This window comes from Pongo abelii, chromosome 2 (assembly GCF_028885655.2).
Source record: "Pongo abelii isolate AG06213 chromosome 2, NHGRI_mPonAbe1-v2.0_pri, whole genome shotgun sequence".
NCBI classification, from domain to species: Eukaryota; Metazoa; Chordata; class Mammalia; order Primates; family Hominidae; genus Pongo; species Pongo abelii.
In genome coordinates this window covers 163,729,948-163,983,104 of record NC_085928.1, presented here as the reverse complement: position 1 = coordinate 163,983,104, position 253,157 = coordinate 163,729,948, and the positions used below count along the sequence as shown (strand labels likewise).

Below are 253,157 nucleotides of genomic sequence, written 5' to 3'. Positions count from 1 at the left end.
ATCTTGTAAGATACAGTTGGCCCTTCATATCCATGCATTCCACATCTGTGGATTCAAACAACTGTGGATAGAAGATACTTGGGGAAAAAAAGGATGGTTGTGTCTATACTGAACATGTGCAGACTTTTTTCCTTGTCATTCCCTAAACAATACAGTTTAACAGCTATTTATGTAGTATTTACATTGTATTAGGTTATTATAAATAATCTAGAGATGACTTAAAAGTATATGGGAGGTTGTGCCTAGGTAACATGCAAATACTATGCCATTTTATATAAAAGACTTGAGCATCCATGGATTTTGGTATTTGAGGGGTTGGGGTTGGAAACCAGTCTCCCACAGATACTGAGGGACAACTGTACACATAACAGTTGTGAGGATGAAGTCCATTAATACATGTAAAGCACATAGGCTAGTGCCTGTACTCTCTGAATCTTGGTTGTTATTTGTCCCTGAAATATTTTCGTAAATGTCTAACAATCTATTATACTACACTTTTTATTTTATTGCTACTTATCTTCTTAGCCAAGGAATAGTGTAACAACACATGCTGTACATTTTCAGCCCTATCAGATTGTGATAAATACTGTTGGTTGCCGGCCAGCAACTATTTTGTCCCTCCCTTCTTGCTTGCTTATTCAGGTGTTCCCCTCTGTGCAGCTTTGTGCCCGGGTATGTTGGACCCTTTCCCTAAGAGTGAATCTTGCTGTTCTAAATGAATCACATGTGGTCTTATCCCCCTTATAAGTAATTGATAAGGCATGAGTACATAAACATGTCCTAGTGAATGGCAACTGAGAAGTGATCTTCAAGGGGGTGTCTGAAAAATGTTTTACTCACTAATAGACTTAGAGGAGGAAATCCTGCTCTCTGGACATTGTCTTTTCTGACTCTGATAGTTGGAACTGCTGCAGCCAACTCATGATCACAAGGGGACACGGACTCATAGACTGAGGTTAGCTCAGTGGAAAGATAGAACTCACCAGAGCCTTGGATAATGCTGGTAAGCTTCAGAATTAACCCATTCTAGAACTGCTCTACATGTGGACTTATTTTGATATAATAAAAACCCTTCAATTGTTTAAGCCACTTTTAATAGGATATTGTTAGTTTTTTGTTGGTTTTTTGTTTTGTTTTGTTTTGTTTTTCGTTTTTTGGAGACAGTGTCTTGCCCTGTCACCCAGGCTGGAGTGCAGTGGTGTGATCTTGGTTCACTGCAGCCTCGACTTCCTGGGTTCAAGTGATCCTCCTGCCTCAGCCTCCCAAATAGCTGGGACTACAGGCATGCACCACCACACCCAGCTAATTTCTGTATTTTTTGTAGAGACACCGTTTCACCATGTTGCCCAGGCTGGTCTCAAACTCCTGTGCTCAAGTGGTCTGCCCGCCTTGGCTTCCCAAAGTGCTGGCATTACAGGTATGAGCCACTGCACCCGGTCCCTAGTAGGGTATTTTTAACTTGGCAAAAAGGATATTAATCAGAAACATACACTATCCATCACTGAGTATTATACTATTGATTTTGCAATATAAGAGTTTTAACCTATTTGTCTGACAGAAGGTGTAAAAGTGCTGGACATGCTGCAGAAAGAAACAGGAAAAGCATCTTGCTGCACACTAAAGAATGCAAATTTTAATGTGCCTTCCAATAAATGCAAGGAAACCGAAAGAGTTAAGAGTATCATACAATGACTGGGATGTATTGATAATGCTACAGTGATCCATTAACAGCACTTGTTCAGGTACTGCTCCCAATCCTGGGAATGTGTGTTACCTGTTATGTCTCAAGTCCTTTATCTTGGCTGTTCTTCTAAAAGTGATCTGTCTGTCATTGAATGCTGGCATTAGAGTCATGTCACAATATTAGAGCATACTGGTTTTGCCTCTAAAGTCGAGGTGACCATCTGGTCTTTCTTGCTCTGTAAGAGTTTATGTTTGTGCTTTTTTTTCCCTTACTTTTATTATCCAGTTTAAATCCAGTCAGTTGGCCAAAATGGTCTTGGAAGAAAGGATTTACAGATTCTGTAAAAAAGATGATTAGTTGGTTCTGTGTTTGCAAACCAATATGTAATTCCCATATAAATGGGGAAAATGTTCCTGAGGAATTATTTAATTGATGAGATGTTCACAGAGATTAAAGCAGTTATTGTTACCTCCAATTTATGTCTTCTGTACAGCTGATTAGGATGGACATTTTAATCCAAGGTGCTACTTATGTTCTGTTTCTTTTGTTTACAAAATAGGGCATTACTGAGTAGAAAATACATTCCAGGTCTAAGAACTGTTTGTTCTTTAGTGGATTTTAAAGAATAAGACATTAAATTAAGAAGGAAAATCTGTTTGATTCATCATTTTGAGTAATGCAGAGAATAACTCTTAAAAAAAAACCTGAAACAGAAACTTACAGGAAAGAAACAAAAGAAATTAAACTACTGAATAATCTTTCAAAAGCATTGTTGAAAAGTGAGCACATGTGATGCCTTCCCAATTAATTAATTTGGGCAAAAGCTCTAGATAAACTTACACCAATTATTGCAAGGCATTCTCTATTACTGCATTTTTAAAAGAGTCCTCCCCTAAAAGTTATGAATTATACAAAAGCTTTAGGAGGAATTTTAGTACTCCTTTACCCAAAATAAATAGTGGTAAATTTTCTTCTGTTCTTAGCTCTGAGTTTGTATTTATTTATAAGTCATTGTGATCATGTATACTTATATATTTTTAATATGCTAATTGCTTTTAAATGGGATTTTTGTTCTGATTTTAAAATAATACATCCTCCTTGGACAATATTTGGAAATGTAGCAAAGTAAATCATGTTACCATTGTTCCATTTTGATATATATGAACTTTAGGTATTATTTTATATATAATAAATTTTAAGGTATTATGTATACTAAAATTAACCAATTTAAGTATATGATTCAGTGAATTTTGTCAAACATATAGTAGTGTAATTACCACCACCACAATCTTGTTACAGAACTTTTTTTCCCCCTGAGACGGAGTTTCACACTGTCACCCAGGCTGGAATGCAATGGCGCGATCTCGGCCCACTGCAACCTTCGTCTGCCCGGGTTCAAGCAGTTCTCCGGCCTCAGCCTCCTGAGTAGCTGGAATTACAGGCACGCTCCGCCACACCTAGCTAACTTTTGTATTTTTAGTAGAGACGGGGTTTCACCATGTTGGCCAGGCTGGTCTCGAACTCCTGACCTCATGATCCACCTGCCTCGGCCTCCCAAAGTGCTGGGATTACAGGCGTCAACCAGCGCACCCAGCTGATATAGAACATTTCTATCACCTAAAAATTTCCCTTTTACCCCTTTGTAGTCAATCCCTTGCCCCCACTTCTACCCCTGGCAACCTATTGATCTACTTTTTGTCACTTTCGTTTTGCCTTTTCTAGAATTTCAAATAACCAGTCTTTTGTGTCCAGCTTCTTTCACTTAATGTAATACTTTTGAGATACTGATATTGTTACATGTATTAGTAGTTAGTTCCTGTTTTATCTTCTATTCAGTAGTATTTGCATTGTATAGTCATACCACAGTTTGTTAATTCATTTACCAGTTGATGGACATTTGAGTTATTTTCAGTTTTTTTGCTGTTACGAATAAAGCTGCTATGAACATATGTATGTAAGTCTTTGTGTGGTTATATGTTTTCATTTCTTTTGGGTAAATACCTAAGATTAAGGTTGTTGTATTGTAGTAAGTGTGTTTGTATAAGAAACTGCTAAACTGTTTTCAGAATTTGCTGAAATTTTACATTCCCAACAGCAATGTGTGTTGGGGAGTCAGAGTATTCCACATCCTTGCCAGTACTTGGTATTTTTAGCTGTTGTTTTAATTTTAGCCTTTAGTGGATGAGGAGTCCTGTCTCATTGTGGGTTTAATTTTTGTTTCTAAAATGATTAATGATGAGCATCTTTTCATGTGTTGTTTGCTTTTTTCCTTAGTTATTTTATGTATTTCTGTTTGGGTTTTGATTTCTCATCTCATGTCAAATGATTGGAGTTTTAAGGATATATCTGACTAGGGAGAAGGAAGATTACTAATTAATTTAGAGATACAAAAAGTTGTTATTTACATTCCTTGACATTTATAATGGCCAGATGTGTTACTCTTGACTTGGTTGGTAAAGTGTAAAGAGTTAAGCCAGTGTTAGTAAGTGCCAGGAGAGACTAGCACCAGTTTTACACAGTTATGAAGGCAAGAGGTGTATTCATCATGAGGTGAAGAATGGGACATAAGAAAAAATATTTATTAGTATTGGGAAAGTCATTGGAGATAAGGAAAACAGCTGATATGGAAGCACTGTAGAGGCAATCTGCTGTGGATGATAGAGAACTTTTAAATTGTGACTACCTTTTTTTTTTTTTTCTGGTTCTTAAATTTGATTCATATCTTAATGGTCTGGTATAAATTTTCGAGTTGTATTTTCCTATTTCTGAGTCCTTATATAGTATATTATGTTACCTTTACACAGTGAACATCATGGTTGGGAATAAAATTAACTTTAGCAAAGCTTTAATTTAATGAAAAAGTGATTCCTTGGTGACTTTTATCTTTTAGGCCCTTTTAAATATTTCAATACTTAATCTTTCCCATAGCTTCCATCCACCTCACTTTCTCTTAATAGCTGTTTCTCCTGTTAAATGAGAGAGTTTGATTATTTTTACTTGTTCTGGAAGCCAATTTTTTTTCTTGTTTATTCAAGCAAAGGCAAAACAGACCTGTCTCTAACGTTTTTGTGGTGTCTGAAGTAAGAATATAAATGGAAGCCAACATACTAGATCTCTAAATATTTTAAAATTTTAAATTAGTTTAACAAACTTAAATAAAATGTCCTTTTAGCCAGGTGTGGTGGCTCATTCCTGTAATCCCAGCCGTTTGGAAGGCCAAGGTGGGTGGATCATTTGAGCCCATGAATTCAAGACCAGCCTGGGCAACATGGTGAAACCCTGTCTTTACAAAAATTACAAAAATGAGCCAGGCATGGTGGCATGTGCCTGTAGTCCGCAGCTACTCAGGAGGCTGAGATGGAAGGATTGCTTGAGCCTGGGAGGTCAGGGCTGCAGTGAGCCACTGCATTCCAGTCTGGGCAGCAGAGCAAGACCCTGTCTCAAAAAACTCCTTTTGACAGATACACATTAATAATGACAAAATAAAAAATGGCATAAAACAATATTGAAGATGACTTTTAGCCATAGTTTCTTATTTTTTCCAAATATTCTTTTTTGCATCAATTGGCACAGTAACCATATGTTTTTTTCTTTAGCTTGTTAATATTGTAGATTGCTGTCTTAGTCATTTTCTGTTGCTGCAACAGAATATCAAAGACTGGGTAATTTATAAAGAAAACACATTTTTTTCTTACAGTTCTTAAGTCCAAGACCAAGGTGTCAGCATCTGGTGAAGGCCTTCTTGCTGTGTCACAAATGGGGACATCACATGGCTAGAGGGCAAGAGTGTGTGTGTCATCTCAAGTCTCTTATAAAGCCACCAGTCCCATCATGGAGGCTTCATCCTGATTAACTTAGCTAAGCTTAAAATCAACTCACAGAGGGCCCACCTCCAATCAACATATGAATTTGGGAATTAAGTTTCCAATGCATGAAATTTATGGGACACATTCAAACCATAGCAATCACATCAATTGATTTTTAAATATTAAGCAATCCTTGCATTTCTGTAATAAACCCCGCTTGGTCTCAGTGTGTAATTTTTTAAATATATTGCTGGATAGGATTTGGCAGTGTCTTGCTGAAGATTTTTGTCTCTATTCAGGAAAGATACCAATCTATAGTAGCTTTTGTTTTGGTAGTGTAATGCTGGCCTCATAAAATATGTTGGGAACTGTTGTCTTCCTCTTATGTTTTCTGGAAGACATTATGCATAATTGCCATTAATTCTTTAAATGGTTGTAGAATTTTCCAATGAAACCATTTGCACTTGGAGATTTGTTTTCAGTAATGATTTTAAATTGTGAGTTTATTTAGTAATTATGAGATTATTCAATGTCTTGGTAGTTTGTGGTTTTTATTGGTTCATTTTCTCTAAGATGTTGAATTTATGTATATAAAGATTTTTTGTATTGATCAGAAGCCTGGGAAGCAGTAAAAAATTTTTGAGTTTTTTGTAATGCCCCTTTATTATTTTTTTAATGTCTGTAATGTGGGATCTTTAATGGTATATTCATTTTTCATTGATTTTTCTCTCGTATTCTGTTTTCAATTTTATTAATTTCTATACTTAACCTTATTTCCTTCTTACTGCTTTTTTGAGTTTATTTTCTCTCATTATTTCTTGAGGTGAAAGATTAGATTTCTAATACAAGTTTTTTGTGCTATAAATTCTCTAAGCAGTGCTTTAGCTGCATCTTATGTATGTTGATATTTTGTATTTTCATGTCATTTAGCCAATGTATTTTTTATTTCCCTCTTTATATATTTTTCTCTTTAATAAATAGATTAGTTGGGAGTGTGCTGTTTTAAGTTCCTAGTGTTTGGAGATTTTTTAATTGGGGCATTTAGCCCATTTACATTTAAGGTTAATATTGTTGTGTGAATTTGATCCTGTCATTATGATGTTAACTGGTTATTTTGCTCGTTAGTTGATGCAGTTTCTTCCTAGCATCAGTGGTCTTTACAATTTGGCGTGTTTTTGCAGTGGCTGCTACCAGTTGTTTCATTCTGTTATTTCCTTACTTTGAAAAACTTTCTTCAGCAATTCTTTTTTAAAAATTAATACTTCAATTCTTAGAGCAATTTTAGCTTTACAGAAAAATTGAGCAAAAGGTACAGAGGTCCCATAATCCCCTTTACCCCTCCCACCAGTTTTTTAAGTTAACATCTTGTATTATGGATTATATTTGTTATAATTAATGAGCCAATTTTGATACTTCATTATTAAAGTCCATAGTTTACATAGGGTTCACTCTTTGTGTTGTACATTTTGACACATATATAATATGTATCCACTATCACCGTATCAGAGAACACTTTCACTGCCCTAAAAAATCCTCTGTGCTCTACCTATTTTTCCCTCCCTACCCCTGAGTCCCAGGCAACCACTCTACGTGGTTTGCCTTTCCAGAATGTCATATATTTGGAGTCATAAAGTGTGTAGGCTTTTCAGATTGGCTTCTTTCACCTGGCAATGTGCATTTAAGGTTACTTCATGTCTTTTTATGGCTTGATAACTTTTTTTTTATTGCTCATTAATATCCCATTGTATAGATGTAACAGTTTATCCATTCATCTATTGAAGGACATCTTAGTTGCTTTCAAGTTTTGATAATTATGAGTAAAGCTGCTATAAACATTTATGTGCAGGTTTTCCTGTGGGCATATTTTCAATTCATTTGGATAAATACCAAGGAGTGTAATTGTTGGATCATATGGTAGGTATGTATTTCTGTAAGAAACTGCCCAACTGTCTTCCCAAGTTGTTTTTGCATTTCCATCAGCAGTGAGTAAGAGTTCCTGCTGCTCCACATCCTCATCAGTATTTGGTATTTTCAGGGTCTTAGACTTCAGCTATTCTAATGAATATAGTGGCATCTCCTTTAAATTCTTCCCTAATGATCTTAGATATCTTTTCATATGTTTATTTACTAATTGTGTTATGTTTGGTGAGTTGCCTAGTTCCCCCCCCGCCACCCCTGAATTTGAACACTGGGTTGTTTTCTGTTGAGTTTTAAGTTTTCTGTATGTTTTTGATTGCCAATCCTTTATGTTTTGCAAATATTTCCTGTCTGTGGCTTTTTATTCCAACAGTGTCTTTCACAGAACTGAGGTTTTTACTATAAAAGTTCAACTTACCAATTTTTTTTTCTTCATGGACCGTACTTTTCATGTTGTAGATAAAAAGTCATTACCAAACCCAAGGTCACCTAGATTGTCTCCTATGTCATCTTAAAGGAATTTTATAATTTTGCATTTGGAAAGGCCTAACTTTCCAAATAAATTGATAATTCTTAATTTTTGTTCTCTAACCTACTTATGTCACCATCAAAGAACTCACTGCATAACTTCAGTTCTTTAAAATTTGTTGGAATTTGCCTTATGGCCCAGGGAATAGCCAAATGTTGTAAATATTTTATGTGCTTGAAAAGTATGTATATGCTGAAATTGTTTGCAGAGTGTCCTATATATTCCCCTTATGTTAAACTATTTCATTAAAATTTTCTATTCTTTTCCTGATTGTATCTATTCTTCCTATCAAATACTGAGAGATGTGTTGAAGTCTCATGCTATGATTTTAATTATTTTTTTCTTATATTTCTGCCAACTTTATTTAGTTGAGGCCATATAGTTAAATATGCTAGGTTATTGCTAGAATATATATTTAAGTTACTCCATCTTCCTGATTAGATGAAACATTCATCACTATGTAGGCACCCACTTTATCCCTAGTGATACCTTTTACCCTAAAGACCACTTTGTGTAACATTAATACAGCTCCATGTAGTGAACGTTGTGATGTTCTGCCCTGACCCCCCATCAGGACTGAAGGACTTTTTGCTTTCGGTGCTGGGAATGCAACTGGATGACAGCCTTCACCCATCAACCCTCTATGGGAATTGTCCTCAGCTGAAGGGAGCCACCTTACCCAAGATCACTCTCTTTTCCTGGGGACAGCCTGCCTCTCATATCTGGTCAGAGCAGGGTTATAAAGGTCCAGCCCCTTGCCAATGCTGCTTTCTCTCTCCACTCTCCTCTGGGATTCCAGTTAAATCCCTACATTCTCCAGGTCCCCTCTCTCCATGCTTCCTTATGGGTAGAATCTTCTAGCCTCTCTTTCCGTTCCCCAGTATCTCTTTTAACTCTTATCTAATCTGGCATTAAACCCAGTTCCATAATTTCTAGGTTTTTTTCTTCTGTTACACAACTTTGTGTAGTTCCGTTCTGGCTTTATCTCCGTCAACAGCAATGATAAGTACTTTAATGTCTATATCTGATGATTCTAGTATATAGAGTCCCTGTGTTTGTTTGTTTTTTTCTGGATCACAATACCATGTCTTAGTGTTTACTGAAACTTTGACAATTTGCTTTTAGAAGTAACAGAAGTCTTAGTTCTGATGATGCTGGTTTCTTTCAGAGACAGGATGTGTTTTCTTCTTCCAGGACTTTAATATACTAAAAACCCAGAAAGCAAAGCTTAAGATCTTTCAGATTCATACTCCCACAGGAGAATAAGCCCTTTAGGGACCAAATCCATGAGAAGTGTTATTAATGGTACTAAACACTGACCTGGATTATTTTTTAGCACTGCAAGTCCACCAAGTAGCTCTGCTTCTCTGGTACTTGCCAAAGCCTAGGAAAAATGCAGCAGCGATTTTGGATAGGGGATGGAGCAAATAGGAGGATGCATCCTGCTACTTCCAGGGATGGTATTCCTTCTCTTTCCTCTTCCATCACTAGCTTGAGTGAAAATCCAGGAAAGGCTTTGATTGGTGTATTCTAAGATAGAGGTAGCTGATTGCTGTTGCCTATCACATAGCTAGCTGTATCTTAGCTGCAAGAGATGCTGGAAACTCTAAGCCTCAAATATCTTAAGGTTTTATAGAAGGTGTTATAGGCAGAGATCTAAGATGTCCCCCAATCTCCCTCCCTGATACTACATCTGTAATTCTTTTACATTGCATGGCAAAGGAATTTAGCAGATGTAATTAAGGTCCCAAATCATTTGATTTTGAGTTAGTCATAAGGGACTTATCTCATGAGTCTAACCTAATTATGTAAGTTATTTAAAAGCAGAGTTTTTCTCCCACTGGTAGCCTAAGAGGGAGTCAAACAGATTCCATGTGAGAAAAGGAGTTAACATGCCATTGCTGCTTTGAAGATGGAAGGAGCCTGTGGCGAGGATATGAAGGGCCTCTAGAAGCTGTGAGCAGCCCCTAGCTCACAGCCAGCAAGCAAACAAGGACCTCAGCTCAGCAACAGCAAGGACATGAATCCTGCCAATAACAGAAATACCAAGCTCCAGGTAAGAAAGCAGCCAGCCAACACTTAGAGCCTTGTGAAACTCTAAGCAGAGAACCCACCCATGCTATTCTAGACTTCTGACTACATAACTGTGAGATATTAAATGGGTATTGTTTTATTCCACTAAGTGTGTGGCAATTTGTTATGCAGCAAAAAAAAAACAACTAATGTCAAGGAAGTCATTTTTACTTCTACCAAGGTTCACAAGGTGGCGAAATTTCACAAATAAACACAAGGGTTCAGATACGAGGTGACCGAATGCATGGTAGAATATGCTCCAGGGGATTAGGGAACTGTGTACTACGTTAAGATAAGCGATTTAGTCCTGCAGGTTTATGCCAACTACGAGAAGAAACAGCACGACCCATCTCCTAAAAATGTTCTCGTCTTCTAGAGCAGCTGATGCCAGCATGTACCCAAAGAAAAAGATTAATCCCCTGAAATGTTAGCTACAGATACCTTTTAAATAGAGCTCTGATTTGGCCAAAAATCCAGGAAACTGTATACTTAACTGAAAACAACCTAGAGTAAAACAAATCACACCAGCACAAAAGGACAAGTATCTACAAAATCTTTATAAATTCACATATTTTTTTCTGAAAGTATACAAGCAGTCTCAATTTATTGGGACAAAAATGAACATTTTTGTTCTTTAGTAATGAAGTCAATGTACAATTCAGAGCAGGTGTTCATAAAAACAACTAGGTTTGAAAAAACTGTTAAGACAATTCACAGTTGAAATCAAACACTGTGAATGTGTTAAATACTTGCCATATAACAACACTTTAATACACAGCATTGATCTTGCTAAATAAGGCTATGATTCATAAGATGCACGTATTTCCAAAGCTGTTTAACATTCTTATAAATTAATTCACAGGATTCAAATAGTTGCTTTTTAGCTTCAACTGGGTATTAATTAGCAAAAATAATACAAAATGATCCCCGTGCAAGCACAAATTTACCTTCCTTCCTAAATAAAACATGACAGATTATATTACAACTTGTTAGCCTCTCCTTTAAAAAGTCTGTGACATTATTAAAGAGGCGATGGAATGCTTGTTTTGCAGAGACGGAATTCTTGTTTTGCAAACCCCAACACATCTTTCACTGTGGACCATTGCTATTACTTCATTAACACAGTTGCTCAGATCTCAAGGTACTCACGGTCTGAAATATATTTTACAATTAGAATGTATGCACAGGTCAAAAAGAGCAATCCAAGGGTTAGAAGTCCCCAGTGCCCCACACTGGCTCATTGCCGAGGTGACAGGGTGCAGGCTGTGTGAGCCAGGCACACTTACTTACCCCTCAACTGGGCTTCTGTAGTTTTACAATTTGGATAACTAGTTAGCAGACAGTAGTTGGGACATGTCACATATAGATTTGAGTCCTCCAATAATGTACACTTTGCCAGGTTTTATCCCTTTGTTAAAGAAAATAGAACAGAGAGGGAATACAGCTGCCAGTAAAAATCATTTCCCCCCTCTTTTAATCTCCCATCCTTCATCATCTCCATGAAACCGACTATTAAAATAACCTTTCTCTCTCTGTGCACTAGTGGAAAAAGTAAAGTTCTACAGAAACTCACAGTTAAGAGGGACTCTGAATACAGCAAGTTAAGGCTTTTAGTGCAAATAGAACGAATTCCCACTAAGGTCAAAAGGTTTCAATTGGGTACCATGCTGACTTCTTGGTATCTTTTAAAAAGGCCTAATTTTCCCTTCCTTGAGATTACTGTAGTGTGTTCCAGCTAATTTCTATTTGGAAACGAGTTGGAACAGCTGAAAACTAGGTATTATTGAAGGCAAAACAGCCTCACGTCAGTTTTTTATCAGCTCATTTGGGAAGTTTTTTTTTTTTTTTTTTAAATTAGAAAGTAGGCTGGGCACGGTGGCTCATGCCTATAATCCCAGCACTTGGGGAGGCCGAGGCGGGTGGATCACTTGAGGGCAGGAGTTGAGACCATCCTGGCCAACATGGTGAAATCCTGTCTCTACTAAAAATACAAAAAGTAGTTGGGCACGGTGGCATACTCTTACAATCCCAGCTACTTGGGAGGCTGAGGCAGGAGAATCACTTGAACCCAGGAAGCAGAGGTTGCAGTGGGCCAAGATCACACCACTATACTCTAGCCTGGGCGACAGAGGTGGGGGAAAAAAGTAGGACCCCTGTCCTATATTCAGGATTTTCTCACATATGTGAACCCATCTAAATTCTATGTTGTTAAAGGTAGCTTAGGTTAATTAGTCTATACTTATTTAAGACCAATATGGGGTGAGATGGATTTTTTAAAAAAATCCTGAAGTAAGGCTTTCTACTTTCCTTTTAATGAGGAAAAAGATGACAAAAATTCAAGTGTCAATGTCCCTTTCCTGGGGAGAGGTTTAGAAAAACAACAGCTCACCTTCTGAACTCTACCAGTTCCTTTTGAAGTTAACAAAGCATTAGAATCAGATGTAAAAAAAAAAAGAAAAAAAAAGGTAGGGAAATATTTACAAAACTGGACATTCTTTACAGATATAAAATCTTGCTAATACTGGGAGAACCATACAAGGATGTATAAAGAGAGACAGTAACCTTAGTAATGCAAGGATAGAGAAAACCAGGATATAATACGTGTTTTTTATTGCCAGAACATGGTGAAACTAGGAGGAGCAGAGATAACCTGATCCCTGAAGTGAACTGCTTAGCTATTCTGTGTACCTCAGGAGGTCTGCAAGTGTGTGGTTAGGTAAAAACTGAGCTGTGCAAACTCACTGTATCCATGCTCTTCTCATGAGAGAGCAGAACAACCTGGCAAGCTTAAAGGCAAGTGTTTTCATTCTTTTAATTAAATAGGCTGTGATAAAATTAACAATAAAACTAGCCCAGAACCAACCAGCCCGGTAAGTGTCGTGCAAATCTTGCAGTAACAAAAGACCATCTGAGAAACTACACGTTGGTCTCCAGTCCTAGCAAGCGTCCCATTCTCTCCACATTCTTATCAATTGTAGCTTGACATGTTATCTCCTTGGCACATTCCATAGGAAACCAGCCTTTTTCTCCATCTCGCAGTCGTTCCCCCTCATACCAGCCTGTGAAAAAGAACAGAGTCCACATCAAACAACAAGTATTTGGAGTGTACCAGGCTCCAAGGATATGAAAAAGCTGAAAGGCAGCATCCCTCCCCAGGCTAGGTGCTACGGTGAGAAGAGAAAGTGGGAGAGGGGAAGGTTTCAAGGGGGAATGAATGACATGGCAGGGAAAGAACATGAGCAGAGGCCCTGAAGTGAGAAGACTGAGAGTATCTGAACCTGGGCTGAGCTGGGAAAGGAGATGCTTTGGGTAAGGATAGCAGGAAGAACGGTATTTTTGAAAGGACGAATATTTACAGATAAGAACTAGGTCACTGGGGAACTGGGGAAAAAAGAAAACTTCATGGTTTCCTTTTGAATAACAAACCGTATGACTGCATCTACATTCAAAACCAAATTAGATAAATCGTGGCGTGTAGATAGATGAGAGGCAGGTGCACACGAGAAAGCTGAAGGGAAAGCACATAAAGAGGCAAATGTTTCAAAGTCCCCAAAACACTTCTCCAAGTCCTCTTTAGGCCTCTGGGAAGCCAATGATTTAGGAAATAAAGTCTTGGGGAAGAGGAAAGGAGTAAGAACAGAGAAGCAGCAAAATTAGCCTTAGAGATGAGAGGACAGTACATATATGTGATCTCAAACATTAACGTGTCAAGATTTGGAATATGGGCAATGATGACAAAATGACACTCCTCGGGTCTATAGCACACTGCATCCCGGACCACGAGTGTCCCATAAGAACGCTCCCACTCACCATCGCTGACATGTTGATAGATGAGGACGACGTCAGCCACCTGCAGGGAGAGTTCATCTGGCTGCTTAGCAGTAAATGACCTAACGATTTCCACCTGGGTCAGTGCTGAGACCGAAAGAGGACATACTAAGTTTCCAGTAGCAGAGAAAAAACATGTGCAATCCAATAATGTACACTTATTTTTCTCTGCAATTCAGAGCCAGCATTGAGAGAAACAAGTTGGGCTTCTAATAAAAAGCAGAACATCTTTTCTAGCAACTCCCTTGTTTGGCTATAAGCTTCAGAATTTTAGAAGCTCAGATTTGAGAGGCTTTTATGATGCATGAATCCCCTCAATAACAGGTTGATCAGGAGTCATTAGTCATGTCACACAATGGAACAGAAAACAGCCACTCTGCATTAGGGAAACTGAGACATGAAAGAGTTGCTGATGTGCCAAGGCCATGCAAAATCTGCAACAGACACAGTTCTCCTGGCTCTCATCAGAGTGTCTCCCCATCCCCACAGCAGCACATAAAAGTTTCCAAAAAAAAGTTTAGAAATAAAATGAGCTCCAACTAAAAGCTGAGAAGTCATGTTAGACCTCCTCAGAAATGCTGACATGTGGCCGGGCACAGTGGCTCACGCCTGTAATCCCAGCACTTTGGGAGGCCAAGGCGGGTGGATCACGAGGTCAGGAGATTGAGACCATCCTGGCTAACACGGTGAAACCCTGTCTCTACTAAAAATACAAAAAATTAGTTGGGCATGATGGCGGGTGCCTGTAGTCCCAGCTACTCGGGAGGCTGAGGCAGGAGAATGGTGTGAACCCAGGAGGCAGAGCTTGCAGTGAGCTGAGATAGCGCCACTGCACTCCAGCCTGGGCAACAGAGCAAGACTCCGTCTCAAAAAAAAAACAAACAAACAAACAAACAAAATGCCGACATGTGACTTTTTAATTTGCTTTTTTAATACAAAGCTTGATTTCCGGGAACTTTCAAACCAGTCATTTTGGCTTTTAATCTAAGCTTAAAGCTATAATTTTTGAGTGTTCCAGGATAACAATGTTTTGTTCTAATTCTTTGGATTTGACCTTGCAACTGTAATAACTAAGAAACCACAGCATCAAAGTTAGGAAGCTAATAGGCATACAACACCCCCCTTCACTGCGCCAGTTTCTAATTCTCTAGAATAATGAAACATACTTTCTTAGAAGGTCAAAAAGATTTCTTAAGTAATTTTCTTTTAGATTAAAAATACTTTTCAGCTTAAATCCAGACTGTCAGTATGGAGAAGGTTTAAACATGATCAACTATTGCCCACTGATAATAGCTAAAAATTTAAGAGCTTTACAGTTCAAGTAGGGCTTTTAACATTATTTAACTTAATCTTCACAATAACCCCATGTTGTATATAATGGTGTAACTGACTTGCAGATGGTTAAATAGGCTCTGCAATGCTAAGCAATGATTTGACACGTTTACACAACAAAGAAATGCACCTTGGATTTGAATTCAGACCCCCTGACTTCCAAAGCAAGGATCATACATTTCTGGTGTAAAGCAGAAGGAAGCCCTGGAGGAAACTTAGGCAAGTATTGTGGTGATGTAACGCGTTAGTAACCCGGCGTCCAGCAGGGGGCAGAGCCCATCCATGTTCCCAAGTGGGCTTCCCCTTGAGAGAACTTACAGGTTCGCTCTGCAGGCGGCTTCCCGCTGCTGTGTCCCAGGGCAGTTATCCAGCGGGCTCGCTCGCTCCTAAAACAGAGGGCAGATCCAACTGAGAGACTCAAGGTGTAAAAACACAGAATGGAGTGTGTTCTAGGCAGCCAATGCAAAGGCACTCCCAGAAAGCAAGAGATTCTCCAGAAAGGTACGGTAAAACAGGGTGAGAGTAGTTTAAAAGTGATAAGCTGGAAAGTCTAAAATAAGCAGGAGACTAGTCATCATTGTCAAAAGAGTCTGAATGAACTTGGCTCATTATTGATTAAAAGGAACTTCTCATATGACAGTTTAAAAGTTAATAAGGAGCTGATTACACGAACACATTATAACCCCAAAAGGTGTTTAGCATACCCATAATTTGATGTTTAACATTTCAAAAGCAGTTAAGTTTCATTTTTTAAAAATCCTACTAATTTCTCTGCTTCCTCCCCACTTCCCTTCCCACACACTCAAACCTTTCAGTAAACTTGAGAAACTTGACATATTTAGTTGTCTCATCCCTCATACAACTAATTTTGCCAAATATGAGTCTTACTGAAATAGAAATTCTTCGACCACTTTTACACTGCTCCCAAATGCTTAAAATGGTTTAATGAGCACAGGAAAAATGACCAATACTTTTAATATAATATATTAAGCTATAATTACATAAAAATAATTATTCAACTGAAGGATCAAAAGTTTCAGATAAGCAAGCACTTCTCTACGTAATGCAGTCACCCTGGTTTTTTATTTTGAGCACCAAGTATTAAAATTACAATTAATTAAATACTGCCCCACCACACACATACTTTTAATGCTCTTACGTATTTATTAAACACATGCTACATGTCAGACACTGCACTCAACATCCACTATTCCATGTAATCCTCCCAAAAGCCCATCTCAAGGATGCTAAGATCAGACACAAGTTCAGAGGCAAGCAATTCAAACCAAAGTCAGTTTCTACTGTGCCACTCTACATTCTTAAGAAAAAAATGCCTTCATGACCAACACCTGGGGAAAAAAACTCTTCTCTATAAGCAGCCTGACTCTACAGACGCTTGTCGCTGTCACCCCACCTTCATCCCCATGTGCATCCTTCCAACCCAGGCAGAGAGGACAACTTACCGCATTGGAACATAGCACCTTTGCCCCAGCCTTTCCTATTCCTTCCCTGTTTTTACCCAGATGAGCCCACTCATTATTGCCATTAAAATTTCTTAACGTACATAACATAAACTGAGTTAATCATAAGCGTGTACAGCTCTGTGTTTACTTACCAAGACACAGATGCGCCAGGTATTTCCATTCTGACCCTTTCCAATCAATAACCTCTGTCCAAAGGTAACAGCTCTTCTGTTTTCCATTACCATGGAATTTCTATTACCATGCTTCTTTTGTACTTTTTGCAAATGAAATCCTTTAGTATGTATGCTTTTGTATTTGGCTTCTTTTGCTCAACATATATCCACTCAATGCTGAAAACACAAGGCTCACTTCCTCCAGCGGGGGCTCCTCTGATACATAAACCAATCCTTCCATCCCCATCCCAGTCTGACAATCCTGTTTCCAGGGCCCCCCTCTGCACAATTCTATTATACTGCTGGTCAACAGTAAGCCTCATAAAAGCAGGCAGCTTATCCATTTGGTTCACTGCATTATCTCTACAACATTGCCCAACACATAACAGGAGCTCAATACGTCTGCTAATGAATGAATTATATAACTCATCACATATTGAGCCCAATCATTTACTGACTCATCTGCTTCTCTTACCAGGCTATAAACTCCAGAATGGCAGGAATTGGGCCTTGTTCTAAATAATATTCTGAAGCACGTATGTGTCAGGTATGGTACTAAACAATTGCAAGTATCATCTAATCTAATTTTTACAACAATCTTGAAAAGAAAATATTACCAAAAATATTTCTATTTTTTCAGAGGACAAAGCAAGTCTGGTATGTTAAGCACCTAACCCAGGCAGTCTGAAATCAAAGAGGTGGTGTTACGCAGCAGGTGTTTACAAAATAATGATGGAAGGCAGGAAGGGTGGAAACTGTGGTATCTTGAAAGACAGGCATTTTCAAAGATTAAGATGAGGCCGGGCCTTGGTCAAGATGGTGTGTCAAGTAGTAATATGCACAGTTTATATAGAAGCCAAGGCTCCTGTCTTGCTTTTAAAACCTCTCTCTCTCTCTCTCTCTCTCTAATACAGGACAAAGGGCTTTACAATAGTTCTGTAAGAAATAAGCAAAGCACAACTTCATGTAAAATAATTCCCAGGCAAACACTTGTATCTTTGCTATCATGTCTTTATTGGGAATAAGATCTATTTTTTACACAGGCTCAAGTGGAATTTGCAAAGTACAAAGCCAATCGAAAACAAAATACCTCATGAATGGAAGTGTTGCTCACCAAGAGAAATCTAAAATGATCCATTTGTGTCTCTCTATGCCATACCAAAACAAATTATACATAGCCTATACTGCTGTCTTCTGGAGCAATTTAGAGCAACTTGGAGCCAGTGAGGCAGATCTTCCTGTACACAGACACCATCTCTGGCACTGAGTGGCCAGTATCAGCAGTGGCTTTGCCCTACAGCCAGTTTCCAGAAGTCCAGATGAAATCTTTCACTTCTGTGGCATGCTGCCTGGATGCTAATAGCATCTCTTAGACACGGCCGCCCCTCACAGGGACTCCAGAGGATAGAACAAGACACTCCTTGTTGCTATCATTAAAAGGAGCAGCTTTTTGAAACTGTTTCAATTGAGTGAGTCCCACCCCCCTCTTAGATGCTGTCAAATCCACAGGACTTCCCCTGGGGCTTTCAAGAGCCTGCCAAGAGGCCGGGCGGGGTGGCTCACACTTGTAATCCCAGCACTTTGGGAGGCCGAGGCAGGGATCACCTGAGGTCGGGAGTTCGAGACCAGCCTGACCAACATGGAGAAACCCCATCTCTGCTAAAAATACAAAATTAGCTGGGCGTGGTGGTGCATGCCTGTAATCCCAGCTACTCAGGAGGCTGAGGCAGGAGAATTGCTTGAACCTGGGAGGCGGAGGTTGCGGTGAGCCGAGAGTGCACCATTGCACTCCAGCCTAAGCGACAAGAGCAAAACTCCATCTTAAAAAAAAAAAAAAAAAAAAAAAAAGAGCCTGCTAAGGAGCTCCCCCAGCTATGAAGCAGAAAGTACTACATCTCTAAAGCAGGAACTAAGTTGTTGTAAGATGGATTCTAGGGACAGGAAAAACCTGGGGATAGACTTACCCACGATTAAATTTAGACATGAAGTCTAGGGCTCACTCACAGACATCTATTTTCTCCAGGGACATATCAATATAAAACAATTGAGATGAATTCACAATCTGCCACACAGCCAGTTCATAGACTTTTCCCTTTGCACAAAGTGACAAGAGTAAGCAATGCTGCACTGAAGCCCATCTGCGGCATATCAACTTTCAAGACTCGCCTTACCACTCCTTCCTCCACCCACATTCACTTTGCACAGGCCCTGGGCTAGCTTGGGGTTGCAGAGCAAATACACTGGAGTCCCTTGCTTTTCACCACCCTCAATATGAGGGAACACACAGAGCAGAAAACACTCACAAAATCCAATACAGCATGTAGTGTGCTGAAATGGAACACTCTACCAAAACATTTGACCTACGTAGAGAAAGAAGACTAAATTGAAGAGAGACTCTTTTAACTTAAATATCTATAAATGTAGTCTTTTCATAACCCTCAAGTTCTCCATGCATGGCATGAAATGATGTTTCTACAGTTTCCTATCAGCTGTGGTAGCACCTTGTCCTGTCTCTCATATAATTCATTATGCACAGTAGGTTTAAACTTAATTGCACAAAGGTCAAAGATACAGCAAAGTCTCAATTCTTATGGAATACCAGGCATCAGCTACAAAACACAGATACATACTGAGAAAGTAGGAAGTAGGCTTTGAAATCATAGAGGCAGGGCTGCAGGTGAGGCTGCACAGAACAGAACATTGGCTGAGGACTCCATCACTAACAGGGTTTTCCTGATTTCTCAATAGAAAAAAAGAGCCCTTAGTTGCTCTTTAACCTTCCTTTTATCCCTCCCAAAATGGCATTTGACCAGTTACCTTTTGTGTTTCTTCTTACAGCCTACACATTTACCTGTGGTTCCTTTTGAATTTTCTATATCCATGGACTTTGAAAAAAGTCCTTCGAACCTTTGTAAAGAATAGGATTGTGAAGATAGTTGTTTTTGTTCATTCCCTCACACACTCAATTCAACTAGATTAGTTCAGAAAACTGATCCATGAAAGAAAGCCCATAGCGTGAAAAAAAGTCATTAAAAATGCTGAGACCAGGCCTTAAAAAACTAGACATCAGTTCAATTTGCCAAATTTTAAAAAGTCTAACTGAAGCAAAATAATATCCCTAGCTCACTAAGAGTTCTAAAATTTAGATTTTTGTCACATGCTACATAGTTAAATCAATTATTTCTTGTTTATCATATTACATTAGCTCAGACCTAAAAAATCTGGTCCAGAATCCTTCAGTTAACTTGAAGCGGGGTCAATGATGTTTCCTTGCTGATAAAAGACCTCCTGTCCTACTGGGGTTGGTAATGAGGACCACGTAAGATCAGATCCTTTGACAGGCACTAGATAAATGTAAGATTATGACTGGACTTAGAATTTAGATTTAACAAGGAAAAAAATGCTATACCTTGCAATAAATAAAATGTTTCCATGTATAATGTCTTTATGTTGTGATTTTTCTAAAAGGATGAAGTATATGACTACGTCAGAGATACTATTTACAATTTTATTCCATTCCATGTACTTCCTGTTGTTAATTAAATCATTAACAGAAGCAGGAAAAGCTCAAAGACTCCCTGCAAACAATGCCCCTTTATCAGGAGGCCCAGGAATTGGTGTCTGGATGGTTGACAGCACCAACCACATTCATTATACTTCTAGCTCTGTGAGGGGGAAATTTTGAGAAGGATATTTGATTATGGGCTAAGGTCATCATATCCTATAACTGACATATAATGAGTGAGGAAAGTTTATGTTCATCACAGAACATGTCCTAGATGTTTCATGACGGTATACACTACACCCAAATGACATCTAAATTTTACTGCAAATGCAGGAAGCCAAGGACTCCACTTGCCACAGCCTGTTGTGTGTGCCAGCTGCAGCTGTCTGTGCTTCATTTTAATGAAGGCAGACAAAGGGGGCTCTCTGGCTCCCACATTCCTCTTGAAAGGCCCAGAGGGAAAAAAGAATGACGGTGGTAAAACATTCTTCCTTTGTCCTTTTATAAAGGGTAGGCTTTTGTATTTTTCGCAGACTATTGTCTCATTAACAATACCATGACTTAGGGCCTGTCATGGACAAACAGATATAACACAGTATACATGACTTCGACGTACATCCTAAAAAACATTTGACTGAATCCTCAATAGCAAAAAATTGAAAAACAAGTAAAATTTGGGAAAAACTTGCTCCAGCAGTAACAAAAAGGGCTAAATAGAGACAGATAGGAAGCAGTTTTTCTCCACACCTGGTTACTCTTCTACCTTGTCTTGGATAGAGAAAAGCTAGTTATAATAATTATGGGTCAATCCCAAAAATATTTATTGGGAACCTACTCTCTATGTACAAAGCAAGGAAAGGACAAAACTAGAGCTGAGCTTAGGGCTTAGTGATAAAACTACTGTATCGATGGGAGAGGAGAATGGCTAGGAGGCCATTGGGGCAGTTCAAAAGCCATGTGGTTGACCTAGGAAGGAGGCAGTGGAATGGAAAGATGTGGAAAGATGAAATAGACTTTTACACAGGAAGAACTGGCAGGTGATGGATCTGTTATGACACAGAAGCATCAAAAACAGCACCAAGTCTCCAGACTGGATAACGCAAAACAGTGTCAATAGTACCATTTACAGAAATGTGTGTGTCGGGGAAAGCCACGGGCAGTGTTGATGTTTGGTTTTGGACAGGTTTGCATTTCTGAAGAGACAGAGAAGAGGAATGGTCATAGGTGTGAGAGGCAAACTAAGAGCATAGATAAGAGGCTGAGAAAAACATAATCTCAAAAAAAGGGTTAGCATGAAAGAGCTGGATGGTCAATAAAATTAAATGATACTAGAGGTAAAGAAAGAGGAAGATTGGACTGCTGGGTGTGAAACTAGGAAGCGTGTTAATCTGATGGAGAGGCCTCAACAGGGTGCCATAGGAAGAAGTCACGCCAAGGTTGATTAAGAAACAACTCAACTAGCTAACAACTCACTGCACTCACCCCTACCTTGATTAAGAAACAACTCAAGCTAGCAGCTCACGCCAGCAGCTCATGCCAAAAATCTAAATATCATCGATTCCTCTCTTCCACTTACTGCCACCTCAACTCATCCAATCCATCAGTTGGTCCTGTTGTTTTTGTCTCCAAAATATAACATTTCTATCTCCTCTTACAGATCACGGTCCAAGCCAACATCGGGACTCCCCTCGACTACTCCAACAGGATTAGGGTTAGGGTTCTCATTGTTTGCCCCACTGAAACTTCTGTCCCCAGGGCCCCTGTTGTTCCTGGAACTTCCTGCTATGGCTTATGTGGTTCTAAATCAGTGTTTCTCGAGATATCTCTGGTAGAGAACCAGTCTCCACCCCTTGAATCCATTGCAGACCAAGCGTTTTTAGAAATACAATAAAAATAAATTAATTGTTAAAATCATCACAAGTTTTGATGCCTCAGAAATGTCAAACTGCTTCCTACATACCAGGCTGGTAACTACTTGAGGACTGATGGCCCACAGACAGCACTAGGGTAGCTCTGCTCTTAAGACAAACTGGACTTTGTTGCCCATTGACTGCCACCCTCTCCCTGGTTTATTCTGCTCCAGCCACATTCTCCATGTTCAAGCCAAGTTTGAGAACACTAAAGTCGTTTCCTTAGAGGTTTTGCACTTGCTGTTCCCTTTGGCTGAAACATTCTGACTCTGCATTTTTCTAAGGGTTGACTCCTCCTTTTCACTCAAGGCTCAAATATCACCTCTTAAGAGAGGTCTTTCTGCACCACCTAAGTTAGAGCACATATCCTCACCACCCGCCAATTAGCACTCACTCCGGATCACATCACCAGCTTTAGGGTCTTCAGCTGCGCTTACCACTACCTGAAATGATCCTTTATTTTTAACTGGATCAAGAAGAAATGCTTTCCCATCATCCTAGCTCATTGCAGACCATTTGCCCAGGCAGACTGGCCAAAGCTCCCTTCCATCCAAAGTCACCCTTCCTAAGAGCAGGAAGCCCAAGGGGATCGGTTCTTCACTTGGATATAAGCCTAAGAGCAGAGATCTGATCTCTGTATGGTTCACTGCTACATCCCAGCACTGAGAATAACACTTGATGGGAAGTAGGTGCCTGACAAAAATCCACTGAATTAATTAATCCGGAGAAATGAAGGCCACTCTCTTGAGGAGTTCTGTAAAGGAAAGGAAGGATGTAGCAGGAGGCTGGGAGTTTGGAGTCATACAGTGGCGGGTGGGTGAGACAGAAAACATGAGGGGAAAAGTGAACTAACAAGAGTGGCACACACAGCGAGCACTGGGCGTTCTCAGAATGAGACTGCAGTGTGCAGTACTGAGAGGTTCCTCAGCAGAGGAAAGGCTTGACATGGGCCCTAGGAGGAGCTATCTGGCCATCTGAGGAGGCCTGAAGAGGGCATTCCAGGAAGTATGAAAAACACAAGCAAAGGAACAAAAAAGGAAGTTTAACATGGAAAATAATTTTGGGGATGCAATATCCATTTAGCATTTTATCATAAAATATTCCAACCTATATGATATCCTAAATTTAACATCTAGGTTTCCACAATCTTTTTTCCTTTTTAAAGCCTATGGATTGAGGCCGGGCACAATGGCTCACGCCTGTAATCCCGGCACTTTTGGAAGCTGAGGCAGGCAAATCACTTGAGGTCAGGAGTTTTGAGACCAGCCTGGCCAACATGGTGAAACCCCGTCTCTACTAACAATAAAAAAATTAGCCAAGCATGGTGATAAGCACCTGTAATCCCAGCTCTTTGGGAGGCTGAGGCAGGAGAATCACTTGAGCCTGTGAAGCAGAGGTTGCAGTGAGCTGAGATCGTGCCACTGCACTCCAGCCCCGGCGACAGAGTGAAACTCTGTCTTAATAAAATAAAATAAAAAATAATAAAGTCTTTGTACTTAAAAAATTCTATATTTTAGTAGTTTCTCACAGTTAATAGCGACTGACTTCCTGGAGTTTTCCTTCCAAATCCAGAACAAGCCAAACTGAGCAGCAAAGTGGGGGTGGAACAGCCTACTGGTTGGCAGCTTCTCTGTAAAAAGATTAAAATTTGTTACTAGAAAGACTGCTAGACTGTCAGGAAGGCCAGATTCTAGTTCCAGCTTTGGCAATAACTCACTTCCTGTATGGCCTTTATGAGTCTCACTTCACATGGGGGAGGAAAATGAGAAAGTTGGACCATGTATATAATTATAAATATGTGTATATATTTATAATTTATGTTACTGATAATATTTTGTTTTATATAATATAATTATATATAATTAGGGTCACCATATATTTCATTGTATAAACAAGGACCTTTTCAGAGTCAAAAAGAGTATCATTCATAATTTCACCAGGACAACGGACCTAAACTTGAACCACTGATTCTGGGAAAACCAAGATGTCTGATCACTTCCCTATATGCTTTCTTCAGCTCAAAATTCTGTCCTCCTCTAGGAACACCCATGGGTCCCTTCATCATGTTCTATAGCTGGCTCAGTGCCTGGCACATCCCAGATGCTCACTGTTTGCCCCATCTCCTTTTGGTGAGCATTTCTGCATTCTTTATGTAATCAAAGCCATTGATTTTTCTTCCACAATTTCACTGTCTTATGAAGTTGAATTGTCCTTGTGCCAAACAGCTGCACCCCTCCTACTACTGATTTTACATGTTGTATATCCTCAGGTGGCCTTTAGTGACAATAGTTTTTCAAAGAAAGATTTAGGCGTAAAATTCATTATTTTTCAGGTCAAAGAGTAAGTAGTGAAATTACATACCTGACTGGTCTGAAGTTCTTCAATTACTTAAGGCTAGAGTGGTAGTGAAAACCTTGTTTCTTCAACTAGGTTGCCAATGAACCATATTAACCAAAAAGACATAGAAGAAAGAAAACCTAAACAATATATACTTATTGATGCATTTCACAAATGTTGGAAGAAAATAACACATTCTATGCATATCAAAACTCTAATTGCTCAAAACTCGGTAGCCCAAAGCTAACCTGCATATTTGCAAATATGGCATGTAACAATTTGCCAGGTTTTTTAATAGTCTTTTTTTTTTTTTAAGGAAAGTGCGTCTTTAGTTGTTAAATATATTTTTTCAACACCAATACTATTTTGTGTCTTGAAAGCATTTATTTACTTCTCAACTGTAATTGAGGGTGGGGGCAGGGAGAGCAAAGAGAATGAGAGAGTCACTCCCTCTGTACCCAAGGAGACATCTGTCCCATGCCCCTTCTGGAATGTTCTCTTGCTATTAATTAAAGAACTACAAATATGAGTCAGACCCATGGGTTTCCAAGTGACATGACTAAATATTCTGAGAACATGTCTGACTGAGGAAACGAATAACCATTCAGTCTTTGGCAAGATTAAAAGGCAAAAGGATGGAACAAATGCTACAGAATGTCCCAGGAAAGGATCTAGCCTTGGCGTGAAATAAGCTGGACATGTCAGTTCACCTCCTACTCTCTTGGAATCATCTCAGAAATGAGTGGTGGAGACTACATAAATTATGAATGAGATAGTCAGGAAAATCTCTGTTGAGATGTTGGCAAGGCCTGAATAAAGAACAAACAATCCTTGTAAACCAAAGAAAAGGAAAACACAAGGCAAAACCAGCAACACTTTCACCATTACTAACTATATGGGGAAAAGGAAGTCTCTAGTTTCTGAAAAATTCTCTAGAATACTGGAAAACTACTGATTTCCAAAGTGTTTCAGTCATTCTCATCCTTAAAGTCATATAAAATCCAAAGCACAGGCATACTAAAAATTCTGTTTTGAGGAGAAGTTTCCCCACACAAAGGAAGTCTAGTTTGTCCTCACTGGCCAAGGGGTTTAAACCACTTTTGGAGTTCAAGTAATGCCTCCCCTTGATCCTGGTCTTGGGTGTGTCACTTGCTGGTCACCTCACAGATCAGCAAGCACACGCCCACCCAAGCTCACCTCCCCACAGCTGCAAACACAGAGGGGCATGCTTGGAATGCCATCAGCGCTTTTCAGCACCTTTAGGGAAAGAACTCTGGGACCTCAGAGAAAGGCATTTGTTTGTTTTGTAAACAAACACATGAAGATGAAGCTCCCTTTCTTTTTTTTTTTTTTGATGGCTGCTGACTAGGGTGATGGTTGCTGAAGGTTTGGGTGGCTGTGGCCGTTTCTTAAGACCACAATGAAGTTTGCTGCATCAACTGACTCTTTCATTCATGAAAGATTTCTGTATAGCATGCAATGCTGTTTGATAGTATTTTATCCTCTGCAGAACTTCTTGCAAAATTGGAGTCAATCCTCTCAAACTTTGCCACTGCTTTATCAATTCAGTTTACGGAATATTCTAAATCCTTTGTTGTCATTTCCACAATGCTCACAGCAACTTCACTTTCTTTGCTCATCCTGAAGAAGCAACTCCTCATTTGTTCAAGTTTTATTATGAGATTGCAGCAATTCAGTTGCATCTTCAGTCTCCATTTCTGAATCTAGTTCTCTCGCCATTTCCATTGCATCTGCAGTTGCTTCCTCCGCTGAAGTCTTGAACCCCTCAAAGTCATCCATGAGAGCTGGAATCAACTTTTCCCAACTCCTGTTCATGTTGATATGTTGATCTCCTCCCACGAAATTATGAATGTTTTTAATGACATCTACGATGGTGAATCTTTTCCAGAAAGCTTTTAATTTACTTTGCCCAGATCCGTCAGAGGAACCACTGTCTACGGTAGCTGTAGCCTTATGAAATATATTTCTTTTTTCATTACCTTGGTGAACTCTCCAGTTCATGTGGAATATGCTACAGCTTTCACCAACCTGTCCTTGGTTTTCTCCAGCCTGTGAAATGTTACTTCTAGTGCCAAAAGATATGAAATAATTTGACATTTTATGTGGATGCCTTGTAATTTTCACATTTTTCTTATGTCTCTTGACAAAGATTCTTTGCTTGGCCAAACTTCAGTTAGATTTCTGTACCTTCTCCTGGGCTCATCTGTACAGTTCTTCATAAAATCCAGTTTTAGCAAAGAACCCTACTAAGTCAATTTGGCAAGAATATCCCCTACCCCATCCTCAATATCTGATAAGATTCATTATTCTCCATCATCCCAGAGGTTATGATGTCTAATTACCCTGGCCTGTCTTCAGCAAAAATCCTGTTTGGTTAGTTTAGCCAGAATAGCCCTTATCTCTGATATTTCCTCTTAGTAAGTTTCCATCCACTGACCTCCGTCCTGCTCCATGGCTATGAATTCCCACTTGCCCATGCTGTGTTCGAAGTTGAGCCCAATCTCTCTCCCCTACTGAAGACCTTGTTGCAATGGTCCTTACACCTATTAAGATGATCTTGAATAAAGCCTGCTAAGCTTACTGTGCTTTATCAAGTGTCCTTGAATAATTTTTCTTAAATATTCTCTTTAATCATCTAGGAACACTGTTAAAATCAGTCTTAAGGTGAAGATACCTCTTTGGGATCACTTTCTCTAAGATCTTGCTACAATTTTAGGGTTGTTATTCATCAGCTGCTGATCCATTTTAACCACACCATTTAGGAACCTTGGCAGACATGGAGTGGGAGGCAGGAATCTGAGAGGACAAAGAATTAGGGAACTTCTCCTTTCCCTCCACTGTTCCACTCTCTGACCCAATATAATATCTGCCCATGATGATTATTCCAAGAGGGAGTTTCCAGTTTCTAAACAAATACATTGGTCAGTTATCTTTAAGTGGACCAAAAAATCACTAAGGTGGACTTGAAAGTTAACCCTCACTGCTACTCATCCAATGTGAGCACTAAGTGCACACTAACTGCTGGCGAAACTGCAGGCACAAACAGGATGCTTGTTTTGGTCTTGCATAAACTCTGGATTAGAAAGAGGATTGATCAGTATATTTCCGTAAACTGGGTAGCTCTTTTGACAGAAATCATTGGGCTTTCCGCTCTCTGGTTGAAGGTAGGTGACTGAGAAACGACCTCAATTCCATTACCTAAGAAGGCTTATGGCCTAGACTCAAAATATCAGTTGAGTCATATTCCCTAAGGATAGTGTATCATATTTTTGTAAATGAAAAAAGTAAAATGATTTTTAAACCACTCTATAAAAGTAAAAACATCACCTAAAGCACAGTGCATCTATCAGGACTTATAGGGACAAAAATAACAACATCCTTCTCCTGTAAGAAGATTACAATGAAAAGAACAACATCTGTAAAAATCACTCAGTCATAGTGCTTAGCGAACAGTAGGTGCTCAACAAAAACATGAATAGCAGCTACTGTTTTTAGGGAGTCTGTAAACCAAAGGAAATCAGGTCAGGGAGATACTATCAGCTATTCCGATCCTTTCCCCACATACACTTACTGCGTCTCGGCTCCTAGTAGCATCTCCACTTTCTCATTTGCATGGTTACTAAGGACTGTCAGAGTGAAGAGGTGACTGGCAGAGCTCTGTCTTGAATAGAGCATTGTGGAGCTGTTCTTCCCTGGAGAAGAATTAAGATCTTCACTGTCACAAGATTCCACCAATAGCTGATCTCTTAAGGAATAATCATTGACGTTATAACTGTCTTCACTGTAAAGGAAAGGGAAAAGAACATGTCAATTATTCAGCAGATAAGACTGTGACACTGTCAGTTTTCAAGGCACATTTTGGTGGAAACAGCAAGGAGTGGGCAGGGAGAGGGAGAGAATGACTTATTTTAAACTATGAATTGGAATTTGAATTCTATCTACTGATTATGAATCAATGTAACCCCCTCCAATTAAACTTAATTATTATTTTTATGTATGTAACACACTAAATTGCATCTCAAGTATTGACATCATCCTGGAACTGTTATAATAAGTGATCCTTGCATCCTTACATGCATCTTGGTAATGCTCCAGCAGGTATACCTCCCCAGCTTCCACATTTCTATTCGCAGAATGAAGGAGGAGCCTTCTACTCATGCTCTGGGTAACAAGACCTCACCCCCCAAACCCCCCATCTCCAAATGACCATGCATTGGAGAGAAGAGCCCCAGAGGTCTGCTTGCTTCTGGCAAGACACCCAACCCATCCTTGTGTCCCACACTTAGAGCCTCACCACCTGTTTCAGAAACCACCAGGACTAATCTCATTATGCCCTCTATTCCTGCTTAGGCTCAGGACCCCCAATATCCTTCTTTCTCCTGTACTCCCATTCCCATCGCACTGTGAACATGCCCAATCTGGCCCCACTTGTTTCCACTCCTCAGCTAGTTCCTGAACCCCTTCCACTGTACCCTCTGGGAATGCAATTCCCTCATTTAAGAAATCTAGTAAAGTCTTCTAAATAATTGGCCTCGTCTCTGAACCCTCCCTTCACATTCTTGCCTTAAAAGAAACCTGGCTCTCCCTAGAGAACAAGGCATCTCCTGAGAGCTCTCTGCCTGCTTGCTTTTTATTCTTGCTTCTATACAATGATCACTTCCTCCTCCTGAAACAACATCAGCTTTGAAGCTCATGCCATCAGTCTCTAACTCATAACCACAGTCATCTATAGACCCCTGGATCGTTTCCGATCCTCTCCCTTGAGTTTCATTGCTGGCTCTCTGCCTCTCTCCAACAATACTTCTTCATACACACACACACACACACACTCTCTCTCTCTCTCTTTCTCTCTCTTTCTCTCTCTCTCGGTCATTTACATCAAGTCCCCAACATTACTTCTTGAACTCTCCTGTAAAGGATCTTTCCATTACCCTGTACCCTCAATTCCCCGACTTTACTCTCCTCTGATGATCTTGTTTTCTGCCCTACTTTAGCCACAAATCCAAAGTTATACTTTAGTTCTTGTCATTACCATCAACTACAACCTCTCTGTAATCCCAGTGTCAAACATACCGCTCTCTAACCAGCACGGCCTTTCTTTCCAACTCACCTCCTCTAATCCTCAACACCAACCATTATTTAACTCACCAGTTCTTACAACCCATTGACTCTACAACCTTCCCCCGTCCCTCAATTCCCTCGTGTCCTCTTGTTCATGCATATTAAATTAGCTAGCTTGGATTTCTTGGTACCTAGTTAAATCACATCTTGCATACATGTTCATCGCCTTGATTGTACTTGCCTAGCAAATCCCGAACCTGGTTACATACAGCTTTTCCTCTATTCTGCACCCGCACCCTTGCGAGTGAACATGAGAGTGCTCAATAAATAACTGTCACATAAGTGGATGAATATGCAATAAATTCTAATATACGCTAGGAATATCAAATAATTACCTCATTTAATAATAAATACAAATGAATGATGTCAGGGGAGCTTAGAGAAAAGAAAACTCCTTGTGCCTACTCCAGTAGACTAAGAGGAATTTCGGAACAGGCCACTTTGCTCAAGATTTCCTGGAATTTATTTTCCTTAGAATGGACATCTACCTGTCAACCACTCCCTTGTCATGCTCCTTGAAAAACTTTATAATCTTTTCTAAAATTTAGTTTGATAGATTCTGCCCTCAAAAAACAGCAAAGTGCAGTTATCTATAAAAGCAAAATATTGCCTTCTGATCAAGCCTAATTGTTCCTAGGACAGTAATCTGTATTAATTAAAAGATTGTGTGGCACAATTATCTCCAAAGTTCTCCTGAGACTGCCTACAGACCAGCACACCCACACCTGGATATGTCAAATATTTCTCACATCCAAAATGAGACTTATCAAAGTAGACATGATGTTTATAAAAAGAGAAAGGTGAATAATACGCTTTACAAACAAATATGGGCATTTTTTAAAAGACTATGTTTACTAGAAAGAAAGTCAATTTTTAGCAGCATAGAACAAGTTTATCATGTTGTATAGATACTATATCAGACATGCATTTAACAGCATAGGACTCAGGATAAAAACCAAAACCAGGATAAAACAGCAAACACAACAAAACCTCAACAACAACAGCATCAAAAACGAGAAAAAGAGGATGAACTGAGGCTTCCTTGTTACTATATTCTCTCTGCCCCTTCCGATTACTCTTTTGGTCCAATTTACAAGTTAAAAAACCTGTTAGTCAAAGGCATCTGTTTCTGCTTAAAAACAATTCTGCTTCAGAAAGAGAAATGGAAGCAACCTAATATTGTGAACGTGGGGTAAGGCCCTAAACAATGACATGTGCGTAGGTATCGTAGGTATTTCCAAAGAAATAAAAGTCAAATAAATGAATATGCTATAAAGTCATCATTTAAGATGACTCAAATTCCAAAAAGTTGTCAACATAAAGTGGTTTCACCTATCAAGTCATCCCAATAGAATTCAAGACCAAGGGTTCACAGAAAATGAATATAAGCTAATATGAATAAACAAGTGTGTGTGTGTGTGTGTGTGTGTGTCTGTGTGTGTTTGTGTGTGACGGAGTCTCGCTCTGTCGCCCAGGCTGGAGTGCAGTGGTGCACTCTTGGCTCACTGCAATCTCCGCCTCCCGGGTTTAAGTGATTCTCCTGCCTCAGCCTCCCGTGTAGCTGGGATTACAGGCATGCACCACCATGCCTGGCTAATTTTTGTATTTTTAGTAGAGACAGGGTTTCACTGTGTTGGCCATACTGGTCTGGAACTCCTGACCTCAAGTAATCAGCCTCCCAAAGTGCTGGGATTACAGGCCTGATCCACCATACCCAGCCAGCTTTTTTTTCTCTTTCAATTTTCAGAGTCATAAATGCTTTAATTTTTTGTCTTTGGGGGATAAAGACAGAAGTAGATACTTTTTTTAAATGTTTATTAATTGTTCTCTTAAGCGATGACAACTACAATGCCACTGATTAAGACCCAGGATGGCTGCTGGGCTCAGTTTATGCCTGTAGTCCTCTCAAATGTCCAGTTTGAATGATAAACTGTGGCTGCTCTAATCACAGCTATATGATTTCACCTCAAGTATTTATTTCCACACATCTGCATAGGTGTGTCATTGAACATGCCTGAACAAGGAACTTGGCCCACTGGACTTCTGGATCCAAAATAAAATGCAGGAAACATGTTGGCCTTTTTGTTTGTTTTTAAAGTGATTTACTATCACCCAATATCCAATATCATTGTTTCATCTAGGCCAGTAAACTTCTGCATTATGTAATAAATAATGTAGGTGTTTACACTTTCCTTACTGCTCTTTTAGGGAATCTACTATAAAAAGAAACGAATCCATTTAATAGTAGTGAAGTAAATAGATTATTTATCCTTGTTGGCTACCTAATTCAAACCCAGTGGGACAAAAACTGAAAGAAAAAAAGAACTAAAAAAAAAAAGGGACAAAAACTGAAAAGCAGCTCACTCTTGCTTGCTAGCTCTTGAGTGTTCTCACACATGCACATACACATTCACACACTTAATCTCATGAAGGTCTGAATGAATACTGAAATACCGAATGAAATTCATTCTCTTACTGTCAGCCAGCACCTACTATCTGTCTTCTTAATAGATAGTTAACTGTTAAAACATGTGCTTCAGTAGAAAGAGGAGCAGAAACTCTATAGCCAGGTGCAGCTGTTTAAAGCCCGTTTCCCATCTCTGCTTATTTACCCCATGTCCAATAAGTATGGAGCAGGCTAAACAGGGTTGGGAAAGAAACCCCCTTCCTGAGGGAAGCTGATGCTAATCAGACTTCCCCATGTTTGTCTCTATCGTTTAACAAACATATGGTTTACATAGTCTCTGAAACAATTTGGAACATGTAATGAGGAAGTTAAAGTGCTCAGAAAAGGGCAAATGGAAAAACCATCTTTCCTTGCATGGAGAAGTTTATATGGAGACTTCCTTTGATTGTCTTATATGTGCTCCAAGTTTACCAGCTGCTCATCAAGGCGTCTGCTTTGTGCAAGCAGCAGCTCCTATCAGGTGCTTCAACCGAATCACATCTATATAAGTCTGTTGCTTGAAGTGTAAACAGTGATGGGTTCCTCTGTTGAAATCCACTTAAGGTCCTAGTAACCTTTGTTGAGATTTCTTTCTTTTCTTGTTTTTAACAAAATAAAGAACTACTAGTAGAGAACAGGATATGACGGTAAACACATATTCTAATTGTTTTTTTTTTCTCTGAAAGGCATTCTTTGTTAAGCAGGTCAGTGTTTGGTTCTACCATACGCAACATAACATCAAAGGCAGAAAAATGACACACCTTATTGTCAACAGTGGCTTTCTTAAGGAGATTATTATGAAGCCCTTTAAGTTTCTGTCTCATAATTTCTATAAAGGTTAGAATTTTCATTCTGAGCATACATTTATTACTTTGAAATCAGGAAGACATTTAAAAATTTGCATACAACTTGCATATATTTTAAAAATACCAAAGCTACATATATGTATCTGCAGTAGTTAGCACAGGAATAAGAGATGCCAACTTCAGCAGAGTAGGTACTCTGGGAAAGAGGAGGAAGAAGGGCTGAGGGTGGAAGGACTTTGGGTAATCTGAAGTGTTTTATATATATTTTTTTGTTTTAAAAAGGAGGGATCTGACACTAATACGGCAAAAAGTGTCTGTTAAGTATGGATGATAGGTATGTTCATGTTTGATAATTTTCTGCAAGGTTGAACCATTTTACAAGTAAAAGTAAAAACCAAGAATTTAATCAAAAATACATAGATATGACGGCTATCATCACTCTAGGTGTCTGTGGCTGCTTAAGGATGCAACCGAAGTGACTACCTGATAGTGGAATGTCTTTTCTGCCCTCTAACAACTAACTCTTTGCAGATGACATCACTGACTGAAAATATACTACCAAGTGAGACTGAATTCAGTAAAGCAATTAGGTGTTAAAAAAATGGCTTTTGTATATACGAATAACACCCAGTTAGAAGATAAAATGAAGATGTCACTTTATTTATGACAAAACCCACTTTATGACAAAACCCACAAAACCCATAATATGGATTAAACTTAACAGGTTTCTTCTATATGTAGATCACCTTAAACAACTTTAGAAGAAGGCCCAGATTAATGGATAGAAAAGCTTGATATTATCAAGATACCAGTTCTTCCTAAATTAATACATAATTTAAACACAACCCAGCCAAAACACAAGCAAGGGTTTTTTGAGAGAAGGCAGGGAGTAGAAATAGTTGAGTTGATTGTAAAACACGGAAAAAAATAAACATGCAGAAATAGCCAGAAAGATTGTGGGGAAAAAAAAGAATAAACTAGCCTTATGATGTATTAAAACATACCGTAGGGAGGCCAAGGCGGGCGGATCACGAGGTCAGGAGATCGAGACCATCCTGGCTAACACGGTAAAACCCCGTCTCTAAAAATACAAAAAATTAGCCGGGCGCGGTGGTGAGCGCCTGTAGTCCCAGCTACTCCTGAGGCTGAGGCAGAATGGCGTGAACCTGAGAGGCGGAGCTTGCAGTGAGCCGAAAAAGCTCCACTGCACTCCAGCCTGGACGACAAAGTGAGACTCCGCTTCAAAAAACATAAAAATAAAAATAGAAAAATAAAAAAAAAACATACTGTAAAGCTGCAGAAATTCAAAGACTGGGACAAGGGCATGAGTTGACTGATGAATTGTGAAGCAGAATAGTGGGTTCACGAGTTGACAGACACGTCTGGGGCTATAGAGGTGACATTTCAAATCTCTAAAAAAATTAATGGGTTAATCAATAAATAATATTGGGACATTTGGGGAAACATATCAAATATTTTTTTAAAATGTGGATCCCAATCTCACTCCTTAAACCATGATATTTCCTTGGACCCAAGCTCTGGGTACATAAAAGTTGTGAAGAAAAAGTGAGTGACAAGACAGGTCTTTCTGCTGGATACAGACCTTTAAGGGCCTGCCTTGTGGTCAGAGAGCTGCTGTTAAATATGTACATACCTTAGGGCGAGTTCTCATCTTAACCCTTATCAGCAAGCATTTTAGATACTTAATACGGAGGAACAGGAATGGAAAATAGGCTAGCTTACCAAGATGCACCCAGGATAGTGAAAGGAATGATGGTGATGGGGAGGCAAGGGAAAGAGTTAGACTGCACAAGCCAGCTTTCCCACAACCCAAGTCTCTCAGCCCCAGCTGTAGGTATAACTCTCACGTACCCGCTTACATTGTTTTAGAACTCTCTTTTATGGCCCAAATCAGACAGATGGAAACCCAAGCAGCACTTCCAGTTCTTTGTTTTGTAAAAAGGTTTAATTTAAAAGAAAAGATGCTATTGAGATTTATCACAACATTGATATTCATATGATTTTTGGCATATATTCTCAAGACAGTGACATTTATTTTTTACCTATTCAGTAGTTTCCTTTCCATACATAGGCTTTAGAACATTCACACAGCTTTTCTGTCCCGAAAAAAATATTTACTAGAATGTGCTGGTGCCACAACAAACGTTTCCTGAGTTAGCAGCTGCCTGCGTTTTTTCAGACCCTTGTGCTTACAGGCCAGTGAAATGGCTTCCGAAGGCCACCATGGCCCATCACCCCACCAAATTAAACACCTGGATTTCACCATTATTTCTCTTTGCATGTATACAGAATCTAGTGACACTGAGCAACTGTGAATCCTGACACTCTATCTTCTAATGCCTTTTGTGACATTTCTAAGTCATTCTTCTTTGGGGACACTCTCCAAGATCCTCTTCTAGACTATTGTGCATTTAATCTCTCTGAGGAATTTAATGGCTCTGACATTCCCCCCAGTAGCACTGATATACAGGAGTTAATGGGGTTTATGAGATCAAAGGAAATTCTTCCTACTTTCCTCCAATATATGTATAAGAAAAAGTGTTCTGTAGATTTCAACTTATTTCCCTTCTCCTTCTAAAAAACATGATTCCTAAACTGTCACACTTGATCGTGTGCTTAAATGGAATAGAAACACTCTAGTCAAACTTTGCTGGGATGAAGGACATTGAATTTATGCTGAAATTTACTTTAAGTCAAGGAGTTAAAATTTTTTTTTTCACTTGACTGAGGTTGATTTCCATTTCAAAGCTTGGTTTTAGAATTATACTACTAACATGTTTTTAGTGGAATAATATACAATTTTAAAGGAATGAAGTACGGCACAGCAGGTAAGAGTAGAGCCATGATTTGGAATGTCTGGTAAGAAACCCAATTCTAGGCTGGGCGCGGTGGCTCACACCTGTAATCCCAGCACTTTGGGAGGCCAAGGCAGGTGGATCATGAGGTCAGGAGATCCAGACCATCCTGGCTAACATGGTAAAACCCCGTCTTTACTAAAAATAGAAAAAAAAAATTAGCCGGGCGTGGTGGCAAGCACCTGTAGTCCCAGCTACTCGGGAGGCTGAGGCAGGAGAATCGCTTGAACCCAGGAGGTGGAGGTTGCAGTGAGCCGAGATCATGCCACTGCATTCCAGCCTGGGCAACTCCGTCTCAAAAAAAAAAAAAAAAGAAAGAAAGAAAGAAACCCACTCACTCACTGGCTTTGTGAACCAAAGCAAATTACTGATCCTCTCTGTGCTTCAGTTTTCTCATCTGTAAAGTGGGAATAACAATACCAACTTGACTGGATTGTTGAGAGGATTAAATGAGATAATACATTTATTACCTAATTGTGTGTAAGGCACTTACAAGCATGCCTGACTTACAGTAAATGTCAGCTATTTTTTAAATTTTCCTAACAGAATGCCATCCATTTAAATTGCCTGACATTTTGTTAAAAGCCTGATAATTATATGTTTTGCAAATGCGCAAGTGGACCAAGCATAATTAGAGCTAAATACCCATGTCAAGAGATCCACAATTTGGCAAGTGCTCAGACCTGCAAAACAAGGCACAATATTTATCCAGAAACTGATTTCAAATAGGCTTACTTGCTCAGTTCCTCAAGATAATTCTGAAGTCTAACAAACATGCCACATACATCCTATTTCATTGTTAATAATACAACAAATAGTGGAGATGAGGATCCCCATTCATCAGTATGATAAGCATCTGTTGTGATTCACTGCCACCAAAAAAGATGGCCAGTGACCCAGAAAAGGGCCAGGAAGCCCCATCCCTGTCACCAAGGGTCACCAGATGCCATAGCCCAGCACTTCTGTGGCTGCTCATGGGATGCTCTGAACCCATAGTCCTTGAAAAAGAGGAGATGGACAGTTCCGAGAGGCTGTCACCACCTTTCTGAAGCTCTCTCCCTGGGATAAGCTGAACTTAAGCAAGCCCTGAAGAGCAGGCACAGCTTCTTAAGTGGGTAACAAGGTTATCCAAATTATACAGCAACCCCACACTCCAATTCAGTAGTACCACACTACTGACTACGTCAATAAAAAGGAAAAATATACTATTTATTTCACATTTTTCAGCAACAATGTTATAGTGTCTCCTAATCATTTAGGAATAGTGCAAAAAAAAAAAAAAACTGCTACTACAACGTGTACACATGATTTACACCAATTTATAAAAGAATAAAAATTGACCAACAGTTTTTCCTCACTCACTTGCCGCCTGACATGGGTTTCATGAGGAGGGAAAGGCATAGAGTTAAAGGCATTTATTCCTAAACTGCTCGTGTTCTGGAGGCCATAAATTCAGGTCTGGTCCTAAAGCGTGCCGTACCTTCAGCTATGTAGCAATTACGTAAAGGTTTAAAATCATTTTTTAAAAACAATAAAATATTCTAGAAGCAGAAGGGCAATAATTTGATTTATGGCAAAATCTTTAGAGAGAGAAACACAATACCAAAAATAATCTTAATGATAGCGTGTATCAGTTACTTAGCAGGACTATTCATATTCACTGTAGTAAGAGCTTTATGTGCATTATCTCATTTAATTCTCACAGAAACTCCATGATGAAGATGATGTTATTATCCCCATATTACAGATAGAACACTGAGGCTCTGAGGGACGAGAAGTAATTTGCCCAGGATTTGAGCTCAGTTTTCTGACCCCAGGCATCGATATTGTGCTTCTCAGTGATGGCAGCTTTCAACATTTAACAGCAATGCCAACTCTCCTTACAGATGCAGAGGAAACAATACCTCATAACATCAGAGGAATCAAGGGTGCATATGACAGCGGAAGAAAAAAAGGAGCAAAAAGGAAACGGCTCCCATTTCTTTTCCACCCCATCTTGCCATCTTGAATTTAGAACTCAATTCCAAAATGGTCAGAAATAACCAAGCTTCATGTGTTCCAGGAATAAGGGAGCTTGCAGTCATTTTTACTGCCCTTCCTTTAGCCAAGATACTCTTAACTTTCCTAGGAACGAGTTTATTCTGCAGATGAAGACAGGTGTCAGGTGATTTCCAGCTTTCTATAACATGAAAGAGCATTCTCATGGAAAAAGCAAAAAATGGAACCAAACCAGGCCATGAACCTTTCAAGGGAGCCTGCACCGCTTTGAGCCACTGGGTGTTCAAACTATTTGGGAAAATCCAAATTTGAACTTAGGTCCTTGACCTTATGATAATGACCTAGTAGTTTGCTATTACAGAAAATTTTATAAAACCTGAAAAAAAATTAAAAATTTTGAAAACCTTTTTATAAAACCTAGAAAGTTGTAACCAGGGCTCAAGCTATGTCAATATACACAGTATTTATGGAACCAGAAATCAGGAAGTAGAAATCTCTTGTCTTAAATGTCTGCAGGAAGGAAATGTTATCAAAGGGAAACTCTTCCCCAGATTCTGATGCTAGATTAGCTAATGGCAGAGGAAAACTCACAAATATGATTTGGTACTGGTTCTAGTTTTCTACAACCAGTAAAACTATATACTCAACAAAAGCTTACTTTGGAAAAGATGTTTCTCCAAACAAACAAAAAAGGTGTAAGTTTCTATGCTTTTTCCCCCCAATAACTTTATAGGATGAGGGGAAAAGTAAAATATTCTAGAAAAATAAAATGAGAAGTAATGAACATAAAGAAATTGAGCCTCTGGAAACAAAGACTCAGATTAGAATCCTGGCTCTGCTGAAAGACCTTGAAAAAGATATTTTATCTCTCTTTTCCTCAGCATCTTCATCTGTGAAATGGAAATAATCCTGGCCTCCAGAACTGTGAGACAATAAATTCTGACTGTTTTAAGCCACTCGCTTTGTTTGTGGCACTTTGATACAGCAGCTGTAAGAAACTAACACAGTGAGGAAACAAGTACAGGAAGGAAAATTTTGCTTTCAGCTTCCGGTGAAATTGGTAGAGAAGACCTAAGCCAGATAGAAGGGACTATATCTTACAAAATAAATCTTTTAGAAGCTTGAACCTAGTCAGGTCTGGGATTCAGTTTTGTATTTCAAAACTAGGAACAACAGTATTTAGACCATAGGTTATACATGAAGGTATAGTCTGTAATTAGTCTTTATTATAATAAATTATCAGTAGGCACATATTGTATATTACAATGTTATCTGTTAATCTATGAGTATAACTTGACAATAAATTACTTTTATAGTACAATATTACTATTCTTGCTGTGTCAGTCTGATAGATTTACACACCTTCACTACTCCAAAGGCAAAGCTAGTTTAGTTTACTACCATGCTAGTATAGTGGTTGTCAACTAGCAGGGATTTGCCCCATGGGGACATTAGGCAAAAACGTCCAGAGACATTTTTGGTTGTCGCAACTAGGGTGCAAGGGGGCTGCTACTAGTGAACAGTGGATAGAGACGAGGAATGCTGCTAAAACATCCTACACTGCACAGGACAGTCCTCTACAACAAAGAAACATCAGGCCCCAAAATCTCAATCGTGCCAAGATTGAGAAGTCTGCTCTTGCAGTACCCAGATAACTTCTAGTCAAAGCTTCAAATACCAAAGTGTTCATGTCCTCATCCCTCATCCAGAGTAATCAATCATGTATCCTTTTGAAATTTGGTAGAACCAGGCTATTAATAGAGTGACTCACTAGCAGCTAGAGCTAATGGAAACTTTAAACTTTCTTGTAAAGAGAAAGGCACGTGCCCACAGCCCCAGCTACTCAGGAGGCTGAGGTGGAAGGGCTGCTTGAGCCCAGGAGTGTGAGGCTGCAGTGTGCTATGATCATGCCTGTGAATAGCCACTGACCTGCAGCCTGGGCAACATGACAAGGTCCCGTCTCTAAAAAAAAAAATTAATAATTAAAATAAGCTTGCTTTTAATGTTCTAAAAAAGTGAAAATTCCTGTCACAAAGACAGCGTCATGGCCACTCATCAAGCCAGCTTTACAAGCACTAGCAGTGATACATGCACTGCGAAGTGGAGGGGGTCCACACACCCTCAGCAATCTATGGAATGTGCCCAGTATAAACCTTCTGCCAGTCTGGATCGGAGGAGGAAGTGTAACTGTCCTCCCGAGCAGCTTTTCTCAGTAGCTGAAAAACCTCCCTGAAGAGGAAAACCACTGGAAGCCCAGCGGCTAAGTTCCTTGACTGAAATCTGGAATTAGAATTAGGCAGTGAGTGGCTAGATCAGTCCTCAAGCGCTGGCACAGGTGATTTTCCTTTATCTGTAACTTGTGGCCAAGCCTAAATTATTGCCTTGTTCAGGGTTGTTGTATCTCCTTTACTGTTGCCTCTGGCATGCAAAGCATTTGCAGTCGCCTCCTTGAAGCTATCATGTAAATACGGTCAGGCATAGTGTACATTTTTAACCAAGTCTGTTTATCAAGCTTCTGTGGTCTGCATGTCACCTCACCACATATTCAGGTCATAAACAATTAGGTCTCCAATACTATTACCTAAGAACACCCTAGAAATATAATGAACTAATTGGTAAGGCAAAAAAAATTCTAGTTTTGGTAAAAGCCAAGTTAGGTACTCAGGTTGTCCGCTCCACTGGAGCTGTGTATCTTGCTCTTAAAAAAAAAAAAAGAAAAAGAAAAAAAAACGGCCAGGTGCAGTGGCTCACACCTCTAATCCCAGCACTTTAGGGGGCTGAGACAGGCGGATCATCTAAGGTCAGAGTTCTAGACCAGCCTGACCAACATGGAGAAACCCCGTCTCCACTAAAAACACAAAATTAGCCAGGCGTGGTGGTACATCCCTGTAATCCCAGCTACTCAGGAGGCTAAGGCAGGACAATCACTTGAACCTGGGAGGTGGAGGTTGTGGTGAGCCAGAGATCACGCCATTGCACTCCAGCCTGGGCAACAACAGCAAAACTCCCGTCTCAAAAAAAAAAAAAAAAAAAAAAAATTTCTCAGAGACTCCCGATGGCATTGCTCTTTATTAATAATGCAAGTTCAAATTTACCTGAGCAAATAAATGTGGGATAGCTAGGAGAGCAACACTATCTGTGAAGGGCAAAGTACGCTACTAAGTAGAAGAGCACATACCTTAATTCTGACTTTCAATAGTCTATATTTATTGAGTAGGTCTGTGCAAATTCAAGAACAAAGTTGCACTGTACTGGTTTAAATACCTTTAATATTTTCATTAAGTCACCAAAGTCAACATAATTGAAATTACATTTATATTTAAAATTGGCTTGGTACTGTCAGTGTACATTTTACCATTTAAATCAAAAGTTTAGTTAAAGCTCTTGGTCCACTGAGACAGAACAAATATTTCAACAGCTGGAAGATGTTAAAAGTCAAGAGTTCTGGCATTTGAAGAGACATATATAATTACTCTCCCCTAAAAACAAAACATTCTGGAGAAAGCCAAGGAAAAATGCTATCTCATAGGAAACCAACAAAACACAAAAACATAAAAATTATAATTCTTCTCCCATCTTTCTTTATAAAATTTACGGCTGGGCGCGGTGGCTCACGCCTGTAATCCTAGCACTTTAGGAAGCTGAGGCAGGCAGATCACAAGGTCAGGAGATTGAGACCATCCTGGCTGACATGGTGAAACCCCATCTTCACCAAAAATACAAAAAATTAGCCGGGCATGGCAGCGTGCGCCTGTAGTCCCAGCTACTCGAGAGGCTGAGGCAGGAGAATGGCGTGAACCCGGGAGGCGGAGCTTGCAGTGAGCTGAGATCACGCCACTGCACTCCAGCCTGTGGGACAGAGCAAGACTCTATCTCAGAAAAAAAAAAAAAAAATTTTTTTACTTAGCTACTAGAACTATTTAGACTACTCCAGGTAAGAGAAGTAATTTCTCCTTGGAGATATGGAAATAGAATTTTCCTAAGTATGAAAAATAATGATCAGCATTTTAATGTATGTGTCATTGTCACATTATGGCTTCTCAGGGAAGACCATACTAACATTTCATTTCAGCTAGACAACCACTCAGCTGAAATAATTCATAACATGGTCTGATTAAAAGGAGCAAAAAGAAAAACTCAATCTGTTTTAATTTAGTTTGAATTTTCAAGCTATAAAGTCAGCAACTCAGAACTAGCATTTAATTAAATATTTCTGATACATTTGGACACTTACTTTGTATTTTCATAAAGATCTGTTTCTATAATTCTCTTCATCTTGCCTAAATTGCACCCCAGGACCACCCCTGCTCCCACCATGTGCCATCAATTCAGGCCACCATCATTTCCCTCATATGTGGAAATAACAGCCCACGGATTTACGTTTTTACTCTAAGTTCATATTCTAGAAAAGACAGAATATTTACATAGGACCTTATGTGTGTTGGGTGCATTTAATAAAGTATGTTCCCTAGAGAAAGGTAGAGCTGAAGTGTGTGTGTGTGTGTGTGTGTGTGTGTGTGTGTGTGTGTGTGTGTGTGTGTGTGTGTGTGTGTGTGTGTGTGTGTGTGTGTGTGTGTGTGTGTGTGTGTGTGTGTGTGTGTGTGTGTGTGTGTGTGTGTAACAGGAACAGTCTGACAGAAGAAATACTGGAAAGAAAAGGTTTCTACAATATTCTTCATGGACATCTCACCAGAGCTGGACACAAACACACAACTAGAAGCCTGAACAAACACTCTTCCAATCAAATGATTTACTTCATTCCCTTCAGAAGGGAGTATGGCTAACACATTCCCAGTCACAGGTGAATGTTTTAGACTAAGAATCATTAAAAGCAGTGCATTTTAAATTAAGTTACAAGGAGCACTAGAGTTGCTCCCCAACCTATTCTCAACTGGACCAACTTTTTTCTGTTTTACACAAAAATTTTATGGTAGAAGGAGTCTGAAAAACACTGAATGAGAATAAAAACAGTGCTACCTTCTCAGGGATATCATAAGAATTGAATGATATAAATGTGTAAAATGCTTAGAACAGTGGCTCAACAGAGGTTGGCAAGAATTATGATGCAGATAATGATTCAAGTCTGAAACTACATAAGCAATTTAAATAAAATTAACCATAGATGCAATCATGATTCAGTATGTAGAAACTATATTTCCAATATCTCTAGCTTTTAAAGGATGATCACACTAACAGGCATCTGAATGATAGAACTTTAAAACTGGAATGTCTAGTCAGCAACACCAGATAAAGACTTACCTCTTCTTCTTGGTGATAATGAGCACATCGTTAAAGAGAAAGAAGTAGACTTGCTGTTTGGATGTCCTTCTTGAGAAAAGCACAGTGTCTTCAACATAGGCTGTCAATTCACCTCTTTTTACCAACCACCGGGAGGAGGAGACTAAAGGAAAAGGCTACAAAAGGAGAAAAACCCAGTGACTAAAGCTAAATTGAAATCCTTTTAAGTTTACTGAAAGTAAAATCTAAAACGTACATTCAAACAAATGATACTTATCACAGTATGCATCATTGTTTTATAGGCATATAAAACTGAACTATAAATACAGAAGTACAGTGCATTCTTCAAGAAAAAATGAAAAAGAACAATATATCTTCCACTATAAAAAACTATTAACTCCCCAATATGAAACTAAAACTCAATGAGAAAATGTTATTGGATCAGTAAAAAATTACGGCCCTTCTATTAACTCTCAACTGAAAAAGAAAGTAAGGAGTTACTTAAAATTGAAAAGCCTAGTAATAAAATCTGTCAGAATCAACTAGTTATTTTAAATATCTCAAATCAGAATCTAAACATACAGAAAAACATAATTGTAGGTTAACGAGACAAATATAAAAGTCTACATTTACTTTATGAAGTAAAAAGGTTTCTTTCAAGAGAAAAAAAAACTACATGCTTATTTTTTTGTCTACAAATTATCTATTTAGCCATATTCTTGAGAACACCTGTTCTTAAGATCATGGTAGCTTTCTTCACGGAAGTTTGTACCTGAAAGCATCATACTACTTTCTGGCTGTGAAAATGAGGTTCTTCCAAAATAATCCATCATAATCATTATAATATCATAGAAAAGGCTGTATCCAAAAAATTACATACTGCTTTTTTATTTTCTTTATTCAGTCTTGTACAAGCCAACTGGAAAACTCTCAAAACTACAGAACAATCCTTACCCTTGAAAGCTTTTTTTTTTTAAGTTACCAGAAATGTTTACTGCCAAAAATCTGATTTAAAAGACTACATCCATAAAATAAGCAAAAGTTCTTGGACACACAAAACATAATGCAGAAATGTGATGCAATCAAACATCACCCTTTTCAGGAAATAATGATTAAAAATAGCTAAAGGAAATTGAGGATATTAGAGAGGAAATGAGAAGGCTAAGAAACGATTTCATATTTATTTTAAGCTTTATAAAGAGCTTTTATAAGAAGGTTGCTTATCATTTATATACTATTTTCCTGAAGGTCCAAAAAACGAAGATAAAAGATTATGGCTAACCCCAAACTTTTCAAAACTGGCTGCTAAGGGAGTTCATGAAGTTCCCAACCCCCAGAATCTCGAAATCAGACAATTACCCTACAGAGACAGCTGAGACCTTAAAGGTCGACAGATTGCTTAGATAACTCCGGCAGACTAGGCAGCACATACAAGAGGTCACCTTGTGTCAGGCTGAAGGGCCGTAATTACAGGAAACACAGGACTATCTTGCTATTGCGTGTAACCCTACAAGATGAACCAAGGACAGTATTATGGTTAAGTTTCAGTGCACATGCTGCCCTGTGACTGTTCTGATTTAGGGGGCGGAGAAAGAAAGATTTTTAAATTGTTTTATTGTTTTTAAAGCAGATTCATTTTTATGGAGTCCTCATACTCCACTAGGGGCAAAACTAAATTTCTACCTATAAATACCTAAAATTGACAATAGCTTTCAATACATCTATGCTTCTTTTGAAAACAAAAATCCAACATTATATATAGTTTATGTTTCAGATTTATTGTTAGAAGACTGAACTCAATCAGATAGGTTTTATTAAAGAAGATATATTAAAATGATCAAAATAAAGGAAATCAGAACAGCCCAAAGTGAGCATGAGTGAATTCCCCTAGTAAGGAAATGCTGAGACTAGAATCGATGTGTGAACCAGAAACTAGAAAAGAAATTCATGAACAAAGATATATACTAAATAGTACTGAAATACTATCCTAAATAGTACTGAAATAGTCTGTGCCTATGGAGCACAGACATTTCATTATTTTTTTCTATTACCTGGCATCCTAGAAAGCTAGCCTTGGCATAAAATGTAACTAATTTCATGGGGCAGCAAGAAAAGAGAGAGCTGCTGAAGAGCAAATAATTTTTTTTCACGTTGAGATAAAATTTACATAACATGAAATTCACCATTTCACCACTTCAAAGGGTGTAGAATACAGTGGTTTCTAGTACGTTCACAATATTGTTCAATAATCACCATTATGTAATTACAGAGCATTTTCATTACCTCAAAAGGAAACCCCATATGCATTCAGCAGTCATCCGCCACTCTTCCTCCCCCAAGCATCTGGCAACCACTAATCTACTTTCTAACTCTATGGATTTGTCTATACTGGATGTGTCATATAAATGGAATTATACAACATGTGATCTTTGAATTTGGTTTCTCTCAACTAGCATAACATTTCCAAGGTTCATCCATAAAGCATGTATCAGAACTTTATTCCTTTCTGTGCCTAAATATTTTACTATATGCATATATCACATTTTGTTTATCAATGCATCCGTTGATTTGGGCTATTTCCACTTTCTTGGCTATTATGAATAATGCTGCCATGAAGATTCGTGTATATGTTTTTGAACATCTCTTTTCAGTTCTCTTGGGTATATACCTAGGAGTGGAACCGCTGGGTCATATAGTAGTAACTCTTATGTTTAGATTTTTGGGAAACTAACAAACTGTCCTCTATAGCACAAAGATTTTTCTTGGATTTCCATTGTTAGCAAGGCCCCCAAATGGCAACCAGCAAAGCCTTCTGTCAACTAACATACCACCACTCCACTCAATCACACTGAATGTATGTCTCCTAAAGCAGCCTGAGAACCCTCAACTTCTCCATGTGCTTATTCATAAGGTCAAACTTTCCATCGCAAGACAAAAAAAAAAAAAAATTCTTCCCAACTCTGTAGAGGCAACTTTTAAAGAAAGCTGTTTTCTAGTGGGGAAAAAACACTGGATTTGAGACACAAACTAATCTCTGGTTTTCGATCTTCTTGGTTTAGTGACCAGCTTTTTCTCTACAACCATCATTTTCTTTCCTCCCATCTCACAGGATAAGCTCTCCTGTCTTCAACACCCTGCTTTCAGCTCTAAGGCCTTATTCCCTTGATTTATTCCCCTCTCATTAGTATTCTCTCCCTCCTGGCTCCCTTTCTGCAAACTATCCTGAAAACTATTCACAAAAAATGGTCCCTTGACTTTGTGTATCCTCTAGTTATCATCACTGCCCTATCCTCTTGATAGTCAAGCTTCTGGAATGAAAAGTCTAATCTGCTTCAACTGCTTCACATCCCATTCACTCTTCAATGCACCCACATCTATTTAACTATTCTGATAAAACATATCAATAATGTTTGCTGCTTGTTTACTATAAATCAGGTCTATTTCTATCCTTTATATCTCTTAAATAATTTAATTTTCAAAATAATTCCACGAGGGAAAGTACTATCATCAGCTTCACTTTAGGGTTCAGAAAACCAAGACATGAAAAGGTAAGTGATGCCCAAGGTTATACAGCTAGTAAGTGGTGCAGCTTCTACTGCAACTCAGGCAGGTCAGTTCTGGAGCCTGTGCTCTAACTTTATACTAGCTTCCAAAGTGCCAATCCAGGGATGCTTTCCACCTCCTCTCATATTACTGCAGTTTAGCACTTGGCAGTCTTCCAGAGAACCACAAGCAACATTAAAAATGAAAAACATGTGTGAAATGACAATGAAACACACACACACATGCCCTACAAAATTTACTTTCCTCCAAATTAGAAAAATATCCACATTATCATTATCATACAGTCATTGTTAAGAACGTGGACTCTGGAGTCAAAGATTTGAATCTAGACTTTATAACGTCTTGGTGTATAACCTTGAGCAAAGAATTTAATCTCCCTAGCTTCAGGTTCTTCATCTATAAAACAAAGTTAATAATAGGGTACTTTATAGGGTTCATGTGAGAATTAAATCAGATAAATGTGAAAATGGCACTACTTAGTAAATTTGCAACCAACATTCTCATAGTAGTAGCACCCATGGCCATACCATAAACCAAATATGGCCAAAATAGAACTCATTACCTTCCCCCAAAACTTGTTCCTCCTCCTGAATCTCCTATCTGAGTGAGTGGGTGGCTCTCCACCCAGTCAACCCGACAAGGCCCACTCCCTGACCGTTGCCCCTCACAGCTAATGACCAATAACTAGTTTCACCTGCATCTGTCCAAATATTTCATCTGCAAAAGCAAACTGTATTTCTTTTATATCTAAACCTTACTTTTTTCATTTAATAATATATAAGAAAGCTTTCCATATAGGTATCTAAAATTCTCTTTTATTCTTTTGAGTGGTATCACATTATTTGGGTATACTATAATTTATTTAATTAATCCTCTTTGATAGATATTTAGATGTTTTTCCTCATCTTTCACTATTACAAAACAACACTATAATAATAGCTCAGTGTGTATATAATTTTATACATTCATGAGTACATCTGTAGAATTCTTAGAAGTAAAATTGCTGAGTTGTAGTAACTTGCATTTGTAATTTTGATAGTTATTGCTAAATCGCACACCATTGGGGTAAAACAATCTTTCCCACCAGCAACATATAAAAATGCCTTTTTCTCCAATTCCATCAATAAAACGTGGTATCAAACTTTTGAATTATTTAAAAATATAAAAGATGAACTTCATTATCTTTATCTGCTAATCCTCAATTAGCAATTTTCCTCTGAGTGAAATAAAGCATCTTCAAAACTTTAATCATCATTTGGATTTCCTTTTCTGGTAGCAGTTTTCTAATTTGCAACTTTCTAGTGTTTTTTTTTTCTTTGTTTTACACAACAGGAATTTATGTCTCACAGTTTTGGAAGAGAAGCCAAGATAAAAGTGTCAGCAAGGCCAGGCTCTCAGAAGGTGCTAGGGAATAATCCGTTCCAGTCCTCTCCCCCAGCTTCTGGTAGTTTGCTGGCAATCTTTGGTGCTCCTTGGCTTGTAGACTAGTGGGTCTTCTCTTACATTTTGATTTTGATTTTATACATTGGGGATATTTACCCTTTGTCTGTATGTGAGTTGCAACTATTTTTTTCTCCAGTTTGCTATTTGCCTTTTCACTTTTTTCATGGTCTTTTTCTCTCTATAGAGAAATTTTTAAAAAATTTACATAGATAAATTAGGACTTTCTTCTTTTAATGACTTCTGGATTTGGAGTAAGTTGTAAAAGCCTTTCCCCATTGCTGAAGCTGTCTTTACTAAACACACATCTGATTGTGTCACTTCCCTGCTTAGAACTTTTCGGTGGCTCCCAAATGACCTCACTCAGCTCCTCCTCTTGGTACACAGGGCTGTCCATAGGAGTGTTTGCCTGCTACTGTAGCTCCACCCTGCTCCTCTTGTACCCCAAGTCTACCCACACTGAATGCTTACAATTCCTAGGCCACAGCAGTGGAAACTGTGCATTTGTTTCTGCTCTAAGGCTCTTCCTAACTCACCTTTCAAGATTCAGGTCAAACACACCTCTGGCATGAAGCCTTGCCAAACTGCTCCAAGTCCCCCAGCCCTCTCTGTCTCTTGCTCTTAGAGCTGTCCATCTCCCTTCCATTTCCAGTATTTTCCATAGTCTTCTAGCTACTGTGACAGCTGCAGACTTTGCTGACTCCTTTGATTTTCAGCAGTCTTCTACTAGACTATGAGGGGAGAGATGATCACGTTTTTGTTTATCTACTGCCTTCCACATGGAAGATGCTCAGTAAATCTGTTGTATTCTTACGATACTTGCCATGTATTTGGATAAATCATTTAACCTCATTGAACTTCTATTTTATCATCATTAAAATAAATTAAATAGAAATGTCCACTGTTATTCATATTGTATTATAAGGTCCTAAGATCTTACGAGTTATTTCCAATTAGTAATAATTAGTAATTCTAAGTGTTCTAAATGAGGTGCTCCACTGTAAATCCGTACTTTACGCTCACAAATATTTTAATCACTGAATGAAAACAACCAACCAAAAACTCAGGAACTCAATTGATGTTAATCACTTACGTTTTTGTTTTTTTTGTTTGTTTTTTGTTTTTTGTTTTTTTTTGAGATGGAGTCTCGCTCTGTCGCCTAGGCTGGAGTGCAGTGGCGCGATCTCAGCTCACTGCAAGCTCTGCCTCCTGGGTTCATGCCATTCTCCTGCCTCAGCCTCCCGAGTAGCTGGGACTACAGGTGCCCACCACCACGCCCAGCTAATTTTTTTGTATTTTTAGTAGAAAAGGGGTTTCACTGTGTTAGCCAGGATGGTCTCGATCTCCTGACCTCGGTTAATCACTTACTTTTAATGATCCTTGGGGTTAGCATTTTTCAATTACAAATTAATTTTGGGTTCTGGACAGTTTCTTTTTTTTTTTTTTTTTTTAAGAGTCTTGCTCTTTTGCCCAGGCTGGAGTGCAGTGGTGAGATACCGACTCAATGCAACCTCTGCCTCTTGGGTTCAAGCGATTCTCCTGCCTCAGCTTCCCAAATAGCTGGGATTACAGGTGCCTGCCACTAAACCCGGCTAATTTTTGTATTTTTAGTAGAGACAGGGTTTCATCATGTTGGTCAGGCTGCTCTCAAACTCCTGACCCCAGGTGATCCACCCACCTTGGCCTCCCAAAGTGCTGGGATTACAGGCATGAACCACCTCGCCTGGCCTAGACAGAGTTACTTAAAGTAATCTTATACCAAGTGACTTTTAGTGAAGAAGGGAAAAGAAAAATGGTTAGGGATTTTTTTCATCTTTCAAAATGAGGAAATTAAAAAACAAAAAACAAACTCGTTGTCAGATATACTTTCCAAAATATTTAGAAACAAATTAGAGAGAACAAGATTCTGAGAGGTGGGAGAAAGATGGGTTTTTTAATTGCTATAAATTTCTGTACAAGAACATTAAAACTATTTAAAGTGTGCGTGCATGCATGTGTGTGCATGTGTGTCTGGTTTTTGGCAAATACCCATCTTCTTCCCTTTTACAGTTTGTGTTTCTGCATCTAAACCATTACAGTCAGAATGTTACAGTAGAAGAGTTTACACTGACCTGCCAGTCAGGACATCTAGACCTTAGTCCTGATTTTATCACCACTAGCCAAGTGACTCTGCTGACAATTATTCTCTGGGTTTCTTTTCCTCATTCATAAAATAAAAGGGTGTAGCTCGACTATATCAGTGATCCTCAATTTTAGTATATATGCTGCCAAAGCAAGCATGCAGTAATCCTCAAACTACATGACATGGCAGACAATCTGCTCTTTACAGAATACCATGAAATGCTGATCACTATAATTTGACTGAATGAAATAGAAACACTTTTACTAGGGAAAAACATGACCAGTCATTTAAAATTGTTTAATTACATTTACAAGTTATAAAACTGAATAGCGTCACAATTGTGAGCACTCACTTTCCGTTAAAAACTCAGCCATGAGCCAACAAAAGAATGGCCATGACCTAGATTTGCCATTAACTGTCATTTTCTTCTTTGTTCATCTTGTCATCTGCTCAAGAGCAGTATCAGACAAGGAATAACAAGCAGCACATATTCAAAAAAATTATGAGAGAAAAACAAACTTGAAAAAAATTATCCATTAACGATCTGTTTTGTAAGCGAGAAAAGGAGTGTCCTTATTTAATTTAGGAGAACACTGGTCCAGCTCATGGAATATTACTGTTTTTCAGAACATTTTGAGAATAATGAAGGAATCTCCTTTCAATTCTAAAATTCTATTATTTTAACTACCCTATTCTATTATTTTATTTATTCCCCTAAGCTTGGTGTCTTCCTGGAAAAAAAAAAAAGTGCTTCTTAGATAATGCCTGGCTTCAGGGCCTGGAGGAAGGTCACTCTGTCTGGTACAAGCAAAAGCAAAATTGCCTGAAGCATCTGCTACTCCCTCTTATCAATTTATGACCCTTCTTTGAAAAGCAATTTCCTATCTACTTTGTTGCCCTCAACTGTCTCTCTCTATTTAGAGAAAAACGTAGGCAAGAACAGTAATGAACAAGGTACAAGAATACCTTAATTTTAAATTCCAGCTGGGAGTTAATTGTGTACATCATCTCAGTCCTTTCCATCTTCCGGGCGCCCTCATTGCACAGTCGAACCAACTGGGAACACAGAAGAGTAACGAGGGTTAAAGGTCAAGGGTAGAAACATCACTTTCAAAAGCAGAACTCTCACAGGAAATAAGTAACACTTGGGAAGCCCTAGAGACTCATTTCTGACAGAGAACTCACAGTTTTTCACAGTTAAGACATTCGTATCCAGTTAGAAGTGGTGTGATCAGGATGTGAAGACAGAAGGGAAAAAAGGTCACCCTATCTCAGGGAAAGCTGCAACCCTCGCCCCTCTTCCAAATCAGAGCAGCTGAAGGGAGATGGCCAACCTCAAAGGCAAAATCTAAGCAGAGTGCTGTGTAAAGCATGTGACCAGTAAACAAGTGCTGAAGAGGGAAGTCTTGCAGGGGAGCCTGACAGTCAAGGATTCTTCAACAATAGCCAAGCTAAGGCCATCAGTTAAATTTCAGTTTCACTGGAAGCACTAAATTATCTATAAAGCAAAATTATCTACAAAGGACTTTCACAGTCATTTAATGAGTACCTAATCTTAATTCACTGGTCTAAATCAAAACAAATTTTGCATCTCAAATTTCTCATTAACTGGAAAATCTGGGGAAAAAAAAAAAAAAAATGCCCATATTAGAGTCATTGGCCATAAAAACAAACGCGTTGTTAAAAGGACTGGAAATTTTAATTGGATTTATTTTTAATATTTCGGTTTGTTAAGTAATGCCCACTATAAAAATATAGTTATAAAAATATAAACATGCCCACTATAAAAATAAATGATTATTATAATATAGAAGTAAATAAAATAGGCCATAAAAGGTCCTGACCTACTCCCACTGCACAGATGTAGTTGGAAACAGACTGGGTCATATACTTTCTCTTTTTTTCCTATGTTTATATGAACATATAAATACATACATATATGTACAGAAATTTTTTTTTTTTTGGAAATGATCATTTCATGCTTGTGTGTCTTTTTTCTTTTTTCACTTATCAATTATTACAGACTAAATGTTTGTGTTTCCCCCATATTCATGTTGAAATCCTAACCTCAATGTGATAATATTACAAGGCAACGTGATAATATTGGGAGGTTATCAGGTCATGAGAGTGGAGTCCTCATGAATGGGATTAGTGCCCTTATAAGAAGAGACAGGATAGCTTTCTTCTCTCTGCTCTCTCTCCACTATGTGAGGACACAGGGAGAAGGTGGCCATCTGCAAACCAGGAAACCAGCCTTCAGCAAACACTGGTTCTGCCTATACCTTGGTCTTGGACTGCGCCCAGCCTCCAGAACTGTGAGCAATAAATATCTGTTCCTTAAACCAACCAGTTTATGGTACTCTGTTACAGCAGCTTGAATTAAGACAAAAATATTTCCTCTTCTAAAATATCGTTCATTAAAAAAAAAAGTTTATTTAGTACCTACCATGTTTCAGGTACTAGGGTTATAATACTTACAATCCCTAACCTCACGAAAGAGCAGACAAAAGGCAAAAAAAAAAAAAAAAATCACAGACTGAGATCATAAAGTAAAAGCATAGGTGAGTAGAGGAGTGGGAAGTGGGGAGGGATCCAAGGGACCCTCTCCTGAGAGGTCATTTAAGCTGAAAGCTGAAGGAGAAGTAGTTACTACTAAATGATAAGATGGTTCACAGAGAAGGGACACCATGAGCAAAGGATGAGATGAGAAAGTGTGTGACTGTTTGAGTGAGTCAAACAAGACCCTGGCATAAAGGAAGGTGGCATGGGATGAAGCCAAAAGAGATAGGCCAAGGTTAGATCATGCAAGGTCTGAAGGTGTCTGGATTGTATTCTACGCGCAAAAAAAAAGTCACCAGCAGGCTTTCAGTGGGGGAATGATATGATCCAATTTATGCTATAATAATTATATGGACTTTCCACAATATATTTATTCTATTTCCTATTAATGGGCACTTAAACAATTTCTAATTGCTCACTTGGTTTTTAGATTTGGAGGGCAAACCTGTCTTCAATGACAGCATATCTTTAGCTGTGGCCTGTGAGTTCACTGATGCAGGGATTGATAGCTATATCTGATCAATGCTAAGAGCCAAAATACCTAGGTGTGAGACAGGAGCAACCTGAAACTGCAATACCCTGAAAGGAACAGGACATATCAGGGTGAAACCCAAGCACCATATCAGGCTCCTGCTGCTTGGGACATTTTTGTGACTTCTCTTGGGGAATGTGTTCATAGCTCCCAAATCTATGTTCCCAGACTTTGTCTACATCCTAGGCTCTGGATCCAACTATCTACATGGCATCTCTTCTTAAATGTCCCAGAGCCATTTCAAATTCAGCATGACCATACCTGAGCATCTCCTTCATCACGCTCTTGCCCCTGGCTCCACACTGTCTATCCTGGTGAATCAACTCAGCATCATCCACTTTCCTCCAAAACTTGGCCCTCACCACTCAGACCCCTCTCTCTGCTTTGCCCTCCACATATAATCCAAGTCTCCTTAATGATGCTGTCCTGCTGTCCACTTCCCTCTACCTGCCCTGGCCACTGAACTCAGGCTCAGACCTCTTGCTGCCTGGATTACTGGCCTCTTAATTCTTTTCCTCACTTCTGCCCTACCCTTAAGCATCCTCCAAAAATAAGATGCCAGTTTTTCTAAGTTCAGATCTGATCATGAAACAACTCCACTAGATATCCTTAAAAGGCTCCCTGAAGCTTTCAGAATAAAGTCTTAGCAAGACCCTTCATGATCTGGTGCCTACTTCCTTGATCCCTAACCTCTCACTGCTCCCATGTGGGGCCTCAGCCCTACCAAATGTTGGATGCATATGCTGTGTTCCGCCTTCCCTCCTTTGCATGTGTGTTTCCCTGTCTGAATATCCTTCACCCCACTCTGTCCAACTGACTCCTTATCTAGATTTATATCCCCCTACTTGTCTTTCAGTGCTCAGTGTGGGCACTACCTCTCCAAAAAGACTGGAGAGCACAGACTATAAAATTTCTGTAATTGTAAGCCCAGAGTCCAATATAGCACCTAACGCCCAATGGGATATTCTGCAAATGTTTCTGCATAAACAAACCACCTTCAGAGCCTGTTTATAAGTCATTTTAAAAAAAAGAAACAATTTATTCATAGTTATCCTCCCCCCTTTTTTGTGGAGATGGGGTCTCACTACATTGTCCAGGCTGGTCTTGAACTCCTGACATCAAGTGATCATCCCACCTTAGCATCCCAAACTGCTAGGATTACAGATATGAGCCAGCACACCAGGCCAATAGTTATCCCTTCATAAAATGAAAAGAAAAAATGGCATTATTAAGTTTGGGTTATCTTATTTCTTAAACTTCCAAATTCTGAGCCCATCAGCAAAAGCTGGAGTCATGCCACCACTAGGGAAATCCTAAAGAAACCAAAGGTGCTTCAGAAGTCAGACCAAAAACAAGATTCCCAAGATGTCTTAAGCAATGGTGTCATCAATGGAGTTGATTTTAATTAGTATTTTGAAGAGACAAGCATTAATTTGAACATACGTGTTCTGCTGTTTTTATTGAAAACAGCCTCAGTATATTACTGGACCTTCCTTCAATTTATGCCAAAGCTTTATTAAATTTGGTTTGCTAAAGCTTTTGTCCCAGGCCTAATGAATATATATTAGGCTTGGAACAAAAGCATACACACACACACACACACACACACACACACACAGACACACACTCTCTCTCTCAATGTTACTAGTAAAGAAATGTAAATTAAAACACAAAGTCTTTTTGATCTATCAAATTAACAAAGATTAATGGAATATCTGATCCTGGCAGTATGCAGTAAGATAGACACTTTGAAATACTACTGGTGGATGTGGACATGAACTTTTCTGGAAGGCACTTGGGCATTATATACAAAAGACTTTAAAACATTCTTGTGTTTTTCTTCCCATGAACCCACTTCTGAAAATGTATCTTTAGAAACAGTTAGATGTGCACAATCATTCAGGTAAGACAGTGTTCAATGGAGCACAACTTAGAATGTTAAATGAAACAGGTACCATGTATGCCATGGATCCCCCACCCCCAGGGCCATGGATTGGTCAGGAATCCAGCGCACAGCAGGAGGTGACTGGAGGGCAAGGGAGCATCACTGCCTGAGCTCTGCCTCCTCCTCCTGTCAGATCAGTCACAGCATTGGATGCTCATAGGAGTGTGAACCTTACTGTAAACTGCGCATGTGAAGGATCTAGGCTGTGCGCTCCTTATGAGAATCTAATGCCTGATGATCTGAGGTGAAATGGTTTCATCCCGAAACCACCTACCACCTACCCCCCACCCCTGTCTGTGGAAAAATCATCTCCTATGAAACCAGTCTGGGGTGCCAAAAAGGTTGGAGACCACTTTTAAGTGTTCCTTTACAGCCACACGCTAATATTGGAATAGAAAGCCAAACAGAAGGATACAAAATAGAATGACAATAGTCATCTTTAAGTGATAAAATTACTGATGCATTTTACTGTCTCTTAAATTTTCCAAATATTCTGCAATGTACATTTATTATTTTATCCAATTTTCCTTTTTTTTTTTTAGACAGGGTCTTGCTCTGTCACCCAGGTTGCAGTGCAGTGGTGTGATCATGGTCACAGGGTCTATCATGGCATGATCAACAACCAGGGCTCAAGCCATCCTCCCACCTCAGCCTCCCGAGCAGTTGGAACCACAGCTGTGTGCCAGGCTAATTTTTTGATTTACTGTAGAGAAGAGGTCTCACTATGTTGACCAGGCTGGTCTCGAACTCCTGGGCTCAAGCAATACACCTACCTCAGCCTCCCAAAGTGCTGGGATTATAGGTGTGAGCCACTGCACTTGGCCACTTTATCCACTGTTAAAATATACCAATGTCAACTTAAATACGTTCTTACAGAGCTGTACTTAGCCTTATGACTTCCTCCCTTCCAAATTCTCCTCCCTTTACCACAGCTAACAATGGTTGAAAGTGTGATATGCATGATTCTGGGACTATTTCTACATATCAATAAAATACACACACACACACACACATATATATACATACACACACACATATACATTATTTTCTAGGTGTCATTACGCTATTTATATTGTTCTGCAACTTAATTTTCTGCACTGAACAATACAGCTTGTTTGCAGGTTAAAATATATATATTGGCCCAAGGCCAACTAAGATAATGGAATAGAAAGCTCCACCGATCATCCTCCCCGCTACCCTCTTCAAGGACACCAATTTAACAACTATCAACACAGAGAAAACACCTTCGTAAGAACCAAAACTTAGGTGAGCTCTCAGTACCTGGTTTTATCTTCATATTGCTGAAAGAGGCACTAAAGAGAGAGAAAAAACAGTCTTGAATCCCCGATGCCACACCCCACCCACCCCCGTCTCCTACAGCAGCGGCATGTTGCGGAGAGCATCTCTGGGCACTGCGGGAGAGAAAACACAGCAATTGTGAAGCACTGAACTCAGTGCTGTCCTGTTAGAGCAGGAAAAAAAACAGACCAAACTCAGCTGATGCCCATCCAAGGAGGGAGCATTTAAATCAGCCCTAGTCAGAAGGGAATCACCTATCCCAGCAGTCTGAACTTGAGTTCTCACCATCAAGGCCTACAGCACTCTGTGTCTCTCACTGAACTTGAAAGGCAGTTTAGGCCATAAGGACTGTGACAATTAGGCAAGTCCTAGTGCTGAACTAGGCCTAGAGACAATGGAATGGGGGCTCACATGACATACTGAGACACCAGCTGTGGCAGCCAAGTGAGTGCTGGCATGCACAGCTGGGGCTCCAAAAGAGACCCCTTCCTTCTGCTTGAGAAGAGGAGAGGAAAAAATAGGAAGGGCTTTGTCTTGCATCTTGGATACCAGCTCAGCCACAGCGGGAGAGGGTAATGCTCATTGTTGTTAGGCCCCCATTCCAGGCCCTACCTCCCAGACAACATTTTTTTTTTTGTCGGGGGGCCGACTCGATCTGTCACCCAGGCTAGAGTGCAATGGCGCGATCTTGGCTCACTGCAACCTCCATCTCCCGGGTTCAAGTAACTCTCCGGCCTCAGCCTCCCAAGTAGCTGGGATTACAGGTGCCCGCCACCACACCCAGCTAATTTTTTGTATTTTTAGTAGAGATAGGGTTTCACCATATTGGCCAGGCTGGTCTCAAACTCCCGACCTCAGGTGATCCACCTGCCTCGGCCTCTCAAAGTGCTGGGATTACAGGTGTGAGCCATTGTGCCTGGCCCCAGACAACGTTTCTAGACACACCCTGGCACCAAATGCAATGGGCAGCCAGGAGCAGTGGCTCACGCCTGTCATTCCAGCATTTTGGGAGGCCGAGGTGGGCAGATCACTTAAGGCCAGGAGTTTGAGACCAGCCTGGCCAGCATGGTGAAACCCCGTCTCTACTAAAAATACAAAAAATTAGCCAGGCATGGTGGTGCGTGCCTATAATCCCAGCTACTTGGGAGGCTGAGGCATGAGAATCGCCAGAAGGGAACCTGCTGCCTTGAAGAAAAGAACCCAGTCCTGGCAGTATTCAATGCCTGCTAACTGAAGAGCCCTTGGACCCTGAATAAACAGCTTGGATACCCAGGTACTATGCCGAGGGCCTTGAGTCAGCCTCTGAGACTTCCTGGATTCAGGTACCAGCATGCTCACAGGAAGGCAGAACACCAAGCAGGCTCCTGGGGTCCCCAACTCCAGGACTTGACTTCTGGATGGCATTTCTGGACCTGCCCTGGGTCAGAGGGGAGCCCACTGCCCTGAAGGGTGAGTCCCAGGCCAGGCAGCATTTACCACAAGCTGACTTAAGAATCCTTGGATCTTAAGGGAACATCAACAGTAGTCTGGCAGTACTCCTTGTGGCCTGGGGTGGTGGTAGCTAAAAAGTGAGGCTCCTGTCTTTGGAAAAGGAAAGTTAGAGTGGGAGGAACTGCATCTTGTGGTTTGAGTGGCAGCTCAGCCTCAGTACAACAGAACGCCAGGAAGACTTCTAAGGTTTTTGACTTTAGACCCTGACTCACAAACGGTACCTCTCGACCCACCTGGGGTCTGGGGGACCTCCCTGGCCTGAAGGGAAGGACACAGGCCTGGCTGGCTTTCGACTGACTGTAGAGCCTAAGGGCCTTGAGTAAACAGGCAGTAGCCAGGGAGTGGTTAGAGCAGACCTTGAGCAAGATCCAGCACTGTGCTGGCTTCAGGTCTTACCCGGCGCAATCATAGTGAGGGTGGCCACAGGAGTGCTTGTGTCACTCCATCCCCATCTTTAGGTGACTCAGAACAAAGAGAGAGGCTATGTATCTGGGAGAAAGTAAGGGAAGAGAACAAGAGTCTCTAACTGGTAATCCAGAGAATTCTTCCAGATCTTAGACCATCAAGATGGTACCTATATTAATCTGCAAGAACCACAGTGTTACTGGGATTTGGGTGCCCCTAAAGCAGATACAGCTTAGATCACAACACCCAAGTTCTTTCACATGTCTGGACAGCCTTCCCAAGAAGGATGGGTACAAATAAGCCCAGACAGTGAAGACTACAATAAATATCTAACTCTTCCATGCCCAGAAACAAAGAACATCTACTAGCATCAACACCATCCAGGAAAACATGACTTTACCAAATGAACTAAATAATGAACCAGGGACCAATCCTGGAGAAACACACATATGTGACTTTTCAGGCAAAGAGTTCAAAACAGCTGTGTCGAGGAAACTCAAGGAATTCAAGATAATACAGAGAAGGAATTCAGAATTATACCAGCTACATTTAACAAAGAGATTGAAATAATTAAAAGAAATCAAGCAGAAATTCTGGAGCCAAAAAATGCAACTGGTGGCCAGGCACAGTGGCTTATACCTGTAATCCCAGCATTTTGGGAGACCAAGGTGGGCGGATCACTTGAGGCCAGGAGTTTGAGACCAGCCTGGCCAGCATGGTGAAATCCCATCTCTACTAAAAATACAAAAAATTAGCCAGGCATGGTGGTGTGTGCCTGTAATCCCAGCTACTTGGGAGGCTGAGGCATGAGAATCGCTTGAATCCAGTAGGCGGAGGTTGCAGTGAGCCAAGATTGCGCCACTGTACTCCAGCCTGGGTGATAGAGTGAGACTCCATCTCAAAAAAAAAAAAAAAAAAAAAGCCAGGCGCGGTGGCTCATGCCTGTAATCCCAGCAATTTGGGAGGCCGAGGCGGGTGGATCTCAAGGTCAGGAGATCGAGACCATCCTGGATAACACGGTGAAACCCCATCTCTACTAAAAATACAAAAAATTAGCCAGGTGCAGTCGCAGCAGCTGTAGTCCTAGCTACTCCAGAGGCTGAGGCAGGAGAATGGTGTGAACCCGGGAGGCAGAGCTTGCAGTGAGCCGAGATCGCGCCACTGCACTCTAGCCTGGGCGACAGAGCGAGACTCCGTCTCCAAAAAAAAAAAAAAAAAAAAATGCAATTGGCATACTGAATACTGCACCAGAGTCCTTTAATAGCAGAATTAGTCAAGCAGAAGCAAAAATTAGTGAGCTTGAAGACAGGCTATTTGAAAATACACAGTCAGAGGAGATAACAGAAAAAAGAATACAAAAAGATTAAGCATGGCTACAGGAGCTAGAAAACAGGCTCAAAAGGGCAAATCTAAGAGTTATTGGGCTTAAAGAAGAGGTAGAGAAAGAGACGAGAGACGGAGTAGAAACTTTATTCAAAGGGATATAACAGAGAACTTCCCAAACCTAGAGAAAGATATAAATATCTAAGTACAAGAAGGTTACAGAACACCAAGCAAATTTAACCCAAAAAAGACTACCTCAAGGCATTTAATAATTAAACACACAAAGGTCAGAGATAAAGAAAGGATCCTGAAAGCAGCAAGAGGCTGAGGATGGCGGCTCACACCTGTAATCCCAGCACTTTGAGGGACCAAGACAAGAGGATCACTTGAGCCCAGTTTTTGTTTTGTTCATTTACAACTTTTATTTTAGCTTCAGGGGTATGTATGCCCAATATGCAGGTTTGTTACATAGGTAAACATGTGCCATGGTGGTTTGCTGCACAGTTCATCCCATCACCCAAGTATTGCCCAGAATCCACTAGCTATTCTCCCTAATTCACTCCCTCCTCCCACCCACCATCCTCCAATAGGCCCCAATGTATGTTGTTCCCCCCTTGTGTCCATGTATTCTTATCATTTAGCTCTCACTTATAAGTGAGAACATGTGGTATTTGTTTTCCTGTTCCTGCATTACTTTGCTAAGGATAATGGCCTCCAGTTCCATCTATGTCCCTGCAAAGGACATGATCTCATTCTTTTTTATGGCTGCATAGTATACCATGATGTATATGTACCACACTTTCTTTATCCAGTCTATCATTGATGCGCACTTAACTGGATTCCATGTCTTTGTTATTGTAAATAGTGCTGCAATGAACATACATGTGCATGTGTCTTTATAACAGAACGATTTCTATTCCTTTGGGTGCATACCCAGTAATGGGATTGCTGCGTCAAATGGTATTTCTGTTTCTAGGTCTTTAAGGAATCACCACACTGTCTTCAATAATGGTTGAACTAATATACACTCCCATCAATAGTGTAAAAGCATTCCTTTTTCTCCACAACCTCACCAGCATCTGTTACTTTTTGAATTTTTAATAACAGCAATTCTGATTAGTGTGAGATGGTATCTCATTGTGGTTTTCATTTGCATTTCTCTAATCAGTGATGTTGAGCTTTTTTTTATATGTTTGTTGGCCACATGTATGTCTTCTTTTGAGAAGTGTCTGTTCATGTCCTTTGCCCACTTTTTAATAGTTTTTTTTTTCTTGTAAATTTGTTTAAGTTTCTTATAGATGCTGGATATTAGACCTTTGTCAGATGCATAGATTACAGAAATTTTCTCCCATTCTGTAGGCTGTTTACTCTGTTGAGAGTTTCCTTTGCTGTGCAGAAGCTCTTTAATTAGATCTCATTTTTCAATTTTTGCTTTTGTCACGACTGTTTTTTGGCATCTTCATGAAATATTTGCCCATGCCTATGTCCCAAATGGTATGACCAGGTTTTCTTTTAGGGTTTTATAGTTTTAGGGTTTACATTTAAGTCTTTAATCTATCTTGATTTTTGTATACGGTATAAGAAAGGAATCCAGTTTCAATTTTCTGCATACAGTTAGCCAGTTCTTCCAGTACCATTTATTAAATAGGAAATCCTTTCTCCACAGTCTGTTTTGGTCAGATTTGTTGAAGATCAGATGATTGTAGGTGTATAGTCTTATTTTTGGGTTCTCTATTCTATTCCATTGGTCTATGTGTCAGTTTTTGTGCCAGTACCATGCTGTTTTGGATACTGTAGCCCTGTAGTATAGTTTGAAGTCAGGTAGTATGATGCCTCCAGCTTTGTTCTTTTTGCTTAGAATTGCCTTGGCTATTTAGGCTCTTCATTTGTTCCATATGAATTTTAAAATACTTTTTTTCTAATTCTGTGAAGAATGTCAATGGTAGTTTAATAATAATAGCATTGAATCTATAAATTGCTTTGGGCAGTACTACCATTTTAAAGATACTAATTCTTCCTATCCATGAGCATGGAATGTTTTTCCATCTGTTTATGTCATCTCTGATTTCTCTGGGCAGTGGTTTGTAGTTCTCCTTGAAGAGGTCCTTACTTCCCTTGTTAGCTGTATTCTTAGGTATTTTATTCTTTTTGTGTTAATTATGAATGGAAGTTCACTCATGATTTAGCTCTTGGATCGCCCATTGTTGGTGTATAGGAATGCTGGCGATTTTTGCAAATTAATTCTGTGTCCTGAGACTTTGCTGAAGTTGTTTATCAGCTTAAGAAGCTTTTGGAGCCCAGGAGTTTGAGAACAAGCTGGATAACACAGTGAGACCCCATCTCTACAAAAAAGAAATAAACAAAAGCAGCAAGAGAAAAGAGACAAATAACATACAATGGAGCTGCAATACCTCTGGCAGCAGACTTTTCAGTGGAAACCTTACAGGTCAGGAGAGAGAGGCATGACATATTTCAAATGACATATTTCAAATGCTGAAGGCAAAAAACTTTTACCCTAAAATAGTGTATCCAGTGAAAATATCCTTCAAACATAAAGGAGAAATAAAGACATTCCCAAACAAAAGCTGAGGCATTTCATCAACACTAGACCTTTCCTGCAAGAAATGCTAAAGGGAGTACTTCAATCAGAAAGAAAACAATATTAATCAAAAATAAGTAATCGCCTGAAGGTACAAAACTCACTGGTAATAGTAAATACACAGAAAAACACAGAATATTATAACACTGTAACTATGGTGTGTAAACTACCCCTACCCTAAGTAGAAGAGTAAACGATTAACCAATCAAAAATAGTAACTTCAACCACTTTTCAAGGCAGTCAGTACAATAAGATATAAACAGAAACAACAAAATGATTAAAAGTGGGGGTACAAAGTTAAGGCATAGAGTTCTTATTAGTTTTCTGTTTGCTTGTTTCCTTGCTTATGCAAATAGTGCTGTTATTGTGTTAAAATCATGGGTTATAATACTTGCAAGCCTCATGATAACCTTAAACACAAAAAGCAAAAAACTAAATCAGAGAAAATAATCTTCACTAGAGGAAGACAAAAAGGAAAGAAAGAAGGAATAGAAGACCACAAAACAACTAGAAAACAAATAACAAAAGGGCAGGAGTAAGTCCATACTTACCAATAATAACACTGAATGTAAATGGACTAAACTCTCCAATCAAAAGACACAGACTGGCTGAATGGATGAAAAAACAAGACTGATTGATCTGTTGCCTACAAGAAACACACTTTACCTATAAAGACACACATAGGCTAAAAACAAACGGATGGAGACAGATACTCCATGTCAATGGAAACCAAACCAAAACAAAACAAAAAAAAACCGGAGTTGCTATACTTATATCAGACACAATGGATTCCAGAAAAAACTGTAAGAAAACACAAAGAAAGTCACTATATAATGATAATGAGGTCAATTCAGCAAGAGGATATAACAATTTTAAATATATATGAACTCAACACTGGAACACACAGATATATAAAGCAAATATTATTAAAGGTAAAGAAAGAGATAGACCATAGTACCATAATAGCTAGAGACTTCAACATCCCACATTCAGCACTGGACAGATCTTCCAGATAGAAAATCAACAAAAAAACATCAGACTTAATCTGCACTATAGACCAAATGGATCTAATAGATATTTACAGAACATTTCATCCAGGAGCTATAAAATACACATTCTTTGGATCATTCTCAATAATTGTCCATATTTAGGTCACAAAACAAGTCATAAAATATTCAAAAATTCTGAAGTAATATCAAGCATATTCTTTGACCACAATGAAATAAAACTAAAAAAATTAATAACAGGAATTTTGGAACCTGTACAAATACACAGAAATTTAAAAATATGCTCCTGAATGACCAGTAGGTTAAAGAAGAAATTAAGAAGGAAATGGAAAAATTTCTTGAAACAAATGATAATGGAAACACAATATATCAAAACCTATGTGATACACTAAAAGCAGTATAAAGAGGGAATTTTATAGCTGTAAGTGCCTAAATCAAAAAAGAGGAAAAGGCCAGGTGCAGTGGCTCATGCCTGTAATCCCAGCACTTTGGGAGGCCAAGGTAGGGGGATCACTTGAGACCAGGAGATCGAGATCAGACTGCCAACATGGTGAAACCCCATCTCTACTAAAAAATAATACAAAAATTAGCCAGGCATGTGCCTGTAGTCCCAGCTACTTGAGAGGCTGAGGCATGAGATATGCTTGAACTCAGGAGGCGGAGGTTGCAGTGAACCAAGATCATGCTACTGCACTCCATCCTGGGAGATACAGCAAAACTCGGTCTCAAAAAAAAAAAAAAAAAAAAAAAGAAAGAAAGAAAAGAAAAATAAACTAACAATGAAACTCAACCAAACCCAAAATTCGTAGAAAACAAATAATAAAGAAAATCTAAAGGAAATGGACAAATTCCTACACACACACCACCTACCAAGATTGAACCAAGAAGAAATCCAAAAGCTGAATAGACCAATAACAAGTAATGAGATTGAAGCTGTAATGACAAGTCTCCCAGTAAAGAAAAGCCTGACACTCAACGGCTTCACTGCTGAATTCTACCCAACATTTAAAGAAAAACTAATACCAACCCTACCCAACCTATTCCAGGAAATAGAGGAGGAGGGAATACTTCCAAACTAATTCTATAAGGCCAATATTTCCGTGATACCAAAACCAGACAAAGACACATCAAAAAAGAAAACTGCAGAACAATATCTATGATTAATACTAACGCAAAAATCCTCAAAAAAATACTAGCAAACTGAATTCAACAACACATTAGAAAGACTATCAAAAAAAAAAAAAAAAAGAAAGCTTATCATGGCCAAGTGGGACTTATCCCTGGGATGCAAGGATGGTTCAACATAGGCAAACCAATCAGTGTAATACATTATATCAACAAAATGAAGGACAAAAAAAATGATCATTTCAATTGTGCAGAAAAAGCATTTGATAAAATTCAACATCCCTTTGTGATAAAAACCCTCAAAAACTGGGTATAGAAGGAACAAACCCCAACATGATAAAAAATCATATGACAGACCCATAGCTAGTATCAACTGAACGGGGAAAACTGAAAACCTTTCCTCTAATATCTGGAAAATAACAAGGATATCCACTTTCACCACCATTATTTAACATAGTAATGGAAGTCCTAGCTAGTGCAATCAAACAAGAGGATGATATAAAGACCATCCAAATTTGGAAGGAAATAAATCAAATTATCCTGTTTGCAGATAAGATCTCAATAAAATACTGGTAACCCGAATCCAGCAGCACATCAAAAAGCTTATGCACCATGATCAAGTGGGCTTCATCCCTGGGATGCAGGGCTGGTTCAACATAGGCAAATCAATAAACGTAATCCAGCATATAAACAGAACCAACGACAAAAACCACATGATTATCTCAATAGATACAGAAAAGGCCTTTGACAAAATTCAACAACCCTTCATGCTAAAACCTCTCAATAAACTAGGTATTGATGGGACGTATCTCAAAATAATAAGAGCTATCTATGTCAAACCCACATCCAATATCATACTGAATGGGCAAAAACTGGAAGCATTCCCTTTGAAAACTGGCACAAGACAGGGATGCCCTCTCTCACCACTCCTATTCAACACAGTGTTGGAAGTTCTGGCCAGGGCAATCAGGCAGGAGAAGGAAATAAAGGGTATTCAATTAGGAAAAGAGGAAGTCAATTGTCCCCGTTTACAGATGACATGATTGTATATCTAGAAAACCCCATTATCTCAGCCCAAAATCTCCTTAAGCTGATAAGCAACTTCAGCAAAGTCTCAGGATACAAAATCAATGGAAAAAAATCACAAGCATTCTTATACACCAATAACAGACAAACAGAGAGCCAAATCATGAGTGAACTCCCATTCACAATTGCTTCAAAGAGAATAAAATACCTAGGAATCCAACTTACAAGGGACGTGAAGGACCTCTTCAAGGAGGACTACAAACCACTGCACGACGAAATAAAAGAGGATACAAAGAAATGGAAGAACATTCCATGTTCCTGGGTAGGAAGAATCAGTATCGTGAAAATGGCCATACTGCCCAAGGTAATTTATAGATTCAATGCCATCCCCATCAAGCTACCAATGACTTTCTTCACAGAATTGGAAAAAAGTACTTTAAAGTTCATATGGAACCAAAAAAGAGCCCACATTGCCAAGTCAATCCTAAGCCAAAAGAACAAAGCTGGAGGCATCATGCTCCCTGACTTCAAACTATACTGCAAGGCTATAGTAACCAAAACAGCATGGTACTGGTACCAAAACAGAGATATAGACCAATGGAACAGAACAGAGCCCTCAGAAATAATGCTGCATATCTACAACTATCTGATCTTTGACAAACCTGACAAAAACAAGAAATGGGGAAAGGATTGCCTATTTAATAAATGGTGCTGGGAAAACTGGCTAGCCATATGTAGAAAGCTGAAACTGGATCCCTTCCTTACACCTTATACAAAAATTAATTCGAGATGGATTAAAGACTTAAATGTTAGACCTAAAACCATAAAAACCCTAGAAGAAAACCTAGGCAATACTATTCAGGACACAGGCATGGGCAAGGACTTCATGTCTAAAACACCAAAAGCAATGGCAACAAAAGCCAAAATTGACAAATGGGATCTAATTAAACTCAAGAGCTTCTGCACAGCAAAAGAAACTACCATCAGAATAAACAGGCAACCTACATAATGAGAGAACATTTTTGCAATCTACTCATCTGACAAAGGGCTAATATCCAGAATCTACAATGAACTCAAACAAATTTACAAGAAAAAAACAACCCCATCAACAAGTGGGCAAAGGATATGAACAGACACTTCTCAAAAGAAGACATTTATGCAGCCAAAAGACACATGAAAAAATGTTCATCATCACTGGCTATCAGAGAAATGCAAATCAAAACCACAATGAGATACCATCTCACACCAGTTAGAATGGCGATCATTAAAAAGTCAGGAAACCACAAGTGCTGGAAAGGATGTGGAGAAATAGGAACACTTTGACACTGTTGGTGGGACTGTAAACTAGTTCAACCATTGTGGAAGTCAGTGTGGCGATTCCTCAGGGATCTAGAACTAGAAATACCATTTGACCCAGCCATCCCATTACTGGGTATATACCCAAAGGATTATAAAACATGCTGCTACAAAGACACATGCACACGTATGTTTATTGCGGCACTATTCACAATAGCAAAGACTTGGAACCAACCCAAATGTCCAACAATGATAGACTGGATTAAGAAAATGTGACACATATACACCATGGAATACTATGCAGCCATAAAAAATGAGTTCATGTCCTTTGTAGGGACATAGATGAAGCTGGAAACCATCACTCTTAGCAAACTACCACAAGGACAAAAAACCAAACACCGCATGTTCTCACTCATAGGTGGGAATTGAACAATGAGAACATACGGACACAGGAAGGGGAACATCACCCACTGGGGCCTGTTGTAGGGTGGGGGGAAGGGCGAGGGATAGCATTAGGAGACATATGTAATGTTAAATGAAGAGTTAATGGGTGCAGCACACCAACATGGCATATGTATACATATGTAACAAACCTGCACGTTGTGCACATGTACCCTAAAACTTAAAGTATAATAAAAAAAAATCTTATATTTGATCTCCACAAAATAAAAACTATCAGAACTAATGAACAAATTCAGTAAAGTTGCAGGATACAAAATCAGCATACAAAAATCAGTAGCATTTCTATATGCCAACAGTGAACAATGTGAAAAAGAAATTAAAAAGTAATCTCATTTACAATAGCCACACATAAAATTAAATACTTAGGAATTAACCAAAGAAGTGAAAGATCTCTATAATAAAAACTATAAAACACTGATAAAAGAAATTGAAGAGGACACCAAAAAATTGCAAAATATTCCATGTTCATGGATTGGAAGAATCAATATTATTAAAATGTCCATACTACCCAAAGAAATCTACAGATTCAATGTAAATCCTAACAAAATACCAATGACCTTCTTCACAAAAATATAAAAAATCCTAAAATTTATATGAAACCACAAAAGACCCAGAATAGCCAAAGCTGTCCTAAGCAAAAAGAACAAAATTGGAAGAATCAGTTTACCTGACTTCAAATTATATTACAGAGCGATAATAACCAAGACAGCATGGTACTGGCATAAAAACAGACATATAGGCCAGTGGAGCAGAAAAAAGAACTTAGAAACAAATCCACACACCTACAGTGAACTCATTTATGACAAGAGTACCAAGAACATACACTGAGGAAAAGACAGTCTCTTTAATAAATGGTGCTGAGAAAACTGAATATTCATATGCAGAAGAATAAAACTATACCCCTATCTCTTACCATATACAAAAATCAAATCAAAATGGAGTAAATACTTAAATCTAAGACCTCAAACTATGAAAGTACTACAAGAAAATATTGGGAAGAATCTCTAGGACATTGGTCTGGGCAAAAATTCCTTGAAAAATACCCTACAACCACAGGCAGCCAAAGCAAAAATGGACAAATGGGATCACATCAAGTTAAAAGCCTTCTGCAGAGCAAAGTATAGAGTCAACAGAGGGAAGAGACAACCCCCAGAATAGAAGAAAAATATGTGCAAGCTAGTCATCTGACAAGGGATTAATAACCAGACTACATAAGGAGCTCAAATAACTCTATAGGAAAAAAATCTAATAATCCAATACAAAATAGGCAAAGATATGAATAGACATTTCTCAAAAGACATACAAACGGCAAACAGGCATATGAAAAGGTCCTCAACATCACTGATCATTAGAGAGATGCAAATCAAAACTACAATGAGATATCATCTTATTCCAGTTAAAATGGTTTATATCCAAAAGACAGGCAATAACAAATGCTGGCAAGGATGTGGAGAAAAGAGAACCCTCATACACTGATGGTGGGCATGTAAATTAGTACAACCACTATGGAGAACAGTTTGGAAGTTCCTTAAAAAACTAAAAATTGATTACTATATGATTCAGAAATCCTACTGCTGGGTATATACCCCAAAGAAAGGAAATCAATATATCAAAGAGATATCTGCCCTTCTTTGTTTGCTGCAGCACTGTTTACAATAGCTAAGATCTGGAAGCAACTTAAGTGTCCATCAGTAGATGAAAGAATGAAGAAAATGCAGTACATACACACAATGCAGTATCATGCAGCCATAAAAAAGAATGATATCTAGTCATTTGCAACAACATGGCTGGAACTGGAGATCATTATGTTAAATGAAATAAGCCAGACACAGAAAGACAAACATTACATGTTCTCATTTGTGGGATTTAAAAATTTTTTTTAAAAATGAACTCATGGGCCGGGCGCGGTGGCTCATGCCTGTCATCCCAGTACTTTGGGAGGCTGAAGTGGGTGGATCACAAGGTCAGGAGATCGAGACCACCCTGGCTAACACGGTGAAACCCCGTCTCTACTAAAAATACAAAAAAATTAGCCTGGTGTGGTGGCAGGCGCGCCCGTAGTCCCAGCTACTCGGGAGGCTGAGGCAGGAGAATGGCGTGAACCCGGGAGGTGGAGGTTGCAGTGAGCCGAGATTGCACCATTGCGCTCCAGCCTGGGTGAAAGAGCGAGACTCCATCTCAAAAAAAAAAAAAAAAAAATGAACTCATGGACATAGAGAGTAGAATGATGCTTACCAGAGGCTAGGAAGGGTAGTCGGGGCCTGGGGAGGAGGTGGGGATGGTTAATGGGTACAAAAAAAAAATAGAATAAGACCTACTATATGATCTATATGATAGCACAACAGGGTGACTACAGTCAACAATAACCCCCGACATTTTAAAATAAAGAGTTTAACTGAATTATTTTTAACTCAAAAGATAAATGCTTGAGGGGATGGATACCCCATTCTCCACGATGTGCTTATTTCACACTGCATGCCTATATCAAAACATCTCATGTACCTCATAAATGTATGTACCTACTATGTACCCACAAAATTAATAAATAAAAATATTTTTATATCTACTTATCTATAAAAAAATTTATTTCAATACTTTTCAGGGAGCAGGTAGTTTTTGATTCCATGGAGAAGTTCTTTAGTGGTGATTTATGAGATTTTGGTGTACCCATCACCTGAGCAGTGTACACTGTGCCCAATGTGTACTCTTTTAACCCACGCCCCCTTCTCCCTTCTCCCCAAGTCCCCAAAGTCCATAATATCATTCTTATGCCTTTGCATCCTCATAGCTTAGCTCCCACTTATAAGTCAGAACACATGATATTTGGTTTTCCATTCCTGAGTTACTTCACTTAGAATAATGGTCTCCAACTCCATTCAAGTTGCTGCAAATGCCATTGTTTCTTTTTATAGCTGAGTAGTATTCCATGGTGTATATATGCCACATTTCCTTTACCCATTCATTGCTTGATGGACATTTGGATTAGTTCCATATTTTTGCAACTGCAAATTGTGCTGCTATAAACATGAGTGTGCAAGTGTCTTTTTCACATAATGACTTCTTTTCCTTTGGGTAGATACCCAGTAGTGGGACTGCTGGATTGAATGGTAGCTCTACTTTTAGTTCTTTAAGGAATCTCCATACTGTTTTCCATACTGCTTGTACTAGTTTACGTTCCCACCATCAGGGCAAAAGTGTTTCCTTTTCACCACATCCATGCCAACATCTACTATTTTTTATTTTTAAATTATGGCCATTTTTGCAGGAGTAAGGTGGTACCTCATTGTGATTTTAATTTGCACTTATAGTTAGTGATGCTGAGCATTTTTTCACATGTTTGTTGGCCATTTGTCATACACATGTACTTCTTTGTAAATGGCTGAAGCAATACGTTATAGGAAAAGATTAAATAGAGCTTGACTATTTTGCCTCTGGGAGAAAAGCTCATAATGTAACACTATCTCCAACTCTAAACAGAATTTTGATGAGGTCAGAGTTAAAGCAGACATTCTCTTTCCATGGGAGAGTAAACAGAAGGAAATAACAGGAAGATTCATTTGGCATAAAACCATCTCTTGATCACTATTCCTTACATGGCACACATCACTCTAGAGGAGCTGAATTACCAGATTCCTATGGAAATTATCAGATTCCCTAGAATTTCTCCCCCCAGCATGTTAACAGAAAATCAGGAGGTAGGCACACTTTTCATTTTATAGAAATGTTGTTCTTGTTTTTGAGTTGTTTGATTATTAGGTCAGTAAGTCTTTCCAAGGCCTTAAAGAAATTGTCACAGTCTTTTTGGCAACATGCATGAGCAATTTCAGTGAAGTATTATTTGCATCTTGCAAATAAACTGCATTATTTTAACTACCAAAAGGTATGACTCTTTTTTTCCAAGAAGGAGTAACTACCTAGAGAGACTTACCCAAGAGATTAAGGCTGCATCTGGTTCTAAACCTTGGGCCTCAACATACCAAATTTAACTCTCTAAAATAAAATATTGGGAACTCCCAATTTCTCTGATTTTAGATAAAGCAAACAAGTGTAGTTCTACATTTTCATTCTAAACCATAAATGCTCTCTATGCATACTCTTTCTGCTGAAAATATTCATATTGTTTTCCCAGAATCTATAAAACCTCATCAGTAACCTTTACAAATAAAAAAGAAGATTAATTATTGAGCTGACTATATTAACGATTTCAGTTTCCCTATAACACTGGGAGACTGAAGGAATAATTCTAATATTCATGATTCATGCTCAATAGAGAGAAAGGAATGATGCCCTTCAGAGAAAGCAAGTCACTGGAATGATATCTCTTCACATGATAGCCTTTTGTATAATTATAGTATCAAGGTAAAGCAACTCACTGGTCTATTACATTTTTGCCAGCCTTTCCTGAAAGTATCAGTATGAAATCAAGTGAACAAGAGATGCCTGAAGGAATGTAGTAATCTACTGTAACAGAGATGTAAAATTCTTGAAAAAAATTAAGTAACATTCCAGGTTTAATTCAACAACCAATTACTAGTACCTTCCTATTTTTTTCTCTGTGCAAATTCTTTTTTTTTCAATTTCTTGGTAACAACCAGGCAAAATTTGTCAAAATCTCATTTATGTTCAAGACTAGAACTTCTCTAGTAGTTTCTCCTAAAAACCTTCCCCCGTTTCCCTCCCCAGTTCCTCCTCTAGGAAAGCAGCACAGGACTTGAGGTCTTGGAGGAAGCGCCACTGGCAGTAGTACCTTACGTAACTTCTCACTTGTCAGGCTTTCTTTACTTAGTGTTCCCAAAATAGGTGTACAGACCACTGATGGGATGAAGAGATGAATTTAAGTGGCTCACAGATACACTTACTTTTACTACAAAAATGTATATTAGAAAAATAAACAACTAATAAAACCCGTGATTTTGTAAATACTATTGGCAAGGATGAGGATAAGTAAAATGGTGACTCGACGTAAAGTTGACTAAAAGAAACAGTACTTCATAATAAAGTGGTAGAAAGCCATACCCAATTCATATAGGGCTATGTAACTGGAGACATTTAGGAAGCTTCTGATGCTACCATTATCTTTGCTCCTCTGTGCCAACCTCATACAGTATCCTCAGTGACACCTACGCCTTCTATTGCTTCCTCTCAGCTAGATATTTCTATCAGTAGCTAAACCCAGTAGCTACATTTTTCTAATCTTTAAACAAATACACTAATGAAGACCCTCTCTCACTTCCCTTTCAGCTACAGCTCTTTCTCTTTCTACTCCCCGAATTTAGACAGTTAGCTACCGCTGCTGGCTGGCTGCATATTCACACCTCCCTCTCATTTCTCAATACACTCAGCTCAGGTTCCCTACCCCCGCTCCCCAACCCCAGTATACAACCTACCTGATGATAAACCCAAGGATAACTTCAATCATTATCTCACTTTATCTTTCAGGAGCATTCAACAGAGTTAACCACCAAATTATCTGCCATTTGCCAAGCTATTACGGTTTTCCTTCTTCTTGCCTGGTATGTTTTACTTTGTTTTGTTCTTTTTTTTTAGTTTCCTCCGCTGGCTCATTTTCCCTAAAGAAGACTATGAACGCTAGCATTCCTCATGGTCATTCCTCAGGCTCACTGCCCTTCTCATTCCACAGTCTCCCTAAGTAACCTCATCCACTCTCCCAGCTTCAACTACTGTCCATATGCTGATGATTCCCAAATCCATGTCTCCAGTTCAGGTCTCCTCTCTGAACTTCTGACTTGTTTATTTAGCCAACTTGGATGTTCCATAGGAATCTCAATGACAACACGACCCAAATGGAACTTATCCACTCTCCCTATGTTTCTATTGTAGATGAAGAAGAGCATCTACCTTGCTGCCCAAGCCAGAGACAATATTCCTTGACTTCTGTCCTGAAATGTGCTCACCCAATCAGTTTCCAAGCCTGCCTCCCCAGTATACAGGTAGACTTCTCACCACCTTACCATCATGTCAATAGGGGCCACTGCCATCCCTTGGCTAATCAACTATCACTGGCCTCAGAACTGGCCCCATCACCACTATCATCTTCATAATACATGAATTTAGCCTCTATATCATCTTAAGATCAGGCCCCCAACAGTCTAGCATGTATAACAAGGCCCCACACAGCTGGTTCCCCAGTGCTGTCTCTCAGATTGCATCCTAGCCACACAGAGAACATTCCAGTTCTTCAAAATCTCCAATATTTTCTTGCTTTTGGATCTCTACACATACCTGAGACACTCTCTTCCCCCAACCCTGGGCTCACAGCCACTCCTGTGTTAGGTCTCAGCTTAGACACCACTGTGGACTTCCCTAACATGTCACCCACCACCCTTCATTGTAACTCTATTTAATGTCTGCCCTCCTCTTTCCACTGCACATTCCACATGCACGGTGACTACACGTGTCTTACTCATCACTGCATTTCCAGGAACTGGCATCATTCTTGGCACAGTGGTTGATACTCAATAAACATTTACTGAACGAGAAATGAATAAACAGCTATTCAGCCACCAAAAGAAAATGAGGTATCTGTAGGCCCTTAAAGCAAAACTGTCTGAAACAGTAAAAATACCAATTTCACTTGAGTATAGCAAATATTATTTTGTTTTACAACTACCTAAAGAACGCTATACAAATGCCCGTGAGACTCTACCAGTTTTCAGCATCAAGCCAAGACACACTCTGTGTCTGAGGTAACTGAATGGTTTCTTGTCTTACAAACAAACTGTCACCCAACAGTTACCTTGCTAACTTCCTTCAAGGCTCTTTTGCAGACTTCATACCTCGGAGAGTCCTTAGGTGTTTTTTGACAGATAGTCTGTAATGAAATAAAAGTGAACAAAATTTATTGATCTATTTTATTAAGTAAAATAAAACCAATGTCCAGCCATATCCTTTTACTCATAGCAAACAATGCCAAACACGATATTACGGATGAGTATGAGGATAATATTAAAACCCAATTTAAAAACCAAGAAATAATCTTTAAACACAGGATCCAAGTCCATCCAGGGAATGGTTAAGTAAGAAGATAAAATTCAGAGATGGGTAACCCTAGTTTCAAATCCCAGGTCTGCCCCTTACTAGTTATCCAACCTTGAGCAAGTCACCAACTCTATCTTTATGAGCCTCTCCTTCCCCATCTGTACAACTGCAGTGATGCCAGCTACATCACAAGGTTGTCAGAAGTGTTCATGATAATTTACGTAAAGTTCTTTATGAGTGCCTGGCATACGGTATGCCGTCAATAAGTAAGAATTACTTTAATTATCACCATTATAATCATTATTATTAGAGGCAATTATATTTATAGATGATACATTTGGAATAAAAAGAACATCCAGGCAAAGTGGCTCACGTCTGTAATCCCAGCACTTTGGGAGGCCAAGGCAGGCAGAATGCTTGAGTCCAGGAGCCAGGGCAACATGGAAAAACCCCATCTCTACAAAAATACTAAAAAAAAATTAGCCAGGCATGATGGTGTGCACCTGTGGTCCCAGCTACTCAGGAGGCTAAGGTGGGAGGGTCACTTGAGCCTGGGAGGTGGAGGTTGCAGTGAGCCGAGATCGCACCATTGCACTCCTGGGTGACAGCATCTCAAAGAAAAAACAAACAACCAAAAAAAACCAGCAAGGGAAAAAAAGCCTGCTAGGTTTTCTGTTGATATATTTATACTGAGAAATTTCATTTGTGATAGTAAAATCAGGTCAAACAGGGTCAATTCACGGTAAATTTAATTACATATAACTTTAAAGCTATACACACATTCAAAGCCCAGGGAACCACTTTAATTACTGAAAGTGTTTATTTCAATTAACAAGCTTAACTGAATTTCCAAATGAGGTAAAATTGAAGAGACACTATTTTAAGTACATTTACATTCTGCCTAAATGGCCAGATTTCCACACATGCGAAACAGGTTAGAGCAACAGGCATCAGGCAGAGGTAGAAAGTAGCTGGCTACTAGCAAGTCACTGGTCCCTTAAATGTACAGAAGCACCAAGCCAAGACATCTGAAAGTCAGGCATCAAGATTTTTAACTATGTGCTATGTGAGAAACACAGAGTGCACCATCTGTGGAGGTTCTTATATTTTTTGACTATGACTCACTGTAAGAAATACTTTTACACTGCAACCAGCACAGATGCACACATAAATGAACCAGGATTTTATGAAACAATATTTAACCACTTTATGAGCAATGTATATATGCTCGTAATTCAAAAATCAGTTTTATGGCCCACTAATGGGTATGAAAGCAGCACGAAAAATATTGGTTTATGTCCCTGAGAGCAGGCATCCTTAGCTGGACTCCATATATTGATATTTTATGTAAAATTTTGTGCATACACATATTCTCTGGGAAGAAAAGCTATAGCTTTACTCAGAATCTCAAGGGGGGTCTGTGGCTTAAAAAAAGTTTAAAGCCTACTGAGCAATCATGGCATGAATCTCCAACACTGTATAACATAATGTGTTAGATTTTAGAGTCCCATTCTATACAAGCAATTTTCTCAAATTTAAAGAGATATAAAAGGCTTGGCCATCACAGCATATATAAAATCTGGAAAACATGTTTAAAATGCATTTTATTTATTTTTGTTCTTTTATTTCAATTCTCAAAGAGGAATAAAATGCATTTTCAGAAGAAAACCCTGAAAATTCAAAAGTCTAATATTACAAGAAATGTTGTATTTACAAGGCATTCACTTCTTGTTTAAAAAAATAGTCATGTTTGAAATAATATTTCCTTATATGGACCAAAGTTTCCTTCTTAAGCAAAAATTCGATTTTGATAACTTAGCTGCATTGTATCTTTAAACATGATAAATACTGATCTCAAAAAAAAAATCAGAAAATGAAATGTTCAAAACTGCAAGCTTCCAAATATGTACACAAAGGGGAAGTTCCTGAATTACAGGTAATGGGTGGAGAAGGTGTAAAGGCAGTAGATCCAGGTGAACTTGAGGAGCACAAGGTGCTATGAATCCTGAAATATCTGACAAAACCTCTCCAAAACTGCAGCAGTCAGCTAAATGCTCATGATCCCATGCTTTTACACATTTCAAAATTTCAGCATTTTTAAAGAATATATTTTAGAATTCACAATGGGATATAGAATGTGAAATTTACTTTGTAACCTTAATCATAATGTTTAATATATATTTTACTTTGTTTTTATTAGTCAAAATCAGGTATGTAAAAAGTTGACCTTATATCAACATTGTGATCCAATTTTAAAGTACGATTGTAACAAAATATTTTCTAATTAGATCAAAAAGACACTCTGTGGTCTACTGCTAGAATGGCACCTGTGTCGAGCCACCCCACTTTTCTCTTTTGCTGCCCCAGCAGCTCCACTGCAGCCAGTGGCAGGCTCTACCGCCCATAGCCTACCTGTCTTTCCAGCTGCACGTACTAGTAGGTAGACTCTACTCACTTTTCCCAGTCATGTCTTGCATGATTCAAAGTCAAACACTTGCTTTCTTCATGAATGCTGCCTAACACAAGAAGGAAGCTGGGCTTTCCTCACTCACTTCGCACAATGCATAATACAGGCAGTACTATGCCTTGTCATGCTGAAGACACTCTCATTCCTGTATGAAATGGAAGCCCCAGGGCACCTTGGAACATTACAGATGAAGGGATCTCAGTGACCAGTCTGAGGAATCTTAGGCCCAAAGAGACTGAGTTGCTCAAGGTCACATGCCTAATGGCTTAGCTAGAATTAGAATCCAGGCCTCCTGACATAAAGAAGCCACAACTCTTCCTGTTTCAAAAAATGCTGAGTAAGTGGGTGATGAGATCCAATTTCTTCAGAATGACCATAAAAGCCTAAATGAAAGATAATTTCTGGAGATATCGGATACAGGTGAGACTTCCGAACACACAACACCTTCTCACTTAATTGGGGGATTTTTAGACCTTTAAATATGCATCAATTTAAGTGGAATACTAATAATTTTCTAAATCAGATTCAGAGAAGCACAGCCATCCACAGAGGAAAAAGCCACTGTCATGTCTTACATCCATCAGCAGGGGAAGGCGGGTCACCCTCTGCATGGGGAGAATGAGAAAAGAGATCATGGGTAAGTTCCTACAGTCTTCATGGGACTCAATCCTTGACAATACTTCCTTAAAGGATGGATTGGTAGCTCTGAGGGAAAACAAAGAAAAGAGAAACTTCAAAATGTTTCCTCCTCAAATTCAGCAGCAAGTAAAAATGTATTACAAAATACTGTGATAAATCCATATAGCATCAACTATTTTAAACTATATGAAAATATCATAAGCACATAAATACACCAGCAAATATGAATGGCTTGTCTGCCTTTTATATTCAAGGCTGAATATAATAAGATGTGGACTTCACATAACAGTATTAACAATAAGGCTAAACATGTATGAGCTAGAAATTTATACAAGTGGAAGGTAAGCAAATGAAGAAGCCGTGGTATCATAATGGTGAATATGTGGGTCATAAATCAGTATACAGACTAGGTCTTATATCTGATCATCTATAAACATATATCATTAATAAGATCATAAATAATATGTTTTAAGCCACTTCTCCAGCCCTAGACAATGATATAAGAAATTCACAGTTAGACTGGACTTCAGAGGCTTTAGGCCACAAAGATCCTCTTTCTGAGACAGAAAACCTTTTGATCACATCAGTCAAAATATTCCTCTTTTTCTCCTCTTAATGCAAGAAAAGTATTAATGCTGCTATAACATTTTAATGAAACTTAGCAAGATACTGTAACATACATTCTTTCATGTGGAATCAGCTACAAAACTTTTAAGGAAGGCCAGATAGGGATTCCAGTAAGAAAATGGAATGCAGAAAGGTCCCTACCTCACCAAGTAAATATGACTTAGTAACTGCCAAAGACAGAAGTCAAACCCAGGTTTGTTTGTTTGTTTTGTTTTTTTTTGTTTTTTTTGTTTTTTGAGATGGAGTCTTGCTCTATCACCCAGGCTGGAGTGCAATGGCACAATCTCGGCTCACTGCAGCCTCTGCCTCCCAGGTTCAAGCGATTCTATACCTCAGCCTCACAAGTAACTGGGATTACAGATGTGCCCCATGATGCCCAGCTAATTTTTGTATCTTTAGTAGAGACAAGGTTTCATCATGTTGGCCAGTGTAGTCTCGAACTCCTGGCCTCAAGTAATCCACCTGCCTCGGCCTCCCAAGGTGGTGGGATTACAGGCATGAGCCACTGTGCCCGGCCTTAAACCTAAGTTTTCTAATGTTAAATCTGACACTCTTGTCCATCTCTCACTCTCTTACCTCACTTCATCCCATGAGGAGCTCTGTAGAGTTCCACTGCCACTTTCCAAGGCAAGGAGGGTAGGAGGTAGATGGATATTGTACTCCCATGAGGGGAGAAGGAAGCAGGATAGTGACAATAACCGTCATTTTCTTTTAAAAAAATGTTATTTTGAAAATTAAATAATCTCGTTCAAGGCTGCTACTAAAAGCAGGGAGGGGGAGAATGCCAGAATAGCAAATGAAAAGAAATTATACAGAAACATTTCATTTCCATTTTCTCTAATTGAGAAGTTTTAAGTTTCCTTTTACTGATAGTGCTGACAAGATTTTTAGAAAGTTAAAAAAAAAAAAAACAAACCTCTAAATTAGTTGTATATTTAAATAACTCAGGTCCCAGTCCCCTCCCTCACCTTCCAAAGGTTCTGATTAAATAGTCTGGGATGGACTCTGGACAGTGTATATTTGCTCATTTTCAGGCCCCAGGGCATTTCTAACATGCAGCTAGAATTGAAAGCCACTGTTCTAACCTTAAATTCACATCAACTGCGGGCCGGGCGCAGTGGCTTACGCCTATAATCCCAGCACTTTGGGAGGCAGAGACAGGTGGATCACAGGGTCAGGAGATCAAGACCCTCCTGGCTAACACGGTGAAACCCAGTCTCTACTAAAAATACAAACAATTAGCTGTGTGTGGTGGCACACACTTGTAGTCCCAGCTACTCGGGAGGCTGAGGCAGGAGAATCGCTTGAACCTGGGATGCAGAAGTTGCAGTGACCCAAGATTGCACCACTGCACTCCAGCCTGGGCCACAGAGCGAGACTCCATCTCAAAAAAAAAAAAAAAAAAAAAAAAAATCACATCAACTGCAACAAATCCCCTGAAAACACAACTACTAATTGCCATGTGAAAGTGCTGATGATGTTATCATTAAGCTAATTTAGATAAAACCTTTAAGAGTCACATGATGTATAGCAGTACCTAGTGACATTTTTTAAATCCTGCAAAACAAAAGGAAACCCAAATTTATCTGTAATTCAAGGCTTTGTTTTCAGACATGAACTTGCATTCTCTAACAGTTACAGAGAACCTCTGTTCCTATAGCAGTGGTTCCCACCAGGGGGTGGTGGAGTGAGGAAGTGATGGGTGTGGTTTTACCCTCAGGGGACCTTCTGCAATGTCTGGGGAGATTTTTGGCATCTAGCAGATGGAAGCCAGGGATGCCCTTAAGCATCTTACAACGCATAGGACAGCCCACCACAAAGACTTATCCAGTCCAAAATGTCAATTGTGCGAACAAACCCTGCTTTATACTAAAAACCTCATTTGGGGTTGGCAGCTGTGTGTTTTCCACCCTGGCTATATGAAAATGTCATGAAGATGTGGAGGAAAAAGGGGGCCATCATCAGCCCTTCTCACCAGTTTAGAGGCTTTGACTATTTCTCCAAGCAGCCATAAGTTAGTCATCCTCAACCCCTACTCCTCCATAGGGGTCTCACATATTGTACAGAAGTTGACAGAAGCTCCATGCTATGGTCATAAATGCCACAACTCACAGGAGGGGGTGAGAATGATAACAGCCATTAAGCTCCCAAACTGGGTTTACAGCAGTGCACAACTGTGCTGTAAAACAGCAACTTGTGATAAACAGGACCCTTTAAAATACATATAGGCATTACTGAACAATTGGTGACTCTTTAAAGGACACAGAGGGCATATGCATCACATCAAAACTCTCAGTAACCTAAAAAGGACAAAAAGAAAAGATGTGGCAGGAAATCTAATGTTTGACTCTTTTGCTGCATAACTGAAATCTTTAAGAACATTATTTTTTTCTATTGCTTTCCTTCAGAACTTCCCTCCTCTCCTCAACTCTAACTACCCAAGGGGGGGAATAATCAGCAATTTTTATGAACAATTAATTATCGTTGTCAATTGAATGGAGGGAGATCAGAATAGTAGAGAAAACCCTGAATCTTAGCTTCTAGCTCAATCTACTCAAGAATCCCCTCTAAGCCTCAGGAAAACCACTTAATTGCCAGTTAAAAGCTTAGAAAACTGCGGGTTTAGAGTGAGGACCACCTCTGTTTCCTGCAACAATTAAAAACAAAGAAACAATAAACAAAGACATCAATAACAAGCTGTAATTTCATAAGAGAGAAAATTCTCTACACACTAGATTTTTCTACTTAAACACCCTCACCCTAAAAGTAATGCTCTTAAACATTTCTCCTCTGGGAAATAGCCTATCAGGAGGCATTTCTAAATATAATTCAAAAGATCAATTAATTTCAGTCAATGTAGCCTAATTAAAACTAGGTTAGACGATTAAAACTGTAGCATTCGACATTGCTTACAACAATTTTTGTAGTGTTCGTTGTTGGTAGACTTCATTTGTGCAGTATTTCACATATGGGTCAAATGTGGATGCTGTGTGTTTTTCCACAATGTCACTTATGTCATCTATGAAGATATTATTCTGATGTCTTGCTTCCAACTCTATAAAGAACCTGAAAAACCAAAGGGAAAAAAAAATTTACACTTCTTTCATACACTCTAACAGACAACAGATAAGCCTCATGTAATGTTATTACACGGGGTTTGAAAATTCAACAGTACACAGTACCAACTAAAAAATATTTTTAAAAACTATAAAAATTTCATCTAAGTTTAAATCTATCATATTAACACCTCCTTGAGGATGAGCATTGTGGCTCATGCCTATAATCTCAGCACTTTGGGAGGCTGAGGCAGGAAGATCACTCGAGGCCAGGAGTTCAAGACAAGACAAAACCAAAAAAAAAAAAAAAAAAAATCAAGTTATTGCTTCAAGTGTTTGGCTTCAAACATTGATCTGCTCTGCCTTCAGGTACTTTAGACTAAACATATTTTATTATTTTTCAAGAATTCTTTATGGGAAGGGGAGTGAATGCTTATATATTTTATTGTATTGAAAAATACATGAGCAAAACACCTAAATAAATGCTTAAAAAATAAGTCTGAGGCCAGGTGTGGTGGCTCACATCTGTAATCCCAGCACTCTGGGAGGCCGAGGCAGGTGGATCACGAGTTGAAGGGATCGAGACCATCCTGGCCAACATGGTGAAACGCCGTCTCTCCTAAAAATACAAAAATTAGCCAGGTGTGGTGGCATGCAGCTGTAGTCCCAGCTACTCAGGAGGCTGAGGCAAGAGAATCTCTTGAACCCAGGAGGCGGAGGTTGCAGTGAGCCGAGATCGTGCCACTGGACTCCAGCCTGGCGACAGAGACTCCATCTCAAAAAAAAAAAAAAAAAAAAAAAAGTCTGAAATAAATCTAACACTATATGTTTTTTTTCTCAAAATAAAAACAATCACATTATTTTAAATCTGATAATTATACATGGTATTTAAATCCCTCCCTCCCTCTCTTTCTTTCTCTTTCTTTCTTTCTTCTGAGAAAGGGCCTCACTCTGTCACCCAGGCTGGAGTGCACTGGCATTATCTCACCTCACTGCAACCTCTGCCTCCCGGGATCAAGTGATTCTCCTGCCTCAGCCTCCTGAGTAGCTGGGATTACAGGCATGTGCCACCATGCCTGGCTAATTTTTATGTTTTTTAGTAGAGACAGGGTTTTACCATATTTGCCAGGCTGGTGTCTAACTCCTGACCTCAACTGATCTACCCACCTTGGCTTCCTGAAGTGTTGGGATTACAGGCGTGAGCCACTGCACCCGGCCAGGGTTACCAGATTTAGTTTATAAATAGATACCAATTTAGGGTCACCTAAACAGATACACACATACAAGTGTATATATCTATAATACACACACATATGATATATATCATTATATATGTCATATAGATAGCAATTGTTTATCCATTCATCTGCTGATGGAGACTTGAGTAGTTTCTAGTTTTTGGCTACCTGGAATAATGCTGCTATGAACATTTGCATATGAATATCTATTCGTGTGTCTGTTTTCAAGTCTCTGGGGTATATTCCTATCGGTGGAATTTTAACCACACTGACTGTGCAATAGTATGTGTATAGGGGGGTGTGTGTGTGTGTGTGTGTAAGTGTGTGCAGAGAAACGGTAGCATAATACCTGAACCAAAACAGAAGAAGCTGAATTATATGCCAAGGAGAGGTTAGTTCACTAAACAAATTAGTAAGAAATGATCCTTTCCCTCCCAACACTCACAGTGGAGTGGCTGATGGGAGGCATGCAGCCAATTACAATACAGGATCTATCACACAGGTGTGGTATAATAAAATAATAAGTATTTGGTCTTCATCCCTGGTCCTTGGAACACAGCTCCTTGAAATACCTGGAATCTCCAGAATGACAGGAGTGTCTTTTGTATGCCAGTGAGATGACTGGTAGCTGGGGACCCTTAGATAGCTTCAGCATGGCTCTCAGCATGCCGGAAAGACCAAGGCATGATTGCAGGGTTGGAACTTTCAGCCATGCCTGCCTACCTCCAGTCATAAGAAGAGAAGAGTTTGAGTTCAATTGCCAAGGAATAATGATTTAATCAATCATGCCTATGTAATGGAGCCTCCACAATAACCCTTAACTGATGGGGTTAGGGAGGGTCGATGAACACCTTGAGGTGCAGGGAGGGTAGCAGGCCCTGAGAGGGACTAGGTGGTCTGCAGTACCTGCACCCCCTCCAGCCTTGCCCTATAACAATCCTTGTATTTGGCTGTTCTTGAGTTGTACCCTATTTAATAAAGCAGAAATTGCAGAGTACCTTCCTGAGTTCTGTGAGCCATTTTAGCAAATCATCAGGGCCTGAAAGAGGGGTGGATTGTGGAAATCCCCCCACAACTTTGTAGCCAAATAGGAGAGAAGTGTGGGTAACCTGGAGACCCAATACTTGCATCTGCTGTCTTAAATGAGGGCAGTTTTGTGAGCTGAAACCTTAAACCTGTGGAGTGTGATGCAAACTCAGGGTGGTTAATGTAGGAACTTAAATTGTAGGACCAAACTGTAGGACACACAATTGGTGTCTCAAGGGTTAGAGAGTTGGTTGGTATTAAAAAAAAAAAAAAAAAAAATCACACATTTGGTGTCAGAAGTATGGTGAGTAAAAAAATAAAGAGGCCTACAAAGAAAACTCCAGAGGGCAGAGTGACCACCCTCATGGTAAACACAGGTGAGGACACGTGTAAGCTGGATTATCAGTGCCAAGGATGACATGACGGGAGCAGGGGAGCGAAGCACAATGGGCAGAGGAAGCAACGTGGGTCTGGCTGGGGAAACTGGGAAGTTCAGTGGAGCTGAGGTATAGACTCCACTCCAGGAGGAACAGAAAGAAGACTGCAGAGCAGGCTTGAGCTCGATTGCAAAGGTTATACTGTGTGCTGGGAAGTTTACGATTAATCTGCAGACAATAAGAAACCACTGGAGGTGTGGAAGCCAATAAATCACTCAATCCGAGAAAACTGGAGCAGAGCAAGGATGGATTACTAGTAGGGAGGAACAGATGGCAAGCAGGCCGGTTAGGTGGCTAATCTGGGCAAGCTGACAATAAAGCCTGGTAGTGGGAAATCAAGAGGACCCAGCGTAGGGTAACAATCTGGAGATAAAATTAATAGACTCAAGAAACGCATTAGATGGGAAGTCAAGGAAGATGCTAAGATTTCTGGTCAAGGTTTCCACCTGGTCAATAAAGTGGGTTCTTAAACCATTAATGAAGACAGAGATTTAGGAACAGGGAGAAGCAGCAGGAAGAGCTCCATTTAATTTTGCCTTGGAGATGTCTAACGGACAGCTAAAAATACACATCTGTGAAAATTCAGAGGAACTGGAATTCTAGGTACTATATAGTTAAGACTATTTGATTTCTAGCTGTTTTTCATATAAATGTGAAATATTTGTCATTTAACTCCAACTGTTTTGTAATGCAAATGTAAAGAAAATTGTTCAAAGAAAATTGAAAGGCCGGGCACGGTGGCTCACGCCTGTAATCCCAGCACTTTGGGAGGCCGAGGTGGGCGGATCACAAGGTCAGGAGATCGATACCATCCTGGCTAACACGGTGAAGCCCCGTCTCTACTTAAAATACAAAAAATTAGCCGGGCGTGGTGGCAGGCGCCTGTAGTCCCAGCTACTCGGGAGGCTGAGGCAGGAGAATGTGTGAACCCGGGAGGTGGAGCTGGCAGTGAGCCGAGATCACGCCACTGCACTCTATCTAGCCTGGGCGACAGAGCGAGACTCCGTCTCAAAGAAAAAAAAAAGAAAAAAAGAAAATTGAAAAAAGAAGAAACCATAAGGCCATTATCATATAATTCTAGCATATAAATATCTTGAGGCAAGTATCTCTTACAATTTGTCTTTAGCTTACACTGTTACCAGCCTGAAGGAATGCAACCATATAACCAAAAACAACAGTAACTTGGCTTTTCCCACTGAAAAGGAAAATTTCATTTATCACTGTAAAAGGTTTGCCAAAGTACAATATTAAAAATAAGGTACTAATTAAATATCTGTTTATGCTACTTACTTTAATATAAACCAAACCACCCATCTTTTATTTTTACATTGACATAATTAAGACATAATTTAAAGCTTTCTATGTTAAATGATCTATTGGTTATTTTGGAAAATTTGCATACTTTACTAAGTGAGCTAGCTACAAAAAGATGAAGAAAGTATTTCTAAAAAATGAGGTATGATTTCGGGAACCAAGAATGCTGGTGAATCAAATCAAATCTGAAGCAAAAGTAAAAGTATTCTGGTTCCCTTGATGAAACTTGAATGAAATAATTTGGCTTACCGGGAGGACAACTTTTTAATGGAAATACGTATTTAAGTTCTATGAATTTTTTTCTGGGATAATACTTCCATTTATTTCCTCCTTGTAGTATTACCAAGATGTTCATGTTTTATAACCAATCATGTTACACAACCTTTATCTTTTTTTTCCCCCGTAAAGCATTTCCAATCTCATCACTAAAGAGAAACCTTCTGTGGACCAGGAAAAGCTGCCTAGAAACATTCCCTCCTAACCAGAAACACAAGTTAGCCCTGTTTGGCTGTTAACTCACCATCACAAGCAAAAATCACACCCATACTTCAAATGAGTGCTTTAAATGATTGTAGTCTGCCAAGGTGAGCTCCTCAGCTGTGCAGATAATGGTCCTACCAAACATATAAGGTCAACCTCCCAGGAGTTTCAAGATGATTCAGCTAAAACCCATGTTTGAAAAAAGAGTCTGATGTGGAGCTTGCTTATGGTCTAGGAACCTTTCTTCTAACATTTTTTAAAACTGCAGGGATTTTCTTTAGGCCTTTTGTGGTTTATTACGTGATGATCTTAAATGTGGCACTACATTTTTGAGGAAAAAACAAAACCAACAGTGAGCCTGCTTTATGAGATGGTCATTATACCCATTTTATAGATAAGAAAACCAAGGCAAAGAGTGCTTAAGTCACAACTTAGTTTGAAACCAGAGCCAGACCCTGTGCTTGAACCAAAACACCTGCTGCCTCAGCTCTCAGCAGTGAGCTGATCTTACCCACCTGTTACTACTGGCCAACCCTCAACTAAGACATCCAGCAAGAAGAGTAGCAGCTGGAACTGAAAAGAAAAAGATCATTTTCCAAGAAGATTAATGTTGAATGGTCTCAGCAAATAAATTACACAAATCAACATAGTGCAGACGTTCACAGTAAGATCCACGCCATGACAAAATGTGCAGACAACAGAAGGGTCAGCAGCCATATCAAGTTCAGCCTCCAAGAAAGATAATCAGGAGAATCACAGCCAGCAATGTGCTCTGGTCCTGGTTGACACAGTGTGATCAAATATTGGTTTACAGGTGCCCTGTGAAGCCCTCCGGTGGTTATTCATTTTGGCCCTCCTATTCTCGCTCCCCTTTTTGCCTCATGAATCCCACTCATCCTTCATGTATCAGATTAAATTTCATCTCTTCCAGGAAGCTTTCCCTGAACCTGCTGGGATAGTCTAAGTTCTCTTGTTCTACGACTTCATAAACCCCCATATATTTTCTTCAGTGTACCTACTATGATGGCAATTAATTCTTTTACAATTTTTGTTTACTTTTGTCTCTCTTAGCAAGGTCTAGAGGATGGGGCCATGTCTGTTGTGTTCACTACTATATATATACACATATATATGTATATATATATACACATTATGTATATGTATATATATGTATATATATACATATATGTGTATATATATAGTGTGTGTGTATATATAGTGTGTGTATATAGTGTGTGTGTATACATATAGTGTGTGTATATATATAGTGTGTGTATACAGTGTGTGTATATATATATTGTGTGTATATATATACACACACACACACCCCCCCACACACACACACCCACTCAACCACCCACCCACCCAGACTTGGCCATTGTACCTGGAATATAGGAGACAGTCAAATATTCGATAAGTGAATACATAAACAAATGAAATTGATTGTATTAAATAGAAAATGATAAAGGTGAAACATGTAAAAGAATTTTGTTCTATTATTATTTTACTAAGAAAGTAATACCCACAAATTGGGTCAGTCTCTACCTTGCTTTTATCACTGATAAGTCAACATATATTTAACTGACCACAAGTTGGCTTCCCAGAACTGCGCTAGGTACAGGAAGGGCCACCAATGAAGACACAAACTCCCAACACAAGCCTTTACAATTTTTCCATTAGGATTACTAAAGTGAGACCCAGTCCAATCTGAGTTTCTTCAATGCCAGCTGCATTTTCTGAAAAACCTGCCAGACCAGCCCCTCCCCATCCAATTCAGAAGGATGCCAGAGAGGCTAAGCAGCTCAGCACTCAGCGCTCTAGCTCTGGAAACACAGAAAAAAAAGGGCTCTGGTTATAATCAATGCCGCTGTCCTGTGCCCTCCTCAGAATGGCATCCTTTCAAGGTACTTTTTCTTCATTAATATCCATCTGCCTAAAGCAAACTGAAATCATTCTTGGATGTCTCCCTCACTTAAATGAGCTGTCAATCTAAATGGCTGCAGTATCCTACCAGAGAAGGTCATATTCACTTAGGCTGGAGACTTGTAACATACCAGGCAGGTTTCGCATGTCTAAGTTGCTGTTATATAATAAAATATCTTCACTAAACAAAGAAATATTCCAGATAAGTGGCAACAAAGTATGTGCTGCTGGAAATGCTTTCCTAATACAGAACATTCTGTACTCTACCAAAATGAATTTATATTCTGCTGCCGGTAAGTGAGATTTGGGGCTTCTTTATTTGGAATTTTTTTGGTGGTCACATTGACACTGAAGGTCGAAGTCAGTTTCTTTTGACATACTGGATCAGGGAGAATAAAAGCATGGCAAGCGCACCGCCACTAACCCATGGCAGGCATCAGTAACTGTCTGGCACTCTGCCTACATGCAGAGTTTGCACTCCAGGCAGCCATTAACAATACATCAAAATCAATGCTGAAGAAGATGAAGCTCATCGATGAATCCTTCACCAGAGACTAACAGTGATAGGAAATGTGTTGATTCGACACAAATATAGGACAGTTGCTTCTCCATCAGAAAATAACCTACCTACATCCTGATCTGGTAAAGGTCTCAAGAGATTTCCTTTACAGCAGACTATATGTCTTCTCACACTCTATTTTAGCCTTTTCTTCTGAAATTTTATCTCTGGATTGATAATAAGAGGATAAGAAATTAAAAGTGGTTTGGGATGTGAGGGGAAAAAAAAAGTTCTAAACAAAAATGCTCTGGTAGTTCTCATTCCCATTCTGATAGCTACTGTTTGATCCTTAAAATCTCTAGGATAATTTTTGTTAAACAATTCTTATCATCCTGTTAAACCTTTAAGATCAGCCTGGATATATGGCAGAGACTGAGGTAAAAGACACAAGCTAAGGGTATTTTCTGGTCTTTGAATCAAAGGGTTTCTTAGCCTTAATACCACACAACACAGAGCCTGCTTAGGTTTAAATCCAGCTCTGCACAGACACCTTCAGTTCAAGGCACCTGACAAATCCCAAAGAAGGAGAGGGGTATTGGGGGTCAGGGGAGGGAGAGGCAAAGAGAGACTACAAAACCAAGTGTCCCTCAACTCCTCCGTATCAGTTAAGGCTCCAACTTACTTAGTCCTTCCTCTTACTGATAATGTATTTGCTAGAAGGAATATATACAAGACCATACAAACATAGGAAAACAGTATTAAAAAGACCTTGAAATTCTAATACTATTAAGACTGAGTTTTTTGCCTAAAAATGACCATTTAAAGTATTTATCACCTGAACTTGCCTCACAGAAATAAAGTGGAGAAAAAGGAACTTGTTCCCATGGTAACCTGCACACTTGATTCTTTTGTTTCAGTGCTACTCAAATGCATTCACCCATATTTTAATTTCTCCCAGAAATGAGGATACCACTCCTCAGAAATAGGGATAATGAATGACAGAAAACATATGCCAGCACTCTTATCATAACATCCTTAGAAAAGAAAACAGTCTGTGAATGCTTGGGCCTGAGATGCTCTGGGTTATTACGGAGAGCTTTTCAATTTATAATTACATTTTTTAAATGTGGATATAACTATTAATTTCCATCTAATGAAAACTGACCCCTAATTTTATATATGACCATGAAGACACAGACAAGTATGCCTGTTCACCCGGGATCTCCAGTGCCTAACAAAAAGAAAGCACTCAACAGATGTGCTGAATGAATCAATACTAGGTACCTATTATTCTTCCTTGCCCCACTATTAAAGTGCATTCTTCCAAGGAGAACAATGAGAAAAAATACAAAGCAAGTATCTACCAGGCATGATTTAATAACCACATTAATGATCACTTCTGATGGGGGTGAGCTCTGCCGAGAGGCCAACTTTCCCAGCTGTCAGAATCAGGTTGGCAAATATCACGTGTGGAAGTTTATACTCCTTACACAGCAGCCTCCATGCCGGGCTTGTATCATCTTCAAGAACAGTTTTGCTAATCCATTGCCTGGCAAAAATTCTGGAAAACTCAACCCTAGGAAAGGCTTCTGACTTCCAAGGAACATTTGCTTTTAGGATACAATTGCTATAAAACCAATTACGTGACCTTTTCATTTTGGCTGCCCAGAAGCGAATTGCTGTTTAATCCTCACTCATAGTAACTCTTACAGAAGTGGCTAGGCATGCTTGCTCTCTTCAACCCTGCCTTGTTTGCCTTGTTTTGTTTCCCACTTAAACAGTCTCATTGAGTACATGTTATTTTATTGTAAGTTTCCTTGAGCCTTTTATGGATGCAGTTGGGGTATAAATAATAAATTATAAACAAACTGGGAGAATGTGGATTCTTAGTTGCTGCTTGGAAACTGCACCAAGAATGAATTTACAGAATATTGGAATGAAGTCAAGTAAAACAAAAAAGCTTTTGCATGCCAAAGCCCCCTTTCCTATTGTGGACTGGTCATTCTGGGATAAAAATCAGTACAGGAAAGAACGCATTTCTCTTTGGGCACTATTTCCAATTCTTTTTCAGGGAGCACCTATGATAATTCAAATCCAAATTCAGCCAATGGTAAAAATAACATTTAAAGTGAACCCCAAATCCTTGTATCTCAGGCTTTCTTTATTAAAGATGCTCCCCGAAAGCCGTCTTCCAAAAAAAAAGAAATGCTTTCTATGGCTTCCATCAGTTTCATTAAAACAAAACAAAACAAACAAACAAAAAAACGGAACCAGGGCACAGAATTTTGAAAAACTCTAGAGGTCAATTTCCTAAGCCATAATATCCTAAGGAAAATGACGCTTGTCTACGTGAGGGAAATAGGATTTCACTTCCTTTCTGATATTTTCCAATCCTGCTCCAGCTCATATGAAGCAGCTGATTCCAGTTTACCCCTTTCATACAACCCTCCCCTTCAACTTTAATCAAAGGCTTTAAAATACTTTCTTTTTAAATATTATTAGCATGGATTAGCAAAGCATCAGAAGAATAAGATGTATGGGATAAACAAGTCCTTGCCCTGATTTTAAGTAGATTTGGAAATGATAAATTTCCATTTATTCATTTATTAAAACAAAACAAACAAGTGAGTGGAGAAGACAGGGTCAACCTTCAGTCCTGCTATAGACAGTAATCAGCCCAAGAAAGACCACTGGCAACCAAGAGAAAAAGGAAGCATGCCAGGAAGAAAAGGTCTTGTAAATCAAAGGTAGTGAGAATAAAAAAATGAAGAGGGAAAGTGTGCTTATTAGGTTTCCAAATCACCTCCTCAACACCAAAGACCAGACTTTCCACCTTCTCTTTTTCCCAATCTTTGTTTTCCTTTTCCTTTGATATTGGTGAGATGGGATCTCTTCCCTCATGAGTAAACTCTATAATATCCATAAGTGAATACACTTCCAGACAAAGTCCATTTCACAGATTGCCACACTGTACATACTGTAGCACTAGCAAGGCTAATCATGTACCATGCACATCACCTGTTTGGGAAATGTTAGCAGGGTACTGGTTACAAGTGCAAGCTCTGGAGCCAAACCACCTGGGTTCAAATCCCAGCTCCCTCTTTTATTAGCCATATACCCTTAGGCAATTTTATGTCCCCACATCGTGCCTTTGTTTCCTTATTTGCAAAATGGGAATCTAATGGTATGATCTCATTAGGTTTTCATGCTGACTAAATGAGCTAAAACATGTTAAGTGCTTAGAACATGATCTGGCACATGGTACATGCTCATTAACATTAATTGTCATTTAAAGTGCAATAAAATGCCTTTTCCTCCTATATGAATTCATAGAATTCACATGTCTTTTAAATAATGCCAGCAGGCTTTCTTCATTTTCTAGTTCATGCAGTTCAAGGACAGCAAGCCTCATTCTATACTGTATTTCCATTAAGTCTGGGTGGGCAGGTGTAACATAATCCTGCCATACACCAGATCTGCTCAGAATCACAGGTAAACACTTTCTCATCAACTTTTTAAAAATGCAGTAGGTACTTATCAGTGACAAAATTAGAGGAGGATGCAGCACAGACCTTTTTAAGTCCTTTGTGTTGGTACCTCCCCAGTGAGTTACATGTGGGAGAGAAATGAACCAGGGAAAACTAACAGTTCTCAGCAACTGAGAAGTGGTGGAACAGTTCTTTACATGCAAACACTGTCCTTGGCCTTAGCATAATCATTGTGAGGAAGAAGTCATGTCACAATTAAGAAGCCCTGAGCAAGGCACAGACACACTTGGCAAAAACACAAAGGGCGCCATGTTTATTTTTAGAGCCCCCGTGGCAGGCTAAATTATGGCCATGTACATGTTCATTATTTATGTCCATCATCTCAAAAATGTCCATATCCTGTGAATGTTATCTTATATGGTAAAAGTGATTTTACAGACATGATTAATGATACTGAGATGGGAAAATCATCCTGGATTATCCAGGTGGGCTTAAAGTAATCATAGAGGTCCTTATAAGAGGGAGGCAGAAGGATAAGAGTCAGAAGAGAAGTAGAAATCAGAGAAGATGGTACGCAGTAGGCTTTGAAGACAGAAAAATTCATAAGCCACGATACAAAAGTGACTTCTAGAAGCTGGAAAAGGCAAGAAAACGGATTCTCCCCTACAGCCTCCAGAAGGAAACAGCCTAGTGACACCATGACTTTAGCCCAGTGAAACTGATTTCAGACTTCCCACCTTCAGAATTGCAAAAGAATAAATTTGTGTTGTTTTAAACCACTACGTTTGTGGTAATTTGTTACAGCAGCAATAGAAAACTAACACATCCTTTTAATCTGTCTTAGAAACTCTCTTCTAACCTCCTGTTCCATTCCCAGTAACCAACATCCAGTATCTGCATACAGGTCCCTTGTAACTCATGGACCCTACTATATATAGCTTCATCCATCCCAGAAAGCTGATGGTTCCAGACCCAATTCCCTTCCCTACCCATTCTTTCAGTGACTACTTAGTGAATGCCTACTATGTGCCAGGCTCTATTCTAGACACATAAAATACACAGCCCAGGACAATTCCAACAAAGTCTCTGTCTTCATGACACCATCTAGTTCTCAGAGAGGCTAGCCCTCTCTGTTCAATTCCCTCAAGGCCCTGCTGCAGGACTGCATACACAACTGTGGAGCAGCAATGGTGGAAAAAGGAGCCAAACCACTTTCCTTTCCAGCAGATTCTCTGAAAGATACTCTAAAAAGCAAGAAAGCTTCTCATTAGGCAATCAGCAGGAAGGAGGAAGGCAGGAGAAAAGGGAGAAGAGAGGTGAGAGAGTAGTTTGAACAAAGACAGAATACTCAAGATTGTGCCCAGGCAATGTGTTGGTGAACTTCATGGTTTGCTAATGGGGCCAGAGCAATCACAAACTCTCTGATCTTGCATGCCAGGTTTGTTGTGTCAGTACAATTATACATGCATATTTTTTTTTTGAGGAAGCAAGAAACGTATGGCTATTGGATGATTTTCAAAGGGGTCCATAACTAAAAGAAGTTCAATAATCACTGACTTGTATAATGAAACATCTAGTGCTTGTATAACGAAACATCTACACAAGAACTTGGAAATTACTATTAAATGAAATTATAAACATAGCCTGGGCCTAGATTGTGCAGAACTCGAAATGCCCTATTAGAGAGTTTCCATTTGTTTCAAAGTAACAAGAGAACCACTACGGTTTCTAGTATTTTAGGAAAGTAACCCTGGAGGGAGCAGGGTGAAGGGCAGGATGTAGGGCTGGAAAAGGCTGAACTGAGGTACAAAGGTGGTAAAGAGGCCAGCTGCAAGTCTACACACATCATCCACTTAAGAAGAGGCTGGCAGTTCTTCAAAATGTTAAACATAGTTTCCATATGACCCTTCAATTCCACTCCTAAGTATATACCCGAGGGAAATAAAAATCTAAAGCACAAAAACTTGAATACAAATGTTCATAGCAGCATAATTTAAAATAAAAAAGAACCCAATATCCATCAATTAATGAATGGATAAATAAAATGTGATATATTCATACAATAACATATTATTCAGCAATGAAAAGTACTTACTTACACATTACAATATGGATAAACCTTGAAAACTTTATGCTAGGTAAAAGAAAGCAGTCATACAAGGCCACATTTTATATTTTCTATTCATATGAAATCTCCAGAACAGTCAAATCTATAGAAACAGAAAGTAGATTGGTGGCAGCCTAGAGCTGGGGAAGTGTGGGGGGAAATGGGGAGTGAGTGCTAATGGGTAGGGCATTTCTTTTTGAGGTGATGAAATCGTAAAACTCTGGTGATGGTTGCACAATCTATGACTATACTAAAAATCACTAAATTATACAATTTTAATGGGTTATTTGTATGGCATATGAATTGTGATCTCAATAAAGCTTTTATTTTTATTTATTTATTTATTTATTTATTTATTTATTGTTTTTTAAGATGGAGTCTCACTCTATCAACCAGGCTGGAGTGCAGTGGTGTGGTCTCGGCTCACTGCAACCTCCACCTCCCGGGTTCAAGCAATTCTCTTGCCTCAGCCTCCCGAGTAGCTGGGATTACAGGCACCCACCACCATGCCAGGCTAATTTTTGTATTCTTAGGAGACAGGGTTTCACCATGTTGGCCAGGCTGGTCTCGAACTCCACACCTCGTGATCTGCCTGCCTCGGCCTCCCAAATTGCTGGGATTGTTACAGGTGTGAGCCACTGTACCTGGCCAATAAAGCCCTTTTAATAAGTGCAGCAGCTAGAGAAATGGATGGAGGGCCAGGGCTTGTATCAGCTAGTTCTGTCCACATACAGAATGCTCTCTTTTCCTGCTTCCCCGGATAGTGGATTTTGTATGTGTTTCATCCCTTTTCAAGTGAATCTTATGAAAAGTCCCAAGACTTCCACAATAAAAGAGAGCTGTTTTGCTTGTAGCAGGGTCAGGAGGCCCAGGGCCCAGTTATTCGCTTCCCTGACACCCAAACTGCCAGACCCTAAAGTGCCTTCAGGGAATTCCAGGCCTGATGGAACGCAATCCGAAACCACTCTATAGATCCAAATGGCTGAGAGATGTGGAATGTTAAGCATCTTTGTATTTGTAGGGTCAGTGAGAGGGAATTCAGCCAAAACGTCCCCCACCCCAGTCACACCAGGGAATTAGAGACAGTTATGTCCACACTAAAGCCAGTCCTGCACAGCCTTTAACACATCACAACTGTTATCCTTCTGCCTAATCACCATGCAAGGTACCCTGGTAAGAAGAAATAATGGTTTCACTTGTAGGAAGCTAAGGAAAGTTTGCTTTTATACCCTCTTATAAGGCTTTCGGAGAGGTCCAATGCACGTGAATTTAGTTCAGAAGGGTCAAATGTTTCATATCCCAAAATCTTACCTGGCATTTGACCATAACCAAGGTGCTGGCAGCCTCTAACTTTAGTAACAGTAAATTTAGAATTATAAAATATGTTACTTCTTTAGGGAAATTTCTGTAGCATGTGTATTCTTAAACCTATGTTTCCTGCTGCCAATCAGTAATTTGTAAACCATAAACAGCCACATTTCACCAATGTTGTTCTGTCTTACACATGCATCCCTTACTTATTTCTCTACCCTGGCTGTGAAACACACATCTTCTGCAATGGGCTTTTTATGGTATTTACTCTTCTCCCTTTTATTCTCGCATCAATCCCCTTTTAGAGACTCTATCAAGCCAGGCACAGAGGTGTATGCCTATAATTTTAGCTATTCAGGAGGCGGAGGCAAAAGGACTGTTTAAGCCCAGGAGTTCGAGACTAGCCTGGGCAATATAGGAAAACCTTATCTCATAAAAAGATATATATATATATTTTTAAAAGGTAAAAAGAATCTACCCAAATCTGCTTCTAAAAATGTCTCTGGCCGCATTACCCTTTTTCTCTGAAACATCAGACCCGGCTTTTCAAACCGAATTTCTAACTACTGGCTTCTAACCATACAATACCCTCTACATAAAGCACACAGAGGCACGCCTCATCTTGGTTCTTCCCAACCACCTCTCAGCCACTTTATGCCTCTCAGCCAGCCTAAATGCCTGGACCCACCTACATCCTGTGAAGCAACATCATTGCGAACTCTTCTTTCATTGCTTGCGAAGGATGTTGACACTGATCACCAGGACTATGTCACTCACCAGGACCCAGAGCAGCTGATTTGTAAGTAATCATACCTTCTGGGAGTTTGTCATTTTCTAGTGTTACCTCTTTTTTTTAATTACCTCTTAATAATTACAGTGAAAACTACCAAAAAAAGTTTATCTTAACTTTGGCCCATATACATATACCCTTGCATTTTGTCACTTCCCTACCAAAGATTGGCTCCCAAACATTCTCTCCATCCTCACTTTCTGCCACAAAAGCAGAGCTGGCTCCCAGCCAGGTGCAGGAATGTGAAAAATACTAAAGAAACTGCCTATTTGTCATTTACTCAGGGTAAGGCTGCACTGTGATCCTTTCACAGGGTGATAGTCTCCAGTTTAAAAGGGATAGAGAAAGATATACCTGCAGAACAGAAGGTAGGCACCACTGGATAGCTAGACTGTGGGATCCAGGCCCTGCCAGGGTAACAATACTGTTTGAGTTGTCAGCAGCTACTCTGGTTTCTATAAAATGTCAGAGCCCCAAAATGCCCTGGCACCTGTGCTAATAACAAAGCCAGCACAGAATGATTACCTGTTATAATATTCAATAGCTAAACTATACCTTGCATAATGCTTTACAGTTCCCAAGTGGGTTTAGACATCCTTCCGTTAAACATTAATACCATTTCCAAGTGCTTTCCTTAGAACTTATTACAGCTATGCAAAATAAATACCATCTGGCTTCTTTGTAAAACAAAACAAAACAAAACATACAGTGCCAATACTTTCCTTTGAAGGGGGAACTAAAACACCCTCCTTCAGTTATTGAGAATTGTTCCCTGGGAAGTGGTCTCTGAAACAAAAGTGGTCTTTGAAACAAAAATCACTTGTAGGTTCTAATTTGTAAATTAGTATTTCTCAGGAGATACAAACCAGAAGCAATTAGCTTCATGAAAAAGTATGATTTATCTTTACCAAATTATCTATAGGAATGTTGAAAGGACTCAAGATTTGTGAAAACACAATTTTAAAGGGTTTTCTTTTATACATCTCCAGGGTTTGGTACATTAATTCCTTGCACTTTTTTTTTTAATACTAGCTTGAAATTTAACCGCAGAAAAAGAAGAGGGAAGTATTTCATTTCCTTGGAAAGTTAATGAACATATGAAAAGGTAAAAAGAGTTACCACAATGCCTGCCCTCCCTCTCCAACAGTAGAAATAGCCTACAATATGCAGCTTCCACACTGAGTTACATGTGCAGCCCATGTCAGGCTTAAACACTTTGATTCAGGACTAGCTGCAGGTGTAGGAACAGAGGTCAAAGATCTAACCATTATGGTTTATAGAACCTTTAATACAAGATGAATGGGATGCCATCACATTTTCTTAGACTTTCAAAATCTGAACTTTACCCTCTAGTCTTATGACACAGAATGGTAAATTCAATTTTTTTAAAAACATAGAGGCTAAAAGCATTATATACAGGAGACCCATTCATAGTAAATCATGACTTGCATACAGAGGGCACTTACGCTATGCCTAGGACAGTTAAAGATTGAACATAAAAACCGTCTCCATCATTTTTCTTTGCAATGCTTATAAAAAGTATATTTGTCTATATATTTTCTAATTTGAAGCATTTTCTCAGTTTTCTTTACCAAGCAAACTCAAATTTCTTAACGATTTTTTAATTCAGAAAAAAATGAGTGTGTATATGTATGTATACATTTCCTCATTCTTTTAAAGAAAGGCTACTTTGTTTTTACTTCTGCGTTAATACTATAAAAAAGAAATCTACCTGATCCTTTAGGTGCTCTAATATAAAAAATCTGACAAAGGCATATTATTTAACTGATTGCCTAATTAACTGTAACAGGAAAGAAAATGAAGGAAAGATCAGCATGCTTTATCACTGAAAGTTATATAATTGTATTTCCTCAATGCCTCAAATTACATAATATTAGTATTTATTAATATAATTCATTAAGATATATATTCCCTTCTTTCCTCCAACCCCTGCTGAATTTGTAGAGAGGCTCTCTGAGGAACTTCAAGAGTGCCATCTGATGCATAGGCACAAGCCCCAGACATTGTATCAAGCTAATTCAGACCAAAAGATCAAGCCAACACAGTGTGCTTCGGAGCTCTCAAATGGATGGCTGGTGGGCTGAAACTGCCCTACACATGTATTTTAAAAACCTAAATTAGCTCCAAACATTTAAAAATTAAGGAACTGCACCCACACATCTAGATTTCCCACTTTTTCTGAAACATCAGTAGATCTGGCAACACTGAGCTCACATTCCACCATGGCTGGAATGACTGGGGCTGTACTCACAGCCCAGTTTATGGTGATCCCACTACTCAGACCCATCTCACACTCATCCTACTTTACTCAGCTATACGGCCTGGCTGCCAGGGCAGGTATTTGAACTTGTCTCCCTGTAAAGAGAGGTCTGGAGTCAGATCTTGTCTGAATTCTGGATTAAATAACATAAAGTACTAAAAGAACTTACCATGGTACTCAGCACACCGGGCTGAATAAATGGTCGTAGATACTATTATCATGTTCAAATGACAAGGCATTTAAGAAATACTTGAGAAGATGCTAATTTTCATCCAAGCCAAAAAGGTCTCTGAAATCACTCATTTCAACTCTCCAAATTTATGTTTTATTTAGAAACAAACTGAGCTTTTAGGGACTCATCAAACTTCTGCTCTTGTTTGTCAGGAACCTGCAGGCCTCCACTCTACATACGTAGAGAAAAGAATAAGCAAACCTCTGCAACCTCTGGTTTTCATTTAGTTGCTAAGACAAGCAATAGATTGCAAAAATAGTTTTATACATGTATCAATCTGTTCCCTACTCCTGAAAAGTTTCTCATATTAACATAAAGAGGGAAGAGAATGCCAGCTTTCATTAACCTATAAAACATTAAACATTAAAAAACAAATTAATTGCTGCAATTAGCAGCAAACGTTGACAAATGTATGGTTGTAAAATGTTTATCTTTCATTATAAAGGCTTTGGAGTTTGCAAATTGCAATAATTGATACTCTGTAAGAACTGTAATTAATTGAGAACTTTTACAGTTCAATTACAGAAGGAGCAAAAGAAAGAAAAATTACATTCAATCATCTCTTCATAATTTTAATGCAATCTTGGTGAATTAAAATTGGCAGAAAATCTTACCAACTTATATTCATAATCTGAGACAGACAAAACTGTAACAGAAGCTAAATCCAATTACTTATACTATATTGGCAAAAGTCCAAGGCAGTAACATAATGAATTTTTAGGTGGATGGTTGCAGGTGGGGTGGTGGGGGGTGGCGGGAGTGGAGGGTAATGCAAAGAAGAATCCGTGTAAACCTTTCTAATAAATTCCCTTGAAATGGCATAATTAAGATTATGAAAAGGTGTTAATAGTACTTGACTGAATATAGTATATTCTGATAATAAAGTAAATGTTGCTGTAAAACCTTAACCATTTCTCAAATGTTGACTTTGGCTACGACATAGGCTACGACATATGTGAAAATTGGTACTTATGATCCTTAATAAGCATTTTACTTCAAAGTCAACAATTGTACAGCACAGCCTATCCCTTCCATAATGACAACTTTAAGTTATAAAATGGGGACATTATTTATGCAATTTATGTTTATAAAGCTGATTATTTTTGTAAATCAAATCACTACAAATGACCCAAAAAAACCCTTGGATGTTTATTTTAAGAAACATATTGAGGATGAACATGTTCCCCTTAGAATGAATGTATCTGTTCTATATGGCTGGCTCTTCCTTTGTTTTTGTTTTTGTTTTTTTGAGACAGAGTCTTGCTCTGTTGCCCAGGCTAGAGTGTAGTCATGTGATCTCAGCTCACTGCAACCTCTACCTCCTGGGTTCAAGCGATTCTCATGTCTCAGCCTACAGACTAGCTGGGACTACAGGTGCACACCACCACGCCCAGCTAACTTTTGTATTTTTAGTAGAGATGGAGTTTGCCATGTTGGCCAGGCTGGTCTTGAACTACTGGCCTCAAGCAATCCACCCACCTTGTCCTCCCAAAGTGCTGGGATTACAGGTGTGCATCATGGTGCCTGGCCATGGCAGGCTCTGCCTAGGCTGGCCTGTCTTTAAACACAACCTGTGCTTTCCACATTCTGAAAACAAATGAAAGCAGAAAGACTCATCCACATTCCACAGCTACTGTGAAACTTCAACAGCATCTACTGCATTTAGAGTGAAGCGCTCTACCTCCCCTTCACTTTTCACTTCTTTGGAAGTGATGCTGATTACTCCAATAATCTTCTGGAAGGCACAGAGGCCATGTCATGACTCCAGGGTTCCAAAAGTGTATCCTTTTTACACTGATGACACCCCAAATGAGCCGGTTGCACCTGCTTCTTGTGCAGAGCCTTTCCTGTCTACAACTCTGTATCTCATTGACATGGCGCAAAATACTGATCTTCAAAAGAATGCCACAAGAGATTGAAACCATTCTTAAAGCATGTTGATTTCTTCCTTTATAAATATGGAAGAAGAAGAAAAAAATTACATCCTGCTTGCCTTCTAGAGCACACATAATCCTGGGTTTCCTTCTGCTCCCACTGGCTTCTCCTTCTCAGCATTCTTGGCCAGTCCTCCCCCACCCCCAACTTCTCAATATCTTAGTGTTGGAAGGTCTCAGGGCTTGGTGCTCAGCTTTGTCTTCTCTATCTCTAGTCTTTCTCCAATAATCTCATTCAGCACCATTGCTTGAAATTCCATCTATGTGCTAACCACTCCCAAATATGTCTCCAGCCTTCAAATGGCCCAAATCCAAACCTGCTTGCCTGCCTATTCAATAGTGCCTCTTATGTCTCATAGCCATCTCAAAAGGCTATGTGGGACAAGGGACAAATAACTACTGCAAAACTCAATAGCATTAGAAAAGGCAAAACTATAGAAATAATAAAAAAGATCACTGGTTGTCAGGGGCTCAAGGAGAGGGAGAGATAAATAGGTGGAACACAGAGGATATTTAGAGCAGTGAAACTATTCTGTATGATACTAATAATGGTGAATACATGCCATTATACATTTATCCATCCCATAGAGTGTAGAACATCAAGAGCAAACCGTAATGTAAATTATGTACTTTAGGTGATAGTGATGTGTCAATGTAGCTTCATCAATTACAACAAATGTACCATTCTGATGTGGGATGTTGACAGTAGGGTAGAAGCTGTGTGGGGCTGGGAGCAGCATCAAGGGGTATATGAGAACTCTGTACTTTCTGCTCAATTTTCCTATAACCTAAAACTGTTCTAAAATACAAAGTATATTTCCCACAAGTCTTTCCTGGCTACTAAAGAGCTGCCTAGTGGGAAAGATATAATCTCTGTATGCCAGAACCAGATTCTAGACCACTTTCTTTCACTGAGCAAAAACACAAAATAAGGAAACAACACACAATTATGCCACATGTGAATACTCAACCTGTTCCTCTCCCATTTCTCTTCTCCAAGCAGTCCTCCAAAACCAGGAGGAGGGAGTTTTTCAACTTACTGCTTGAAGAAGAAAAAGAAATCAATCATCCCAACAGGTATTTACAGAAATAGCCAATAATTCAGTATTAGCTGATAATTATGAATCATCCTTACATTAGAGGGTGACCATACAATTTATCCTCCAAATTGGGATATCTTTTGAGAATGAAAGGGGCAACTAATAACAACTAAAATTATCCTGGGCAAATGAAGAGATGCAATTACTGTAATCATTTTAAAAGCACTAACTGTATACCAGGAGCTAGTCTAATGGCTTTCCATAGACTGACTGACCGATTCATTTAACTTCCATAACAACCCAAAGAAGTAGTTAGTGGTATCATCTCCATTTTACACACATGACTGCTGAGGCACAAAGATGTTAGGTATTTTGCTCAAGGTCACACAGGACAAATGGTAGAGAAGGGAATGGAATCCAGGTGGACTGATGACACTCCTAGTCACCATGCTATACTATCAGTAACACCACTGTTAGCAACTTTCGAAATGTCTCAATTTTTATGATGTTTTATAATAAGCAATTAAAACATTGTATTTCATAGTCCTAAGTTATCTCATTAATGGGAAGTCATGGGTTTGTTTGTTTTTTTCTCTTCTTTTTCTTTTGAGACAGGCTCTCACTCTGTCACCCAGGCTGGAATGCAGTGGCACAATCATAGCTCACTGCAGCCTAGACCTCTCCTGGGTTCAGGCAGTCCTCCCACCTCAGCTCCTGAGTAGTTGGGACTACAGGAATGCACCACCACACCAGGTTAATTTTTGTATTTTTTGTAGAGATGGGGTTTCACCCTGTTGCCCAGGCTTGTCTTGAACTCCCGGGCTCAAGCAATTCGCCCACCTTGGCCTCGCAAAGTGCTGAGATTACAGGCATGAGCCACCACGCCCAGCTAGTTGTGTTTTTTTCTTATAGCTAAACTAAATTATTCCTCCTGTACCTTAGGGTAGAATGAGAAGAAATAAAACACAGCTAGAACTAGCAGGAAGCTACTTCTGGCTTTGCATTTACTATCCGTTCTCATTATTCCCAGAAGTTATGTTCCATGAAGTTACTGTGAACATTGAATTACTGAATACTGAACTAGTGGAAACACAGTGTGGGTTCCTACAAGCCTCTGGTCACAATAATTTCATCAACTGATCAGTACATAACTTTCTTTTCTGAGTGTTTCAATTTAAAGACACCTTATTTAATGTATACGGTGCTGATTCACTAACAATGAACTCACACCAATGGCACTATCACTGCAGTCACATAACTACGACATATTGTTGATTTGTTAATATTGAACTCACGCCAACAGCAGTACAGCACTAGAACTCTAACTTACAATAGCACTATGAGCTTACCTTAAACACACATTTTCTCTGTAAGACACCACAGCCTTCTTGTAAACACTAAACAGTTTAGCACTATGCTTTGGGATCACTTTAAACAGCAAAATGATCAACAAAAAGCACAAAAATACAAAAAACTGTGGCACTTAATCGACCATCAGAAGGACACTTGTCTACAGTATAAGAAAAGGCAGAGCACTGCCTTGTTCAACCTCAGCTGGAAACAACTGTGTCAGGAAACACATTTTTTTTTGCTGCTCTGCTTGCATGACTGTGAATGACCATAAAACCACAAGTATTGATTTGGGGTTACAAATAAATTTTAGCAAATAGGTCAATCCGCAAATAATGAGTATCGACTTTACTTGTCACTTACAAATGTATCAGGCTCCTGTAGCAGATGAAGAATTGAGACTTCAATACTGGCAGGCTAATCTGAGTGCAGGCCCCCATTGAGACTCCGAGTGCTTGGGTGACTGTGGGTAAGGTACTTCGGCTCCATCTGAGCCTCCCCTTTTCTCATCTATAAAGTAATATGCCCAAATTTTTCTTCTTTGGGTTAAGTAATAGCAATTTCAATAATTTCCCACCTTTTACTTTCCATTTCTGATCTTTTTTTTTCACTACTCTTCATAGAACTATCTCATGTTTCTCATATGCTAGAATTAAGCTAAAGATAGCAACCTAGTTCTGATCTAAGTGGACAAAATAAAGTGGTATCTGCAGGCACACTGACTTTTTTCAGGAGCTTAAATTTAAACTTTCTTGAGAGAAAAAAAGAGGCAGAATCGCGTATACAGTCAGCATGCTGTTTTTAAAGAAAAGTGGGACAATAAGAAACCATTTTTATTTGCCTGTATCTACATAAGGAAATGTTAGGAGGATAAACAAGATACCTAATATAAACACATCAACAGAAGGTGAAGGATAACAGAGTCAATGTGGCTGGGCTTCTCAGTATATAAACAGATGCTATTTGATAATCTTTGGACATTTTTGGGTTTGTTTTTGTTTTTAAGACAGAGTCTCTGTCACCTAGGATGGAGTGCAGTGGAGAGATCTCGGTTCACTGCAACTTCTGCCTCCTGGGCTCAAGTGATCCTCCCACTTCAGTCTCCCAAGTAGCTGGGACTACAGGCATGTGCCACCACGCCTGGTTAATTTTTGTATACTTTGTAGAGACAAGGTTTTGCCATGTTGCCCAGGCTGGTCTCAAACTCCAGAGCTCAAGCAATCCACCCACCCCCACCTTCCAAAGTGCTGGGATTATAAACGTGAGCCAGCGTGCACAGCCTCTTTGGACTTTTAAGCCACGTAAATATATAACATATTAAAAACACAGTGAACCACCCTTTCCTATAAAATGGGTCAGAAGTCTTGGGTTCTAGCCTTAGCTCTAATTCTAATTAGCTGTGAGATCTGGGGTATTATCTGTAAATTACGGAATGGGATATATGGCCTCTGAACTCAATCCCAAAATTCCATGGAAGTAGTTTATTAATCACAAAACAAAGTAAAAGAGTAAAATGAGCTCATGCACACCACATGGCTTACTAAGATAAATAAATTAACAGCAGGTGAGCTATATCTTAGTCAAGCTAATGATCACACAGTTGATAGGTTGTACAATTTCTATTTCTTATTTTTAAATAAAATACCTGGAGATTGTAAAAACAAAACTGTAATCATGAGTTACAGAAATTTTCATAAAACTGTTACCTAAGGACCTGATGTAAAAGGATTTTCTAGTGAACCTGAAGTATAGATCAGATGACTTTTCCATAAGCTAAATAAATTGACAGGATCCAAATCTTCCAGATTTAGAAATCATTCAGAGGCAAGGAAATCCAAGAATTATGCATTCAAACTAGAAGTATGTTTCGTATTTTGAACTGTGACATAATCCAGGCTCTGTTTTTCTTTAAATAAAAATTTTCATATGGTACCTAAAGGATCAATTTAACTACACTGCAGAAATGTTGGTTTATTAAGCTGTTCCATACATCCCAGGTGCCCATTTAATGAAGTTACTTGCAAATATAAAATAATTAACATATGACTAGTATGGCATTTCTGTATCTAGAGACCAGACTGAACTATATTTGAATTAAAACATCTGATAAAGACTATTAATCTAATGAGATTAATTTGACAAAGGAGGAAAGGAAAGAAGATTGAGGGGTAAGGAAAGGTCACTTCCTCAGTTCCCCCATCCAGGCCAAGGTCCTACTTTAAGGAATACTCTGTTTCTCAGGCACCTGTTCTGTGTGTGTTTATCCCACCAGGTCTCAAGGACAAGGACCTCGCTTGTCAAGCTTACTGTTACATTTCCAATGCCTAGCACAGTGCCTGGTACATAGTAGGTGCTCTCACCCTAAAATATTTTATCAAGGAATAAGACGTAATGCTCAATAAGAATCTCATATTCAGAGCAATGACTATTTTCACAATAAAGTCCGTAACTCATGTGGACCTATTCATTTAAAGTTCCTAAGTAGAAGAAACTACATAAAGGAAGCTTGGGCTTATTTGGGGAGCACACAAAGATTTTAAAAAATTATACTCAGTGTTATTCTTAAGACTCTGGCTGTTTGATGGACTAAAAGTAAACAGGTACTGGTGCATACAGTGTGTATGGTAGGCAATCATCGTATTAAAAAAACTGTACTTGTATGTGCAGAGAATATCTCTGGAAGGTACGCCCCAAACCAGTCATACAGGGGGACTTGTTTCTCACTGCAAACTTTTTGGCAGTATTTGAATTTTACACCGTGTACATTTATTACTTTCAGTGGTTGTAGGCGGACCCTCTCAACCACTGTTTCTTTAATTAAAGCTGATTAGCCTTCTCCAGATGGATAAGCATTGAGGCAGCCCCTGATGAGGATACACACCGCTCACAAGAAAAAACACAGGCATTGCAAATGGATCAAAAGCAGCTCTGGAGAATTCAAACTTTTACCATGCCAAACAGCCTACAACTCAATCCCAGCCTTGCTCAAATACATACACTCACTAAAATTATCAAAATATTATGTCATGTTTTCCTCAAAGATGTTGTTCAACAATTCCAGAGGAAAGGAAAAGGCAGCTCCTTTATAAAGCTTTCTGCTCCATCTGTTTTTCAGAGCATGAACGTTCACTCTCAGAAAACCATTTTCATACGTTACCTTCCTATCTTCAGGTTATTCATATGTTTGCTACCTCTAGCAACTCTTTCCCACATTAAAAATAAATACTGGCCGGGAGCGGTGGCTCATGCCTGTAATCCCAGCATTGTGGGAGGCCAAGGCAGGCGGATCATGAGGTCAGGAGATCGAGACCATCCTGGCTAACATGGTGAAACCCCGTCTCTACTAAAAATAAAAAAATTAGCCGGGCATGGTGGCACGTGCCTGTAGTCCCAGTAGGAGTAGCAGATTCTCCTACTGAGGCAGGAGAATCGCTTGAACATGGAAGGCGGAGGCTGCAGTGAGCCAAGATCACGCCACTGTACTCCAGCCTGGGCAAGAGAGCGAGACTCTGTCTCAAAAAAAAATAATAAAAATAGATATAAATAAATACTGTAGCAACATGTCCAGCTAGATTTTTTCAAACCATCCTCAGTAGGCTTTCACTACATCCAGACCCTGATTTAAGTCAGACTTCTGAGCCTAAGGTAATGTTTGCAAAGCTAAGTCTCTAAAAGACTAACTTCCAAATCCACAGACCATGGACAGAATGTATTGTTTAGAAAAAGCAATGGTAGGAAAAAGAATTCTCCAGTGTGAGCTGGTGATAACAGACTCACAGCAAGTGAAACCTCAGGGCCCTGGTTTTAGATTATTTAGTTATTCCGATAAACATTAGTTCCATGCTGATGGAAAGCTCATTTAGCAGCTGACATGCAGAGGGACAAAGTGATCTGCCTAAAGATGAGATTAACATTCCTTATGCAGGTCTCAGGAAAAAGAAATGTGATCAATAAAAACTAGTATCCAAAGTTGGTAATTAGTTCATGCCAGGAAAGTCTGAAATAAAACAGATAAAGGTAAGCAAGTTTCTCCAGTTTGAACACCTGAGTTTCCAAATATAGGGGTCTTCAATGAGTCCGGAAAAATATGCTTTATTCAACAGTATGCAGAGAAAACGTATCTTAATTCTAAATAATTATACTGTTTTCCCCATTCTAAGTTGGAAAAGGTACTTCATGAGTAACAGAAAATCACTTAGTGTCTCTCTCTCTCTGAAATATTAATAAAATGATATCCTGATCTCTAAATTTATTAAAACAGTGGTAAAATAATATTCTGGACAAATAAACTTATATTACAATCACAAAAGCAGCTTTGTGAAAGTAAACTGGGTATTGGCCAGGAAGACTGAAAAAAGAAAAAGAATTACAAAATAAGTCAAGGTTCAAAACAGGAGGCATACAGTGACCCCTAGGAATGGCATAAGCATAAGTGAGGTAAACCAAACTCCTCCCATATTTAACATTTTTAAAACCTGAAAAACACATTCTCAAATGACTATGAGATCCTCCAAAAATCAAAGATAAAATAATTAAATCTATACCTGTGATATCCACTTTTTAAACCAGTCTTCCTAAAAATCCTTAATGCTACTGAGACAAATCCAAGAGAATAATTTCATAACTTAATCACTCCAGCTTTCTTTTCAACTGAATGCCTTCAAGTAAAATCTCAACTTGTAAGAATGCTTGCTGAGGATTTCTTGGAAAGCATCTTATTCACAGCAGATTTTTTCAGAGCTATCTAAAAACATTCACAAATGTACACCTAAATATTTATAACTAAGTAGTGTGTATCAAATATATACAAGACGCAAGAGAATAAGAAGTAGGAGCTACGTCACAGGACAACTTCAGCAGATGAACACAAACATTCCTATTGTGCCCTGTTCTGGTTATTCATATTACTCTTCTCTGCTAGAAAAGAAATTCCAATGAACTCCCGATACAGAGACAGTTTTTCTTGTTACAAAGGGACCTTTGTTTGAATCCCCCACAAGTGACAAGGTCAATCTTAGCCAGTCTTGACATTTCTATGGAACCTTTCCACCAAAATTTTTTTCAAAGTCCAAGTCATTTCCCGAAACCTTTTTGAAATCCAAAGAAAACACTGTATAGATAATCTATTAAGTTCTTTAACAAATACCATTCATCATATGTTCCTCACGATGTTTTCTATAAATATATTTTTAAAATTAAAAAACAAGGCTTACATGATTTAATCCACATCCTTAAAACAATTAGAGAATGGTAATAATATACTGAATTAATATTAAAACAGTCTTCACCTTCTTCTTAGCATACAGAAGGTGATTTCAGAATTTTTTAAAAAAAATCATATTTTCACAGCTTTTTACATAAAGTTGACACTCTAAAAAATTAAAATATTTTGCTGTGAGGTTGCTCAGTATTTATATCAGCACCTAAGATATGAGAAATTCTTTAAGTCCTAAAAAAAGACTTGCAAAATCATTTTCTACAGAAGTTTATTTTGGAAACATTTTTTAGACCAAAAATCAGAAAATTATAACCTGAATTAAGTTAGCACTTTCCAAACATACATTTTCTTTTCTTCCTCAAATCACTGTAAAGTAGTTTAAGGAGTGTAGTGTATGTTATTTGGGTATTTTTTTAATCTGAGGAAAATACATAGACAGCATACATGCAAAAGTTAATAAATACAAACTCCATAGACTTCAGATTATGGGATACTTTTATAATCAATTAGGTTTTTTCTAGAGAATACTGCAATGCCACAACCATTGGGACACAATGCCACAACCATTGGGACACAATGCCACAACCATTGGGACTGCTCATGCTAAAGATATGGACAATATTCTTCAGTTCGGGAACAATGTCCATGAGAAAATAAGACAATGACCTTTATGATGTGCCACAGAAAACAAGATGCTCTTTGCTTTTAAGTCTCCATATTCTAAGAGGTCAAAGACATTCAAATGTGAGATAAAAATCTCATCACTCCCTCTGACTAGCTCCATGGGTGATGTACACCAACAGGAGCAAGTTCAAATAATTTTCCAGATGTGTAATCCCTGGCAGATTAAAATTTAAATTAAAATTTAGTTCTGTAGACTGAACCCTTAACTGCACTTACAATATATATGTATTTTTGAACAAACAGTCTATGCCAATACATTGTGAAGAATCAAAAAACTCACTACGTACAATTCCAGTTAGGTGAATGACTTTAAACAAATCCACATAACTAATTTGGGCCTCAGTCTCCTTACCCACAAAAGGGAAATGACAGTACAGTAAGTCCACACAATGTTGCTGATAGGTTTTGGGGGTTGCGACTCTAAGTGAAATGATGTATAACTAAACTAATTTTACCAAAGGCTAATTGATATAAACAAAAGTTAAGTTACTACAGGATATTTCTGGTCAAAAAGAAAATCACCAAACTTCTAAATAAACACTCAAAACACTTCTAATATTAAACATTGAAATAAATGTAAGCTATACATACATTTAAGAAACAGAAGTAAAAACAAGTAAGATAATTATTTACCCAATTTTTGGTGAATCAGTGAGTGGCAGCAGTAGGTTAAATCAAAGTATAAATGTCTGCAAAGTGAAAATTGGAAGGAGCACCTCCAACCACCATGAGGTTCAAAAACAATCACAAATACGGTGGCTCAATCAATGAGCGCTTTCAAAAAGCATCGTTTATTATAGTGCATTAGTATGATTATCACATATAATACAAATTTGTATTTCATAATCATTTGCATTCATTCATTCATTCCTTTCCCAAGCATCTTATTCCAGTTCAGGGTCACACCTGGCCAGAGCCTATCTCGGCAGCTCAGGGGGCGAGGTAAGTGCCAACCCTGGACAGGACACCCTTCCATCACAGTGCACTCTCACACACCCACATTCATTCAGACTGGGGCCACAGACACGCCAATTCACCTAGTGTGCACATCTTCGGGAGGTGGAAGGAAACCTGACTACCTGGAGAAAATCCACGCAGACACCAGGAGAACATGCAAACTCCACACATGCAATGGCCCTGGCTGGGAATCCATTTTTTTCCCCTCATCAACATTATAGCAAAACAACATTACTCAAGGATTTGGCATACTTCACAGCATGCTATTAAGGATTAAATCAGATGAAATAAGAAAAGTTTTTGGAGAAACACAAAATTGATGCCCAGATGCTAATAATTAATGCACAGCAATTAGAGGCAACATCCTATGATAAGGAATTCGAAGGCTTTAAAAAGTCTGCTTTTGAAACTTAATTCATCAACCATCTCCCTTCCACTTAAATCAAGTGCTAGCTTTAACTTGGCTAGAATACAAAGTTTAAATTAAAATCTTTTCCATCAGCCAGAAGAACTGTGTGGTCCTGCTTGTTTTACTCACAACTGGCAGAGTCAAAAATCCATGTAGTGGTTCAAAATCCACAGCTATAAACGCAATGCAGATGAAACACTGCAACCAAACCCCAGTCATTGTTTCTTTTTCCATAAAATTCTACCCTAGTTTAAGACTGATAACAGCTAATGACTAAGTTGGTAACACATTAGTCTGTCCCAGGCTCATTATCCAAGTTTAAATCTCCATGTGACAACTCAGAATCCACAGACTTAGAATTTGTAAAGGCAATGCAAAAAGAACATAATGGGTCCAAATGCCTGCAAAAAGTGACCAGGAGAATGGTCTAATTGGCAGCTGAAGCATGCCAGGGCCTGCTCTGAAGCACTGATCCAAGGAATCTACCACTCACAAAGAAAACACCAGGCTGGTTGGAAAAAATAGCTCAGGTTTTAGTCCTAATCTAGGTCACAATTAATTCTTTATGATTATGGAAGAATCTATTTACTTTGATTCACTCAATGTCAAAATAAAGATGACTGCTAAAATGTAATATTGTGCCACAACTATCTTTAAAAATAAACTCATGCAAACCATTGCACTAGATGCTGCATAAAACAAGATCTACTCTTTAACTTAGTCCTAGACCAATGCTGGCAGAGGCATATATTTACAAAAGTCAACAAATAGAAAATCCAGAGACATTTCAGAATACCAGACATAGATGATAAAAATGATAGTAATATCATCAACAAAATAATTGCTACTAAAGAACTTGCCTAGTGTTATGCTAAGCATTTTATGTATGTCATTTAATCCTCAAAACCTTATAAGGTTAAGTATACTATCATCCTTATTAAATAGAGAAAGAAACTAAGATTTAAAGTCAACAAGTACTCGCCTAACATGTTACTAAAATGGTTATTTCTTAAGGTTTGAGGCTTTTTATATTTCTGCTGTAATACTCAACTTATTGTTTCCTGCAAAACCTAATAATGATGTTAATAATAATGTATTTGAACATAAATCCACTGACAAAGATGATAAAATGTTAGTTAACCTATACTATGCCAATCACTATTTGACAGAAAAGGGGAAAAGTGTACACACACACACACACACACACACACACACACACCTGGCTACCAGCATTCCAAAAGGAGAGTTGCGAAGAAGGCTGTGGGTGCCAACTGCCACTATACCTTTGTTTCCTGTACAACAGTCCCCTTCTTATGTGGTCCTGGGTCTCCTGGTCCAGTATTCACCAATGCTGCCCTGCTGCTGGGGTAAAGAGGGTCATCATCTTGCTGGGTAGAGCCAAAGAGGGGATCTAGGGTCTGACTACTTCTCAAACAGATTTGCATAAAACTTGTAGTTTTAGTCACACCTTTACCCAACTTCATCATCAATTCCTTCACCTAGGAATTACCTTTAACCTAGTCCTAGACCAAATTAATTAAGTTAATCACACTTATAGGTCTTTTTCTATTAACACAGCAATTATCTGTAAATCATTCCAAGTAACCATAGATGTGTGAAGGAAGAACCAATCAATCAATCAATCAATGCACCACCTTTCAGAGGTTCTGGGATTTCAATCTGGTTGATCCTTGGTTTTCCTCACTACAAGTCTAGATTTAAACTTTCCTGCATTACTGGACAACCATCTCAGGTTTTTCAGGTTCCAAAATATTGTAGCTGTTGTCTCTATTCTTATTTTCTTTTTCCTTGTGTATTGACCTTCCCATCATTTTTACTGGGATTTTTAGAAGAGAATGAATACAGTGCATGTTTCTAATCAGTCATCTTTAACTGGCCTCCTGTTCACTTGTACAAAGACTTCAGATCCCACACTGCTTTTCTGAAGTCTTTTCCAAAAGGACAGCATCTATTAAAACATTGCTAGTTTTTCTTTCTTTATTGAAATAATACCTAAACAACTACCTATTTCTTTTACTATTACTCCAGACACTGGTTGTTGATAAGAGCTGAACAACATGGACTAGAATACTCACGTAGACTCACTTTGAAGTACTGTGAAAATACTTCAGGTGAATTTCAAATGAACTTCTTTGTCATTAATCTCAGGATACAGAAATAGTCAAAAAGTGTCATAAAGAGTGGCTTCTGAATGTCACTGTCTTTCAACTGTCAGTTGAAGAAATTGATTTTAGAAACAATAAAGTTTCTCTGTTGTATTCAGGAAAATAAGGTAATGGCTTTATTTACCAAAGACTCTGTGGTAAGTTTATCTTGAATATATATGGAGTAAGAAAATAACATTTGCTAACAAAAATAGCAACAGCCATTACTTCAGGGCAAAAATTAAACAGGTTCTACAACTTAAAATGTTCCATATTCTCTGGCCTAGTTAAATTTAATGTGTTTTTCCTTTAAAATTTAGCTTTAAGAATTAGTCAGGAAGGTTAAAATTTTAATATTCATACTATAAAAGACTTTTAAAGGTTTACTGTTATTTGCTTATGCATTAAAGTTTAGAATTTTAATTACCAAATAGAAACATATTTCATAATGCAGATATGCTATACTATTATTTACATGAATTGTCATTTTTGGTAATATGAACTCATTTCATAAAATAATATTAAAGCATGTGCATATAAGGTAGTTTTTAATGTCATATGACATTTCAATTTTAATAGAGTTTGATTAAAATTAGGGAAAAAACTGGAGAAGCAAGTGCGGAGTAAGTACTATTTCGTATGTTTACTATTATTGTAATTTACTCTGCTACACAAAGCAGAAACCAGAGAATTTGGCATTCACTGCTCATTATATGTTGGGAACAAATTCAGTTCCTCAGGACACAAAAGCACATTGATGGATATTTTTACTTTACTCTGCAGAAATTGAAGACAAGCATAGTTTTAGTTTTAAATGGCTTTCCAAAGAATACCAATGTTTTAACTTTGTAATTGGAAAAAGAGAAACAAGTACCTTGCAAAGGTCTTCAGTAGCATATTTTTATAGGGTACTAATAACAGCACACTCTGTTATTGAAAAAAATTAAAAGAAAGACTGTTAACATAACCTAGGTATTTAGAATGAAAACTCAGAATTGAGAGTAAAAACACATCTTTTTATGAAACATCAAAGCAAAGACTCATCTAATTTTCATTTTGCAGAAAACTTTTTAACACAAAAGACCTTATTTAGACCTTAGAGTTTCTAAATAGGGGAGAAGGGTTAACATTCAGTCTTCTACAAAAGACAACTTTCTTTCCTAATAGTATCAGTCTTTTAATAGGGATGTATCTTAAATTTAAAAACAATTGGTATTAGATCATATTCTGCTACAAATTATTGTAAGTTAATCACATTTATAGGTCTTTTTATATTAACACAGCAATTATCTATAAATTATCCTAAGTAGCCACAGATTTGTAGGGGAAGAACCAAAAAAAATTAAAGGAAATATGAACATATGCAAAGTATATACTATGTGTGATGTTTAGTTATGAATTAAGCCTATTCATTTCTAATTGAAAGGTGATATCTAATACTCCATTTTTCATGAGATGATCAGGCTTTTAAGCCAGCCGAGGTCCTTAAAAGACAAGGAGATCATGAAACCAGGAAGAGCTCACGAATTTGAGTCAGAGGGAAGAAGTTGGTACAGTTAAAGAGGAAGGAAGTAGAGTTGGAAGTCAAAGGCTTTTTCCCTGACACTGATCCAAAGTCATCTAGGTACTACCTAAATTTAAAGAATTTAGCTCTAATCATTCCATGCAAAAGGAAAGTGTGTCACCCTTCTTAGGCAGGGTAAAAACAATCAGTAGGATTCTAACTCCCCACATACTCCTTTTAAGGAGGGTTAGAAAACAAACAATTGTTAGGCCACGGCACTAAGAGACAGAGTAACAGGAAGGTGTTAATAAGAGAGGCAAACCCTTTACAGCCAAAGAACTTAAGATCCATGCTGCACACTGTGCAATTCCTTTTATCCTATTTACCTCATTTCTGTTCCAACCCACAGGCTCCTTAAATGTTTCTTTGTCAAAATTCTGACATTCGTCTTCTTTTTACTCCATGCATCTCAAAAAGGGCTTTATGGCATTTGGGTGTGACAATTCAGGCTTATCTGGGACTGTCCTACTAAGTGTAGGATGCCTGGCACCCTGGCCCCCACCTACTAATGTCAATAGAGCCCTCCAAGTCTACTGGGGCAACCAAAAATGCATTTTCAAGTATCCTTAGAGGGTAAATACCACTACCACTGCTTACAAATCACTGCTACAAGCTGTAGTTATCTCATTTAAACTTAAAATGACAAGAACCACCTCTACGACTCAAATCGACATCCCTACTGAAGATTTTTCTGGAGTTCTAACCTGCTTTTCTCTTTTTCACTAAATACCTTACCCTCATGTTCCAGTCACTCAAATGTAACATGCCCCAAACTGAATTCCTTGTCTCCCTCCCTAAGCCCAAATCTGTTTCTCTTATATCCTGGTTAATACAATTTCCAATGATAGTCAACCAGGTAGAAACCTGGGAGGCAAACCTAGGAGGACCCAAGAGTCCGTATTCTAAATATCTCTCAATATCTCTTGGAGGCCCCTGTCAGTTCTCACCCTAGCTAGCTGTGTTACTTCAATTGCCTCAAATCTTTTAACATTTTCACCTCTCTGCTAATGCAAACACCACATTGTTCTCTACAATGCCACAAAATCAGTCCCCTACTTAACTGGTAAATGTTTCCACATTTACCAGTTTAGGAAATGTGGTGAAAATGCCTCAGCAGGGCACACAATAGCCTTCAGGAACATCTGCTCTCATGCTCTCCTTTGATTTTCACCAAGGGCCTTTAAACCCATAACCTCCAGCCAAACCCAAACCTTCCAATTTCAAGGAAAATGCCCTAAAATGCCTCTGCAAATTACACTGGAGGTGTTCACCAACCACCATGGGTCCCAAGAACCAACGGCCCCTGGGCAGATGCCACCAGCTGAAATGCTTTGGAACTTAGGAGCCTTGCAGAATAGGAGGCCCTAAGTGTTAACTGAAATGAAAAATTTTTTAAAAGAAGAAAAGAATTTTGCAGAGACATACTACTGATACATAAGTACACACACACACACACACACACACACAGTCAGAACGATCGTTGTCCCTGCTTGTCTGTTTTCAAATAGTGTCAACTTACATAAATCTTAGTGTTATTTATTGGCAGTCAACAACCTAAGCCACAATAAAGGGGACTAGAAAACACACTGTTAATTTGGATGTCAAGGATGTTCTGACCACAACCCATATCGAATATGTCATCACCTATAGCTATAATTTCTCATTAGGTAAAAGTAAAACAATGAAGATAGCCCTGGTTATGACATACTTAACAATACCATGCTTACTCTGTAATATCTAATTCAGACACTGATCATTTATTTCATTCAAGATTTTATTTCGCATTTTTTTGGGACTGTAAACTCTTCATGAGTAATACATTAAGTAGTTATCAACACTTGGGTGTCACTCTTGAAGTTCAACAAGCAGGCCTTACATCATGAAATGGCCTTTGCAAATCTTCTGAGTACTTTGAATTTCAAAAAGACTGTATCTGAAATGAGTGTTTCAAATTAAATCAAAAACACTTTTGTAATGTAAGTTATTATGATATAGACATAGAGTTATCATGTAAAAGCTGAACATTCCTAGTTGAAATATAACAGAGATCAAATTATTACAAAGGCAGATATCCATATTAAAGCATTGCATTTGAAGCGAAAACAAAATAAAAATGTAAAGAATACAGATATTTCGTTTCTCTTTTAATAGAGGATGAAAAGTATCTGTTTTCTTTTTTAAATAAAAAATAGACAAAAATGTTCAAAATAGCCCATTACTATAAGCTACGACAGAAATAAAACTTTTTAATAAATTCTTAAATGATTTAAATTTTGTAAATGATTGAAATTAAAGTAAAATTTTAGTCTATACTTTAAATAAAATGACTTATTTCAAGGTTAACCAATTATGAATTTGTCAGCCATATCCAGTGACCTCCCGTTTTATTTTGGGCTCACATTTCTTACTGCTTGTTTCTCCTTTCCTTGTGTTTCCTTTTCTAACTACATTATGTTTACTGTAGAAGCTGAAACTACAGAAAAGTACACAGACAGAAATTAAAATAACTCATAATTCTATCATTAAAGATAATTATCCTGTATGTTTTGATAAATTACCTTTCAAATAATTAAAATCTAAAACAATACGAAATCCCACTCTTTAGACCTGCTTTAAAATCTGAATATATTAGAAAAAAAGTCCATATTATTAAATACTCCTTTAAAGCATTTTACTGGTTATATAATTGTACATTATATAGGTATACATAGCTTATTAAACTAAACCCGTATTACTATTACAGTCCTTTTAGAATTTTCCTTCAGTTTTCCTGACCTCTTAGAGTGATGATCTTTACATGCCTACTAACCATGAACTACATTATACTTTTGTTATTTATCCTAAGACTTTGTTCATTGAAGGCAGTCTATTTAAGGGTACATACATACTCTATTGAAAAGGCTATAACATAATGCTTGGTATGAATTATAAGTATTCCATAAAAGATAACTAAAATAATAACTAAATAAATGAAGGTACACGTCCTTCAAGCCTCAAGGAATACCCTGGATTCTAATATTTTGGTATTTGATAAATTCAGTTATGTTCATCATTTCTACTTGTATTAACTTTTCCAGGTAAGATGCCTCTAACAGCTTCTAACTTTCTGAGCAGAAAAAAAAATGCTAATACGTTTTCCCTCTCCTTCTTATTAAGCAGATAATTCTCTTTGACTAGCTAAGCCAAACTTACATGTTAACACTGCTGATCTAGTCAAAGCAAATATTCTTGTGTTTCAGCAAGTATTAGAAAACCTCTTTCCTTCCTTGTCTTTTGTTGATGTAATGTTAGTGCTTATCTCAAATTTTAAATTGTTCCAACATCATAGAGGAATATTATTAGTTTAGTAATATTTTACTGACACATACTATGTTCCAGATGGCTCTTATTCATATGGAAAAGCCTATAAGAGAAATGCTAACTAAAACTACGCTTGGATAATCCTCCTTACCTATCAGATTGACAAAAATCTAAAGGTTTGTTGACATACTCTGCTAGAAAGACACTGGGGAAGCAAGTATTCATCTATTCTTGGTGGTACTGCAAAATGGTACAATTTCTTTGAAGAAGAATTTGGCAGTATCTTACAAAATAGTATATGCATTTACCCTTTGATCTAGCAATCCTATTTCTAGAAAATCTCAAAGAGAATGGCTAATATATAGCAGGGTGTAAGCACAAAGAAAAACTATCTGTACCAGTGAGACTGAAAATAATCCTAATGCTCATATACATAGGCGGCTGGATGAATAAACTACTACACAGTTACTCGATGATAATTATTGTAGCTGAAGAAAGGAGTAAAACATCTCCATAAACTACTATGGAGTAACCTCTAATATAGGTTGTTACATGAATAAAGAGGTTGAGAAAAATAAGTAGAATATGCTTTCATTTATCGAAGAAAGTGAGGGGAATACATATACATAAACATATGCATATGCTTATTTTAAAAAACAAAGATAAATAACTTATTTAAGAGTGTATGGGAAGGGAATAGGATAGAGGGGACAGGAATAGAAACTAGACTTTCTTCTTTATGTTTTAAGCTTTATTGAGGTATAATTGATATATAAAAAAGTACCTATTTAATATATATACTCTGATATATTTGGAGTGTCTATGGGCTTTGAATATATCTAGTTTTATAGAGAAAAATTTGGATTTTTTTTCTGGCTATCTACTGAAACAGCCTAAAACCACTTAGCAATGAGCACGCTGGTACTCACTGAGGTTTTAAACACCACTTCATTTCAAAAGACACCAGAGCTCTTTGGGGAAATGGTTGATTCCAGGCCTGGAGCAGGAACTGTAAAACATAATCCTTTAACATCTTAAAATGTCATATAGCAAGAAAATAATCAAAAATTATTAAGATCAAAGATAGAACAATTTGGGCACCAATAAATAGAATAACGTGAACTTTGCCACTGAATATATGAATAGATGGATGTACCTTTCCCTTTGTAGAAATATTTCAGCTAATAAATGAATAAAGAACGATAAACTAGAGTAACACTGTTTTGCAATCCTTAATGAATTAATGGATCTGGTATTGATCACCACCCATACATTATGTGCCTCATGGGAAATTCTTCAGAACAAATGACCGGATTTCTTCAACAAATAATTGTGAGGAAAAAACATAAAAATGAATGAGGAAAGTTTTAATGTGCAGACATGCTATAATCTCCAGGACAGAGGTAAAAAAAAGTAAGGAGCAGAACAGTGTTTACAGTATGGCAACATTTAAGTAAAAACAAGAAAAAATATATATATACATATATTTTCTTACATAATCATAAAGTATTACTAAAAAGATATACAAGAAAGCAAATGTTGACTCTGGTTGTGTTTCAGGTGGCCAGGGAACAGGATATAAATGGCATTTTACTGTAGGATCGTTCATATTTTTGGAATTTTAAAACATGTGACTCTATTACTTACACATACAAAAATTAAATGGAATAAAATCATAAAAGCATCATCATAAGTATGACCACAACAGTGTACTTATGTAAGAAAATAACCTTATTCTTAAGAGCTGAATACTGGAGCATTTATAAGTAAAACATCCTATGTAGATACTTGGAAAAAAATTAAGCAAAAATAATAGATAAGTAAATATGGAAAATTTTAACAATTGCTAAATATAAGTTTTGAATGTATAAAAGTTTATTATATGATTTTATCTACTCTTCATGACAAAAAGTAAAGCAAAAAACCTTAAATATAATGAAAATATATATTATTAAATTGTAGCCAGATATTGCCTACAGAAGACCTAAGCCTGAGGCTTACTCTTTCTTTACTGAAATGGATGAATATCACAGACTAGCACCAAACCAAGACACTTTCCTTGATGTAATCAGAAGTAAAGAGCAAGCAAAGTGGGGAAAGAGAAGGAATAACATGACTTCAGACAGCTGTCTGCTGTGACAATTCACTACACACTGAGCATCTATCTATCCACCAAACTTGAAACATATCTCAAAATGTATTTCAAGGAATCAAGACAAAAGCCAACTGAATGAGACTTGATAACCTGAAATGCCTTCCTTTAGAGATAACAAAGTGTTTATTAGTATGCAACTTCTTGGCACGACCAAAGGCAGACTGCAGTGCACTTACTTTTTGCTTGCCTCACAGACATCTGTAATATTGGAGAAAAGATGGTGCCTCTCGGTTTTAGTCATTGTATCACTCAGTTCTTTAGAATTTTTAAACATTCGTATCAAGATCTCCAAGCTGAGTAAATACGAATGTTCAGAGGATATGACTTCAAAGATAGCCTGGTGAGAAGGAAAAAGAAATGTATTATTAATTCTTTTAATTAAAGAACTAAATATAGCTCTCATAATGTAGCTGTAAGAATAACAAGATAGATATGCGGCGTTATTTCTGAGGGCTCTGTTCTGTTCCATTGATCTATATCTCTGTTTTGGTACCAGTACCATGCTGTTTTGGTACCAGTACCATGCTGTTTGGGTTACTGTAGCCTTGTAGTATAGTTTGAAGTCAGGTAGCGTGATGCCTCCAGCTTTGTTCTTTTGGCTTAGGATTGACTTGGTGATGCGGGCTCTTTTTTGGTTCCATATGAACTTTAAAGTACTTTTTTCCAATTCTGTGAAGAAAGTCATTGGTAGCTTGATGGGGATGGCATTGAATCTATAAATTACCTTGGGCAGTATGGCCATTTTCACGATATTGATTCTTCCTACCCATGAGCATGGAATGTTCTTCCATTTGTTTGGATCCTCTTTTATTTCATTGAGCAGTGGTTTGTAGTTCTCCTTGAAGAGGTCCTTCACGTCCCTTGTAAGTTGGATTCCTAGGTATTTTATTCTCTTTGAAGAAATTGTGAATGGGAGTTCACTCATGATTTAGCTCTGTTTGTCTGTTATTGGTGTATAACAATGCTTGTGATTTTTGCACATTGATTTTGTATCCTGAGACTTTGCTGAAGTTGCTTATCAGCTTAAGGAGATTTTGGGCTGAGACAATGGGGTTTTCTAGATAAACAATCATGTCATCTGCAAACATGGACAATTTGACTTCCTCTTTTCCTAGCTGAATACCCTTTATTTCCTTCTCCTGCCTAATTGCCCTGGCCAGAACTTCCAACAATATGTTGAATAGGAGTGGTGAGAGAGGGCATCCCTGTCTTGTGCCAGTTTTCAAAGGGAATGCTTCCAGTTTTTTTCCATTCAGTATGATATTGGCTGTGGGTTTGTCATAGATAGCTCTTATTATTTTGAGATATGTCCCATCAATACCTAATTTATTGAGAATTTTTAGCATGAAGGGTTGTTGAATTTTGTCAAAGGCCTTTTCTGCATCTATTGACAAACCTGAGAAAAATAAGCAATGGGGAAAGGATTCCCTATTTAATAAATGGTGCTGGGAAAACTGGTTAGCCATATGTACAAAGCTGAAACTGGACCCCTTCCTTACACCTTATACAAAAATTAATTCAAGATGGATTAAAGACTTAAACGTTAGACCTAAAACCATAAAAACCCTAGAAGAAAACCTAGGCATTACCATTCAGGACATAGGCATGGGCAAGGACTTCATGTCTAAAATACCAAAAGCAAAGGCAACAAAAGCCAAAATTAACAAATGGGATCTAATTCAACTAAAGAGCTTCTGCACAGCTAAAGAAACTACCATCAGAGTAAACAGGCAGCCTACAAAATGGGAGAAAATTTTCGCAACCTACTCATCTGACAAAGGGCTAATATCCAGAATCTACAATGAACTCAAACAAATTTACAAGAAAAAAACAAACAACCCCATCAAAAAGTGGGCAAAGGACATGAACAGACACTTCTCAAAAGAAGGCATTTATGCAGCCAAAAAACACATGAAAAAATGCTCACCATCACTGGCCATCAGAGAAATGCAAATCAAAACCACAATGAGATACCATCTCACACCAGTTAGAATGGCAATCATTAAAAAGTCAGGAAACAACAGGTGCTGGAGAGGATGTGGAGAAATAGGAACACTTTTACACTGTTGGTGGGACTGTAAACTAGTTCAACCATTGTGGAAGTCAGTGTGGCCATTCCTCAGGGATCTAGAACTAGAAATACCATTTGACCCAGCCATCCCATTACTGGGTATATACCCAAAGAACTAAAAATCATGCTGCTATAAAGACACATGCACACGCACGTTTATTGCAGCACTATTCACAATAGCAAAGACTTGGAACCAACTCAAATGTCCAACAATGATAGACTGGATTAAGAAAATGTGGCACATATACACCATGGAATACTATGCAGCCATAAAAAATGATGAGTTCATGTCCTTTGTAGGGACATGGATGAAATTGGAAATCATCATTCTTGGTAAACTATCGCAATGACAAAAAACCAAACACCGCATGTTCTCACTCATAGGTGGGAATTCAACAATGAGAACACATGGACACAGGAAGGGGAACACCACACTCTGGGGACTGTTGTGGGGTGGGGGGAGGGGGGAGGGATAGCATTAGGAGATATACCTAATGCTAAATGACGAGTTAATGGGTGCAGCACACTAGCATGGCACATGTATACATATGTAACTAACCTGCCCATTGTGCACATGTACTCTAAAACTTAAAGTATAATAATAATAAAATAAAAATAAAGAATAACAAGATATTCCACTTTTCAGGTATAGTATCTTGGAAAGTACAAAAAGAGACGCATTAAAGAAACAACATCACAAAACTACTCTCTTTATATAATATACATTTACCCAAATCTTAAAAAATAATCACTATCTGTAAATATGAAAAAAATGAAAGCATGTGGATGACTTGACATCACATCCTGAGGTCATGCCTTTGCCAAGGGGTAGAATCTATGGAAGGAAGCTAGGGCATGTCATAAAATCTCAGTGTGACATTAATTAACCTTTGGGGTCATCTCCTCCAGCCCTGCTTTCAAAGCATGCTGCTTTAGGGACAGTAAGGATTTATGGTCATCTCTTGAGATTCAGAGAAAATTTCTCACACTTTCCTTCCCTTCCCTCTTGTGTGTCACGCTCTTCCTCTCCCTATGTTTAATCTGACTAATTTTCAGTCAGTAACAGCAAATATTCTGGTATGCCCTCAAAAGGTTCTTATCAACCACAGGAATTCTTTTATATAAACTCATACAATTGAAAGTAATTCCATCTATTCAACAAGTCACACTCTCTACTCTCATCGGTGTCTCAAGAAGGAGCAAAGGACTCTTTGCAGAGACTCTCAGTGGCAGGCACACAGTGGTTTTCCTGATAACTGTTAATGATGAAATACCAACCCACATATGTGGGTAAGATTCCAACGCCCTGTGTAAGGAATTCATCTAGATCCTCAACAAAATCAAATTCAGATCCTCTAAAAAGGGATATAGGGAAAATGCAGGCCTAAGATTCACAGCCTTCCTGGAAAGCTCCCCGGTAACGCTGTCTTCATCACCCTGATCTCCAGGGCTCCACCCCTTCAAGTCCTTGCCCCAAAAAGCAGAGGGTATTGTGGCTGGGTGGGAGCAGGAAAGACACAAGCAGGTGGACACCCAGCTGCTGATGGGTGCTCCATATTTTATAAATCAGTTAGAACTGCTAATCTCAGTGTTCACCTCCACTTTTAACTTCTGTAAGGTTTAGGGACTTGGGTCTTACTTAAATGTGCTAATCTAGCCTCAGTTGTATTTCATGAAATTAAGTGATGTAACTATCTGAAGAGTAAAGAGTAAGACTGTTAAGAGTCTCATTTAACCTGTATATTGAATTTTTGCAATCAATACAATAACCCCCAAAAACTATACACAAAGCAAATTAAAGAAAAATTTCCCTTCTGGACCATAAATAATGGATTTCAGGTGTTGATGTATACAATGCCTTGAAATGACTTAAAATATTTGCAACAGCAAAGACATTTTTCACTTCTTCAATGCTGAACTATGCTAATTGATTAATGTGATTAAGTGATAACTGAGGGTTTTGAGAACAAAAATTAATACTGCTGAATTCAACATTTTCAATAATTTCTTTTGTTTCTGAAGGACATAAATAAGCCCTTTGTTATCTCCAAAGGAAGCCATTTAGGGTTATAAAGTCTCATGCGTTTGGCTTTTGTTCTGATTCCTTGAAAGAAATTTTGAGGTATGTTTCAAGTCTGGTGGACAGACAGATGTTCAGTGTGTAATGAACTGTCACAGCAGACAGCTGTCCAAAGTCACTTCATTCCTTCTTTCCCCCCCACTCTGCTCACTCCTCACTTCTGATTATATCAAGGAGAGAGTGTGTAATCTAATCTAAATACTCAAACTGGGCAAAAAGACTTAATGAACTATTTATAATAGATCACAGGAAAAGGTAAATAATTGGCAGTTTATTATAATAAGTTTAATAAAATAATTGCTAAAATATCCTGCAATAATACCATCAACTATTTAAAAGCAAATTAGGTTAGAACTGTTATATATAGCAGGTAGGAATAGCTACATAGGAATAGAAAGTCTGAATAAATATTTTCAGAATATGATAGAAATAGGCAAGGTTATATAAGGTTTAAAAGAACAGAAATGTTCAAATGGGATTAATATCTTGGAGGAGCTTTTAAATTTATCCACAAGGAGAGGGAAACATTTTTATGTCACAATGTTAACAATGAAGGAAAATGTCCCACCTACTGTCCAGCATTGGAAAAACAGAAAAAAAATACTTAAAGGTGGTGTTTATAGAATAGAGTACTATATGATGATTGAAATGAATGATCTAGATTCATATGCATTAACATGAATAATCTCAAAAATAATGTTGAGTGTAAAAAACAAAAAACCAAAAAATATGCGCAGAATATCACACATACACATTTTAACACACATGCACAAATATGTGTGTGTATGTTATACATAATTTTAAAACACAGGCTGGAAGTATATGTACCAGTTCATAATTATATTTGTCTCTGGGGAGGAAAGGAAGGGAATGGCACAGGACTGAGGAAGAGAATGTAGGCCTTCTACACTATCAGTTTTATGTTCTTTTTAAAAAAGGAGAAAAATTACAATTGTTATACATTTGTTAATTCTCAGTGGATGGGTACACCAAAGTTCTATACTATTATTTTTTTAAAACTTGAAAAAATGGCACTATACCGCACCCTTGTATTTCACTGTATTCTATGCCAACCAAAAAAAAAAAAAGGACATCCTTGTGTCCTTTGTGGAATCAATTTATATGTACGTATATGCGTTGACTACACACACACACACACACACACACACACACACACAAATATGCAGGAAGCAAGAGGAAAATGTTTTGAGAGCTTCACAATATTATTACAATAAGCAATTTTCTCAAATTGCATTGATTTAAACTTCAAGTTGTAAAACTGCATTATTAACCTGTTTTTTTTTTTTACTAAATAAACTTTTTATTTTGGTATAACTTTAAATTTATAGAAAACTTGCAAAGAGGGTTCAGAGACCCCTGTATGCTTCATCCAGCTTTCCCTAACCTAGGGTATCTTACATAAATAGTCTACATTTGTCTACAGACTAATGTGACTATCAGTTTTTCCATAAACATCCTTTTTCAGTTCTAGGATCTAATGTTGGTTTCATTTTTTATCATATTTCTCTCAGTTTAAATACCTGAACTAGGTGCTTTGTTGTTTAAAGTCAAACAATGTTGAGTGATGTTGAGATATTTAAAATTTTTTCTTTTCTGGGGAGTTATGCGTAGCTTTACTTTAAAATGATCACTTACTGCTTTTGTTAAACAAATACATTTTCAAAGGACAACACTAAACAAGTGCACACAGTAAGTGAAAACACAAAAGAGCAGACACCGACATGCACACTCCAGAGCTCTAAAGCAGCTGCTCGGTAGAAACATACCTCTTGTCTCTTTCTTTCCTCCTGGCTTACTGTCTGAGATAATCCATTTCTTTTCACCTAAGAGAAAAAGCAAAGTAGAGTTGACTCATTTATTAATACTTTAAAAGTTTCCTTATTACTCTATGCCCTTCAAAAATGAATTAAGAGAAACTATACAAAATGTTGAACTCATCAATATTAATTTATTATTAATTAATCAGCAATCATTTACTAAATATTTAGAGTGTGCCAGACAATATACTAAGCATTTTATACTCTTTTTCCCATTGAATCCTCATACAAACTCTAGAAAGCTGATACTGTTCTTTTCCCCATTTCACAGATGGGGGTAACAACTGAGGCTTAGGATCCAAGAGCACGTAGCTAATAGGTAACAAGGCCAGGATCTGCATCGATGCCAGTCCAACTCCAGGGTTCATGCTTTTAGTCAATATTATTGGTTAGGGACCCCCTACTTTATATGAAAGGCACCCCATTTCTAAGGGTTGGGCTAGCATCACTAAGACCCCTTCTAATACCAAGTCTGTACCAGTTTTCATGTGTTTTTTTGGTCCACATATATCTTGGAATGTTCTTAGCTTTACCCATCATCCTGACCCTGGGTCAGCCTGTCAACAAGAATTCATGGCTAAAAAGGATTCTTTACACATTTTAATAAGGGAGGAGACTGGCCAGAAGAATGTAACCCTTCAGAGCTGCTCCCTTTGGTTAACCCTAAGCAGGAATTTCACAGGATTTCCTGCATGACCCAAAGTCCGCCAGATGAATATACAGGTGCCACGCCCACAATCTCTGCAGGTGAGGTCACCAGCAAGAATTTCCATGCCAGTGGCATCTCCACCCAAATGGGGTTCAGACCCAAAAAATCTAAAGGAGAAGAAAATGAAAAACCTGGGCTTAGTGACCTACACAGATGACAGCTAGTTTACTGAGGAATTAAGAGTACTTTGTCCAAAAACAAAACACCGCATGTTCTCACTCATAGGTGGGAATTGAACAATGAGAACACATGGACACAGGAAGGGGAACATCACACACCGGGGACTGTTGTGGGGTGGGGGGAGGGGGGAGGGATAGCATTAGGAGATATACCTAGTGCTAAATGACGAGTTAATGGGTGCAGCACACCAACATGGCACATGTATACATATGTAACAAACCTCCGTGTTGTGCACATGTACCCTAAAACTTTAAGTATAATAATAATAAAATTAAAAAAAAAAAAGAGTACTTTGTCCTATCAAAAGAGAGGGCAACCCCACAACTAAACTACTTGCTCTTTTGAGGGGAAAGAGACGGTAGTTTTGACAAACATAAAGTATTAATACACAGAATTATAATCTTTCACTAATACTAACATGACAGATAGTAAAATATTCTTTAACAAGCCATCAGTAAGGAACTAACAAAACTATGGTACTAGAAAAAGAGATTCTGGGAAGCATTCTTGTATTCTGATTGAGAAAACTGAAGTGTCGCACATTTGGGGAGCCTGAAAGTTTCTTCTAAGGTATGACAAAGCGGCTCCTCATGGCTGGCTGACAGGCCGCTGCTCCTGGGCCTGTGCTCCGTCTCCGTCCTTCCATGCCCTGTAACAGAACAGGCTCTCCAGGTTCTTCCTCCGAGGCCCAGAGGAGTCATTTTGTCCACCTGAGGCATCCTTCCACAGTCAACTCCAAATTAAGTAGCACCTTACAGCAGGTGTCTGGAGGTAGAAGGTCATGAACAGGCAAGAAGATTTCAGAGACTGACCTAGGTAGAGAGATGAAACCCAGGAGGGGAGAGAATGATCTGAAAAGGGGACCCCAAGAAGACTGAGAGAGAGCAGAGAAGAGACAATCAGGGGAGAATGAGAACGCAGATGAATAACATCAAGTGGAAATAAGGAAGAAAGAAAGGCAGAGAGGAAGGGAGGGAGGAAGAAAGGAAAAGGAAGAAAAGAAGGGGAAAGAATGTGTACAAAGTTTTTAACAGGAAAGACCTCTGAAAATTTTCAAATGCAGACACAGTGACCTTATCTGTAAACTTAAGTAAAAATCACTTGATGTTCCAGGCTTTTTTAGCATGAAAAACATACGTTTATACCTATAGTCTTAAAATATACATCCTTTTTGAAGTTTACCAATTTTTGCTATGAGAATCCAAAGTATTGTCAAATTTATCACATTTCTTCAAGTGTTTCTATTGTCTCCATTTGTGGGAAAGAAAATATAATATACCAGTTTCTAAAACCTATGAGTCTTACTTGATATATCAAGTGAAAGAAATTAAAATTGTACAGGCTCCTTTTTCTTATTTATTTATTGAGATAGAGTCTCACTCTGTCGCTCAGGCTGGAGTGCAGTGGTGCTATCTCAGCTCACTGCAGCCTCCACCTTCTGGGTTCAAGCGATTCTCCTGCCTCAGACTCCTGAGGATGAGGAGCTGAGATTATAGGCATGCACCACAGTGCCTGGCTAATATTTGTATTTTTAGTGGAGAGAGGGTTTCACCATACTGGTCAGGCTGGTCTGGAACTCCTGACCTCAGGCGATCCGCTCACCTTAGCCTCCCAAAGTGCTGGGATTACAGACGTGAGCCACCGTGCCCGGCCTCATTTTTAAAATACACATTTCATACCACCTTCAGCTGGGTACAAATGGGAACACATAGACAGCCAAAGCAACACTCCTTTAAACACACAGACAGCCAAAGCAACCTCATTTGAACTTTTTTATTCCTCACTGGTTTAAATTTCTTATTTAAATATGTCATCAACAAGTAGAATTGCAAAAGTAGTTTTTAACAAATCAGTAAGAAATGGATTTAATGTGAGGTTCTTGATTTTGTATAATCCAGCCAATTCACAAAATTGTTCAAATCTGTGGATTCTGAATTTTAAAGAGAATATATGAACATATGTCAGTATCTTCAGCATTTTAAGTGGATAAAAATTAATTCAAATAAAACAAGAAAGTGAACAATACTACAGTTTTGACATGTTAAAAATATGAGCATATATCTGTGCCTTATTAAGATAGTTAATGCATGGAACTCACTGTTATAATAGTTTTAAATTCATAATTAGAAATTTACTGTATAATTGGTGCTGAAATTCTTGACCTGTGATCTTTATAACTGATATATTCTGCATGTCAAAATGAGATAGAAATTAGTAATTGGCTAAACCTAATAAAGAACACTACAAGATATTTCTTCTATGGATATAATACTGTCTAGTTAGACCCAAAACATAGTTTATGAAATTTGTAAAAGCGTAAACTCCCAAAGTATAGATCCAAAAGGTAATTATTAGACACTCCACCTAAAATCATGCTGGTTTCCCTTTTCATACCTTGTCCTATGGTCTGAATATTTGTGTCCTCCCAAATTCATATACTGAAATCCTAACCCCCAAGGTGATGGTATTAGGAGGTGGAGCCTTTCAAGAAGTGATTAAGCTTTGCCCCATGAATGGGATTAACACCCTTTAAAATAAGCCCCAGAGAAACCCCTAACCCTTCTACTATGTGAAGATGTAGCAAGAAGGCACTATGTACCAGAAAGCAGCCCCTTGCGAAACACCAAATCTGCCTTGATTTTGGACTTTCCAGCCTCCAATACTGTAAGAAATAAATTTCTGTTGTTTATAAGCTACCCAATTTATGGTATTTTGTTATGGCAGCCCAAACTAAAGTACTTTGCAGGTCTGAGCTTCTCAGATAAATACCCTAAGAAGGAAGAGACAAGCTTTAGACCGTGAGTCCATTATTACACTCATCACAGTTACACTAAGCATCTCCACCTTGCAGAGAACTGTGTAAAAGAACTATAAACTTTGTGTAATATTTCTCAGTCTTTGACTCCACTAACTGGAATAGGTTATGAGCCAAGTTCTCTATGCCCCAAATAGATCCCTCAAATTGCCATTTACACAGAACTTATCTATGGATACAGCCAGTCCTACATCTGTGGAGAGAACCAAGATTAGCACCAGTCTCTTGGCTGATCAGATAATCATTTTCTGTGAAGTAAACAGGGATATTTATGTTCTGATACCCTCTTTGTTCTCAGACCCTCCATGACTCAATAGTGTTTCTAGATGAATGTGCATTCCTTCTATTTTTGTCCACCAGCTAGGGAAAACAGATGGGAAGAACTCGAAAGCCTCACAAACCAAAAAGACTCAAAAATGTAGCCAGTTAAAAATTACATTAGATTTACAATCCAAGATCACTCTGTCTCCATCAAGCACTAATTTATACTGAACACCCATTTGAGCTAAAACTCAATGGAGTTTACCCATTTGCTGAAAGTAAGCTTGTTTTTCATGTCTATTGGTGATTCTCTACTTACAGGCTTCTTTTCTCAAGAGCCCAAATGGGAAGGGATTTCAAAGTAAAATTATACCACAGGACATAATCACTCTCAGGTCCTTTCTACAGACTTAATGCAACCTGAGTCGTCCCTGAACTACAAATGAGCTAGAGTTCTTTCACTGTAAATAACATGGGAACAGCAGCAGTTTGAGAGTATGCTTGAAATCCTTAAAATGAAAAATCTGCCAGAGTCCAGAAAGAGTGTCCTCTGTAACCAGACCCAATAGGCTCTCTTTAACCCCACTACATCCACAAGGAAAGGTTCTAAGGCATCACTTTACCTAGCTAGGAGCTGCCACAGAACACAAATTTCAAAGGGCCAGAGATCTGCATAACCAAACACTAGACATGAGGTCAAGCTGGGTCATCCTTCTGGGGAGTGGTAGGTAAACAGAAAGAGAGAACGCTTTTTTTAAGAAAAGAAAAAGTAGAAGGATAATAGCACATATCATAAAATCATATGCTTAATTTAAAAATGCATCAGGTAATATGCCAGTGACATCTAAATTAATTTGTTCAAAAAGCTGATCTCTCTGATGCCCTATTGTTAAGCTTAATTCTATAATCCTCAAAAAAGTGTTTGAATCTCAAGAAATAGCAAGTACTCAGCCTCAAGCAGGCAACATCAAGTTTGCTAAAATAATAGAAAACTCAGATAAAGCAGACCAGGACATTTGCTCCTCTATGCCCTGCATTACCATCTACAGACAGAGCCAGGATTCCTGAATGAACCCAAATTATTTCAATACAGACATGAGGCTGAGAATACAAACTACAGATAAGTAATTAAATGCACAAGAATGAACTGCTGTGCTTTGTACATTTAGGAGATAAAAGTGCATTATTTCATTTGCAGCCAGCACTCACTAGCTTGCTACCCACGTCTTGTCAATTTGTGATTCAGAGTTCTGGTTGGTTCTTAATTTATTTCTCAAACTACCATTATATCAAATGTTTACCATGCACCAGGTACTGTTCCTTCCATGCATCTAAACCGTGTAACAATTCTGTAAGGAAGGCATTACTATCCCTAGTTTACAAATAAAGAACGGAGACACAGAAAAGTTAAGTCATTCATCCAAATAACTGGAAAGCTGAGATTCAAACTTGGGCCTGCCTGTCCACCCCCAAAGCCTGAGCTCTTAATCACTGTAGCACACTGCCTTCTAAAACTTCAGAGTTTTTAAGAGCTGTGCAAGCTACTCTTCCCCTAAATTAAGTTGCTCCCCCTAAATGCCCCAGAAACAACATCTCTCATTGGCTTCCTGGCTTCTGCTGCAGTGAAAGCTAAGCTGTCAGCAGGGCTCCCTGGTCATTTAACTTGTTGATTAATCCTGACATTTCTACCACCAAACAAACTCCTCTCTTTTACTTGTGGCTGTCTCTAACTGGCATTCCCCGCTGTGGGCTACTGAGCCTGGACCAAAATTTATGTATTCTCTATCCCCCAAATGAGCAAGAGATGCAATTCTCATGTATCTATCAGCTAAATTAAGAAGAGAAAATGAGGTTAACAAATACATGAAAAGCTAATGACACAGAAGTAACAAGGACGAAAGGGAATAAATTCAGTGTAAAGGGCAATTCTATAATTTAACCGAAGATTAACAATTTTTAAACTTGCACTATTTAATAAAATACTGGAGGACAGACCAGACTTACAGCAGCGGTTAACAGCTGAGGGGTTGGGAATGGTGGTAAAGTTAAGCAGCTTTCAATCTTAACTGTCATGTTTAATTTTTTAATAAGGAGAATATATTTCTTTTACTTCAGTAGTTCAAAAATAGTTATTTTTAAAAACTTAATCAGCCTTAAATTTTAAATTTTAAATTGAAAAATTAGAAACAAACACATGATTAACAACAGGAAATCGGTTAAAAGAGCTAAACATCTACTTATTTTAGGAGCTAGTATGTGGGCTTTAAAAAGGTTGTTGCAGAAGAATATTTGATGACATGGAAGGTCATTCATAACACTGTTAAGAAAAAAAGGTGACAAAACAGCAGGCTCAATAACATGAAAAGATATTTACGACACCGTTAAGGGAAAAAAGTGACAAAACTATTACTACATTATTGATTTTTGCGTAAAAGACAATCCATCTATATATTTTTAAATCTGAAAAGTTATATACAAAAATGTTAACAGTGATTGAATAGAAAGATAGTTCTTTTTTTTATTTTTATCTATTGGTACTTTCTGATTTTTCTGTAATAAACATGTCTTGGCTTTGCAATTAAAGCAACACTTTGAATAACAAAAACTAAAATACTACTTCAACATCCTCTCCCAAAAAAGAAAGAAATCGAGTAGGGCAGACAAGTAGAACTGTTTAAAGGTGCCAATAATACCTGTTTCTTTGTTGCTGCCCCAAAGAGAAACTAAAGAAATGAGAGATGACCACCTGTAGATAAAAGAAATGAGAAGCTAAGGTAAAGGGAGGCAATAAGAAAGAAAGATTTTAATCAAGTCTAAACTGAGCAATGGCTTATGAGGCAGTGCTGAAAATGAGTGATGACAGGCCGATCTGCAAGCATGAGAGATAAAGGAGGACAGGCCTGTTAAGAATCTGTGTAACTGAGAATGACGCCACTTACACATAGTGAAGGTATGAGTCAAGGGGTTAAGGAAGGTAGAACAGGTTTGAGGTTCCTCTCCTGCAGAAGAAAAGAACACCTATTTCTAAAGGTGATGCCAATATATTAGTTGCTATTTTATTTTTGTTTGCTATTTTTGTAAAATGACCAGTGGATAGGAACAAGAAACTCCAAAATAATAAGCTACTTAGAACAACAGTGACACTGAGTTTCTGAGGTTTTGCAATAAAAATCTAACCTGAGAAAAATCTGTTTCTGAAAAATGGGTAATAGAGTAAACTGATGCTTCCCATTAGATGTACAAAGTAGGCAGTGGTTTCTTTGGACAGGAATTATCTTATTGTACGGAGATCTGAGAAACAGACACAGAAGTCCTATCTTTCTTCTTCCCTTTGCCTACCTATCAAGCTTTATTGGCTGGGCGCATGACTCACGCCTGTAATCCCAGCACTTTGGGAGGCCAAGGCAAGTGGATCACTTGTGGCCAGGAGTTCGAGACCAGCCTGGCCAACATGGTGAAATCCTGTCTTCCTGTCCCTACTGAAAAGAAAAAAAAAGAAAAAAGAAAAAGCTTTATTCAAGCAATTTACACCTTCATTACTTTTATCTTCTCCTCTTCTGCCCAACTAATCCATCTAGCTTAAGTCACATCCTATAGACAAAATTTTCCTCATCTTCACTTCACTGCTTTCTGTGATTCCAACTGTGTCATTCACTTTGGCATTCTGTCCTACATCCTTTCAAAATATCATTTGGACATTTCATTTCTATTGTCTTCTGCTCTAGGTTCTAAGCTCCTGGAGGGTAGGCTGGGTTTTAGCCTTGTTTTGTTTGCCTCATTCACTACAATGCAGTGGAAAACAAATGAATTTTGGAGTCAGATATTAGCACTGTTCAAATTATAAGTTATAAACTGGCACTGAATGCAAAATAAAGTCTTATCGTAAAGTGATCGTTATCTATTTAAATGTAACAGAACAGAAAAAAATTAAAAATACTATAGTATACTGTAAGCAGAAGTATAAAGTAACTCCTGCCTTGTAAAATTTCTTTGAGATATATACACACATACATATGTACAAACATATACGTTCAGACACACATACTGGTTTATAAGGTAAAACATATGTCTTACCAAGTTAAGCTGCTAATAAAGAACATGGTTACAATGTCCACTCCATGATGTATAAATTTACACTAGACAAAAGTCAGTCAGTCATGTTGTTTAACACTCCCACGGACCTCTACAAGAAAAACCATTCTACTCACAGCCTCTGCAAAAGCAGCAGCCCCAAGGGACCACATTTTGTGCCATAGTACATCATGGAGGTCAAAGCTGACTGTAGCAGAGTTAGTTAAGCACCCGGCTAAATAACAATACATGTTCTAGTGACCTATTAAGTGGGGGCAAAGTAGCTAAGCCAATATAATCCTCTCTCTCTCAAGGAACTAAACTGGGCAACTAAACTGTAACTCACTTTGGCATTCTGGCCTACATCCTTTCAAAAACAGGATGGAAGGCCAGGCGCAGTGGCTCACGCCTATAATCCCAGCATTTTGGGAGGCCGAGTCGGGCGGAAAACAAGGTCAGGAGATAGAGACCATCCTGACTAACACGGTGAAATCCCGTCTCTACTAAAAATACAAAAAAAATCAGCTGGGCAAGGTGGCGGCCGCCTGTAGTCCCAGCTACTCAGGAGGCTGAGGCAGGAGAACTGCGTGAACCCAGGAGGCGGAGCTGGCAGTGAGCTGAGATTGCGCCACTGCACTCCAGCCTGGGAGACAGAGCAAGACTCCATCTCAAAAAATAAATAAATAAACAAATAAATAGAATGGAAGCTGAAAGAGTGACTTGAGGGAAGGACAGGGCTGTTAACACAGCCTCAAGTGTAAGTTACAAGAACTCAGAGGCCAGACATGGTGGCTCATACCTGTAAGCCCAGCATTTTGGGAGGCCAAGGCGAGCAGATAACCTGAGCTTAGGAGTTCGAGACCAGCCTGACCAACATGACAAAACCCTGTCTCTATTAAAAATACAAAAATTAGCCAGGCGTGGTGGCATGCGCCTGTAATCCCAGCTCCTCAGGAGGCTAAGGCAAGAGAATTGCTTATGGGAGGTGGAGGTGTGTCCGGAATTGGTGGGTTCTTGGTCTCACTGACTTCAAGAATGAAGCCGCGGACCCTCGCGGTGAGTGTTACAGCTCTTAAGGTGGTGCGTCTGCAGTCTGTTCCTTCTGATATTCGGATGTGTTCAGAGTTTCTTCCTTCTGGTGGGTTCGTAGTCTCGCTGGCTAAGGAGTGAAGCTGCAGACCTTTGCGGTGAGTGTTACAGCTCTTAAGGCAGCGCGTCTGGAGTTGTTCGTTCCTCCTGGTGGGTTGTGGTCTTGCTGGGTTCAGGAGTGAAGCTGCAGATCTTCGCAGTGAGTGTTACAGCTCATAAAAGCAGCGTGGACCCAAAGAGTGAGCAGTAGCAAGATTTATTGCAAAGAGCGAAAGAACAAAGCTTCCACAGTGTGGAAGGGGACCCGAGCGGGTTGCCACTGCTGGCTCGGGCAGCCTGCTTTTATTCTCTTATCTGGCCCCACCTACATCCTGCTGATTGGTAGAGCCAAGTGGCCTGTTTTGACAGGGCGCTGATTGGTGCGTTTACAATCCCTGAGCTAGATACAAAGGTTCTCCATGTCCCCATCAGATTAGTTAGATACAGAGTTTCGACACACAGGTTCTCTAAGGTCCCACCAGAGCAGCTAGATACAGAGTATCGATTGGTGCACTCACAAACCTTGAGCTAAACACAGGGTGCTGATTGGTGTGTTTACAATCCTTGAGCTAGACATAAAGGTTCTCCAAGGCCCCACCAGAGCAGCTAGATACAGAGTGTCGACTGGTGCACTCACAGACCTTGAGCTAAACACAGGGTGCTGATTGGTGTGTTTACAATCCCTGAGCTAGACATAAAGGTTCTCCAAGGCCCCACCAGAGCAGCTAGATACAGTGTCGATTGGTGTGCTCACAAACCTTGAGCTAAACACAGGGTGCTGATTGGTGTGTTTACAAACCTTGAGCTAGATACAGAGTGCCGATTGGTGTGTTTACAATCCCTGAGCTAGACATAAAGACTCTCCACGTCCTCACCAGACTCAGGAGCCCAGCTGGCTTCACCTAGTGGATCCCGCACCAGGGCTGCAGGTGGAGCTGCCTGCCAGTCCCGCGTCGTGTGCTCGCACTCCTCAGCCCTTGGGTGGTCAGTGGGACTGGGCGCCATGGAGCAGGGGGCGGCGCTCATCGGGGAGGCTCGGGCTGCACAGGAACCCACGGAGGCGAGGGAAGGCTCAGGCATGGCAGGCTTCAGTCCCGAGGCCTGCCCCGCGGGAAGGCAGCTAAGGCCCGGCGAGAAATCGAGCGCAGCGCCGGTGGGCTGGCACTGCTGGGGGACCCAGTATACCCTCCGCAGCCGCTGGCCCGGGTGCTAAGTCCCTCATTGCCTGGGGCCAGCAGGGCCGGCCGGCTGCTCCAAGTGCAGGGCCCGCCAAGCTCACGCCCACCCGGAACTCCAGCTGGCCCGCAAGCGCCACACACAACCCCGGTTCCCGCTCGCGCCTCTGCCTCCACATCTCCCTGCAAGCTGAGGGAGTGGGCTCCGGCCTTGGCCAGCCCAGAAAGGGCTCCCACAGTGCAGCGGTGGGCTGAAGGGCTCCCCAAGTGCCACCAAAATGGTAGCCCAGGCAGAGGAGGCGCCGAGAGCGAGCGAGGGCTGTGAGGACTGCCAGCACGGTGTCACCTCTCAGAGGTTGCAGTGAACTGAGATCGTGCCACTGCACTCCAGCCTGGGCAACAGAGTGAGATTGTCTCAAAAAAAAAAAGAACTCAGAAACCCTGTGTATGCACGAGCTTTCAGGAAAAAGACAAGCATAGTAAAAAGGAAAAATAAGCCGATTTATGAGAAGAAAAAAGAGCCCAAGTCAGAGTTGCAGTCACATTATTGGCTGAGCACCTGGGAGAAACATAGTTCCTGCTCTTCCAGAGCCCTAGGTACATGTATCCATCTTTTGAGGTCACTGCAGAGGCGGTTCCAAGTAATCTCAAGACCTTAACTAGCAGCCGCATTTAACATCCTGGCCTCTCAGCTGACTTGTTACAAAGTAAAGAATTTGTACTTACCCTCGTGGCATTGTCCCGGGCATTACATCAACTGTATCTGAAATTACCTAACACAATCCTGGTACACAATAAGTCTCCTGCAAATATGTGGTCAGTAATTTAACTGCATGTAAACAATACTGTGATGATCCCAGAGCTGACAGCTATCCTGCAACTCAGTCTGCTCATTCAGAGACTTTGGACCCGTGTGGACATAAGGGCTCCCTGTTGCCCAGGTGGGCACACAACAATCAGACTCCTTTGCACTCCACTACCAGAAGCAGGGTTTCTAACCATGCAAAGTGGAAATTGCTCCATTTTTGTATTATTATAGTTGGATAGGCTTATTTCCTACAAAGAGGGAAATAATCTGCAATTTTATTTTACTGTCAATAATACTTCCTGCTACAGAAGTTGTCCACTGACTGTATAGTTCTTATCTCCTCAAAATAATAGAAATATAGATAATAAACATCCTAATATTAAGATATTAGAGTACAGGCTAATAATCTAGAGAATTAACAGGCTATATGTGCTCCAGATAAATCCACAAAATTTGAGTAACAAATTTTTAAGGATTCCTTTTTTAAAGATTCAATAGTAATTTTAAAGGTGACAACACTCTCCAATCATCACGGAGACCAACCACTGTGTGGATGTGGCCCTGAGAAATAGCCCCATCTTTGGACTGAGGAAGGAGACCCCACAAGAGGATACATTAAGCTCAACAGGGCAAATACAAGAATCCCATACATGAGTCTGCAATCCAAAGTCAGTATGAGAAAGCCTTTCTACGCAGTTATTCAGAACTCCTCAACATCCCTGAGCCTTCTCTTCCTACACACTGCTATTATTCTTGAATGTATCCCTTCCACTTCCCCAAAAGAAATAGCTAGTTGAGAATAAGTCCAAAATTTAATTTGATTTCATAGTAAGCAATAACTTTGAAGTCATTAGAGTATATGATATATTTAAAAGTACAAGATTGATAAAACCATCACATGAGTGCAGGTAAGAGAAGAGGCCCAAGGATGAGCCCAGGGACCCTCCAACATTTAGAGAACAGAGGAATGAGGAAAAACCCACAAAGGAGACCAAGACGTTCCAGCTGCACTGGCCTTATCCCAACTCCTCTTACCCACCATCACCCCAAAGGGTCTGTGCACATGACATTTTCTCTACCCGGGACTCTTCTACCCTGCCACTCCCCAACTGTGCCCCACCAGCTATCGTCCTGGACCCACCAGATGACAGCTCACTTTACCTCCTCTGACACCTGCTCTCCACTGACCGCACCTTGCCCAGACAGGTGCTCTTCTCTAGCAGATCTTGCAGCAGCACCAATAAGTCCTTCACAGCTTTACCATAATAGTAATTACGCATTTATCTATGGGATGATTTGATATCTGACGTCTGTCTCGCCATTCAGGTTGTTTACAAGGACATGAATGCAAGGTGGAGTCTGTTCTTGCTCTATCTCCAGGGGCCTGCCATAGACAGAACTTCATGTGGGGCAGGCCCTTGATGAAGACAATGAATTCATCAATCTCTCTCATTGATTTTCTACTTAAGGAAATAAGAAGACCCTCTCTGTCTGGACCCTGTTGTAGGTTTGCAGTTGAAACATCTGCTTTTGTAGTTATGCCCATAACAATTAACTAACCGTGTTTTCATCTCCTCTGCTTTCCTGGAGCACCTGTCATTTCTGATCTCTGTCTACCCTAGGGCAACTGGTGCACACACCCCCATATCCCAACACTTCACTGTTCTCTCAGAAGAATCAATTACATAAATATTGACAGATCTACCACTCAGTTGCCCTTTAATTAGTCAGCTCCAACCAGAGTAGTTTATTCTTCAATCTCTGTCTATATTTTTAGGAGTTATATAAAGTTTCAACACTGCAACAATGCAGATACAGAAAAACTTTTTAAAGTGATATTAACGACATGGAAACTGTACTCAATACATAAAAAGCTACACTACGGTGCTCCTAGTATTTGGAAATAAAGTCAAGAAAAAAATACTCTCCAACTAAAACTGAAAAAACAAAAATTATTAAAATAAATGTACATGTATACATGTGTGCATTTTTCTACAGAGAAAGCCTATGGCTTATAATTTTTATTAGATTCTTAAAGCATGTATGACACTCCCCCAGTAAAGATGGCTAAATGCATATCCATCCTATGTATTAATGCAGAGTTATAACACTGTAGATCATGTGTAGATATGAAATGACTTATAAGACACACAGTGCAGAAAAGAAACAAGCTGTATATTATAAATAATCTGTATATTTACATAAATATGGGTAATCTATATTGTTTCCTTAAATGTATATATGTGGATTTTCAGAAGAGTATTGCCAAATTGAGAGCAGCATTATCTATGGAGAAGGGGATAGAGACTGGGATTGCACAAATGACCAAAAGAGCCTTTAGTCTTATCTGAAATGTCCCAATTCTTCTCTTCTTTTTTTTTTTTTTTTTTAAGAGATGGGGGTCTCACTATGTTGCCTAGGCTGGTCTCAAACTCCTGGGCTCAAGAGATCCTCCTGCCTCAGCCTTCCAAAGTTCTGAGATTACAGGCAGGACCCACTGTACCTGGTCCAAAATGTCTGAATTATTCTCTACATGAAGGACATATTATATATTGCTTACATAAGTCAAGTTAATTTTCGGAAATGTTAACAGAATACCATAATCTAATTATACATAAAAAGCAAGACCACACACAGAGCCCAGTCCCTGGCCCAAGCTAAGTAGTCCCCAACCTTTATCTCTCTTAGCTATAGTAGTAATTCTAATTGGGGTATGTCTTAGTCCGTTTTGGGGTGCTTACAACAGAATACCTGAAATTGGGTAATTTATAAAGCAAAGGGATTTATTTCCTGCAGTTATACAGGCTAAGAAATTCCAGCCTGAGGGACTACATTTGGTGAGAGCCTTCTTGCCGGTGGGGACACTCTGAAGAGCCCCGAAGTGGTGCAGGGTATCATATGGCAAGGAGGCTGAGCGTGCTAACGAGCTAGCTCAGGTCTCTCTTCCTCTTCCTATAAAGCCACCTGCTCCCCTCCCATGATAACTCATTAATCCATTAGCCCAGTAATCTGCGGCTGTTAATCTATTCATGCAGGCAGAGCCCTCATGATCTAATCACTTCTTAAAGGCTCCACCTCTCAATACTGCTACATTAGGAATTAAATTTCCATGCGAGTTTTGGAGGGGACAAATATCCAAACCACGGATCTCAGGTCTAGGCACATGGGCTTCTATTTTTGTTTATAAAGACACAAGGATTCCAGAAGACCCACAAGCCAACTTGAAAGTGTGGACTAGTGTGTGCCTGCAGTTCTAACTGTTTAAACCATGATATGAGCTAAATGTGAGCCAGTCATAAAAAGTGAAAATAATTTTCCATATCTTATACACACACAAGATACGGTAAAAGGTTTTAGTCACCATCTAAAGTAAAAAAATAATCTTATGAGACTGCTGCGTTGCCAAACTGTAAATGAAAAATTATAAAACTACAGAAATTACTATTTTAGGCAACAAGTCACAAACAACTGAAAATTCAGACAAATGTGAAAATTTAGGGAAAAGAATAAGTTTAAATGCATTAAGCATTTCTGCAAACAGAATGACATTCGGGTATATTACATTTGTTGAGCTCTGATTTTTACTAGAAAATAGTATGTCTTTCACAATAAGCACAGTGTAAATTCTAAAATAATAAGTCCCACCACCTCAAACTACTAAGACGCCAAAGTGTCTGCTGCACCTTCAATGGAATGAAATGATATTTATAATAAAATTCCTGCTTTGCAAATCTTCCTTTCTCACCCTGCAATTCCAGAAAGTCTCCCACAGGTACACTATGTGTGCTTTAAGAGCTGAGCCCAACACCAGAGATGGAGGTCTGAATTCTAGATCTCTCATTGCACTGTTAGTCACACTAAGCACAGAGCTAAAAAATACTTTAATTAAAATACTTTAGTTAAAATACCTTAATTAAAATTAAAATACTTCAAGAAATCAAACCATTTCTGACTACAGAGTTCAAAATTTTTGAGCAAACTGATGAAGCATTCCAATAACTTAAGATTACTGATAAAGCCACATGTCAGCAAGTACAAAAGAAGAGTGCAGTAGAGGATGACTCTATTAGGTGCTGAACAGAGAACAACCTTTTCAAAGGTATCTGGCATTTCAAGGTGATGGAAATCACACAAACACACCCCATGGCAAATAAATCGGGTCAGGGCACGGCTGGCAAGTATGGCTTTGGTTCCATCACTGAATTTAACATAACAAACACTGGTGTTGCAACAGTCATTTCTTTGTACGTGCATAGTACATGATCTTGGAGAGGTGGAGGGGGTAGTTATAGTGAAAAGCAAAAACTCTAGTCAAAATCTGTCTAAAAGAAAAGACAATAAATACTTCCGGGGTCCTACTAATGAATGAACCCTTGGGAAAACTTGAAGTTCAGCTGACTACACACCTGGCATTAACTGTAACAAGTACACAGTGTTCCATCCCTGACTAATACAATCAATATTTTCCTTCAAACCCACATGCTTTTCCCAGAGATCCAAGAACTGCTAGCTTAATGTTTGTGCTGCTGTTTTGGGTGAGGCACCGGGCGATTTAAGGGTTTTCGTCTTTAATCTCTAGAGGTCAAAACTTACTTTTCAAAGTCATTGAGGTTTCAAAACCTCAAATCCCTTCCACATTTGACCCAAACTGGGAACTACAACCATTAACATTATTTCAGGACAAGGGGGATATTACACTGACCCCACAGAAATACAAACAACCATCAGAAAACATTATGAATACCTCTAGGCACATAAAGTAGAAAATCTAGAAGAAATGGATAAATTCCTGAACACATATACCCTCCCAAGACTGAACTAGGAAGAAATCAAATCCCTGAAGAGATCAATCACGATTTCTGAAATTGAGGCAGTAATAAATAGCCTACCAGCCAAAAAAAGCCTAGGACCAGGCAGATTAATAGCTAAATTCTACCAGATGTAAAAAGAAGAACTGGTACCATTCCTACTGAAACTATTCCAAAAAAAATTGGAGAAGAGGAACTCCTCTCTAACTCATTCTATGAGGCCAGCATCATCCTGATACTAAAACCTGGCAGAGATACAACAACAAAAGAAAAAAACTTCAAGCCAATATCCTTAATGAACATCCATGCAAAAATCCTCAACAAAATACAGCAAACCAAATCCAGCAGCACATCAAAAAGCTTATCCACCATGATCAACTAGGTTTTATCCATGGGATGCAAAGTTGGTTCAACATGCACAAATCAATAAATGTGATTCATCACATAAACAGAACTAAAGACAAAAACCACATGATTATCTCAATAGATGCAGAAAAGGCTTTCAATAAAATTCAACATTGATTCATGTTAAAAAAAAAAACTCAATAAACTAGGTATTGAAAGAAAATACCTCAAAATAATAAGAGCCATATATTACAAACCCATCACCAACATCATACTACATGGGCAAAAGCTGGAAGCACTCCCCTTGAAAACCGGCACAAGACAAGGATACCTTCTCTCACCACTCCTATTCAACATAGTTGATATGGTTTGTCTGTGTCCCCACCCAAATCTCACATTGAATTCCCACATGTTGTTGGGGGGACCAGGTGGGAGGTAAGTGATCATGGGGGCCGGTCTTTCCTGTGCTGTTCTCATGATAGTGAGTAAGTCTCACAAGATCTGATGGTTTTAAAAATGGGAGTTTCTCTGCACAAGCTCTCTCTTTGCCTGCTGCCGTCCACATAAGACGTGACTTGCTCCTTCTTGCCTTCCACCATTGTGGAAGCCTCCCCAGACACAGGAGACTATAAGCCCATCGAACCCTTTTTCCTGTATAAATTACCCAGTCTCAGGGATGTCTTTATCAGCAGCATGAAAACGGACTAATACAATAGTACTGGAAGTCCTGGCCAGGGCAATCTGGCAAGAGAAAGAAAGAAAGAAAGGGTATTCAAATGGTAAGAGAGAAAGTCAAACTATCCCTGTCTGCAGATGACATGATCCTATATATGGAAAACCCCATAGTCTCAGCCCGAAAGCTTCTTAAGCTGATAAAAAAACTTCAGCAAAGTCTCAGGATACGAAATCGATGTGCAAAAATCACTAGCATTTCTATACACCAACAACAGTCAAGCCAACAGCCAAATCAGGAACAAACTGCCATTCACAATTGCCACAAAAAAATAAGATACCTAGGAATATAGCTAATTAGGGAGGTGAAAGATCTCTACAAGAAGAAGTACAAAACACTGCTCAAAGAAATCAGAGATGACATAAACAAATGGACAAATATTCCATGCTCATGGATAGGAAGAATTAATATCATCAAAATGGCCATACTGCCCAAAGCAACTTATAGATTCAATGCTATTCCTACTAAACTACCATTGAGATTCTTCACAAACTGGAAAAAACCTATTCTAAAATCCATATGGAACCAAAAAAATAGCCAAGACAATCTTAAGCACAAGAATAAAGCTTGAGGCATCACACCACCCGACTTCAAACTATACTACAGGGCTATAGTAACCAAACAGCATGATACTGGTACAAAAACAGACACACAGACCAATGGAACAGAAAAAAGAGCCCAGAAATAAGGCTGCACACCTACAACTATCTGACCTTCTACAAACCTGCCAGATCAGTAGTTGTAGGTGTGCAGCCTTATTTCTTTAGTCCTAATATAGAAGTCTGTGGCTCATTATTCTATTGAGGCTCAGTTAAACAAGTGACTATCATTTATTATTCTACTGAGGCCCAACTAAATAAATGCCTCTTCTAATTCTCCTTTATTCCTAAATGACAACACTACAGTTAAACTTGTCCCAACACTGTAAATGGGGAACCGCCTGTCACCTGTATAGCTGAACACTGCCTTACCCAGCATGGTCCAATGAAACCAAAGGAAACATAAACACGCCCAGACAAATTACACAAATTACACGCCCAGACTCAAGGCTTAAAGATCTTATGTAACAACCATAAATTACTGCAAATTGCTGCACTTCAAAAGTATTCAGCATACTGAATGCTTCTTATAGTCAACTGATAAGGACAGTTTCACCATCCCAGGAGGCAGGCATTTGCAATAAAAAGATTTTTTAGACAATAAAACAATCAACAGCAGCTAATGCACATGTGCACTCACTCCCTACCCTCCTTAGCAGGAAGTGAAGGTATATGCCGAACTGAGACCTAACCCACTGCCAGAAAACCCCTTATCTTTAAGGAGAGTTTTGCATTAAAACGTTATATGCAAAATTAGACAGGGGCTACCTTACTATTTTGATTATTAAAAGTTAAGCATGGAAGGATGATTTTATATATATATATAGATGATGCTAGGTTTAATATATATATTATACGAGGTATTTATATGTATAGCCTCCAACTCTATATATACACACACACATATATTTATATATTATATATTAAAGCTGAATATATATATATTAAAGTCGAAAGTCTTCTGAGACCTGCCCTAAACACTGCAGCTTCACTACCATGAGGGGTCAGATAGAGAAATGGAGGTGCCGATCACTTATGAGAAACATCCTGACATTGTTAATAATTCACGAAGCCTCCTCTCTTTAGGGTCCTAAATACAACTTGAAAATTTAGCAGCGGATGAGCTTCTAAAAAGGTAATGGCTGCTTTCTGGTGTTAAAATATCTACTTTCCTAAAAGCCAGAACTGGTTATATCTTTTTGGTGGAAAGAAAACCCTCATGAGAAGGACAGAAGAGAACGTCAGGGATAGTGGTTATCTCTGGGGAGGTAGGAAGAAGAAAAGAACTGGAAAGGAAGGAGGGGTTCGCTGTAATAGTCTAAAAAAATAGAAAATGAAGCAAATATGTCAAAATATTAACATTTGTTCAATCTGAGTGATAGGTACACAGAAATTGGTTACCTTTATTTTTTTATTTTTCTACGGGTTTAAAGCACTTTACGACAAAAAAATTAAAGTAAAATTTAAGTGAAAAGAAGACACAAAAGGCACAAAGAAATGCACGCTGGTGCCTAAGTAATGTTAAGTGGCAAAGTCCAATCATGCTGCTTTCACTAAATGTAATTGCCAAGCAACACAATAAACACACACAAGCCTCCCGGGAACACTCAACTCCAAGATAACATACAGTAAAGTCAGAACTCACTTTATAGTTTTACATTTTATTACAAGATAGTTCTATGATATCAATATTGTTTACAAAAGACACAACATTCATTTTTTGCCAAATAAAATGCAAGTCCATAAACAAAGTTGAACTGAAGGATATGCACTATTATTTAATTGTATATACATTTGTTCATCTATATGAAAGCCAAACTCCAGGAGGCATAAATATGGCAGCCTATTTCTTGAGCTAAACTAAGTGAGATCAGGGTGTAACTGACATAAAAATCCACATTTCTTTTTAGCATTCTTTCAGAGACCAACAGCAGTATTTAGGCCTGTGCTAACAAACCCAGCTGCTGCCACACAGAGAAAACAAAAAATTCACAGCCTTCTTTCTTCTCCTGGATCCTCTACCAAATGGTCCATACCAACAACTGAATGAACTGAATGACAGCCATTTAGAACCAACATGGCCTCAGTGGACCTTGTCATCAGTTTTTCCACGTATCCGTTTTGGGATACACATATCATGAGATCATTAGATTAGGGTATAAGGCTGCTAATACACCAATTCTGTGGCTAGCTTTTACCACCTAACCACATGCAAAAATTTTAAAAATATCACAGAAGTTACAAACTGTTAGCATAGAGGCCAAATCTGAATACTTTCTTGGACACACAACATTTCTTTAAAATTTGAGTTGAGAAAATACTCATAAAAGTCTGGATTTGTACATTCTCTTTTCTAATTATCAGAACATTAGGTCACACTGAACCCCTGCACTTACCTGGTTTGAGCTAAGTAGTAGCTGCTCAATTTATATAAGCCCTGTTCACCACAGCTCCCACCACTCCCTGTCACCTACATATACCAGCATCACATATTCATTCTACTTCCCCTGGCACTGTGGATATTTTAATTTTTGGCATAATCATAAGGGTGCTATACCTCAGAGGCCCTGGAAATGAACAGATTCTCCTGAGAACAAAATTAGGAGGTGGGAAGAAGACAGGGAGAAAGCGCTTGGTGTACTGAATTTTTAATTCCAATACAGGTTAGAAGAGGGAAGGTAGAGCTTGAAGCAGAAGTTGTCTCCCACCATTTACATACGCATATTCCCACGGCCCTGGCTATACTATGCACCAACATTAACAACTCCTTTTCTTACACCAGTGGGTTCCCTAAATACATAAGATTCCTGATTCTGAACATCTCTGTCACCTCTGTTCTGATATTGCCTAAGGACTCATGGAGGTGTACTAGCTTGTTTTTGATGCAAAGCTCCCCTGAACCAAGCCAGCCATGGGAATTCCTTTCTATTTGCTAATTCATCAGATATTCGCAAATGCTGTACCCAAATTCATCAAGTAAACTAAGCATCAAACTGTGACATTCTGTAAGCCAGGAGGAAAAAAATACACAGTTAAAAAACAAAAGGTGTCTGATGCAGAGAGAAGAAATTACTCATCAACACAAAATTAAGTGTCAGAGACAGGCATACAAAAAAGGCACAGAGATGTAACAGAATATCATTCATTAATCAGCTTTAAGAATATATAAACATTTCTATATCAAACTAAACTTCCAAGGAAGGGCTAGATGCGGTGGCTCATGCCTGTAATCCCAGCACTTTGGGAGGCTGAGGCAGGCACATCACCTGAGGGCAGGAATTCAAGACCAGCCTGGCCAATACGGTGAAACCTCATCTCTACTAAAAATACAAAAATTAGCTGGGTGTGGTGGCACACGCCTACAGTTCTAGCTACTTAGGAGGCTGAGGCAGAAGAATCACGCGAACCTGGGAGACTGTAGTGAGCCGAGATCACGCCACTGTACTCCAGCCTGGGCAACAGAGCAAGACCTCATCTCAAAAAAAAAAAAAAAAATTCCAAGAAGAATCGTAACTAGCTTTCTATTGTGCAGAGATACATATACAGGTACATACATACACGTACATATACATGCATACATACATAAATAAACACACACACATATATATGTAAATAGCCATAATTATGATAACGTGCAGACTATATTTAACAAAAAGAGAGACCTCGTAGAAAGAGTTTCCAGAGGTCACAGTACATCAATCTCATAGCACTTTATTTTATCAAACCTAATTTTCCTGATCAGAAGTGTCAAAGTTCATGTTATCATTAGTGCCGGCAGAGTTCTGAGAAACATTTCACAATCTAAAAAGAGTCTTTCTCCTTAGTTACAGGATCACTGGCAAAAAAGAACAAAAGCCAAATCCACACATAATTTCCAAAACTTGTTTTTTTCCTACCACAGATAGAAAAGAAGGTAAACACTCACCGCAGAGAGCTGGCTCCATGTGGATCTCAATGGCTTATGGTGAATCACAATTTTTTCATCTGACTTCTGTTCTTTGGGCTCTGACTCTTCATCAGAATCAATGTCAAGGGCCTTTTCCTTGTAGTTTTGATACAGGACAGCATTTTCTGCAAGAAAACAAGGCCTATGTGTCACTAATTGTTCTCAATCATTATGTTACTTGTTCTAAATAAACATCATATGTACCCAATGTTTGGCCTCCAATTTTATAAACAACAGAGAGACAAACAGATTTAGTCCCTGAAGAATAATTACAGAAAAGTGATTTTCTCATTCACATAGCTCTATTTCAAACTCAACTGCAGGGGAAGGGGAACGGCCCATACAGAGAATGCCAACGGAAGCGAAGTTTCCATGTCTCTGTCCACTACTCATGAAGGACAGTCAGGCCTGTTAAATCACTGTAATTTAGGTTAAATTACATCCTATCTTTTATTTAAGGTCCATCACCACTCATTTATCTATTTAATAAACATTTATTGTGTATCTATGATGTGCCAAGGGCTGAGAGTAAAATGGAAAAAAAAGAAAGACACCTCTGATGCCTCATGAGTTCTCATGTCCTCATCCACCTCTCATGAGCTAACAGTTTAATTAAAAAAACTGTCAAATTCACTCATGCATTTATTAATTCAACTGTTACTTAGAAAACACCTACTAGGAACCAGCAACAGCTTAGCACGTGAAATACAATAATAGACACTAAAAATCTCAATATTCAGGAGCTGATACTAAAGCATGAGAGAACTGCAATAAATAAGCAAATAACTTTGATAGTATTTTGATGCTCATAAGTGTCATGAAGAAACATGAAACAGGGAAGGGGGGTAGAAAGTGCTGGGAGGAGGGCACGTAGATGTTAAGTAGGGTAGTTTAGGAAGGCCTCACTGGAGTGACAATTAAGACAAGACATAGAAGTGGTGAGAAAGTGAGCCACCTGTATCAAAACTACAAAGAAAAGGCCCTTGATGTTGACTCTGATGAAGAACTGGTGCCCAAACAGCATCTCATCGGGGGCACAGCAAGTGCAAAGCCCTGGGGCATGAGTCTACTTCGTATGTCCGTATGTACCAAGAGCAGCAAGGAGGACTGCGTGGCTGGAGTACCAAGGAAATGGGGGGGAAAGTACAGAAGATGGGAGTTGAGGCTGGGCACGGTGGCTCACACTTGTAATCTCAGCACTTTGGGAGGCTGACATGGGCAGATAACTTGAGGTCAGGAGTTCAAGACCAGCCTGGGCAACATAGTGAGATCCCTCCTCTATCAAAAATACAACAAATTAGCCAAGAGTGGTGGTGCACCCTTGTGGTCCCAGCTACTCGGGAGGCTGAGGCAGAAGAATTGCTTGAACCTGGCAGGCAGAGGTTGCAGTGAGCCGAGATCATGCCACTGCATTCCAGACTGGACCCCGTCTCAAAAAAAAAGAAGAAGAAGATGGGAGTTGTGGGTGACCAGAGGGCTGATCATGTAGGGCCTTGCCTCAGCCATTAAAGGGCTTTTTTACTCAAAATGTGATGGCAAGTCACACTATAGGTTTGAAGACATAATGATCTTACACAAATACATACCTACAAAGTGAAGGATTTATATACAGGTGCGAACAGACTGTCAGTAGGGTGTGATCTAGTCTGGCAGTCAGGTATTTGGTCAATGAGGAAAGTCTAAGGTCTGAAAGCTGAGAAGCTACAGAGCTACAGGAAAAGCATACACAAAAGCTATAATGCGAACATAAGAGGAAACATAATACAGTCATGCATTGCATAATATTGTTTTGATCAATGACAAACCACATCTACAACGGTGGTCCCATATGTTACAAAGGAGCTAAAAAATTCCTATCACCTAGCCATCTTAATGTTGTAGTGTACCACATTAGTCCATGTCTATGGTAATGCTGGTGTAAACAAACCAATTGCACTGCCAAAAATATAAAAGTATAGCACATACAATTATGTACAGTTCATGATACTTGATAATGATAATAAACTATGTTACTGGTTTATGTATTTACTATACTATACTTTTTATCATTATTTTGGAGTGCACTCCTACTTACCAAAAAAAAAAAAAAAAAAAAAAAGTTAACTGTGAAACAGCCTCAGGCAGGTCCTTCAGGAGGTATTCCAGAAGAAGACACTGTTATCATGGATAATGACAGCCCCATGTATGTTACTGTCCCTGAAGACCTTCTTGTGGGACAAGATGTTGAGATGGAGGACAGTGACATCGATGATTCTGAACCTGTGCAGGCCTAGCTAATGCATGTGTTTAGTTTCAACGAAAGAATTTAAAAAGTAAAAATGAAAATTCTTTACAATAGGAAAAAGCTTATGGAATAGATATGTGCAGAAATGAAACATTTCTGTACAGCTGTACAATGTGTTTGTGTTTTAAGCTGTGTTAAAACCAGAGTTCAAAAATTTTTAAATTTTACAAAATAAGTTACAGTAAGCTGAAGTTAATTATTGAAGAAAAAAGTTTTTTTAAAATTTAATATAGCTTAAATGTACAGTATTTATAAAGTCTACAATAGTGTACAGTAATATTCTAGGCCCTCCCACTCACTCACTACTCATTCACTGACTCACCCAGAGCAACTTTCAGTACTGCAAGCTCCATTCATGGTAAGAGCCCTATAGAAGAGTACCATTTTTAATTTTTTATATTGTATTTTTACTGTACTTTTCCTGTGCTTAGATACACAAATATCATTGTGTTACAACTGCCTACAGTATTCAGTACAGTAACATGCTGTACAGGTTTGGCTCTACCATATATCCTAGGCTATACCATCTGGTTTAAGTACGCTCTGTGATATTTGCACAACAACAAAATTGCCCAAGGGTGTATTTCTCAGAATGTATCCTCATCATTAAGCGATGCATGGCTGTATCTTAAAAGAACTAGGGAAAGTCAACGTGGCAAAAGCTTGGGTATGTCTAGTGGCCACAGTGTACAAGGTGAATTTAGAGACATGAGCCAGACAGTCCAAATCAAGGAAATATTTGTAGGCAATGGTAAAAACTGGATTTCACCCTGAGTACAAAAGGATTGAGTTTCTTTCACCCTGTCATGATAGCATTTCTTTCCTGAACACAATGGGACTCCATGAAAAGGAAAGACTAGCTTAGATTAGACAGCAAAACATTGACTACCTGGGAGACTCAGAAGCTATTGGGGTAGTCAATGAAAGATGATAGAGATTTGAGCTATATAACATAGAACAGACTGGTGAAAGACTGGATATGGGGGCAGAGAGAGGGAGGTGTTAAGGATGTTTCCTAGGTCTGCAGGCCTCACAACCAGAAAGTAGGAGATGGGAACACCAGAAGAGATTCAGGTTTAGTGGGGAAGATAATGAGTTTGGTTTGGGGCATTTTGAGTTTGAACTGCCTTTCCCATCTACCAAAACAAGCATGCATCTGCCCCTTTTCTCATCAACTATAGATTATTCTGTATGCACTATGACTAAAGTAACACTGGAGTCTATTCAAGATTTTACTGGTCTCTGATTGTCATGCTATGTAAAGTAGATTATGAGGGTAAAGGCTGAGTCTCCCCTAGTCTTCAAAGTACTAAGTAGTTGGCACAAAGTATATACGCGTAACATTGTTGACAGATTTCTCATTCATTTTCACAACAACTTAGGCAACAGTATTATTAACCTCACTTCACACATGAGGTGGCTCAGTGAGGTCCCTGTGATATTAAGGGTTTTTCTCAGTATCACTTAACTGATGAACAGGAACAGCAAGACAGGAACCCAGGTCTGCCTGGCTCTAATATCACAGAATCTCACCATTTGGACACACTGCTTCCTTAGTTACATTCTTGTTAATCATTAACTGTAAGAATCCTGCATTCCTCGTGTACATATATATGTGTGAAAAAAATTTCTAGGTCATTATATTTGAGAAGAAATGAGAGGATACACAAAAACAGCTCCTTATAAAAGGAAATAACGTAAAACTAGTTATAATGAAGTCTACTCTCTGACTTTTAAAAAAATCTAAAAATTTTAAACTCTTAGGCAAAGGTCACAAAATAAATACCAAATTCCAGGGAATGTAAAGCATCTCCTTAGGTAAAGATTAGGTAGATGCTGTTCACTTCATAGTCAGAGTGCTATAAGAAGCAAACTGGACTAAGAACTGGATCTGTGTCCTACTACCGGCTGTGTAACTAGGTGTGACAGTAGGTTACCAAACCTCTCAGATCTTCTGGTTTCCTCAATTATAAAATTAGGGAGATGAACTTATTCCAACCAGCTAAATACTATACCTGGATTTCCTAAGATTGATGCGGTGAATGAATTTTTATAGATAAGTCATTCATAAATGTTCCAATGGGAAACTCATCTTTATAAAAATTATATAGGAAATTACTTGACAATCACCTAAGGCTACATATTTTATAACTCTGGGTGGTTGTACATTTGCTTGACTTATAGAGGGGCATTCCCTTCTTTATTATTCTTTGAAGGTTGGAAAATCTTCACACTTCAAAACATGACAAAAAGTTAACTATCCTCACTACCACCAGGACCCTGCAGCCCAACAAGCGCTACAGCTGGGACTGCGCCCTTCATGCTCTTCCAGTTGGCTGACACTTGACCCATCTATTTACAGAAAGTCCATTAACCTGATTAGGGTTTGAACACCTGGTTGAAGCTGCTTTTGTTTTTGAGATCCTTAATAAAAATACTACATGGGTTGAAAAGTCTTAAGAATATGTTTTTGTCAGCCAGGAGAGTTAGATTTCCCCCAAAGTTGAAACTTAATAAGGAAACAGGAAGTCAGAACTGATAATAAAATGTGGAAATATGGGCAGAATACTAAGTCAAAGGAAATATGACCTAAAGAAATACGACTTCAGATCTAAACGCCAAAATCAGAATTTTTAACTAAAAAGCTAGAGCTTGCTCTTACCCTTTCTCTGTTTCCTGATGAACATGGGGATGGAGCCAAGGTAGAGAAGAATTAAAAATCCCGGGACATTGACTGAAAAAGTTATCAGCCTATAAAAAATGCCATTAACTATATTCACCATTAGTATTACTAGGTAAAAATTTAGCTTAGTGAGAAGCTTTGGACTGTATAATTTGAGAAGAAGTTGGACATATTTCTCATCATAAGCATTTTTGTTACTGCAGTTGGATTTCAACTTATAATTGGTATTCCACATTGAAACAGCAATGAAAGTTTGGAAAATTAAATGCTTACCTTCCCCATCAAACGTTCCTTGTCCTTTCAGCATTTTTTTCTAAAAGACAAAAAAAAGTAAAAAAAAAAAGGAAAAGCAAACTATGTATGAATGAGCCAAATAGAAAATACAGCTATTTTAAGTAAAAATACTTTTTTTTGGTCATTAATTAGATTTCTAAGAGTGCACAGAAGCTGAGCCCTGGAGGAGTTCACTCATTTGATCGCTACAATTCACTGAAACAATGAAATAAAATGTACAAGATCCCCCACACCCTGTCAAAACAGATTGAGAATCCTCAAATAACTAGCAGGTCAGCTCATTTTACAACTCGTGATTCACCATCACCGTTAAATTGAACTTTGCTATACTTGCAGAGTTGGAAAAAAGACATAAAATGTTATGTAATTTATTTTCTTTAAGACCAGGGGCTCTAAAATAAAACAGGCTTGCTTGTGTTTTGCATATGTGACATTTATATAGACTGGTTCCAGTGCTCTGATTAACCAAGAAAAAATGTGGCTGCCAAAAAGAATCTCTGCCCTATTGCTGAAATCTGTCATGTTTCTGTGGAAGGCAGCAGACACTCCAAAATACCTCTCTTCAGTTTTCCCTGTTTCTTTATGTCATATTTGGCAATATTTTAATAAGTGCAGCTAATGGGACAATATAGGGGAGCAATACCACACAGTGTCACCCTAACCTTAAGTTTTCAGCTGCCAATTTGTTAAATGCACTCAAGGATGAATGGGCATACAACGGGAATAAAACACAACCAAAGGCCACGGTGACAAAAACAAGCAACAAAAAAGATGACAAAATATTTATGTCTTTTGTGATCCTGGCAACCGATTTTCAAATTCACATTCTACCTGAATGACATCAAGTGTGTAGTAACCACTCAAAAAACAATTCAGTAAGTAAAAGCAAAAAATAATCAACAGGCTCGAACAGGAATCGGTATTTTTCTGAATCAGCTGTGATAACAGCTACCATTGACTGAAACCTCTAAGCAAACTCCAGACAACTTGACTGCAGAGTGCGGTTCTGAACATGCTCCTCCCCCTTTCAGCTATCTCTTTTAAAAGTAGTAAAGACTCACTCAGCCAATAATCTGCCGTATTTCACTCTTGTCCCCCCCAATTCTGCCTGAGCTTAGAAATGTAAAAGTGATGAATTTCACTTCTTCCCACAAAGTTGCACTAAACTCGGCTGTGCCTGCCAGCATCAAAGTGGCCAAGAGCTGGATGTACACTAGCAATCAAGAGCAAAACACAGAATTAAAACGGAATGACTTCTTCGGGTTTCCTCTACGCTCCTCCTCCCCACTCCCAACACATTTACTTTCGGCTTAGTGAATGGCGTGCCACACTCATGCCCACTTTTACCTTTATCCTTCCCAGACTGGAAAACTTCTCCTTGTCTTCCATCACAGCTTTCAGAACAGGCTGGGACATTCTGTTCTTCTTCTTCGAGCTGGTAGGACTGTCAAAATCAAAGCCACTGACCACTGCCCTGCGATAAGACGTGGACCGCAAGCCTCTCCGCAGAGACCCTGGGCTATCCACGTCGTTATCGACCTCACTCTCCTCCCCTGCGTGACCCAGGGGTCCTCCTAGGCCCTCCACCATGCTGCGCACCTTGAGGAGTCTCTTGTGGGGCTCCACATTCTGATTGTTGGATTTACTTATTTTAATTTCCGAGGCCAGACTCTTCGGAATGATCTGCTGCTTCCCCACTTTGAGGGCGGCGGGGCTGTTTGTACTCAAAACCACGGAAGGATTCTCGAGGAGCTCGTTCTCCTGGGAGGGCAGCCTTTGGAGGGGGAGTTTTTGTTCCGAAGAACTTTTCTGGGGCCCAGGAGAGAGCCCCCGTTCGGGGTCCTTTGCCTTCTGGCCGGACTGCGAACCCGACCCAGGAGAGTCGTTATTAGCGGCAAGGCCATTTGCAGTAGGCGAAGGCACCGGGTTGGCAGTCAACCCAGTAGGGTCCTCCTCGGGGGTGCAGGAGGCGGGCGCGTTAGGAGTCCGCGGGGGGCGCAGAACCGGCGGCGGCGGCGCAGGCAAGGTCACCGCGCCATTTGCTGGGGATTTCGGGGAGCCGCCCGGCACCGCTTTGGGGAGCTTGGGTGACTTGGGCCGTCGAAGTCGAGGAGAGGCAGCCCTGTACTCCGGGGATGCGGTCCCACCATTGGCCACCGCTCTCCGCTGGGCACCCAGAAGCAGGGGGCTCCTATGTACCGTCCTGCTGTCCGAGGCGGTGGGCACCTGGGCGGGAATCTGCGCTGCGAGGAGCGTCCCTCGGTCCTCCACCGGGAAATCTGTAATTAGCAACCCGTTGGGGCTCTGGTAGGACTGGGGCCTCGGCTTGCTCCGGCCCAGCAGCTGGTGGGGCTGAGGAATCGACCGCCTCCGCCACAAAGGGGTTATGCTGTTGCTAGAAAAATCCACCTCGCTCTCGCCGTCCATAGCCGGGCCTCGAAGTCAGCCCCGGGAGGAGCAACACCGAGTTAGTCTTGCCTAAAGAGGAAAGAAGTTAGGAAACTGTGCCTCCGGACAACCGGGGACGCCTGGCCGACTCGCGTGTTCCGAGTCCGGCGGTCCCCCTGCTGCTGCGCAGGACACGGCTGCACCGCACTTACCAGCCCTTTCTCGGGCAAAAACTGCATCACTGCGGTGCGCGGTCTCCGGCAGAAATCTGGGCTGCCGCCCAGGCAGATTAATCCAATCACCTCTGCGTCCCTCCCGCGCCAAAAGACCACCCGCACCAAACGAGCCCGCCCCCAATTCACTGAGCGCAAGCCGAGGCACAAGAAACTTGGGACGAGTTCAGCTTTCTTGGGAAACTCGCCGCGGCACCCTCCCTTCTGTCGCCATCCAGCCTCCCGCCCTCATTGTGGGTACCCTCGCGCTCCACGTGCGCGACTCCCAGGCAAATTTACCTTCTGGGGCTCGCAATGTCCGGGGCCGAGGAGCACCCACTGCCCCGTGGGTGGCCCGGGTCCGGGACCGATGCGCAGCCGCGAGAGCTTAGGAGAGCGCTGCCGCCGACCGCAGCGCCGGCGCCGGCCCGCCCCCACGCCTGACTACGCCCCCACACTTGGCCCCGCCCCCGCTTCGGCCCCGCCCAGATCCGCCTCCATCGCAGCCAGAAGCAAGAAGCTGTCTTCCCGCCCCCGCGTGCCTACAATCAGCCCCAGTCTCCCTGGGAAACATGACGAGCTCACCTGAGCTGGGTTCTGAGCTCCAGCGTTTGGGGCTAGAAGTTGCGGACTGGTAGCTGAGGCGGCACGAGAGTATAGGCGCGCGGGGTCGTTGCCGGGGGCACAGAGTGAGAACAAGCAAGGGAGCCCTGCTGAATTGCAGCTTAGGAAGCCCTGAATCCTGGAGGTGTGTTGAAACCGAGAACGCGCGGCGGAGTAGACTTTGTGAGATGCGTGGGCAGTAGCGCAGAGTTCTAACGCAGAGTCCTGCCGTCTCAGCCATTCAGGTGGTCTTAATCAGATGGGCTCTTCCCAGTGCTGAAAATGCATTATAATATAAACAGATAGATGTGCTTGTTTGTGCCTAGAGTCTTTCCGTAGGAAAGACTGGCAGCTCTGAAGAGGGAAACTGGGTGGCTAGGAAACCGGAGGAAGGGAGAGTTTTCATATAATTATTTTTGGTCTTTGTATGCTTTGTATCTTGAAACCTATCTATGAAAAATAAGCTCAATTTACACTACAAAAAAAAGTATTGGTTTCCAACAGTACATAGAATAAAACTCAAAATCCCTACCATGGCTTACAAGACGCTGCACTACTGCCCTACTTCTTCAGCCTAGTCTTTCCTCCATCACTTTCTCCATTATTTTTTTGACCACACTCAAAGTTTGACAGCCTCAGAACCTTCCCTTTCGTTCCTTCTTGACCTGACTTGTCACTGCATCAGAAAGGCCTTCCCTGTCCCCTCCTTAATTATACCATTGCCCTGTTTATTTTCCCAGCCACTTGTTCTGTTCTATTTCTGCACTTACCAAGTTTTGTATATATGTATATTTATGTGTTTATGTTTATTGTCTGTTTTTTGTTTACACGGTAATTTGCATGAGAGCAGGGGTCATTTTTTTTTTCTTCTCCTTATTTCCGGCACATGGTGGGCACTTAATATTTATTTAATGAGTGAGAGAATGAATGACAGAAATAAAGTGAAAACAGTGACCATTCCTTCCAAAGTGCTTGGTTGCCAAATAGTGGAAAGATGGCTGTGTCTTGGCCAGGCTCCTGCTGTGTGACAATAATGAGGCAAACTTGAGAAGACAAATAATTTTAGACCATAAGAGCTGTATAATTGATTCTGTTAGCAAGACAAATGGGCCCTTCTCCAAGTTCTCTTTCAGCATTCATGCATTCAGCAGGGATGCAGTGAGCATCCACCGTGTGCAAGTTATGCTGCCTGTTTTCGCCCTAGATTGAATGCAATGGCCAAAAATATTAAGATGTGATCTCTGGGTGGTGAGATGAAAGATAGTATGTTTCATGCTGCTTTATATTTTTCTGTACTTAACGAAATATACTGTACAATGAAGATATATTACTTTGATCTGAGACATTTTCATAAAGAAAAAAGAAACGGCATCCAAAAATGTATAAGAAACTTTTTTTTTTTTTTAGACGGAGTTTTGCTCTTGTTGTTCAGGCTGGAGTGCAATGACGTGATCTCGGCTCACTGCAACCTCCGCCTCCAGAGTTCAAGCAATTCTCCTGCCTCAGCCTCCCGAGTAGCTGGGATTATAGGCATGTACCACCACGCCCGGCTAATTTTGTATCTTTAGTAGAGACAGGGTTTCTCCATGTTTGTCAGGCTGGTCTTGAACTCCCAATCTCAGGTGATCCACCCACCTTGGCCTCCCAAAGTGCTGGGAATTGCAGGTGTGAGCCACCGCTCCTGGCCTAAGAAAATTTTTAAGAAAGAAATTTTCCAAATTGGGTGGAAGACATATGGCTGATTACATACTCACATGTAGATACATAGACTTTTTTTTTAATATAAGGTGTTTTCTATACCAACATGTATTGCTGTTATATTGGAAAAATATAATAAATTAATTTCAAAAGTGGTTACCTAATGACAAATAGAGTATTCACCTAATTCAAAATGCAACCTGTGTCCTATATTAAGAAGCTGTAAAAGGTAATGTGAGAAGGTGGCTTTTCTTGAAATTATGTTGCTTCTACAAACAAGTGTAACCGATATTTGTGACGACTTCATAGGATCTTACCTCATTTCCAACAAACAACAAAATACCTACCAAAACAACAACAAAACACCAAGCTCTGGTCCTTCACTGAGGTAAGTTTACAAACTCAGACCTAATGCCTATTCAATTTATTGTTATCTATTCAAATCTAAGATATCTTCAATTATATGTTCTGCTCAAAAGAAAGGAAAAGAGCTGCTAATAAAACTATGACAATATGTTATGTCATATCGAATTTTTACTTTATACTTAGTGCTTTTAGACACTTATACATAGATTTGTTTAGTACTGTGTATATGTGGGAAAGGAAAATATAAGCAAAATGAATTTACTGAAGTCTCGAACATTGAGCCTGATTCTTCTGAATACCTTTTCATGAAAAGCATTCATATGTGTGTTTTTCCACACAATATCGTTGATAGTGCACCATTTCTTAAAAGGATGTTCCAGTCTTGTTTCTGGGATTTGCTTCCTAGACAATGACACTCATTCTGCAAATGTGATGCTGGCACTATCCCATTTGACTAAATACATAGTTTTCTTGTTCAACTGAATTGTATGTCACTACAAACTATGCAGCTTCTCTATTAATGGCCGGGAGAAAGTTTCTCACAAATTGTAGTTTCATGCCTTAACCATAGTCCTCCATGATACATGAATTGGTTATATTAACCTCTCTTTGCTTTAGAATTTCTTTCACCTAATCTGTTGTGTCTGGTAATTTCTCCTGCCTTCAACTGTGTTTCTTGGCATATGGCTTTGACACAATAGGACTAAATTTCATAGAATTTAGTAGAAATGATAACAATTCATTTGTGCCCGTGTTAAAAAATAGGCAATGCCAACTATATCATCACTGTCACCTGGCCATTGGATGTTTATTTGATAGTAAGACACATCCCAGTTTCAGAGAAGTTAAAATGTGGTACCAAATTATTCTTAAGATTGAAGAAATACAGTATGTCGAACTATTTGTAATGATATTTTCTGCTGTTATATTCCAATGGTATATTGAACTATTAGAATATTCAACGGTATAATGCAAGGTATATATGGCTACATTTACTAAACAAATTCACATTGGTCACAAATTCTGTGTCCCAAGCACAATAATTAGGCTAATTTTTAAACTCAAATTGTTAGCTAGTCTTATTACGATATATGTCCAATTTTCCAATATATCCCATCCCATGTACCTTTTGTTTATTTATACATTCAACAACTATTTATTGGGTGCATTCAAGTGCCAAGCATTAGGACAGACATTCCTAAACCTTACAGTTTGGCTCATGAAACATGACTGAAACATTAAAATAGTAATATAAGACACCCAAACTGTGTAGGATGCATAGTAAGCTCTCTGTTCTATGGAAACCTTTGTGAAGGAGTCTGGATAAAACTGACCCGGAAAGGTAGGTAAAGTATTGCAAGGTGGAGAAGCGGACAATGATGTCACAGAAAGATTTCCCAGGGTAAGCAAAAACATGGATGGATGGCTGGAGAACTGATATTCATTAAGTGCCAACTATATGTTAAGCTTTGTTGTTTGTTACACATAACTTAATCTCACATTAGTTCTCAGCCCACTTAAATATGAAGCTGAAGCCCAAAAAGCGCTTCTCATACTGTTGATAATTGGTTGAGTCAGAATCCTAAACTTTTTCTTTACAATACTCCAGAGCCCATGCATCAAAACATGCAAGAAACTAAGCTCACCAAAATACAGTTTGCTTTTAGAAGTTGTGGGATATTAATTTGGCTGAATATGGTGAGAATAGAATATGGTATGCAACAGAGACTGAGGGATTGAGATTTTACCTGAATGACAACTAACTACTCTGATATGATTTGGCAGTTTGGCTCTGTGTCCCCATCGAAATCTCATCTCAAATTGTAATCCCCATGTGTTCATGGAGGGAGGTGATTGGATCATGGGGGCAGTTTCCTCCATGCTGTTCTCATGATAGTGAGTGAGTTCTCGCGAGATCTGATGGTTTTATAAGTGTCTAGCATTTCCCCTGCTTGCACTTCTCTCTCTTCCCACCATGTGAAGAAGGTTCTTGCTTCCTCTTCACCTTCTGCCATGAGCGTAAGTTTCCCGATGCTTCCCCAGCCATATGGAACTGTGAGTCAATTGAGCCTCTTTCCTTTACAAATTACCTAGTCTCAGGTAGTATCTTTATAGCAGTGTGAAAATGGACTAAGACATACTCCTTGAAGAGATTTAAACTTTGCCATCTTCTAAAAAATGAATATGATGACACCAGTGTCAGAAATAAAAAACAAAACATTGACAGATTTGACAATTTAAACATTTTAACCTTTGTGCATTAAGAAAAGCCACATAAACCCATAAATTTTGAGGGAAATCTTCTCTTAGAAGGAAATTAGAGAAAAATATTTAAATATATATAAAATATAAATATAAATAGGTTTGTGTATGATATAGCCATTTAACATTGTCATATATATTTAAATATTTATATATTGTATATTAAAAATATATATTATATATTTTTATTAAATGGTTATATCATACAATTGATAAGAATAAGATAACAAAAGTTGTAAAATGAACAGAGTAACAATAAGCATTTTGGAGAAGCCATGAGTGTCCACTCTATATCAAAATATACTCAATCTCAATAATAACAACAAAATTTAAGAATTAATGAGATAATTTTTCACTTACTAGATTAGCAAAGATTGTCTTTTTTTTTTTAGATGGAGGCTCACTGTGTTCCCCAGGCTGGAGTGCAGTGGCGCAATCCTGGCTCACTGCAACCTCCACCTCCTGGGTACAAGCAATTCTCTGCCTAAGCCTCCCAAGTAGCTGGGATTACAGGTGCCCACCACCATACTTGGCTAATTTTCATATTTTTAGTAGAGACGGGGTTTCACCATCTTGGCCAGGCTGGTCTTGAACTCCTGACCTCATGATCTACCCACCTTGGCCTCCCGAAGTGCTGGGATTACAGGCGTGAGCCACGGTGCCTGGCCAAGATTGTCTTTTAAAAAGGCAATAATACCCACTGTTGGTAAAAGCACAGGCAAAAGAGAATTCTGAATCATTCATGGTAAGAATGTAAATTGGTACATCTTTCTGGAGAGCAATTAGATGATACTTAACCAAAATGTTGATTAACTTAACCAAACCTTTTGTTATGGTGGCCAAAAGTTAGCAACAGGCTAAGTGTCAGCAAGGGACTGGCTAATAAACCATGATGTGCAATGCAACCACCAAAAATAATTATACAAAATTATAATTATACAAAAATTCAAAATATGTAATTAAATTTTTTTAGAAAACTGTTTTAATACACACTATGCAAAATATCCTACTTTGAGTTTTACAAAGTGCAAATAGCTATATGTAAAACTATTTGTAAATATATAAAACATATTTGTGTATATATGTAATGCCTAGATTTTGAATATTCACCAAAATGTTGTCATGTCTACTCTGCACAGCTGGATTAATGGTGATATTTAGGTATGTTTTGCTGTGAAACAAACCACCCCAACACTTAGTGACATAAAATAGCAACTTCTATTATTTGTTATTTTTTCACCATTTTGTGGGCTGGCTTGGCAGTTCTTCAGTAGGTCTCACCTAGGTTTTCTAGTGTGGCAGCAGGCAGCCAGCTGTGGGGTTGTCTGGGTCAGGAGGACAAAGCCCCTTCACATGCCTCACAGCTGGTTGATGCTGGCTGTTATTTGAGGCTCCTGTTCTCCCTTTCTCACATCTTCAATGTTCTGAACAGGGTAATATCCCCATGATTCCTGAGACAATGGGGTGGTAAGTCAAAATGACAAAGAAAAGTCTGGAGAGGATACTTGAAAAGGAGGTTTTGAAAATTGACTACATCTCTTTGGGAAAAGAGTTCTGAAAAGGAGACTTTCTACAACACTTATTAATGATTTATATATTATCTTACGTGTTAACATTTTGTGAGCACTTAACAGTATACAGACCCTCTTTGAAGTGCTTCAACTGTATTATATAATTTAATCCTCACAACCACCTTATGAGGTAGGAACTACTACTATAATCCATTTATAACAAGAAAATTAAGTGTAGCACAGACAGGTTAAGAAGCCATGCATCCTGGCTCATAATTATTACACTATATTGTTATATTGTTTGTGATTCCATTATGTATTTATATTTTTCACAAATAATATACAAACACCCCAACGTCAGACTGGTTCTTTATCTCCAGTATTGCTTCAGTAATGGACAGGTTGATCAGTTGGTGAAAATGCCCAGTTATAAGGAAAAAGAGGTGGAGGAAGAGATGTCATCCGAGTAGGAAGAAAGCCACAAAAGCCTGAGAAAGGAAGTTTCCGTAAGGAAAGCCAGATCAGCAGCTCCTGGTTGGTACTTGGCCCTAGGCTACCTATAGGTACAGTGGTGAAGAAAATAGGCACGTAATCCTTACCATGGTGTATCAGGAAAGACTAACCTTAGAGAGCATTGAATGCTAAAGATGCTGCTCACTTAGTGCCCTTGCAACTGGCACCTTCAGTCTTGGTGGGCACTGAACCCAACTGGCAGGGCTTATGGAGAAGGCAAGTAGAAAACAGTCTAGGAACTTAACTGCAACTGTGGGAATTGTGACAGTAAAACGAAGGAGAAAAATAGGGCAGTAGATGGAGGATAAGGGAGAAATAAACAGTTTTAGTTTCAAGACTAAGGACACTTGGCTAGAGACATCAGGGAGCTGGGTTTGAGTTTGTGTTTACCACTTTTGAGCTGTGGGAATGAAGACAAGTCATTTAATCTCTAAGACCACAGCTTCTTGAGCTGCAACATGAAGTTGTTCCTCCTCTCCAGCACAGTTTGGGAAGTACTGGTACAGATTAGAATAATTTGGATGTGGCCGGTCTAATGGTTGGAGGAAAGTAGGACATGGAAATGGGGATGGGGACAGAGAGTAGGGGAGACCTGGCCAGATAAGTGCACAAAAAACTGAATTCTAATTTATTTCCCCCCTCTTGAACAGCAAATAATTAGAATAAAATTTTGTTATTTTTAACTCCATGATAAAGAATAAAGATCATAATGAGAAAAGGGTTAGGACTTGTTGAAAATGACTCCGAGGACCCTCCATGGCCAGATGGAAGGGAAATGGCAAGAAGACTTCACCAAGTGGAGAAGGGCTTCTTTCTTGCTCCCAGCCCTTGCCTGCAGCATCCAATCTGTTCACCCACAACAGCAGTGAGAATGATTCAAAGGTGATGCATTGAACGTCCAGTGACAAACCATGTTTTGAAGGGGAAGGTCCCTGTTTAACTAGAGTAATTAAGATCCCAGGTAAACCATGAGGTCAGAGTGGAGAGTGGCTCCCACAACTGGCAGCCACCAAGAGCTGTTCGCTTTTGTTCTTTGAATTGTAGGAATGAGATAAGCAATTGAGCAGCCACTTTGTTCAACGTGTTCTAGTATGAGCTCACTGTATGGCTTGTACAGATGCTTTACCTCTCTAAACAGTGATTTCCTTGTTGCTTTGTTTTTTGTTTTGTGTTTGCTGTAAAATATTTAATACATGCATGTAGTAAAAATTGGGACTGCACAAAAGTAAAAAAAATCTCTGTCACTCTTGTCTCTAGTTTCCAAGTTGGCCCGCTAGAGGCATCCACTGTTAACAGTTTGTTGTATTTTATAAATTTTCAGATGTATGGTAAACATTAGTAAGCATATATATCCCTACACATGCTACATACTGGCACCCTATAACACTCCGCTGTTCCTTACAAATTACCTTAAATACAATTCATTTAATGCTAGTACTTGTAGAACTACCATATATTTTAAATAGCTGTAGAGCATTAGGTGGATCAAATAAAATTGCCATTTTTGTAAGTCAAAAGCAATCAAATATCAGGAATTTCATATGGTTTCACCTAATATTACATAATTCATTAGCAAATTTCCTTTTAACAGACATTTAAATTATTTCTTTGCAAAATCTGAGCACCAATGAAAAAACTGTAAAATTCCTTCCAGCTCTTCATTTCTGTAATTCTTTGCTTTGTTCCCATCCCTGAATGCCTGGAAGATGTAAGATAGTAAAAGAGAATGCTTTATTGAGCAAAGATGCAGATGTTACTTAATTTCGTTATGTTTAATTTAGAGTCTGCTCTTAATGCTATCTTAATGGTGAAATCATCATGCATCAACATGCTCTAAGCAGGGTTCTAGTACTTTCTGGGGAAATTGGGTTGAGGTGCTATTATCACTATTACTATTCTTTTGATGATTATTTCTCTTCTTTTGTGTCCTTTCCTGGATCCTGCTCTTTCTGTGGATTAACAAGACAGCATGTAGAATCACAGCTCTTGTTTCATGAAGTTTGTTAAGTAATTGAACAAAGGTGTGTTACACTGTTCCTTTTGTACAACTAGTTTAATGTTTGCAAAAGAACTCAAGATTTAAAAAACAAATCTGTTGTGTCCACTTCAGTTTCCAGGTAAATTTATATCAGGAATCACATGAGGATACTTAAGACTGGCCAGTACTTTCAAGTTTTCTCCTGCCCAGATCTGTTTGGAAGAAATCTAGTCTTATCTACCTCAAAAGTCCAGTAGAGAATAATAGCTGAAATAAATGAAGCCTGTGATTACTCGGTTCTGTGTTTACCTAGACATTCTGGCATTTGGCTCAAAAGACAAAGCTTTTCAGATGTGCTATTTGAACCTGATTTTGCTATAGATTTTAAATTGGGAGAAAAAATGGTAACAAAGTGAAGCTCTCTAAATCATACACATTTGGGCTGACTACCAAGCTCGTCTCACCCAGCAGTACTAATAGAATGTGAAAAATGCTTTGCAGAGTTGAGGTCTGCCACCTAGCAACCGCTTTGAAATGCCTCCTGCACTGACCCAAGGCTACTCAAAATGCCCAGTTTTGAAATTGGTGAGACATTTTGCTGTGTATGGGCCACAGTCATTGAAAGGAGGATTAGAACTTTGTTTTTCTGGCCAAAGACATGCAGATTAGAAGGATTGTTTAATTTAACTGCCCAACTGGTTTTGAAATAGAACTGGCAGATTAAATATAGATGAAAGATGATTGCATCGGATATATGCTAAAAAAATTGCTCGTTGTTTATCTGAAATTGAAATTGAACTAAGCATCCCGTATTTTTATTTGTTAAAACTGGCAATCCTATTTTGGAGAGACTTTTTTAGTACAGAGGTGAGGGATATTTGTAAAATATGCACTGTAAATATTAACTTGATCCCCCAAGGCTGATAACATTATAGACCTAGACACCTTTCTCAGAGCACTGGCTGTTGGGCCTGTGAAGAAGCCTGAAGCATAGGAGACCAAAGGTGTGGGTAGGGCAGGAACTAACAGAAGACAAGAAATTGCTTCAAGTTTGCACTCAGGAAAGCCATGCTGAATGTAGGACGGCAAACGAAGGGGTTGAGCACAGAAGGGCAGTGACATCCCACAGGCAGAATGGTGGTGGTGAGGAGAGGGAAATGCCCAGAAATGAGAAGGAAATGGACGTGGCACGACATCAGCAGTCATTTTATGTTTGTGGGGAGAAGGGGTGAAGTGAAGCCAGCTACATCAATGTTCACTGTGAAGCCTGGGCTGAGGTGGGAGGGGTGTAGCCTGGGATCCACTGGAGGGCATTGCCACCTTCATGCGGCATCCCAGCAATTCTCAGGCTGCTTGCACCAGCAAGGGAGCCAGCCTGGGAGTGTAGAGGCTTTTTCAGAGACCACCTTTCAGCTTCACCTGGCTCAGTTCTGAGCTTGTCATTTTGTTATCACAGTCTCCTATCCCCCAAATCTGTAGCCTCCGCTCACAAAATTAACCTAGCAGTACAGAACAGTTAAAACATAGAACCACATACATAATCCCTATGTGTTTGTGCATAATTCAACACCTTCTGAAGAACACACAAGAAGCTGCTAACTGTGGCTGTGGCGGTAGAGGGTGAGTGGGTTGGAGGAGGTAGATCCTGGATGAAAGCAAGATATATTTATTCCATATATCGTACATGCTCATCTATTTATTTTTCCTTGTGTATGTATTACTGACTCAAAATGAAATTTAAATATAATTACTATAGACAAAGCCAGCCCAGAATCTGACTCACATTTAAACTACTTGCATCATTGATTTAAGATGGCTCATTACACTAAGGTGTTTTAAAATAAATATTTTATGTGGTTTTGTATTATTTATATGTTTGAGAGGCCTAGGGTCTGGCATTTTAGTGTGCTTTCTGGAAAATTTGCTGCCGAAATAAGGGAAAAATCAATAGCCACCCTGGACAAAAAGCTTTTGCTTATCTTTTCAAGTATTTACTCTGAGTTCTGTGCCATGTTGGTTTTATATATAGATATTTAAAAGTGCAAAATGAAAGTTTGATAGAAACCAAAGTCTTCTATAGCTTTTTTCTAAATAAAAGCTATATAGAGTCCTCCTTTGTAAATTCTATTAGGCCAGGAGTCTTTGTCTCTTTTGTTCAGTAATGGATCTCTAGGACCTAAAACCTTTCTTGGAATATATTAGGTGCCAAGGAATACATAATCATTATAAAAATCCAAGCACTACAGAAAAATATGCCATGGAATATGTAATCTCTTCTAATCCCTTTCCTCCAAATAATCATTACCCTAGTCTCTTAAAATGAAAGAACAAATCATTTTCTGAGGTGTAAAATTTCATTATAAATATATTTTTTAAAAATAATTATCAGCAGTTCGAGACCAGCCAAGCCAATATGGTGAAACCTCATCTGTCCTAAAAAATACAAAAATCAGCCGGACATAGTGGTGTGTGCCTGTAGTCCCAGCTACTCAGGAGGCTGAGGCAGGAAAATCGCTTGAACCTGGGAGGTGGAGGTTGCAGTGAGCCAAGGTCGTGCCACTGCATTCCAGCCTGGGCAACAGCATGAGACTCTGTCTCAAAAAATAATAATAATAATAATAATAATAATTAAATGGCACCATAAAGAATAAAAAGACAAGCAACAGAATGGGAGAAAATGTTTGCGAAAGACTAGTATTTAAAATACATGAAGAACTCATTACAATCAATTAGAAAAACGGACAAAACACTTGAGTGCACACTTCAGGTAAGAGTAAATACTAATGGTCCAAAAGCATATGAAAAGCGCTTCATCTCATTAGTCATGAGAGAAATGAAAAAAATGAAAAAAGAAAAAAACACAATCAGCAGGTTAACAAAAATGTAAAGTCTCTGGCCGGGCGCAGTGGCTCACGCCTGTAATCCCAGCACTTTGGGAGGCTGAGGCAGGTGGATCACGAGGCAAAGATCAAGACTATCTTGGCTAACACAGTGAAACCCCGTCTCTACTAAAAATACACACACACACACACACACACAAATATATATATATATATATAAAGTCTCACAATACTAATTGTTGGTGAGGATCCTGAGCAACAGGAACTCTTGTATACTGCCTGTAGGAGAGTAACTTGGTAATCTACTTTACATAACTCTTTGGCATTATCTTCTAAACCTGACTATACAACAATTTCATGTATATGAAATAAAAATTCATTAACATAAAAGCAATATTTATTACATGCCAAAATTGGAAACTACTCAATTATCTACCATCAGAAGAAGGGATTTAAAAGCATAGTATAGCTCCACTGTGGAATTCTACGAAGCAATTAAAATGAACAAACAGCACCTTCAGGCAAAAACATGGAAAAACTCATTAAGATATAGTTGTCATAAGGTTCTGTAATGGCTTCCCTAGGGGATCAGCAAGTCATTTCAGTGGACAGACTCTTTGAGCAATTCAGAAATATCCCAGTGCTGAGATAGTTTCTATCTGGAAAGCCAGCTCCATCTGGGGACAAGGTTTTATAGGGTTCTAAGGGAAGAGGTACATGTAGAGGTCACTAAAGGGGTCTGTAGATGCAAGGTGGACTGTAGGGCCAGGGAAACATTCAGACACTGGCATAAAGTCCCTGGCATAAGGAGCAGAGAGCAAGTCTGTAGCTGGGGCTACCAGAATCTCTCCTGAGGTCTTTATGCTGGGATTCTTAGGCCTAGCTGTGGATCAAGAGTAAATTCTGCTGCAGTGGGGATTCTCAAGCATCAGGGAAGAAAGGGGCTGCAGAAACATGTGAGTCCTCCAACTACAGAATCCATGGAGGCAGAGGCTCTGGGTGACGTGCTTGACTTCTTGTCTCTGGCCTGGGGTCATTGTCACTGATGTTGGTCTTGCTGCTTCTGCTGCTGAGTGCCTTTGGCTCAGTTATTCTTGAACCACACCAGAACTTGTGCTCAACTCAGGGTGAGTGTTTTAGCCCATGCCTCCATTTCTTTGTGGGTTGGCCATCTCATCTTTTCATGGTTTTTCTTTAACTCCTATCACTGTCCCCTATTATAGATATGTTCCTGACCCTTCCTTCTTGAAGGGACAGCTGTGTAACCATTCAACCATCTGGCCATCAGTTTCCACATCTGTGAAATCAACTTCTGCCTCATGGAGCCGTGAGTTCCCAAGGTACTTGCAATCCTTTACTACTGCTGTTTCTACCTGTTGTCACTTTGTTCTGAAGAACCACTGTGAGTTGGTTCTGCAAATGTGAAGAAATGTGAGTTTTAGGGGGTTTGTATGAGCTCTATATATGGATAAAGACAGAACTTGTAGTTATGAAAATATAATGAAATCTGAGCTCTACCATTTTCTAGATGAATCTTTGAATAAGTCCCCAAGTCTCTCTGACTGTAATTTCTTTATCTTGAAAGTGGAGCTAATACTCCTAGCCCAGACAACCACCCAGACTGGGTGTGGGTGTGAAATTTTAAAATGCTTATGAAAAACACCTTATAAAATCTATACAAAACAAAGGCAGACATTTATTATTTATTCACAAGGGCTGAATTCTCACAGTCAAATGAACGTATGAATTGCCTGAGAAGCATTTTCTTTTTTTTTTTTTTTTTTTGAGATGGAGTCTTGCTCCGTCGCCCAGGCTGGAGTGCAGTGGCGCCATCTCAGCTCACTGCAATCTCCGTCTCCCGGGTTCATGCCATTCTCCCGCCTCAGCCTCCCGAGTAGCTGGGACTACAGGCGCCCGCCACCATGCCTGGCTAATTTTTTTGTATTTTTAGTAGAGACAGGGTTTCACTATGTTAGCCAGGATGGTCTCCATCTCCTGACCTCGTGATCTGCCCACCTCGGCCTCCTAAAGTGCTGGGATTACAGGCGTGAGCCACAGCGCCCGACCGAGAAGCATTTTCAAAGCACTCAAGGTCGACTCCTGCTTAGACCACACTGGTCTTGTGGTCTTGAGATGATTTTTATTCTGTGGGCTGCAGCAGAGCCCATGAATCTGCATTTTATAAAGCAGCCAGGTGATGTTGAAGTAGATGACTTTTAGATCTCACTTTTAGAAAATTTTGGTTTCGCTTTGGGTAATATTAACTTTTCACATGCAGATGTTATTTGTTTAAAGAAACCTTTAGTATTTCCCTATGAATAGAGGGGATATTAACATTGAGCATCAAATTAGGGATGCTAAAGGAGCTCTCTAGAACGCTTTCTTGAGGATATAAGTAGAATTCTGATAAGCAAAAGGAAATTTTCCAAGCCAAAGCTTTGATGTGTGTATGTGTATATATACTACTTTCATACATTTTTTCATGCATCAATTGTTCATACCCCTTGTTCATACCCTTTGTGCATTTTTATGCTGGGCAGTTGATCCTTTCCTTATTCAATGTGAACACCTTGAGTATCTAGGAAAATAGGCTTTTGCTGGCTATATGTCTTGCAAATGTTTTTCTAGCTTGTTTTTTGACTATGTTAATGCGCTCATTGCTATACAGATTTACAGCAAATATTTCAGTAAGTATTTTCTTGAACCACACCAGAAATAGTGCTTAACTCAGAGTGAGTGTTTTAGCCCGTCCCTCCCTTTCTTTGTGGATTGGCCATATCATCTTCTCATAGTTTTTCTTTAACTCTTATTACTGTCCCCTATTAAAGATATTATAGAGAGGCCTATTTCACTCTGTGATTATTTTTTAAAAAGTAACCAAACTAGGAGAATCGCTTGAACCCGGGAGGCAGAGGTTGCAGTGAGCCAAGATTACGCCACCGCACTCCAGCCTGGTGACAGAGTGAGACTCCGTCTCAAAAAAAAAAAAAAGTAACCAAACTTTCTTTGGGGGCAGTTTTGCCCAGAGGGCATGTCTTACAGTAGATATTTTGTCACTAGTAATAGGCACCTCAACAATAGTGTTTCTTTCCCTCCTTTTCTCTTAGTGTATACATCACTGAACCAGTTGCTTTATTCATGTTTACTCTTAATCTTAGTGCCTCATCAGATATTACTGTCTATACTTTACTATGAGACCTACAGAAGTGTTACAATGAGGATACTCTTTTCTTCATTCCCTACCCTCTGAAACAGTTTAAAGAGCCTAAGACTGACTCACTTGTTTTTTGAAAACTGGAAAACTTCGCAGTGAAACTGCCTGAACCAGGCTTTTTTTTTGTGGGATGGCTCTTTAATATTTCTCTCAGGGTTATTTACGTATTTGGATTTTATAGCTTTTCTTGAATCAGTTTTTGTTTTTATATTTTCTTAGATGTATTGAATTCTTAACAGCCTTAATCACCTCTGTTTCTAAGATTTGTTATATTTTCTGTCTTTTAATATTCTGCATTTGTGCACTCTTGTTACTATTATTATTATTATTATTTTGAGATGGAGTATCACTCTATCACCCAGGCTGGAGTGCAGTGGTGCAATCTCGGCTCACTGCAACCTCCACCTCCTGGGTTCAAGCAATTCTTCTGCCTCAGCCACCTGAGCAGCTGGGATTACAGGCGTATTTTTAGTAAAGGAGGGGTTTCGCCATGTTGGCCAGGGTGGTCTTGAACATCTAACTTCAAGTGATCCGACCGCTTCAGCCTCCCAAAGTGCTGAGATTACAGGCCTGAGCCACCGCGCCTGGCCACTTCTATTTATTTGATTAATATTTCCATACAAGCTTGCTTATTTAAATTTGGCAATTTTTTTAAGGTTTCTTATATGTATTTATGAATTCTACTGACTCCTTTTTCTAAGTCATTTTTTTTAATCGCTAGTAATGTCTTCTGTTTTTCTTTCTTTTGTTTTATTCTTTTTCTAATTTCTTGAATTGAATAGTTTGTATCAGTCTGGATCCAATTAGAAGAGGGAGATAAGCCACATAATTTGAACAGGGAAGGTTTAGTATAAAGGATTATTAACCACAGTAAGACACTAAAGTAATTAGGGATTGGCTGGTAAGAAGTAAAGAGAACATTAAACACAGGAATAGCACATAGAAGGAACAGCCACTACTCTCTGAGTTGAGATGGAGCACTCAAGCAAGAAGCTCCCACTCTCTGCCCCACCCCATCCCTGGGACTGGAATCTGACCTTGTTGGAGAGAATGCCCTCTTGGCTCACTGGATGGTAAAGAAGTCTCTGTGATGCTACATCAGTGGAACTTGCTGGAAATCTGCTCTCTGAAACTTGCCAAAAATCTGCCCTTTAGTATGCTTGGAAAAATTGTTCACAGGAAGGTGTCTCACTCTGCTACAAAAGCACCCAAAGGAGATGTTGCGGGGTGGAGTGGGAGAATTTCTGGCCCCCGAGTGCTGCTGTCCACTGCAGTGTAAGAGCTTGGCATTGGAGAAGCTGCAAACACTGCAACTGGCAGGCTGCTAACCTCTAGGTGCTGTGGCTGCCATGCATTGCAAAAGTTGAGCCCTCAAGAAGCTATGAGTGCTTCAGGAGCCTGGTGCTAGAGAAAGCCACCCACTCACACTCTTAGGAACCTGCCTCGTAAGCACACCAGAACCAGGAAGCAAGATCCTTTTTCTATTGCAATGTCTCTCCAACACTCTTTACTGATAAAGCTTCAGTGCCAGCCAGCAAGCAAAAAATATTTGAAAGACCGACCCAGATTCATTTTACAGAGCAATCACGAAGGGTAAATTTGGAGCTGAGAGGCAATGAATAGATAATTGACACATATTTTTATTAATTCTTTTTTTTTTTTTTTTTTTGAGACAGAGTTTCACTCTTGTTGCCTAGGTTGGAGTGCAATGGCACGATCTCAGCTCACTGCAACCTCTGCCTCCTGGATTCAAGCAAATCTGATGCCCCAGCCTCCTGAGTAGCTGGGATTACAGACAGGCACCACCATCCCTGGATAATTTTGTATTTTTAGTAGAGACAGGGTTTCTCCATGTTGGTCAGGCTGGTCTCAAACTGCCAACCTCAGGTGATCCGCCTGCCTTGGCCTCTCAAAGTGCTGGAATTACAGGTGTGAGCCACTGTTCCCGGCCTTATTTTTATTAATTCTTATTGAATAATAAAAGTATTTAAAAGTATGTGTTTTATTCTGAGTAAGGTGTAAGTACTTCTCATAAATTTAAATGTTGTGTTGTCATACTTATAGGTCACTGGTGCTTTCTAATTAGTCTGCTGTTGATGCTTTGAATTTCTGTGACTTAGTAGTGTACATTTTATTTCTAGTTAATAAGTGGACTTTTATTTATTATTTGTGTTTTGTTGCCATGCAATTATTTACTTTTATTATATTGTAGTCAAAGAACGTGCCTTTATTAGTTGTACTATTTGGGATATATTAAGAAACCCTTTTATAAAATGCATCATGAATTTTGAAAAGAATATGCATTGTCTATGTGTAAAAAGCTCAATATATATACATGCTAAGCTTTTAAATTATATAACGTGTATTTGTTAGCTTGTTCTGTAGAAGACTGAGAGACATAGATTAATGTCTGATTTTTTTCAATCTATTCATATAATTTCTCACAAATTTTATTAGGTATATTTTAAAACTATGTTATTTAGCACATGAACACTCACTGATTTAGCTTGAAAAATTATATTAAATTCTTATCATTGTACATTTGCCTAGATGTCTGGCATATAGTAGACATTTAACAAACAGAAATTTAATTATGGCCTTACATTTTTTAAAAATAATTTTGAATGCCACTTATTTATTAGCATCAATATCATATCACTTATATTGGTTGGAATATGCTTTAAAATATGTTAGCCAGAAAAAAGTATATGGAAGAGATGACAGAAGATTGACCAAAAAAAAAAAATGTTGATAATCACCAGTGTTGGATGGGGATATGTGAGGGTTAATAACAATATTCTCTTTTTTTGTTTATGCTTGAAATTTTTCACAATAAAAGATTAAAAATTATGTATATACCATCATTTATTAATTCTCCCCTTGTAGGATAAAAAAAGTTCATTCTTCTAATAGTTTCAGGTTATTATTATTTGTGATTATAAGAAATTATTTTAATTTTATATCTCTTTAAAAAACTACTTTCATAATTTTTACAATATTTGCAGATTATTTCAATAGCTAATTAGACATTAATTCTAAATAATGTTGTAGAGGATATCTAGAGTTCAGAGCTGGCTGAGTTGGCAGCGCCGGAGGAGATGTGCAGTGTTCAGTGACTGCTGCAGTGGTTTCCACCCTATGAGTCATGTGGCAAAGGACTGTGGGAGGCTACTACTGGTCAATGGCTCATGAGAAATTGAGGCCCGAGTTCCAGTGGCCCACAATGAACTGAATCCTGCCAACAACCACCTGAATAAGCTTGGAAATAGATTCATACCTAATAGAACTTTAAGATGATTGCAGCTGCAGCTGACATCTTGATGGCAGCTGTACAGGAGATCCAAAGACAGAGGACCTGTCTTATATGGAGGCAGGCTGTGCCTCTACATATAAACTGTGAGACAATAAATAATGTTTTAAATCACCAGGAATTTGTTGTACAGCAATAGATAAATAATATAGTACCTAATATACTCCCAATAGATTATTTTTCTATTCACATTTACCTTAGTTAAATTAACTTAATTTCTGCAAACTAGAACCTTGACTGATATAGTCACTATAGTTTGCTTAGTAACATTTCAGTTCCATATTTTTTATATTACTGAGTCAACTGTAATATTCACTTGAGAATTTTCTCAGAAATGGTGTGTGCGCGATAGAGTCTATAGCTCTCTTTTTCTTGAGTATTTTCAAATGCAAACTACATTAAGAAATGCACCACCAAGTAATGAAATAAAATTCATTTCTTATTGTGGGGTGGGATTGGAATCAGTTCCACCCAAGCCACATGGTTATTACACATTAGAGGAGGGGTTAGTGAGGACACAATTACAATACCACACAGTGATTTTAGAAGGCATCTGTGTTTGTCCCAAAATACCCACTTTAATGGATGATGAAGTCATTGAGCATTTCATAAAATTAACCTAGCTTATGAATGACCTTGACTTACCACCATTCCTTCTGAATGTTTGACCCCTTCTAGAACAATTATTAGAGCAGAGGTCACAATCTGGTAGACCACAGATGGGTTTTGTTAGGACCACACATTGTTGGTCCACATAGTACTTTTAAAATTTTGAATAAGTTGCCAGTCTTTTAAAAATCAGGAGATTTTGCATTGAAAAGTATAGATTTCTGGCTTCCCTTGAATCAGACACTCTCTCTGGCAATGATGAGCACACACTCCCTCATGGCAACAACAAACTGGAGCTGAGTAGCAGCTGCCTACTTCAGATAAGGCATGCATTTTCCAGGCTTCTACAGACCTCTTTGGACCATTTTGCGTGCATAGGTACCCTTTGGCCTTTGTAGACTTGATAGTCTGCAATCATTGTCTAAGGCCCTGCTTATGAACTTGCCCACCCACTGTGCACATGCACTCAATATGGTAACAATTGAGCTTACCCAGTACTGACCCTGGACACCATATGGCAAAAATGTTGTAATTGTGGCTAACAAATAACTGCCTGGTCAAGAGCTACTTTTCAGAAATTCCTCGGCAGATTCCATATGCACATAAAAATACAAAAAATTGAAAATTATTCTTTTGTCTTTATTAAGGACTAAAAGATTTAATAAGATGATATTTTTAATTGACAAATTTGAATCCTGGACTTGTTAAGTATGAGTAGAAAAAAATCAATAGTAAAATAAAGCAAATGTGATATGCTTCATTACACCTCCACGTGCAGTGTAATATCATCCTTGCTCACTTCAACAGACAGTAAACCAGGCCTAAGCCAATCAGAAAATAGCATATCCTAGAAACACAGGTTACAGCACAATAACTTTACTGGGCTGTTAATTTAGATTTTAGAGGTATAAGAGATTCTAGAATTAAACTATTCACTGTACTTATTTTTAGATGAGGAAATGAAGTCCTTAAGAGGTGATGTGAATTGGCCAAGGACATGTAGCTGTCTAGAGGTAGATTGAGACCATAGCTGAGTCTCCACCCTCTGTCTCTTTTATTTAAATTCATTATGTTGCCTTTAAAAATGATTGTCTTTCTTAGAGTTATTTTGCATTCATCATTCTCTTACAGCTACTATTATTTATATTATTCTACAGCTCAACTCCATTCCTGCCCTATTTACCATATAATATTTCCACACTGTATGCCTCCCTACTCCGAACTCAAGATATATATATTGTTAATTTTGCTCATTTTATAACTGTGTCAATCAGGACTCTTCTGATCACTAGAAGCAGAAAACCAATCGAACTGTCCTTGGCCGACAACTTATTGGTTTTTTTTCATTCAGAAGTCTGTTGGTGCTGACTTCAAGCACTGCTGAATGCAGGGCCAATGATATCATCAGATTTGTTGATCTGCTCATCTCTGTCCTCTGGGTGTACTGGACTACTTCTGGAGCAGACAACTTTCTCTAGATATCTGGGGAAGATAGGTCCAAGCAGTACCATACGTCATAATCATAATTTAGTAGCCAAATGGAGAGAAGTTTCTTCACTCAAAATTTGTATATTGAGCTCAGAGAGAGACTCTGATTGGCCCTTCCTGTGTATCATGTCTGTCCCTTATACCAATTTCTCTGTCCAGAAGAATATGCTGCTATTATAGGTTCAGATTGGATCTTGTTTTTTTTACTCATTAAGGGAGAGAATGAGTTACTATGATGAAGGACACTCACTAGTATTACATGGAACTGGAGGGTGGGGGGTGTTCCAGAAAGGACTGGCAAAGGACAGGGATGCTGCTAAAAGAAGAGGTATGGAAAAGAGTATTGGGTGTTTACAAATAATACCTATCAGAGTCTGCTAAAGCAATCAAGCAGTCAGTATCGTTGCACTCAGTATGATTGTGTTTGGGAAATAGAATAAGATTCTGCTCAATTCCTATGCATTCAGGGGATAGACATTGTCGGGTTCCAGAGAGTATATCCAATGATGGCAGCAATAGTTATTTATGTGAGGAAACTAGGAGTGTTCTAAGAGAGACACAAAGCTGAGTGAGTCAAGGGTGGAGACGAGATGAGGGTGAGGGAGTTGAAGATCAGGCATGGGGATGCTTTAATGAGGTTTGCACAAAGCCAGCTTTGTTGTTTATTGGTCTTACCATGACAGCAGTAACTTGCCCTACAAATGGATTCTTAAGTTGTTTTAAAACTCTACACAAATAACACCCCATATTTATAGATGCCAGACTTAGAGCAATTGCTGGGGCAAAGTGCAAATTGGTTTAAACTTTCTAAAGTTTACAACATGTATGCCCTTGGACTTAGCTATTCCCCTCTCAGAGTTTATCCTATGAAAATATTTATACAGAAGATGTTACCATAAGCTGTTAGGTTTTTTTTTTTTTTGGACGGAGTCTCGCTCTGTCACCCAGGCTGGAGTGCAGTGGTGCGATCTCAGCTCACTGCAAGCTCCGCCTCCATGGTTCACGCCATTCTCCTGCCTCAGCCTCCCGAGTAGCTGGGACCACAGGCGCCCACCCCAACGCCTGGCTAATTTTTTGTATTTTTAGTAGAGACAGGGTTTCGCCATTTTAGCCAGGATAGTCTCGATCTCCTGACCTCATGATCCATCCGCCTTGGCCTCCCAAAGTGCTGGGATTACAGGCGTGAGCCACGGCTCCCAGCCACTGTTAGTTTTTATTGTAAGTAGTTAAAAGATGAAAACAACCTAAATGTCTCATGGTATAAGATCGGGCAAGCAAAGAAATAACTGCAAATACAAAGGAATACATTGCAGGCATTTAAAATGCTGTTGTAAAAGACTATATAAAGAAATAGAAATTTGTTAATATATTGTTACATGAAAAAGCTTCTGAAATGGTTTAATATTAACTTTCATTATGCTCAGTTATCTATCAGACAATTATATTATCTGATTTAATCCTTACAATTCTATATGGTAGGTATTATCACGTTCCCCATATGTCTTGTTTTCTCCAAACTTAGTTTCCTTATCCATAAGTGGCATATGGTTTTGAAAGTCAGCTGGCAGTCTATGCCTGGAGTCAGAGCTGGCTCTGTAACTTCCTATTTTTGTGACTTTGGACAAATGACTTTCTTCATCACAACCTACATTTAGAAAATACGTTCCTATTATGAATCATCACATATATGCACACATAGACACACAATAAAATGAAAACAAAAATTTGCAAACCAATACTTATTCTTGCCTTTTTTTTTTTTTTTTTTTTTTTTGAGACAGAGTTGTGTGGCTCCATTGCCCAGACTGGAGTGCAGTGATATGATCTTGGCTTGCTGCAACCTTGGCCTCCCGGGCTCGTCATTCTCCCACCTCAGCCTCCCGAGTAGCTGGGACTAAAGACATGTGCCACCACACCTGGGAAATTTTTGCATTTTTGGTAGAGACTGGCTTTTGCCATGTTGCCCAAGTTGGCCTAGAACTCCTGAGCTCATGCAATCCACCTGCCTCAGCCTTCCAAATTGCTGAGATTGCAGGCGTGAGCCACCATGCCCGGCCTATTGGATGCAATCTGATATTTTCTTTTCATTCCATTTCATTATAATTTACTTAATTCTACTCCATCCTACTCCATTTTTTAAAAATAATAATTGCAGCCCACAAAACACAACCCACTAATGGTGTAGTGCCTGTTACTCAGCAGATGTTGGATAAATTTCAGCTATTATTCTTACTGTTAGTAGTAGTAGTAGTAGCATTAAGATTGTATGAGGTGGTAGTTAAAGGCTGTGCCCTTCAAAAATAGTAGGGAATTGATGGATTGAACTTATTTTGGTTTTACCATAAGCTTCAGCGTGTAGAAGTAATCCATAAGCACAGTGTAGATTGACACAGTTAGTATAGATGTAACAGATCTGAGAAAGCAGGTGGGTTTGTTCTGTACTTTGTAATAAATTCAGTTGTCAATGATGATGGCAGTAAAGCTGGAACTTTGGTTTAGAGAGGCAGAGGCAGCCAATATTAAATGAAGTAAGTTAGAAGACTGCATTGACCAACACGCTTCAGAGGTATTAGGACTCTTTCAGTTGCAGGTGATAGAAGCCCAAAACCAGGCTTAATGGAAAAATAATTATTGGCTTATATGCTGACAAATCTAGAACATCTACTGGCTTCAGGTATTCGTGGATCCAGGCCCTTAAAAAAGTCCTCAGGAAGCTATTTTTGTAATTACTGTCTTTTGGTTATACTTTACTCCACTGGCTTCACTCTCAGTCAGGCTTCACTCTCAGTCAGGCTTCACTCTCACTCAGACATTAAGAAAGTCACTTTCTTAATGGCCTCTGGCAACTTCAGCTCCAAACCTAGAAGAAGGAGAAAGTGTGCCCTGCTAAGTACCAATAAAAGTCTTGGGCCTGGTTCTCTTTGACTTGCATTGTACTCCATCCTGGACCCAATTTCTCTAGCTGGGAAGATACATTTTTGTGATTGGCTAGAGTCCCAGAGCCACACAGACTGAATGAAAAATAGGTGGCTTGCCAAAGGAAATGAGAGTGCTGCTACCAGTAGCAGGGAGAAGCAGGATTAGGGAGACATGGGAGTACAAAAACCAAGAAATGTTTACAATAGATAGTAATAGTTCAGAGCTAGACAGAAGATCAGAAGTCCATGTAGGTAAGCAGCAGGTTTCAGAAACCCATGTAAAGTGAATGGTTATGAGGGGCTGAAATCCAGGCATTAACCACAAACAACTTTGGAGCAGCAATAACAAAAGAATTCAAAACTCCAGTTACCCTTCTGTGCTTTGCCGGCCTGGCGTGTGCAGAGACGTCTAGTTAGGAGCATCCTCCTTAGACAAGAAGGGGAAAAGAGACCTACAGCAAGAGAATTGCACTGAACTAATGAATATTATCTTAATTTTCTTTTTAAAAAAGATCCCCAGGCAGCCCTGGGGTGGGTAGTAGTGTTTCCACACACACACACACACACACACACACACACACAGGTCACACAGCTAGAAAGTGTTAGAGTCAGTATTTCAGCACAGCTTTGTCTTACCCAAAGCCCACGCTTATTACATCTGCTTGAAATTTTGTTCTTGTATTTTCCTGAATGATGAATCCTGAGCTACACTTTAGAGTGTCCAGATTTATCATGCATCTCTGAGCTCCCATAATACTTAATGCACACCATGACAGCAGAATCTTTTAACACAGTACAATAATCAGTTGTTAATATACCTGTCAATGGTCTAAATTTGTTGCTCATGCACCCCAGTAGTAAAAAAAAAAAATCTGGGAATAGCCTCCTGGATATGTATTTTTATGTTTATGTACATTTATGACATAAATATACTATTCCATATTTATAATACTAATGTTAATATTAGATGGTAAACTCATTGAAGGCAATGGCTGTGTGATTCATCTTTATCTAGAGTTTTGCATGGTACCTGAAATGTAGCCACAATAATACAATTTTCCAATAAAAGTTTTTGAACATATACTTTGACATACAACAATGATGTAATTGTCCATTATCGCTAACTACTTGCTGTATGTTATCCTAGAAAATAAAATCTTCCTATTAACTCTAAGTGATAGGCACTACTTTTCCCTTTTTACAGATGAGAAATCTGAATTTACGTAACAGTTGACGAAACTTGTATTCTAATCCAGTTATTCACAGCCCCCAAAGATACTGAAGTTAAATACTATGCTAAATTTTTTTTTAACACGTGAAGTGACAGTGAGTCAGAATATTGATACTGTTCTGGAAATTTAGAATATAGACTGTTAAAACTTTTTTTAAAGACAGGGTTTCACTCTTTCTCCCAGGCTGGATTGCAATGGCACTATCACGGCTCACTGCAGACTTGTCCTCCCTGGCTCAGTGGATCCACTGGTCTCAGCCTTCCGAATAGCTGGGATCACGGGTTCACACCAGTACACCCGGCTAATTTTTGTATTTTTTTTGTAGAGATATGTTTTTGCCATGTGGCCCAGGCTGGTCTCCAACTCCTGGGCTTACCATTCTCCCACCTCGGCCTCCCAAAGTGCTGGGATTACAGGGATGAGCCACTGCATCCCCTAAACACATAATTTTAGTTGTTCATTAAATAGCCATGTGTTAGTAACATTTTGGTAGTTTTATGCTTTGCCTTTCTAACTAGATTATAAGGCTCTTATGTGTGCATAAATTTTTACCATTTTCTATTCCACCTTGCATTGCTCAGATGCTTAACCAGTGTTTTTGGGTGAGTTATTTTTGAGAAAGACCAGGGAAAGTTGTATGTGGGAGAGTAGGCAAGTGTGAGTAGATAGGTGTCAGGTGGGTGGACATGGGGTATGTAGCATTGACAGCGGAACGGCTTTCAGCCCACTTCCACACATCACTACCACAGGCTGCTAAATATCCTAGAAAACTCTTGTTCATCATTGCTTGATTGAAGAGGAGACCTAACTGCAAAGAAAACATTCTACAGAATATTAGGCACTAAGATTTCACAACTTCACTATCCAACAGTAAGAGTGGCATAGAAGTGATCACTCTGAGTTACTGATGATGTTATTTAAAAGAAGAAAATTTCAAATTTAATTCTCAGTACAAAGTCAAAGGTTTAAATAAATGGAAAGCTGCCAGCAATGGAATGATGTCTGCAGTGCTGGCTAACAGTTATACAATGCAAAAGGGCTTCTTCATAATGAAATTCAACTTAAGCATGGGGAGACACATTGTCCTATTTTAAATGCTACAAAATAATAGATATGACCTGAGAACCAGAAAAAAATATAAATGACATTGCAATCCAGAAATGAGAGAGTGTCTTAATTTTCTGACAGCGTTTTTTTCCCCGCCACTAAATCACCTGTATCAGGCAAGGCCTTGCACCCACCTTGTTGGAAATGAACTCACTTATCTACTGTATTTCAAAAGTGAAATGATGGTATAAATTCATTTAGATATAAAATTGAAGAAATTTCCTTATGTATACATGCCTCAGAGCAACACAGCTGTGCCCTCTAGTGATCATTTTCTTCTGTTGTTTTATGAGGAGTCTTGAAAAGCATTGTAACAAATTTACTCCAGGTTCCTCTTCTATTTTATAAATTAGTTTTTTGTGGGAGATGATTGCTACTTTGGAAAATAAATGCTGCTTTGGCACTAGGTATAGTGAGTGTAAAACGAAGAGTTCTTTATTTTTGTTCTCTGGAGCTCCATTTTCTTCACTTATAAATTCCTTTATAAATTTACTTTGTTGGGCCATGCCTTCAATTTCACCCTAGTCAGTTACCAGACTAGGGTGAATTGGATTGAAGTATAAAGAATACATATATTCAGTATTGCAAATCAGTTGGATCAAGTCAGGGCAACTTTTTAAAGGAATATTAACCTTCCTTAATACGTGTTGTGAAATGTGGTATGGCGAGAACTCTTAAAATTTTTCAGTCAAATTTGATCCTTGGCTCAATTTGATTTACCAGGTATACAAGTGTTCATGTCTCAATCCTTTGCTCGGCTGTAAATTCCTTGTATATAGGTCTTGTATCTTCCAGAGCCTGGCATTTTGTACTATACTGTGCTTTGGAGTGTTCCTCAAATGCAAAAAGTTTTTTAAAAAATTAAAACAATCAAGAGACTTTAAGTTGCAAGTGCAAAGAACTTTTTTTTTCTGAAGTTACCAGTATAATGCCCTGTGTTCCCTGGATATTTTAATATGTGTTTTCCAACATTAATATGTTACTCTCACCTAAACCTCAGACTTTATTTCAGTTGTCCCAATAATGTTCTTTTTTACCAAAGAATCAATTTCAGGATCATGCGTTGCACTTAATTGTTACTTCTCTCAAGGTTCTTCCACTCTAGAAAAATTTTTCAGTTTTTTTTCCCCACTTTCATGACCTCGATACTTTCTAAGATACCAGCTAGTTATTTTGAAGAACAATCTTCAGTATGGGTGTGTCTGAAGTTTTCTCATGATTATATTTAGATGACACATCATTGGCAGGAATATCACAGAAGTGATGCTGTGTTCTCAATGCATCCTGTCAGGTGCACATGATTTTAACTTCCCCCATTACTAATATTTTCACTTTTATTACTTGATCAAGGTGGTGTCTGCCAGGTTTCTTCACTGTAAAGTTACTCTTTTTCACTGTATAATTTTAGAAGTATTTTGTTGGGAGTTCTTTAAGACTATGTAAATATCCTGCTCTTCATTAAACTTTCAATTTATTCATTTACTTATATCTCTTAGGCTTCATAGTTTCTATTTTATTCCATAAACTATAATTTCTTAATATCATTATTTATTTTAATGTTCAAAGTTCCCCCAGTTTGGCCAATGAGAACCCCTGCAAGTTGATGTCTGTGTGATTTTGACACGTTCTATTACTTTTTCAGCACAAAAATTGATCATTTTGTACTTTCCTTCCTCCAGCCCTGGAATCTGCCATTTTTTCCAAGAAGTTTCTGCTTCCTTTTAGTAGAGAATAATATTTAGAAACAAGATCTCGGCACTAGGTACTCCTGCTGTCTCTCAGAAAACTAAGCTAAGGAATAGATGTATGCACATGTACACCCACACACACACACACACCCCCCTATGTTTATTTCTGTATCTATATTTATTGAAATGCATAAGTTTATTGTCAATAGCTCCAGTTTCTGTTCATCACAGAGTTAATTCTAGTTGTCTTTTTTCCCTTGTTTTAATTCCCCTTTCTGCGAGTGAGAAACTTGTCTCTTATATTCCTTAATATATTCACTTAATCAACTTGCCTAAATGTTGCCAATGAACATTTTCCCTGCCACTCCAACCAGGCATCGCACTCCGTGTCTGGTGGCTCGTGTGCCTGTTTACTGTCTTGTTCCAGCTCTGAGAGCCTATGCAGGATTTCTCCTATGAGTGGATATTCTCTTTCTCCTGTTTGAGACAGAGTCTTGCTCTGTCGCCCAGTTTGGAGTGCAGTGGCATGATCTCGGCTCACTGCAACCTCCGCCTGCTAGGGTTAGAGTGATTCTCCTGCCTCAGCCTCCTGAGTAGCTAGGATTACAGGTGGGCGCTGCCACGCCCAGCTGAGTTTTGTATTTTAGTAGAGTCAGGGTTTCACTGTATTGGTCAGACTGGTCTCGAACTCCTGACCTCAAGTGATTGGCCTGCCTTGACCTTTCAAAGTGCTAGGATAACAGGTGTGAGCCACCACGCCTGGGCCTTTCTCTTCTTATAAGAGTATGTCAGATTGGATTAAGGGCCCACCCTACTTATTAACTAATCACATCTAATTAATTAACTAATGAACAAATGGCATTTAGAAACTAAGAACTGGATGCTAGGCTCTCCTGTGGCTTGGCCACTTTTAAGAAAAATTACCTTTTTCTGATTTGCAGATTCTCAAGTCCTTTAGGGCTCTGTCCTAAGCCCTTTTTTTCTCTTTATGTTAAACTCTCCTACCCATTCTTTTGGTTTCATATAACATTTATGTAACAACTTCCAATGCTGTACCACTTCCAATCTAGACCTTGTTCGTAAGCTTAAGATTTTATATTGCATGCTGCCTAAATCACTCCACTTGGTTGTTTCTCATATTCAAAACCAAATTCCCCCCTACTCACCTATCTGCACCAAAATTGTACCTTCTCCCACCTTTGTTGTCACAGGTAACACAAACCAGATACCTGTCAGTCATACTTGATACTTAATCCTCCTTCAAATATTTTTCCCAAACCATTGTCATGAATTCCCAGATCTTTTGCTCACTCTTTTGTCTTCTTTCCCTCTCAGCTGCCACCATGCTAGTCAAAACGACCATTACTTCTTGTGGGTTTACTGAAGTTGCCTCTGACTGGTATCCCCAATTCTTAGATTACCCTTTCCAATCTTTTCTTCATAATATTACTAGAGTGATTTTTAAATTAACAAAACTTTTTGTTCTAACAATTTTTAGCCATACCCAGAAGTAGAGAAAATAGTATAATGACTCCCATTTAGCCATCAGCCATATTCAACAGTTACCAGCGTCTTGACACTCTTGCTTCTTGCTTGTTATATCTGTCTTCTCCCTTTTTTCATTCTTCTTTCCTTTTTATTTTTGAGACAGAGTCTTGCTTTGACCTAGGCTGGAGTGCACTGGTGCCCTCATACCTCACTGCTGCCTGGAACTCCTGGGCTCAAGGGATTCTCCCACTTCAGCCTCTCAAGTAGCTGGGACTACAGGCATGCACCACCATTCCCAGCTAATTTTTAAGTTTTTATTTTTGTAGAGACAGGGTTGCTCCATCCTGCCCAGGCTCATCTCAAACTTTTGGGTTTACATGATCCTACCACCACAGCCTGCCAAAGTGCTGGGATTACAGGCATGAGCCACTGCGCTTGGCCTCTGTTTTCTTTTTTCCTCTTTCTCTCTCCTGTTCTAATTTTTAGAAAAATTTTTGCAGATCTAGTTTATAGGAAATTCCTGATGTCAAATAATTTCACCTAAAATACTTCAGGAAACATCTCCAAAGAATAAAGAAAAATAATTTTTAAAAATCTGTATTTAAAGGCATTATATAATCACAATACCATTATCACACCAAACCAAATTAAATCAAATTAAAAATAATTCCTCTATCATCTTATCCTTAGTTGACACTCACATTCCTCTAATTATCTCAAATGTGTCCTTTTAAAATTAGTTTGTTACACTTATTTAAAAATATGGATCATGTTCCAGCCAACATGGGGTAGCCTTTCCAGGTTTTCCATCCTAGAACCGAAAAACCTTAGAGACAATACAACAAACAGGCATAGGAAGATTCAAAAAATGTAGAAAGAATAAGGCAGATGGTCTAGGGACCTTGAGAATTGAAGGATGACATGATGGTGAGTTTCTTAGGTTTCTTTATTGCCTTTCACATCGTCTTGAGAAGTTGTTGTCTGCAAACTGGAGCTGCCAGTAGGCCTAAGACAAAAAGCTCCAAGAAATCCTATTCCCATTGCTGGAGGATTGGGAAAAGAACAGCAGAAAAGCCTTTTGGCAATACCTGCCCTACTCCAGCCAAACACCAGTGGAAAAACTGCCTCCCTTCCTGCGGTTTCAGTGGGACCAGACAGGAAGTAAATCTTCATTCCTTCTTCCCCGCCCCGCTACCATGGAAGAAGCAGTTGCCCGTGCTGATTCTTGTGCATATGCCTTGTGCACTTTTCTTTAAAAGCATCAAGCTTATTTCAATTCAGTACCTTTTTGTAACCCTGAGCCATAAATTCCCTTTCTTTCTCATTTAAACACACTGAAGTACCATCTAAGTATGTAAGAACTGTGAAAGGAGCACCCATCACAATACCTAAGTCCTTAATGCTTTGCTCATCCAAGATGGAGTGCACTAATAATGTGATTTTTCACATAATAATGGCAAAAATAAGTAAAAAGTAGCTTAGGAGGTGCAGAGAGACTTATAAAAATAAGTATAACCACCTATGGCACCAAATATCAAGCAGATTACATAAAAACCATTTTTCTTATAATCTTTGTCTTTTTTTCTGGGTTTTTTCTCTTGCTCTGGTTTGGTGGACTGACTTTAAGCTGACCTCCAGTCCTTATGCCCTTACGTAATTCCCTTGTGTTGAGTGTAGGCTGGTCTGGTTCTAACCAATAGAACATACCAAAGGTTATGGATTGTCATTTTGATGACTAGGTTGCAAGAGACAGTAACTTCTGGTTAGCTAGTAGACTCTCTTGCTGGCTTTTATGAAGGATGCTGCTATGTCGTGAGTGATCCTATGGAGAAGTCCATGTGATAAGGGACTGAGGGTAGCTTATGGCTGGCAGCCAATAAGGAACTAAGATTCTCAGTTCAAAACATAGAAAAACCAAATCCTGCCAACACTTGTATGACCTCACTTTCCCGTTGAGCCTTTGGATGATATGCACCTTGCCCATCACCTTGATTATAGCCTGTGAGAAACCCTGAAGCAGAAACCCCAGCTAAGATACATCTGAACTCCTGACCAAAAGAAACTGTGAGATAATAAATACGTGTTGTTTTAAGCTGTTAAATTTGTGGTAATTTGTCCTGCTGTAATAGAAATAATTTTAAAATTGTTTTAGGGAAGATCTATGAGTGGCACACTGAACTTTTGTGAGGCTAAAAAGTTTTTTTTTGGCCGGATGCAGTGGCGCATGTCTGTAATCCCAGCACTTTGGGAGGCTGAGATGGGCAGATCACTTGAAGTCAGGAGTTCATGACCAGCCTGGCCAACATGGTGAAACCCCATCTCTACTAAAAATACAAAAATTAGCTGGGCGTGGTGGTGCGTGCCTGTAGTCCAAGCTACTTAGGAGGCTGAGGCAGGAGAATCACTTGAAACCCCGAGGCGGAAGTTGCAGTGAGGCGAGATCAAGCCACTGCACTCCAGCATGGGCAACAGAGTGAGACTCCGTCTCAAAAAAAAAAAAAAATTTTCTTCTAGGCTTGGAAGAAATACTTCAGCTTTTGTATAAAATTCTAGATTTTCCATAAACATCTGAAATATGACTGCATTGTTATTTAGCTTCTGTTGTGAGTAATGAGTCTAATTATCATTATTTTGCAGGTCATCTGTCTTTTCTCTATGTGTTTTTCTTACAGTTTTTCTCTTTATCTTTTATATACTTTAAGAAGAATGCATTGGCATGGAACACAACCAACGTATGTTTCTTTGTTCTTGTTTTATTATACGCTCCTATTATTTTTATCTTACTTTAGGAAATGCTGAGTTAATGTGACCCAGCTTGTTCAAGGAGCAGCCAGGATGCAGGCCAGCTACAGAGGCCTGAGGAAAGCAAAAGGAAATCAACTTGAGGCCACATGATTGAATGACAGTCCAGGGTACTTGGCACTGATGCAGTAGTGATAAGGAATTCTTGAAGAATTTAGGGCAGGGGTGTGAGGGTTAATGTCACGAAGGTTAGTCTGATCTTAGCAAACAAACCAAGGTGAATCGGATTGACAGAAATTCCAGTGAGAAGTTTATGATACAACTGCAACCCAGTGAGCGTGATGACCATGAGAATGGAGTGGAGAGTATAAAAATAACAGCATTTAGTTGCAGATTAGAAACAGATGTAAAAGGCAAAAAAGCACCATAGGGAAGGACATAAGAGGTCCCTGGAGTCAGACTTGGGAGATGTGAGTTTTATCAGTTTTGCATTAGCTAGTTGTGTGCACCCTTGGGCACACAGCACTTTTTTGGTAATTTTATTTTCTCAGTTTTCAAACGAGATGCAATTAGATTAGAGACTGTAAAGTAAAAGCTGCTGTGCTTCATTTTTTTAAACCAATAAAGCATTTTATAAGAGTTTGAATTGACTGTCGACATTTATACACTGGAATAACATACAAATCTGGATTTCCAGCTTCTCTTGAAAAACTGGAAAATCTGGTAATACCAGGCTCCTGATCTCATATGACAGCAATGTGCTTCACCTTGAGTAGCAGCTAGAGTGCTGTCTAGCCAGGTGACCACAGTTCTCCCTACTGTCCTTCATCTTGCAAGTTTGTTTCAATCATATTGTGTCCGGAATTGGTGGGATCTTGGTCTCACTGACTTCAAGAATAAAGCCGTGGACCCTCGCAGTGAGTGTCACCATTCTTAAAGGCGGCATGTCCAGAGTCTGTTCCTTCTGATGCTCGGATGTGTTCGGAGTTTCTTCCTTCTGGTGGGTTCATGGTCTCGCTAGCCCAGGAGTGAAGCTGCAGACCTTCGCGGTGAGTGTTGCAGCTCATAAAGGCAGTGTGGACGCAAAGAGTGAGCAGCAGCAAGATTTATTGTAAGGAGCAAAAGAACAAAGCTTCCACAGCGTGGAACGGGACCGAGCAGGTTGCCACTGCTGGCTGGGGCAGCCTGCTTTTATTCTCTTATCTGGCCCCACCCATATCCTGCTGATTGGTCCATTTTACAGAGAGCCAATTGGTCTGTTTTACAGAGAGCTGATTGGTCCGTTTTGACAGGGTGCTGATTGGTGCATTTACAATCCCTGAGCTAGACACAAAGTTCTCCACATCCCCACTAGATTAGCTAGATACAGAGTGTCGATTGGTGTATTTACAAACCTTGAGCTAGACAGAGTGCTGATTGGTGCATTTACAAACCTTGAGCTAGATACAGAGTGCCAATTGGTGTATTCACAATCCCTTAGCTAGACATAAAGATTCTCCAAGTCCCCACCAGATCAGCTAGACACAGAGTGCTGATTGGTGCATTTACAAACCTTGAGCTAGACACAGAGTGCTGATTGGTGCATTTACAAACCTTGAGCTAGATACAGAGTGCCGATTGTTGTATTCACAATCCCTTAGCTAGACATAAAGATTCTCCAAGTCCCCACCAGATTAGCTAGATACAGAGTGCCGATTGGTGCATCCACAAACCCTGAGCTAGACACAGGATGCTGATTGGTGTATTTACAAACCTTGAGCTAGACACAGAGTGCTGATTGGTGCATTTACAAACCTTGAGCTAGATACAGACTGCCGATTGTTGTATTCACAATCCCTTAGCTAGACATAAAGGTTCTCCAAGTCCCCACCAGACTCAGGAGCCCAGCTGGCTTCACCCAGCGGATCTCGCACCGGGGCCGCAGGTGGAGCTGCCTGCCAGTCCCGCACCGTGCACCCGCACTCCTCAGCCCTTCGGCGGTCGATGGGACTGGGTGCCGTGGAGCAGGGGACGGCACTCGTTGGGGAGGCCTGGGCTGTGCAGAAGCCCACGGCGGTGGGGGAGGAGGCTCAGGCATGGTGGGCTGCTGGTCCCAAGCCCTGTCCCGCGGGGAGGCAGCTAAGGCCCGGTGAGAAATCGAGCACAGCAACTGCTGGCCCAGGTGCTAAGCCCCTCACTGCCTGGGGCCGGCGGGTCCCGCCGAGCCCACACCCACCCAGAACTCATGCTGGCCCGCAAGCGCCATGCGCAGCCCCAGGTCCCACCCGCGCCTCTCCCTCCACACCTCCCTGCAAGCTGAGGGAGCCGGCTCTGGCCTCGGCCAGCCCAGGAAGGGGCTCCCACAGTGCAGTGGCGGGCTGAAGGGCTCCTCAAGTGCCGCCAGAGTGGGTGCCCAGGCAGAGGAGGCGCCGAGAGCGAGCAAGGGCTGTGAGGGCTGCCAGCACGCTGTCACCTCTCAATATCAATCATATTGCCTGTCTTGGCCCTGTAGGCATTTGAGTATTTTTAACCCTGGACCAGTTGATTTTCAAGTTTCTTGCATTTGTAAATCTTGTGAATCTGTGACTCTCAATACATACCCTAAAAAATGCGAAGTGAAAAGGTAATGGTAACAGTCATAGCTTTATTAAGAACTTATTTTGTACACTATTGTCCAGGTGCTTTATATATATTGTCTAATTTAATCCTCATAACAACCTTTAACATCAATATTTTTTTTTTATCATCATCTCCATGATACAAGTGAGGAACAAGGCTTAAAAGGCTAATTTGTCCAAGGTCATACAGCAGGTAAGAGGTAAAGTCAGGATTTGAACCTGACAGTCTTAACTCCAGACTTAATGCTTCTAACTCTTAAGCTTTGCAATCATAGAAAGGTCAGTGAATTTTGGAGAAAGCTAGTTTTTCTAGGTGTATGGAAGGGTGATGGTCAGGGTATTACTGTGGCCACAAAGGGTATGAAGATCATCAAGATACTTGCTAACTTACTTAGGTAGAGGAGTGAGAATCCTCAACTGCTATGATTCTCTATGCCAACAGCTAGACCATGGGAAGAATATACCCAATCTAGTCCTACAGAAATATGAAGCATTAAGAGATGGGGTGAAAGGCCGGGCATGGTGGCTCACGCCTGTAACCCAAACACTTTGGGAGGCTGAGGCGGGTGGATCACAAGGTCAAGAGATGGAGACCATCCTGGCCAACATGGTGAAATCCCGTCCCTACTAAAAATACAAAAATTGGCTGGGCATAATGGCGTGCACCTGTAATCCCAGATACTCAGGAGGCTGAGGCAGGAGAATCACTTGAACCCAGGAGGTAGAGGTTGCAGCAAGCCAAGATCGTGCCACTGCACTCCAGCCTGGTGACTGCGTCTCAAGAAAAAAAAAAAAAAAGAGAGAGAGATGGAGTAAAAAAGGCTTGGAAAGGACTTAAGAATTAAGGGAGAAACAGAAGTCAGAGTGGCAGCCCAAAGTGGGGAGAGCATGTTGTAGTAAAGCCAGACATGTGTTAGCTTTTTTCTTCTGCCAGGAGGCTTTGAGTGCAAACTTGAAATCTGGACCCAAGGCCAGGCAGGTGCAATATTATCAGATCATGCTTACAAGCTATGGTGAACAAGCTGTTTTTACAAGATTATCCATAGTGTCTCTGGGCAATGGAGCTACAGAGAGAGCTTAATAACTATTTTAAGTTGCTGGTTTATTAATCGTGGAAATCTAGCATATATTATATGTTTTAATAAAATATGGAAAAACGTACATGAGTCTTCAGAAACTTATGACATGAAAAAGCTTAAATATGAAACTATAAGTGGCATATTTTTTCTAAAATGCATATGTAAGCATTTTCCTTCTTTGGTTATCATAATTTTCACTTCTTTTATTCTTTCATTTTTTATTCCTTTTTGTGTTAGTGAAAAATAATTATGGGAAATTAAGAAAATTATATATTTAATAAAGGACAAAAAGAACATATATATATATAAATGGAAAGATACGTTTTATAATAATTGGGCCAATTGAGACAATATGGATTAGAGAAATAGCTTATCTGCTATGATATGTTTTTGGAAGAGTCGATAATAAACTAAGTTGAGAACTGTATTTTATTTTTCCATTTAGGAAACATTTATTAAGCACCTATTTTGTGCTTGGATCTCAATGAGCAGTGGAGGGAAAAAAACAATACGAATAAGATTCAGCATAGGCTTCAAGAAATTTACAACTTCCTCCAGTTATCTGAGGCCTGGTGACAGTGACAGTGACTGACCGTTTGGCTATTTTGAGGTGGATGACTACCTATGCTAAAATGTGGATTGAACCACTCCCCCAAAATCTCTTCTCCTACTACCTGACACTATAAGCTGTATGACAGGATGGAATCAGGCAGAATCTCGGACTGCTATCAGTCTGATACATTCAGCAGTGCTTTTCACACTCCCTCCTTCCAAAGTGTGCAAAACACGTGTATGTTTAATATTAAATTCTGTTTTTCACATCATTCTTAAAACGGAAAAACGTTAAGCCAGCTCTGCATAAACTGGCTCTGCTTTCTACTTCTGCTAAAACTGCTTTTAGAAGTGTATAGAGTGTCTTTAGGGCAATACTCATGGTTTATGTTGATTGTTTTTTACTTCATGAAAAAATTAAGACAAATGTGACCGGGACTGGGAAGGCAGGAATTTGTGAAAAAGTGAAAAAATATTTTGGATCAGCTCCTTAGACCAAATACTCCTTAGACCAAATACTATCCATTTTGAGAAGTAGAGTAATCTGTTGATGTGTCAAGGGACAACTTGGCTTGATTTCTCTCATTGTCCCCAAAGCCACTCCAAGTAATTTCCTACAAAATCTATAAAAAAGCTAGGCAAATGCAGCTTCACCAAAAACCCCACAGTACCCTCTTCTAAACAGGATGAGTCAGCTGAGCTTTCTTATATAAAAATTCTGAAGCATCCACCAGCTGAAATTCATTTTACAGAAGTTTTAAAGCTGCCACTAAACCCCACTCCAATCCTGTCCTGGTGCTATCATTAATCATTCTTCAGGGCTAATATAAATGCCTCTTTTAACAAGCAAACTATCCTACAAGGATTAAATCCATGATGTACAATGAAGGATGGATTGGTTTAACCAATTTGGCTGGGAAGACTAGGAAATACAGGTGTTCTGATGGTGGAAAAGAAAGAATATGAATCTTTGCACACTGTCTGGAAAAGCAGGTCTGCTTGGGTGTGAACCTCCATGGGAACACTTGCAGTGGGGTGGGACCAAGACCCCAAGATATATTTTGACCAAGACCCCACTTGCACAGGTTATACACAAATACTACACCATTTTTATAAGGGATGTGAGCATCTGTGGACTTTGGCATTCAAGGAAGAGTCTTGGAACCAGTCCCTCAGGATACCAAGGGATGACTGTATAGCTAGCATTTAGAGTCAGTAGGTCCTTCTCCTAAAACAGGCTATGGAATCATTCATGCAGGCTCCTTTAACAACGTGTATGTTCACTTCAGCAAGTCAACCAAATTCGATTCAGTGTTCACTTTGATAGAGCTTTTTCTTCATCTGCAAAATGAAGGTCCAGTACTTCTTGATCTCCAAGGCTTCTTGAGGCTCTACAGGCATGTATTTCTATGTGGAATGCTTTGCAATTGAGTGAGCTCCAGGGATGCCAATGATGTCCATAACCAGATGTTTGGATTTGTAGTGTTCATCACAAATGATAAAGGGATTTCCTGATAAAAGAAAGGAGAGAAAAGGGAGACCAGCTTGGAGTTCCTAGCTTTTGAGCACACATCGGGGTGGGCAAAGTGAGGCTCATTTGGCTTAAGGTGTCCAGAGTGGGTGGGGTTCTTTATTTCATCTAGAATCTGCAATTACATAGGACTGATAAAATTGTGGCAAACCCATTAAAATAGTCAGAGAAAACATGGTTTAAGCCTTAAAGAGTGAAACAGGCTGTAACAGAATGACTTTTTTTTATTTTGACTAAAGACTTAACTTTGTCATTCTTTACTTAAAATGAGTTATTTAAATTGTTTGTATAGGCAATTGAGAAATATAGTTGAGAAATAATAAGTTTTATATGTAAAACCCAGAAAATGTATGTGGTTAAAGTCTTTTATTTACATATATTAAATATTTCTGTGTTCTAGCTGTGTTCAGCCAAAGATGTGTAACTAATATGGTGTGCATATGGCAAATGGGGTGGACAAGGAAATAGTTTATGAATTTCAAAATCACTGTAATTAATAGAAGAAAATATACAAGCCATTTTCATGTAATTGAATACACATGAACAGTTTCCACTTGCATCATGGGTGTGGAACTAAAGGCAACATGGAATAGAAAGGAAGCCAACTTTAAAGATGTTTATTTTTTCAGCATATGAAGAACATGTGGAATTAACTATATAGAAAAATACATCTGAAAATTAAATAACTACGTCAACAAGTTAATATTCAACTCTTTAAGGGCAGAGAGAGTTGATTCCATTTTTCAATTATTAGTACTTCTAACAGTACTTGCTACACAGAAGGCATTTAGTAAATTTTGAGAGAGGAAGAAAAAGTTTTTCTCATTCAAAGTTAAGAAAAGATTTACTTTTACTTGAATCTGAGGAAGAACTAATCATTTTCAAAAAGTTGTAATAATCTGCAAATAGAAACCAGATCACTTTTTAGAGTACAGTTGAATTACTCTTTTAATAAATATTTATACTTCACCTCCAATATGCTGGAAAATATACCAAGGTTACGAGAGCTAAGAAGAGAAATAAGACATTCCTTGTCTTTAGGGAATATTTGATCAAATAGGGGAGATAAAATATACACAAAAAAATGGTGACAAAGAGATAAAGTGATACAAATATTTGCTATGTTGTATAAATGCTCAAGGGAGATGTTACCTTTTATTTTTTTTTTAAGAGATAGGATCTCACTTTGTTGCCCAAGCTAGAGTGCAGTGGTATGATCATAGCTCACTGCAGCCTCCAACTCCTGGGTCAAGCGATCCTCCTGAGTTGCTGGGACTACAGGCATGAGCCATCGCACCTGGAGAGATAGATATTAATTTTGGTTGATGAAATTTATTGAATACCTATTACACATTAGGCACATTAAACATCATTTCTTCTGTCGCATGGTAGGCATTATTTTACCTGCCTCATAGGTGATAAAACTGAGGCTCAGAATGGTATGCCTGGGAAGAATTCAGAGTTGGCATTTTGTGCTGAATACACGGTGGCCCATGCTCTTTTATTTACCACATGATGACTTTCAGGATCCGAGGAGGTTTATGCAGGAAGTACCACAGGTTGGGCATTGACAGGCCTTGAATCTCGTAGAGTCCTGTCCCATAAAGATTCGGCTGGGAGTAAGCCCTCGAGGCCATATCAGTCCTCTGTGACTGTCCTTCCCCGACTCCTCGCTGACCCATCCTAAACCAGATCAGGTAGAACCTCCTCTTGGGAATTCTCAATCTGAATTTTAAGGAATAGAAGTGGTCAACTCTCAATGTATGGGAACCATGGGAAATACGTGCTGGGAACTCTTGTCTACCATGTCCTACAACACAGGGAAGACGCTGGACTATTGCAGAGAAAATGAAGCTGATATATCTGCAAGAGCAGAGATGAGAATGGAAATGAAAATGAGAGACAGAGTGCAAGAGAGCACTGTTTTCACTTTTCCTAAGGCCCAGTTGTAGCCCTTTCCTCCCTCTGCCAAGGGAAATATTCAAGAACCCTTGCAATTTCTTTGACTAACTTAGCTTGAGTTCTGCTGGGGATAGGCCACCAAATCTAGCCATAAACTGGCCCCAAAACTGGCCATAAACAAAATCTCTGCAGCACTGTTATGTGTTTGTGATGGCCGTGATGCCCACACTGAAGGTTGTGGGTTTACCAGAATGAGGGCAAGCAACACCTGGCCCACCCAGGGCGGAAAACCGCTTAAAGGTGTTCCTGAACCACAAACAGTAGCATGAGCCATCTGTGCCTTAAGGACATGTTCCTGCTGCAGATAACTAGCCAGAGCCCATCTCTTTATTTTGGCCCATCCCTTTGTTTCCCATAAGGAATTCTTTTAGTAAATCTATAATCTACAGAAACAATGCTTATCACTGGCTTGCTGTCAATAAATATGTGGGTAAAACTCTGTTCAGGGCTCTCAGCTCTGAAGGCTGTGAGACCCCTGATTTCCCACTCCACATCCTATATTTCTGTGTATGTGTCTTTAATTTCTTTAGCACCGCTGGGTTAGGGTCTCCACGACCGAGCTGGTCTCGGCCGAGTTCATTTTTTTATCTCTTGCAACTAAAAAATGAGTAATATGATGAGGTGGTCTTTGAAGGCAATATAAATAATGTAAGCAAAAAAGGAGGGGAAGAAGTTCAGTGTGGGTTTCCCAGGAAGCACAGCCTGAGGCAAATGTGCATGCACTGGCACTTCATAGGGAGTGCAGTCCTCAGGAGCAAGAGTGAGGGGGGTGGGACAGGAAGAGAAGGACGTGCAATGTGAGGACGTGTTATTCAATTGGCTGCCACTTGATGTTAGTTATAAAGGATTTTTCTCACTTCTGAGGGGAGGAATTTAGCCCCTGACTCCCATCACCTAATGGTCAAAGCTTTGTCTGGCGGGGTATGAATTCTCTGCTCTCCTGAGTTGCACCACATGATTGGTTGGGGTCCACATGACCAGCAACAACAGAGAAGCACTGAGCAGAAGTGAAATGTGTGATGCAGGCATGAAGCAAGGTGCTGTTGAGTTGTGTCTGCGTGGAATTGGTCAGAGTTCATTCAGAGTCTGTAATAATTAATCTTACCTACTTGACCTGTTGACATAAGAATTAAATGTTACTGCAAGTAATGTACACAGGACACTGCAGAACAGCTAGTTATCCTTAGCATTCAGTAGATATTAACTATTGCTGCTGTTGTTACTGCTGCTATTGCTATTGCTACTACCACTACTATTACCACCACTATTACTATTATAGGTGTTAGAAAATAGTGATGATACCATAAGGGTATATAGGATGGGTTAGAATAGGGGAGAAATAGAGGTAGGGAGACCAGTTAAATCCTGGAGCACACACCTGAGTGTATTGAATGAATTAATCAGAAAGCTATTGAAATAAGTTCAGGTAAGCAGATAAATAAAGCAGGTTGGTATATTTTTTTAAATCCCATGGTTCTCTTGATCTTTTTTTTTTTTTAATTAAAAAACATGAATAGGCTTGGCATGGTGTCTCATGCCTGTAATCCTAGCACTTTGGGAGGCCAAGGAGGGAGGATCACTTGAACCCAGGAGTTTGAGACCAGCCTGGGGAACAAAGTGAGAATCTGTCTCCACAAAAAAATAAATAAATAAATTAGCTAGGTGGTGGCCCGTTTCTATAATCCCAGCTACTTGGGAGGCTGAGGCAAGAGGATTACTTGAGCCCAGGAGTTCAAGGCGGCAGTGAGCTATAATTGTACTACTGTACTGCAGCTTGGGCAACAGAGTAAAACCCTGTCTCTTACAGACAAAACAAAGCAAACCAAACCAAACAAAAGCCATGAATATAAAAAAAAAATTATATACCAAAAGAAAAGCACTGCTAATATAAATAGCAATGGATTATTGGTTTTGATGTCAAGGGGATAATGAGGAGCACTAGGGACTGAGATAACCTGGGAAGCACATGCCCTGTGCAAAAGAATAACTATTTCTTAGTGGCGGTTGACTAATGCCAGATGAAAAACCAGGCCAATACTGCCAGATCTTCAGATTTCTCAAGAACGGCTGAAATCCTGAGATTTGTTGAAATCACTTACATTTTAAATATTGGCTGAAATTTTTCTAAAATATTACGTGAGTCAGAGACGACATATGTACCAGCCTCTTCTATCCTAAGCTTGTTGATTTGCAATCTCTGTGGGTAGTGGGAAGCGCCCAGAAGCCAGATCATAAGGCTGGGAGGTCCCAGAGTACAGAATCCTATCTTAATGATTTGTATATTCAGTACTAATAGTACCTCACTGGCACAGGTATCAGTAAAAATCCTTCCCTTACAACTGAGGTGGGAGATAGGCACATGAACATATTGTTCATTTCTAAGAAAATAAAATATTTCATTGTTCGGCAAACAAACTTTTTATGCTTCCCCATTTTTTCATGTTCATATGCCTATCTCCCACACTATGTTATTATTCCTATCTTAATGATTTGTATATTCAGTACTAACGTAGTGTGATAAATACACTGACAGATACTTCCAAGGTATTATGAAAGCGCAGCAGTAAATCACCTATTAAGAGAGCCGATGTCCACCAGGACTTCTTGGAGGAGGTGACACTGCATTGCTAAGTAGTAACTTTAAAACTCCTAAAAAGGTCAGCATGTATATTTTTCAATATTTGCTTTAACTGTCGTTGTGAACACTTAAAACATATATTGAAAATTGAAGAAACACAAGGTAATTCTGTATCCTGTTCAGTTTCATGCTATGATAACAATAAATGCATTAGAGGTAGGAGAACAGGAGGACTTGTATTCTGGTCACAACCCTGCTGACCAAAACAGGATCTGGTCCAGACAGGATAAAGTAAAGAAACCAACAGAAACCAGTAGACGGTAATGAAAATGATCCCTAGTGGCCCTTATAGCTCATTAGCATAAGACCAGCACCATGGCAGTTTACAAATGCCATGGCAACAACTTGGAAGTTACTCCCCTTTCCTAGAAAGTTCTAAATAACCCACCTCTCAAATTGCACTAACCTGCCCCTTAATTTGCACATAATTAAAGGTGGGTATAAGTGGATATAAGCACAGTTGCCAGCAGCCCATACATTGCCAACTCTGGGCACACTGCCTGTGAGTTAGCCCTGCTCCACAAGGAGCAGAACCATTCAATAAAAGATTGCTGTCTACCCACTGCCTCATCCTGGAATCCTTTCCTGGGTATGCCAAGAACTCTCTTGGGCTAAGTCCCAATTTTGGGGCTCACCTGTCTTGTATCACATTAATATTTCCTCTTAAGAGTGAAAATTGGGAAGCATAAAAGGCTTGTTTGCCAAACAATGAAATATTTTATTTTCTTAGCAAATAACCACGTCAGCTTGGCGCAGTGGCTCACACCTGTAATCCCAGCACTTTGGGAGGCCAAGGAGGGCAGATCACTTGAGCTCAGGAGTTCAAGACCAGTCTGGGCAACATGGCACATGCCTGTAATCCCAGCTACTCCAGAGACTGAGGCATGAGTAGACACAGGGTTTTGCCATGTTGGCAAGGCTGGTTTCGAACTCCTGGGTCTGGGCCAGGGCCAGGCTAGTCTCGAACTCCTGTAATCCCAGCTACTCCAGAGGCTGAGGCAGGAGGATTACTTGAGCCCAGGAGTTCAGGACTGCAGTGAGCTATAATTGTACCACTGTACTACAGCTTCGGCAACAGAGTAAGGCTCTTCTGTTAAAACCGAAACAAAACAAAGTGAAACAAGCCAAACAAAAACCACGAATATAGAACAATATTTATATGCCAAAAGAAAACCACTGCTAATATAAGTAGCAATGGATTTTTGGTTTTGATATCAGGGAGATAATGAGAAGCACTAAGGGACTGAGTGCTCAAACTCCTGGCCTTGAGTGATCCGCCTGCCTTGGCCTCCCAAAGTGCTGGGGTTACAGGCGTGAGCCACCATGCACAGCCTAGTACATTATTTTTAAAAGACACAGATTTTATCTTTGGGAGCCAATAGAAAACTTTTATATGCACATTTCAACAGTAAAATAATTTTTAGGAATACCTTTGAAATCTTTCAAATGTATGGTTGCATTTGAAAATTAAGATTTGGGGGGACGTAAAATTCTATTTCTCTTTATTTTTTTCTGAAAAAGGTCATATTTTGTTCTTGATACAGATATATCAGGTTAAGAAGGAACTTAAATAAATGTGTAATCACAAACACCAAATTAGTTTAATTAGCACTTTATCAATCACTAATGTGAGCAACACGGAGGACCTCAAATGGAAGGATTGCACTGTTTTGAAAGAGCCAGTCACTATAGTACATTATTTTTGAGTCCAGAGAGGTTTTTATTTTGGGCCTTTTTACTTTTAATAAAAGATATAAGAGAGCAACATTTTAGGAGGGAATACTTACCTCTATGGGGAGACACAATCTTCAGGAATGGGAGACTGACTGCTTAGTGTACCTCAGCCACTCACATAATTCTGCTTCCAAAGGCTGGTTCCTGGTCTGTAAAATATATAATTTTGGCATTGGCCAATTCGTAATTTATACTAAGCCAGATGGGACATGGGGTAAAATTTATTTCTGAACCATTTAAAAGGGGGTGAAAATATTTTAAAGCAGCTTAATGTTATACGTGATTCTGCAGATGATAAAAAAGGAACAAGCTGTTCTCAAACACTTTAGAAGTATGGACTTGAATAAACAGATGAGCTATGTGCAAATGATTTAAACCTATTCTAGACCCTGTTCTATTTGTTATGAATCCGAATATTCAGTAGCATTCTGGTTTTATACTTTGCTCAAAATGTCACTAGTAAATAAAATTACTTTTCTTAGACCATTCTATAATTCCTATTGTTCTTTCCAGAAAAAAAATCTAAATCAGCATTTTTCAAAATAATATCTGTAAATTATTTTGAGTAGCTTTCTTTATCTTTTCATTAGATTTTTACCTCTTTCTAAATGTATAGTTTCGAGAATTAAAAAAAAAAAATACCTTGGGTTTGGCCCAACAGCACCTGACAAACTGACAGGTAGAATACAGAGTGTGCAGCTGGGGTTAGACCTGACGCTTGGCCTGTGAACAGACTTAGCCACATGGGCTGATGGTATCGACTCGACAAGCAAGTCAGGGTAGACAAAACAGTATGGTAAAAGAAAATGGAAGCACTGGGGCTTCAAGAGGGCGTCCTGGGAGATTTGTGGGGCAGAGTCAAGAGGAAATTAAGTGATGTTTGATGGTCAAAAGCCCAGACAGTTGCCTTTAGGAAAGTTAGCCAATAGACCCAGGACCAGATCCTTAGCAGAGGGTTGGAAAGAACAAGATAAGATCCAGTGCTAAATAGCATGAGTAAGAAGGCAGATAACTAAGACAAAAAGCTAAAGAAACAGAATGAAAGACAATTAGCATATTACCCCATACCGACGTTTGGGGTATGGTCGATCCCATCTCCCAGGTTGTGAACATAGTACCCATTACTTGGTTTTTCAAACCTTGACCCCCTCCTGCTGTCCTTCCTCTAGTAGTCCCATAGTGAATGTCAGGACTTTTACTAAGATGGCTGCAATGCAGATGCTCTCTTCCTTCTTTGGCACTATTGCAGCCAGTTTTGATACCATGAGGGAAACCATTTTAAGGAAAAGGCTGACAGAAGAAGATGGGCAGAACTGGAAATTTGCAGAGAAATGAAGACAAAACTCTAAGGATATAGTAAACCTTGGCTTGTGTGATGCCTAAGAACAGCATTACCTCTGTACTTTTTAGTTGCCTGGACCAATGCACTTGCTTTTTATTGCAACCATTTGGGTTGAAAAACAATGGATACATTAGCTGTTGGCCAGGGATGATGAATAAACTCAGTTGTTAGATGATTCACAGTGGGCACCCAAGTCTCAGGATTAAGACCAAAGCCTTGTTGTGATTTGTGAGACTTGAGGTCAAAGATAATCTCCTTCTGAATCCCGAAGTACTGGGCAAGAACTATTTAAATTTCTTTTGCTGAAGATTAGAATTTGCGCTATAATTTTCAGTGAAATTTGAATCTGCAGATGGACAACAAATTGGATGAGAGAAAGACGAGCTAAGAGACAAGCTGAGCCTGAATTCATTTATAACACTCCCAAATTTGATTTATTCTTAGAATTGGGAACAAAGGTTTTGGGTGGGACCCAAACTCTAATTTTATAATGTATGACAAAGGAAAATATAACTACACATAAATAAATAAATAGTTAAAAATATTTTTTTCCACGGGAAAAAAGAAAATTTATTTTTATGAACCTGAATGGATAATTCATTCCCTTTGCTCTTTCATCTTTTTTAAAGAATAATTTTAACTTTTGTTTTAGATTCAGGGGGTACATGTGCAGGTTTGTTACATGGGTTTATTGTATGATACTGAGGTTTGGGGTATGATTGATCCCATCTCCCAGGTAATGAGCACAGTACCCATTACTTGGTTTTTCAATCCTTGATCCCCTTTTTCTGTCCTCCCTCTAGTAGTCACTAGTGTCTATTGTTGCCATCTTTATGTCCAGGAATACCCAGTGTTTAGCTCCCACTTATAAGTGAGAATATCTGGTATTTGGTTTTCTGTTCCTGCGTTAATTTGCTTGGGATAATGGCCTCTAGCTGCATCCATGTTGCTGCAAAAGACATGATTTTATTCTTTTTTATAGCTACACAGTATTCCATGGTGCATATGTGCCAAATTTTCTTTGTCCATTCCATCGTTGATGGGTACCTAGATTGATTCCATGCCTTTGCTATTGTTTTTTATTTTATTTTATTATTTTTTGAGACAGTGTCTGGCTCTGTCACCCAGGCTGGAGTGCAATGGCGCGATTGCAGCTCACCGCAACCTCTGCCTCCCGGGTTCAAGCGATTCTCCTGCCTCAGCCTCCCAAGTAGCTGGGATTACAGGCATGTGCTATCACACTGGCTAATTTTGTATTTTTAGTAGAGACGGGGTTTCTCCATGTTGGTCAAGCTGGTCTCCTCCTGCCGACCTTAGGTGATCCGCCCACCTCGGCCTCCCAAAGTGCTGGGATTACAGCATGAGCCAACATGCACAGCCACCTTTGCTATTGTTAACAGTGCTGTGATGAACATATGAGTGCATATGTCTTTTTGGTAGACAGTTTATTTTCTTTTGGATATATACCCAGTAATGGGATTGTTGGGTCAAATGGTAGTTCTGTTTTAAGGTTTTTGAGAAATCTCCAAACTGCTTTCCATAATGGCTGAAGTAATTTACACTCCCACCAACAGTGTATAAGTGTTCCCTTTACTGTGTAGCCTTGCCAGCATCTGTTGTCTTTGACTTTTTAATAATAGCCATTCTGACTTGTGTGAGATGGAATCTCATTGTGGTTTTGAATCACATTTCTCTGATGATTGGTGATAGGGATGTGTTTGTTGATTGCTTGTATGTCTTATTTTAAGAAGTGTCTGTTCATATCTTTTGCCCACTGTGTCAGTCAGCGTTCTCCAGAGGGACAGAGATAATAGGATATATGTGTGTGTGTGTGTGTGTGTGTGTGTGTATATATATATATATATATATATATATCCTATAGGAGTTTATTAGAGAGAATTGACTCACACAATTACAAGATGAAGTCCCATGATAGGCCATCTGTAAGCTGGGGAAGAGAGAAGCTGGTAGTGGCTCAGTCTGAATCCGAAAGCCTCAAAATCAGGGAAGCCAACAATGCCACTCCTGGCAAGTCATGGTGCAAGTCCCAGAGTCCAAAGGCTGAAGAACCTGCCTTCTGATGTTTAAGGGCAGGAGGAGCAGAAGGAAGCATCCAGCACGGGATAAAGAAGCAAGCCAGAAGTCTCAGCAAGAAAGGCCATCCCACATTCTTCCACCTGCTTTGTTCTAGCTGCACAAGCAGCCAATTAGATGGTGCTCAACTTCATTGAGGGTCGATCTTCTGTTCCCAGTCTGCAGACTCAAATGTCAGTCTCCTCTATCAACACCCTCACAGACATACCCAGAAACAATACTTTACCAGCCATCTGGGCATCTTTCAATCCAATCAAATTGACACCTACTAGTAACCATGACACCACTTTTTAATGGTGTTATTTGTTTTTTGCTTGTTCAATTGCCTAAATTCTTTATAGATTCTGGATATTAGACCTTTATCAGATGCATAGTTTTGAATATTTTCTCCCATTCTGTAGGTTGTTTGTTCACTCTGTTGATAGTTTCTTTTGCTGTGCAGAAGTTGTTTCGTTTAATTAGGTCCCATTTGTCAATTTTTGTTTTTGTTCTAATTGCTTTTGAGGACTTAGTCATAAATTGTTTACCAAGGCCAATGTCCAGAATGGTGTTTCCTAGGTTTTCTTCTAGGATTCTTATAGTTTGAGATCCTACATTTAAATCTTTAATCCATCCTGATTTAATTTTTGTATATGGCAAAAGGCAGGAGTCCAGTTTCATTCTTCTGCATATGGCTAGCCAGCTACCCCAGAACTATTTATTGAGTAGGGAGTCCTTTCCCCATGACTTGTTTTTGGTGATTTTGTCAAAGATTAGATGGCTGTAGGTGTGTGGCTTTATTTCTGGGTTCACTATTCTGTTCCATTGATTTATGTGTCTATTTCTGTACCAGTACTATGCTGTTTTAGTTATTGTAGTTTTACAGTATAGTTTGAAATTGGGTAATGAGATGCCTCCAGCTTTTTTTATTTTTGTTTAGGATTGCTTTGGCTATTCAGGCTCTTTTTTGGTTCCACATGATTTTTAGAATAGTTTCTTTTATCTGATTCTGTGAAAAATGATGTTGGTAGTTTGATGGGAATAGCTTTGAACCTGTATATTTATTTGGGCAGTATGGCCATTTTAATGATATTGATTATTTTAATCCATGAACACAGAATGTTTTTCCATTTATTTGTGTCATCTATGATCCCTCTAAGCAGTATTGTGGTTCTTTTTGTAAAGATTTTTCACCTCCTTAGTTAGCTGTATTCTTGGGTATTTTATTTTTTTTCGTGTGGCTATTGTAAATGGGATTGTGTTCTTGATTTGGCTTTCAACCTGAATATTATTGGCTTATAGAAATGTTACTGATTTTTGTATATTGATTTTGTATCCTGAAACTATACTGAAGTAGTTTATTCCAAGATCCTTTTGGCACAATCTTTCAGGTTCTCTAGTTATAGAATCGTATCATCCATGAAGAGAGGTAGTTTGAATTTTCCTTTTCCTATTTGGTTGCCTTTTATTTCTTTCTCTTGCCTGATTGCTCTGGCTAGCACTTCTGAACTATTTCGAATAGGAGTGGTGAGACTGGGCACTCCTGTCTTAGTCTAGTTCTCAAGGGGAATGGTTCCAGCTTTTGCCCATTTAGTATGATATTGGCTGTGGGTTTGTCATAGATGACTCTTATTATTTTGAGGTATTTTCCATCAATGCCTAGTTTGTTGACGGTTTTTATCATGAGGAGGTCTTGGATTTTATTAAAAGCTTTTTTCACGTCTATTGAAATGATCATGTGGTTTTTGTCTTCGATTCTGTTTATGTGGTGAATTACATTTATTGATTTGTGTATATTGAACTAACCTTGCATCCCAGGAATGATGCCTACTTGATCATGGTGAATTAACTTTTCAATGTACTGCTAGATTTGGTTTGCTAGTATTTTGTTGAGGATTTTTGTGTCTACGTTAATCAGGGATTGGCCTCTCATTTTCTTTCTTTGTTGTGTCTTTGCCAGGTTTTGGTATCTGGGTGATGCTGACTTCATAGAATGAGTTATGAAGGAGTTCTTCCTCCTCAATTTTTTGAAAAAGTTTTGGTAGAATTGGTACCAGCTCTTCTTTGTACATCTTGTAGAATTCAGCTGTGTAATCCATCTGGTCTGAGGCTTTTTTCGGTTGGCAGAATTTTTCTTATTGATTGAATTTCGGAACTCAATATTGTTCTGATTAACATTTCAGTTTCCTCCTGGTTAAATCTTGGGAAGTTGTTCATTTCCAGAAATTTTTTCATTTTTCTCTAGATTTTCTAGTTTCTGTGCATAGAGGTGTTCATAATAGACCCTGAAGAGATTGGCTGTAATGTCATCTAAGTCGTTTCTGATTATGCTTATTTGGATCTTCTCTCTTTTTCTTTGTTAATCTAGCTAGCAGTCTATCAAACTTGTTTATTTTTTTCAAATAACCAACTTTTGATTTCATTGATTCTTTGTATGGATATTTTGTTGATTCTTTGTATGGGTCTCAACTTCATTAAATTCTGCTCTAATTTTAGTTAATTATTTTCTTCTATTAGCTTTGGGGTTAGTTTGTCCGTGTTTTTCTAGTTTCTCTAGGTGCGATTAGATCATTAATTTGAGACCTTCCTAACTTTCTGAGGTAGGTATTTAGCACTATAAACTTTCCTCTTAGCACTACTTTTGGTGCATTCTGGAAATTTTGGTATGCTGTATCTCTGTTTCCATTTATTTCAAATAATTTTTTGATTTCTGCCTTAATTTTGTTGTTTGCCCAAAAGTCATTCAGGAGCAAGTTGTTTAATTTCCAGGTAATTGAGTGGTTTTGAGAAATCTCCTTCGCATTGATTTCTATTTTTATTACGTGATCTGAGAGTTAAATTTCTTTTCTAGCCAATACCTTTATTAACTGAAGTAAAGCTATATAATCAGCCACTCTCCTTATCTTAATTGGCATCAAGAATGCCAATGACAATAATATGATACTAATTATAATTAGAGGTTAAATTTCTTTTCTATCATCTCCCAAAGAGACTATACCTATATTGTTTAGTGTTATATTCCCAGTGTCTAATGCAGTTATTATTTGGAAAATTGAGTGGATAAGTTGGTTGTCTTTCTTTGGGCTCCCCACAAAGCTGGCCTTGACATAAGGACTTGGGTGTTGGTGGTTTATTTGGGATGTAAATTCAGGCAGCCAAGTGAGGTAATATGGAAGAGAGACAGGAAAAGAAAAAGAACCAATAAAAATTATAAATAAATCAGCTATCTTTGTAGGCAATTGGAATTCAATCACACTAGAGACAGTCTAAGAAAGCATATTGAACATACCTCAGAATTGTCCCACTGGACAATGAGAAGGTTAGGATTTTACCTACCAATTCACACTCTTCTCTGAGTGAGGATTGACTCTATCCCTGGTGGTTAACTCACTTATGCTTTGTCATGAGTCTCTGTGATGGTGCAAGCTTTCACAGTGTAGACAAAGCTCTCAGGCAGATAAATGAGTAGAAGCGGGAACTCAAGAGGGGAAGCTACCAGTGTGCCAGAAACCATCTACCACAGTGACAGGTGAACTCAGAGCTGGATCAAGAGGATATGGAGTGGACACCAAAAGCATCTGCCACACTGCTTATCAACATCTGTTGTTTTTATCTGGCCATTATCTCTCACCCACATCTTTGGGTCATGGCATCTCGCTTTCATTTGGTGAACTGTTAGTCCTCCGCTCCATGCATTTCTTGTGTGTCTGCCAATCAAGAACTGCTCGATTCTGTCATACTGCCATAGAATTTTATATGTGGACACTGGAAGAAAGAATATGTCTCTCTTCTCTTAGTGAACTGAGTAGAATAATATAAACCTGGAGCTGTCTACAGCCATCCTTTTCCTTCCAATGCTGCAAGGAGAAAGCCATCTATAGTAGAGAAAATAAAGTCAGTATATATGAAGAGAAGCAAAATCAAGGAATGGAGAGAACCACATAGACAAGGTTGGGTTCTTAAATGCAATCATTCTCTAAGGCCAATCTAATCCTGTCAGGTAGGTACCATTGACCTACTGAGTCTCATGAGGAAATTAATTTTTACTCTACCCTCCCCCCACCTAATTCTTTTCTTTTCGTATGCCAAATTGAATTCTGTCACAACCAGAAAAGCATTAATTAATACACTTAATTAAATATATATATTTATTCCACAATGTGACACGTTGTGACATGCAGTGATATGGTTTAGATCTGTGTCCCCACCAAATCTCATATTGAATTCTAATCCCCAGTGTTGGAGGTGGGGCTTGGTGGAAGGTGATTGGATCATGTGAGCGGAGTTCTCATGAATGGCTTAGGAGTGAGTTATCGTGAGATCTGGTCGTTTAAAAGTATGTAGCACCTCTCCCTTTTCTCTCTTGGTCCTGCTCCTGCCTTGTAAGACACCTGCTCCTGCTTGCTTTGCCTTCCACCACAAGTGAAAGATCCCTAAGGCCTCCCCAGAAGCAAATGCTGTCATGCTTACTGTATAGCCTGAGGAACCAGGAACCAGTGAAAACCTCTTTTCTTTATAAATCACCAATCTCATGTATTTCTTTATAGCAGTGTAAGAATGGACTAATTCATGCAGCAACCACTATTTTTTAGGAGGCTGAGAATCCTAAAATGAACCACACATACCTCATGTACATGAATGGAAACTTAACAGCTGGGAAGAAAATAATTATCTTATCTCTGCACTAGGAATAGAAGAAAAATGATACAAATCTTGTGTGGTCTATGGAAGAACAAAATAGCTTTCAAAGGCCCTGACTTTAGTGCATAGAAAGGTGGGTTTTATACCAAAGGTTTATTTTGGACAACAAAGCACACATGGATTTTGGCAGAAAGGGTCAATCGGGGAAAGCTTTGTATCAGCAATGTGACCTTGGCTTTTGTGTGTTCCTTTAAAGATTATCTTTAACGCTGTTTTACTGTGTATTATTTTAGTAAGTAATACTTTGTAATGACATCTTAAAGACTTCAGCTCTTTTCCTCTTCTTTTTTTGCATCAGTTACTAGAAACAAGTTTAAGAAATAAATAGCTTGATAACATCATTATCTACCTTATAAGGTATTTTTTTCTTTCTCTTCTTTTGTTAAACAGAAAATTCTTATACTTCTCTCAATCTGCTCCTATAAAACTGTTTATTTACAGCTTTTGTGTTTGACACTTTTGTGACACTTATTCAAATGGAAAAAAAACAGCTTCAAGTAATTTGTATTTACATACATCATCTAGGATGTGTTTTCTTTTTTTTTTTAATTATTATACTTTGTTTTAGGGTACACATGCACAACATGCAGATTTGTTACATATGTATACATGTGCCATGTTGGTGTGCTGCACCCATTAACTCGTCATTTAACATTAGGTATATCTCCTAATGCTATCCCTCCCCCCTCCCCCCACCCCACAGCAGGCCCCAGTGTGTGATGTTCCCCTTCCTGCGTCCATGTGTTCTCATTGTTCAATTCCCACCTATGAGTGAGAACATGCGGTGTTTGGTTTTTTGTCCTTGCAATAGTTTGCTGAGAATGATGGTTTCCAGCTTCATCCATGTCCCTACAAAGGACATGAACTCATCCTTTTTTACGGCTGCATCATATTCCATGGTGTATATATGCCACATTTTCTTAATCCAGTCTATCATTGTTGGACATTTGGGTTGATTCCAAGTCTTTGCTATTGTGAATAGTGCCGCAATAAACATACGTGTGCATGTGTCTTTATAGCAGCATGTTTTATAATCCTTTGGTATATATCCAGTAATGGGATGGCTGGGTCAAATGGTATTTGTAGTTCTAGATCCCTGGGGAATCGCCACACTGACTTCCACAATGGTTGAACTAGTTGACAGTCCCACCAACAGTGTACAAGTGTTCCTATTTCTCTACATCCTCTCCAGCACCTGTTGTTTCCTGACTTTTTAATGATCACCATTCTAACTGGTGTGAGATGGTATCTCATTGTGATTTTGATTTGCATTTCTCTGATGGCCAGTGATGATGAGCATTTTTTCATGTGTCTTTTGGCTGCATAAATGTCTTCTTTTGAAAAGTGTCTGTTCATATCTTTTGCCCACTTGTTGATAGGGCTGTTTGTTTTCAGGATGTGTTTTCATGTGAAAATACCAAATCTGTTTTTTTGAGAAACATTTAAAAATTGACTTACGCATGCTTCTGATCAGTGTTTAATACAATTAAACACATTTTGAGTAGTTTACGTTGAGCAAGGATTGTGGTAGACCCAAAATATTAGGTGAGTGCAAAAGTAATTGCGGTTTTTGCATTGTTGGAATTTGTCGTTTGATAAAGGAATACATTCTTAAATAATTGGGAATTATGGCTTTTTTTCGCTAATAACTTATTACTTGCTGTTTATTTTATGTTTATTTCAGACTATGGAAATGATGTTAGACAAAATGCAAATTCGGTTTGAGAAATAAAGGGACAGAGTACAAAAGAGAGAAATTTTAAAGCTGGGCATCCGGGGGAGACATCACGTGTCAGTAGGTTCCGTGATGCCCCACAAGCCGCAAAACCAGCTAGTTTTTATTAGTGATTTTCAAAAGGGGAGGGAGTGTACGAATAGGGTGTGGGTCACAGAGATCACGTGCTTCACAAGTAATAGAATATCACAAGGCAAATGGAGGCAGGGCGAGATCACAGGACCACAGGACGGGGGCAAAATTAAAATTGCTAATGAAGTTTCGGCACGCATTGTCATTGATAACATCTTATCAGGAGATAGGGTTTGAAAGCAGACAACCGGTCTGACCAAAATTTAGTAGGCGGGAATTTCCTCATCCTAATAAGCCTGGGAGCACTATGGAAGACTGGGGCTTATTTCATCCCTACAGGTGGACCATAAAAGATGGCTGCACCCAAGGGGGCCATTTTAGAAGCCCACCCTCAGGGATGCATTCTCTTTCTCAGGGATGTTCCTTGCTAAGAAAAATAATTCAGTGATATTTCTCCCATTTGCTTTTGAAAGAAGAGAAATATGGCTCTGTTCCACCCAGCTCACTGGTGGTCAGAGTTTAAGGTTATCTCTCTTGTTCCCTGAACATTGCTGTTATCCTGTTCTTTTTTCAAGGTGCCCAGATTTCATATTGTTCAAACACACATGCTCTACAAACAATTTGTGCAGTTAATGAAATCATCACAGGGTGCTGAGGTGACATACATCCTCCTCAGCTTACGAAAATGATGGGATTAAGAGATTAAACTAAAGACAGGCATAGGAAATCACAAGGGTATTGATTGGGGAAGTGATAAGTGTCCATGAAATCTTCACAATTTATGTTCAGAGATTGCAGTAAAGACAGGCATAAGAAATTATAAAAGTATTAATTTGGGGATCTAATAAATGTCCATGAAATCTTCACAATCCACATTCTTCTGCTGTGGCTTCAGCCAGTCCCTCCATTCGGGGTCCCTGACTTCCTGCAACAACAAAAAGCAAATTCAAGTGATTTTCTTATTCAAGTTCAAAATGGGTCGTAAAGCAGTGGAGACAACTTTCAACATCAGCATCACATTTGGCCCAGGAATTGCTAACAAACACAGTGCAGTGGTGGTTCAAGAAGTTTAGTGAAAGAGACAAGAGCCTTGAAGATGAAGAGCATGGTGGCCAGCAATTGGAAGTTGACAACAACCAACTGAGAGCAATAATCGAAGCTGATCCTCTTACAACTACGGGAGAAGTGCCTGAAGAATTCAATGTTGAGCATTCTACCGTCATTTGGCATTTGAAAGAAATTAGAAAGGTGGAAAAGCTCAATAAATGGATGCTCCATGAGCTGACCGAAAATTTTTAAAAGTCGTCATTTTGAAATGTCATCTTCTCTTATTCTACACAGCAACAATGAACCATTTCTCAATCGGATTATGACGTGCGACGAAAGTAGATTTTATACGACAACCAGCAATGATCAGTTCAGGGTTGGACTAAGAAGAAGCTTCAAAGCACTTCCCAACACCAAACTTTTACCAAAGAAGGGTCATGGTCACTGTTTGGTGGTCTGCTGCCGGTCTGATTCTCTACAGCTTTCTGAATCCTGGTGGAACCATTACATCTGAGAAGTATGCTCAGCAAATTGATGAGATGCTTCAAAAACTGCAAAGCCTGCAGCTAGCATTGGTCAATAGAAAGGGCCCAATTTTTCTCCAGGACAACGCCTGACCGTACTTTGGCACAACCAATGCTTCAAAAGTTGAATAAGTTGGGCTGCGAAGTTTTGCCTCATGCTCCATGTTCACCTGACCTTTCTCCAACCACTTCTTCAAGCATCTCAACAACATTTTTCAGGGAAAAAGCTTCCACAACCAGCAGGATGCAGAAAATGCTTTCCAAGAGTTCTTTGAATCCCTAAGCATGGATTTTTATGCTACAGGAATAAACAAACTTATTTCTCGTTGGCAAAAATGTTTTAATTGTAATCGTTTGTATTTTGATTAATAAAGATGTGTTCAAGACTACTTATAATAATTTAAAATTCAGGGTCTGAAACCATGACTACTTTTGCACCAACTATCAGGATACATGTCCAGGTCTCACATAAAGCCTGGCAGATGATCCTTCTTACTAGAGAAGTTCTGCCAAGAAATTACTATGAAACTCAACTGTCTCTAGGCTGTTCTGAGAAGAGAGACCTGGACCCATGGGTTGATCTCAGGGAAACACTGGCCATGAATGAGTTGGGCCCAGGTAGGGGCGTAGGAGAAAGTTCACCCAGAACCACTGAGGCCAGTCAGTTGGAAGGAAAGCACAAGTAACAGAAGGAAAGGAAAGATCATAGTAGCACTGAGTATCAGGTCTGGAGGAGCTTGGGGCAGAAAACAGAAAATAAGGCATCTGAGAGCAAGGAAGATTGAAAAAAAGTTGGATCAAGGGAGTGTCAGCTGTGTCAGCAGTGAGAGGGTTGAAGGCCCACTTTTCTGGGGTGCTAGCGGGAGTGTCTGGTAGTTCCCAAGAGCTATTCAGAACCAGACATTATTCACAGTCAAAATAAATGCAAATCAAAGCAATGGAGGTAATCTGCCCATTTACTTACCATATGCCAAATAATTTGTTAGATTAAATTGTTTGTCCCAACGTGGTTGTACCTATTTACATTCCTATTTGTTAAAGATGGAAATTGCAGTTGCTCCTCATCTTCACCTGCAGTTTCTATCATTGGTCTTTTGTATTTTAAGATAATCATTATTTAAAAATGTATCCTGTTTACCTCATGAGGAGCAGGATTGAGAACCAATTTTCTATCCTTTGAGAGAATCATACTAGACAGATTAGACAGATGCGAATAAAAACAGACATTTAGAAGAGGCATGTGAGAAAATTAGCCTCTTTGTGTTAACTAATCCTCATCTGTGAAATTAAGATAATACCTCATAAGGTTATTGTGAAGATTTGAATGTGTGAAAACATGCAAAGCACATTGTGTTTGCAATGTCAACTATTATTACATCTTCACCATAGAGTCAACCAAATAGTGAACAAACATTCCTGGGTACAATCTTCCATAGATTGTGCTAGGCTTCCCTAAACACTCTGGCACTCTACAGTGTATCCAGTCACTTATTCATTTATCAGGCGTGAAGATCATAAGAGGCACTTTTTCAGTCATTATGTGACAATGCCAGACCAAAAAACAAATTATGAAAAAAAAGTTTGACTAGGAGATAGGAATAAATGAAGATGGGTTATCTTCTTTATAATTTCCATCATATAAATGTCTTCACAAATATTATGAGTAGCTAATGATACTACTTTTTTCTCAAATTTGAACTGTTGGCTTAAGAGAAGCCTAAGAAATATAATGGAGAAAGTAAAATTTAAAAATCACTTATAATTGTACACATACACATAAAATAGTTTCTACCAATTCATACAATCTCAGAAATGTTATAATTTCAGAAGACGAGATGGCAGATGCTATCAGTGGGGTCAGTGTAAACTTAATGTTAGCTTCATGAAAACATTGTTTCATGTCAACACAAAAAATATAACTCCAAATATATTTATAATTAAAAGCAACAACTGAGCATTCACACCAAGTGTGCTGTCTCTTACTTTTAAAATTGTACTTATAAGCAAGAATAGCATATTTTGTTTGTGGCTACTTAGCACTCAGCTCAAGTACATAAGTTTGAGGAAAGGTTGTGAATAAGACTACAGTTTTTATTTATCAACCACCGTACGACCAAGACAAAGCATCTTTGGATGTACAAGAGTCAAATGTGTATTGCAAACTTTTTACACTCGTCATTTAAATATTATCTTATAAAAATTTGAACAATATGTAATATTGTAGCAAAGAAAAACATATCCGGAAACACTAGCACTATTATGTTTTAGTGTTCATGTTTGAATGTTTAATAAACTCTAAAAGTTTAGATTTCTCATTAGAATTCTCATTGGCTAACTGGGTTGCTCAGTTAGATTCAGATACAATCAGATTCAGAGCTCTCAGTCACCTTAAGCCCATCAGCATATTAGCCCAGATAGGTACAGATGAATTCAGATCAATAAGATTATGTTCTGGGATTCCAGTTTTGGTAAGCAGATTTTCTCTTTTCTACTGAAAACATGTAGCCTGGACACCTTCTTGAGACTTCAAGGAGAATGCCTGTTGGGAATGGAGCCATTGCTAAGGAAATATTGCTGAGGAACAAGAGGAAGCAACTATGTTCTAGTCACATTGTATGAATCATTGGATCAATCTTCTGAAACTGTACCTCCTTCTGGACTTTTCAGTTACATGAATCAATAACTTCTCTGTATGGTTCAATCCAGTTCGAGTTGGTGTTTTAGGTACTTGCAACCAGTTATGCTGACCAATATACCGAGCTACTGGCAGTTCCGTTTTTACGGGACTCTAAACTTCATGAGGGAGATGGTAAGGATCTGTTCTTGTATGTAGTCTCAGTTCTTTCATGAAACCACTACTTCTATAATGTGAAATGTCATATGGATAGACCACTGGGCTTGGTGATAGAGGAAGTAGAGTTCTGTCTTGGTTCTGACATGTTTTTGACAGTTAATTCTGTAATTCATTTAATCTCAGTTTATCTATAAAATGAAGAAGTAGGCCTTTGTTTACATATCTGCATTGTCTAGCTATCAAAGAAGAGCTCTTTTTCAGAAGAAAAAGAGAACTTAACAAATAAACGTAGAACTTAACAAATAAAACATGTACAACTGTGAGTTATAAGAAAGGCAATTGTTTTTCTCATTCCTGGATCCTTAGCATAACCATAAACCTGGTGAAATGTATATACTCAGCAAGTAGTTGCTGAATGAAGGAATAAAAGCAAAGCTCCTCTGTTGGAGAGATGACATGGAAGCTGGGTCCCCACTGGCTTGGCCTTCCCCTCATCCCCTTACCCACCCTTGAGGTCCCACTGAGAAACTCGAGGGCTTGGCAGATCCCAAGCTGAAAGCAACGACCAAGTCATCTCTAAGGCCCTTCCAGTTCTAACATTGTGTAGTCCAATTTAGTGATTCCCAGCTGTGACAGTGGAAGAGTGCAGGTTGATTATGTCATCAGAATTATGAGACTTTTCAAATGATTGTTCCCACTCTACTGAGACTCTTTTTCTGTCACCTCAATCAATTAACTATTTCTATTAATTAACCATGTACCAGTTTCATTAATGACAATCTGATGAATCATTTTAAAAAGAGCCTCCCATGCCCAGGCACTGTGCATGGGCTAGTAGTCGACCGCTAAACAAACAAGACAGAGTGACAGACTTGATCCTGATACGGCTCCAACGAGTGGAGGAACACCAGGTTCTTCCTCTCCAGTTGAATTAGAAAAACCAACACGGACACACGTGGAGTTGTTTTAAGGAGCAGGGAGTTTAATAGGCAAGAAGGAAGGGGGAAGAAAGAAAGAAGAAGCTCCCCTGCGCAGAGACAGAGGGAGGGAGGCTCCAAAGTCAAGAGACAGAACCCTGCTTTCGAGTAATATCAACCAGCTATATTCCATAGCTGGAGGAGGTGGTGTCTGAGTTGCACAGGTCTCAGGGGATTTGTTTGACCAGGTATGTCATTCACGTAGCCCGTGAAAAAACTGGCCCTCCCACCCTAGCCTTTTAATATGCAAATTCAGGGCGCCATGATGTTCCACACACGCGGGGATATGTGGGGGTGGCCATGCTTCCAGGCACATTGGGGCAGGAGCAAGGGCAAGAAGGGCACGGGAATCGCAATGTTGGGTGGACCCAGTTTCTAATGGCCTTCCTTTGCATATCAAAGGTTGCCGGCCTGGTTCTAAGAGCCGGGGCTTTACAAGAAACTTTTCTGGAGGTACTTTAAAAATGAAAACTTCCCAAGGACCCCTTTTCCTCTCTATCTGCCTAAAATAATTTCTTAGTAACTCCTACAACAATCCCATTCTCTTGGAGCTTCCTTGGTTGAATATTATGTCTGGGAGCTGTCAAAATCTTGATGCTTTAGGTCCCACCCCCAGATAATCTTATTTCAAAATTAAAAAGTATGAAATTATGTCAGGTACTGTTGTTTGTTGAATGATAGCTAACTGAAGAAATTAGTACTTGTAAAAAGGCTTACATGGAACATGTTGAGTTCTCTACATCTGAGGCAGTCAAGAGAAATTGGGCAACTACTCTATCTATATCTGTCTCTGTGTACATATATACAGAGAGAGGAGTCAGTCATCAGGGGGTGGTTTTATAAGTCTGAGCTTATCAGAATGTATGAAGTTAACACACAGTCCCTCTTCATAATGCAATATTTTATGGGCTTTCAGGGGATAGCTTCATCACAATGAGGAGATATCTGGGGGCAGAGTTTTATTTCTTTTCCCAAAATGTGTGTGTGAGTGTGTGTGTGTGTGTGTCTAGGAAAGACTGTGTTGGGATGAAAAGGTCTGAAGAGAGTAAGGACCTTTTAGCTTCTTGACAGAAATAGTATCTAGTGGGAGGTAACTACACATTAGGTATATGGAAGAGGAAGTATTTGATGTATTAGATGGTGAAGCTATTTTCAGATGAAAGTGTGATAAGTAAAGCTTTTAAAACCAGCATATTTCAGCCTGATTTAATCCTTACCTGTGGTAAAACAAATAAAAACAAAAAATATACCTATGTGACTGTGAAATTTAAAAGAAAACAAAACCAATCTCTTTAGTTACCTTGAAGGATGGGAATCTATGTATTAGTTTAGGCGATTAGAGTTAGTACCAGTTCTGGTATTTAAACTTAATAGAAAATAAAATGTGGAGAAATAGGAACACTTTTACACTGTTGGTGGGACTGTAAACTAGTTCAACCCCTGTGGAAGTCAGTGTGGCGATTCCTCAGGGATCTAGAATTAGAAATACCATTCGACCCAGCCATCCCATTACTGGGTATATACCCAAAGGACTATAAATCATGCTGCTATAAAGACACATGCACACGTATGTTTATTGCGGCACTATTCACAATGGCAAAGACTTGGAACCAACTCAAATGTCCAACGATGATAGACTGGATTAAGAAAATGTGGCACATATACACCATGGAATACTATGCAGCCATAAAAAATGATGAATTCATGTCCTTTGTAGGGACATGGATGAAATTGGAAATCATCATTCTCAGTAAACTATCGCAAGCACAAAAAACCAAACACCTCATGTTCTCACTCATAGGTGGGAATTGAACAATGAGAACACATGGACACAGGAAGGGGAACATCACACTCTGGGGACTGTTGTGGGGTGGGGAGAGGGGGGCGGATAGCTTTAGGAGATATACCTAATGCTAAATGACGAGTTAATGGGTGCAGCACACCAGCATGGCACATGTATACATATGTAACAAACCTGCACATTGTGCCCATGTACCCTAAAACTTAAAGTATGATAATAATAAAATAAAAAAAAAGAAAATAAAAAATAAATAAATAGAGTTTAAAACACTCAAAAAAGCTACTTGTTGTTTTCCAAATGGATACTTTGATCATGGTTGCAGTGGAATTTTAGACTAGAGCAGGAATTAGATGGTATTTGTGCTTCTTGCCTCCGTGCATTTATTTATTTCTTTTAAGGTTCAGCTCAACTGACATTTTTTTGCAAGAAATCTCTAATCCTTGTCAGCACAAAGGAATTTTTTTCACAATCTTAAGACATGCAAAATAGTCACAGTTACATTATTTATTATTTTTAACGCTAAAATTTTTCTTAATCAGTTGCAAGCTCATAGAGGCACTATTTTGGTTCACTTCTCCCCCATCAGGTCAAACATAATGCGTCAGCATCATAGGTCGTTTACTGAATGAGATAGCTTTGTTTTCTTCCCCTGACTCTCTAATGAGCGATATTATGATGCAATCGGTTTTTAATTCTGGCTCCCATTGTAAGAAGCAACCGCAACAAAGTTTTCTACAAACCTCACCATTAGATGTAGCAGTTTTGGTGTGCAACTTCTGAAACCAAACCAGGAAAAGACATTATGTATTGATGTTAGAAACCCACAAATGCTTCAGTTTTAAATATTTTCCACTGTTTATTTTTTTCTAATTCATCAAATGAAATCTTTCCATGTTTTAGCTCTAGGAGAGATTAAGCACATTCAATCTAATTATGCAACCTCCTGGCAAAAGCAGTCTCAATGTGAAACACTGTGCTGGTTGTATTTCACAGTTGCTAATGGAAACAGAGACAAGTTTAGAAAACTGCAAAGTCAAGTCTGAGCCTTGGCATTATCATGCCTCTGAGGAAAGGCATTTCCTGGGTCTGTTCTTTCTTTCCTTCACTCTCTGTATGCATGCTGTATGCGTCCAGTCAGGCTCTACGAGTAACTGAAAATGGTCACATCAAGGTAGGAATACCATAGACATAAAAAATGAATAAAAGCTTGAAAAGTTTCACAAACAACAAACAAAATACAACTTGCCAGGGAGTCTGAGACTTGATAATTTTTTATAGATAGATAAAATCAACTTATCTGATGTTAAAGAATACCAGTTGTCACAGCGTTTAAAAAATTCCTAGTTCCAAACATCCTTGGCAGCTCCTCAGGCTAACAATGCAACCTTACAAATTATAGTTGTTAGCTGCAGGTTTTGTCTTTCACCCATAGTTACATGGTATATTCAGATACAGAGAAGTCATTATATTATTTCCAAAACAAGTTTTTAAAACTTTTATTCACTTTAGGTTCAAAGATGAAACTGTGTTATCTTCCTAAAAATAATTTTGCTGAATTACAGACCAGATTTACATGAGAGCTGGAAAACATTTTGGAAGTGAAAAAAAGAATGCTGGTATCCGTGTGAGGAACATTGAGATGCCCAAATGGTTTCCCTGCGACGAAAGCACTCACCCATGTAAAGACAGCCAGTTTGATCAGACAGCCGGTTTGACTAGTTTCCTTTCCGTCTTCTCTCTAGGCTCTCGTGTGTATTATCTGATGGGAAAGTCTTTACAGCTCATTGACAGGTATGGCAAACCCCTGCAGGACTGCTCTAACAGGAACTGAACTCCGTGTTAACCTCTCTGTCAACTCTGAGCGCCCAAGTGTTAACCTAAGCATCTTGGACTGTTTTCCTGAGCTCCTCACCTTACAGTGGGCTCTGCACTGATGTGTGCTGTCGGCCCTGGGCTCTTCCTCTTTCCTTCTGGCCTGGGGTGCTGAGGTCCCAGCATGCCTGAGGCAGGGCCCACCCAAGGGACTGCTTGAATAGAGTTTCTTATTTACACAAATCTTGAAATAATTACAAATTCAGTTTTTACGTTCTGTTTCATGGCTCAGTCTCTTGTATTATTAGCCACCACCCAAGACCTCCCAGCTGGAATGACACCCAAGACCTCCCAGGTGGCTCACTCCTGTAATCCCAGCACTTTGGGAGGCCAAGATGGGAGGATTGCTTGAGGCCAGGTATTGGAGACCAGTCTGGTCGACATGGTGAGATCTGATCTCAGAATAAATAAACAAACAAATAAATAAATAAAAAAAAGAGATGTTCAGTGATGGCTTAGAAAATATCATGTAGGAGACTCAAGATACACTTTCTTTTAATTCATGAAAATGGACTCATTCTAATTCATGAAAATGGACTAATCCTGCTTGCCAACTGCAGGATTAATGTTGACTATTTCCATTCATTCCTGTATTCACTCATCCAGTCATCTATTCCCACCTCCATTCAGCAGATATATCTGTCAATCACATACCATATGCTAGGCACAGTGCTGTGAATACTGTAAGCCAAAGTAGACATGGTCCTGTTCACATGGATCTTACAGTCTACTGAGGACAGGGAATATTAATCAAATAATCACCCCCCAACAAATTTAAAATTAGAAATGAGGGCTGGGTGCAGTGTCTCATACCTATAATCCCAGCACTTTGAGAGGCCAAGGCAGGCAGTTCACTTGAGCGCAGGAATTTGAGACCAGCCTGGGAAATGTGGTGAAACCCTGTCTCCACAAAACATACAAAAAATTCGCCAGACGTGGTGGTGTGCACCTGTAGTCCTAGCTATTTGGGAGGCTGAGGTGGGAAGATTGATTGATCCCAGGAGTTCAAGTCTGCAATAAGTGGTGATAACACCACTGCACTCCAGCCTAGGCAACAGAGCAAGACCCAGTCTCCAAAACAACAACAACAGCAACAACACAAAAACTAAAACCGACAAATGAGGTAAGTTCTATGAAGGAAAGGTGCACAGTGCTATGAGGGAGCCTATTAGCTTGAAGGGAAGGGGCAAGAAGGCTTTCTCCTAGAAAAATTACAACTTGTCTGAGCTAAGATCTGGAGTGTGAGTTGCAGTTGTGTTGCCAAAGGATTAAGGTGTCGGCCACAGCAGAGCATTTCATTCAAAGGGGGCCATACACAATCTCCTCTGGCAGGCAGAGGCTCAGCCTTTCTCAGGAACTAATGGTAGCATGACAAGAGCACAGAGAGTGAGAAGGAATAAGGAGGGAGCGAATCTGGAGGAAGCCTCGTAGATCATGATAAAGTTCTCATCAGAGACTAAAAAATGACTGAAGGCTTTAGAGCAAGGCAGTGAAACAACAAGACTTATGGGTATTTTTAAAGATTACTTTGTCTATTAAGTTGAAAACAGATTCGAGTAGAGGTAGGAGTGAGATGGGCAATAGTAGTCCTGGTGCAGATGAAGGTCCTTGTGCCTTGGTGGTGGTGGATATAAACAGTGCTGGATGAGTTTGAGAGATTTTTCAGGACAGATCCATTGTGCATAGTAATGTATTGCATATGAAATGTGAAGAAGATGATTCTGGGATTGCAGAATTTTCTGACTAGTGCAGTCATTTGTAGGGAGGGGAAACATTGGAAGGGGTTCGCATTTAGAGGAGAAGATTATGAAGGTGGTTGTGAACATGTTGAGTTTGGAACATTGAACAGGAGATGTCCAAGAGGCACTTGGATATTTTGGTCTCAAGTTCAGGGGAGAGGTCTGGATTGGAATTGCAAATTAGTGAATCATTGGTGTGTAGGTGGTAATTGCAACCATAAGTATGAAGGATCTCTCGTGTGTGTAGTGTGGAGTGAAAAGACAGGAAAGCCTAAGAATGACTATGACATTCCAACATTTAGTGATCAGACAGAAGAAAATAAAATTATCATTGAGGAGAGTTGTCAGACTAAGGATAAAACTGGGGAAGAATTATGGCTATTCTCTGTTTGTCTGTCCATGCTTCTCCATGCTACTCTGTGCCCTGGGAATATGATTTTATGAATTACATCAGCCAGGCTCCCTGGCTTCTGGCTTGATACTGGGTTAAGCCAATGAGAGAAGAGAAAGATCCTGCCTCCCTCCCTGTTATGCTGTGATTTGACAGCAGTTTCATTTTCCCAAAGTCTACAGTTCCTATATCAGAATAAGTAGTTGAAGAGCACATGAAATTAAAAAAGAAAGTATATTGATGAGTCTTAGGAGACACTTAGTGTGGCTTTAGGCAAAAGAATGTAGCCACTGTCAAATTGTAGCATAGCAGGTTGGTCTTAATGCCCTCCTTCATACAAAATGTCTAGTGAGACTTGTCTCTTCTCTCTCTTTATCTTTTTCTGCATCTCCCACAGGCTCTTCAATGTATTACAATCTGGCAACTTACCAATATTTTGTATAGTGGAAAAGTCAGTCAAAGAAAAGTAGCTGGAGATGAATATGGGCTCAAAAAAGGGTTTTTAAAAAAGCTTCAGAATCAGCATTTTATGGAGACTGGAATTCACTTAGTTGACAGAGGTCAAGTGTCTGGTGTGCAATTGGAAGAACCTTGCGCATCCACCGGAATAACATGAAATGGATTACTGTTCTCTGTTCCTCACCATGAAAGCCCAACATGTGTGATAAATTCCTTAACTCATTTGATTCTCTGGGCAGCAATATCTTGGTCAAAATAATCAAGTGGGTCCATTTAGTATTGATAAATTATCTATACTGCAGTTGGAGAGTTTTTAACCTGAAAAATTGTAGCAGCAATAGGAGAAATTAATTGAAAATTGTTAAGCCTATATTTTGAAATGAGAACTATATAAAAGTATTCTGTGGTGTTCATAAGTCATGAATAATGAACTAATCCAGACATTAATGTTCACATCTTCTTTTTAAAGTTATTATTGAATCATTTAACCAAGAGAAGTTAAAGACTTATTTCTGACCTGTTTTCTTTTCTTGAGTTGTCTGTGCTGTTCTGCACATGTCTCCTGTCTTGTGCCTATCTGTGCTAGGAAAATTATATCCTTAATTCTGTGTCTTAATAACCCATTACAAGATGGCTTCCATCCAGTGCTTCCTGTTTAATGCCTTCTGCTTATTCTATTTTATTCTCTTGGAAATGGATTCTCTTTTTGTTTACTGGATTGCAGCTTCGGCTTCTTTTTCAATACTCTTGTCTATTGCCTCTGTATTCTACATGCATGGTGCAATGTGAGGGGCTTGATTTCACTTATTTTTGTGATGGGAAAGTAATTTGCAGTTTGAGTCTGAACTAAAAAAGGTCCCCCACTGGGCAGGAACAGTAGGACCATGGTAATTCTTGTCTAAGTCTGTTAAACATCTTTCCTTTCCTGTATGCAAAACCTCAGGAGTTTACTTAACCTCTTAGAACCCGTATCATGTAGGTTATGTAGATACCAAAAGTTAGATACATAACAAACGAATTTGAACAAATAAGGTTACAGAAGTGGAGTTTAAACCTGGACTGAGAATTCAAAATCTGACAAATACCAATTCCAAATTTTTTAAATTCCTAGATATTTCATTCTTGGGGATAAAGTAGACCTAATAATTATTATATTGTCAGGGCTTACTATAATGGGGAAAGACTGTAGGTCTAAGTTTTCCTATACAGAGTGGGAACAAAATCATCTGTGGATTTGGATCCTCAATAACCATTTCAATTTAGCCATTCTATTCTTGCTTACCCTGTGGACTAGACTCTAGACTCTGCCCAGGTGTCTCCTTCTCAACTGCCCTGCATTAGCTGAAACTCCCTGGATTCTACTACTTGCCTACCCCAAATTCTAATTAATCTCAGATCGCTGTCTGGGCCCTTTGTAGCCAATTTGGCCTTGCCACATCCTGTATGGGACTAGCAAGACATTGAGTTTGGGAAGAAATTGTAAGGTGCACTGGGACACTAAAACAGATCAATAAATATGATTGTTGGTAATAATAGTTGACATATAGTTCTATTACCCTCACTTATGTAGATTATATAAGTATAAAGCTTGTAGGCAAATTAACATAAACTATTGACTAAAGATGTTCAGTGGCCGGGCATGGTGGCTCACTCCTGTAATCCCAGCACTTTGGGAGGCCAAGATGGGAGGATTGCTTGAGGCCAGGTGTTGGAGACCAGTCTGGTCGACATGGTGAGATCTGATCTCAGAATAAATAAACAAACAAACAAATAAATAAATAAAAAAAAGAGATGTTCAGTGATGGCTTAGAAAATATCATGTAGGAGACTCAAGATATACTTTCTTTTAATTCATGAAAATGGACTCATTCTAAACATCATGGACTACAAATATATGTTTATTCTTAAAATTAAGAAAAGAGAGTAGCTATGCCTTTGAAGGTGTCATTATATTTAAGCAAATAAAATGGTTGCAGCATTGTGGAGATTCTGGCATATTGTGGATTTTTTTCTTTCAGGTCACCTGTGTGATGGGAATGGATTGCAATATATGAATTTAAGATTCAAAATGTAGAAGTTGTATTTCTTCCCTTTTAAATGTTAAATAAGATTTTTTTCCGTTAGCTTTTTCATTGTTACTAAAGTGATAAAATTTAGAAGGCACTAGTTTTTGACTGATTTTAATAAACTGCATTTTCTAAAACCTTTTATTGTTTAATAGTTTTATGTATTTTGAGGCCTTTTTATAAGTATATAAAAATTAGAATTATTGCATCTTCTTAGTGAATTGAAACTTTTGTCATTATTAAATTTCCTCTTTACCTCTAGTAATTTTTTTTGTTAGTGTTTGCATGGTATATGTTTTTCCATTCTTTTACTTTTAACATGTCTGTATATTTATATATAAGATTAGTTTCTTGCAGGTAGATTAGAGTGTTTTTTCCCTCTTAATCCACTCTGACAATCTTTATCTTTTAATTAGAATATTTATTTTGTTTATATTTAATATAATTACTGATTCATTTGAGGTTAAGTTCACTATATTACAATTTCCTTTGTTTTTGTCCCATTTCCCATCTGTCCTATTTTTCTTTTTCAATTTTTTTGCCTTCTCTCTGATAAATTATTTTTCTATTATTCCATTTCTCCCTTTGCCATCTTTATAGTTATAAATTGTTTTACTGGTCTTTTAGTGGTTACCTTAGACATCACAATATACATCTTTGAATATTAATTTCTATTATAAATTAGTTCTTTTGCCACTTTCTAAACAATGCAAGAGCCTTGGAATACTCTAACTTCACTTACTTCAGTCATAATTTATATGCTATTGTTTTATGTTCTTTAATTCCCTATGTATTTGGAACCCCATAGAGCATTATTTTTACTTAATTTTATTATTTATTCAGTTAATAATCATTTAAATATGTTCACATATATCTCCTCTCCACTACTGTTTATATCTTCCCATATTTTCAAGTTTCCGTCTGGAATCACTTTTTTTCAAGAAAGGCTTTCTTTAGTATTTCTTTCTGGGTGGTTTGCTCGTAATTAATTCTAGCATTTGTGTGTTTGAAAAGTCCTTATTTCCTCTTTACTTTTTCTCTTTTGAGGCAAAATCTTGTTATGCTGCCCAGGATAGAGTGCAGTGGCTATTCACAAGTGTGATTATAGTACACTTCACCCTCAAACTCCTGGGCTCAAGGAATTCTCCTACCACTGCCTCCTCAGTAGATGAGACTATAGGCACACACCACTGTGCCCAGCTCTATCCACTTTTGAAGGATATACTTGTTGGTTATCTAGGTTGTGCACATTTTTAAGAAAGCATTTTGGAGATATCATTCCATTGCCTCCAGGCTACCATTGTTTTCACTGAAAAATCAGTTACCAGTCCCATTGTTGTTTCTTTGATGGTAATCTGACCTTTTCTTACTGCTTTAAAGATTTTCATGTTGTATATATTTTCTTGTAGTTTTATACTTATATGTGTATATCTAGCTTTCTTTTTTATTTTCCTGCTTGGGATTTGTAAGGATTCTTAAATCTTCACAAGGAACTAAGTAAGGAGGAAATAAGGACTTTTTGGACACACAAAAACTAGAATTAAGCACCAGCAGAGCACCCAAAGGAAATACAAAAGAAAGTCTTTTTTGAAAAAAAGTGATTTCAGATGTAAACTTGAAAATATGCAAAGAAATAAAGAGTAGTGGAGAGGAGAAATAATGTGGGTACATTTAAATAAATATTAACTGAATAAATAATAAAATTATAATGAAGATAATGTTTTCTGGGGCTGGAAATACATATGGAATTTAAAATACATAAAAATAATAGCATATAAGTTTACTAAAGTAAATGAAGTTAGAGTATTCCCAGGCTCTATTTTAAAGACCTTATGTGATTTGTCAATTTTGGATAATTTTTAGTCATTATATCTTCAAATGTTGCTTCTGCTAGATTAGCTCCTCCCTTTTTAATGAAATTACACATAGTCATAAGGTAGACCTTGCTGATATACACACAGATCCTCCCCAATTTAGGATGGTTTGACTTAATGGTTTTTTGACTTTACAATGGTGTAAAAGCAATACTGGTCTAGTCATATGTGGTATGATACTGTCTCGTGTTGCTGGGCATTGGCAGCAAGCTGTGGCTCCCAGTAAGCCATATGATAGAAAGGGTGAACAACTGTGTACCGCATCCCCAGCTTTTTTTCAATGTTGTGTTTTTGCATCCCATCATATCTACAGAATGCTTATCTGTGTAATATGGTTTGGATCTGTGTCCCTGCCCAAATCTCATGTCGAATCATAATCCTCAATGTTGGAGGGTCTGGTGAGAGGTGATTGGATCATGGGTATGGTTTAGCAGCATCCCTGCAGTGCTGTTCTTGTGATAGTGAGTAAGTGAGTTATTGAAAGATCCAGTTGTTTAAAAGTATGTAGCACCACTCCACTCTCTCGTGGTCCTGCTCCTGCCATGTAAGACACCTGCTCCCACTTTGCCTTCAGCCATGATTGTAAGTTTTCTGAGGCCTCCCCAGAAGCCAAGAAGATGCTGCCATGCTTCCTGTACAGCCTGAAGAACCATGAGCCAATAAACCTCTTTTCTTTATAAATTATCCAGTCTCAGGTATTTCTTTATAGCAGTACAAGAACTGACTAATACACTGTGTACATTATTCAACACTATTTTATTATAAAATAGGTTTTGTGTTAGATGATTTTGCCCAACTGTGGGGTTAATGTAAGTATTCTGAGCACATTTATAGTGGACTAAATTACGCTATGATGTTCAGTATATTAGGTGTATTAAATGCATTTTTGACTTACAGTTGTTTTAACTTACGATAGGTTTATTGGGACATAACCCCATTGTAGGTTGGGGAGCTTCTGTGTTTCATATATTCTATATTTAAAATAAGAAACATTTTACTTACTTTTCAGTTCACTAATTCTCTTTTTACCTTTGTATAATATGTTCTTAAATCCATTTATTAGATTCTTTTTTATATAGTTTTAAAATTTTTACTAAAATTCTTAGTCTGAACTTGTAATTCCTTGAAAACACTACTCATACTTATTTTCAACTACATCTAATAAATCCATTATCTGGAGTCTGCCTTCTTTTTTTCTTTTGGTTTCTTATTATCAATTGTTGTCTTCTCATGTGTTCGATTATTTTTTATTGAGTCCCAGACAGTATATGTAAAAATTTGTAGAGCTATTTTAAGATTGTGGGAGATGTTGTCTTCTTTTAGAGATTTAGTTTTGTTTCTGACAAGTAGTCAGAACTAGCAGTCCTAGCTGAACATTCATTCAGTTAGGTGCAGTAATGACTGAAAACTGCGCTTCAGTCTCTGTTAGTGCTGGTCTATTTTTTGTTCACCCTAACTCCCAGATGCAACCCTTACATGTCCCAGGCAAATCCCTGTTTTGTTTTTGTTTTTGTTTTTGTTTTTTTGTCATGGTTGTCTTTCCTTGGTAAATCCCAGAATCCCAACTTCTGTCCCAGCAGCCTCTGTAGTCTGCTCAAAGCTATGCTCAGCTTCTCAGACTCTTAGTTGCCACTTTTCAAGTCAGCAGACTCCTGTAAGAAAAGAGTAGTCTCAAATGTCAGACTTACCTCTCAGAGCTTTCTTTCAATCCTAGGTTTTGTCTCTGCAATTTATTACTGGCTTGTTAGTTGTTTGATGCCTCAAAAAAACATGTTTTATACTTAATTTAGTTTTTTTTTAAGTTGTTATCAGTGGGTATATTGGTGCAAAATAACTTGGTTAGTTATTGCTCCATGTGGTGCATTTTAAGAAAAAATTTTATCAAACTATTTAGACATTGAATCTGCAATACATACCTCTATCATTCTAAAATAAATACTGTAATTTGAGATGAACATTTAACATCAATAAATTATTTAGTTGTCTGCTATTTATTAAAGTAAAAGTGGCTAGTTTAGTGCCAATTGGATTTTGTTTCAAACCTTTTTCCAAAGCATATATGCAGATAATGATGAATAATGGAATTTGGAGGAAAAGTGCCAGAGAAGACAAATATTTTCAGATGTTAATGTATTTTCAGGGAGGAAATATGTAAAATTACTGAAAATCTTCATATTGTAATGACTAGTGCAACTTTAAAGTAAAGAGAAATGTGCATTTTTAGTTCCTTTTCTACTTAAATTTTTTTCACTATAAAAGCAAAATGACATTTTTGTTACAAATACTCCATAGGTGATGTTTTGTATTTCTTATTCTATCATATCAAAAGGTAAGTAATACTTAGTGTCCTGTTACTGGTGAAGCTAGGTTTGATTACCTGCTAAAGGTGCTGACTGCCACACTTTCCCAATGTAAAGATATTTTCTTTTTCTATAGTTAGTAAGGAATTTATGGGGATGTCACTTTAGACCTATGAATATAGACTTCTCCAAGAGGATCATAAGGAATTGTTTTAGTAACAACTGAGGATCCCTGCCTGAAGCAATTTATGAACTTTGGTTTATAAAATGGTGATTTTCTAATTCTTACCATTCCTTCTCTATTAGCTGGCATTCACTAAAGAAGAATTCTCCATGTCCTCCACACTGTTTGGAGTGTCACAGAAGGGCTCTTTCTCCCTTGCCACTCTGTGTGAGCAGCACTGTGCTCCGGAATCTGGTTCCAGGGGACTCTGGCATGCATCCTCCGTCCTTGATTTTCACACAGAATAGCCCTTCGGTAGTTCAGTTATTTCTTCAACAGTGATCCCTTTAATCTTTCTTTTTGCTTAAGTTAATCAGAATCAGATTTTAACAAACAATACTAACAGTCCTTATTAATAAAATTTGAAAATTGCTTTCAAAAGTTGGCACCAATCTACAAAACCACTTGCAGTGTTTGAGGATACCAGTCTCTCTGCGCTATAGTGTGTTTATCTCTGTCAAATACTAAAATAACCTTAAAGTAATTGTGTCTAATCTATAAAAAGACTTTTACTCATTGGAAATGAAGAACTTAATTATAAAGAAAATTTTTGTTGTCATTTGTATTTAAATGTTTTATCAACTTCTTCATTCTGAGAATAGAAAGTAAAATCTACTTGGACAATGCCACATATGCTCACTGAGAATGTATTATGTGTCAGAGACTGGAGCTTTACCAATGAATGAGAAAGATATGGCTGCATTTTTGTAGCTTCTAGTCCAGTAGAAGAAACAAACATTTAAGCATATCATTATGTCACAGATAACCTGCATTTTAATGAATCTCTGATGCTTTGATGCTTTTTTTGATGTCACCAGAAGCTCCCAGTAGAAAGTTTTTACACAACTGTGTCATGACTGGTTGGTGATATTATCAATTAAATCATGCACCCTCATTTTTGCAATGTTAAAATATGAAAAATGTGAATCTTAGAATTGGTGAAATGTAGCAGCGAGCACTTTGATTAAAAAGTTGAAAAAGAAACAGTCACAGAAATGAACATGCAAAGTGGACGGAATATTTTTGAAGGAATTGAAGTCTTGTCTTGAGAACTGAGGGATGAGCAGGAATTTCTGAAGAGAATGGGCAAGAGTATTCTAGGCAAAAGTCACTTCCCCTGACACTCTCCTCATTTTTGAAATTAGGAGTTTGGGTGCTAGTTTAAAATATAGATATAGTAAATATTAGTATTTTAGTTTATTTTATTTTAGCAGCAATAATTTTTAAGAAAATTCCAATTGTGAGTAGTGTGCTGCAACAATAGCAAAGACATGGAATCAACCAAATGCCCATCAATGATAGAATGGATAAAGACATGTGGTACATATACACCATGGAACACTATGCAACCATAAAACAGAACAAGATCATGTCCTTTGCAGGCACATGGATGGAATTGGAAGCCATATCCTCAGCAAATGAACACAGGAACAGAAAACCAAACACCACGTGTTCTTAATTATAAATATGAGTTGAATGATGAGAACACATGGACACATGGAGAAGGAGAACAACACACACTGGGGCCTGTCAGGAGATGGGGCATGAAAAATTCCCCTTGCCAACCCTCCACCCGCTGCCACAACACACTTTTTTGAGCATCACAGAAGGGGTCTTCCTTTCCTGCTGCTCTTTGTGAGGAGCATGCTGTTCTAGAATCTGGCTCCGGGTGACTGGCATACATCTTCAGTTTTGCATTTCACACAAAAGTTTCTGAAGCAGCATGGTTTTAAAACCACTAGACTACATGATCCCAAGATCCCTTCTACTTTCTACAAGATTTTTAATTTTTAATTTTTAATTTTTGTGGGTACATAGTAAGTATATATATTTATGGGGTACCTGAGATGTTTTGATACGGGCATGCAATGTGAAATAATCACATTATAGAGAATGGGATATGTGCCCCCTCAGGCACTTATTCTTTGTTGTTATAAACAATCCGATTACACTCTTTTAGTTATTTTGAAATGTACAATTAAGCTATTATTGACTATAGTCACCCTATTGTGCTATCAAATAGAAAGAATGAATAAGATGCCTTCTACTTTTAATGGTATATAACTCAACGTAACATACTCATTTGGACACTGTCTGAAGCTCAATTCAGTTTCAGAAAGTTATACAACTGGTAAGTGACAATGGCAGGCTTTGATACCAGATGCTCTAATTCTAAACTTCACCCTCTTAACCTTATACTATACTGATTCTACAGTGTACTTACTATTTTCTCGACCTGTGAAATGAGGATAATACTCTATTCTAAGGTCATTGAGGAACAAATTAACTTTATCTGTTTGTGCATGAGTGGCATTCCTTTGTGTGTGCCCATAAGACCTTCTTCCTTCATCTATTATTACATAACAAATTATCCCCCAAACTGTGGTTTCAGACAATAATAATTTTGCATATAGACATTATATATACATATGCAAATACATATGCAATTTTACACATACATATGCCTTTGGTGTTTGGAAATTTAGGTGAGTGGCTGGGTGATTCTTCTCCACATGGCATTGACTGGGGTTACTCAGTGTTATGAGTGGCTGATCTGGCCTGGAGGCTTTACTAACATGTCTGAGGCCTTCCTAGGTATGGCTACAAATCTAGGCTCAGTTGAACCCTTCTTTTCCAGGTGGCCTCAGGCTTTTCCACTTGGTCTCTCTATCAGGTGATTGACATTTTTACAGTGGCTGAGGGTGCCAAGAGTGACTCTTCCAATAGAGAGAAAGTGGAAGCTGTCAGTCTTTTAAGACCTGGGCCCAGAAACTGAAACAGCGTCATTTCCTCCACATGCTATTGGTCAAAGCAAGAACAGAACTTATTCACATTCTAGGGACGTGGACATAGATCCAGTCATCTCTTGATGAGAAGAGTACCGGAGAATCTGAGGTCATCTGTATTCTGTCACAGATCTGGCTAAGAAAATAGTCTGTTAGAGCACAGGTAGCAAGCACAAATGGGTTGAAGGCTAGATTTATATTTTTCCCCTCCAGTTTCAGGGGCGAGGAAATTACAGAATGCTAGAGGATTTATGGAGCAATTCACTTAGTCAACCAAGTATGAAGGCTGTTCTTTATCTTTGGGAAGGAAAGCCTGAATATAAGAACTGCTGGGGTTCGTTTACAGAAATCACTAGTCTCAAAAAAGGTGGGAAACTAGTTTGAATTAAGCTATTGTGGCAAGGGCAGAAGAAGTTTAAGGTTAAAATATACTTTTACTGTGGCTTGGGAAATTGTCTACTTGTCAAGTATTGAGTTTTTGGGATGGAAGAAAGAGCACGACAGTATCTTCTTTAGAAGATGAGACTGTGATAATCTCTGAGAAAGGAAAACTAGCTATGAAAATGCTCATGGTTGCCCTGGGAGGAGCAGAGGAGGTAGGAAGAGCTGGCCTATCTCTAGCAGTAGAAAGGGGAAGGTAAAGTGAAATAACTGAGATGGAAACAGCTACCAAATAATAAAGAGAAAGTCCTTGGGACTGGAAAGGAAGGGAAAAATCAGTAGATTTGGCTTCAGGAATTAATACAAGGGAGTTACAGATTTTGGAATGGATGTGGGGAAAAATGAAGATGAAATTAAATGTGAGGTATAGCAAGAACATAAGGAGAAGAAAACTCTTGCAGATAAAAGGAATCAGTAGAACGTGGCTTTGTGAGTAGAGGAGGAAAGAAAGAGGGAAAAGAGTATAGAGGAACCGAGGGATGGAAAGAGGAAAGCGAATGGGGCCAATAGCCTTGCAGCAGACAGAACAAAGACCCTAAAAGTAAGAACACAAATGGAGGAAGTGAAGGATATGACAGAAGCTGAGGTTAACTGGAGGGACAAAAGAGAAGACTACAATTATATTACAATGCCATTATTATCTTTATTGTTGTGGCTATTGTTATTATTTTGTTACTTCTTCAGAATTCCGCAGTTATTGCAAACCTTTTCCACTTGCTAAGCTCCGAGCTCATTCTTAGCCAGTGACAATATCTCTTACTCTGTTGAGAACAGTGAGACAAGTGTGATAGGAACCCCATTAACTTGCTTCAGTTTTACATCACATTTTTTGTACATTTAATATTTCTGTATATTTAAGAATGTATATTTAATATTTTTGTATATTTAATAATTCTCATCTTTATTCTAATTTTAAAATGTCCCTTCTTTTTCCAGTTACCCTTGATATTACTCTCTCTTGCCTCTCATAGGAATTGGCTCTTTAATTATCCATTTCTTTCTCTTAGTCAGTGCCTCCTGCTCTACTCACTTCTTTCCTTCTGAGGAGAAGCATTTTCATGTCTTTCCTGTGCTGAACATATCTTGTTTCTCAATTTGCTATTACAATGAACTATATACTTATTTATTTATTTGTTTGTTTTTTTGAGACAGGGTCTCACTCTGTCCCCCAGGCTGGAGTGCGGTGGTATGATCTCGGCTCATTGCAACCTCTGCCTCTCAGGTTCAGGCAATTCTCCTGCTTTAGCTTCCTGAGTAGCTAGGACTACAGTCGTGCGCCACACACCGGGCTAGTTTTTGGTATTTAGTAGAGATGGGGTTTCACCATGTTGGTCAGGCTAGTCTTGAACCCCTAACCTCAAGTGATCTGTCTGCCTCAGCCTCCCAAAGTGCTTGGATTACAGGTGTGAGCCACTGCGCCCAGCCTGTTTCTTTCATTTCACTACGAAGCTTCTTGCAAAAGAAGTCTACATCTTTTCAGTCCACCAGTTAAATATTTAAAGTTTCAAAGCAGGAAAGAAGAGTTATCACCTCAAAAGAAAAGAAAATAATGCAGAAGGGGGAGGCACAACAGCGCTATCCCACAGCCAAAGATAATGATAGTGGAGCCAGTTATCAATGGTTCTTGATAGGTGAAGAAGGTGAAGATGAAGGACAGGGTGGAAAAGAGGCATCTGCAAAAGGTTTTTAAGGATTATATTGCAAAAGAAGAGAAAAACATAGGAGAATCACAATCATGGGGAGGAAGACCACACAAGTCTAGGAGTTTGGAAAATGAAAAATTACACACAAAAGAGAAATGGAATAAGGAAAAATGTGTTCCATTGTGTGTGTACATACCTATGTGTGCATTTGTGTGGGTGTGTATGTGTGTATACTACGAGTAAGTGATAGATAATATTTTTGAAATTTTACTCAGCTTGAAAGATAAATTGCAAATATGTATGGTATATAGTATTAATCATAAGCCACATAGTCAGATCTGGAGGAAATAATCCATTACTTTGTTTTCTCTAAATCAACTTGAACCCTGACCTGGTTTCTCTATTCTGAGAAGTGGATGAGAAATAAGGTATTAATCCTGACCACGGCTCTTTCCTCCATCTAGGATGATACAGAGGATGTATGTGGTGCTTAGGAAAGGAAGGCAGGGTCTCAAATTTCTAGCCCTATGTGGTTGCTGTTCATGGCACAAACACTCGCAGATTCTTGAAATTCAATAGTTCAGTGTTTTCAGTGCCATGTGTAGAGCAAAACTCCTCTGTGGGCTTGCTACCCACCCTGGGCTTCCCAGGGAGCAAGATGTAGATCTTCTAGAATTTTCTTCCCGTTCAGTTGTCCAAGACCATCTATGTCTCACTCTCCAACAAAGACACAGACTCACACGTTCACCCTCAAAGAAACCCCAGGACAACTAGCATATCTCCAATGGATATAGACTTTCAAAAAAGATTACCTTTGAGCAGTTTTTGCTTCATGCCGTACAAATACTCCTGAGCATCTGGACTGGACAATGGAATCTGATTTGGGTTTGAGGATTGGTAAGAACTATAACTTGGACTCAGCTTACTCCTGAAGCATCACAGTAGCAGAGCAGAAACACATAAAGACAGGGACACAAGCATGTAGGTGCAGCTCCTCGCTTTCCCCCTCATATCAGGCAGAGGAACAGCTAATCTCAGGGGTCTTGGAAGCCCCTGAAAAGGGGAATGCCTGCCAGGTTGGGGATGGGCTTGCTGTTCTTTGTATTTCCAGCCACATCAGCACCCAGAAATAACATATCGCCTTGAAAGGTAATACTTAACCTTCTCTAGGAAGCATGTCAACCAGACCAAAAATCTGGGTTCCAGGCCATGAAATTGTTGCTTTGCTAGCACAGGGACAGTCTTTCCTTATCTGAGTTTTCCATTTAAATCTCCTTAAGGGCTTTCTGTGGGCAGGCCTGGCAGTGGCCACCACACTGAGGAGAGGATATTAGAAAGACACTGTCTACCTTCTTGGAAAAAAGAGAAGAAAAACGCATTAATACAGCAAGAACTTCTGCCAAACATATGTAAATATCTTTTATTATGTAGAGAGATCAAATTAAAGTATGTACGTGGAAATGTTCTGACAAATGGACCATAGCCCTGGGACATATTTTATTTCTGTTTTTCAAATTATAGTTTCCAAGTATCCTGAGTAAGGTTTATGACAAAGACACAGCTTCCATTTAGACAGTTGGATTTGTAATAGTTTATTTTACTAATGTATTTTAGAAATTCATTTCTGGCATAATGAATAAGATAATGCCTTATTCCGAGACTGAGTTTTGCTCACTGAAAGATAAATATTTTGAAAAAAAACATAATAACTGGCAGTAATTAACTAGAATTATATACTGGGATATGGGCTACAATAATTGCTCAATATTGTGTGTTTTCTTTGAAACAGCAACATATGATTGATGGGATTTCTATAACACTTTTACTCTGGAAGATTAGGGAAAAAAAACCAACCTAGAGATCAGTTGCTAAACTCAGATATTTACCTATAGGCCAAGCAATAGTTCCAAGGAACACTTCTCTTCATTTATAATATAGCAACACAGTTCTTAATCTGGAAAGATGGCTTAACATACCCACTATTCTCAGTAAGGCATGGGCTTTGAATTTTCCCTCAGATGGCATGGAAATGGCTTTATACTGAGGAACTCATGTTTCTCCACAGCTTCTTCTGTGACTAATAGCACGATTCTCTGAGTTGACTCGACTGTCAGTCACAGAATTGTACAGTACAACCCGTCTGCTGAAAATGGGACCAGAACAGAGCAATCTGCTGAGCTAACTGGAATCTGATTCCCCACTACCAGGGTCTATCTCCAGAAGGGGAGAGTAAAAAAAAATAAGGAATTTGTGAAGATATAATGGCTAATTTTTAAAATATGATGAAATATACAAATTGAAAGATTTGATAATTACAACAAACTCTAATCACAATTGAACATATCATAGTGAAACTGCAGAAGTCTAAAAATAAAGGGAAGATTTTAAAAACAAAGAAAGAGGACACATGCTACAAAGAAATGACAATTAGACTAATGGCAGACTTCTCAATAGCAATAACAGATCCAGAAAATGGTGGAATTTTATTTAAACTGCTGAGGGGAAATCAATGTCAACCTACAATTATAAATTTTGCTTGATTTTTAAGAACGAATACAAAATAAAGATGTTTTCAGACTTGGAAAACTGAAAAAATTTGCAACCACTAAGTTTCTAACTAAAGAAAATTTTAAAAGATGTATTTGATAGTACAGCGTTCCCATTAGGGACAACGAAAATGTTCTGAAATTGATTGTGGAGATGGTTACAGAATTCTAAATATACAAAAAAATGAATTTTACATTTTACTCTGTACAAATTGGTGAATTGTATGGCACATGTAGAGGTTGAATAGTGTCCCCACAAAAAATTCACGCCCACCTAGAATCCCAGAATCTGACCTTATTTGGAAATAGGGTCATTGCAGATGCAATTAGATAAAGATCTAAAGAAATTATTCTGGATTTAGCACCTCAAATTCAGTGACTGCTGTCCTTATAAAATGAAAAGACACTGAGAGACATAGAGAAAAGACCATTGTGAAGATGGAGGCAGAGTTTGGAATTATGCTGCCACAAGCCAGAGAATGCTAGAAGTCATCAGAAGCTAGAAGAGGCAAGCAAGGATTCTCCCGTAGAGCCTCTGGAGGGAGGCTGGCCCTAACAGCAACTTGATTTTGAACTTCTGGACTCTGCAACTGTGAGAGAGTAAATTTCTACTGTTTGAAGTCACTAAGTTTATGGTAATCTGTTATAGAAGTCCTAGGAAACTAATATAGTATGTTAATTATATCTCAACATTTATATGATGTTCTCTAAGAAGAAAGTGAGTTGGAATTCAGACATTCAAGAAGGAATGGTGGGCAAGATATCTGGGAAATATGTAGGTAAATCTGAAGAAAAATTGGATGGTATAAATGCCGTATTTGATTTGGGTAGTTAAATTGTGATAGAACATAAACATTTAGAAAAATTAACATGTATGATGAGGGGGTATGAAAAGAGTTAAACTTAAAATATTTGTATTTGAGAGAAAGTTTGAAATGTTGAAAAATTTTAGATCAAAGAAGTTTGCATATCAAAATCTTAAAGTTAACCAGTAAATGAATAGAAATAGAGTATGTCATCTTCAGAACTATAGAAAAAAATGGAATTAGAAACTTAAACTTATGAAAAAAGGAAGTGGTAAAAAGAATCTGAGCTCTCCACTTAGAAGACAGAGATAGGTTTAAAAACCAAAAGTTTTAAACTTTTGGATTAAAAACCAAAAGTCTAGTTTGTAATTGCCAAGAAAAATCTCAGGTGCAAAGTGATCCAAAAAGTCAAAACGGAAATATATAAAATAGTTATAAACTGACTTACTATCCTGGTTTGCTCTAATCTCTCTGCTTTTGAGTATGTTTGAAAATATCCATAATAAAATGGTAAATCAAAGAAAAGTGGTATGACTGGAGAATTAACAGACATTTAGAAGAGAGCAAGAGTTCTCTGTGAACAAATTTATGCCAATGAATAAAAAAAACATAGACAAAATGAACAATTTCCTAGAAAAGCATACCTTAGCAAAACTCAGTCAAGAATAAGAATTTTTAGTACTCACATAACTACTAAAGAAATTAAAGCAGTAAAAATACCCTCAGAAAAAAACACTAGACACCAACAGTTTTACTAGTGAGTTCTATCAAGCCTTCATAAAGGAGTTAATTTCAATGCATTAAAACTTTTCTGTAGAATATAAAAAGAATGAATACTCTTCAACTCATCTTACCAGTCTAGTAAACTCTAAAACTAAAATCAGAGCAGGATGTTATAGTAAAAGAAAATTGCTAGGCACAGCAGCTCACGCCTGTGATTCCAGCACATTGAGAGGCCAAGGTGGAAGGATCACTGGAAGCCAGGAGTTTGAGGTAATCCTGGGCAATACAGAGAGACCCTGTCTGTACAAAAAATAAAAAAGATTAGCTGGGTATGGTGTCACGCCTGTAGTGCTAGCTACTCAAGAGGCTGAGGTGGAAGGATTACTTCAGCCCAGGAATTTGAGGACGCTGCAGTGAGCTATGATAGTGCCACTGTGTTTCAGCCAGAGTGACGGAGGAAGACCTTGTCTCTTAAAGAAAAAGGAAAAGAAAATTACAAAAAACTAGGCTTTTGTATTTTTTAATCTATTGTAGGAGCTCCTCAAAGCCACCAAAACTCTGCCAATTCCTGGTATGAACTGAGAACAAAGTCTCAACTAGAGATTTTAATGCCATTAAGCAGAAAGAAACCAGCAGAAGAGAAACCAGCAAATGCCCCCAGAGAAGAAAACAGCTGGCGATCATAATCAACATCTCATCTAGGAAGGACTATTCTGTCTCTGGAATTTTAGTTCATTTACTCCTAATTGTTTCTATAGTTGTTCGCTTTCATTGTTTTTTGGTATTCAATTGAATGAGGATATTACAACTTATTCTTCCACTTTTTATGAACCTTTAGGTTGTTTTCAATATTTGGTTATTATAAATATGTTACTATGAACACTTGGTACATGTCTCCTGTTGCACATGCAGGGGACATACTTAGAAGCTGAATTGCTGAGGATAGGATCAGTGTGTGTTCAACTTCGGCAGTTAATGTCAAATAATTTTCCAAATTCTTGACCAATTTATATTCCCACCAGCAGAGTGTGAGAGTTTTCATTGTTTTAATTTTAGTCATTCTGATAAATATGTAGTGAGAACATATTTTGTCTTTAATTTGCATTTTCTTGATTACTAATGAGGTTGAGAATCTTTTTCTGTTTACAAGTCATTTGGATGTCTCTCTTTTGAATTCTCTTTTCAAGTTTCCTGTCCATTCTTTTTTGCTTTTTACCATAGTCATCTCTCCTTCATATTAGTTTGCAGAAGTTTGTAATGTAGTCCTGATATGAGATTTCAGTTAGATTTATATGTTTTCTCTCATTCTATGACTCGCATTTTTACTCTTTTATAGCGTTTTTTTAGTTACATGTTTTTGCATTTAATGTTGGCAAACACACACAACATAAAATTTACCATTTTAAATCGTTTAAAGTGTACAGTTCAATAGTGTTAACTATATTCACATTGTTATGCAAAAGACCTCTAGAACTTTCATATCATGCAAACTAAAACTCAATACCCTTTAAGTAACAACTGCCCATTTTACCCAATCCCTAGCCCTTGACAAACATCATTCTACTTTCTGTTTCTATGAGACTGGCTACTTAAGATTATTTCATATAAGTAAAATCCTACAGCGTTTATTACTTTGTTATTGGCTTATTTCAGTTAATATAATATTCTCAAGGTTTATCTTTATCATAGAATATGACAAGGTTTCTTTTTTAAGGTTGAATAATATTCCATTCTATGTATGTGCCACATTTTCTTTAACTGTTCATGTCAAGGGACATTTGGGTTGCTTCCACCTTGTGGCTTTTATGAATAATGCAGCAATAAACATGGGTGTGCAACTATCTCTTCCAGGGTCTGCACTGCATACTTCAGTTATGTCCTCAGAAATGGGATTGCTGGATAATAATTCTCATTTTTAATTTTTTACAAATCTCCACAGCTTTTCATAGTGGCTGCATCATTTTTTTCCCACTAACAGTATGGAGGAGTTCCAATTTCTCCACATCCTCAGCAGATTTCTTTTTTCTTTTTGTTAATTTAATTTTTATTTTAGGTTTAGGGGCATACATGCAGATTTGTTATATATAGGTAAACTGCACGTCACAGAGGTTTGGTGTACAGATTATTTCATCACTCAGGTGATAGGCATCATACTCCACAGGCAGCTTTTTGATCCTCTGTCTCCTCCCCACCTCCACCCTCAAGGAGGCCCCAGTGTCTGTTTTTCCCCTTTGCGTCCACGTGTTCTTGTTGTTTAGAGTTGTTTATAAGTGAGAATATTCAGTAATAGTGTTTTTGATTAATAGAAGTTCTTCATTTTAATGTAGTTCAATTCATCAATTTTAACCTTTTTATTCTTCCCTTTTTTCTTATTTAACTGACTGGTTCAACCATTTCGGTTGACTAATTCTCTGTGGTTTTTGGCATCTCTGATGTGTTGTTTTGCACATCTAGGAGATTTTGTAGTTTTATCATTTGTACTTCTTCAGCTTGACAATTATTATTTAATAATAATATTTCTTGGTTGAAATAAATATTTATAATAGTATAAATATTACCATAATAATTTTATTATAAGATTACTATTATTATATTATATTTTATTATAATAAATATTATATTAAGAAATATTATTTCTTGACTGAAATAAAAATTGTTAAGTAATAATTCTAAAGCCAAAGCAGTACAAATGTTAAAACTATAAAATGCCTATTTTCATTGACACCATATTTTTCTTCAATTCTTTGAAATTTTTTTTTTTTTTTTTTAATTTGAGATGGAGTCTTACCCTGTTGCCCAGGCTGGAGGGCAGTGGCACCATCTTAACTCACTGCAACCTCCACCTTCCAGGTTCAAGCGATCCTCCTGCTTCAGCCCCCCTACTAGCTGGGATTACAGGTACGCACCACCATGCCCAGCTAATTTTTGTATTTTAAGTAGAGATAGGGTTTCACCATGTTGGCCAGGCTGGTCTCAAACTCCTGATCTCAGGTGATCCACCCGCCCCGGCCTCCCAAAGTGCTGGGATTACAGGCGTGAGCCACCGTGCCCGGCCAATTCTTTGAATATTTTTATAGACATTGTAACTGTCTCTGAAGTGAGTGCCGCATGTGCCAAAATACTTAACTAACTACCAAGTTTTTTAGCGTAGGGAAAACCCACAGAGAACCAGGTTTTAAAAGCAGTGCAAAGATGGAACAGGGCAAAAAGAGCATACAATTGTTCTAAGATACTAGTAATTTCCTGCAGGTTTGTTTGCTTTGGGATCTGTATTCTGACATTTAGGTTTTCTGTTACTTGAACTTTTCATAACTGGGAACATGCTTTTTTAAGAAAAGCATCCAATTCATAGATTCTGCTGAATATCACTATATTTTTCTAGAATACACATTATCTTCCCTCTGCCTACTTCTCTGTGGTGTCTCCTGGAGCCTTAAAATATGCGAATAGTTATCAATCAGGTATTTAAGTAGTTCAGATTCTGCATTTGGGTCTCTGTGGTTTTTATATTGTGAGCTCACAATTCTTAGCTCTTCCACGCAGTTTTTGTATTTTTATTTATGCTTTTAGATACTTCTCAGTAACTTTAGGCAGTTTTGTTTTTAATGTCTTTCATGTTTTATAATTGCTATCTGCTGCAGGTTTGCAGGGCCACTTATCTCCTACTGTTACTGGAAGTTGATTTTGAATTAACTTTGAATATCAATTTTTTATTATCTGAAAATGTATATATTTCACTTTCAGTTTTGAAGAATGATATTGCTGAGTATAAAAATCTAAGTGGAAAGTTGTGTTTCTACTGGTATGTTAAAGATATTTTACACTTTAAGTTTTCATTCATTGGTGCTCTTGGAAAGTCATCTGTTAGTCTGTTGCTCCTTTGAAAAGAATTTATATTTTATTTTTCTCTTGGATGCTTTTAAGGTTGTTCATTTTTTATTTGATTATATGTTTTGCTATGATGTATCTCTGTGTAAATTTCCTTTAATCTGCCCTGCAGTCTCTTGAAGCTGAGGCTTGCTTCTTTTATCAATTTTGGAAAATTGTCAGCCAATATTATGTAAATATTTTTGTCCCACTCTCCTATCTTTTATTACAACTACAATTAAATGTATGCTACATCTTTCATTGTTTTCTCAATGAATCAAACCCTCCCCACCGTATTTTTCAAATTTTTGTCTATGTATCATTGTGAGTAGTTCTTCCTGAACTGTCTTCCATCTTTCTTTAATCTGTTCTTAAACTCATCCACTGAGTTATTAATTTAGCTTATTTGTACTTTCAGTTTTATAATTTCCTTTTTGTTGTGCTCACTCCTGTAATCCCAGCACTCTGTGAGGTCAAAGTTGGGGGGCCGGCTGATCACAAGGTCAGGAGTTCAAGACCAGCCTGGCTAATATGGTAGAATTTCCTTTTTATTTGTTTTATTTTATTTTTATTAATTGACAGGTAATAATTGTACATATTCGTGGGGGTACTAGTGATGTTTCCATACGTATAATGTTTAGTGATCAGATTAGGGTAATTAGCATTTCCATCATCTCAAACATTTATCATTTCTTTGTGTTGGGAATGTTCAATATCAAATTAGTTCTTTTTAAAATAAGCAATGTTTACTTTTTACAGTTTCCAGTTCATTTTGGAAACTTAAAAGTTGGCCTTTTAGCTTCACTTCATAGACATGGTAATTGTTTTATGTTCTGTTTCTGACAACTTTACTAACTGAAGAAGTTATGGATGTTTCTGCTGACTGTTATTTGTACCAGATCTTGTTCATTTTATCTTGTTTCCTCATGTTTCTCGTTATCTTTGATTAGGTGCTGCATAGTGTATTTGAAAAAATTATTTATAGAAATAATTTGAGGCCTAAGATGATGTGAATTCCTCCAGGGAAGATTTACTCTTGTTTCTTTTATGTGCCTGGTGGCAGTACTAATCTAGGATCTCCTAAATCTAATTTTAGGATTTGAGATATTCTGTGTTACCCAGAAAATCTGATGGCAGAGAGTTGCTGCAGTCCATATAGTTCTTTGATTATTTCCAGTTCTCTTATTCATGGAATGCAGTTTTCAGCCCTTCTGAGCCCCAAATTAAATAGGGAGTTCTTTTCTATTTTCCCCAACTTTGACCCCTACTTATATGTTCCTATTCAAGTGACGTTGTAAAAAGTGTTGCACACATTTTAATCATCTCTTTTTGGATTTACAAATGCCCACTGGTGGGGTGGTTTTGAATGTTAGGCTCATCTCTTTAGATTCCTGTTTTCTTCCAAATTTCTCCTAAATTTGATAATTCCTGATTGCATTGTTAGTTCTTTAATGCATTTAGGAAGTTAAAAAATATTAGCTAGTCTTTTTTATTATCTTTAGCAGGTTTGGCCCAAATCACTGAACTAGGTATTGCTGGAAGTAAAATCCTCCAGAGTCAGGGATTTGCATTCTAAGCCATGCTGTTATACTCCCTCTCTTACTTTTGCTTTCTAAATAAGAAGAACAGTGTTCAGAATCTTTAGTCCCAATTGCTTCCCATCTCATTCATAATGTAACCAAAGTCTTTAGAAGAACCTGTAAGATACTACTTGATCTGCCCATTCTCCAGCTCTCTGATCTTATTTTCCACTGCTCTCTTGTTCACTTTGCTCCAAGCACACTGATCTCTTTCGTCTTCATCTAACATACCAGGCATGCTTTTGCTCCTTCAGGATCTTTGCATTTGCTGGTGTCTGTGCCAGAAATTCTCCTTTCCCAAATATCCACACTTCTTTACCTTCTAAGGCTTGAAATTAAATGTTCCCTTTTTAGTGGAACCTTCCCTGACTGCCCTGTCTAAAATTTCAAATACTGTTTTCCTCTCACCTATTGTCTTGGTTTGTTTTGTGTTGCTATAACAGAATTCCACAGACTGGATAATTTATAAGGAATGGAAATTTATTCTTTCACAGTTCTGTATACTGGGAAGTTCAAGATTAAGGCGCCGTCAGTTTAGAGACTGGTCGCTGTGGTTCCAAGATGGCACCTCACACACTGCTGCCTCCAGAGAGAAGGAATGTTGTGTCCTCACGGCAGAAAAGCAAAAGAGAGAGAACCGACTCCCCTGAGTATTTTTTTTTATAGTGGCATGGCAGAAGCTTCATGATCTAAATGGCTCTCATTAGGCCTCAACACTGCTGCACTGGGGAACGAGTTTCTAACACATAAATTTTGGAGGGGATACATTCAAACCATAGCACCTATGTGCTACCTATTGCTATATTCTGTTTCACTTTTTTCCTTAGAAAGTATTATTATCTAACATATTGTATATTTTCATCTTTTAAGTCTTATTAGCAACCTCTCTTTCACCCAGAATATAAATTCCATGGAGGCACTGATTTTTGTCTATTTAGTCATTGTTCTGTCTCCAGTACAGAGAGTGGAGTTTGTCACAAAATAATATTCAGTAAACATGTGTTGAATGAATAATAGAGAACTTTTGTTTATATATCTCAGGTAGGCTAGATATACCTTGAATTGTGCTTAAGGAATGCTTTCCTAAGTTCCTTAAGGAGCAAAAGGCAATACTGATCAAATGTTGTTTTTCTTAAAAGTTTAATATAAAGAGAAAAATAAATCACATACTGATCAAATGTTGTTTTTATTAAAAGTTAAATATAAAGAGAAAAATAAATCATATAGGTGGAAAATAGTGGACTGGTAATTAATAAATAGTAAAACAGTAGTTCTTAAAGTTTAGCTTGCTTAAGAAATATGTGAGGATGCTTATTAAAATAAAGGTTCTCGGACAGGCCCTTTCTTCACGGATACTAAATCAGCAAAGATGGGGTGATAGCCAAGAATGTGCATTTATACTAACATTTGAAACTTGGAGAAATATTGATCTAAAGAATCACAAGTTGCTCCCTGAAGCATAGAAATGGGTACAGTAGTTACTAGCTGAGCTTGGAAAAATATTTCTTTCTCTAACATTGCAAATGCACTGACCATATCCTCCTTCAGCAATTGTTTTTTAGACTCCATGATAATTTACGGGAATTCTCAGAAGGAGACCAACTTCTTCATGCCTCAGTTTTATTCTTTGTATAATTAATTATGGACTCATTTACATTTACTATTTCTTATTTACAAAGTGTTGAAAAGCATTCCTGGAGCAGAATTGAATGTATGAAAACATCTGATAGTAAACAGAGATTATACTGGAGAGGAGTTCACGGGCTCCTGCTTCATCCTCTTGGACTGTGATATTAAAATGCTCACCAGCTGTGTTCAATCAATATTTCTTTTCACATTTGAATGTAGTTCCAACTCAGAGACAAAGGTCTAAGAAATATATTCTAAAATTTATCAGAGAAAGAATTAAATACCTATTCATATGCCTCCCTTTTTTGACCTGTTTTCTTCAGGCTCCATTTCAGTAATCCACAAATTCTTGCTACCACCTGATAAGTGAATATAAAGCATTGAAGTGCCAATTGCACAGTTTTTGTTTTTAAGGGTCAGGGAAGGGTTAGGACATCCTGGGTCTGGATTTCATTCTTTTCTAGACTTCCTGTGTAATTTAATGCTCCTCCATCTGCACTCAGAATCCTATTAGAATACAAGAGAGATTTCAGCTGCTTTTTCGCTCGTATGTAACTGCGTTTCTAATGGCAACTTCTCAATAGAGGTTCAGGTGCTTATGTGAAGAAAGGACATTCTCACTCCATTTCAGTGAATTTGGAACAGTGCATTTAGAAGAATAAGCTTTATATTTTTCATCCAGCATTCCTCTTACCTTTAATTTAGAAGCAAGCAGGTCTACCCCTAAATATGTTTTGAGATTTTCTCTACTAATCTATTGAACTGAAGTGTTTATTTTTTGAGGCTCTATGAGGATGGTGGTATTATTATATGGTAGTTATTGTTTTACACTGCACAACAAGTTTTCCCATATGCACCTTCCTACTTATATAATAGGCCCCTTCCTTATATACCCCAGTATTAGTGGATGGGAATAACAGTTGTGGCCAACCGAAGCACTCATTATACTGGCTGCATACATTGGTTGAGAGGTAGTTTAATGACATCGGTCAATCAATCAGACTCCTTCGGATATTCCTATTGGGACAAGGGTGGAAAATTGTTTCTTGCCTCTGTGGTCCCCTTACTGGAAGGATGGGAACCTAAGACCACTAGAAACTATCATGTATCATCATGTGGCTACAGCCAGGCAACAATACGAGAGAATGAGGCCCACACCTAGAAAGACGTAGAGCTGAAACGTGAGGAAAAGGCTAATTATTATTTTTTTTTGAAACGGAGTCTTGCTCTGTCTCCCAGGCTGGAGTGCAGTGGCGGAATCTCGGCTCACTGCAAGCTTCGCCTCCCGGGTTCATGCCATTCTCCTGCCTCAGCCTGCCGAGTAGCTGGGACTACAGGTGCCTGCCACCATGCCCAGCTGATTTTTTTGGTATTTTTAGTAGAGACGAGGTTTCACTGTGTTAGCCAGCATGGTCTCCATGTCCTCGTGATCTGCCCGTCTCGGCCTGGAAAAGGCTAATTTTTAAAATTTTGTTTTTAATTGACATGTAATAGTTGTACATTTATATGGAGTACACTGTGATGTTCCAAGGGGACAGGATCTTGGTGATCTGGTCCTGAATATGTTAGGTTGGTGCAAAATGTTTGATGCTGGGACCATTCCTTTCCTTCCCTATTACATAGTCAATAAATTAATTCTTAGCACATGCTAGTTGAATTGCATTTCTGTTATTTCAAACTGAAAACATCCTGACTAAAATAAACAATAACAACAAATAGAAATGGAGATTAAAAAAAAAAGACATGCAGGACGTTAACAATTCCTTCAATGGTACGAATGAGTTTTCTGGATATGTCACAGGTATAGGCATTTTCGTTAATAACTTGGTTTTGTGTCAGGATTCCTTTATTCCTCTTGCATCTAACATTAATAAATTGCTATTTGTTGTTAAGGGAAGTAGGGAACTCCTGTAATATTAAATTTAGGGAGATCCCAGAAAGTTAGCCGTCCCAAAGTCTTTGAAAACCTGGCTACATTGTCACCTTAAGCTTAGGAAGCCAAAATTCAATATGGACATAGAAATATCTCTTTCTTAGGGGGAGAATTCCAGAGTAGCTGATACATTGTATTCTTTTTTGGCACCATGACTCATAGCTATAACTTTTTAACTCTTTAGGGGGACTTTTGCATTTGCCATGGGAGATGTCATTTCAATGCCTAAAAGTTAGATAGATTTAAGATAGGAGGTAGCTTGGGACATGCATACTGGGACATTTCTGAGTGTGAAACAGGTTTCTATCAACAGTTAGACCCAGAACAATAGGTCCAAGAACACCAAGAACAAGAATACCAAGAACCAAGAACACGCTACAGAAGGAGATATTTGTTTGTCTTTGCCAAAGATGATAACTCTTTTCCTAGACTAGTGATTTCCAAACTGGTTCCACATTAGAATTGCCTGGGAAACTTACAAAAATGCAGAAGCTAAGTTTCCTCACCCAGAGATTTTGATGATTTGTCTGGAGTGGCATATGGGAATTTCACTTTTAAAGAGTTCCCTGGAGACTGTACAGCATAGTTTTAGTATTTAAGTATCTAAACCTGAATCTCAATAGGCTAAGACCTGGTGTCTCTTCTTCCATTAGCTAGGTGTGTGATTCTGGACAAATAATTTTCTGATCTTCAGTGGCTTCATATATAAAAAGAGGGGTTTAGTCTAAAAAATACTCTAAGATCTATTGAACTCTGATATTCTACAATTCTGATCGTTTTAAGAGCTCTTCTTTACAGGGATTAAAATCTCTTAAAGTCAGAACCTACTTCCCCTAGTCTTGGACAATGACAGAACATTACTTGGAGGAAGGCTAATCAAGTTCATTTCTTAAAAGCCAAGGATGTGTTATATAAAAAAAGTGATAGGACATGGGCACATATTAATTCTAGTGCTGTTTGAGAGCACCTGGCAGTTTTCATGCCAGCTGAGAGGATGAAAGGCCTGCAACCCCCAGAGACATTATATAATTTTTGCAATCTAATTCAGTACAACCTTCAACAACTGAAATGTTGAAGGGCAGGTTTATTTTTCCCCAGAATGAATTTTTGTGGTTGCTTATACTGAGAAGGCAGTGCATTGTGTGTGTCTTGTTAATGACCTAATTCAGTGTGTTCTTCTGTCTATAAATGGAGACAAACTGAGAGATGTACAACTGGTCTAAAATAGAGGGCCTAGTTCAGCGTGTGAAATGTATTTTGTTAAGTCATTTTAAGCCTCAGTTCCTCATTCCTTTTAACAACAAACTCCTTTAAAGAGTTAATGCTAGCATTGAATTACTTTTTATAACTCCATAAGAACCCTCTCCCCTCTGCTTCTTTTGTTCTGGTTGAGTTAATATATCAGGTAGGATGTGCTAGATTGTGGCACCTTCTCAGACTCATCAACCAGCAATCTTCCCTTCTTTTTCCATAGAGTAGTCCCTAATAAATACAAATGAGAAGAAATATCTCTCTACTTAATGTTTAACTCCTGAGTTGATCATATATAGCCTATTTGTCCAAAAACATTTTTGAGTTCCTATTGGGTTTTCAGCAGACCTTCAGATTTAAACTGCCCTAAGTTTTTGTTTGTTTGTTTGTTTTTCTTCATCTCTGTATCTCAGCCTGTACAACCTCCAAACATGATCCATATTACAAAATGATGTTTTCTCCCTAGATCTCAAACCAAAATAAAAATTCCCCTTCCTGGCAATAGTATCAGTTTAAGAATTAGGAAAAAATCAATTGTGTTAAACTAATTTATATTACTGTATAAAGGACTAAAAAAAAAATTGTTTCAGTAGGACAATAAAATGTATGCATTCTATTTAGCTACTTATAAGTAGCTAAATTTTTTCCTCTTTCTGCATGCTTTCTAAAAATATTCTGACTTATTTCTTATATGCATTTCTCACAATAAGTTGAGTTCATATATTGGGGTACTTGGTGCACATTTCCCCATGAAGTAGAGCTGTAGATGATAGCTAGCTTATCCACCAGTCCTCCAAATCCCCATCTAACTCTTCTTGTGATTTATAAACAGAGGATCATTAATAAATGTTGCTTAAGTGAATAAGTGAGTAGAAGCTAGACAGGGAGGAGGGCTCGTCCATGAAGAGGGTCTGTGGGTAGTATTCAGTGCTAGAAGACATTTCCTCCTCTTTTCCAGGGCAAAACACTGCCCTGGGTAAAATTATAATGCTCACAGAGCATCTTTTGTATCATAATTCTCTACTCATACTTTCCAACCTCTTTAGACGCTCTCTTCAGTGCTCTCCTAGGTTTGTAAGTGTAATCTTTGGTCTTGCCCTTCTCATGGAAGGCCTCCTTGCTCCAATATTACCTGTTTCTCCCCTACAAAAACCCTTCATACCTCTCAAAATCCATCTTTTATGAACTCTTCCTAATCACCTTTTAGTGTGAAAATAAGCTGATTTAAACATAAGACTCCAAGATTGTTTGTGCTTTAAAGGAAGATATATGTTAACCCAAAATATCTCCAACAGTGGAGTTTTCTGTAGTCTGGTTAATTCAATGTGACAATTCAGGCAGAGTGAGAGAATGTATTTTCAAGGGGCCAATCTACAGTGTCTTGACTGTGTTTCTTTCTCCAGAGTTACCTCCCTTTCATATCATTTCTTCTTTCTATGTTTTATTTGGGTGGAGGAAACAATGGTTAAATTATGTAGATCAATTATCTAGAAAATAAATATCAAACAATGAAATTGTCTTGAAAGTATTATAAAATTTATTCATGCTTTTTTGGAATTGTTTTGAATGTGTTTTTAAATTTATTCATCCTTTTTTTCAGCAATTCAAGAATGATTTTCTTTTTGCTATGTTGCAGCAGTGAAGGCAGTGAGGGGCTGTGGTGTGATTCAGGAGGCTGAGAATTATGCAGTGGGTGCTGTCACCTTGAAGACATCAGCGCGATCAGCCAGATCATCATGGTAGTAAAATAGATTAAAAATTGCTCTAAGAGGCCATTTTATGAAATAAAAGTGATTTACCACTGAACAGGAGATATCCCAGTTGTGGTGGCTGGAAGAGAAATTTTCTAAGCAAAGATGAGAAAAAGCAAATGGCTGGTGCTGACGGATCTTTCCAAGCAGTGCTGTGTGGCTTCTGTACGCTTCTGCAGACACTGCATCTGTATTCCTGTAGTGAGTGATTCTGACATGACACACATGCATATCAACACAGATTTCCCTGAAGTACACACTTCACAGGGTTTCAATGACTGAGAGTTTTTGTCAGTGTCATTTTTAAAAGAAAGTGGAGAAGTACCTTCACGTTGTGCACATGTACCCTAGAACTTAAAGTATAATAATAAAAAAAAAGAAAGTGGACGTTCACTACAAATTTTCATTTTTTTGTTGTTGTTGTTGATGTTGCAGAAAATGATACAGTGTATCTGTTATGATTTTGTGAATAAATGTTTGATTTTTCACAAATTTTATAAAGGTAAAAATGAAGCAAGATGATTCAGGAATCCTGTAACTCACAGCCCACTCCCACTCTCCCAATCCAACGCATATCCATCACCAGCTTGAGAAAGGGAAAGGGAGGAGGACCCAGCAAAGTGGTTGAATCTCAGCAAATCAATGAGTTGGGAAAGAAACAGTTTCAGACTGGGGATTGCAGAGAAAGTTTTTATTTATTTATCTATTTATTTCTTTTTTCTTTTCTTTGTTGCCTCTTACCTTGGTTTTGGCAAATGAAAGGCTCCAGTGGATGTGGAATTTGAGAGCACTGGAGAAGAGAATGGAAAACAAGATGCGCTAACTGTGACATTTTGCTGAGTGCCTACAAATAGATTCCCTTTACTGTCTTAACAGAGGTTTAACTAAGGAATGAAATTCCCCTGAAACCTTTTTTGCCTGTTTGGATTGTGCCTCATTGACAGTGGTACTACTCTGGGGCTAAGTCTGATGTGTCACAACCCAACAGGGTGGGGCTTTATCTCTTTTTCAATTGATTACATGAAATAATTGTATTAAATAGAAAATATAAAGGCATAAATGCCTTGATATTTATTTCTTATCAGTCCTTATATTCCTTAGTAGATCTCTATTTAAAGCTCTAAAATTATTTATCTTCTCCTCCCCTGATATTGCTTTTCAGTCTAAACTCTCCAAATTTTGTGAAGGTGAAGAAACTTTAGAAACTCTGAATATTTCTGAAAACAATCTTCTATTCTAAAAGTAATATGATCCCATTAAACAAAATTTGTAAAAAAAAAAAAGAAAAGAAAAGAAAAGAAAAGAAAGAAAGAAAAGAAAAAAATCACCTACAACATTATTACTCTAATGTAAACTGATACAAATGAATACAATACTGCTTTGGTATTTTCTCTCCATATTTTCTTTTAGAAAGCCTAGTCATGATTATATTAAGCACTTTACCTCAGCTAAAGCACTCAGCTTCCCCTTCGATTCTAGCATTTGGGATCTGAGAGCCATGATCTTCGGTAGCCGTTTTTTTATACTTCAGGAGTTTATATGTCAGGATCAGACTGTCAAATAGGTCCATATTAATACCTGTTAAATTCTGAAAGTTCAGGGACAAACTTTTAATCTATCCTTAGCAAAAAGTGATAAACTTGGAGGTGCTAAGTAAATAAAATGTCTTAATAAAATTCCATTACAATGTTCACATGTACCATTCTGATACTGTATATTTGTCCTTACACTCTTGTCTGCGTAGCAGGATGCTGTGCCAAATCATCTCAGCAAGAGGTCTCTACATCACGATGTAGGCAAAGATATTAGAGTGGGTGAAGAGAACCTCTTATTACCTTTTCTGGGCCCAATTTTCTCATAATGAACCTGCACAAGATGATCTCTAAGGTTCGATTGTGTTGTAGCAATATGTTCTGTAGAGTTAAGAACTTGAAAAATTTCCTCCACTTAGCATAGTTATTTCTAGACAGAAATGTCTTTTGTATTCTTAAGGCATATCGTGTATGACAGTAATCTCTTAATTTTTTTCTTACACACCTGCTAAAAGAATTCTAAAAAGCTATATACCCTCCTGCACATTTAAAAGGACATTAAAATTTCTTTTCATCACTATAAACAATGATAAGGGATGTAATATTCAGTATAATGTAAATATTGACCTTTTAGAATAAAACCATTTTAAAAGCACTCAATATAACAAAAACCATAGCCATGTGTTACTAGCTATAACCCATTCAAAACTAGGTGACCATGCTTTTCAAACCAGAAATTTCATTTGTAGTTTTCTTTATTCTTTTATTTCCATTCCATCCCCCCCACAGAATTGTTTCTTAATTCAATATATTTTTATGCTTAAAAATCTTCTATTGTTTCACTTGCACTTTTCTTCGTACTTGTATTTCTGCCTCTGAATTATAACCTAATTGATTTTTATGCTTAAAAATCCCTTATTAATCGTATTACTCGGCAATAAATACATGAGTACTCATTTGGGAACTAATTTTTAAAATTAGTGTCCATAGGTTCTAACTGTTCAAATGTTTCTTTTGGATTGAGTTTTCATTATAGTTATTAGTACAAAATTGGACTAAATGGCATGAATATATTACACATTTTGATACATAATTATTAAGCAAATGCATTTCTTAGGGGGATAGATTTAATTTTTTTAAACAATTAGCTTATTGTAGACATGGATGAATATTACTAATTGTTAGGCAGGGTTGAGCATCAGCTTTGCTTTGTTTCTCCTCCTTAGAGATGAAAAGCTTATGTTCACTTAAATAAGTAGATGAGAATGAAAGTTTTGCCACAGTAATGTCAGTCAGTTTTATTGACTCGAGTCATATGCAAAAAACACATATATCTCTGTCATGGTTAACTTTATGTGTCATCTTGGCAAGGCTATGGTGCCCAGTTGTTTGGTTAAACACTAGTCTAGATGTTGCTGTGAAGGTATTTGTAGAGTTGATTAACATTTACAACCAATACACTTTGAGTAAAGCAAATTGCCTACAATGATGTGGCTAAGCCTCATTTATTCTGTCGGAGGCCTTAAGAGCAAAGACTGAGGTTTCCCAAAAAGGAAGCAATTCTACCTAAGACTGCAGCCAGCATAGAAACCCTGCCTGAGTTTACAGCCTACTGGCTGCTCTATAGATTTGGTTTCAAGACTGCAATATCAACTCTTACTTGAATTTCCAGACTGCCAGCCAGTCTTACAAACTTCAGACTTGTTAGCCCCACTGCAAGAGCCAATTCCTTAAGATAGTTCTCTATGTATCTCCATCTCTATCTCTATCTCTATCTCTATCTCTATCTCTATCTCTCTTTCTATCTCTCTATCTCTATCTCTGTTTCTATCTCTATCTCTATCCCCCATCTCTATCTTTATCTCTATCTCTATCCCCCAATCTCTATCTCTATCTCTCTATCTCTCTTTATATCTCTATCTCTGTCTCTGTCTCTGTATCTATCTATATCTTTATCTCTATCTCCTATTGGTTCTGTTTATCTGAAGAATCCTAACTAGTAGTCTCATATCAAAAGTACTTTTAGTGACCTATCATTGACAATCGAATTAGACTCTTTACAATTTTTTTAAGAAAAATAATTGAGTACCCCTAAATCGAAAAAAAAAATGATTTGTTACCTAATCTTAATTTTCTTTTCTTTTTTTAGGTACTGCATTTCCTGGACACGATCATAATTTTCTTAATACCTCCACCAACATTTCAAATAGTGTCTCTAATGCCCCAGAGATTTTTATGCCCCTAAGGTAGTTTTCTTTCTTTTGTGAAGCAGAAGAAGGGAAATTGTTAAAGCGAATTATTTTAACTAAATTTATTTCCATAAAACTATCTTTGTCTTTATATCTCATGGAAAGTGTTAGGTAGCCTCAGGATTATATCTCAGTTGGAAAACTGTAGATGTAAACCTTCTTGCTATCTACATACTTACATATTTTTCTGTTGTTATTTAATTATGAATAGCATTTTGATTACAGCAGAAATAAAATACATTAAATGACTAAGCTCAGAAATAAGAAAAAAAGGTCAATGGTGATCATTTATTTGGAAACTGTGATATTTTAATGATATTAATGGTGTAATTGACATTTAGTTAAACATATTTCAACATAACTAGAGCACTTTAACTCTTATGGTCCATTTAAAATGTAATCATACATTTGTGTATTTCTAGTTAATGTATCAAACTCAACTGAGTAATCAATGTACATCATTTATTTTGCTCCTAAGTTAATACACTAAGTTATACTTTAAAATTACTAATTTGCTGCAATATCCAACACTCTCTTTTAAGTATTACATCTGGAGAAAAGGATATAAACATTTCATGACACCAAACCCAAGTATTTTTGTTGCCCTTGGCAGTGTCAGTTGAACAGACAGTGTCATTTAATGTTTGAGACAGCATCTGAATTCCTTTTATTCTTAAAATTCTATTTTAAAATGCAGTTTTTGGAAAGTTAATATGAATAGAAAAATTTCTAACATTTTATGTGTATGTGTTTTGTTTGGTACAGGCTGAGCATCTCAAATCTGAAAATTCAAAATCTGAAATGTTTCTAAAATTCAACTCTTTTGAGTGCTGATATGACGTTCAAAGGAAAAGCTCACTGGAGCATCTCAGATTTTGGATTTTTGGATTTGGGATGTTTAACCAGGGTAAAATATAGAATGCAAATATTCCAAAATCTGAATAAAATTGAAATCTGAAATGCTTATGGTTCCAAGCATTTTGGATAAGGGATAATTAAGCTGTATAACTTATAAAACTGAATATAACAAAATTTCCCAACATGTGGAAAATGATGTCTTTTTTCAAAAATGTCAATAGCAGATACATGGTACAGTAAGTTAGGGGAAAAATGAGGCTTCATATCTTCTAGTTTCCTAATTAAAAGGAGCCCATTCTAGGTTGGAAGGAAGTGTCAGTAAGATCATTTCTCCTATTTGAAAATCATACAAAGCTTGTCAGAGTTACTCAGGCCAGGAGTGTAGCTGGGAGTGTAGCTAAATGATATCTCCCCACATCTATATAATAAGCTATTACCTGCTTTAAAAGGAAAAGCTCTCAGCATGACTTTAATGTTGCATTTCTGCAATACAGCTTGAAAAGCTCTTCTCAGGGTTGAACAGAGCATGAAGGTAATGGTTATTATCTACTCACATTAAAAAAAAAAAGAAAGAAAGAAAGAAACCACCACAGAAAACTACTTACTGTCTTTAGGCTCTACTTTCAAAAGTGCCCTTTATGAACGCTTTTACACTGTTGGTGGGAGTGTAAATTAGTTCAACCGTTGTGGAAGACAGTGTGGTGATTCCTCAAGGATCTAGAATCAGAAATACCATTTGACCCAGTAATCCCATTACCAGGTATATACCCAAAGGATTATAAATCATTCTATTATAAAGACACAGGCACACGTATGTTTATTGCAGCACTGTTCACAATAGCAAAGACTTGGAACCAACCCAAATGCCCATCAATGATAGACTGGATAAAGAAATTGTGGCACATACACACCATGGAATACTATGCAGCCATAAGAAAGGATGAGTTCATGTCCTTTGCAGGGACATGGACAAAGCTGGAAACCACCGTTCTCAGCAAACAAGAACAGAAAATCAGACACTGCATGTTCTCACTCTAAGTGGGAGCTGAACAATGAGAAAACATGGACACACGGAGGGGAACATCACACACTGGGCCTTTTGGGGGTGGGGGGCTAGGGGAGGGATAGCATTAGGAGAAATACCTAATGTAAATGACAGGTTAATGGGTGCAGCAAACCACCATAGCATATGTATACCTATGTAACAAACCTACATGTTCTTCACATGTACCCCAGAATTTAAAGTATAAATAAATAAATGAATAAATAAATTTTAAAAAAGTGCCTTTTATGTGTGTGTGTACATACATATATATTATATGTATGTTTCAAATATATTATATATATTTTCTATAGTTCAGAGGTCTTTTATCTTTCTATACCTATTATGCCATGAATTCATAGGGAATAGGTTCCAGCAGCCCAGGCTCCTCTCCATTGGTTCTCCAAAGTGTGCTTCTCTGGGTGGAGCTGGCTGACACCAAGTACCTTTGTCTTTGGCTTCCTTTTTTTCTGATCATTTTCCTTCACACGTTT

At 38.6% G+C, this 253,157-nt stretch overlaps 1 protein-coding gene and 1 long non-coding RNA gene across 3 annotated transcripts; one reads left to right on the top strand and one right to left on the bottom strand.

Annotated features, from left to right (window-relative positions):
• Positions 1-11,502: 11,502 nt before the first annotated feature.
• On the bottom strand, positions 11,503-154,836 carry ARHGEF26 (Rho guanine nucleotide exchange factor 26). Its single transcript, XM_024245205.3, has 15 exons — positions 154,677-154,836; positions 153,124-154,254; positions 151,756-151,795; positions 146,495-146,640; positions 124,887-124,943; positions 119,125-119,285; positions 80,904-81,056; positions 77,300-77,429; positions 74,016-74,090; positions 51,156-51,245; positions 43,085-43,239; positions 28,150-28,359; positions 15,488-15,555; positions 13,820-13,924; positions 11,503-13,068 (listed from the first exon to the last, which is right to left on the bottom strand). Exons 2-15 carry the CDS (start codon positions 154,201-154,203, stop codon positions 12,926-12,928), a joined length of 2,613 nt encoding a protein of 870 aa, XP_024100973.2. The 5' UTR covers positions 154,204-154,254; positions 154,677-154,836; the 3' UTR covers positions 11,503-12,925.
• Positions 154,827-252,896, top strand: LOC100937237 (uncharacterized). Of its 2 annotated transcripts, XR_008523978.2 has the most exons (5): positions 154,827-155,124; positions 156,987-157,065; positions 167,371-167,487; positions 246,868-246,970; positions 250,664-252,896. It is a non-coding gene; the product is annotated as an uncharacterized LOC100937237 (long non-coding RNA). The 2 variants fall into 2 exon arrangements; XR_008523977.2 differs by lacking the exons at positions 246,868-246,970; positions 250,664-252,896 and adding an exon at positions 171,038-172,123 and having other exon boundaries at positions 154,852-155,124.
• The last annotated feature ends 261 nt before the right edge of the window (positions 252,897-253,157 follow it).

What these genes read in the sequence shown, in the direction of transcription:
- ARHGEF26 (XM_024245205.3), bottom strand. Translation starts at nt 154,203, where the DNA reads ATGGACGGCGAGAGCGAGGTGGATTTTTCTAGCAACAGCATAACCCCT. An exon ending in CCTTGAAGGAAGTTAGCAAG is followed by an intron (nt 51,246 to 74,015) that starts GTAACTGTTGGG and finishes CTGTGTTCCCAG; the next exon opens with TTGGTTCGACTGTGCAATGA. An exon ending in AGCTGGAATTTAAAATTAAG is followed by an intron (nt 43,240 to 51,155) that starts GTATTCTTGTAC and finishes CTCCTTTTGTAG; the next exon opens with CCTTTTCCTTTAGTCTCCTC.